The sequence below is a fragment of the Argiope bruennichi genome, chromosome 1, assembly GCF_947563725.1.
Source record: "Argiope bruennichi chromosome 1, qqArgBrue1.1, whole genome shotgun sequence".
Lineage (NCBI taxonomy): Eukaryota > Metazoa > Arthropoda > Arachnida > Araneae > Araneidae > Argiope > Argiope bruennichi.
Genome location: NC_079151.1, coordinates 102,813,925 through 103,088,623, shown reverse-complemented (window position 1 = coordinate 103,088,623; position 274,699 = coordinate 102,813,925). Strand labels below are relative to the sequence as shown.

At 28.9% G+C, this 274,699-nt stretch overlaps 2 protein-coding genes across 3 annotated transcripts in view; one reads left to right on the top strand and one right to left on the bottom strand.

Moving 5' to 3' along the window:
• Positions 1-40,145: 40,145 nt before the first annotated feature.
• On the top strand, positions 40,146-229,262 carry LOC129966013 (protein O-mannosyl-transferase Tmtc3-like). Of its 2 annotated transcripts, none has more exons than XM_056080356.1 (21): positions 40,146-40,382; positions 140,481-140,672; positions 150,899-151,035; positions 151,186-151,267; positions 164,383-164,482; positions 169,876-169,991; positions 172,652-172,809; positions 175,155-175,407; positions 186,946-187,094; positions 188,228-188,311; positions 191,394-191,531; positions 192,636-192,729; positions 206,054-206,188; positions 207,613-207,695; positions 209,296-209,368; positions 210,777-210,863; positions 212,928-212,998; positions 221,209-221,329; positions 221,973-222,074; positions 224,507-224,590; positions 228,858-229,262. In XM_056080356.1, the coding sequence occupies exons 1-21, from the start codon at positions 40,323-40,325 to the stop codon at positions 229,113-229,115; spliced, it is 2,577 nt and encodes an 858-aa protein (XP_055936331.1). In that variant the 5' UTR covers positions 40,146-40,322; the 3' UTR covers positions 229,116-229,262. The 2 variants fall into 2 exon arrangements, with proteins under 2 accessions (XP_055936331.1, XP_055936322.1); XM_056080347.1 differs by having other exon boundaries at positions 212,925-212,998.
• Positions 229,263-269,994: 40,732 nt separating this feature from the next.
• Positions 269,995-274,699, bottom strand: part of LOC129966484 (macro domain-containing protein CT2219-like) — a 13,427-nt gene continuing 8,722 nt past the window's right edge. The window contains exons 5-7 of the mRNA XM_056080914.1: positions 273,429-273,637; positions 271,874-271,960; positions 269,995-270,371 (exon numbers count right to left, since the gene is read on the bottom strand). Of these exons, the coding sequence (XP_055936889.1) occupies positions 271,877-271,960; positions 273,429-273,637 (293 nt within the window). The 3' untranslated portion in view covers positions 269,995-270,371; positions 271,874-271,876. The remainder of the gene's footprint in view (positions 270,372-271,873; positions 271,961-273,428; positions 273,638-274,699) is intronic.

Genomic DNA, 274,699 nt, shown 5'->3' with positions numbered 1-274,699 from the left:
CATTATTGACACATTAATGGTCTGGAATTTAGTGTAATTATATTTTTCTATAAAATTAGAATGCTGAATTATCTTAAGAACTTACTTATCAATCAATCGATTAAATGTAATTAAATTTTGATACCATATTGATGGCTCATGTGGGAATGAATTAAAAAAACTAATTATATTTCATAAAATATTTAACAATGAAGATGAAAGATTATAATACAATAAAAATAAAATCGCTTTTCAAAGTAGATTTTTATTAGCAAATTAAGTACTAGGATACAATTTTTATTTAAAATTCAGAAATCAAAACAAAACAAATCGAACAACTCGATGTCCTCTATCGAACGATGCCACGTTTGCGTCGCTTACATAATTAGGAGCCGAAAAATGGAAACGAGAACGGAAAAAGAACATGATGTTTTTTTGGTTAGGAGGGTTTGAAGCTCGAAATCGCGTAGGCAATGAATAAATCATAAATGGGGCGTCCTAAACTTTCCCCCGATGAAGCCTTGCAAAGAAAAAAAAAAGAAAAGAGAAAGGGAACGAAAGAGTAAATAGAGGCCGGAACAAAATCTTCAATGAAACCTTCAGAGACAAAACCTTCAATCAACAAAAACGAATGATGAAAATTTAAAATTAGAAGCTGATCGAATTAAACATGAACGTAAAATAGCTTTCAACGAAAACGAAGGACGCGTAAACATATGCAGTGTGTTGCAAATTCTCAATCACAACACTCAACTTCAAACACAAAACGTGTCCATTTGGATTCTGAATCACAACAGTCAACGTTCAGCGCAAACCGTCTCCGTTTCAATTCTGAGTTTCAAATATCGCTTTCTAGCTCTAAGCAATTCATCGAAAAAAATGTTCTCACATGATAAATTAAAATTTAATATAGAAGATTTCAATTTATTTTTCATTTTATTTTATCATGTTAGAATATGATGTTGTTTTGATTAGGGGGTTTTGAAGCTCGAAAGCGTGTAGTCAATGAATATTGAAACTCGAAATCGCGTAGGCAATGAATAAAGTATAAATGGCAATTTTCATCATCATCTTTTGATCGCATATATTTTTTTACCTGTTTTTACCAGCATTGCATTATTATTATGTATGCTTCTTTGAAAGCAGATGCTTTTTTAAAAGGTCGACCTGCTTTTACCAGTATTGCTTATTACTTATGCTTCTTTGCCAGCAGCAGATGCATTTTTAAAAGATTGACGTAGAACTATGATATCATAGCTGTTATTTCATCTCAAAATCGGTCAAGCACCAAAACTTTGTATATATATATATATATATATATATATATATATATATATATATATATATATATATATATATATAAAGCCATTAACCAGTTTAAACCTGTTCGAAACAAACACGAGACTTCTCTATCGGTATCTACTCTCTCTCTCTCTATATATATAGAGAGAGAGAGGGGGGGGGCAGATACCAATAGAGAAGTCTCGTGATTGTTTCAAACCGGTTTAAACTGGTTAATGACTTTAAATAATTAAGACAAATAATGACTTAAAAATAATAATGTTCTCACAGGATAACTTGAAATTTTCGATTGTGGATTTCATTTTAATTTAATGCAATTTATTTATTTATTATTAGAAGAGATAGTTTCTAGAAAAATAGGGATGATAAATAAATAATTAGAGATCTTACTAGCTATTAAAAATAAATATTCAAAAGTAAATTGGAAAAAAAATTAGCTTAAATGATGGTCAAATTGCTGAATCGGCAATAAAATAATTTTGGGAAGTAAAATCGTTTTGGAATTGTGGTATTAAAGTCTTCTAAAGGTGTTCGGTTATGGAATATTTATGCGCTACTAATGCGTCAAATGCTGTAGTTGTAGCTGCAACAACTACAATAATAGGTATTCAGAAAAATCTATAGTGAGATACAGGTGTTTAAATTTCAGTGCCAATTTATTCGGTGAAGATTATTTGAATCATCTATGCACTGTGAATTTTCCACTGTACTATGTCGATAATGCTTAAATAATGTTGCTATTTCCAAGAGAAATATTGAAGTAAAAGTTACCGTGAAACTTTACTAATGCGCTTTACTGTTTACAATCGTAAAAATGTAAACATTCTTAATGCAGCATTGGTTACATAATAAACAAGAACTCTCAACATTTTCATATACTTCCAAAGAATGATATTACGTATAACAAATGTCTAGAAAAAACATTTTTTCTTCTTATTTTTAAAAATAATATAAAATTATCTTTGCCGCTGACAGATTGACATTGATATTTTATCAGTTAGTGATCTTAATTTTTTCTGAGGAAAGTTTAGAAAGCATAGATATTTTTTAAAAATTAATATTGCCACCTTTTTCTTTTCGATATGCTGATTCCTCAGGCAAACCATATTTTTTTTCATTGTTTTACAAATGCAGTAATAACTGCTGAATGAATGTCGAGTCAATAATGCCCGGTATTGGTGACTATGGAACAAAATTGGTAAACCCAGAATTCTCGAGAATCTTGGTGATGTCTCCATTAGGATATGGTCGGTCGGTCGGTCACACACACACACACACACACACAAACACACGCTTTTTTGAGAAATGTGTGATCTGGCAACGAAGTATTATATAGATTATGCTAAAAAAGTTTTCTAAAGCTAAGCCAAATATTCAAAAAATTTCTACATTTTTTTTCAACTTTTTTAGCATAATCTATATAATACTTCATTGCCAGATTACACGTTTCTCAAATTATGGAAACTCATATTTTTTAGAATTATGAAGTAGCATAATAAAAAAAAATCTGACAAATGATAATTAATTGGGACATTAAATTTACTTTTATACTTAATAAGAAGCAATGATTTTTAAAAATAAACTTTAATGCGTGTCTTTTATAATTAAATAAAAAGACAATAATAAATTACTCTGAAAATGCCTAAAATAAATCTCAAGGGTTCGAGATTAACAAAGCTGAGGTGTCTCTAGATAATTTTCTATTTAATAACTTGGCCTAGGAGATTGGCGCCCCAAGCATTTAAATTTCGGTTTCCTGTCCCTTCTCCCTCCACTGTTGCTAAGCCAACGTTTCATCAGATGTTGTTAAAGGAATGATTTTACTCCCAAATGATTAACATGTGTACTGGAGAATTCCACCATGAATGTTTTAGGATCTTATGAAAGTATTTAAATTCATTAGCATCATGCTTTTCCCCCAATCTTCAAAAATGTAACAATATTTATTATTAGAGATATGAATAGTTCATTTGAAGTAACATTTTAGCATCAAGCCGATAAGTTTGAATCAAACCGAAAGTTTATCATAATACATTATGATAAATTATCTCTACCATATTTTTTTTTCTATTTATAATTACAGGGTGTTTCTTAACCACAATTCCGATGTTTCATAATGCTATTCATAGTTCACAAACGTTTAATGATGCAAATAATCATTCAGTACAGAGATTGCATTGTCTAATATCAATTGTATAATGTTTTATAACCAAAACATAAGCATAGTAACAGGAATTTGGTCAGCATTACCATTGTTATAATGATCTTATACTATTGTTGCATCTCCTACTGCTAAATAATAATAATAATAATAATAATAATAATAATAATAATAATAATAATTTTTTCCAAATTTCTTCCGGAATAATTGCAACACTTTTCTAATTAATGCAGTGTGCTTCGTTTCAAGTCACGAAATCTGATGAAATGTGACGCGCATGAATCTTCTTAAAAGAGAACGAGCTTCTTAAACGCAGTGCTTCTAGCAAAATAATTTCTCAACAGTGTGGCAAAACCTGGCGTCATTTCCTTGCTCATGAAATACTATTATCCGACGCCTGATTCAACACAGATTATAACAGAGCTAGAATAATACGTCCTATGGTTGACACTCGCTCACAAAGCCGCGCATCTCACACCTTCGTACATGTTTGTCTATACTGCTAAAGAAGATTAAAAAAAAAAGTGCAGAATATACTACAGTCACGAAAATTTAATAAAGAAAGTGCTCGCTAGATGGCAGCAGGAGTAAACTACTAATAGGGAAGTGTAGATTTTTTCTCCCTTTTTATTTTTGTGGATTTCACGCTGTTCATGAACATGGAATGATAAATAACCCTGAACTTCACTAGCTTTGATTGACATTAAGTGTTCCAGATTCTGAAAGAAAACAGCGCTTCGATGGTACTAGAGACATGAGATAAAGATTATTCTAAGTAGACATTAAATGTTTTCATTTAATGTAAATCTGTCTGATTAGAAAACAGTTAATGTACTTTTAAAATTTTTGAAGTTAGCATGCTTTAATAAACGTTTTGATTGATAACATTTAGAATGCAATCAGATTGGAACATATAAATTAAAAGGTTTGTGAAATTTAAATAAAGAAACTGATTTTGAAAATTCTGCTCAGCTAATATCTGTTATGTTTGTGTCTGCTTGTTGATTCTTTTTATAGGGTAAACTTCTGGACTTACTGATACCAAATTTGGCCCAGATACACTTTTGAGGATAAAAATGTGCAAGTCTGTGCGAATTTTTAAAATTTCATAAGAATTTTAATTATAAACTAAGCAAAATGCTTGTGGTTTTCTACGATAACCACCTAAAATATTATGACAAAAAATAACTTTTATAACTTTTAAAATTTAAAAATTATCTCTTCTATGTTATCAACTTAGTTCATGTTATACAATTATATGATGATGATTTACAACTACAATTTTTAAGCTTACAATGGAAGTCACACCAATATTATTGTTTCATTTAATTTTTAAATCACATGCCTTTTTCTTAAAAAATGATTAAATTAAAAGTTGATTTTTACATACTAATTTAGAAACAGATTTTCTTTATGATAGAGGCAATTTATTACTAATATACTTTTCAGTTTTATTACTAAGATACTCCATGAGATGATGATGTGGATATTTCATATTTCTAACTAGCATTTTATTTAATGATTTTCTATGAAAAATCGTAATATTAAAATCGCTAATGACAATTTTAAAGCAAATCTAAAATATAATTTTTCACTATTTTAAAGCTCAAAAAATTATCTTTTCTGCATAACCAGTAAAATTTTTTTGTTTTGCCTTTCCTAACTTACTTACTAAACTTTAATACCTTTCTAAACATAATTCATATTAATTTCTTATAATTGTTACAAAGCATTTTCGTTATTTTATCTATATAAAAAAGATTTCATCGCACATCTTTGGTTTTGTTAAAGCTAGTGAAGACAGAGAGCAGAATTTGTTCATTTATTTCATCAGCATTATTCTTATGCTGTTTTTACTTTCACTTTAAATTTGTCATATAAGCTCTACAGTTTTTTTAAACTATTGGATTTATTAATTAAAAATAAACTGTTGCATCAAATGCTTTGGTTTTGCCTCAATTTGACTTCTTTCATACTTTATAAAGTAAAAAAGATTTTTTTTTCACTTCACAATCATTGGAATTCAACTATTTATTTTCAAAAGAAAAAAAAATCCATCCAAAGTTTTTAAATAGAAAATTTGGCTGACTCATCTTTTATAAATTACCTATTCTTCATACACTTTTCTCAGACAGAATTTCTTTTGTTTCATCCAAAATAAATTTTTCTGAAAATCAAATATTTGGTAGCCATTTTCATAACAATTTTAAAATATGCTATATTAGCAATTGACAAAAATTGATGGTAAATCGCACCATACTAAGTTGCTACATATTTCATTATTTCTTTGAAGCTGGATAAATTAAATAATAAAAATAGTTTAGATAAGATAAAAGTTGAAAAACCCTAATTTGATTTAGTGCAGAAAATTTTGAAAAAATTTTCCACTTTATTCAACAGGAGCAGAATCAATATTAAACTTTTGAAAGCTTGGTCGATTCTAATAATTTTAGTTCCTGACATTAGAGCTGAGAGTTACTTTTAGAAGTGAAATGAGGAAGAACCAAGGAAGTTTTCATAAAAGCTGATTGTAAAAGACGACTAACTCTATTAATAATACGGAAGTCTTTGAGTGAGCAAGTGAAGCCTGCCGGAATAGAGCATTTGAATTAGAACGACCAATGCGATTCAGATATAATTTCATGGATTGGAATATACAATTCCGAGCGATGCTTTAAAATTTTAATTCAAATTTTACTTTTATAAAGAATAATTAACACTTCGATTTAGAGCACTCGAAATATTATTTCACAAAATAGATTTTTCAACATATTTAAAAGTTGTAAAGTTTCTTTCGCATATGATGTATTTAATTTAGAAAAAAAAATATATATTCTAAATTTATCAATAACAGATTTCATTGTTCAACTGCAATTCAAATTGTCCTCATTATACAGTCAAATATTTAATCGGGTGATTAAATCCCAGTGCTGAAATTTAAGGAAGAAAGAATTCGACTAAATTTTTGAGCCCTTTATTTTAAAAATGGGGCAAGTCCATTTTTCAAACAAAAAAAAAAAAAAATGGAGATAATTGCAGCTATAGATAAAACTTGTTATTATCGTTTTATGTGAAAACATTTTAAAGTAAAAAAAAAAATCAGATTCTAGTATTTTGAAGATGAAAATTTTAGTTCTTAACAGTATTGAAAATCTGTTTACTTTGAAAGTGGTGCAAGTCCATCTTAGATTGAAATTATTTTTGACCGAATATATTACGGCAAAATTTAGCTCCGGTTGCTGTATGGTGAAGCAAATGTGGCCGTTTGGTATCATGTCTGAAATCTGGGGTGCTTCGATCTGTCGATCGATATATCTATTTTTGATAATGAAAATCGGTGGTTGTACAGTATTTCATAAATAATAAAAAGTATATCTTAATTTTGTGTTTCGACAATAATATGTTTACTTCCGACACCGATTGTTCAGTCCAATGATAATGAAATAAATATCATTGATCACAGAGTTTTGTTGTCAGGACATTCAATTTTACCGAACGATCGTGATTTTGGAGCGGTAGAACTGACAATCCGGAAAAGCAGTTCCTTGTATATTCCCAGGATTACTATAAAGTAATGTCAAATTGTCGAAAACATAATAAATGTTTAATACATGAAACGAAACGGGATATTTTTCTTCAATCCAACTTCTGGAGAAAGCGGTTTTAAAAAGAAACAAAAATACCAATAGAGAAACCGTTTATTGTTTAACTATATGCTCGATCAGATTTACAAGGGATGCACCATACAAAATGTTCTACAAAACTTCGATAGAACGAGATGCTGAATTCAAAATTATCGATTTGCCACCACAACGAGGAAGACCAAGTAATTTCAGAAATATAAAATTATCTTTTATGTATGAAAAAAAAGGAGATCTATTACATCGGAAAAATGCAAAGACATGATGGATTTATTACCATATATACCTCCTGTTCATCATGAACATTTTAAAATGTTAAATCTTGAATAAAATTCAATTTAATTATACTTGTGTATAAACTGAAAGTATAAATTGCGTATAAACTGATCTTCTTAATAAAACTTCCGTTATATTAAGAATTTCATTGAAATTCTTAATAAAACGGATTTTTTTTTTTTTTTTTTTGCTGTGTTATATTTTCTACAAGAAAATTCTTCGTTTTGTTTCACTTTTTATCAAATTAATAAATAATTATAAATTTTTGAATAGTATTTTGTTTTTATTATTAAAAAAAGGGCTAATGCAACTGAAATATTTCCCAATTAAATGAACGTTTACAATAAATCATTAATTATGAAAGAGAGGCAAGTTCATTTAGTTATAATAAAACTCTTATTTTGTTAGTCAGCACTGTAAACACTATTGGATTATAAACTTACATCATCTGGTACCACAAAATACAAAAAAATATATATCTGTTAATACTTACCAATATTTTAAAATTTATTGAAATGCAAACCTTTAAATATCTCGCAATAACAAAAAATGGTCTCCCATTTTCAAAATAAACGGTTCATTTGTGTAGTTTACATAAGGAATAACCTGATAGCTATGTTCCCAATATCGCTATGATGCCCTCCTACTCGATTCCATTAGAAAGATGTATGTTCATCGTAAACGGAAATAAAATGAACAGAGTTAGAGTGCTATTAAAATAATGCATTTTTCATGTCATATTTGATGCTTACAAATACTTTTTAGTGAAACAAGTTAGGGGAAGGGACGAGAAAGGAATAAAAACAAGAGGATGAGAAGAAATATAAGGGATTTAATTGAAATTAAATGTAAAAAATAGTTCCATCGAACACATATGTGTGGTCGCCAAAGGCTCCAAGTCTCTACTACTAATAAAGATGAATGGCGTTTCTCTCCCTCTGTTTCTCTGTACGCTCTACTGCCAGATCGTTTGACTTACAACTACCAAATTTGTTACATATATAATTTGAAGGGGGAAAGCTTGCATTTTGCTTTTCGGAACCATTTTTTTAATTTAGAATTTTATATTCATTAAAAATTAAGTCGATTTTCAAGTGTTTTTCGTTAACTTCCGAAAATATTATTGCACAAAGCATTTATAGCATTTTAAAGTTAAAAAAAATTGTCTTTTTAACTATACTAATTTAATAATCGTGCAAACTTTTTTCTAAATTATGGTGATTTTTTAAAAATATTTTTTTTACCAACTTCTTAATGATAGATCAAATTTTTTTCTAGAAAGTCAAACCTTCTTCATCTATACTTATATAAAGCTCAATGTGTGTGTGTTGGCGCTCTACAGGCCAGACCGTTTGACCTACAGCTACCAAATTTGGTACATGTATGCCTTGCAGGTCGGGAATGTGCACCTGGGGTCCCTTTTTTGAATTTTTAATTAGAATTTTAATTATTAATTAAAAACTAACTTTCCCGCCAAAAAAATCTTTTCATTTTCCCCACCGCCAAATGAGTAAGGCTTCAGTTTTTTACCCCACACTAATGAGGCTAGGATTAACATTTTTCGGCCAATTATTTCAAACGATTCTGTTTATTTTCTTAATGTTTGATGCATTTAAAATTAAACATTATTAATTAATCGATTTTTCAGATTCATTCTGAAGTACTTTTGAATTAAAATAAAACAGAATAAAGGAAATTAAAAATTTCTAATCTGCATAGCGCTACCCCAACTGGCGTAGAAAAATTCACGCATTTGTTTTACCGTAACTGGCGTTGAAAATTCACGCATGCGCATTGTGTTCTGCTTGTAGACAACGGATTCGGACTTGATTTAAATTATTTTTAGGTTACTTGCATGCTTTTGTAATTAAATTGTATTTATGTTAGTTATATATTTTTTGTATATGCTTATTGTTTTAAATATATCTCTTTTTAAGTAGTTTATTTTAACCTGTTTTCGACCGATTATTTTAAACGATTCGGTTTATTTTCTTAGTGTTCGATGCATTTACAATTAAACATTGTTAATTAATCAATCTACTCATGATGAGTCTGAGAAAATTTTGTTGACAAATTCTTGAATTATTACATAAATTAAGATAAATATTTTTTACTGCCCATAAAGTTTAAACGCTCAGTGACTCTGTTTTCAGTAATCATATTATAAAAATGTGCTTTGTTTCAGTAAAAAATATTATTATATTAATTGCAGATTTATCCTTTCCACTTTAATTTAAAGCATAAATTCTACGGGAGCTAAAAGAAACGAATAAAAAAAGTGAAGTTATAATGACGCAAAATTTAGAAGATAGATGAATGGCACATTTAATAGTGCTATGATGTCATGAGACTGGCTTCCAGAACAAATTTTCATGTACGCAATAAACAGAACATTTGTAAGACTATTAAAATAAAATGGCTTTAGCAACTGACAATTTGTCGAAAACATGGACATTACTGAATTTACATATAACCAATAACCTCGACGAATCAGCTGATCACCAAAGATGAGTAGTATAAAATAAAAATAACATCATCAATACTTACAATGAATAGTTACATAACATGATCTTAACATTGGAAAGTTTTAATACCTGTGTAGTGAAATAACTTGAAATAATATAATACTGGAATTCAGACATTTGATGGCTGTGGAGAGAACATGTTGAACTTGAAAAATTGAGAATATTGACATCAAAAAATAAAAATTTGGACTTTCTGGGCCAATAAGGAGATAAGAAAATCATACGCAATTAATTTTCTAAAACAATTTTGCAAACTTGGGTTAGGTATAAATTAAAGTTATAAATATTAATTTTATTAGACTATTCATATATATGCACGCATCCTAAAATTTATATATATTCGTATCTATATTACTCAATTCTAATTTAATAATAATAAAGAAATAAAGCAAAAATAAAAATAAAGTTGCAAATGCTAATTAACCCTTTAAAAGGCCATTTCTTTCTAGTCATGGTATATTAAAATACCTTTAGGATTGAGATTGACTTAAGAAAAGTGATTCGTTTAGCTTATTAGATAAACTTAATTTGATTAATTAATTAATTTGGTTAATTATTAACTAATTAACAAATCAAGACAGATCATTTTGTGTAAGATAAGAAATTGAAGCATCTAGGACTTTGTCTTTTTGAAAAAATTGTGAGAACTTATGCCAACCTACTTAACTTCATTCAAAGGTTGATGAATTTGGCGGGAAGCATACTTCCCATGGCCCTAGAAAGGGTTAAAGAAACATTATTTATGCTAATATATGTTGCTATTACTGATAGTGTGTTTATAGGCCTTCTTTTTTCGCTTAGGAAAAGCTTGGACAGAAATGTTAATAATGAACTTTTTTCGAAAATTGTATGAATAATGTTATTTCGTATTATTTTATATCCTTTTTACATTAGAGTTAAATAATATTATAATCTTAAATTCTAAATTTTTAAAAATGTTTAAAAGATTCTTTCAAAGCAATAAATGTTAAAGAATGAAATTTTCAAAATTTTCTGCGAATAAGTTTTATCAACTGATATTAAAACTGTATTCTCTGTTAAAATAAAATTAAAAGTAATTTCAAGAAGCATGGGATTTGGGATATTCCATATAAGTTTGAGTCTTCGACTGCATATTCGGTGCACGGGATCTTGCGAATAAAAATATGATCATATCTTTCGAAGTAAAATACTTTTCGTAACTCTATAAATGAATTCGCTTTCAAACTGTATTCAGTTTAAAATGGAAAATTAATTATTACAACAGAAAGTCTAATGCAGGAATTTCTGAGCGAAAGCACAAATAATTGATTTTTAAGAGATGATTTTATGTCTGGGAATCTTCCGGTTTATTCTTATCAGATTTTCGTCAGAACACAAATACTTTTTTATATCCAACTTCCTTCGCATTTTCTTTAAGAGCTTGCGAAAATACTTTCTGAATTCCTATATGTTTTATACAAATAATATTAAAATAAAATTTTATTTAGAATATATATAATTATATATATAAGAATATATATATAAGAGAATATATATATAAGAATATATATATAAGAAAATATATATAATTTTATAATTATATATATAATTTTATAATTATATATATATTTTTATAATTATAAATATAAGGCATTTCATCCATTTAAACTAAGCAAATTGAAGCTAAAAACAAAACGTGCAAAAGTACCAGGAAAATTCGAATAAATTGTAAAATTCTAATTTATAGTAATATTATGTTTTGCTTTTATATCTTTTATCTTTCTTTCTTTGATATTCATTGTAATTTACATTTTTTTATGATATTGTTTTCAAAACCTCTTAAATTTACGACTTTTGAATATTTTGAAATTTTACCTAAAAAAAAACACTTTTTATAATTTGATGCATTACTAGTCACGTATTTTTGGTTCTTTTAATATAACTTTTATTTAAATTCTTGGATAATGCTAATAAGGTTTATTAATTTTACTCTGAAATCTCTTCTACTAATAAAGATAAATATCTGATATTGAATCCCTGTATGTTTTGGCGCTCTACAGACGAGACCGTTTGAGACCTACAGCTACCAAAAATCAGGAAGTGTGGAAATTTGAAGCTTGGAGCGATTTGTTTTTGAAATTTAATTTGGAATTTTTATTAATTAAAATTAAGCTGAAATTGGTGTTTTCTCGCGATAACTTTCAAAATCATTATTCCAGAGAAATAAATTTTACAGTATTACAGTAAAATTTAAAGTAATCCCTAGAAAGGGGGTCTAAAGGTGGCGGATTGGGGTATGCCCTTCTTTGGAATTTCTTTTAGGTTTTAAAAGAAAAATAAAATACTCTTCGTGTACCAACCTTTTTAGACTCCTGCACGACTTTGTCCGTGGATAGTGCAAAGTGTATTGGATGCTTATAATTATTTCTTGTTATTTTGTCATTTTATTTTTGCTAATAATCCATGAACACGAGAAAAATAATAACAATAATGAAAAATGAAATCTACGATCGCAAATTTCAAGTCATCATGTGAGAACATTATTATTTTTTAAGTCATTATTTGTCTGAATTCATTTAAGTCATTAACCAGTTTAAACCGGTTTGAAACAATTGCGTGACTTCTCCATCGGTCTCTCTCTCTCTCTCTCTCTCTCTCTCTCTCTCTATATATATATATATATATATATATATATATATATATAATTTTTTTAAACTCTCATTTCCAATTTTTCTAGCTGGCAAACAAAGTTTTGGAACTCGACCGATTTAGAAATGGAAAAAAAAAAAAAAAAACATCGTTTTTCTAAATATCGAGGCATGCGCAACCTGATAATCTCGTGATTGTGTCAAACCAGTTTAAACTGGTTAATGACTTAAATTAATTAAAAAAATTCGTAAGAATTCAGAGAATGAATAATTTGATAATCAAGTTGTAACTTTAGTTGGCGATAAATCGCCAAATGTGACAACTTTCTGCATTAATTCCTAATAACCCTAAAAGCGAAAAATTTATACATCAAAAACTATTAATCGCCAATTTGTTGTCTACGCATTTTGAGGCTACAACAATTTGTTGCCTACGCATTTTGAGGCTTTAAAAACCTCAAACCAAAATAATATCATGTTCTCACATGATAATAACAGCGAAAATTTTTCCTAAATTTTTGCGATTTTTTAAAAAAAAAATATATTTTTTGCATAATTTTTAGAAATAGCTTACATTGCTGAAATTGAAATTCAAACCGTTTCAATTATTCCATCAAATATTGAAGAGCTTGATTTTATCCCATTTTTGAAAGCTTAAGAAGAAAGAAATCATCGTGGAGTTTAGTAAATAAATGATAGCGCTATGGTATCATGGGACTGTGCACCATTAAAAAAGTTCATGCAGACGACGAACAGAACATAAGTAAATCAATTAGAGTAATCAGGTTTTTAATTTGGCGGAATCAGTGATAAGAAATTATATCTAAATGCTTAAACTGAATTTAAATGTAAGCAATATCCTCGGCGATCCATCTGGCGGGCACTGGTGAATTGTATTTTATATAATTTGCAATCATAAGGAAAGAAATATATTTTTTTTCTTAAACTCTCTATAGGATTAGGACGATAGTAATATATTAATAATAGTTAATGCATATTGAATAAATTGATTATTTCATAATTAAATTGAAAGGAAAGTTAAAACATTGCTTTCCCATATCTATCATATAATTATTCAAAATATAAGAAAAATCAAAACAGTCATTAATATAGTGCTAAGACACACACACACACACACGCCCGCACGCACGCTCGCTCGCTCGCACGCACACACACACACACACACACACACACACACACACACACACACACAAATACCTGCAGTTTCATAAAAGCAAGCATTTCTTTTGAAATTTCCATAAAATGTTATAAGAATAAATAGTAATATAAATTATTTAAATGTTAATAAAATAGCAATGAAATATCAGAATACATTTTGTCATAAAATAACACATTCAAAAAGCTACAAATTCGAAATTTTCCAAACATCTTTTTAAAGTTTAATGCTTATTAGGTAATACTATACTACTGTTATATTTGTAAAATGAAATATAAAATAATACTCTGAAAATTATTTAAATTAATTTTTGCTCATAAAGACACGAGAGTTTGTGAAATTCTATAAAACTAGAGACAGCTTCAACATAATGGTGAAATTTCATTTTAAATAAAAGCTTAATAAAGTTATATAAAATAGTTTATTCATGAAAAGATATCATATTTGATAATGCAAAACTATAGATTGCATTTACTAAATGAAACAGAAGTTCAAATAATGTCATTCATGAATTCGTTTAAAGTAGTGTTTAAATTATTTTCAAATATTTTTCTCTTAAATCATATCAATAGAAGACATTTAACAAAACTGAATGTGATCTAATTGTAGGATAAAAGGCTTAACTGAAAAGAAATTGCTATTATTATTATTTTTGAAAATACATCCACATTTTCAGTTTGATTATTATGAAAGAGAATTGCTAATTTTAATGGTCTGAGAGTTTCTTTAAAAAACACTTGTCTTATTAGATATATTTCAAATTATTGCAGGGCATCTTCTAAATTTTAACTATCATTCCATTGATTGATTGTGATTAAAAATAATTTGTATTATAAATTTTCTCTTCATCAATAATTATATATTATATTGCAAAAATGCTTTAAACGAACCAATTGCAGTTACTATTATAACAATCAATTTTATTTTACAGAATTTTATTTAATTTCACTTTTTTTTCCTTGTTAAAACGAAATACATTAATTGTTCTTCACTCGCTGCCCGATTTGGCGAAGTTTTGAAATTCGACGTAATTGCGAATTTCTGTTAACAAAACAATATTTTAATACCGTTAGAAATCAATTATTAATAAGCCCATAAATTTTAATTAAACATTTGCTCTACATTAGAATAAGCCTCTTGGTAGTGAGTCTGAGAAATTTAAAAAAAAAACGGGAAAGTATGAATAAAAAAAAATTCAATAAAAGAATAATGATGTTACGTTTAAAAATATTAATGAAGGCCTTCCTTATCTTTATTTTAGAAATTTCTAAAAGAATTTGTATTTGTAATTAATATCTTGTATTTAGTTTTTGGTTTAATAAAGTTAATGTTGCATATACTGATTAATTCGATTCTTTGTATAGAATAGTTTTATAACTATGTTATGTCGTTGTTAATTTATTTTATAAAATCCATGATAAATTAAAACAATTTTTCTCTTTATATCAATTTGAATAATTTAAATATATCCTTAAGCATAAAAAAGTTTAAAAGAGAAAGGAAGAAGAAGAAAACTAACAACAATACATTTTATAGAACCGCATTTATTAATATAATAAAAATTTGAAAATATTTTTAATGATAAACTAACGAAATGTTAAAACGAAAGTATAAATACGTGTTGCACTGGAACTAATACAATAAAGAAATATCGCCAGAATAAATATTCTATTGTTTCTAATAATATAGAGGAATGTATGTGTCTGATGGTACTCTACAAGCATAGAAAAAAAAAAAGGCGAAAACTCGAAGTAATTTTTTTAAATTTAAAAAAACAATAACTTCTTAAGTTGTTATTGAAAAAAATATTTTTATACCATTACAAAACTTAACTATTATATTTTTAATGATGACAATTCATGTGCCATGCAATATTTCATTAATACTGATATTAAATATGTATTGCATAATTTTCAAAAAATATTTTCACTATAATAAAATTCCTAACCTTTTCATTGTTTCTCCAAATATTTAATCTGATGATTTTCTTTCTTTGCTGAAATCAAATGAAGAAAGATTCTATTTATTATCTGGCCTGCTTTCATGAAAAATATGAGAGTAAAGTCACAATACATCGAAAGATAATATGAAATTAGACCGATTATCTGAAAAGTTCTTATCAGATATAAGATAACATGAGATTTTATTTAATTACAATTGGACGGTATGAACAGAGCAAACGTAAGATATTGAAATAGCAAAGTTTCAATGTCTATCACAATATGATACTTAAATTATTTTTTTGAGAAATAATGATTATCAAATTATAACTAAGAGATTTAATTGAAATTACACTGGACTAAAGTTTCCGGCAAACCAAAAGCGGCTAGTATATTTTTAAAAAGAAAATTTCAAAACCATAATTTAAAATTAAAATGTATTGTAATAATGCAATCAAAAATTCTAATTTATTTGAATTATTTTTATCAGTACTTATCATTTGTAAGATTTTTTTTGTTTTGATCACTTGGCATGCGATTAAAATTTAATTTTGACTTCTAATGCACTTAATAAAACCTGATTTGCCATTGACACCTTTATTATTTAAAAATATGCTATTTATGATGTAACAGCACGAATAATATTTTAGCAAACATTTATTATTTTGACTTAGAAATTATCAGGAGAGTTATAATTAAAGTTGCACTTTCAGAAAGACGTTAAAAAAGAATCACTGATAAGAATGGTCGGATATTTCAACTGAATATACATGATGCAATTGCAATTTCTTATGAGAAAGAAGAGAAAAAGTTTAAAAGTGATCCGAAAGATACTGTACCGACAGTGGTACTATACTCATCATAAGATGATATATAAAAGATGTGAAGTGCGGTACTCTTTGTTACACGCCTATCCATTAGGACAAAAAGATGTCAAAATGATAGGGAAAAATTTTCTTTTTAATCGTCACTAGGCCAAAATGCATATAAAAAGCAAAATCGAAACCGGGTTTTTAACTATTCCTAAGCTAAAGGACGAAAAAAAAAATGAAATAAGTTTTCAACTGTCTCTAGGTTAAAAACTGTAGAAAAAGCAAAATTCATCGAACTACCAAGAAAAGGATTTCAGACTATAGGAATGTTCACTATGATGTCCAACGTTTTCTCCTACAAGCTGAAAGTATAAAGCAGCATGCTCTACAATAGATCGGTGTATTTCAGTAATCATATTATGAATGTGTTGCGTGATGAATATTTTCAATTCACCTAAATTTGCAATCCGACCCCCATACACAACACCTATAAGGTAACCTAGCAGCCAAAATTTGCAAGAGTTCAGGTCAGTTTATTGTGGCGACCAGATTGTTGGGAAAATGCAACTGATACTTTCATCATTTCCAAAATGCAGATTTATCAACTGTTTCACTGGCAATGCGTAGAAAAGCGCCATTTTGAATAAAAATTACGCTATCCTCACATCAGCGCTGATGCAGTGATGGAATGAGCTGGTTGCCCAGAATAGATTCGTCTCAGTGAATGGCCCAGTATATGTTGTAGGACTAGAATGATCAATGTTCTTGAAAAGAAAGGATCAACAATAAATTTTGCCTTAAACTCATACCACATCGTGACCTTTTCTAAATGAAGAGGCATCAGTTGCATATTGAAGGGATTCTCTATAGGCCGGGATAGCCTGGTTGGTAGAGCGTCGGATTCGCGTCCCTTAGGTTGCGAGCTCGAACCCCGCCGACCGAAGATTCCCAGCGTGCTTGGTGGCTGACGCGCGTTAAATCTGTCGTGGTCACAAAGTCCTCCATGTCGAGAGTAATACCACTGGGGGTACTGGATCAGGGATGATCGTTCTCTGATTCAGGTCTAAATTACGATCTGTGGTTGAGTGAATGAAATGCGTGAATGAAGTCCGCCCCGTAAAAAGGGTTGTGACGTGTATGTGGCTAATTCGTTCTCTTGGCTCTAGATGGCGCTACTATAGAAACAAGAGGCGCTCCCCCCTCCCCCAGGTCTAAATCCGCTGTCTACGAACAGCGGGCTTGCCTATGACAAGTGCCATAAGAGCAACAGAGATTCTCTTTTCCTCATACTCTACAATTTTGACTTTTGACAGAACCTTGGCGATGGATGGCCTCTTTACTTCACGTATACTTAGATGAACAATCAAGTCATTTTGATTATTGGTTCTTTTTCTGCAGCCTTTTGAAACCACAACTTTAATTATAATCACACTGTCTGTATTCATGCTAATTATTAATTTACTTACATAAAATTTGTAATTATCAGTTGACGGATTTATCCGTGGCTGTTAATCCCAAAATGTTATTGAGAGTACTTCAACCACATATGAATCCAGCGGCAGTAGTCTCCCCAATACTTTCTAGCATATTCTCTAATAAATGTACTCTTGTATTATTAACAGTGCGCTATTAGAGTACAATAATTAGGAAAGAGCCTACTGGAGTACGATCGTTGGCCATTCATCACTAGAATGCTGATAATGCATAAGAACCAGTAAACCGAATGTGTATTATGGACATCCTTGTTCCAAATCAGATGAAAATCTTTAATACAATCGTCGTCACAAAATTACATATAAAATTTCCTATTTAATTCTTTATGTTTTTAAGATATCATATTTACATGCTTGTGTAAAAATAGACCTCCCAAAGGTCAACAGCTAATGGATTTGGTTTTAAATTTGATCATTATCTATATTTTAAATATTAAATCTATGCACTAAATTCTTTCCATCTTGCTCTCTTCATTCCTTAATTATCGTATTAACTTACGTTCGGTTAATCAAGCAGACATACTTTCTACGAATTATGTCTGTCCGGATCAATTTGGTTCATACTTCCAATGAGGTAGAACCAGAATTTGATAGAAAACTGTAAATTTGGATTAGAGATTATAGAGAAAATTTCACCCTTTTAGCTCAAAGCATTTATGAATTATTTATTCACAGACGTTCCGGCGTCCTGACCTAAGGGTAACGCGTCTTCCGCGTGATCTAGGCGTCGCGGGTTCGAGTTCCGGTTCGGGCATGGTTGTTCTCTTCCTTGTGTTCTCTCTGTGAGGTGCTTGAATGAGCCCCCCTGTAAAAAAGGATTGTGCAAGCGAGTGTGTGTGTGCTATCTTCATTTGAGCTAGAAGTCAGACTTCTGCCCTCGGGTGCTCAGGGGTCTTTACCCACAGAAGCTACTGCGCAAAATTTCGCTTAAAATAGTCACACTACAAAAAAAATTCACAGACGGGGCAGACATATTCTAAAAATATTTATTTTCCACTCAGAAAAATCTGAAAAATAGAGAATCTCGAGTTCGAATTTTTTAGTGATTGCAATACTTACTCTTTGCAAAAAACGCATAGGATGTTTTCCTCTTTTTTCCTTTTCTTTTCTCTTCTGTTTTTTTATAAAAGGATAAACCGCCAAGTGTGCATGAGCAAATATTTACTTTTTATCAATTAATGATATTATGTGTAAACTATCTGATGTAAATAGTAGTTTTATAAAGCCTCTGTTATTGACTGGTTCCTTTTTCAGACATCATGTAGATTATCTGTAGTATACGTTTATTTGCGGTGGCTGTAACGTCCAGTACTACGGATATTGGAAATTTATCATATTGCCCTTTGAAAACATATCTTTAAACTCTTACGATTAATAAAAAAATTTAATGATACAATTCCAGAGGAAAATTTCTTGCAATATTTACGGAATATTTCGAGGCGTTCCATAAAATATCGGCAAAAACTTTATAGAATAGTATGGGGAGAAGTATAATAATATAGTAAATATAAATCCGTGTGGAAACCAAATTCGACGAATGCTATTTTTATTCTTGTGTAACTCTTATAATTTAATTTTTTTATTATAAAGGCATCATTCTGATTTCTACAAAGCTGCTGCTGAAGTCTTTTTCAGAGAAACATATTGATAAAAATTAAATACTCCTTTGTATTTATTTATATTTAATGCGTTAAAAATACAGTGTTTAAAATTGAATACTAAAAAATAGTAAAGGCGTCAAAACTGACAAAGCGAAAACGTTAGGAAAGCGCAGTGAAACTATTCTTAGGACTTCATAGTTGTGTCGTATTTAAATGTCTGTTAGGTGGCTGCATGCCCTTCTCTCGTTTATCACATTGTAAAACTTAGCTAATCTAACTCTTAAGAACGAAAAAAGCGTTTGGGGGAGCAATTACAACATTTACGACTTTTAATTTTCAAGCAGCGGTCATTAGAAGTCTGCTGGCTAGTGGGGAATTTTGGTTTCGTTTACTTTCTATTAAATCTCTAATGTATAAATTTAATTTTATGATTCTTTCAAAAACATTTGAGCATCAAAACAGGATAGACATGAGAGCTGTGTTATTTTAATATCCTTACACTTGTTCTGTTTATTGTGTAAAGGAAACTTTCTATTAGAGATATCACTGCGGTTCAAAATTCGCGTCGCAAAATAGCCCTAGGGTTTCTTTAAAGCGGGACGCTAATATAGCTAAACTAAACTCATGATATCAAAACTCATAAAAATGTAACTTCTGATGAATATATTTTAAATTGCACATTGTCATTTATATCACATTCATTAAAGTGATTAAAGAATCATCAATGTAATTTCAGTTCCTGGTTCCTCTTATAAACTTTCCAGATAATCAACAGAATCTTTTTTCCGTAGCTTTCAACAATATATGAAAATAACGAGATTAAATACTCGGTAATACTAGAACAGTTAGAATTTCATTGCAACAATGAAATACATCATCGGAAAATTTGTAAAATATATTTGTTTAAAAATTGTGAAAGTAAAACAATTATTATACGAAAACTAAATTGCAATCATTAAAGAGATATTTTTTGAATTTTAGAACTGTGCAGGCATTCTTTTTGTGCAGTAATATCTTCAGGTGCCATTAAGAAAAACTTCAACATTTTGCATACTTTTATATTAAAAGAATTAATTAAAATTTTAGAAATAGTTTTGAGGTATATATTCTAATTTTCTGTAGTATATTTATTTCTAAAATGATAGTTCTAATCACAACAGAATGCTAAGAGCGCCAACATACACAGAAGACACAAAAACTCTACTTAATCAGTATTAGAAAATTTTGTAAATTAAATGTTTTTTCAAAAAAAAGAGATTCTTAATAATGACATTCATAAGTAAACAATACTATTTTTTAAATTAGAAAGTGTTCAGAATAGCAAAAAACAATAAATAGCATTGGAACGGTGCCTGTAATACGAAAATCACCAGTAATAGATAGACTGAGAAGAAATGTGAAAACAACCAATAACAGCAGAGAAGCAATAGAAAGCAAAAACAAAACATTTTATTGAGTTTTACAAATTTTCTACTGGATCTACTTCAACCACACTGATACTTTGCATGTAGCAGATGGTGCTTAGAACCAAAGCACGTACCATGCCGAAAGGAAATTATTGAACTTCACGTCTCTGGTAGGCTCATTATGGTTATTTCCTCTTTTCTTAGTTTGTCTTGCGATGTTGATTTTCGTGCTATAGGTACCGTTCCAACGCCGTTTATTGTTTCTTACTATGGATAGCACTGTTGTTTTTCATAAGATTCTTGAGCGCATATCTCAAAATACCTTAGAAAAGCTATGATAGTTTCGGCCTCATATATCGGGATAGCGTTTTTTTTATAATCGTCCAGAATTTATTTTATATCAAGTAAATAAAAGAAATTTTAAAATACTTTAAAGAATTTAATTTAATGTTTATTGTTCTAAAATAATTAATTTACAATATTACTTTAACAAAACATAATTTAATATTGATATTTAATTATTTAAAGTAAAGTAAAACTAGTAAAGCTAGAATTACAAACTTATATATACAAGAAAATATAGAAGAACGTTAAGAAATGTAACATATTACCTATATTAACCAAAAAAAAATTTTTTTTTCGCTTTTCCTTTGCATTTTTATGGAGTAAGCACGAAGTACTAGAAAGCTTCGATGACAAATAATCATAAGAATAAAAAATTACAACGAATTAAAAGATATACACAAACCAAAAATCACATTCCATAAATCATTTATTTTTCTCTCCATTTTTACAAAATATCGCTGATGAAATCTTTGGTAAACAACATCTCGCACCGAATTTTATGGAATTTAGAAAGGCATATTCAGCTCTTCTCGCTGCTCACGTAAGAAAAAGATACCGGCGATGTTTATTGAACGTAACATCAGTGTTAAACAAACGAGATTTAACTCTGTCTTGCGAAGTGTTTAAAGAAATCTCTTTGTACGCATAAAAATAACGAAGTCTAGTATGTTTAACACATTTGCTTAATCCCTTTAGCTCTTGTTTGCAAATTTCTCTTGCGCCAAAACAGCAAATGGAGTAGCCGAGAGAAGAATTTTGTGCTTATGACAGGTAGTAAAATGGATTATGGAGTTCTTGTCTCGAAGTTTTACTCTCCCGGCCTTTAACAGGGAGCTTAGAGGTTAGAAAAGATGTGATGGATTTTTCTGTTGTTCCGGATTTTCAAGAAATAGCGTAAACTTGCTAGCGGAAAGGAATTTACTTGTGCTTTTTTTGTTAGTAATAAATGTAAACATTTTTAGAAGCATGATTATATTAAATTAATTCTAGTTTCCTGAATGCAGGCTATCCTAAAAATGTATTCACTTTTTGGATAATCATTAAATAAGCAATTAATACTCTAAAAAAACTTTATAACTGAAATTAATAAATGCAAATAAAGAAGTCGTAGATACTTGAATTATTATAATTAATTCATAAAAGAAAGTCGATTTATATCTTTAAAAAATTGTTGTTTTCTTTAAATTTTAGTTTCACACAGTATTAGACATTTAACTAATTATCGGAACATATAACGTTTATAGTTTTGAAAAGATAAAATATCATCACCTATCAAAATGTAACTGATGACGCTATTGCGCCAGAAAGATGCAGATTTTTTTTGTCCTTTTTTCTTAAAACTTATTTTTAAAAATTTCTTTATACATTGATAAAATTCTTTCATTGCAGTTGTATGAAATCTTATACTACATTTGTGAAAGTTATGCATTTGTTAAACATATTTTTATTTAGTTTTGAGCAAGAATATATTCTTAAAAGGGTATTTATTATGAAAGATGTTATGCATTTTATAAATTTTCAAGTTACAAGACATTCATATATTTTTTATTTTTTTAAATTTAATTTAAGCAGTATAAAAAGGAAAACAAGTTCCTTATAATTATTGAAAACATATTTAACATTATGCTAATTTTGGAGTGATTTCATGCAGAATTTCTCTCTCTTTAATGCACTGGATTGCTGATAAAAATGAACTCATGACACATTTTTTCGATTTGATATTAAAAATAATTACCTAAAAAGTAATATTTTTATACAGTTTTATACTGAGAACAAGTCATTTTTTTAAATGAATACTATATTTTGCACATATATAATATTTATTTTTAAAAAATCCCCTTATTTGCGATTTAAATTTCTAAAGTTTTCAGTGAAATCCAAGTTCTCTAAAAATAATAATAGTTCATTTCTTCCATATATTACAATTTTAGTCATAATGAAAATAGCAATTTAAATAAGTAGCCATAATGATAATAGCAAGGAAATTAAAAAATAGTCACACGGAGCTAGATCCCAACTGTATTGTGCGCATTACGCTCAATCAGTATCACACCTTTCAAATATTTTGTAACAGTGATGAAAACATTAGAATGCACTTTATTATGTTGTAGACCAGAGTGGCGCATAATGACTAATCAATATTTGTCGTTACAAAGTTCCCAAATACATGTGTAGATGTTTTAAAAGTCTTTTTTTTATTGTATGAGAATTGATGATTTCTTCAAAACCTATTTGACATCTTATTTCAACAGCTTGGAATAAATGAATTTATATTAATTTTTCTTATCTGTTTACATGTAATGAAAAAAGAGGACTTTTATATCTGTCATTTGATATAATTCAAAATAGAGATATTTATTGGGCTCAGAACCTGAACTGTTTGCCTAATGTTTACATTTAGATAAATTTTATTAATTACTCACTCATTTAATGAAAAGTTGCAAGAATCTGAACACTTACAAATAGAATGATTGAAATTTCCGATAAATAATAGTATCTATTAAAGAAGTACATTTTGAAAATTATTTTAAAAAAAATATTTGCATTTATTTCGCCACATTCTAAAAATAAATTGATCCTTACTTTTTTTGTTGTCCTTCATATAAAAAAAATACATTTTCTACCAATCATTGGATGGAGTATTTTTTGTCTCCGGAACACAATTATTTGCCAAATGTTTACAAGTCAGATAACTTCCATTATTTAATAAGTCATATCATGACAAGTTGCAAAAGTTATTCACACATATTTTAACAATATTACAACAACAAACACAACAATAAAAAGCTTAGAGATTTCGACAAATAATTCATATCTTTAAAAGAATATAAATGAATGAAATTTGCATAAAAATCTTGTATAAAATCTTATTATGTTTAGATAGTCTTTTTTTTAAACATTCGAAATTTATGAATTAAATATCTTATCATCACTCTGAAAATTCTCTATAAATAATTCAAATACTAAGATAAATGTAATTATTCTTTCTTAATCTATTGTAAAACTTTTTAACTAAAATGTGACAAGATGAAAGATAGATATTACTTGGAAATACGATGTAATCATGAACTGAATATATACTCAAAGATATATATACACAGTATGCTGTATAAATTTATCATAAAAATATTACCTCCATATATAATGTTAAAGAAATCCTTTTTTTTCTATATGGGAATAGTAACAAAATTGCTACTTACCTTAATTTCTCCTAGTAATTTATATCACTTCATTCATATTCTGAAAATGTTTACGCCATAAAGAATGTTGCAAAAGTGGAGCATAAATCAATTAGCAAACGATTTATTAAATTTGGATCTAAATTATTTATAGAGTCATAAATCCTAGCATATTTTCTTTTGTGGGGAAAAATAAATAAATAAATAAATAAAAAATTAAGATTAGTATCTTAAGAGTTTTAACGATGAACTTTCTGGTTATTAAGAAGACTTTAATAAATTCAGGTCGTTTAAATTATTAAAAAATGATGTTTACAATGCATTATTATGTTTAAAAAGTTTTTTTGAAAGACATTAAAATTCGGAATTTATGTCATCGCTGAGTTTTTTAACTTCTCTCTTTAACTGTACCTTTAACTGTTAATAAAATACAAATTCTGAAAGATAATTAATCTGATAGGCTATGAATAAAACAACGCAGATGGAATTTTGAATTTAGAAAACAAATCCAAATTAAGACTCTGATCATGAAATCTCCTTTTAATAGTTAGGGCAAAATTAGAAATAATTTTCTTTCAGAATACTTGAATATTCTAAAACACTTTAATTTTCTTATATAGAATCAGATGAAAAATTAAAAGAAAATCAAATTGCTAATTTCTCATTTTTTGAATCTTATTTACTAAAGTTTTCTTTGTAATATTGTTTAATTCGGTTTTACCGCTATTACGCAAAATGTTGTTTTTGTGTTTTGTGAAATGTTTCTATTTTTATAATTCTTGTTTGTGCAAAATAAAAATAAAATAAGCGCACAAAATAAATATTCTAAACTATAAGCATTTATTTTGATTTTCAGACATTTGCAAATATCAATTCTTTATAAAATGTCAACTTTACGTTAAAAAATTAAAAGTAAAATTTAACTTAACTAAGATTTTATACTACCACTTTGTTTGCCATTTTAAATCCGCAAAGTATTTATTAAATTTCTATTCAAATATTTCGTTTTCGGAAAGAATTTTGTAATGATATTTATTGAGGACGAATACATATACAGTGTCTCACAAAAGTGATGGGACACTTGTGCTTTACAAAAGGAAACTGTAATAAAATAAATAAATAAACATGTACAAAAAATTTTTGGGTGTGTTTCACATTTAAAGTTAGTAACAATTATTACATAACATACATTTTGTCAAAATATTAAAATATTAAATTAATAAAAATATAATTGTTTAGAACGGAGCAACAAATGGCTCACATAAGTGATGGGACACTTACTTTTCCATCAAATATTTATCCAAAAATTTTACTTTTTAAAAGGTTTTAATATTTTGTTGGATTTTCTTTTACTTTTAAAACATGATTTAATCTTCTTGGGATGGATTCGACTAATTTTTTTGTGATTTCTGGAGTATTTTACCCCATTGTTCTTGAAGCATCGATTTCAATTGTTGTTTTGAAGAAATGATGCGTTTGCGATTTCTTAATTCCAATTCTTGCCAAATATTCTCTATGGGATTTAAGTCTGGATATTGTGGTGTTGTTTCTATTATTTAAGGACAGTTATACAGCAGCCAGAGTCTAACGTTCAAAGCAGTGTGTTTGGAGTCATTGTCCTGGTAGAATTTAAAATCGTTATGAAGGTTCAATTTTCGTGCTGAAGATTTCAAATTTTGCTTTAAAATGTCAATATACTTGTACTGATCCATTATACTGTCAATAAAAACAAGATTACCAACTCCAGCGGATGAAATACACCCCCATACCATAACTCCTCCACCACCACGCTTTACTGTTGGCACCAAGTTCTGTTTGCGAAATTCTTCGCTGGGTTTTCTTCACACCAAGATTCTACCGTCAGAACCAAATACAGTGGCTCAAAAAATTGAGAGTACACCTTACGTTTACTTGATAAATGCGACTTTCAATATAAATAACACATTACCGAGAAGTGCAAACATGTTTTTATTTTTACACATAACAAATGGGTTAATTTAGAGTAAAAATAAAGAAAAATCAACGAAAAATTTCTAAATTGAAAATTTTCAGAAGCATTTTAAATAAACATACGCAGAATTGTGCCTCAAAATTTGAGAATACACCAATGAAATTTTTGCAATATCACGCATAGAAATAAAGTGTCACTATTAAATTGCATGTCTTTTGGCTCTTATAATGGTCTCTAAACGTCATGGTACCGATTCGACCCATTTTTGGTGGTATCTGAAGATATTTTATCCCATTCTTCTTGCACCACTTGTTTTAAATGGGTTTGGTTTCTAATTTTGTGTTTTTGAACCACTTTTTCCAGTATGGCCCACGAATATTCAATGGCATTGATGTCAGGGTACTGTGGTGGTGTGTGTAACTGTTGTTTACAATGAAAAAGACATCATATTTTGACGTTACGTGTATTCTGTTTGGGGTCGTTGTACTGCTGGAAAATGGAATTTCCATCTAAACCCAAATTTTTAACACTTTTCTTTAGATTGCTGCTACCATATGGTTCATCCAACTTGTTACAGAAACTTTTCAAATCATAGGAAGAAGTGTAAGTGCTGAAACTGTGCTAAATGCCATTAGACAAGCTGTATATTAAAGTCGCATTGTTAGATAGAAACCGTTCATCAGCTTGTAAATCCAGAAAAAGCATTTGAAGTTTGCAAAAACTCATCAATTGAAGACTAATAACCTTTGAAAGAAATCTATATTTAGTAATGAAAGAAACCTCAGCATTTTTGGCAGTGACAACCATCTTACTGTATGGAGAAAGCCTAATACTGCTTTGTATCCAAAAAATGTACGTCCTACAGTTAAACATGATGGTGACTCCGTGATCATTTGAGGTTACATGTCTTCATCCGAGGTAGGAAATTTAATTTTTATAGATGGCATTATAAATGATACGGTTTACTTGGATATACTTCGCAGCAATCTAAAGAAAAGTGCTAAAAATTTGGATTTAGATGGAAATTTCATTTTTCAGTAAGACAACGACCCCAAACAGAATGCACGTAACTTCAAAATATGGTGTCTTTTTCATTGTAAATAGCAATTACACACACCACCACAGTACCCCGACATCAATTCCATTGAATATTCGTGGGCCATACTCGAAAAAGTGGTTCAAAAACACAAAATTAGAAACAAAACCCATTTAAAACAAGTGGTGCAAGAAGAATGGGGTAAACTATCTTCAGATACCACCAAAAATGGGTCAAATCGGTAGCATGACGTTTAGAGGCCATTATAAGAGCCAAAAGACATGCAATTTAATAGTGACACTTTATTTCTATGCGTGATATTGCAAAAATTTCATTGGTGTATTCTCAAATTTTGAGGCACAATTCTGCGTATGTTTATTTAAAATGCTTCTGAAAATTTTCAATTTAGAAAGTTTTTGTTGATTTTTCTTTATTTTTACTCTAAATTAACCCATTTGTTATGTGTAAAAATAAAAACACGTTTGCACTTCCCGGTAATGTGTTATTTATATTGAAAGTCGCATTTATCAAGTAAACGTAAGGTGTACTCTCAATTTTTTGAGCCACTGTATATTAAATTTACTCTCATCAGCAAATATAAGTTTATTCCAGTAATCAGAATTCTTATTTATGTTGGATTTTGCGAAAGCTAGTCTGAGCTTTCTATTCTTTTCACTTATGAAGAATTTTTTCCTGGCTACTCTACCGTGATATCCAGCAGATCGGATTACCCTTCTAATAGTCTCATGATTAACAATTATTCCATATAATGCTTGTAAATAAGCAGCAACTTTAGGAGCACTCTTTCTTGGGTTTTTTTTTAATATTTCGAACGATAATTCGCTTTATTCCATTGGATAGCTTTGATGGTCGGTCAGGTCTTCTTTTATCCTGAATAATATGATTCTTTTTATATCGTTTAATGATATTGAAAACTGTTGAATGACTCAAGTTAACTGTTTCAGCAGTTTTTCTAATAGATTTTCCACGTTCAACATGCAAATTAATAACTAATTTTCGAATTTCAGGCGAAGTTTCTTTTTGTTTAGCATTCATGGCTGCACAGAGCTAAAAAACACAAAAATTCCAAAACAAACTGGAGAGAAATACTGCAGACGATTTTATAAATTATTGCCAATTGCTTTTGAGTAAAAATAAAACCACCAAAAATATTTTTATTGCTTATTTCATACGATTTTTATTGCATATCTAATGTTGTCCCATCACTTATGTGAGCTATTTTTTGCTCCGTTCTAAACAATTGTAATTTTATTAAATTAATATTTTAATATTTTGACAAAATGTATGTTATGTAATAATTGTTACTAAATTTAAGTATGAAACACACCCACAAAAAATTTGTACATGTTTTTTTAATTTATTTTATTACAATTTCCTTTTGTAAAGCACAAGTGTCCCATCACTTTTGCGAGACGCTGTATGAGATGTAATCAGCATTTATCTAAGAGTTCTCCGTGATTCTTTTTTAAATGCTTTATTACTTTCTCGTACATGAAGTAGTATAAAAAGAAAGTATTGCAACCGACATAAATTTTGATCTCGATATTAAGGGATTTCTACATTTCAGATCACCTTGTATTCAATAAAAGATACTTGGAATTATACCTATCTGTGTAGACGATAACTCAAAAGACACATTGAACTAGAATGATGCAATTTGGTATATACTCTTTATAATAAATTTGCTAATTTCTACAAAATGTAGACGAAATCCGTAGGAGGAAATGCCGTTTGTCCGTCTTTCCAAATTTATACGAAAAAGATCATTCACAAACGGAATTCTGTATCCGTTTGTGAATGATCTAAAATTTGGTATACAGATTGGTATACATATTTGGTATACAGATACAGATAAAATTTGGTATACAGATTTATCAATGGAATTGCTGATTGGCTTCAAATGTTTGACGAAATTTATCAAAAAGGACCATTTGATGGCCTATGTGTAGATGTTTATGCAAACGCAATAACAAAAAAAAAAAAAAAAAAAAAAAAAACGAAATAGATAAATAAAATTTGTAGCTAAAATTGTAGATTCGTATCGAATTTGGGACCCGATTGATTAAAGGGAAGACGTACAAAGTGCCTACTACGTTTTTACTTTTTCTTATACATTGTATAGAGGAAATGTAGTAATCTTCAAAAAAATTCAACTTGAAATTTTGACGAATCTCCACTCCCTGAGTTCGAAAAAGACATTTTTGGGAAATGTCCGTCTGCCTGTCTGTCTGTGACAATGATAACCCAAAAACGACTTGAGCTAGAGAGTTGAAATTAGGTATAGTGTCTTTATATCAAATTTGCAGATTTCAATCAAATTTTGAGAAAAATCTATTCAGAGATAGTCCATCTGTCTGGCTGTTCGAATGGAAGTTTACACGATAATTATAACGCGAAGATAGATTAAGGGATCTCAAAACTGTCCAACAGCGAATGCAACATAGTTTATCCTGGGAAATAACAAGGGTTAATTCCTGTTTAATATTAAAATATAATCAAAGTTCTTTGAACTTAATAGTAACAAAAATGAATTCTTAAACTATGCTTTTGATGGAACAATGAATTCATAAGAATAGGTATTAATTATGCATGCGAATAGAGGTGTTCTCAAGCGTGAAGCCTTTTGGCTAACTATCGGAAGATCAGTTGTCTTGTCATGCAACAGAGTCTTGTGATGTTTTGTTGGTAGACACTAAGAAACTTTCCCCTAATATTTCTTCAACAGACAAAAGAAATTGAATGTTAATGACCTTGGGGAGAAATTTATTACATGAGAAAGAATGACATATGAGCTGTGAGATTTCTTTCCCATAAGCGAATGTGTTTTACCAATGATGAATTGTGCTATTGTGAAAACGTAATTATTTAATTCAGCATTTGATGATTTGTTTACAGGGTGCGGCAAAAAACCTGGACAAACAACTTTTAATATAACTTGATTAAAAGTAAATAAACTAACAAAATATGAGAAATAATAATAAAAGTAGACTTTTAATAATAAATGAATTTAATTTGCTTCAAAGTGGCCGCCTTTTGCAGCCAGGCAGAGGTGCAAACGCTTATTGAAATTTTCAGCAATGGACCTCAAGTCTTCTACCTATAATCTATTTCATTCCTGCCGAAGCCATTGGTTTAGACAGTCCAAATTCTTATGTCATTTATTGCAAGCCCTTCATTTCAAAATGGAACATACAATGTAATCATGGGATTAAGATTCGGCGAATATTGTGCCCGTTCTCCAGATAATACCACGACAGAAAAATGCATCTTGCACCACTCTTCTGTCTTTTTAGCCTTGTGAGCTGGTAGGAGCCTTGTTGAAACTCTCACTTTACATTGCCGAGGTGCGTTTTGGCCAACAGAAATACAACACTGTTCTAGAATGTCCTGTTGGTACACTTTTTGATTTATTTTAACGCCATCATCCACAAAAACCAGTGATGTTTTGTCGCTTGCGCAAACTCCGCCCCAGACCATGACCGACGTTGGATTTTTGTGATGTTCAACAATTGCTAAAATGCTTGGAGCGTCTACAGACTAGATCCTGTAGTTCTAGGAGTTATGAGCTTTTGGACGTTAAAGAGCTACACATTAGAGCAAAAGGATGTCGCTCAGCACTAACTTGTCTCAAAACTTTTCGGCGTCTTTGGAGCCGCACGAGTTTGTTATCTTCAGTGAGAAGCTGAACTTTTTGGAACTTCCAAGGCTTCAGTCCAAGCTCTATTTTTGCGATTCGTAGCACTGATATATCAGTTATTCCTAGTTCACACGTGATCTTTCTTACTGAAACCCTTGAATTTCACTGAACTCGCTTATTGATAACCTTACCGGTTATTGAAATAACCGGCTATTGAAAGTGTTCACGGCTATTCAGTTATCAAAAGTGTTGGTGGGCTAGTGAAAGTCCAAGAAGCGTATTCTTCACTTCTGGACTTTGACCATCATTGTCAAGCTCTTTGAAACGGTAGATTGCATCAAATACTGTTTACCAAGGCTATTAAGCAAATGAGGACTCCATATTGCCGTTTTCCTTGCTTAAACATCTCTAAAATAGCATGTCTTTTGCTTGGCATTGTAAAAAAAAGCCCCCAAAAATATGTAAACTGAAAGATAAATTATAAAATTTGTTATAAATGAATTGGTAGACAAAAAGAAGTGAACAAAAATTAAAAAGAAATTAATTAACTCTTTTTCTATGATGCAATAATTTTGTCCCAGTTTTTTTGCCGCACCTGTAAAAACTTTATAGAAGAAGTGTAAAAGTTGAAAAAAATATTTGCATTTATTGCTATTCAGAAAATAAAATTTATATATATATATAATAATAACTCTTAATATAATTTACATCCTAATTAATTTCCTAAAGTTTTATCTTAATTAAGTTCATATTAATTTCATTCTAAAAAGTTCTCTTATTTCATGACCGAATTTACACTTTTTATTTAATTATTTTTAACATGCGCTGTAGAAAACAGATGACTTCAGCATTTTCTCACGCTCAGAGTAAAGGGATAAAAAATCCTTAATGCTTACAGCATTCTTTTATAGGTGACTAAGATTCCCTTGCCTAAATAGACACGTGTAAAAAAATCCCTATCAAAATCTCATATCAAAAATCATCAAAGAGAAAAATTTGGGCTCTTTCTCCTAGGAAAAAACAAATCAATATATATATATATATATATATATATATATATATATATATATATATATATATATATATATATTTGAAAATAAATATTTTTTTTGCATGTGGTTAAATTGAAATTATTACACGCACGCACACGCACACACAAATGTTTTCTAAAAAATTTAATAAAATTAATTTCAATTTAAATTCAAACATACATAGAGCTACTGGATTGCGCATGATTTGGCTTTCCATTACTTCTGAGGGTGTTATTTCTGTAACTAAGCAACGTTAAGATGCAATATCATATCAAAAACAGCATATTGAAATAAATCTTTTCTCAGTTGGATTTTAGAAAAATTCCCATTTGAACTATATAAGCTCAGAGGGCTGGAAGCATTCTGAGCACATGTAGCTAGTTCTCTTTTCGTATGTGTATGTTTTGGTGTTCTCCATAGTTTTAGTGAATGTGTAACTTGAGTTATTGGTTATAGTTTACACAATGAACTTTAAAAGTCTCTAAAATATAACTAGTATTTCAATACACTCAAATTTGAGCATATTTGAGTCCGCGACTATTGTAAATCGAATGAAGACCACGAACTAATGCATATTAGTTTAGAAAAAAAATCTTGAGATTTCTGTCTCTTATCCACCACTTCACTTATTCAAATGACCCCTTAGCTGCATCTGTCTATTCGGTAATCAGTCGCTGCCATGTGTTTCGTCAAAATTTTATTGTTTAACAAAGATTTAAGTTCTGTACATATGTGTTCATTATTTATGATCTATTGTTAAATATTAGGCAATGTTTTGCCTTTAAATGTTTACCAAATGTTTAAATATATAAATAAACATTTATAATAACTATTAATTATCAAATTTTGTACATAAAATAATTTTTATGCGGCAATTATGTTTAAACCTTTGACTTAAAATCTAGTGGTGAAAAATATTCTAAAAAAAGTTTTCACACTTGGAACCTATCGTCTTCATATTCATTTCTACTATTATTTATGGAGATTGCTTTTGTGTGGATATATATATATATATATATATATATATATGTCTGTTGGAGCTCTATAGATTAAGCCGGTTTCAAATGCAGTTTAAGAATTTGGCACAAATGTACTTTGGGGGATGATAATATAAACAACAGAGCAGACTTTAATGATAACTTTAATTTATTAAAAAATAAGCGATAACAACGTTTGCAGATTTGATAATTACTCGGGGTGATTCTCAAAAACAGCATAACTAGAAACTAAATTTTAAAAAATTTAAATGCAACAAAAAATATTTTTAATGATAACAATTTAATTGGGGGTAAATGTTTTGCATTATCTTTCCGTATAATTTACAACAATGAGTTTCCCTGTTGCAATGAAATTAAATTCATTTTCATCATTTCAATAAATAAATATTCGCATAAATGTGTGATGTTTTTCTATTATTGAAAACCAAGAAATAAATGTTATTCTAACTATCTCCTCAAAAATTTGCATAAGAAAATCAGGAAATGAAATTAAAATTAGAAAGAAAATGAGAGGTTAGATAATCTGCACAGTTATATTCAAATGGCATTATGATATCATGGATATGAATCCATTGAGATGATTCGTAAACATAATAAACATAACAAGTGTAAGAGTATTAAAATAAAAACGAATTTAATGTTTATTACAACTTGACGCCTAAAAATCCTTTGTTGATAGAATCATAAACAATAATGCATTAGAGATTGATCGGAAATTGAATGCAATTAGTATTCCCAGAGATTCATTTTTTCGTCAGAGACAGAAAATCCGTAATAAAAATGTTAAATGAATTTACTATCACAACAGAATACCAAATTGCAATGCGTAACAAATATAGATGCCCCATTCATCATAAAAAGGAAAAGATATAAGTGGCATTATGTTCGGCATATAAAAACCCAGCCTTCTTTTTTATATATTACTGCGTATCAAAACAAGAGGCTATAATAACGGAGATTACACTATGGATCCAGACGAAAGAAGAGTGGAAATGGCCCAATGCAAATGGCGATGTCACTCACTAAAGGGTGTGTCCCATTAAGCTGAATGGACAGAACCTTTGATGCATTGTTTGAGAATGAGGGATGATGGGATTGACACTGCAACACCAATCTGATTCTTTATTACTATATCTGGTAATTGTAAGATGCATTGTCTCGTTTCGAATCGAGATTCTAGCAATCCATTTGTTTCATTCAAGATGAATGGAATTACACGAACGTGTAGCTCTCTCAATTTAGAGGGAAAAGAAATGTAAAAGATGTCTTACTAATGTGCCATGAATCAATGAAAAATATTAGTGCGAAGAGAAGCGATATTTCTCAGCTGTTGCCGAATGAAACCGATAGTTGTTTTTTAATTCATTAGATTATGTTTAATAGAAGTTAATTAGAAATGTTTGAATAAAGTAGTCTTAATACCTAATGGATGTTGATTTTGTTATATAGTTAACCCGAGAAACTAGATAGTAAAATAATTGTAAAAAAAAAAACGAATTCTATAGATAATAAGCAAAATGATGGAAAAAGGGGCCAAATTGGAACGAAAATGCATTTTGTCATTACATACAATTATAATTTAAAAGTCAGTAGATTTTTGAGTTTATCAGATATTGTTTACTGATGTAAAAAAGTTGTTTGCTTTTCACATTGTTAAAATTATATTTTTAAGTAGATTTGTATAAAAAGACTACTTATTGCAATGGTTCTCTTGACAAGATTTCGGGAAAATTTCTTCAGTTATTTACAAATCACAACCCTAGAACCCAAAACCACCCTTAGTTCGAAATTTTATTTATATATACGAATAATGCTTTGTCCATATTATCTTGTGAACAGTATAACTAGAACATTTTTGATTGGATTAATTGAATTAGAATATATTATAAGAAATGTAAAAATCTCGAATGAGTTCGTAAATGTCCATCTAGCTCAAAGCGGATGGAAATAGTAGGAGATTGAAATTTTCATTTCTCTATATTGAAGATAGAAAAATAAATCCAATTAGCCCTATTAGTGTCTCATTCAGACGACCAATTTTTTTATGAAAAGTATTTCGATAACTGCAATATTTTAGAAGTTAGGGGCTGAAAATTTATTTTCTCGTCCTTGTTGTGACTGTTTCTAACCAAAACTTCTAACTAAGATGTAAAGGAATCTACCTTTGCTTTTCAGCTTGCCAATAGGAATTTTATTTGCAATTGAGATAGAATGAATCAGCTGAATTTTACTCTTAATTATTTATCTAATGTGCAATATATTAATCGAATTTCTTTAGGTGATGATACAGCTATTACCCTGCAAATGGTAATAAAATAATCTTTGAAATATGGGCAATTTATCATTAAAAAGTTTGAACTAATTAATTTAACTCTAAGAAGAACATTTTTATGGTGGCGTCATCAAAACGGTAATTCTTGAATAAAGGAACATTTTAATTTTGTAGGCGACTTTAATCCTCTTTAATTAGAACAAAAAGAAATATCTCTCAGATATGTTTTATTCAAATAGGATACAAACTAATATATATTCTGATAGTGTAATGCAAAATATATGTCTATTTATTACTTAATTAATGGAGGAATGACTAGTTTTGCCTTGATTGCCGGCCAGTATATGATAATTTGTTATATTAATATATATTTCTTAGAAGCAATTTCATGATCCCGAAAAATTAATTAGATTTCCGAATAAGGAAGTCAAACAGAATAGAATGAATATGCTCATCCTAACATGAAAGGGCTTCGATGAAATTTTAGATGAAAGATTTTATAAGAGGAATCGTCCTTCTTTAGAAGAAACCCTAATGTTATTGAAAGTTGCTCAACCAAATATTTCCAATTAAAACATGCGTCGCATGCGATTCATTGAACATTTCAGGGAAGTAAGTTGCAGGTTTTTAATATTTTTCACATATTTGAACGCTACATATGTTTACAATATCATACATTTTCTGTTTGACACGATGAAACTAATTTATATTCCTAGTAAGGACGGACATATATCAATACTTTCCAAATTATGCCCACCTAATCAATACTTTCTGTATACATGTAGCATGATTTAAATTGCTTCTTATACACTTATTCATAAGAAGTTTTTTTTTTTTTTTTTTTTGCGAATTTTTCAGGATTCCTCTATGAATTATACTATCAAAAACATTAAACATTCTTTTGAAATTAGCAGCTACCAAATGTTTGCTTTTGAAGAGTTGCAAGAGTTTGAAGAATCGATTAAGAAAAGATGCTAATTTGTATCTTATGTAAAGAGATAATGTCAACAAATCTCTGTATGGCTGGAGAATTAAATTTAAAAAAAAAATGACTTTAAAATTCTTATAATTTTTATTTCGATTGCTGTGTTTTGTCAATTGTCAATTTATAAAAAGATTAATATACAAATAAAACAATCAGTGGAATATATTTAATGTTATAACAAGAATGTTAAAAAGAAAAAATCGGGAAATTTTTTGAAAAAAGAACTAAAAATAAAAAAACATGAAGATTGACATGTCACTTAGCTTCAAAAGATTAAATATTTGAAAGAAATTGATAATGATATATAAATTAAAAACATAATAATATTCAAAAGAAATTTTCTTGATTGGGGCGAATAGTTCATATTTCAAGATTTTCTGCATTAGGAATTATGTAAATTATGAGGAAATTGGTTACAATATCGAAAATTTTTCGTCAAATGATATCAGCTTATGTAAGTATTATGAAAGATAAAAATTAATTCTAATAGAAAAACTGAAATAGAAGCATAGACAGATGTAACAATATTTAAGAAATATATTAATTTTTTGTGCAGAAAAAATATGCTTAAAGTATTAACATTAAAAAAAATTTATTTTGAAAGACATAGAAATCAAAATTTTAAATCAGTTTTTACATTAATAATAAAAGATATGATTGCTAAAAATATTTCCAATATTAAATATTGGGATTTTTTAAAGAAAATGCATTTATTTAATAAAATTAAATAAATGCAGAATTACATTTTTGATTTTAGGTTTGATGAAATTTCAGAGTGTAAAAAATTGTTACAAAGCACGAAATACGTATGTATATGAAATATATGCTTTAAACAGCATCGCATAAGAATCGAATGAAGTACAGTTATCCCGAACCTCATCGGATGACATTGATTTCAGTTATTTCTCTTCCATTATGAGAAAGTACATAACAATAGACAGATTTGATTCAAAATTTAATAAAAATAAATATTTTAGATTCTAAACCGAAGTATTAAATTCTATCGAAGCTCTTTACGTTTTGTAATTATTAAGTTCTTTTAAATTGCATTTAAAATTTGTTACATACAATTTAGTATCTAAAATATTTATTTTTATTAAATCTGAAGATTTGATATATACTCGTATACTACATTTCATACTTTTAACTCAAAGTATTTTTGAGTTACTGTGTTTACAAGTAAACATATGACATCGTACCAAAAATATGATTTTTAAACTTGGAGAATCGTCAAAATCTTGAGTTCCATTTTTTTTTTTTGACGGATACAATGCATTCTTTATCCTTCGTGTAAGAAAAAATAAAAATGAATGTTTGGAATGACAAATTTTAGATAAGGAATTTTAAAGTTTCTACGCATTTTCTGATAAAACCGTATATTTTATTTTTCAAAATGTAATTTGCATCAAAAGTATAAATTTTTATAAATTACCAAAAATAAAAAAATAAAATAGCATATTTTTGTTACAGAGTGTATATTAGTCATGCTGTGAAATATTTTGGCATTAAAACAAATGTTTAAAATAATTTTTTCAAAATTCCATTAGAAAATAATGTATCTTTATACGAAAAGAAAGATTATATTATATTTAAAAATATCATTTGAAAAGAACTATTTTGAATAGAGACAGCAAAATTCACGAAAACGCTTGAAAATGTTCTATTATTTGAAAAACAAAGAATTTCTTTAATAAAAAATGTTCTTTTTTTACTACGATTACAGAATAACTTAGATGCTAATTTTGCACAAATAAATAGATTATGAGCTGATAAAATGACATAATTTTGCATTTACCTTTGGAAATAAATAAATAATTCACAAAATTTAGAATTTTTATAATGCTTACTTTTAGAAAAGCTGTTTAAAGTAGAATGAACTTCGTTCCATATAAAGTTATTTATTACAATTTAAACATCTTTTAAAGCAATTTAAAATCCTACGGTACTATTTCAATATCTTATATGGATATCATATCTGAATTTTATTAAAAATGGCTGACCGGGAAAATTTGAAATATTGGAATAAGACAAAAATGGGATAGAATCCCCTGATGAAATGTCCAGACTAATTTCAATCGAAATTGCACTCAGAATGGGCCTGCAGCTACCGTTTCATACGGAACATTTGTTCAAGTCGTTTAGAATAGTAGTGATAAGGAAAGGATTCATTTTGCAAAAGGGAGACATAATGAACAAATATCGATTTCAATCCTATGAGTACATAGGCTTTATTTATATGGTGGATATATGAGTGAATTTAAAGTATATAATTCCTTATTAGACCAACTATAAAAATAAAATAAAGAAATATGTTTACATGGATGTTTGGAACAAAAGAAATAAGAAAATATGCTAGTTACTTTCTAAGAGTTGTACAGTTTGCATCAATATTATGTGGAAAGAAAGGTGAATTTTAAGAAATGTACACATTAAACTATTTTCAGTTTAAATTATTGCACACGATACAAACAAAGAACAAACATGCAGCAACAAACAAACATATGTTATTTCAAAGGTAAAAACTAACAAATTTTAATTAGGTTTAATAATATAACTGGAAGCCTATTACTATTTTATGAATTTCAAGGTAGTTGTTATAAAATGCAATGAAAATGTATGATAAATTTGAATCTTCGCTAATCTATGCGCAACAACCAATTTATAATGCAGTAGCTAATTTCGAGAAAACAAAAAGATTTCAGAATGTATCTGTAATGTTTTAGAATATTAGCCATAAGTCAAATTTTATGTCAAATGTATTTTGGAATAGTTTTTCCATTGCTTTATGGTATGGTTCCAGTTAATCAATTGGCTTTATTATCTTTCTCCGTGATTTTATAAATAGAGTGACTTTTCTTTTTATATTATATATATATATATATATATATATATATAATATAGACTTGTGATATTCCTTTCGTGAGGTACCATTCAAGACGGTGACATCATTTTGACGTTCTTTTTATTTATTTTTTAATTTGGATTATTAAAAATACCTACAGAGTGTTAAGAAGATGTAAATTAACTTTTCGGGGAAATTGAAATTGAAAACAATGATATACCTTTATTTTTAGGACAATAAACAAATCCTTGTATTAAGTGAATAATTATGCATCAAATAACTACAACAGTTATTGATAAGTATAAGAAGATAAAATCTGATGTTTTGGACTTACACTTTATCAGGCATGAATTAATCCCGTTTAAATTAGAATAAGGCATCGTTATTTCATCCGTATATGATTTAGTTGTCATTTCGTTCCACTTAAAGTACATAGAATTAGGGGGGAAACATTAATAAACAAGAAAAATAGTTAAATAAGTCTATTAGAAATACTATAATGTAATATTTGAAAATCAAGCTAATTTTTTGTATACTTAAATGTAAATCAGATTTTTTTTTGGTTAAAATTGTTGAAGATTTTGATGGAGTCATGCATTGTTAATTATTTATTTGTCCGCAAATATGTGCATTATTTTTAGGAAAATATACGCAAAACATTAACTAATTACGTCTATTAGAGCTTCTTGTTTTCGGATTAATTACATAATTGATATTTTTTTATGATAGTCTGTGCTTAATTTAAAATTTAAAAAAAACGAAGAGAGTGAGAAGAATTTATTACACGATAAAAATAAAAGAATAAAACTTGTTAGTTACACATATCCATCATCGTAACCAGAAGTGCAAACCAGAGGGCGCGCTTTCATACTTCTTGTTGTCGGCTCGCAGAGAATTTACTTCCAAAACTCGCGAAACTACTGAATGCTCCGGACGTTTCCACGGACAGAGTTTCGCAGCATCGCAAAACCACGTGGGCAAACGATTTTTAAAATTTTCAGAAGTCGTGAAATGAAAGCTAAATTAAAAAGTACGCTTACAAAAACAGAAATCAAAATCTGGAAGAGTTGTTAAACGAAAGAAAATTGTAGAACTTTTTCAAAATGAAAATGACAGCAGCGATGTGTCATCGAAAAAATAATCCAGTTAAATCTACATTCGAAGTAAGTTTTAATTACTTGATTCTGCTTATTGTTTAGAATTTTCGTTAAATAAAATTTGCTACCTATTCTTATTTTTCAAGCCAACATAATGCAAGTGAGAAAAAAAAAATGAAATCTAAAATAAATGAAAAGTTTTCAAAATTTAGATTCTATTTTAAATACACGGAATTCCCTTTCTTACAATTTTTTTAAACAATCTATTACAAATAAATAAAATAATCATCATTATATTGAATTTTTCACCCGAACTTCTGAGATAATTTTTATCTGTCAAATTGTTGACAAAGGAATAAAGAGTATCGCAGCAATAATGAAATACTTAGTAAGACTTAAATAAAATAGGAAAAAGCTTCTAATCAATTTCATTTGATCTTAAATTTAGAAAACTTAAAATATTTTGACTTCTTTAATGAATTTAATGACATTCTTTTTTTTAAAATAATAAAAATATCAGGTAGCGTATCTAAGAAAATAAAAATAAAACTATTAGGTACGAAATATGTTACACTGTCATATAAGGACTGAAGTTTTTACTTATGTTAACTTACAATTCAATTAGTTTAATAGTTTGTAAATAATAATAGTTCTGCAATACCTTAGAAAAATTTGCTATGTAAAGTTGAGAGAAACTTTGGGACGTAGAAATTTGTAGGAAATTCAAAAATCATTGACAAAGTCTTGCAATCTTTTGATGTAAATTGTCTATTTCATAAAACGTTATGTAATCAATTTTATAAAGAATTACATCAATACTCCTTTCTTATACTCCTCAATCAAAAAATATTATTAAGCTTAATCATATTAGCTAATAAGGAAATATAAAACTTTAATTCATTACTATTTCATAATTTTTTTATATTATAAACTATTCAAACTTAAAATTGTGAATTAAAGATTGCTTAGAATATCCAATGCTAAAAAATTTTGCAGTTTGCTTTATTAATTGCCGCCCTTTAGAATATTTTAAAAATACTGCAATTGTTTATTATTTTATTGGATTTATGCTTATTTAAAAATATAATAATTTTCTGATAGCTAAATAGCAATTTCTTTTATGGGCAGTTAAATGATAGAAAGATCTCGAAGGATGAGATATCTTTTAATTGTTTAATATATTTAAAGATAATAACGCTAATACGTTGGCAAACATCTATAAACTGCTCCATTCTACAGAGTGAAAAGAGTTAGATACATGAAATATAATAAGTAATTATTTTTTGACCAGTAAAAACACGTTTAAGAAAAGCGTTTCGTAATTTTAATCCTATTTTTCATTAATAATTAATCAAATTCTGACATTTTTAATTTCATATCTTGAGAATGTATTATTGCACAAAAACCATTCTTAGACGAATTTGATATTCAAAAAATGTTTTTAAGTAATATCAATTTTATTTTGTATTATTTTTACCTAATTTTTTAAATTTTTCCATAATTTTAATTATACTTTATAACCATACTAGTCATAGTTTTAGTTACTTAATCCATATTTACTCGCAATGTTAAATTATTAAATACATTTTTATAGCATGTTATCGTTGCTGTATAATTAAGAGTAAATTTAAAATAATAAAATAAAGGTAGACGAATTAACTTCTAACTAAAGGTTCGAATCGCTTTTGTTTTTCTTCTTATTGATACCTCTATATATTCCTTTATAATTATAAATATAGAATCAAATTATACAAAATAAAGATTTCTATTCTGCCTTAACCTTTATATACATTATTTATAGAAAAAAATTTGTCCTTTTGTTTTGTTTCTAGTGCTATGTTTTTAGCCTTAATTTATGACGAAACATTTTTTTGCTTTAAGAATAAAGCAAAAAAAAAAAAAAGTAAAAATGCTAGAATTTAGAAGATCATATTCAATTTGAGTTAAAATGAACGTAATAAGCGGCTTCCTTGCAATTTTATATTTTTTAAAGCATTTTATGCCTAATGAAAAAAAAAAAAAGAGGGAGATAAAAGAGATAAGGATTGATAATGTTTGCCGAATTATGCTTGAACCAAGAAGAATATTTTTAAAATTATAAAAAATGCAATCATATTTAGAATTATGTAGAATTTTATATTAGTATTTAAATGTCTTCTTGTGTATTATATGAAATAAAAAAGTTGAAGATATGACTAAAAGAGATATGAAATAAAAGAAACGGGTTTAGTTTTTTAAATTCTGAGACAATATGGGGAGTAGAATTAAATTATAAGTAACGTCTAGGACAAGTTGACAAGTCATAATAAGCAGTGAATATCCTTATTACACCTTTTTACGCATTTTCCTCATAATTCATCGGTTTTTTTTATTTTTCTGGTTTTAATATTCATTCAAGATATGATAATAAGATTGTAGTTAATTCGTTGTAGAATTATCATAATCGAATTTGTTATAAAGATCTTCCCTCTTCATAAAGTATTAATATGCATTTGATATTATATTACCAATAATTAACATTTTTTTCTGTTTTTGCAAATTTTTTGAAGTTTTTAGCTTTTCAATGAATTGTAGACAATAATTTCAAGGCCGGTTAGAGAATATTTGGAGTTCTGAGTGAAATTACTGTGATGACCCTGAATAATTAATTCAATTGTCTTTAACCCTTCTTTTTTATAGCTTTATTACATCTTAAGCATGTTTCATAGTTTATTATGATAAATGTATTTTTAAATATATTTTTTAAATTTAGATAATTTTAGTAACTTTTAATTTATATATTAGAGAGATTCAATTTATCAAGTATAGATCCATAAGGAATTAGTAAATCAGCAGGGGTATTTTACTTTCATCTTCGAGCTTACTTTTATTATAATTTAAATTATAAGGTGCAAACGCAAAGATGTATTAAGTATGGGGATTTTGAATTCAGCTTCATAAAGAGAATAGAGCATGCTTTCAGGCATCTTAAGGCTTTACGATTTGGTCTAAATCTTATATAAAGTTGCAATTCTGGAGAAAAAGCACATAAGTTAAATTTCCTTCATCAAGCTTACAGCGTTTTTAGACATTGTGTTAATTTTTTTACGCTGATTTCCAGAGAGATAGGCCTCTCATAATGAAATAGTTAACAACGACCAGCATTTTAAGCAACGACCAATTTAAAACCAACAACTTAACGAACAATTTGACAATGATCAACAATTTAACAATGACTAACAATTTAACAAACTGTTTGACAACGGCCAGCAATTTAACAAACTAATTGACAACGACCAACAGTTTAACAAACAATTTGACAATGACCAACAGTTTAACAAACAATTTGCCAACAGCCAGCAATTTAAAAAACTAATTGACAACGACTAACAACTTAACAAAGGATTTGACAATTTTTGTATTTTTCGAGCTTATTCTATTCTTACTTTCGATAACTATATCCAGAAACATTTCAATGAACAGAAAGACAAATACAATTCTTAGATAGTTTTTTTGGATTTAAGTTGTCAAAAACATTAAAATTAAACAAAATATAAACAATTATGATACTTAGTATCCTTAAACGAAAAAATAAACACTTTTCATATAATTAAATATCTGAAAGAAGTTTTAAGAAGTTTTCTAATTCCGACAGCATTAGTCGAAACAATTTAGCATAATAGTGGCCGGAATCCCATAAAATAAAAATGTTTTATCATTGTTAGAACATTTAATGCATGATGCGCTTATTACTTAACTACTAAAAAATTCTTTCCCCAAACTCCAAATATCACATTTCGGTCGTCTCTAAGGACCCATCCTTCTCATTCGAGAGCTCTAGCTACTTATCTTCTTCGCTACAATAGAAACGAAAACTATTACTTTGGCCGTTAAAATAAGAGTCGGTGGTAGAAGAAAAAGTTTTCTGGAGTTTCGATTAAGTTCTATTGTCTGAAAGCGCTAGGACAAATCGATAATTGCAAAAGTTGATGCTTAAATATAAAAACTGCAGAACGAGTTACACATATATAATTACATTATCTCTATTTTACGGTTTTACACAAAAGTTTTATGGAATATGCAGCTGAATCCTGGTTATCTGAATACATGAATTCACCTAAAACTCTATACATGAATGGAATTATATTCTCCTCCAATAAATGCTAAAATTATATAAATATTTTATAAATAAAAATAACTCTTCATTGAAAGGATTTGTCCAATTGGAAAAAAGGTGGTTTAATCGCAAAGCAACGAAAGCACATAGATAAATATTATTTATCCAGTAATCTTCAATTAGATAATAAATGCAAATTGTTCCCAGGGTATGTCATTATTTTTTTGGCGACTTCATAATATTTCGAGCTAAACAAGCAGGAATAAACTTCCCGAAATTTTCTAGTATATTCTGTAATAAATACTATTAACCTCAAACTGTTGGCGAAGAATGGTTCCGAAAGAGATTCTTATGGTGATTTGGCGATTTCTTTTGGTGGAATGCAAATAATACATATGCAAACACGCCAAATGTGAAGTTTGAATGCCTTTTTCTACCGATCGATTTAAAACAAAATTTGATACAGAATTAAAACTGTATTTACAAATGTATTTTCAAAATTTCATACAATTAAGTTATTATGTTTTCGAGTTATCGCATTTACGTGCTTGTGAAATAACAGGTCTCTCGAAGGTCAACATCTTAATAGATTTGGTTTTAAATTTAATAATAATATATATTTTAGATGTTAAATCTGTGTACTAAATTTCATGCGCCTATCTCTTTCTTAGTATTCTGATAGACTGTTCCACTCTGATTGGATTTTAAAAGTTGAAAGAAATCTACTAGTTATTCTTAAATCCACATACCAAATATCAATCCCACCGGGAGGTGCCTCAGACATGACAATGAGAAGCTTCCTGTATGGTGGTTGCTTCTCACCACCCGGGTGGGTACTAAAACACTGTATGGTCTCCTACCCCACAACCGATGAGGGGTACCTCCCATGGTAGAGATGTGCCGAGGCCGGTGACGGATATTAGGATTCAACCTCAGTTCCCGGCAGTACTGTTGCGGATGTCTGGTCAATCTACATTTAAGTCATTGTGTTTTTGAGTTTACATATTTCTAAAAAGGCAGACTGATTAACGTTCACCCCCTTGTTGGTGATAGCTCAAGATTTGAAAGATGAGTGCCATATAGGTATTAAATCTGTGTACCAAATATTATCCATCTAGCTCTCATCGTTTTGTAATTATTGTTTTAACTTATATTTGAACAACTGGACGAAAAGGTTTCCTCTGAATAGATTTTGCTCAAAATTTGATAAAAATCTAGAGATTTGGTGTAAAGACAATTAACCAACTTTCAGGGTTTAGTTCAAAACGTTTTTGAGTTATCTTTATCACAGATAGATATACATTTTTCGAAAATATGTCTTTCGAAATCAAGAAGGTTTACATTTTGAATTTTACTGTTTTTTGTAAATCGATACTTCTTCCATTTTTTACTGAGTTAGGTTCCCAGAAAATATATGTTTTACACGTTCGTCAAATTTTTTTAGTCCTTCTATAAGCAAATAGTTTACTTCTAAACCAGAGCTTTTTTATGCAGTCAGCACACTCTATTGCTTTACATATTTAAATATGAGATTGATTTCACTAAAAATGACATAAAACCTAAATTTCTTTGGAGATAACGATAGAAAACGGACAATGTTTAATTGTAGCTTTGAGAATACGAATTACTTTGAAATATTATATGCAATATTTATTTATTTTAAAAATGCATCACAAAACAACACTTTCCAATCAACGCAGACATTCAAATATTATTCTATTTTTTTTCTTTGTAATTATATTTCTGAAGCACTATAACAAGAAACTCTGTAACATTTTTTTCTGCGTGTGTGTTCCTTTATAAAGGCGTCGTTTTCAAATCCATTCGACCTTTCAGTAGCCGTAATGGTTACAGGCGAGGGGATTATGAGAAGATTTTCTATAGAAAGGATGTGTTTAATTATATGGGTGGGGTAGGAAAAGAGAATTTATAGAATTCTGGCTAATTCGACTTTTTTTGTTATCTGGCCTGCCCTTTCACCACATTCGGCGGTGTGTGTGAGGGTGTATAATAAAAGTAAGGAAGTCCTAAATTTCACCAAAAGAAATAATTCCGAATGATCAATAACATTTCATGTCGTAGTACAATTTTAACGGACATACTGGATAAATTAATTAATTGTCTGGAGTCACATATTTAACATAACTAACTACATTTGGAATAAAGTTGATATTTGAATATTGATTTGTGGCTACTTGAATTGGGTTTTATCCTTAGTAGCTATCTATACTTATAATAAAGCTGTATGTGTGTGCTTATAATAAATGTGTATGTACGTGTGTGTGTGTCTGTTGGCGTTCTACAAGCCAGACCATTTGAGCTACAGCTACCAAATTTTGCACGTGTACCTTTGAAGTCGGCAATGTGTACCTCGGAGTGTTTTTTAAAAGAAATTAATTAAAATTAAGCGAAATTTTGGCGTTTTTTGAGATAACTTCCTAAAATATTATTGTACAAAAATAAATATTATATCAAGTTAAAATTCAAAAAATTATCTTTTTAATTATACCAATGCTTTAACCTATAAATTAAGTTCTATTTTTAAATTAATTTTATAAAAAAATATTTTAACCATTTTTTCAACAATTTACATCGCGCAAAATAAAAATAAAATTTAACCTGCACGAGCACCTTACCCGTACATGTGAAATATTAGTCTTTAGCTTTTATCAACGAATTTTCATCACATTGACAAAAGCTCAAATTAAAAAATAAGTTAACTATTACTGCAAACTTAGAAAATTGTAATTTTCAGCACATGTCTGTGTGAAATAATTAAATAAGAAATATAATATTTTCTAAAAAAAGTAAAGACCAGATAAAGTTTTCTATGAAACGTGTTATATATATATATATATATATATATATATGTTAAAATGGTTTAACTAATGAAAATAATGATATGTTATGTAACTCGAGTCAATAAATATTCTAATAAATACGAATGTTTAGCTTTTATCTAATTCTACTACCCTGTGAATCATATTTAAGAAAATATTCTTGAGACGCTAATATTTTAAATAAAAAGAGTTGCACTCCAATCAACTAAATCAGGCATTAAAATTGACTAGTTTTTGAAAATTTGAATATCACTATTCAATAAAAATGGGCAATTTTAGAAACTTCATCGACCGTCTCAAAGATGATACTCCAATCAGCGCCCAAGGTTTCTCAAGACTGACTGGACTAAGATTATGAAAATGTTAATTGTTCTAAACAATTATATTCAAAACTTCATAAATCTAGCATATTTATAGGCAAAGATAGAAACGTTCATTTATCTATTTAAAGTTAAATAAAGAATATTTCGCAAAAATCAAAAATATTTTGCAGAATATGATTCCTTAGGACTAAACTGCTGTATAAAATTTATACTTCATAATTTTTTGAAGTATATTTATAGACCGAAAAAAAATAAAATATTGTTATTCACGTCATTGAAATCCTTTTGAAAGCAAAAGTACAACTGAATTTTACGATGAGTCTGAAAAATTTTGCTGAAATTATTCTTATTAAATTATTCTTTAATACACATAGGACTTAAATGTTGTCTGATTCTGTTTTCAGAACTCATATATTTTTTAAAAATCCTGGGTTTCAGTAAAAAATATTTTTATATTAATTGCTATTTAATCATTTCCACTTTAAGTTTGAAATTACGGAAGCTGGCAGAAACTTAGAGAGATACATAATACTTTTGTCTGAAGGTCTTTATAATAGTCATATAGTGAATTATATGATTATCAAATCTTGAAGCCTAAAAATATCTTGAGGGAGAAGCTATTAAAAGACAAGTTACGTAAAATATTTAATTGAAAATTTTAACGAGCATTAGGATTGGATTGGCGAAATGGCTGGTCGCCAAAGGCGGCTAGTGTGTAATATAATCGAATCTTTGAAGTTTATCACCAACATAACATTCTTTCTGCTTCTCCGATTAATTATTTTATTTTCGCCTTCGGCGTATTCTTCTTATATTCTTGATACCATTGAACCTGAAAACTTCAATTCTGGAGTCGCCATAGAAATTATACAATTCATGCATCTCTACTTATTATTTATTCTCTATTGAACGCTTCTGAATTGCTAGTTTCGTCTATCATGTAAATTTGATCAATAAATTACTGTTTTGATAGATACATCGAGATATATGTACACATGTAGAGATACAGTACAGTCAAAATATTTATTATCCCTAATTTATTGGCGCTTACAATCGTGCATAGTCGTACTATAAAAAATAACATTAATAATCACACAGAAAATCGAATAGATTGTTTATTTGCAATTTAAATCGGAATAATATATATCTCTTATAAATATGTAAGAGATTAGATTTAATGCTAGCTTTCCCAATGCTGATGATTTTTCGTACTTGTCGATACTTAGCATTTCAAGATAAAAACTTGTATATGCAAGTGGATATATTAAGTGGTAAGAATTGCATTGTTATTACTTTATCGGTTCTAAGCATTACATAAAGAGCATCATCATTACTGGGAAGTTTTTATAAAGTGAAGAATTATTACTGCTTCATTATTGATATAATGAAGCAGTAATATAATCTTTACTAATTTCTATCACTACTAATAATAAAAATGAATGTTTTTGTGTGTGTTGGTATATAGATCGGATCGCTTTTCTGACTAATTGCTACATTCGTCAAATATAAGAGGATTAAGAGGACGGAAATATGCACCACGAGGTGACAGTTTTGATATATTTAATAAATTTTAATTAATTAAAAATTAAACTGAATTTTGGCGTTTTTCTAGTATTATTTCGAAAATATCTTTGTACAAAAAAAGATTTTACTTCGTTTCAAAATTTTAAAAAATGTCCTTTCAATGATATAAATTTAACCCTAGAATGCATGGCTTTTTATTTTTTTAGAAAAAATATGCACGTATTTTAAATAGTTGCCTATAATTTAAAATAATTATTTAAAAATATTTTAATTTTTTTCTCTTTCGTGAAATTAAAAAAAAAATTAAAATGTGTCAAGCGGCTACATTATGAATTATACAATATCCCAGTGGCATTACACATTATAATATGTTTACAATAAAAATAAAAGTCCCTTTTAACCAATATAGTTTTTACAGTGCAAAATACTTATATATTGATATAATTATTCGTACATCATGGTACTTTCCCGAGTCTCCTGTTTAAATCTAATCCTAATACCGCTATTTCTATATATCGGTCTTTTCAAGAAATTTTTATCAAACAGCTTATATCAAAGGATTTACAAATACTCTTGTTACTTTATGTAACATCAAGTGAAGCTTATAAGTGTAAATAAAAACGTATGGTCAAATGGCTACACAGTGCACTGTAGGGATAATAATCCTCTAAAAAGTCTTTTGAATTTTGGCAATTTTTAAAAGTACCTTTTTTTCCCGTTTCTAACAATAGATTAGATTGTTATTATGAAATTCAAAACACTTTTATTATTTCATCAATTAATTTATTACATGATTTTCTTCTATTGTCGAAAGCTAAATGAGAAAAGATGTTGTTTAGTATTTGTAAATTTACAGAATAAATAAAAAAAGCGGAATTACAATACCGCGAAAATTAGCATGCAGATGTATAGCACATTTAAGATTTAATAGCACTATGATGTCATAGGACTTTTCTCCATTAGAAAAATTTATGTACCTAATGAACAGAACATAGAAAAGACAATTAAGTAACATAGTTTTAATGTTGAATAATTTGTCGGAATCATGGACATGAAGCTGTATCTATATGATTTAACTGAAATTAAATATAATCAACATCCCAAGTGAATCAACTTGTCTCCAAATGTAGCTAGTTTATGAATAAATTTATAACTAACTTGCAACAGAGTGATTCCAATGGTATATGATATTTCTTTTTTATTATTTACTGAACACCAATAAGAAACATGTTCTGTATGTAATGATAAACATCTCAAATAAAATAAAAGTCCTGCTGATATTGAAAATTTAATAGATTTTAAATTTAGTATTCCCATTTAATCAAAGAATTTATTTATTACAAAAACAAATTTGATAAAACTGATTTTTAAAAGCTTTTTTATTCGTTTTATTTTATTAATTGAATTTTATTTAATTTTTTATCGCTTTATTTTATTTAATTATTATCGTTTTATTTTATTTAATTTTTTAATATTAAAAAAAACATTTTTATTTTTTTAAACTAGGAAGAAAACGTTTTATTTTATTTAATTATCGTTTTATTTAATTTAATTTTTTATTATTGTATTAAAAACATTTTTATTTTTTTTAAATAGGAAGAAAACGTTTTATTTTATTAATTTTATTTTATTTAATTTTTTATCGTTTTATTTTATTTAATTATTATCGTTTTATTTTATTTTTTATTATTTTATTAAAAACATTTTTATTTTTTTTAAAGTAGGAAGAAAACGTTTCCTATTTTAATCATTTCCTATATTTCAGCTTTTAATTTATAATTCAGGAGTATAAACATTATAAACTTCGGTATTAATTTTTCTCCCGTAATTACACATTTAATAGCTCCACGGGCATGGAAATAAATTTTAATTTAAGTAATAGATTGATCAGAAATTAAAAATTGAAAATATGATATTTTAAAAAGCATAATATTATTTAGTCGCTTTGGACTAAAAGACGAGAGTTCTTGCGCACACAAAGGTTTATTTTCATATTTAAGACGAGGACGACACATGAATAAAGAAATAGAAAATATGCCTGTAGCACAGTGCTGTCATGAATACGAAATTCAAACAACAACAACATTGCTATTGAAAAAAAACAACAACCCTTCAATAGCATCAGAATAAAACTAGTTGCCAGATACAATAGCAGATAAAAAATAATAACAAAACTCACTGGGACAATACACAAAATAAAATAAATATAACAATTATTAAAATACAAATAGATCCAATCATGAAAAAATTTAAAATTTTAACGCATTAAAAATTAGTGAAAAATCGATAACAATTTTTTTCTTTATATGTAAGAAACAAATCAAGTTAAATAAAAGATTACAAAAGTTACGAATGCATCATCTTAAAAGTTGCTTATTTGAAACTCAGCTTTCTATTTTCGCATATCTTTTAAGAACTATATCTAACTTTTATACATCATAATATTACAAAATAAGAATTAATGCTTTGACAAAAAAAAGTCTCAAAATCCCCATTTATGTCTTCCTTTGATCACCATTACATATGATTTTTTTTAAATCATGAAAAGGTGTTCAATCTTCATAAATGGAGGGACTTATGTTAAATTGTTAAAAACTTACAAAATCAAACTATCGAAAAACTAATTCAGATTCTTATCCCCAAAAATTATTCTTGTTATGTAAATTTGAATACAATAATACGATAAATCCACTTTGGAGAACTATTTTTTCTCTATCACAAAAACAAAGTTTTGAAGCTGCAAAAAATAGTTTTTCTAAATTAGTCCTTACAAGTATTAAATCGATTGCATCGATCAAAAGTTAACAATCTGATTCGGTTGTGCTGAGCAATATGATGCATTTCAGTTGACTGGCAGAGACGAATACAAATAGTGACAAGCGTTGTGATCGATTTTATCCGGTTCTTTTCGCCTCTAATTTTTATTTCACTTCTTCTCTTCAAGAAACAGAACTTTTTTTTTCGCGGGAAACGTTTCTAAAGAATTTCAAGTTAAAATATTTTTTGCTCTTCGAAAGAGAATAAAGATCTTGGTTTCAGGAAGTGTAACTTCACTTTTATTTTTTTTTAATCTTCCCTTCAGATTTTTTTTCCTCAAGAATCTTAGTTTAGTCTTCACCATCATCTCCATCAAAAAAAAAAAAAAGGTAATTTTGAGAAATCATCGCGAGACTTCAAGTTTCAGTTATTGCTTTTTTCTGACATTTTTTTTTTTTTTTTTTGTCTCTGTCTCTTCAGTCTTTTCCTTAAATGACGATAAAGTTTCTGCAATAATTTCACGAGGAAGAATTTAAAGCTAATAATTCAGAACAACCAAGCAAAAGTTGGGAACGATACAATATTCCTTCTTCAAGAACTTGACCGAAAATGAAAGGCCAGACTGCTCTTTATGAACCGTCTAGGCTGGCTCTAGACAGAAATTTATCTATATTTAATTTTTTTTTTATAAAAAAAGAAAATGATGACATAAGACAGATGAATAGTCTCTATAGAGACTGGGGAAAGAAATTATCTCATAACGCATAGAATGTATGAAATAGTTTCAATTTCTCGAATATAAAAACTATGTTGAGTAGAAACGATGCGATTATTTGGATTTTTATAGCGCCAAAGCTATGTCTGGCTCTTCAATTTCAAAATACTTGTCCTTTCTTTATTATGAAAATGTTATTAAAAACTTACAAGATTATTATTCTGCAGGAAATGTTTTTAGCTCAACTATTTAATTAAAGTGAAATCGTTATCATTAATGAAAAAACGTAATTTCATATTAGATGTATGCTCCAAAGAGTCTGCCAAATTAGGTTGTTCTTTTTTACTTTCTAGTATATGAAGTATTGAGAAAGTATAATAATTGTCAAAGAATTCAAACTCTAGATTTTGACGATTTTTCATGTTTTAAATCTCCCTGAATTCTAAAAACAAATGTTTGGAAAATGTCTGTCTGTCTATGACAAAGATAACTCAAAACCGCTTTGCGCTAGACAGTTGAAATTTGGTATACAGTCTTTATACCAAATTTGTAGATTTCTGTAAAATTTTCAGCAAAACCCGTTCTGTCTGTCCGGCTGTTCGAATATAAATTAGCACGATAACTAGAAAACGAAGAAGGCTAGATGGATGAAATTCGGTGCACAAATTAAACATCTTCAGCATAGACACCTACCAAATTTTGAGCGAAATCCAACTAGGGGTTGAAACGACTGTTCGCCTGTACCTTCAGAAGCACGTAAACGCGATAATTTAAAAGTGCAATGACTTAAGTATTTCAAATTTGGTACATGATTTTGTGACTTTAAGAGAAATTTTATGTCAATTTTTTTGTTTCGATCGGTTGGTAAGAATACGTCTAAAACCCAAACTTAATTTTGGGATATCTTTGACAGCATGCCAGGGATTAATTGCCAAAAAAAATGAAATTACCAAGGATGACACGATAAATAAAATTGCTACATTCACGGTAAAGGTTAATATTTCGTAACTATTATATGGCAGTGCCATGCTAGGTATTCACTGGGATAACATCTTTGTTAGAGAATATACGAAAAAGTTTCGTGAAGACTATTTCTGCTGGTTGAATTATCAGATTCTAAATGTATTAAAATTGGTCATTCATTTCATGCGAGTCGCAGAAGATATCCATCAGTGAAGATTCTTGTTTCAGTAATTGAATTTGAGATAAATATATGGATCCAATACCAAGTTCTACCAGTCATTTTAACATCGATATTTTTATGTAGATGATCTGTATTGAATGATTGTATGCAGTGTATCTTATTATGAATTTCATTATCCCAAATATCTTGCCACTTTTTTGAATATTTGATTTTGTAATCAGATCAGTATCTTTTAGTTTAGGAGAACGAAAAAGTATTTCATAATAATAACAATCTTTGCAACCCCACTTACGTCCTCATTTCCTAATATGGCTACAGACACTGGGATCCAACAAAAAATGATGACAAAATCATTGCCTCTTAAAGAACAAACAACACTACCTTACAAGCGGATGACTCTGTCTTGATATGTGTAAGATAGCCTCAACAGAAATTTTCGAATTTGTATATATTATCTGTTTTATTTTGTGATTTTTATTATTTGTAGAATCACTAGAATAGAATCTGTTGAAAATACTGAACAATAATTGCTTAGTTTCGCCAGAGCTGCTACATGATTTAGAATGACAGAAAAATCAACAAGATTCAATATTTTAGACCCTTCTGTAAAACGACGTGAAATATATTGCCTTTTATCACAGACGATATTTGAGTTGATTTCATTTCATAGAATGAATCTGTTAAATAAATATTTACTACAATAGGTATTTTTATCTCTTGTCTTAAATGTTTTATCAATAGAAACTAAATATTAAAAGATGAAATCTCCAAAATTTTAGCAAAAAAACTTATTGGTAATAAAGCTTACAATATCAAAAGATAATGAATATGATGTCAAGTATGAATTAAAGAGACAAGTTGTTTGTGATAATCTTATTTTATTACTTTCCTTACTTTCCTGCTCATTATGGTGATTTGATATGTCAGATTTATTTCTTGTTTTGAAATTATACGTTGCCTATTTTTGTTCGGATCTCGTAAATCTAACTTTGGTAGATAACCAAGGATGGACCATTAGCTTGCATACCACTCTATAGCGTATACATACTACCAAAGAGGGGATGTTTGATTTAGTAACAATCGTTAAAGAGGCGCATATGCATCTTTTAATTCATGAAATCACAAATTTACTATCTTGGAACCCAAGTTCGGACATCAAGTCTTTGTTAGCTTTTCTGCGGTCTGCGTAGTTTTCTAAGCATTATATGAGTAAATATCAATGTTTAGGAAATAATAGCTTTAATTTCTGGTTCCATGTGTTTAAATACTTATAAAAAATAGATTTGACTGTTTAAGGTAGCAGCAAAATTGCTATTAAAAATATTTGCACTCTTTTAATTTGTAGTTTAGAAGAGAAATAATGAATACTTTTGAAGCTTGGAAATATAATTAATGGTGTTGATAAAAATAGTAAAAGCTAGTTTATGAACATTTCAAAGTGAAGGAAAAAATAAATTTTCGAGGATTCGATGGAAAATTATTTAGACTAGATGGAACTTTTATAGTTTGTTATCAAATAAGAGGAAACGGAAGTTTTAGAATCGAACTGAATTTATATAAATAAGCTATTTTAAGTTCAGTTTAAAATTTCATGAGTTAAATATGTTAATGTTTAAAAAATTATTGTAAATAATTTACGATTCACGATTGTAATAATTCACGATTTATAAGTTTTGAATTTGACTTGTTTAGAAAGAATTTACCATCTACATGAAATACACAAGAATTTTGATTCTTAATATCAAATCACTTACCTGTTTATCACACATTTTTGTAACAAGTACAAAAATTAAAATGAACTGTTTACAACCCAAAATGAAAATTTATAGTGAAACTCCAATAACAAATTTAACATATCAATTATAATGACAAAAACATTATTTATGCAATAAGCGGAAATATCGGCAGTAATCAAAACATTTACTACTTACTCTCCATATATTATTTTGCATCATGTTGAAATTAATTGCAGCATAAGATAAGAAATGAGGGAAATAATTATTAAAAAAATTGCTAACAAAATATGAGTATAAATGACATAGTTACATGTTAAAATTTGCTGTCCTGTTTTCTATTGAATTGTACTATCGAAGTTATCATTACATACAAAGAGATTTACCAAGAAATTACTATAAGATTCCATATCCCTTTATTCATTCTCATCGCCTCTTTATTTTCTTCTCATACTTTATTCTCTTCGCTTTCTCTTTTCATGAAAAGAGCAACTAGTAGAAGACTCCAGATTCTTTTAATCATCCTTATTTCTTCTTCATCACTAATCCGTGCGATTCTATTGATACCTAGACAAAGGATCCTTGGCTGCAAGCAGATTATAAAAGAAGAATTTCTTTGAAAATAAACCTGTTATTATATATTTTAACAAAGTGTGCAGCATGTTGAATTAGTAAAACATCTGGTAAAATTAATGATGCTTTTATTGCTGCTTTATTTTTAGAAATAAAGATTATTTTAAATATGAAAACCAATACATTGAATAAAGTAAGTGTTAAATGTTTTAATTTAATTTTGTGTACGAAATATGCAAGGTTCCCACTTATATTCGGTGCATTCTTATCTTAACTTCTAAGCAGTAGCAGCTTACGCCATGAAATTGATGTTTAAGTATCGTAAAAAAGGCTATGCGCTACTCGATGAGAAAACTTATAACGCCATGCATCGATAAATTTGGAAATAGCGGCCCTATCTAATAACAGATGACGATACGAGAAAAAAATCAATTAGACAATTATAGAGTACTCTCGATTTAATACAAAATGATATTTTGTTCACAATAATATTCAAAACAAAATGCAAAAAAACGAACATTTGTTTGGTTATAGCATGTCATAAAAAGTTGAAGAAAGAAACTGAGACACGTTTATGCCTCCAAGATAATTTGTTTATATTGCTCAAAATGCTCTCCTTTAGCCATTATACACATCTGCATTCTGGACTGGATTTCTAGTTGTATATATTGTGCAGCATGGGAGTGTTAAGGAGGCACAAACACCAGTAATGTGTTATCGAAGATTCTGCAATGTTAGCTGAAAGGTCGTATATATCTGTCCTTTCATGTATCTCCATAAAGCATTTTAATATTTGCTCAAGATGTTCTCCCTAGCCATTATATATATTCGCACTCTGGGTTAGATTTCTATTTGTACATTGTGCAACATAGCTGGTGTTACGGAGGTACAAACATCAGTAATGTTCTGTCGAAGATTCTGCAATGTTGCCAAAAAGGTCAAATATATATGCCCTTTTATGTATCCCCATAAAAAGAAGTGCAATGGGGGAAAATCAGATGACCGCGGGAGCCGCTCTGCGGAACAGACATACATGGTGACTTGATTATGGAGTATCTCGATTAGGTACTGCTTAACGTTGAAATCTTATTCGGAGTGGAGCCGCCATATTGAAGCCATATATTAAGGAGGTGCAAAGGTAGACTCTCAATAAAGTCGTTTATTACATACTGCAGAAGCTTCAAATAACGTTGTCCCATTAACGTTCCCTAATAAAATGCAATGAGCTGTCTAATGAATCTGTCATCGAAAATTCCACATATGGACAAACGTTATTGATGTTCAACTTCAGCAACATATTTCGGATTTCTCAGCAACCAGGTATGAACGTTCTATCTATTAAAAATTTCAGTTTCTTCAAAAACATGCCTTCTCCTGCTATTTTACTTCTGGCAGGCGTTTCGGGTGAACCTTTAAGCTATTCATTACTAAATTTCACCACATAACGTCCCTCAGCATCTCTTTGCAGCAACCTTGCAAAGTTACACTTAAAATTAAAGTTTTGGCTCAGAATCAGACAATATGAGAAAAATTTTAAACTCTCTCTAGTTTAAAATATTATTGCTTTTTTCTTTGATATAATTGGATATATACAGGAAATTTAGGATTTACAAAACACAATGAACAAAATTGTGTAGGGCTTTTGAAATAATGTAAATTATATGTCTAACAAAATTTGAAGTGTAAAAATATTTTGCCGAGGAAACAAATTAAATTTTCAACAGCGATTAATTTCAGGGAACCAACTTGCTGCCAAAGGCGACAAGTATTATAATAAATATGAAAAGACATTTTTCCTAGAATAAAAAAAATAGTTACATTTAATCACAAATTCTTTCTTTCTACAAAATAATACTATACTCAATAAAAGGAAAAAAATTAAATACTTTTGATAAAAGAAAGTCAGTTCTTACCAAACTTTTAACGAACTTTTCCCCTTGGTATATCCTATAATTTATGATTGATTGATAGAGATGCAATGAAAAGCTGCCAGCTGCACTTGTACCTGAAAAAATGAATGGTTTATTCCCAAAAGAATAAATGATAAATACTCTTGTTTCTTTTGTTATTCCAGAAATGAATCATTCAGTTTTTGGAAGAATTATAATCAATCGAGGGCTTGCTTTTTCTTGAACATAACGAACTTCTACAGAAATTTAACAGCATGTTTTTATAAAGACAAAAAAAAATGACTTCTCAAAGTGAATTTCGCTTAACCAAGCATTGACGAAGCAGACTGTCATTGAAGAGAATATTTATCCTCTCCCTCCATTTCAACAAGGAACACGGACAATTATTACACTGACAATCTTTAAAAAAATCAGTTAATGCTATTGTTATTTTTTTTGTATACGCCATATAGAGAAAGTACATTAATCGTCAAAAAATTCGAACTCGAGATTTTGACGAATCACCACGCAATAAACCTCCCTTAGTTCAAAAAACCATATTTTTAGAAAATGTCTGTCTGTCTATGACAAAGATAGCACAAAAACGCTTTGAGCAAGACAGTTGTAGTTCGATATACGGTCTTTACATCAAATGTGCTGATTTTCATCAAATTTTGAGTAAAATTGAATTAGAAGAAGTCCGTCTGTCGGGCTGTTCGAACATATGTTAGCACGTTAATTACAAAATGAGGAGAGCTAGATCGATTAAATTCGGTACACAGATTTAACATCAATAGTGTGGACATCCGTCAAATTTTGAGACAAACTACGTGTTGACCGTCTGTCGGTCTGTACTTTCAGAATAATGTAAACAAGATAACTTAAAAACACACTGACTTAAATACATCAAATTTGGTATGTGTGTTTGTGTTTATAAGAGCAGTTTTTTGTTAAATATTGGGGCCAATCGATTGGGAAAAAACGTGTCTAAAACACAAATTCGATTTTTGGATATTATTAACTCATGCCCATGATAAATCGCCAAATAACTCGCCCAGGATGACACGACAAACTTAGTAAAAGTACTAGATTCGCGGAAAAAGTTAACATTAGGTAACTATTGTTCGCCAGTGCCATGTATAGCGTTTTCTGGTATGTTAAGTTTATTAGAGAGTATGGAAAAAAACTTTATGGAGACCTCTCCGCTAGTTTTGATAATAATACATAATAATTTTAAAAAGTTAAAGGAATATACAAACAATCCTCTGTTTAGCATTATAGTATACACTCTCATACGCGCATACTTGTATATCTTCACTGGTCCCAGTGAGAGTCATATAATCAATAATATTGATGAAGTAAACGCATTCTAATATGAAATTTTTACTGATACTTCAAACAAAAACAAAACGATTAGTTGGTTAATTAATGTGAAAATACATTGGTCTATATAATGCATAATACGTAGTAATATTCTGAAGACGAAAATTTAGCTATGACATTTTTTTTACACCTTTATTTAGAATTTGAATATTTTGCTTTTAACTAATTTCAAATAAAAGGGTGGCCATAAAATAAACTATCCTATTTGAAGGCATCTGCAGCTAAAGCAAACGAAATGAATGAAACCAAATTTCATACACAAATTATAGAAGGCATGAGGCAATGCATTTCCGCAGAAAGAAAAGTTACAAAAATTGCTGATAGGTGTGATTTTGGAACGACATTGGCTCATTAATTACATTGAAAACGGGGAAAATCAATTATTTATTTATTTTAAATAAGCACTTCAGAGATTAACTCCATCTGCAGAGTGCATTCATCAAAAACATACAAGAAACACAAGCTATAAAGCAAATTAAAACGCACATAAAAAAGGAACAGCAAGGAATAAAGAATTATGTAAAATTTCAATGATGCTGGAGTGATAAAAAGATATATGTACAGAAATAAATGATATATAGTATGGAATTTGCAAAAAAAATAATAATAATAATAATCTTTTGTTATCAATACTAAAGTGCTAGAGCATATACAACTTCTAAATGTGTTAACTTTACTTGTGCCTAATATAGGGGATCGGAGAACTTGGACATTTTTTTTAATGAAATTTAGTTTCGATGTTTTCCGCAGTTTGCAAATGAAATTTAGTTTCACTTTCATAAGTTTTGACTGTGAATACTATCAAACAGATAAAGTTATTTTATATCTTGTATTTTTTTAAGTCCTAAAAATCAAATGAGTATCAATTTTGTATCGAGGTCTTATAAGAAAGGTGTGATAAATTGTTTTCTTCTATCTTCATCTGATTTTATTTTTCATTTTCATTTATCCGCCAATGAAGCCTGTTATATTTTGTACGAATTTTTGAAAATATAGAAAAGTAGTGGTGAATAAATAAAAGGATATTAGATTTCTTTTTTTTTCAGTTTATTTCATTAACTGTTTTTTAGTATATAATTGTTTGAAAGAAACGACTGAGTAGATATTATATTTTTGATCATGCACTTTTTGTATTTACTTCAATGGGACAAACATTTCGTGGCTGTTTATTTCTTTTTATTTCCATCCTGAAATTCTGTGATTGTCAATGAAAATCATTGGTTAAAATTATTTCTTAAACTCTGCATATCTTTAGGAAACCTCGGAATAAGATTTGGGAATTTATTGAATAACCGAAGAGAGAATTTCTATTTTAATTCTTTTATTATCTCCGATTCATTTTTTTAAAACTAAAACAGTAATAATTTGAATCGTTAGTTTTGAATATTAAACTGGTTTTTAACAACGATTAGACGAAGAAATTAAAAAGATTAAACAAAGTAATTAATAAAGTTTAAGGGCCGTTTATAGTTTGTTGTTTGTTTTTAAATACAATATATCCTTTTCGCACGAAATGACCAATGTTATTGTTACGATATTGTCTAATATTCAGAATATCGACTAACGTCGTGAATATACCATATAATTTCTTGTGGCCAGTAAGAGAGCCCTATGAAATGTCAAGTAAAAAGAATAATTTCTTCAGAATAAAGTTTAAGGGACGTTTATAGTTTGTTTTTAAATACAATATATCCTTTTCGCACGAAATGACCAATGTCATTGTTACGATATTGTCTAATATTCAGAATATCGACTAACGTCGTGAATATACCGGATAATTTCTTGTGGCCAGTAAGAGAGCCCTATGAAATGTCAAGTAAAGAGAATAATTTCTTCAGAATAAAGTTTAAGGGACGTTTATAGTTTGTTTTTAAATACAATATATCCTTTTCGCACGAAATGACCAATGTTATTGTTACGATATTGTCTAATATTCAGAATATCGACTAACGTCGTGAATATATCGGATAATTTCTTGTGGCCAGTAAGAGAGCCCTATGAAATGTCAAGTAAAGAGAATCATTTCTTCAGAATCCCTTTTATTGCTTAAACTGCAGCCCACTCACGAATTATGTAATATCATACTTAAATACTTAATTTTACTCTTCATTTGACCAGTTTTTCATACTATTAAAATAGGGTCTAAAAGAATAGATGAAATATTTTAAGATTTATATTAAATTGAACGTCAACAGTATTGCTAAGTAGATCACCAAAAGCTTTAAATATTCAAAATTTCGCGCATTTGGAAAAATATTATAAATAAAAAAATAAAGAAATGAAGCAGTCTAAATGCACTCGTTTTTATAACTCACCAGAGCTCAAGAGTTAAGCTCTCTTCGGCACCAAGCGGTTAAAGCTTCCAAAATCGTAAAAGACAAAACGGAAATCATATATTATGTTTAATGCATGATATCTCCTATCCATTAAACCTACGGTACCGTAAGCACCTGGGGTGAAAAAACAAGCACGAAATCCCCTTTTAGGGGGTCTAAACCTGTGACGAATGCAGGCCGATCATTCCAAAAATCTCAGAACGAATTCCTCGGCAGCGTTATAAAAAGAGAGGCGTACGAAGTTTCATCTTACCTTTTTATTTCTACAGATTAGCCCTGGCTGAGAGAAGAACCGGTTGTATAGCGGAAGGTAAATCCCCGGCCAACGGAGGCCATTTGTCACAGGCATATCAAAAGAAACCGCCCTGCTGAATTAAAGATCGAAGCTCAATTGATAGGCGCATTCTAAACAGAATTCGAATCTTTTTGCCGAAGGTGGAAGTCGCGCCGATTGCCAATGATAAGATCGTCTGTTACTTGATGCAGGGATGCGTCCGAATTGATTTCGGGTCGAATGGGTTGGCGAATGGAATATCTGAAGGCTCTCCCTCTTTTTTTTTTTTAACGTAAATGGGGAGCGTTTGCAATTTTTAATGGTTATTCAAATGAGGTGGGTCATGGAGAAAGCCATCTGTCACTTACCGTTTAAATTTCCATTTATGCCAGGTATTACTTAGCATACCGTGGAGAAGCATGTAAATGGTATAAACATTTATTCATAGGGATGTACTATCAACAGTAAAAGAAGATAATGAAAACAATTAAACTTAAATGTCAACATATCTGCTTTTAATGGATTATGCTAAGAAACTCGAAAATAAAAATCCAGAAATGCATTCATATCTCATTCAAAAGAATTAGAAATTGCCAGAAATTTAATCATTTGTTATCAGTATAAACTTTTAAAACAAGAAAGAAGAGAATAATTGCATTGAAATGTATTATTTGTTACTTAAAAATTTATATTAGAAAAAAAATTACTATAATAGCTTTTATTTCTAAAGCGTTTTTAAAGTTCGTGTTTGGTGTCTCTTGATTCAAGTTCAAATTTTTTAAATAATTTAAAAGTATTTCGAAATAACGCAGCGAAAAGTATTAAAGCATTAATCAAAAAAATTATCATTAATGGTAAAGGTAGAAATAAATAATTTTTTAAATAAACATATATTTAAAATTTCACCCACACATAGATTTTTATATTCTCTTTTATCAAATAAAATTAGACTCTTTAAACAACTCGAGAAAATTACAGCATTCAGGAATTCAACTAGTTTTGTTTTTAGAAATGCTCATTGTTTTACTGACTTATTTCCCCTTTGATATATTTTCACTCTACGCAGTATTTTGTAAAATAGCACTGAATGAAATAATATAGGCTGGCAATAAATTCAATTTTCCCAGTTTAGGCATCTACAACTGAAATTAATAAACCTGAATGAAACCAAATTTCATATATATACTGTGAAAAATATGGCGACATGAAAAAAAAAAATTCACCAGAAGTTGTTAATGTAACCTTGTAAACATGGAAGATTAGCGTATTGAAAATTATTTCAAAAAATAAGTATTGTGTGGATTCTTAAATATTTGAAAGAGTAATTGTAAATTTAAATGAGCAAGTTTTCCTGTGTATGATTTTTTTAATTCACTTTGGAATTCACAATTAAATAAATTCACGTAATGTTTGTTTTTGATTTTTAATTATCTTTACAATTCAAAAGCATCGAATAAATTTTAATTAATGATCTAAAAATAATGAGGTTGTTATTATTGCGGGACTCTTACATGCCATCGCTCTCACAAACCTTGTGTAGTTTTTAATTAATTTAAGTCCTGATTCCTTTTTCCCTTTCTTGAACATATCCTGTGCATCATATGCATTTGTTGTCTCAATAACATTTTTATCTAGACATTAATTATTTAAGAATTCCATATCCTTTAAACAATACTTAATTAAATTATCGATCAGAAATTATTTAATTAATAAGATAATTCTTAAATTAGAAAAAGTATTTTAAAAGCAACGTGCTCCAATTAGCAATATTAAAAATGTAAAAATTAGTGTATCGTTTTTACATTTGTATTAAATTTATACGCGTAACTCTGTATATTATATATATATATATATATATAGTTTCGGTAGAGCATGTAAGAGAAGGAAATGGCCTTTATTTTGATTACAGTTTGGAAGCTATAAATTTCATAATTTTCTTATTTTATATTTTTTATTTATTTAACTTCAAAACAATAACAGTTTAATTTCGATTTCATTAAAACTTTTTTTTAATCATCTACAATATGCAGTCATTATGAAATAAATCGTATTGTTTAGTTGTTGTTTTTTTTGAGAAAAAAAATTATATGACATTATTTTAAAGCTAGATTTCTTTCTTTTTTTAGAAACTTAATCTAACTTAACTCTTGAGATCGATTTGAATATTATGTATTGAAAGCGTTTTACAAGATTTTGATTTTTGATTAAATCTTTGAATTAAATCTTTTTATTTATGAAAACTAAAATGTAATATTAGTATTTTAAGATTTAAATAAAAAGCCTTTATATCCTTTTCAACAAGAAAACTAATAATATTTTTTTTCTTTCGGGATAACCAAATCCATCAAAATGTCTTAGAAAATAAGCTTTCTTGTAAAAGGGCTTTATTAAGTGCTTTATGCTATTATAATATTTTCAACAAAGTATCTTGAAAATCTTTTTGACTGTTTCCAATGCTATCTTAAAAACATCTTTTGAAATTGAGAATGAACTTCTTGAAAAATTAGAGATTAATAACTTCCAAATATAACAAAACATACTTTCTACTTTGCACATCCATTTTTGAGACCACATTTGAATATAAGTGGAATAATTTTTTTTCTTTTTTTTTTCAAGATCTTTTGAAATACGTAAATGAAAAAGAAGTAGGAAAATGTTTAAATTAGATATGGGCAAAAAAGTTCAGAAAATATATGAAATGCAAACAGTTAAAAATGATTACATAATAAGATGAGCTATTGTTAGAAATTGTTTCATTAATTAATAAATTCTGACTTTTATTTTTCCAGCCGTTTTCGAATTTTAATAGTAACATCTTGCTAGCTTATGAAATGATATTTTATTAAAATTCTTTTGAAATCTCTTTTTCTATTGATTTTTAGTAACAGAAAAGTCTGGATGATCCGGATTAAACGGAAGGTATTTAGGCACGGCATGTACAAAAACTATTGATTGGATCACAACGAAATTTCATCTCCTCTTGAGTATAACATTTCAATTTAGAGAAAAAAAGTTCGTATTTTGGGGGCAATAAAAGAAAATGATGCTGATGCGCAAATAAATTGTTTTTTTCCGATAAAAGATGTACTAATTTTTTAAAAGAGAATATATTAGGATGTTCCTTAAGTTTCTTTTTATAATATGAAATGAATACAAAATATTTACTGTTTAAGATATTATTTATTTTGTTATATAAGAACCATTTTGCTCTATTATCTTCTTCCATCTCTCAGGAAGCCTCATAATGCCTTCTTTCCAAAATTGTTGTGTTTTTTTCATAGAAATAATCCTCGAGATGCGCTTTTATTTCGCTGATGGATTTAAAGCGCTTATCGCGAAACGAATTTTTTAAGGACAGAAAGAAGTAATAATCAGATGGAGCGCGATCTGGAGAGTATGCAAGTTGTTGTAAAAACATCCCAATCAAACTGTAAAAGCTTCTTTCTCACGACTAATGCAATATGTGGTCTCACGTTGCCATGATGAAAACCAACGCTTCGTAGGTTCATTAAGTCTGGAAGTTTTTTTTTTTTTTGCTATGGCAACTTTTAATTGATCCAGTTGATGACAGTATTTCGTAGAATTTATTGTTTCACCTTGAGGAAGGAGCTCGTAGAAAATTATACCTTTCCAACGCCACTAAATGGATAAAATAACTTTTTTGGGGTGTAATCTCGCCTTTTACGACAGTTTAGGGCTCTCTGGGACAACTGAAACCGACAACATAGACGGCTAATAGATAAGCCTGCATGTTTGAACAAGCAGAGCCAGATAAGGCCATTCATAGGGCGATGAGAAAGAAACTTTTTTGACACCCTAATATAAAGTTATTAAATTGCATGTGCTCTATTACTTTTATGCGAAATAGTAGCTATTTATTCAAATTTGTTCATTGCAAAGTTATGTAGGAAAAAGTATTTCAAAAACTTTCAATTTAATGCAAATTAACAGTAGTGTAGCTCTATTTTTCCCTTCTCGGCCAAAATATGAATTTTTTTCTTCCTGAAATAGAAACCATATATTCAGGAGAATATGTCTGTTAAATATTTTTTGAGATTTTCTTTAGTTCATTTTATACGGAATATACAGAAAATTCAAAATCTTTCTCAGCGCATAAAAAGACATTTTTATTTAACAAAAGTATCTGACTAGAATCTAGTTCGAAAAGCCAAATTATTGTCTGGTATCTGAATATTCATTTTTCTTTATTTTTGTTCTAGGAATTCATCAGAAGCTAATATTATTACATGGTCTCATCTTATATATATATATATTAAAAAAATTGCATGTTTAAATTTTTTTATTCGAAAAATAACAGTTTACATGTGGGGAAAAAACAGTCTTAATGTTTTTTTATTCCTGAGAAACCATTATTTTTAACGGTGTTGAAATAATTTTTTACTATTTATTGCAAATAGTTAGTCAGTTTCAAACATTGATACAGAGTTTAAGAACAATGAATTTCAAATAAACTATAATGCTTTATTAGAATGTCTGTGCTGGTCAGCATTGCTGGGGAAGAATTCTGAGTCAAGATACCGAAAAAAAGTTCCATACTCTAGTACAAAACATCATAACACAATTTTAGGATTAGTTCCTATTCTTGTCTTCCATTGCCTTGATCGCATCAACCGTTCTATGTGTTACTATTTTTACATAACATCATTTGAAGAAAAAATTTCAACATCAAACTTATCATGTTATAAACAATATGTGTTTTAAAATATCTTTGGTTAATAATATGCTGAAAAGAAAAAGACTCTTAATTTTGTTAAGTTGAACGAGGTCTCGTAGAATATTTATGCTAATTACGTATTCACTATCCTATAATTTTGTTCCACATGCTTATTTAAAGGAAATGCATTGTTACAAATTACTTTAAATGATTTGTAACATTTGAAATAATTTTGAAACATGTATTAAATTTTAAGGAATTGAACAGAAATAAGTCGGCATATTTTAAATGCTATTTATTTTTAATATTAATTCTCTAATTCATAAAATATTTCGAGTTCAGATATCACATAATCCTGGAATACCCATGTTTCACTTTCAGAGACAAGAAAAATTCTCTAATCCCTCAAACACTGTAATCAGAGCCTATATTCTTAAGGATTTAACAAACAAAAGAGGGCCTGTCTTAACTGATGGCTTTATGATTTCCCTGTCCTCCAAATTCATCTGGGCGAATATCTCTAACGAACAAAACACGCGCCATGGGTATTCAATCAATCGCTCTTAACGAAAGGGAAGAAGGAACTTCCGCAGTGATATCTAATTTCTTTGAATGTGCGTTTGGGGTCTTTCAGTATTGATAGAATCAAAGAGGGAAAAATCATATTTATGTGATAACATGTCAGAAAATACTAATAAAAACAATAAAAGATCAAATACTTTTAATTAATTAAAAATAAAATTCTCGGTGAGCATTCTCTACCTAAGAAGTAACTACGTGCCTTAGAGGAAAATCGAAGTCCAACTGTCTCTTTGTAGAAAGTTTTGAAGATTATACACCACACATCATATACACATGATAACAATTTTATAACGTTATAATGTTAGAAGAAAACATTAATCACTTACTATTAAAGGACAAAATATAACTGGCAGCGATGGGTTCCGATGGACATATTTATAACGTTATAATGTTAAAAGAAAACATTAATTATTTACTATTAAAGGACAGAATATAACTGGCAACGATGGGTTTGGATGTTAATTAAAATATAATGTGCACATACAATTCTGCTAAAAAAAAAGATAAACACACCACCCTCTAGACAAGTGTAAGCTATAATTTTCACCCCAAAACAAAATTCGCAACGATGGGTTTGGATGTTAATTAAAATATAATGTGCACATACAATTCTGCTAAAAAAAAGATAAACACACCACCCTCTAGACAAGTGTAAGCTATAATTTTCACCCCAAAACAAAATTCGCAACGATGGGTTTGGATGTTAATTAAAATATAATGTGCACATACAATTCTGCTAAAAAAAAGATAAACACACCACCCTCTAGACAAGTGTAAGCTATAATTTTCAACCCAAAACAAAATTCGCAACGATGGGTTTGGATGTTAATTAAAATATAATGTGCACATACAATTCTGCTAAAAAAAAAGATAAACACATCACCCTCTAGACAAGTGTAAGTTATAATTTTCACCCCAAAACAAAATTCCTCAAAAATACACCGTCATAAAATGCGAAACAGATTTCAATCACACCATTAAAACAGTGAGCTGCCATTTTACTAGCACAATGAATGCCTTCTACATTCAAAAGATTTCAGTCAATATTAATGAGATCTTGTTAAAATAACAAGACGAGGGGGAAAAGTTCGACGTTCAGAAATAGACAGCAACAAAGCGCGTTCGAGAAAAATGAAAAAAATAAAAAGAATAATAACTATTTTGGCTAATGAAGGCGCATTTTGCGCTGCCAGGTGCATTTTATCTCTATTTGTTGTAGTGTTCCGTTCTGAAGCCGCGAGCTAGCTGATCTGTGAAATAAGCAGAAAGGCAGAATTTCATCTTCAGAATTCACTATGCATTTCTGTCTCTGCTAAATGATGCTTCGCAGTTCCTTTTGTTATTTTCTCCTTTTCATCTGCTACTGATTTTGGAATAATTTCGATTAGCGTGATACAAATTTAAACAGAATTCTGATAAGTAATTGCGTGGAATTTTATGAATGTTTTATGCGACGGAGAATCGATAAATAGAGAAATGAATTTGGATTTCGTAAACAATTGTTTATCGTTATTTGGGAAACAATGTTACTGTTTTCCTAATAACGTATTTGCTTCTCTTTTCTACATCTATGGCTTCCTACAAATGAATAATTCTTGCAATTTTGTTAAGATAATTTGAGATATTTTCGCCATAAAATTAATGAATGTTTTCTTAATATAATGGAAATATTTATTAATCTAAAGCTTTATAACACAAAATCTTAAAATTTTTGAATAGTGCCATGACTTATTGGAAATACATTCAAAATATGCCGATTTATCATCAGAGACTATTTATGCACGCAATCAATTTCTAATTAAAGATATATTTTTAGAAGTATTTCTTATAAGAAGCGTCACCTGATTAAATAGTTGCGCCATAAACAGCACATTTTTCATTTCCTTTTTTTTCAATTCCTACTATTAGCGCACACTCTTTCTATATATATCTTGTTCAAATTTTCAATCATTAATAAAATACTTTTTATTCATCCACTCAAGTTCAAATGCATTTTTTTTAAACTTGTAGCGGATGTCACTTGATGTTGATACAGTTTTTTTTTCAAATATTTATTAATTAATTAATTAAATTTGTACAGTAATTTCTATTTGGTCACCAAAGTCACCAAATCCGTTGCCATGTCGCCAAATGATCGCCAAGCTCTATTGTGCCCCTTAATATTGTAATCCTGTCATATGTATGTACATATTTATAATAATTGTAATTATTTAGTAAAAGGTAATTAAAATAATTTTTTTTGTTCACTTAAATAGGAATTGACTTAAATTTTTTTTAATGTATATATATTACTTGTTTTAACTCCAGTCATTCACCTCGTTACCACAGAACTAAGTCGTAACCCTGGATTATTGTGACTGACTGTTATGCTCATTAACTATACAACTTTCGCATAAGAGGACAACGGCCAACAAAAGTTCAAAGAATCTTCAGACTGTTGGTAAAAGGCTAGGAATCTTTTCCATCATTTTAAAAATGTCTTTAAATTTTCAGGCTATTGTAATACTATGTTAAAATCCTCACTATCCATAATGAGTCTTCCTCTAATTGCATTGAGTTCGACACATTCTATTGAGTAGTGCTGAACTCAGCCTATTTCCCTACATATACATCTGTTGTCTTGCAACCTTCCGAATCTGTAGAAGTATTCAGGAAATCTTATCAGGCACAAATAGCATGTTATAAGAGACACAATAAATTTATAAATATTATGTATTTGGGACAATTTTCGCATGTTTTCCTTCAAACATTCCTTTATAATTAACTTTTTCTCTTTAATATATCTCAATGACATGACTGGAATAAGTCACATCAGTTTTCCTTAGATGCCCCAGCAATTCGAATCCTTCATAACTATTTGCTGAAATAGGATTTTAAAATGAGAAAAGCACCTCAAAATATTCCATTCATTTCTCGTTGCAAATTCTTTTAAAATCTGTCAAAGTGGTCAAACGATTTAACAGTTAAAGATAAAAACAATCTTAAAAGGCGAATAAGAAGACTGTTTCTTGTCATTAAAAGAGCCAAATATGAATAGTTAACGATACGAAGAAAATATTTTTTTAAATATTTTTTTACGGTCATTTAATAGCAATCCTTTATTATCAATCTTAGTATATAATTAAGCAGTTGCGTGGCTAAGAGGAAAAAACTTTAAAAATTTATAGCTTCGATTTATTTTACCATGGGAGGCATATTATGTACAAGGAGGGATGATAAAACTGACGTCCATTTACATCGCGGTACAAATGAGAAAGAGCAAAAGAGACGAAAATTTTTCCCTTCTCTGGTTTTTATTATGAGATTTTGATAGGGATTTCTTTGACTATCTTAGGAAAGGGAAATTTAGGTATCCTTAAAACAATGTTGTAAACATTAAGGATTTTTATACCCTTACTTGGAGAATGAGAAAATGCTGAAGTGAGAAGTTTTATAGAGTGAGTGTTTAATTAATTAAATAAAAAAGTGGGAATTGGATCAGGAAATAATTTTAGAATGAAGTCAATATGGGCTAAATTACAAAGCAAATATTTTTTAATATTTTTTTGGTCATTTTATGGCAATTTTAAGATTAACTAAGATTTAAATTTCATTAAGAGATATTACACATCTTAGTCCTCCATTCCATCATCTCTTAAAAATACCCCCGCTACGTTTCTTTGAAGAGTAAGACAAGTCGTAATCTGACGAAGCTAAACTTGTTTCTTTTATAATAGGGATATATTGTGGATTTTCTAGTACAATCAAGAGAATTTTCATTTCTTTTTCTTGTATTGCATCAGTTATATAGTGTCTTGAATTGTCCTAGGAAAAGCGAACACTACGGATAGAAACGAAACGTCTTTTGGGCCGAAACATTACAATAATTTTCTTCAGAATATATTCAGGACTGTTCAAAGTATGATGCCCTTTTTATTGATCGTTATCAATGACGAAATTAGAATGAATTCTTTGAATCCCTCCCCGCCGAAAAAAACAGTAATGAAACATTTTTTCCGACGATAACCCAATTTTTGATTTTAATAAAACTTTTTTAAATTTTAAGCGCCATTAAATCCTGGACCGCTTTATCTCATGGGTATAGTGACGCATCCAGCTTTTATCACAGGTTAAAATTCGTATCAAAAATTCGTGTCAATTGTGAGGGTGTCAAAAAATTTTGACACCCTCACAATTCTCCATGTGAGGGTGTCAAAAAATGTCCAACTTTTGTTTTTAAGTAATTTAAATGGTTGTGACAAATTTCAGTTCATGCAGCTTCAGTACTGAACAAAGCAAAGAAAAGAAATTGTACAACACATGACTTCTCTGCATCCATTTCAAGTTGTATATAATGGGCATTTCAATAAAAAAAAAATATTTAAAAATACTCACCCTAATCATCATTAGTAATAAACATTTAAAAAAAATCATCTTATTTATATACATTTGTATAGTTAGTTTAAATATATTAATGTTAGAAATATGCTTATATTAATATTTTTTAAAATCTTCCCACAATTTCTTTTGCATATATTCTAAAGATACTTACTAGATGGTTTAAAGCTCTTACCACAAACAACAAGCAAATCCAATAATATTATCCGCAGGATAAGTATAAATGAATGACAGGATCTTAAACATTTGTATTTTCAAAATTATTACACTTACTAAAATCAGTGAAATAAAATTACAAAAAACATTTCAATTATTTTTCAATAGCAACTATTTGATGTGTGAATCTTTTGTAGTATGACAACCGTTTCATGTATTTCGAAAGTTTACACTGACATTGGTCTTAATACCGGATTGTGTGATCTTTAAATTCATCGAATTTTTTCGGCAATGGAGGCTTATAAACAAGAACTTTGCTGTAACCCCTTTCCCCCAAAGAAATCACGATAAGAAAAATTCCAGGTTCTTGATTGCTATGTGACGAAAGGTAAATCAGTATTATCTACAAATTCAATATAGCGTCGTGGAAGCTACATTGAAATAATAAATTAGGTAAATATCCAAATCCCAATGGCATGGGATCTTGGGATCCATATTGTTAAAAGATAAAATTCGTAATATCCACAAGTACTTGTGGAAATAACCATATTTCCAGACTATTTCCACTTGCTAAGTGATATTAAAAATAAAATTTGGGACGTTCACTATTCAAATTATCTGTAAGTGTTTTGCAAATATAAAATTTCCAAATTTGGTCATTTATGTATGCGAATACTGTGTTAAGAGCTCATTTTAATACATTCCAACATTTTATCTGAGCTGAGATAGAGTGATCAACTTCGATCCAATCACACGTCTACTGATTATCACACGCAGTCAAACAGAACAGAACCAGAATAGAATCGAAAGCCGAAATTTGCTTTTTTAGACTAATGCTTCATGTTTTATTTAGATTGTGGTAAAAGCTTATAATCCAGTTAGCAGCTACGCTACACGAGCAATTCCTTTTGTATTGTGGTCATGTTACTGGGATGCGAACCATAAAGTCCCAGGTTCTATCCTCGCGCATCTCAATTCGCCACATTGGTGACCTCGGACGATGAACCTTCAACCTTCGTACAGCTATTGTGGCGCCATCTACCCACAGCAAACCAAAGTCGTCAGACTCACTTGACGCAGCAACAGCAACCACTCACCCACACACGCTTGCCATAACGCTTGGCGCTACTCAAATGGGTACAGGCACATTAGAATCAACAGCTAATACATCACCACTCAACAGCCATCTTGTTCGTCTCACTTCCGACTCATTGGAGGGAGAGTCTGTGGTGAAAGCTTATAAGTCAGTTAACAGCTACGCTACGCGAGCAATTGCTTTTGTATTATGGTTATGTTACTAGACTGCGAACCACAAGGTCCCAGGTTCTATCCTCGCCCATACCAATCCGCCAGAAGATCAACATTCCATTTTAAAACTATATGACAGCTATTTTGATACATATTCGTCAGATTACGGCATCTCGCTTTCTAAAATTATATTGAGAAAACGAATAAATCCTATGGACTTAATGTGCACCAAGCTTGAGCGTATGGCACTCTTTCAGTGGAAAAAGGTTTCAAATTATATGGGACAATGCAGATTGAGATTAATAAGTCCACCATATTAATAGCATTGATTAAGTAATGCCAGCCAATATGGATGCGCTATGTCTTATCATACCAAATGAAAATATTATTTTAAATAATATCTCCACCAGTCATGGATTACCAAACCAGCAGACCGCTAAGAAAGGGTCGCAAGCAAGTCGATAAAAAAAACTTTATTTTCCTACTTGCTAATAAATAAATTTGTAGAAAATATAGATTTTGTAAATGATAAAACATAAGGATAATATCAATACTTAAGCAGTATATAATATAGATATTAATACAGACTAATATAAAATATAGATTTTGTAAATGATAAAAAATAAGGATAATATCAATACTTAAGCAGTATATAATATAGATTTTAATACAGACTAATATAAAATATAGATTTTGTAAATGATAAAACATAAGGATAATATCAATATTTAAGCAGTATATAATATAGATTTTAATACAGACTAATTTAAAATATAGATTTTGTAAATGATAAAACATAAGGATAATATCAATAAAGCAGTATATTGTATACATTCTTGTATGTTTCATCATGTTAACTTAGTTATTAGAATATTTATAAACAACAAAACTCTACTTGAAAAATATTGTGTGAAAATGTGGATGCCGGGCAATCTGGAATCATAACACATAAAGACTTAAAAAATTAATAAAGCAAAAAAAAAAAAAAAATCTAAAATAAATCATTAGCAGGTAAAAACTGCGTGGAAATGTGAACTTAAACTGATTATCGTCTTGAAAGAAAGCACTCATAAATCCGCAGCCTGGGGCAGCAAAATATGCAAGTCCTTTGCAGATTTGCATAAAGAGCATTATGATTGATTAACTACTCACGTAAAGAGACGGAATCGGTCCCGTTTTTGAGGCTGGGGTCTGAATTAAAGTTTCATTTACCGATAATTCTCAAAATGGAGCAGACAGTTGACTACTAATGACCTATCTAGGGTATCATCATCTTTCATATGAAATAAAAATTGGCGAAGTCAGAATAGAGGTTGTACTGAATAACTAATTTTTTAGTTTTGTGAAATATTTTAAACATATAAATTAAATATCTGCAACAAAAACCCTGCTCATGACTGTTAAGAAATTAGATGTGCACTTCGTATATTAGATCAATTATAATTAAGGATTAAAAAGGATAATTAAGTGTCGAAAAACAAAAAGCTTAAACATTATTTTTAAAGTTAAAGTTTAAAATGCGCAATGTCTTATTATGGGTAAACGTATAAAGTATATTATATTTCTTTATGTAATTGAAGAGCGCGTGCAAGCAGATCATTAGCATTCTTAAAAAACAACTTAACAGGCTTGTTTTTGCACTTTTAAATATTTTGCGATTATAACATTTACCATTTTCAGTCTTCACTTCATCAACACATATGAAACACGTCCGTAATAATAAGTGCATTTTATGACACTATTATAAGTTTTTGAATTAAAGCATAAACCGAATGTTCTTGACAAATCATGTTTTTCTTTTATAAATATAAGAATCTATTCTTTTAAAATGAAGAAGGATAGAAAAGGCCGCCTTGAACATGATTGGGAAAATCCACGCAGCTGCTACTGAGAAATAGAATTTCTCTCTCAGGATTCTACGGACCGCCCTTTTTCACACCCCTTTCCTGTTCGACAAACGCTAAAATCGCCTGATAAGCGCCGATTCAACCAGTCCGGTCACGCGCAAACGCGTTACTGCTTTCCCAGACACATGCAATTAATGTCTAATTATTGAGATCAAAAATCCGGTACTTAATTAATTAACCGGACTCCCAGAAAGAGATTTATGACGGAAACGTACCTCTACTCCCCTCCCCACCTGTGGGAGGCGGGATGCCCACCGATTTGTTCTTCGACTGTAAGGATAGTGTAATCGTTTGTCTTGTTCCTCTGTCGGCAGTTATAGAAGCCAGAAGTGAATTTTAACTCGCCTTTCCCAGAAATTTGCATCTTTACCGTGAAGGGAAGGGAATAGTTGAAGTCAATGATTTATGGTCGATATAAAATGTTTTGCATTATTCCGTGTATCGAATGAATTGGTGCCGACATGGCGAAGAGGAACCGAATGTGTTTAGAAGGATTTGATGTAAACGGCCTTTGAAAAGTGCATTGAAACTTTGTAATGCAGTTTTTATTTTCTAATAAATTTTCTTGTCAGACGATGGCTTTATAATTTGATCGCCATTAAAAGATCAGTTGTAAGCACTGAAGTTAGAAATGATTTAATATTGAAAAAGATGGGCTAAAGCTAACATTTTCCTACAATCTATACATTTAAAACTAAATTTTGCATTTTATTTTTGCGATTTCCAACGGAAAAGTTCAAGCAATTTGTCATTTTTCCTCTTTTGATTAATAGTTTATTTTTTTATTCGTCAGACTTTAACTGCTTGTCATTTACAATTTTTTCCTTCCTGATAAATTGTGTATTCATTTGCGCACCATTTTGAGGTTTTATGAAAAAAATTTCTTAAATTCTATTTTTTTAAAAAAATATGACGATTATGAAGTGAAACTATATATAAATACAATCAACAAAAGTGACATGTAAAATTAAATAAATAAAATTAATTGATTCAAACAATAATTTTTCTTTACTCCTTTGGCTACTAATGAATTTCAAGAAAGAATTTCTGTACAAGGAAGGAATAAATTTCCTTAAATTCATGTTTCAATCAAGGTTATCAAGAGCATAAAAATAACAAAAAGGAAAATGTGTATACTTATTAACCCTTTTTCAAACGAATATTAATACACAAGATGAAATTATTGCAACTGTAATATAAGCTTGTAGCATGATATAATTATTTTTCTTCCACTCGTCAGTAACCGGTCTTTTAAACGTTGATCGTACTCAGAGTCTGATATTTTTGCCCTTTCACATCATATTTGATTTTAAAAAGTGTTATAAACTTATCAATATTTAGCCTCCCTAAAAATGGCATCCAGAACAATTATATCTTCCCCCTGTAATGTCCTGGAAACAAATAAATAAAATAATTATCGTAATGACCTGGTTAACATAAAATACATTCTTTATCAGTTATTTTACATAAATTTATCTTGATACCCCCAATTATTTAAAAGAAAGTCTACTTTTGCACGAGGTTTAAAAAAATATCTACATTTTGACATAACTTTTCTTACATTGTAAAGATGGTTTTTGTCAATAGGTAACAATGGTAGTGAGAACCATTCCTCAAACTTACGTACCGAATGTTCCATTTGTAGATAAAGTTGTTGGATATAGGTTGGATATTAGGTATAAAAGCTGGATTTAGGTTAGATATTAGGTATATTTGTAGTGGAGGTTGTTGGATAGTTGGATATTAAGTATAGAAATTAATATAGTATAGAAATTATAGAATTATAGTATATATTATAGTATAGAATTAAGTATAGAAATTTCGTAGGTAAAGTACGATATTTCTATACCTTTCGCTTTTCCGAAAAATTTAAACTTCTAGGCCTACAAAAAACACAGTTCTACGTAACAGCGCCCTCCACAGCATTTTGAGACTACAATTTTTTGAAACTTTGATACTTTTCGATTAGAAGAATTGGATCACTGCTCATTAATTTTCTTTGGAGCAACTTTCTGTAGAGCAGCCATGATATTTCAGCATTAGAAGGGCAAAAAAATGGAAGAATTAGAATCAAACTTTCATAGCATTGTCACAACAGTATAATAAAAAAATAAGTGAAGATAGAAATTAGTATGTGCAATGTGTTACAGAGTCATGATGAGAGTTTAGATAATTTTTCACTCATCTACGTATTTTTTTTTTATACACAATAATTTCAAATTCTTTATTTAGTATAATATGTTAAAATCACAATTTTGTTAAGAGGTGTTGGTCTCGGATGCCGAGAAATTACTAATAACATTAATCGACCGAAGAGTAATATTGAAGTAAATTGACAAAGATGGATTCATTTCATTTTTCTCAATTTTGCAAATTTATGAAAGTATCATTTTTTGATTTAATTTTTTTCATAGCTATCTTATTATTATAAAAATGTAAGCCGGCGTCCTGGCATAGGGGTAGCGCGTCTTCCCCGTGATCTGGACGTCCCGGGTTCGAGTCCCGGTTTGGGCATGGTTGTTCTTCTGTTGTTCTATCTGTGAGATGTGTGAATGTGCCCTCCTGTAAAAAGGGGTTGTGCAAGCGAATGAGTGATGCGTGAGTGGCAAAGTCGTACTCTTGGCCCTAGTTGGCGCTGCTATAAAAAATAAGAGACGTTCCCCTTAGGCTTAAATCGCTGTCTTCGTAACAGTGGGCTTGTCAGTGGCAAGTGCCATAAGAAACAAACAAACAAACAAATAAAAATGTAAGCGAAGTTAGTTTAAAGATACATTTTAAACTGATCGCTTTCGAATGATAGATACTTTTAACAATTAAATACTTCTTCACTCTTTAGATGAAATATCAATAAAACACTAGTTTCACGAACAGCTTTTTACTGTAAATAATATATTTGACGTAATTGTATAAAAAAATTAATTCAGCATCAAACATTTAGCAAATAAATCTGCAACGAAATTCAGAATTTCACGCATCACACTTCAATGAAGTTTTAAGCAAAAATAATCCTATTAATAATTCCTCTTTTCAATGATAGCATATTTACTCACACTCAGTCGGGCATCCTTGGATGAAAATTCCAACTTTCTCACTTAATTCCACAAGATTCCAAACAAAAAGAATTCCTAAATAATTGCAGGTTCAGAATTGTTTGAATAGCATCCACTGGCCTGCTTGATCGAATCTCCCGCCGAATCCTGAGCCGCGGGGGCTTCTGGGAGGAAATGAGAAAAGGCAAATGGGAAAATAACTCGCCAAATTCGAAAAGCGACTTTTCGGAACTGATGCGATTTTATGCCGAAATTGGCATCGACTTTTAATTACTCTAGAGGACAGGCCGCCCCGCGATGTGGTATTATGTGAGTGATTGTTAATTTATGGGGAAGGTTTCTGTAAGTAAGATGTTGATACATTGTAATGCAAGTGGGCAAAAGAGATTTATCTGGAAACTTTGGTATAAAAGGGACTCTTAATGACAACAGAAAAGAGTCTCCATCTGAAATTTTGGATAAATTTGGAAATTTAAATTAGGAAAATATGGATTTCAAAATCCACAAATTTCCTTGCTTTTATATGCATGTACGACTCAAAAGAATTAAATTTACTTTCTGAGCTAATTTAGATTCATATCTTTCTTATTAAACCATTGCTGAATGAATAATTTAAATTTATTTTTGCTATATTATTTGATTCTTTTTAAAATAAATTGGATGAAAGATATTTTATGAATTTATATTTACAAACTAAAAAAGAAATTTACACTAGTTTGAAAGATCCAACAGCCTAAATTTTTGTTTTTAGCACCTGCAAGACTTCAGAAATTTCAGTTGTATTATCTGCAGTGACGAATTTCCGGTTTGGCAGATTAGATCTGCCAGACTGAAAAGGGGTCACAAAGTATCAATTTAAAAAATTTGTTTTCTTAACTGGCAAATAAGATTGTAATAATGCGAATTCTATAAATTATAAAGTATTAAGACAATATTGATACTTTTCAAATAAAATTGCTCGGATACTTAATTATTTCATTAGGTTCACTTTATTATTAGATTGTATTATCTAAAATCCACTTCAGAAAGAATAAGTACAGAAATGGAAACCGAACAGTCTGAAATCCTAATAGGTAAAGAAAAACTGATAAATGTTCATAAAATTGATTAAAAATACCTAAAATAAAACATTATCATATTAGAAATGCGTTGAAATATGAAACTAAATTGACTAATTTATTAAAAGTAGGGTCTTATAATGTGCACTGCGTAAAACTGCAAATTACATAAATCAGCCCCTGGTTATGTGTTCTGTTTTAAAAAAGATTCATTTTTTTTAAAAAACAGTGCTGTTTGTCTCTTCATAAACATTAATGAATTTTTCTTTTATCTGCATGTATGCGAATTCAAGAAAAATAAAATAAGATGCTCCACCACCTGTTCATTTGCGATCCCTAACACCCTGGAAATATTGTGAACGCAATTTTCCCTAAAGCAATATTTTTCTTTTATATTTTATAAATGATTTTTTCGAATAGTTTAAAATTTCAAACAAAAATCATCAATAAAATAAACATTTTAATCAGGAAACTGTTAAATATTTTCATAGAAACACAGAAACACTGTTAACGTTATTTTCCCTAAAATAGAATTCTTTTATATTTTATAAGTTATTTTTTTTTCAAATAGTTTGAAGTTTCAAAATAATTTTCTCGGCTAAAAGAAATATTTCATTAAAACAACCAATCCGAATTAAAGAAAAATAAATTAGCCTACTAATTTACGATCCCTAACACCCTGGAATGTTTTGAAGGAAGATCGCAATTTTCCCTAAAATAATATTTTTTAAATATAAGTGATTTTTTTCGAATAGTTTGAAGTTTAAAAACAATTTTCCTGGCTAAAATAAACATTTTAATCAGAAAACAACGAAATATTTTAATTAGAACATGGAACACAACAACAATTAAAGAAAAATAAATTAGGGTCCTTCACCACCTGCTCATTTACGATCCCCAACACCCTGAAAGACTGTAAACGCAATTTTCCCTAAAATAGTATTCTTTTATCTTTTTTAAGTTTTTTTTTTTTTTTTTTTCGGATAGTTTGAAGTTTCAAAATAACATTTGAGGAGTACATTTTGAGGAGAAAACAACAAAATATTTTCATTAGAACACGGAATACAACAATAAATCCGAATTTAAGATAAACAAATCCGAATTTAAATAGGATGCTCCACCACTCGCTCATCTACAATCTCCAACATCCTCAAAAACTGTGAAAGGAATTTTTCCAAAAATAATATGTTTTTTTTATGCCTTATAAGTGAGTGAATTTTGTCAAATAGTTTGAAGTTTCAAAACATATTTCCAATAAAAAAATAACCAAATATTTTCATTAGAACACGGAATACAACACGTTTTTCTTTCTGGCCTGAAAGCAAATTGATCTCAAATGGAAATAACTAAAGCAAATGAGGAAATCCTTTTCTTTACGCATTTCAACGAACAAGAAAGAATATAAAGGGACTCTAACGAAAGATATCTGGAATTAGTATTTTGTTACAACATAGAGAAGTGTCTAACACATTTTTTTTTTTTTTTTTCAAAAACGAATTTCAAAAATTTTGATTAAGACTTTTGTTAAGCTGAATTCTTAATTGCACTTTATTGGTAAAATAAAATTGAAATCGTCTTATAGAAATAATCTCTTACTTCAAGACTGATATCTTAATTTGAATAGAACAAATTACAGAAATATATATAATTTAAATATGTCTGATTTTTTTTTTTTTTAGGAAGGAGTCTTTTTTTTATGAGTTTTTGCTCCTGCTTTATTAGAACGAGGGATGATGGTGGTTGTGCAGTTCTTTTGTTCTAGGTACATATTTAAGCACCTGTAATAGAACTTATCAAATAATGAATCTCTACCTGAAATAGGATGTATACATAAATTTTGTATTCGAAAAAATGTTGTCTGACGTTCTATGGGAAGAATTTTTAATATTTTTACCCAACAATGCTTTATATTACTTTCTTGAATATGGAACAATTTATTTAAATATAACAGTAATATTTTTTTATCAGCAGCTATAATATTATCCAAATGTATTTACCTGAAGTTTACTACAATTGGTATAAAACTTCTTGGAAAAAAAAAAAAAATTTCTTTCCTGTGATGCCACGAAAAGAATATTTTTATGTTTTATATAACAATAAGAATATTTTTTTACTTTGAAGAGAATAATTTTTAGAAGAGAGTTTAATTTATAGAACAAAAGAATACTTTTTTAAAAATTTGTCAGCAAGAATAATTTTTAGTTTCAAAAATATATGAGTAACCACTAATAACATGGGATTAAGCTTTATAGCACAGCACAGCTAAAGATATAAAGCGACGAAAAAGCTTGTAAAAATTTTTTATATTATGTTTTATTAAACACAACAGGAAAACCGTTGATGCTTGATATAATTATCTAGATTAAATCTTAAAAATATTATGCAAATATCTAATAAAAATTGTCCACTCTGACCATTTTATTTCCTCTGTACTGAACTAAATTTCGTGCTAAAATATTGTTTAAATGAATTACCAGATATTTGAACTTCTATTCCGAAATATTATAACATGATAATGTTTTTAAATTGATTCATTTACTTTAATAAATTTCTTTTAATTATAGAAATAATAGCACTCAAACACAATGAAATGCAAAATATATTTAATGTCGTTGCAATATGCGTGTGTCGAAACATGATTATTAAAACAATTAAATATATTTTAAAATATTTTGGAAAATTTATTAAAAATAGAAAAAAAATTATTCGGAAATAAAGCTGATTTCGCTGAAACATCGATATCTTTTTAAATTTAAAAGTAGTGTAAAAATGATTCTTGAGCGAAAAAAATTCTTTTTGACTCATTATTAATTAAAAATCTAAAAAGGCACTTCTGAAAGATACTTTTTTAATGAGCCTCTACTGTCCAAGAAATAAAACCTGCCAAATTTAGTAGCTTAAGGTTTAATGATTTGCCTTATTCTGTCTGTTTTCTTTTCTTTTTTTAATTATGCAGACCACACGAGCAATTTATCTAAGGTGTGTCAGCTTATTAACATTATCATGTTAATATAACTTCATTTCGATTCTTGACAAACAATTTTTCTCAGTCGAAAATACCTCTGTGAATTAACATTTGTTTGCAATCCAGTCATTTCCTGGCACATTATTGTTATGTATCAGCACCTTCTTCGCGCACTTTCACAGACGATAGTTTTATTAAAAGCGCCTGAGGGGCTAGATTCCAACGCCATTCGTCTTAACGATCCTGTTTTTGCACCTCGTAAACTTTCCCCTGTTATCGTCAAAAGGGGGGAATCCACGAATCGCGATCATAAATCGTTGAGCGCATGGGGAAAAAAATACGTCGGTAAAGGCAGATGCGAGCTGATGACTGCAAACGACTTATGTCAACGTTGCCAGTTTTGAATAAAGAGTTATTGCCCAAGTGATAAAATGTTTGGGAGAGAGTAATTAGGACCAAGAATGATGATGAACACAGAGTATAATGACTTTTCATGAAACGGCAAAGTTCCATGAAGGACTAATTCACTTGCAACTATTATTATTTAATTGTCTTTATGTAAGAATGAAATCATTTCTATGATTTAATTTTCCTAATATCTATTAATTTAGTTGAGGAATAGTCCAATCGAACAATTCACAATGATTTATTTGCGCAATTTCTATAAATTAAAATGCATAATAGATTGATTGTCATTATCTTCTTTTGGCACAAGGAATAGTATAATAAATAAAATACTACAATAATAAATAATAATAAATGCATAGTAAAAAATTGGTTAATTCGGAACTGAAGGTATGATAGTAAAAATTCGATTTATTCAAAAATTCGAATTAAAAAAAAAGAATCTGGAACTAAATGTTAAGGAAAAACACACCAGCATTTTTAATCTAAAATATTCGGTAAAGTTTATTTATATTATTTAAAACTCTAAATTTTATCAATCAATAATCAGTAAATAGTTTTAATAAAAGTGAAAAATAATTTACATATAAAATTAATAGTTAAAAACTATTTATTTATTTAGTAATCTCGAAAAGCGAATAATATGCAGAACTTTGAATACAATAATTTACAGCAAAACCTCGAAATATGCGATATAATTTACATCTCACGTGCTCGAAATTTTTTGAAAATTGAACTTTTTGACAACATGTTTATTGAACATATTAGACGATAGCAAATCTCACTAGAGAGTTAAAGGTTTCAAAAATTATTCACTTGTTATTTCTGACAGACAGACATACATATGTAACTAATGAAATCAAATCAGAGATTAAACTAACTTTTTATATTTAAAGTTTGAATTAAAATAAAAAAATAAATGTTTATATTATAGATAATATTTTAATATTATTTATTTATATTAAGTTAATATATAATATAAAATATTATATATTAATAGGAATTTTAAATACCAGTGAAAAAAATCCTACGAATTTAAATTATAAATATTCTAAGTAATGAAGTTCTATTGCACTACTATTTTAAATGTCATCGATTGGTACGAGAAAATATAGATTATTTTTACTATTAAAATTATCAAATAAAGAAATTATAAAATTTCATGTTACTAAATAAATTGAGACTTCCATCATCTATAAATTCGGAAGTATAAATTATATTCCTTCTTGTCCAATGAGCTGCTGCCGATATAAAAGGAATAAAAGGCAATAAGGAATTTCCATAGGGATAGTATTTAGATCTCGAAGAAAATATATAATTTTTGTCAAAAAAATCCTTAATCATTGTTGGATGTTTATTTGTTTTTCTGAAAATAATTATGAAACAGAAAATGTTACATTCTCAATCAGAAAACCCTAATCAATTAATTCAATTACTATTAATAATGAAAACAATTAAAGAAATTTATTGTCAATTATATTAAAATTTACTACAATGGAATATTGTGAAATTTAAAATTTAGAAGTTGTAAAATTATTCGATTAAAAGCAAGAGAAGAAATTCTAAAAATGTAAGCCTCTTATTGTTAAAATTCGCTTAATTATATCAAAAAAATAAAGAGTAGCAAAATTAAAAGAAAATTTTAGAATATTGTAATTATTAATCAATGTAAGAATTTGTAATGAATTATTTGCAGAAAAGTGAGTACAGTTGAATAGCAGACATATCGGTTAACGAGTTTCCATAACTGATATTCGGAAACGCAATATTATCCTATTTACAGAATTAACAGGTGTGGTTTCCCCGAAATTTTATTGTATGCTGAAATAAATATATTTGTGTATTATTAAACACATGCAATTGTTGAATAATTGTTACATAAGTGTCAAATAATGCGCAATTTTAGACAAATATTTTTTGACAATTAAACAATTAATTTAACAATTTTTTTAAATAAATTTTTCAAACTATTTATAGCTACATTTTACAATAATACTATTAATTGTTTTAGTTACTGGGTTCCCACTCTGGTACGATAATATTAAATTGTTGACGGTAACATTACATTAATTTGTTGACGGTACTACAATTAGGTACTGCTATATAATAAGAAAAAATTTTTTAAATAAAAATAATCGAGTGAAGCCTAAAACAGTGTCATGCCAAGATGAGTCGAATTGAAGGTTCGAATTTCCCCCCAATTTTTTTAAATGTATCCTCTCAAAATTAAATGAGTTTTAAATTATAGAACTTATAGATATTATTAGTTCAAAGATATTCAATTTCCACTCAAATTTATTATTACTCACGACAAAGTCTTCCACATAGGTGAATACAAGAACTGGATATACATGAATATCAAACGTAAGTGACCATTTTGAATAATTTTGTTAACCAGTCAGATGTAAAAATTAATTACACTATAAAAAAAGTTTGAAAGTATTAATTAAGATTCTATAAAATCTCCAGAATTTTTCTCCAGCTGCTTTACTTTAATTTCTATCAAAATTATTTTATATTTTAAGCAAAAAATACGTATTCCTTCTTGAATGAGTTATTAAACGAATTCTTTTACACCGATTATAAAACAACTGAATTTTTTTTTTTTAAATTTCAATCTATTTAAATTTGGAATCCTAATGTGGATAAGTAATAGAATAAACTGCAATCCATGCGGAAACAAAGAACTGTTTTTAAAAATTCCTTTTCTTCATATGACTACCAGAGTAAAGTATTCTTTAATATTGATTGTGGTTACAGAAGCATAAAAGCACCAAATGAAATTTTAAAACCTCAAAACTTTCTGTAGAATGAAATTCGTTTTTGCTTTGTTTTCTACATATTTATTTAAAATATTATCTTTCTTTTAATACTCTGTATGTGAGATTGCATGACTCTACCACAGAATAGAACTCTGCATTGAATCGGGTGTGGTCCAGTTTTGCATTTATGTAAATTCACGTGAATCCATGTGAAATACCACACAAAATGTGTAAAGCGTAAAAGAGAAATTACTCTGGTTACTACTATTATTAAAGCTTCAAGGCAGACCGCTATATATTTTCTTATTTAACTATGTAGAATTAATTGCAAGAGTAATATTTATTCAAAATAAATTCGGCGAACAAATCTTAGAAGAAATATTTTTACGGTATTCTAATAATAAGAGCTTCTATGGCTATAAAAGTTATTCTCGTGTAAGATTAACTTTCTTCAGTCTTGCTGCCATTTTATTCAAAACAAAGAAATTACGTAAAGAAATCTATATGTTTTTGTTCTTATACTGGATCTATACTTATTATCACAGTAAAAAACCATTTATAATTATTACAGGAAATGTTAGCTTGTATTAGTATCAACAGTATGACGAAAATGAGATAATTTTTTAATGTAATATAAATGATTGTGCTAATTCGTAATGAAAATTCTGTTCGTTAATTGACATTGTAGAGATTAAAGGTTTTAAATATTAGTTAAATAAAAATTAATAATTTTTTAGTCATAGAAAAAATAAAACAAATATTATTTAAAATAACTTTTGAATAATAATATTTGTATCATTTAAAGCAAAAAAAAAAAAAGGATAAAAATATACAACAAGAAATATTTTATTTAGGATCAAAGTAACTTAATGCTGATGGGGGGGTCTGCAAAAATAACATTTTAAAGATAGTCTTTATGCGAATAGGATTATAGAATATTTGAAGCATTCTTTATAAATCCCTTGTAATTTTATTCGCTTGTAATTTTATGTACTTTATTTGAATAGTTTTTACCTAAAACCTTCTCTTCGGTCTCTAAATTAACTTTCTAAACATTCGTGGCATATAAATTATAGTTTTATAAAATTCTTTTTATTAACTCTTAACTCCACATTTCCTATTTTATTTCAAGCGAACCAATAATGTGAAACACCTTTTACGATAGACAGAATAATTAAATTTTTTAAAATCGAAATTAAAAAAATTAAAAGTGCTTTACTTTCATCGAAACTCTCTTTAGTAAAAATTAGATCCCATTTCTCTATCATAAAACGGCAGGCTATGGATAAGCCGCGAATGCCTTGCGTAGTATTTGCGAACTATAGTTCTGAAATATAGATCTTTGAGGTGAATCTAACACTTTTATTGAACCTATCATGCAAATATATATTTCAGATGTCTTTTCTCCAACAGTTTGGCACCATATTTTGATAGGAACTCCAATTGCAGTCGTAAGTTAACATACTGAATTTATTTGATTTAAGCCGTTGTATTTAGGAGGCAGTGCCTTTACACATGCATGCGAAATTACAGACTGTCAGACAGTTAACTCTTTGACAGATTTGGTTCAAAATTTTCTAAAAAATCTATATTGTAGATGCTAAACCTGTGCACCAAATTTTATCTATCTAGTTCGTTATGTTTTTAAGTTATTCGAATACTCCGAACAGATATACTTCTCTAAATGAATGACACTCAAAATTTAAAGAAAATCTACAAATTTGATCTAAAAACACACTAAATGTCATCTATTTACCTCAAAACGTTTTTGAGCTATCGCATTCACTTACAGGCAGATATGGATAATGGCAACTGGATGTTTTTTGTACAGTGTGATTTGATACATGGGAATTCGTAAAAATCTCGAGTTTAAATTTTTTGATAATTAAGAACATTTTGAGTGAAAACGATTATCTCAAACAAAAGAAGCATTTTGTAACATGGAAAAAAAAAAGATATTCACTTTTTATAGCTGTCAACAATACATTACCTGATATTCTCTAGCGCCATGATTTCTACCACAAAAGCTTAGACCACGGTAGGAGGGACAGATAGTAATTCTTTCTCAAGGCACAAACATTGTTTTTTTCAGAATTTATAATAGAAGTTTTTATATTTGGGATTGTTATTTATATTATTTCTTCCAGTTTCATATGAAAAAACTAGCTATAGTTAATGGGAGAGAAGGGAATAAAAAAATAGTTTTTTAAGAATAGTCATTGAAGAAAAAAGGCAACGAAAATAATTAAAACAATCTTCATAAATTTTGAAACAACTTTACTTATTTTATTCGAATAACTTTTATTTCAAACATTTTTTTTTTTTTTTGCATTCTACCTTAAATGTCTACTTATTCATAAGATGTAAATTATTATGTTATAAAATTCCTCATATTATCTCCGCTTTTCACGTTCCTTCGGAGGAAATAAATAATATGAGACGTCTTTTCTGACAAGGAAGATAATTTAGAAGTCTGAAATCTAAATAAACAAATTATAAAAAAAAATTATCTCAAACAAAAAATAACACATTGTCATCAGTGAAAAAAGGAATAATTCCAAACATTTTTGTGGCTGTCAACTATACGCTGTGTTATATTCCCAAGCGCCATGATTTCTGACATAAAAACCTAGACCGAAGTGGGGAAAAAAAGAGCAATAATTCTCTTAGAAGACAAAAACATTGTTTACTTTTTGCAGAATTTGTAATAGGAGTGTTTTTACCGCTGGGAGTTGTTATTTATATTATTCTTACAGGTAAAAAAAAATACCGATCGTTAGCCCACATTATTTATAGTCCACCTCTTTAGTGTACTTTTGTGTTTTGTTACAACTTCCCCACATTTTTCACCTCTTAAAACCCATAAGCTGCAGCTGTAACGGCTGATACATTTTTATCGCACGTTTTTCATTCCCCACATAAAAAGAAACATCGAATCTTTCAGCAGCAGGTACACTGTTTTAAGTATTATAAATACAAGTGCCATCTATCGATGAGAAAATAAAAATACCGAAGCATGCTTACAAACACTGCATTATAAAGACTAACAGGCTTAGCGGGTCGACTAGAGCTATAAATTTTTATTTTTATGAAAACATAGCAAGATTTTTATTCGATAGATTTCGAACTTTGCCATTTTTTTTTCTGGTTTAGAAAGTGTTTTCCTACGTGTATTGTGGATGAAGCAGGGAAGATCTGAATATAAATTTTGCGTCTCGAACATCGAATTTTTGGTTTATTCAAGAGTCTCGATTTATTAGGAGTAAAATCTGAATATCGTGATTCGTATGCGATAGGCGTGTTATTAGTTTTACAAAATGTTTGCGCTAGGAATTTTATGTGACTGAATTGGACTAAAATATCTCGAAATTCTGAATAAGGGATACATGATGTGGTTTGATTGGAGATTCTTGGCAAAACTTATTCGCAGCATGTCAGCAAAAAAAAAAAAAAAAAAGAATATTATGATTTTCGTTATTTTGTATCTATTTGGTTTATGGTTGAAATATAAATATTGGTGCTCAAGGGAAAATGAATTAAATCTTATTTAAGTGCGAATCAATAAAGGAAGTTCATAAAACTTATGATAGAAAAGTTTATATTCAACACTATGTATCAGGAATTTTTTTATGCGCACGTTCATTTTTAATAGGACTTTTAATAGTGAAAACTAAAAAAAATCAGGGATAGTAGTCCCGCGGTATTTTCTCGCATATTCTCTGATATAGGCGTAATCGTCTTTCCTTTGCATAAAATTGTGAATCTTAAGAGAGGCTATAAATGAGTACTCAGAATTTTATTCTTATACATGAAAGATGTATGCTAGGTAATAAAGTAAAGGAAAAGGGTATTTGTGTATGAATTGCATGCCACTGTTAGTTATGAAAGATCGATTTATGGATCTTGCGTTTTGACTTAATCTAGCTTGTAATCTTTGTAGATTAATAGCTGCCGTGCAATTAATGCACAAGTACCAGAAAATCGAGTATGCATTTTAACCCTTTCTAGGACCGTGGGAAGTATGCTTCTCACCAAATTTATCAATCTTTGTACGAATTTATGTAGGTTGGCATCAGTTCTGACAAATTTTTTTAGAAAGACAGAAACTTAGATGCTTCAGTTCTTTATCTCATACAAAATGATGTGTCTTGATTTGTTACTTAATTATTAATTAACCAAATTAATTAATTAATCAAATTAAATTTATCTAATAAGCTAAATGAATCCCTTTTCTTATTCTAATTTCAAGCCTAAAAATATTTTAACATAATATGACTAGAAAAAAATGGCCCTTTAAAGGGTTAAACGAGCTTGTAATCTTTGTAGATTAATAGCTGCCATGCAATTAATACACAAGTACCAGAAAATCGAGTATATATTATAAATATCTTTTTTCATTGTCAATTGAAACTAAAACCAGGCATAGAAATGTAATTAAATCACACATCTAAATTTAATTTTTAATGTTTTTGAACTATTGCGTCTACACGCACTATGAAGTACGGATCGGCTGACGGAACAGATTTAATAACAAATCAGATACGCATTTACATTATAGAATTATAGATGCTAAATTTGTTTCTAAATAGCTCTCGGCGTTTTGCAATTATGAGACTCATCTGTTTTGGATAAACAGAGATATATTTCCTCTGAATTTCATTCAAAATTTGATTTAAAAAAATCCACAAATTTCATAAGAGTATGCACCAAATTTCATTCTTCTAACTTATATAGTTTTTAAATTATCAAGTTTACAGGCAAATATAAATAAAAAAAATGTATTTTTTAGATTCAGGTTAGTTAGTTAGCTATATTAACGTCCTATTTTAAGCAACACTAGGGCTATTTTGGGACGGACATCGTAATTTTCAACCGCGGTCAAATGACTAGGACGACACCTGAGCTGGCATCCCCCTCTCCACATCACACAACACCAGCGGGAGGACGTTTGGCCTTGACGGATTTAACGTGCAACAGACCCCCTTACACGACGGTTCTTCGGTGGAATCGGGTCTCGAACCTGAAACCCTACGGCTGATAAGCCGAGACCTTACCACCAGGTCACCGCGGCCCTTCGGATTCAGGGATGTCTGACATGCGAAAATTTGTCAAAATCTGGAATTTGATTTTTTTTTTTTTTTTTTCATGATTACAACATTTTTTTTTCATATAGGAAAGATCCATGTACCTAGGGCCTTCGCTCCATAATTGAGCAATATTTAAGTTTTTTTTTTTTTTTTTTTTTTTTTTTTTACTGAGTTGCATGATTGATAACACTAGCTGCTACTTTGCTATTCATTTTGAAATGTTGTAAAAGAAAGCTGCGGTAAGTTATAAGTACAAAAACTTCTTAAATAATCTGAAGCAAAATACCATAATTCATCTCTTCAATTGTTTTACAATGGCAAATCAAATACTTTTCTTTGAATTCTAGTACATAGTTTTGTTTGTAGCATGAAACAGTTGTTGAGATATAATCCTTTCTCCATTTGGGTTTTACAGTATAAGTCATTTTGTACGAAATTACATAGTCTTGTACTTAGAGCCATGAATCTAGGTACAACAACTAGGTACAAGTCATATTATTTATATGCTTGTTGTTGTATCTAGTTGTTATGTTGTTATTTTTTTAAAGTTTCTTCATAGTAAATAGAGCCTTATAGTATAGAGCCTTCATAGTAAATAAACCTTAGTTATCTAAACCATTTGGATTCGATCTATTTTTTTGGTTGTTGAATGATTTTTTAAATAGAAGGAGTGTATAAAGAGAGTACTTACAATGTGCTTGACTTATAAAAAATATTTTGCTATCATTATTACTGCAGATTATTAATTAATTTAAATAAATTCAAGCACTTATTAAAAATAAATAACGTAACTCTGCATATATTTAAAAATATATCAAGCCTTCTTTGGTATTTTCTAAAGTTTCATTAGCAAGCAAAAAGTTGTTTTCTGCTATTTGTAAATGGAACATTACATATCAGCATCCATCTATTGCTAATATTTCCCTTTCCTTTCATATTCGGCATATTTTTCTGCGTAAAGTTGTATCCTGGCTCTTTTCCCAAATTTGTCAGTTTTGCTGTAGCAAGCTTACTTACACTTAAATTAGCATTTTTTCATATATAAAATCAATTGCATTATTCTAAACAGAATCTCTGAAAATTCATGCAAATAATTTAGTTTTGTTTTCAATAGTTATTCAACGATTGTTGAGTGTAAAAGAAAGTAATTCATGCGATGCTATATTTCTTATTGATAAATAGTACGATCATTCTAATATGATTAATCATCGTCCTGTAATACAATTGTTTTCACCGAAACATTTGAAATTCTTAGTAATAGTAACCACCGATACCTTGAATTTAAAAAATTTTTCATTTATTTTTTTCCATTTCTACAATACTTCTTCTATAGTATTCAATATTTTTCTCACGATTTTTTATCAGCATTCTTAAATTGCAATAAATATTTAAAAAATTTAAAAATCTAAATAAATAAAATGGAAAAATAAAATAAAAAATAAAGCCTTGAAATGACTGATAGCTTGTATTACAGGAGCTGGTATACTTATTGAAATATGTTCAACAGTATGAAAAATTAGGTATATCATTTATTCTGCGATATGTAAGCTTTATATTTTGAATATCCTCCGAAATTTCCGTTTTAGTCAAAACCTAAAATAAAAAGATTTTAAGCCATCTATCACAGAAAAAAATAGATCTGTAAAGTCGATAAATTTCTTCTTTAGAGAAAAATCTTTTATACAAGCTATTTTTCCTTCCGGTTTTTTAAGCAAGTTAAAAAATAGCTTTTTCCTAAGAAGGTGAAATTCTAAAAGTATTCTTTTTATGAAAAATGTGGCTCTACAGCATTTGCATATTAAAACTATTCGGTTGGTTTTAACTGTTGAATATTCTGGAAATAAATAAAAAAAAAATAGGATATTCTATGTGTAATTGTAAATTTAGCATGGAGTTGATTCCGCTAAAAAATGAATATTTAGGTTTCTAGCAGATAATATATAATAAAGCGAAACTTATGTTTTCCCTCGAACTCTTGTAACACGTCTATTTTAAAAAGTTGATAACTGAAAAGAAAGAAACATTTTTCTTTTAAATATACATTGATTGATTGATTTACTGATTTGAAGATTAATCAAGGAAACAATTCGTTTTTTTTTTATCTATCATTATAACATGAGGTACTTTTTTTTGGAACAACTTCCTTTGTAAACGAAGATATATGTGTTCCTATGATAATTAGTAGTCTTAACTTTTGAATATTCTGGAAATAAGCAAAAGAAAGGAAATATTTTGTAGAATTTCTCTTTATCATTGATTTTGTATAACTTGAGTTACTTTTTTTAGTTGGTTGGTTTGGTTTGGTTTGGTTTATTAGCGCAAGAGCCATATTTGGCCATAGTGCGCCAATCAAATGATAGAAGTATAAAAGGTTTAAAAAACACACTCACTTATTAAATTATAAGCACAGATGTGAAAAGATAAAAAATGCATAAGTATGACTTAAAAAATGATTTTAGCATCTTAAAATTAAAAACTATGATGCATGAAAATTTGATACAATGATGTAATGTAGCGAAAGTATAAAAGAAATGCTCAACACAATCAGAATAAAAAAAATTATATGCAAGTAAAAAAAAAAACAATAGCTCTTAAGAATTTAAAAATAATTGGATGGTATGTTTCCCCCAAGTCTTGTAATGTTGAAAAAGACGAGGTAAAAAAAAAAAAAAAAAAAAAAACGAGCACGATAAGAATTCAAAACAGAACATTCAATTAAAATAGAATGAATAGTAAAATAAACTTGGCAGCTGTTGCACATAGACGCATTTTGGCCAAATATAAGATACTTGTGAGTGAAGCATGTATACCCTATACGAAGAGTCAACCTCCATCTCAGGATGAACAAGAAACAATGTCCGTAATATACAATGTAACTTATTTTGGATCTTACTTTCTTTGAAATAATCACTCTTTATAACGAAAATATATGTGTTCCTTCGGTAATTAGTGGTAGTAATGTAAAGTAGCCTAAAATAAATAGCGTGATTACATAGTATTACGATACAATTTTTATCACGTTTTAAAGTTTAATTTAAATACTTTTAAAGTTTTCAAAAAATATCAAAAATTTTGCAAAACTATCAGCGAAAACTGAATTACATATACAACAATTAATACAATACAATTATACCATGTATAAGTGATTACATTACCCCTTTAAATTCTTTAATTCTCTAATGATACTTTCAAAAAAATTCTTTTTTTCTTTTTTCTTTTTTTTATTTTTGCGCAATGAATAGAAGCACTGAATTGCAGTAATCTAGCAAAAATAAAATATACGAGTGGTGTTTATCTTTTAACCTCCCCCACCCCTCAACCTCCATCACATATGACATTAAAATTTGAATGAAACTCGCCATTCTTCGTGGCATCCCTAAAAACAAGTATCGGAGCATATTTATTTATTTATTCCTTTTCTACTCCACTAGGGCAACGAACCAAACAGCTGCAAAGAAAAATATCCTTGCCTAAATTCTTAAAATGCAATAAAATAAACTTCTAAATATATATACTCTAAAAGATCATAGCATAAATATAAATAGTACTGCTATTAAAAAGAGATCAAAATATAATTAAAAATTATTAGTAATGCAATAAATCGGTACGAATTTAACAAGTATTCCATTTCCTACATAGTTTCTCTTGGCAAAACTTGATTGTTTGGCTCTCATATCAAAGTAAGAGAACAGCACTCAACCAATTCTAGATAATTAATTATATAATATTTATAACCTCATTCACAGCTTTCATAATGACCCATTATTATGATCATATTATCAATGCTTATTATATAATTATATCATAATGCATTTTCAAGCCACGCCATCTTAGCAACATGTTGAATATCTTTACAGTGTTTTCCGTATTTAAATGCTTAGGTTCTTAATATTATTGCAGTTGAACATTTAATCAACGTGTTAAACCTATGGTTCGAATATCATAAATAATGTTAATGGGTGAGAAAGCCATAAATAAAGTTACCGTTGATTAGGATGTGAGTTAAGCCTAATTTTATTATTAAATATTCAACCGCTTCAGATTAACTTATTTATATTTTTACTTACATTTAGACCGATAATGAGAAATTCTCCAGTAGAAAAAGAAAATTTAATATAAAATTCAGCATTTAATAACTTCTTCTCTTTATTAAATCTTTCCATTTTCTGCACCCAAATTGTGGAATTAGTGAGTCACAAGTGAGATTACACTGCTTATAACTGAAAAGAATTTCAAACTTGATAAGGTTTTCTAGTATTTGACTTGAAATTATTTATTGTTTGATGACATCTGAGCCCAAATATATTATGTATTAGCCGCCTTTGGCCAACAGCTGGTTCATCAAGATTAATGCTATCTAAAATTTTCAATTAAATGTTTATGTACCTTGCTCTCTTGATAACATCTTCAGCAAAATATATTTAAACAAATTTCGACAGCCATGCAACTCATATTATTATAGAAACTTTACGATAATTTGTTCATTGTACTATGTATCTCTAATTTGCAATCAGCTATCTTGGAATTATGTGGCAAATATCGTACTTTATATTTATTCCATAAAATTACGCTTCCATTTAAACACTTGCTGAACATCACACTTTCCTCGGGTTAGTTTGCAATAAGAGTTAATTTAATCATTCAGTTTGAGTTTTTGTTAAGGTGACGACAACGCACTGATACACTCTTGGGTATCGTGGGCTCTTGCAGGTTAAATTTTACTTTCATTTTATACGAAATAAATTGCTGGAAAATATGATTATAATATTTTTTTTAAATTCATTAAAAATAGTAAATTAATTTATAATTTAAAACAGTGGCATCAATGAAAAAATAATTTTTGATCTTTAATATAATTTAAAAAAATTTGTGCTGTAATAATTTTGGAAGTTATAGCGGAAAACTACCAAAATTCAGCTTAATTTTTAATTAATTAAAATTCTAATTAAAAATTCAAAAAATCGCACCCATGTGCACATTCCGGACCACCTAGGTACACATGTCAAATTATGCTGTACAGGCCAAACCGTTTGCTCTAGTGCAAACGGTTTGGCCTGTAGAACGCTAACACACACACACACTGAACTTTATTATAAGTATATATATTAAATTCAGGAAATTGGACTTTCTACTTCCTCCTTTTCAAGACGATTAATTTGAAATAAAAATACTTTCATCTGAAGAATTACAATTCTTTCTATTATTTGGAAACAAATAATAAAAAGAACAAAAATAAGTGGACAAAATGAACAATATTTTTAATATCATAATAAATCCTAGTACGTGTTATAAAATTATTGCTGGTATATAATAATCATATTTCATATAGAATATTTCAAAATAATTTATCAATCTGAAATTATTTAATCGGTCTCAATATCTAAAAATTTCAACTTTATAAAGCCTTACTACTTTATCTTTCACCGGCATTAATTGCATTTACGATCTGCTTTGAAATAATACGCTATCTTTGTTTAGTGTGGATTCCGAAATTTTGAACCATGATCAGATGAAGACAATAATTAAGTCGACATCGTCTCCCCTAGAAACTTCAGTGGCACAAGGATATTTGACCCCGACGCATTTAGCCTACTGCAGGACCGATTTACACTTCGGTTTATCAATAAAATCAGGTTACGATCATAGCATTGAATCTGAGATTTTGCTTGAAGACCATTTGACTATAGTGTTATCTTAGCCTTCATTCACATATCAGCAATGAAAAATAAAAAATTATCTAATGACAAAGTAAAACTTTATAACTTTAAACGAGAAATTCTCGTATGTATATATAAAATTATTTATTTCATGCATTTCGGAAACGGCTCTAACGATTTGGATCAAATTTTATATTTAGATAAGGTTTTAGTTTTTATCTATTTAGGTGAATTTCTTGAAAACACGCGATTTTACATAAACAAACAAACAAAAAACAGACACATTATTTTATAACTGACTATTAGAATATATATATTGATCTTCCGCTTCGAAGTGTGGGCATTGCAATATAGAGGCCAGAACAACTTAAATGACGCATGTATTGCGGGTCCTCTGTTCGAGTCGCGTTTTTTGCGTTATCTTTTTAGTTATTTATTTATATTTAATATTTTTGCTTTTCAAGTTTACCTATATAATTGCCTTTCCTTAAAAAACGGGATTTTACGCACACACACACAAAACCTTTTTTATAACTAACTATAAGAGTCTTTTTCTTTCTGCTCTCATGCTGACCAAGTCATATAGCGTTCATTTTATAGGACCTTATTTCCCCACGTAAAACTGAGTGTCAGTTCAAAAATATAAGTAATGATAGATAAACTGTAAAATGAATTCTGTAATATAACAGATTGTTTCGAAAAACATGTTAAACTAAGTGCATTTATGATTTTTTTTTTTATTTAAATGACCAGTTCATGCGCAGGTAAGATTGAAACATATTCAAATGTAATCAGTATGTGATTCGCATCGAAATATTTTCTCTGAAAAAATAAGATTTTACAGAAAAAAACCCTGTTGAGCGAAGTTTAGCTTTCCAGACATATTTATACATAACAATGAAAATAATTATGCTGAATATGAAAATTAATTTAAGAATGAATATGAAAATTACTTTGCATAATGAGCAAATTATGTTCATTCTGCAAACGCAGATGACAAATTTTGTGTGATGTAAATTAATTTTTTTAAAAATTAATTGTGTATAGAAAATTAAATTAAATTAATTGATTATCGTTATATATATTTTTAATTTAGCATAAATACATCTACGAGTTACGTTATTTCTTTAGTTCTAGAATGGTGAAATAAATCTGCAAAATAAACAAATTATGATTTTTCACTAAATTAAAAAATGTCGATTTAAAATATTTTTCCAAACTTTATCGGCACATTCCATTGGGTTTTTTCTTTTCATCAAGATGCGATAACATCTTTCGAGGACATTTTCATCAGAAGAAAAAAAATGTTTAACATTAAATTTTTAAAAAACCTAACTAGTACTGATATAAGAGAGGAAAAAATAAACGAAATCAAGAACACTCTCTACTATGAGCTCTTCTTTTAACGTAGAAAATTCTAAGAGCGAAAATTAGATTTCAAGAAGAATTTTCTCAATAATAAAGTAAGATGAATTGTTTTAATTACATCCATGGAATAGACTGTTGAAGAATTTACGGCTCGTTAAAAAAAAAAAAAAAAAATTGAGAAGTACATCTCTTCTCCACAACATAGCAAAGACGATAATTCTTTACAGCTTTTAATTCTAAACGAACGTTCCAGCTTATCTTTTCGTTCAAGTTCTTCGCGCTCTCCATTCTTTTTAGTTCTTCACTCTAATTACTTTCGGAAAAACACTCTACAAGATGAAAAAGATCAAATTGACTTAAGCGAGTTAATCGAAACTTGTCCTCGGCGTTTGTTCCACAGTATAAGAAAACAAGGCGAAGAGCCTTATTCGAAATGCACACGGATTTTTTTTATCATCGTGGAATGGCAACGCTCCATTAAGCAGACGACAAGGGTCCAATAAACCGAAACGAATAAACGACGGATTTCCGAAGCAGCGCGAAATCAAGCACATGGACGACATTAGCGACCAATCAACTTTCTTCTTTTCGGAACATCGAACATTTCAGCATTGGGGGAGTGTTTTTTTTTTTTATTTATTTCTTTTTTGAATCGTTCCGACGGCTGGCCAAAGTAAAAAAAATATTCTTGAAGAAAATCGTTTTATCGCTTACGGTATTGTTTTGCGCGCAGTAATGACGGGTGGCAACGGAATTTTTGGATGAAGTTATCCAGGGACTTATTCGAGACTTTGGCAAAATGGTTCGTAATGATCCAAAAGAAATTTATAAATCGCCAGGGTCGACATATTACGATTGATTTGTTTTTCTCGCTAGACCACTTGCTCTTCTCGAAATTTAAGTAAAGTTTACAGAAATGTTTCTTCCAGGTGTAATGAAGCTTCTTATCCAATAAAATGTCGCATCACTATGATATCTCTTACATCTTTATGTCTTGTATGAATACAGAAAAAAGATCATGGAAGTTCCAAATACAGAGACAATAAGGACGTTTGGTAGTGAGAAACTCCAAGAGATTTCATTTAGAGTTGTTATACATATATCCAATAAAGATGGCATAAAAGGAAGCTATTTTTCAAGCAATTGAGCTAGAAAACATTCCGGCTAGCTTATCTCATTATTAAAGTTCGAAAGTATCTAATTATTTATGATATTCGCCCTTACTGTAGCGAGGAAATACGTTCCAATATGTTCTAATGATCGTATAGAACGATCAAAGACATAACAGCTGACCATGATACAATTCTTATATCAGTCTTCAAATTAAATGTCGCATCACTATGATCTGTCTTCTATATTTACGCCTTATATGAAAAGAGAAAAAAGATTATGGAAGTTCCAGAGATAGAGATAAATAAAATGGTTTGGTAGTGAGAAACAACAAAAGATTTCATTTAGAGTTGTTATGCATATATCCAATGCAGATGGCAAAAGAGGGGAGCTATTTTTCAAGCAATTGAGCCAGTACACATTCCGGCTAATTTATCTCATCATCAACAGACTAAATTATCTAATTATTAACGACATTCGTGTAACAAAGAAATACCTTTGCATACAATGCATATGCTCTAATGATCAGATAGAGTTATCAAAGACGTAACAGAAGATCATTTTGAAATTCTTATATCGATCTTCAGATAAAATGTCCTTAATTCTTTAAGTAAGATATACCATCAGGTGCAAATTTTTATAGCAAAATAACTAAAAAGTGTATGCATGCAGTTTCACACTTAAATGACAGATGTTAAATATTTTTATTCAATTATATTAATGTAAAACTATAAATTACGTTCAATTCCAAAAATCGATGCCGGAAGAGGAGAATATTAACCTTCCATGATCGAAATAAAAATTCTATTTGACAAAATATTCTCTTGAATAGATAGCAATAAAATAGTTTCTTGAAATTTTAAATATGAATGTGACATTTCTATATCATATAAGGATTCATCTATACAATAATTGGTATGACAGTGTCAAGAGGTTGGGAATCAAGTTCCAATTCCATCCACATCAATTGTGCTCACCTCATTTGACTCACAAAAGAGAAGTAAGTTGGTGACATTGCTTTTTAATTCAAGATATATACAGAAGACCAGAGATTCCAGAACATTTAAACACTACGACCCCCTTTTTATATATCGGATCTATAGCAGTCCATTTTAACATCAACGACGCACTGAATGTTTTTTCAAAAATGAACAGCGCATGTTCTTTCCGAAATAGTTTTTGCGAGCCAGAAAGGAATTTGTGAAGAGAAAAAATAAGATTTATTATTAAATATAATTTGATAAAAACATTTCTAATATATTGTTTCATTCAAATTTTAAGCCTATATCCCAGTTTTGTAAATTGTGGAATCAAATTTTTTATATATATAATGATATTTTTAAATATAATTTGAATCTTAATTAATTTCCTAATTTTTGTCTTAAATTAGATCATGTTGGCATTCATAATATTAATTTCGAAACTCTACAGATAAGAATATCTTCATTAAGTTCTCGCTAGTTCTCTAAGGTAGGGTGTTTGATGCATCCAAAACTGTGAGTTCCAATTTACCAGCCGTCACTAATTTCAGTCTAAAAGGTTTTCTTATTTTCTGACCCAATCCTACTTTTTATTTAATTATTTCTACACGCGCTCTAGAAAATTGACAACTACTCATTTTCTCAGGCTTTTAGCGACAGAATAAAATTCCCTATCACTTACACATACCTTTCGTAGATGCATAAGATTCCCTTTTCTAAGTCAACACGTGTGAAAGAAATCTCTATCAAAATCTCATAGTAAAATAACCGAAGGAAAAAAATTTAGGACACTTTTCTCTTACATCGCGATGTAAACAACTTCTATTTGATCATCGCTTCGTTCTTCTACAAATTATGGTTCCCGTTGTGGAATAAATCGAAGATAAAATTTCAAATGTTTTTTTTTTGTTGTTGTTGTTGTTTTAATTTTCGGTCACTCAACTGCTAAATTCTGTTTTACATATATTCATCTTCTTGAGACGCAGCAAAAATTGATTGGCGACTTCTGGTAAGTCGGACCCATAGTTTTGGATGTATTAAATATCCAGCTTCAGAGGATTAGAGAGAGCTAAATGAAGATATTCTTATTTATAGAGTTCGCAATTAATATTATGAAGGGCAATGCATTTAAATGACAGAATGGTTTCCCAAGAGTGCCTATTTCAAAATTTATGATTAAATTGCCCCGTTATATCCACATTTAAGTATAGTTAAACGCATGTTATGATTTAAGTGGTCACTAATCAACACACGAGAAATCAGTGACTGAAAAATTTAAATGACAAGGCTATTATTTTCCAACAGCTCAGTGATTTCTTCTTTAACAGTAACCATCCATAACACCAAAATAATCCTGAGATAATTTAGTCCATTTATAACCTACCATTACTCATCAAATTCAGCAGAGTCTGTCAGTGTAGTATTTTGTAATGAATGGAACATTATTTGATTTCCAGATTAAAAAAAAAGAAAGAAAATCACTTACACGAGTTCTGGTATTCAAAAATCATAACTTGGAACGTTGAGCATTCCGTTTTCTAGTTCTGGAATTGAGTTTTAGCATAATGGAATACGAAAAAATATCTATTCTTTCATTAGTTATAATTTATTTTGCCTAATGTGTATGAATACTTTTATCGCTTATTGTGACCACCAGGGGGTCACATAACGCATTCGTGAATGCATCACCGCACTCGATGAAATTTAGAACACGTGCGTAAAATAAAAGAGTGGATGCCCTTGTCTTTTTCCTTTGACGTGAGGATTTCAATTAAGTAATGACGATAAATGGAGTTTGGAAGCATAAAAATTCATTAATGGAAGTGCCGCTGGTTATTTAAAGTGAATTCCAAATTTAAAATGATATTGATCTAATTTAGTGATGGATTTTTTTTTCTCACTAATTTGAAATAGAATGTAGTGTTGATGAAAATAATGTTAAATACATTGAAAAAGGAAAAATTCTTTATAAGGAGTTTTAAAAATAAGGTGGATTTTGAAAAATAAATTTCAAATTTCAAATAAAATTAATACTGAATTACAGTTGTGATATATTTTTTACTTACTAAATGCATAGCGAATAATAATAATTCCTATACAGAGTATAAGATTATCTCTATTAAATTTTATTGCGCTAATTATAAATTATTAACTAAGTATGATATCAAAATCTTTGTTATTAATTTCTTTCTATTGTTATTAAATAACTCTTAAGTTTGGTAATAGTCTTGATTGGTTGGTTTGGTATTACTTACATTAACACCTTGTTTTAAAGCAACACTAGGGCTATTTTGGGATGGACCTCGTAATTTGAACCGCGGTCAGATGAAGAGGATGACACTTGAGCTGGCATCCCGCCGCTCTCCAAACTACACCAGCGGGAGGACGTTTGGTCCCGACGAATTTCACATGCACCAGACCCGCTTACACGATGTTCACGAGGTGGAATCGGATCTCGAACCTAAAATCCTCTGGTTCCGAAGCCAAGACCTTGTGGCGAATTGAATTGAGCGAAGATAGAACCTGGGACCTTGTGTTCGCAGCCGAGTAACTTGACCACAATACAAAAGCAATTGCTCGTGTAGCGTAGCTGTTAACTGGCTTATAAGCTTTCACTACAGATTCTCCCTCCAGTGAGTCGAAGGTCAGATGAACGATATGGATGTTGAGTGGTAATGTATTGGCTGTTGATTCTAATGCGCCTGTACCGATTTGAGTAGCGCAAAGCGTTATGGCGAGTGTGTGTGGGTGAGTGGTTGTTGTTGCTGATGCTGTTGTACCAAGTGAGTCTGACGACTTTGTGTTGCTGCGTCATGTGAGTCTGACTACTTTGGGTTGCTGTGGGTAGATGGCGCCAAGACAGCTGTACGAAGGTTGAAGGTTGAAGGTTCATCGTCCGGGTCACCAATGTGGCGAATTGAATTGAGCGAGGATAGAACTTGGGACCTTGTGGTTCGCAGCCGAGTTACATGACCACAATACAAAAGCAATTGCTCGTGTAGCGTAACTGTTAACTGGCTTATAAGCTTTCGCCACAACCTTATCGCCAGGAAAACTCGGCCCTGGTAAAAATCTTGAAAAAATGGGCTTGATAAGAAAAAAATCTTGTAATAAAAATAATAATAACAAATAATGCACATCATTGAAAAATATTCTTGTTAAAATTCTTGTTAAACTCAGCACAAATGAACATCCAGACATTGATAAAAATTTATTGAATTTCTTCTCAGTCTTAATCAATTACATCAGCTTTTATTGGTAACAAATTTAGAATCACAATGAAAGTTAGCTTGTTATCACAAGTTAATTTACAATACTGCCGCACAAATCAGAATGACTAGAAGTCGCTGTGACTCAATTGGCAGAGCATCTTATTTCTGATTGGTTGGTCGATGGTTCAATCCCAATCACGATGTTTTATCCAAAGACTGGAATTCTCTTTTTTTAAATGTCATCCATTGTTTATCTAAGATCTGGCAGATTCCATATCTTTCTTAAATTTTCAAATTGGATTGTTCTCGAACATTCTATACATATATAAAAGCTGAGCCCCATTAGTGGTGGGTAAGTTTTCATTCTTTTGCTGTTGTGAGTTGCTCCGTTATAATAACTCTAATTGTTTGTTTTAACTAACTCTTTATCTTCGTGACAATAGTGTTATGATATCTTCATCATTTATAGGATCTTCAGAGTACCGATCAGCTCCATCGTCTTGTTCTAATTTGATTATAAATGTGTTCAAATAAAAGCAATTTAACCAAAAAACTTAGATGACAAGATTTTAAGAATCCCAGCGTTTCTTAAACACAAAAAGTGTATCAGCAGGCCCACCAAAAGGGCGATATCACATTTTGTTGTTTCGGTTGAAAAATTTCTATCGGAAATGAACATTTTCTACCATTACGAAAGTGTATGTAACGACGCGAAAAATGTCTTAAAAATGATTGTTCAAGAAATGAAAAGTTGAGGTACACATCAGAAAGGTAAACTTAACTTTCGATCGAAAATGTTTAACTCCAATCATGGGCGCTTAAGGTCGTTTTTTGCTGTCGTTCAACACTGATTAGATCTCATATGGCTGTAACGGATGAGAGAATGTAGCTTTATTTTATTACCTTCTTCCCGTTTTCTTTTAGCTGTAACAAAATACACAAACTTTTTTTCAGTTCTTTCTTATCCTTCGGAGCGTGTAAGTAAGAAAGAAGTTCCGGTCTCTAACAAGAGAACCGTGACCACACACTCCACAGGGGACAACACCCAGTTTTTTTTGTCCTTTCTTTTTTTCTGTCTGCTTATTCTGTATTTAACCTTCACAATCTTGATCACTTCTTTCTTCCCCTTATTTTTTAGCAGATTTCTTCAGTTGTAAGAATAGTTGTGGGAGACAATTGCAAGATAATTGTCAAACTTCTGAAATTGGATATATGTAGATAATGATGGGTCAAGTAAATAATGAGATTCAGTTTCATAGTAATGAATCCCGAAATCTTAGATTTGTAATTGGCACATAGTGTTTTTTTTTCTGCAAACAACGATTTGATAAAAACACTGAAGGAGAATTTGTAGAATTCTAATACATTAATACTTGTACATCATAGTTTTCACTGCAAGAGAAGTTACTCCTCTAACTATTCTCCTCTTGCATTTTCAATATAGAAATAATAAAAAAATGGGTACTTTTCCGTTAACCGGGCGCAAATGTCGACAATTGTGAACCAAATGCAAATTTGGCGATTTTTCACTTGCACCCGGCTAACAAATTGTGAATCAAATGCGAATTTGGCGGAATTTTACATTATTTGGCGATTTTTCACTTGCGCCCGGTTAACGGAAAAGTGCCAAAAAATGTGTATTATATGATGAAATGTTTCCAACATTGAGTGATGTTGAAATTTGAGCAATGAGGTATCGGCTAAGAGTTAATGCTCATAACTGAAACTATGTCATATAACTACCAAATCCATCTCAAAGTAGCCTAAGTAGAGCTTTAAACCTCAAGAAGTTCTGAAAAATTGCTAAAATAAAATGTTTTGGCAAGAAGAAATCATCCCTCCATAATTAATAAAGAAATTAAGTTTTCTACTTTCTCGCATATGAAGTAAACAAAAAATAAATCAAACACGGTATTTTGATGAATCGCTACGTTTCAGACCTCCCTGAGTTTAAAAAACTCAATTTTGGCATTATTTTTTCTGTAAACAAAATAACTCTAAAACACTTTGAGCTAGAAGGATAAAATTTGGTATATGGGTTTTAGACCAAATTTGTAGATTTCTGTCAACTTCTGAATCAAAACCATTCAAAGGAAGTACGATTATAGTTAACGAATATAAGTAAGTTCTATAATCATAAAACACAAAGAGTTAATTCGATAAATTTTAATATACAGGTTTTGGGTCTAAAATGAAGATTACTATGAAATTTTGAACCAACCTTTTAAGAGAGTTGATTGTGTGTCGGTCTATAGTTTCACATGCAGTATACGTACCAACCTTAATCAATGAAATTCAAAATGTGAAATCTTCTAATTGCAATTGTATTCATCGTCGAATTTTTGTTTTAATCGGTTGGTAAATAAGGCCGCCGAAGTACATATTCGCTCGATAGATTCATTAAAAGTAATACTAGATTCACGCCAAAGCTCGATATTCTGTAACAATTATTCGCCAAAGTGATGCAATGCATTCGTGGCCTTACTCAAGTTTCTATAATTTTATACAAGGGAAGAGAAGATCTTTATTGAAGAGTATATGAGAAAATTTCGGAGAAACAACTTCTTCTGATTTGAAAGGCGTTCTCTGTATTTCTGAACCGCATTACAATATACTTTTTGTTCAGAATTCTACGGTAAAAAAGCTCCGTCAATTCTTTCAGCCCTAATGGGCATATATATCTAGGAGTTGCGACTTCATTCGTTATTGGATAAATAAATTATTTGGAATATCGCAGAACAAATCATCGGATTAAAAGTTTAATAATGCAAGAGTCTGGTCGCTAGGATAAATACTGACTGGATATTGTCGAATTTATTAGTCTGCAAACAGTTAATATAAGAAAATCTTTCATTTTCTAAATTTTCTGAAATTTCCTTATTTTATGTATAATTTGTACAGAATTATTTAAAACTTATAGGGGGAAAATTTCAACAATTATAAAATCACCAAGAAATCCCCTCCCCCTAAATATTGATAAATATTGCTGCGCTTTAAATTTAAATAATTATTTTTCAGAATTATTTACCTTTAATTTTGTTTGGTAGCTAGAAGTAATCTAAAACTGAATAAATTAAAATAAAGAAATTAGTTGGTCGCCCTTACACTAAAATTATAGATTTACATCAAAATTTGTCATGCCCCTAAACGTAAGTTCTTTCCCTAAATAAATATTCGATTTTCGAAAGTGCGCATATTTACAGACATTTTACGTTAATATCCTTGTTTTTACATGCATATTGCCATTCTAGTGGAAAGAAAAGTCTTTTTACTATCGCATTTATTTATAATCGTCTGTTAATCATATTGCCATTCACGAGGAATGAAAAACATTTTTATTATAATATTTATTTAGAATCTTTTGTTATACGGATTGCCATTCACACGAAATGAAAAATATTTTTACTACCGCATTTATTTACAATTCTCTGTTATTTATATCTAAGGGAAATAATACATGCATTTTTAGTTATTTCACTTACTTAATTGTGTATTGTCAATATCACAAGTGAAATGAATTTTATCGTTGTTAAAAGGAAATTAAATATTTAATTAAGGATTTGGCTTTAAATTAATATGCTCTAAGTACAGCAATAACTATTTCTTTTCATTTTTCTTATTACAAACTTTTATTGTCATGTAATTTCTCTGTAACATGGATTCAGATTGTGATGTACAGTTTTTTCCTTTTATTAGCATTTAGTATAATTGTACTATTTTGAACTCTTAATTATGATAAAATGTAGTTAAAAAAGACTCGACTCTATAAAATTCAAAAATTTAAGCTTTTGATGTCATTTTATGTAACAATATGAGAATAAATAAAATAAAACAATTCTTATTTATTTATTTACATTTGTGACTGTATTAAACAGATGTATGAAAATTTTGTTTTATTATCATTGGTTAGGTACATAATCAAAAATTTGATCTAGTAAATAATCATATTATCGTAATTAAATTTCTGCAGAGTATGTAAGATAGGATGGGCAGTATTTTTTAATTAATACTGATATACAGTTTATGATACAAAAGTAATACGTAAGATTATGGAGTTAAACATTTACAAATCAAATCCATCTTTAAAAAGTAATAATTTTAAATGAAAATGTGATAAAATATTTTATACAAATTAAGATATTTATACATATAAAATTGAAGAAAATGTTTGTGCTACTTTTTGAATTCTTCTAAAATATGTAACCGAGTTTCATATTCACTTTTAATAATTTTATTAAAACTGTTTATTTTCAAAATTCAAATCGTCTTCTGAAGTAAAACAAGAAGAATTTTTTGATAAGCAAAATGAAAAAATCAAATAAAAGAAAAAAAATTAGCATTATGATTTACAAAATATACCTGGATATTTTGAATTAATATGAGGTTAATACTTCATGTCACTTTTGCCACAAATATGAAAAACGCATATGCTAAGAATTTAAATAAATATACACAGCTATGAATTTAATGTCGTGTCTTCATAAAATTCATAAAATGTAGCGACTCTTTTAAAAAATATTTTATATCCGATGGTTTTATCCTTTAATATTACCATGAAAATTTAAAAGCTATGCAGGACGGTTATAAAAATAAAGTCGAATAGAAATTAGAAGTTTTCCGCTTAGATTCAGGAATAAAGTATTTCGCATTTAAATACTTCACTAAGGCCATAAACATTGCTTATGTAAAATACATTTAAATGACAGAAGTTGAAATGTTATTTTATATTCAAGCTGAGTAAAATGAAAATCGTTTGCTTAAAAGTATCATCAAATTCAGTGGTTTTATGCGAAAAACAAATAAAAAAGCATAATTTTTAGAAGCACGATAGCTTCTGCAAGTCATTCGAATAAACCAATAGCGAAGATCGGATTTTGAGAATTCAACTTCCTTGCAAAACGGAATACAATATACAACCACTCAGAAAAATTGTTTCCTCTTTTTTTTCTGGGCGACCTTCGATTTTCAGAAGATACCCCATGGTCCATCTTGAATAAATATTCGACTTTCTTTAAGAGAACATGCATTTTTCACAAGCTTCCCTCGAGGAAATAGAAGAAAAAGAAAAGGAAAATAAAAGTATAACCACCACACGACTTGGACTTTCAACCACCGTCCGTTCATGAATGAATGCAACATGGACAGTCGAATTTCACTCAAAAACTTCGGAGCTGCCTTTTTGTTTTATTTTTTATTGCATTTTTTTTTCAAGCTTTGTGGTCACTCCTATGGTCATCTGGTTGAATTCTCTGGTCATTACCAATCCCCTTCCAGTTCTATATCGTCTGCCAGCAAATCACGCCATAACATGGAAAAGCCTTATGAGATAGAGAACAGCTTTTGAAAAACGGAACGCATTCCTTGTGTGCGGTGAGTTCTAAAACATCTAATGGCCGTCTGTCACGCAATGGGAGTTTGAAGTGCGAAACGCAACTGTTGATTCACCTTTTGCAACTTCGGGAAACACTAGAATACGTTGCTTTCCTCCGAAGGAAAAAGAGAAATAATCGATGTTCTCAAGTATGCAATTCGAAAATGCTTACATTATCAGAAGTTTTAGAAAACAGTAGAATTTTGCATCATTTTTGCGAAAGAAATTAAATCAAAATTTTGTTAACTAAAGTTGAACATTTTAACTATTTTTTTCTTCTATTTTAACATTTTATGCAACATTACATATTTTGAATTTTAAGATTAAATGCCAAGATCTGGGAAGTAAAATATTCTTGGGTAACCAAATAATTTTTAAATATTTAGTGTTAAAAGTGTATTTAGTGTAGTGTTAATTAAATTGAGGAAAGCTAAATGTTTATTTTAAATTTACCACATTAAATGTCATGATGTGGGAAGTTAAATATTCTTGGGTACTAAATAATTTTTAAATATTTAACGTTATGAATTAAATTGAGGAAAGCTAAATGTTTATTTTAAATTTACCACATTAAATGTCATGATGTGGGAAGTTAAATATTCTTGGGTACTAAATAATTTTTAAATATTTAATGTTATGAATTAAATTGAGGAAAGCTAAATGTTTATTTTAAATTTACAACATTAAATGCCAAGATCTGGGAAATAAAATATTCTTGGATATCAAATAATTTTTAAATATTTAGTGTTAAATTGAGGAAAGCTGAGTGTTTATTTTCTTTACCAGATTAAACGCCATGATGTGGGAAGTAAAATATTCTTGAATACCAAAAATATTTAATGTTAAGAATTAAATTGGGGAAAGCTAAATGTTTATGCTCTTTATCCGAAATATAAATAAAATTATCAGAAAGAATGTATATGTTTACATAAAAATTCTTTTATTAATTATTGCGAAATAATAAAAGAAGGAAAAATTAATAAAACAGAAACATTATTTTATTAATATCTAAGAAATAAAAATTAAAAGAAATAATATTGAAATAAAGAAATAAAAATATTATTGTCATTTAAATATTTTTTGTTTCTTATACAAATATAAATTAATTGAATGTATTTGAATATAAATTTTGCTTGCAAATATTATGAAACATGGAAAAGATTTTAATAAATGTATCAGGATAATTAACAAAAACTTATTAAACTTTTATTATTTTTTATTAGTTAAAAAATATTTAAATTATGCATATGCAGTATAGTTTAGAAATCAACATAATGACGCTTATGATTTATTTTATAAAATAAATGTTAAATAGTAAAAATGTTGCAAAAAGCTAAACATCAGAGATACTAGTATATAAATAAGATTTATTAGATCCTTACTTGAATTGATTTTTCAAGCAAGCAGGAATTCTCAATACTTAGTATTAATGTTTCTTAAAAACTGATTCAAAGTTTTGCTTTAAATAGTCGGTAGAAATTTGAATTTTCTGTGGCGTTCTTTTCATCATCCTAAACGGCTTCCTTCTTATTCCACATTGTAAACATATAATTTAGTTGGTGCTAAAAATCTTAATTACATTTTGGATACTTCGCCAAAAATTAATTAATAGTTATTGAAAAAATTAACTCTCAGCTATTTAAAAATAATTACTTTTTCAAAATCATATTTCTTTCAGAAAATTAAAAGATGTTAAAAATTCTTTGGCGCAACAAGTTTTCTCATTTTAATAAGAAATAATGTTGCAGATAATTGAAAAGCTTAGCGTATTATTTTGTAAATGCGTAGCCGAGAAGAAGAAACTATTGAAATTTTAATTTCGATTTATTTTACCACGAAAGTCATAATTTGTACAGAGAAAAAACGATAAGAGATGCGTCAATCTACATCGCGACACAGGAGAAAAATAGAAATTTTTATCTTCAGTGATTTTATAATTAGATTCTGATAGGGATTTCTTTGATACGTGTGGGAATCAGGTATCTTTAAAAGAAACTCGTAAACATCCTCCGGACGAAGAATTTTTATCCCTTCCTTTGGAGAGAGAGAAATGTTGAAGTCATCAATTTTCTAGAGCGGGTGTTAAAAGTAATTAAATAAAAAGTATTGATTGGATCAAGAAATAAGAGAACATTTTAGTATGAAGTTAATATCGGCTAAATTAAGATTAAAATTGCGAAATTAATTACGATTTAAACAATATTTTAAAAATATCATTTCACACACACACCTTAAAAGTAAACCTGCAGATGGTAAGAAGATTTCGTGTATATTTTGTATAATAATATTTTATATAAAATAATCTTTCACATTCAAAATATCATATGTATATTAAAAGAAAAAGCTGTACTACGATATTAACGAATACTTATAGTACATATATGTTTACTTTGTCTTATGAGGCATTTACACTGGACACTTTGATATGGGATAAATTTTACCTTTGCAATAAAATAAAAATTTTACCTTTGCTATATAAATTATGTTAATTAACAGTGAATTATGAGCAAATTTTTAAAGAATGTTTAGTTATTATCATTTAAATAAAGCATGAACATAATTTCGTTCCTTGGAATGTATTAGTCGTGGAAAGTTACTTCTTCTATGTAGATAGTTATCACTTTGCTGTATAATTATAACTGTCAGCCCTGGAAGGCAAAGATTTATCATCAGTGGCGGATTAAGGTTTTCACAGCTCTAAGCAACTAAACATTGGACATTATGAAGCTTCAATCCTCGGAAGATAGTCAATTTAGTTTCGCATTCCATCACATTCTTAAGATGCTAATAATTTTTTTTGGTTTGTAATTTTTTTATTAATTTGTTGAAGATGCATTTATATTACCCTCCAGGTAAACTTTAATCCATGTTCGTACGTAATATTATTGAAGCAGATTTTTATAAATATTCTAATAACTAAGTGAACGTAAAAATATAAGAATCCTGTTCAGTTATACTTGATAAAGTTATATAAAGAATATTACAATTAAAATTACTATATAAAGGGTATTAAAGGTAATGATCGTACTATATTATCATTCACAGAATTTGAATTATTTTAATAGATTATTTATTTGGTAATCAAAAATTGTTTTTTTAAAATCTATTTAAAATCTATTTTAATCTATTGAAATTTGCTGCCCTCTCACAGCCTAGAGGCCCTAGACAGCTGCCTCATCTACTTAGTTAGAGATCTGTCACTGATTATCATAAAACTTAAATCGTAAAATAAGTCTTATTAAAGTGCTAATTAATGAGATTGTGGATGTTATGAATGTTCACAGTCTAGAATATCGTATTTTCACTAAATTAATCTTGATTTCTTTGTATTGAAGTCTCCATACCAGAATTAAGGATATAAGTTAACTAGCTACTTTTGGCGACTAGCTAGTTCATTTGGAATATTATTTGTGCTTTCTTTCTATTAAATGTCTCATTTATTTTTTTAATAGCACCGAATCCCTTCAGAAGTATTTTTAAACATCCTCCTGAGAGAAGCATTAAATATCCTTACACCTGTTTTAACCGTTGTGTGTATGAACCATCCTAATAGAGTCAAGTTTCATAATATCATAGTGTTATTACAAAAGTAATCACCCAGTTCATCTATCTTCTAACTTTCGCGGCATTGTACCTTCAAATTTTTAACTTATGCCATGTAAATTATGCAAATATTTAGAATTCTTCTTCCTTAATTTTCAATAATGAAAAAAGTGAATGCGATAGAATAGCTAATTAAACAGCCAATAACGGTTTAGATTTCCGCCTAACATTAGAATCTGTTTTTGAAATTTAGGCAAAAAAATTCTTTAAAAAATTTCCAATATTTAGAAAAAAATTGCACGAATATTGATATTATTAAAAAGATCTTTTAAAATTAATTTTAGGATGACGCAAACATTTATATTTGTGCTGTAATATGTCCAGATGTCATTGCGGGGAAACGTTAAAATTTGGCTTATTGCAACATCTGATGCAAATGAAACTCATTTGCAAACATAGTTTTGTATTAAGAAATTTTTTATATATATAAGATAACTAAAAATTGAATAGTAGTAATCATATAAGTGCAGATGATATAATATAGTAAATTTAAACAGATACAGTTCTTCTATATTGTTATCAGCTTCTGTAACTCATCTGCAGCAATGTGGAAGTCATAGATTATCTGAATCATCAAGAACTCTGTTGATGATAAGGATGAAAGAATTTATCGCTTTAAGAATGCATGGAATACTTCGATAAACCATGATTGATTGATGTTCTCATTGATGTTAAAATTTGCTTCATCATCTTCCGTATTTAACCACATATGATTATGATAATAACCACATGTGATTATGATAATTTTACGTGATTCTACAAATGACTTTAACCTTTTGACATACGGATTTATATAATCTCCTAATTAAATGATACATCTTATTTCGGACATTTATTATTATTTACCTTATTATTATTATATTTATTATTATTACCTATAATAGAGTAGAGGACATCTGGGATAGTGAAGCCATTCCGGATGATTTTTGTGTTTTTAATTACGAAAAACTTTTACTTAATTTCAGATTTAAATGCTAAAAATTCAGTAATTCAATACATGTCATTATGTGGAATCGAACAAGAAAATCTTGGGAGATCCTCCTTCAGGCTTTCATTACCAAATTGTTCGAGATATTCTCAAAGGACGAGACCACTGTTTCCTTACGATTAATAGATCCGGTACAACATCAGGAAATCTGTGACCACAGCACTGGGAGCAAGCTATACATAATCATATAATCGATATTATAATATATGATAATACGTATGCGTATATATGATAATGTGTAAATATGTGGAATACTATATATGTAATAAATTCAAGTGGATTAACTTATGATTGGCATAGATGGGACGTATTTTAGCGCTGTATAATATCAAGAATATATAATAGTCTTGAAATCACCCTGTGATACTAGGATGATCAATAATATGCGATAAATAAAACAATGAAAGTAATCTTGGTTATTAAAAAAAAAAAACAAGTGTGCATCACCTGTGAATAGCAGGAAAAAAGCCAGTGACAAGTTTCTCAAAAAGTACAGTATCAGTTGTATCTGTAGGCTTATGAATTGTCCTTATTCTTTCGTGATAGCAATTAACAATCGTACTTTAAAAGCATTATAGTAGTTGTAATGCACGGGACCAGAAGCCTATGAGCAATTGATGTGATTCTTGGAGATAAATAATTGCTCATAGGTCACGAAGCTTCGGGAACCCGTGAGATCGGTGAACTCGGAGCGAAAGGGGAGATAGATCAACTGCTTTCCATATTGAATAAAAATTAGCGATGGACAGATTTCTTGGACAGATTTTCTCTCTAAATAGAATGAGTACTGTGATGTGTATTATATATGTTTTTCATGCAGGTTTTAAAAACTAAAATATTTATTCTAAATTTACTGGTTGTGCGTATATTTTGCTTTCATTCCGTCATACGAATTTTTAGTAGTCAAGAATTTGTGTAAAACAGAGAAAAAAAATTTAAAGTAGAAGAAAGCGTTTAAATTCAAAATAATGTTATTTCTGCACTATGTATTAAATAAAACATATTTTTTCAAACAAAATTCTAATAGGATTATGTTTGAAAAAGGCTAATGCAATGTAATAAATTGTACAATCGTCTTCAAATACTATTTTTGAAGAATTTTTTTTTTAGTTCTTTTACGAATGCGTTTTATTAATGCATACATCTGGAAATTTATGCATTTACCAAAGTTTGATTTTGATAATTATAGATAATAACTTTCCTTTTCCTTTTTATTCTCTTGATCATTGAGGCTAATTTTATTTTAAGCTAGATTTTTGGTGTCAGGACAGGATTTTTGGTGTCAGGAGAACTTTTTAATATCACTGTTTGGCGTATACATGTAAAGATTTGGGTTTCAACTGTAGCATTTGTTTATAGACCATGTTTATTGACCATGAGTGAAAATGTGAAAGTGGCCATGCGGAGATTCGAGGTTCATAATGATGTTTTTAGGATTTAAATTTTGACTGAAAATATTTACAATATCAGGAAGAGGCAACGTAGAGTATTGTGGTCTCAGATATTTAATAATTTTTTCTTTTACATATTGACTGGGATCTCTGTTTAGCAAAAAATACCTGTCATTCGCTAATGTCATCAAGCCAAAGTCATTATAATACAAAAATAAAATTCTAGTAATCAAAGTAGCATTTGCAAATCGCGCTCACTAAAACTAGTTTTTTTTTTAGAAAAATTTATAAGTCTATATTGATTTATGATAAAGATTATGCTTGTTCTAATTTCAAGTTTCTTGTTCCAATTCAAGTTCCTTCTATAAGTTAGATATTACAAATAATGCGTGAGGTTAATATTATTTTTTTGGAACAAAAGAGACAATAAGGATTGTTATGAATTCATTTGCAGACTTGCTTATTAGGCCGAAGTATTATGTATTACGTTTTATTTTTTTATATTTTAGCGATGGTTTAAAGGATAAAAAGAACGAATGCCTCCTACAATTTCTTGGTACTTCCTATTATGATAAGTTTAGTACATAAAATAAAGAGAGAACTTCAAATAATACGTGATAATATCTTCAATGGCAATCAAAATATGGGTCGACTCCACGACCGTTTTTGTGAGGAAATTCGCCTTTTCATTCCAAGAAATATTTGAATGACTTGAAGAAATATGATATTTTGGTTCAGTTTTGCTCTAATAAGGATTTCCGATTATTCTATGAATAACTCCTCAGGATTTGATGATAAACTTTTTAAAATTTGAAGGACAGAAAACTGCTTGTTAGCAATTTTTTTTTCTAGAACTGAGAGGCCATTAATATCTTGATTTGATCTTAAACATCGATCATACAGTTGGAATTACTGAAATGAATTCGATTGCCGAAGAATTAAATAGAAATATGTTTTTAAATAATTCTAAATTAAAATTCCAATAATCTTAAAATTTAGATAACCAAAACTAAGCAATTTTCACGGAGCGTTGTGAATATTATTATGCATTTATAGAAAATATTTGAAAATATTTTTGACTGTTTTTATTTATTTATTGAAGACATATTTTTCTCCTAAAGATTTTAGTTATCTGTATTCAGGTGCATTTAGAAACCTTGATATAGGTATAGCAGGCACAGTAAAGTTTTAAAAAAATACTAAGAAATGAGAGAAATTGGAACAAATAATGAAAGAAACTGTAGCAATTTTAAAAGTCAGAGATTGGAGTCAGATCAATAGAAACTATGTAACAAATTCTGTTCAAATAAGAAATACGTTAAAATACAATGGAAAAATAGCTTCAACATTGGCAAAGGTGCTCGAGCAGCAATAGATATAATTAAAAAGAAAATTATATTAATATTCAAATGGAAAAAAGAGAGTCTTATAAAATATGTATAAATTTAATATTGAGAAATTGATGAAAGAAATAGTTGTGCAGCTATGAAACTTATGTTACTAAAAAACAAAATTTCATAATTTTAAGACGGTGATTTTTTTTTTACAACGATTTGTTTAGAAATAATGGTGGAAAAACGCACAATTTTTCAATCCCCATTTCACCTTTACAGAGTTGTAGAAACTTTTCAATAGCGAAGTAAATCTTTCTAGGTGTTAAAGAACGTGCTTATTTAGCTTTATTTAAATCCATCAAGAGATTTGAAATTATGTAAGTCTCAAACATACAAATAAAACAATTGATAAAGTTGAAAAAAATAATAAAAAAATAATAAGAACGGAATAATTCCTTTCCCCGTAAAAAAGAAAGGACAGTTTGATAACACATATAGGAAAAGAAATATTTATATAAATTATGTTTTAAAATTATATTTAAAAATAATTATTTATAAAATTATATTTAAAAAAATTATACTTATAGTCCATTTTATATATTAATTTATTGTTTAATATAAAATTAAATCTCATTTATGAATAATTAATTTGTTTATTGAATCAGTCAAATTCCCAGTATGAAGTTCTCTAAAGCATAGAATTATTAAATAATTATATTTTCGTAATTTCTTTTTTCCGATCTTGATAAAACTTTCTAAAATTAAATTTAAAAAAATGATTAAAGACCTGTTTTGTAGCCTTAATACATGCGCCATTTTTTGTTATTGTTACTTTACCTGTAATGAATCTTCGCTGCATTTTACAACATAATCCTTACTAATGAAAAAAGTGAATTTGTGTGTATTAGCAGTTTTCCCTCATTATGATAAAAAGCGATTGCTTCCTATCATAAAAAAAAAAAAGAAATAATCCACATCTTCCGAGAAAATTAAAGGCACCTGTTCAAACAAACTTTGATCTTATCATAAGATGGATACATCAATAGGCAGACGATTTTATCCAAAATATCATACTTTTCCTAATTTCTATAAATTTCGCTAACAATAAGTAAACTTTACTTATTTGACGATGAGATTGAACGAAGTAGAAGTTTCTATTTTAATAAATATCGTCTTCTGTTGTATAAAACTAGGGTATTCAAGATGGCTAATCAAGCGAAAATAGTTGAGGCTTAATTTAATTTGGAACAAAATAAAACAAAAAAAAATTCAGGTCCGGAATATTTTCTTTGAAGGTATATAATCTTTTTTGCTATATATATATAATCCGCAAGAAATGGATAAGGAATTTTAATAAAAAGACTGATAATTTTTACTAATGAAATATTACACTTGAGATATTCAGAGGATATTAAGTTCCCCATCTAGCATTTTTGTATCGTAATTATTCTCTTTTGCGTCATACTGTTTTAGGAAAGGGCGGTAATCATTTTTTTTGCCTACTTGCTACTAATTAGTTCTCAGAATTATTTTTTTATTATTTCAGACTATGTTAATACAATAGTTGGAAATAAACAGAATTTCCATGAAGATATAAGAAGAATATTTATATTATAAGCATAAGCAGGGAATTATGATTTCAAAATTTGTCATATTTAAAGTTCATTAAATACATATTATTTTCTTCATCTAGATATGATGAATTGATATATGATGAATAGATATGATAAATTTAATTTTTTCTTCATCTCATTAAAAAAAAATTATGACATTTAAAAGTCTTATTCGTTTTGAATTTTGTTTACCTCGGTTCTGTACATTATTTGTCATCAAAATAATAAATTTTTCCATATTAACTAATTATTCATATTGTTAAAATTATTTTAGTCTATTAATATTGAATTGCTTTCATTGTTTCAAAAGAATGTTGTGGTTATATTTAAAAAGAAATTAAACCGAAAAATATGAATTTCACAACAAATAGAATATACTTTATTCATTTTTGTTGTTTAAAGTTATTTACATCTGTTATTATTGTTAAATAAAAAAATACATTCCAATTTTAAATTTTTAAAAAAGTCTTAAGTATATGGAAAAAGAATTTTAAAATCTGTTTTCTGTCTGGTTTTAATAATAAATGGAACTACTATAATCTATGAAAAAAATGCAGCAATGACTTTTATTAAGAACTAGTCGCCTTTAGCGACCAGCCGGTTCGTCAATCTTAATGTTAGTTTAAATTTTAATAATTAAATATTTTATGCAATTCCTGCTTTAATAGCTTCTTCATCAAAATATTTAAAAACTTCAAATTTTGATTGTCATATAATTCACTTATAATATTATAAAGGCCTTCAGCCATAACATAATATGTATCTCTCTTATTTTCTATTAGATCCCGTAGAATTTATGCTTTAAATTAAAGTGGAAATGACCTAACTGCAATAAATATAATAATATTTCTTTAAACTGAAAATAAGCATTGTTTTTAAATATGAATACTGAAAACAGAGTCGCTGAGTATTTGAACCTTATGGGCACTAAAGAATATCTTTCTTAATTTATATAATATCTCAAGAAGTTTTCAACAAACTTTTCTCAGATTCATCATGAACAGATCGATTCATTAACAATGTTTAGTTTTAAATGCATCAAACACTAAAAAAATATATAGAATCGTTTGAAATAATCTGTCGAAAACATATTAAGCCTTCAAAACCAATTCCGTATCCGTTGAAAATAGTTGTCAACAATCAGAACACAAAGCGCATGCGTGAATTTTCAACGCCAATTATGGTAACGCAAATGCTTGAATTTTCTACTCCAGTTGGGGTAACGCTATGCAGATTAGAAATCTTTAATTTCCTTTATCTGTTTTATTTTAATTCAAAAGTACTTCAGAATGAATCTCAAAGATCGATTAATTAACAATGTTTAATTTTAAATGCATCAAACATTAAGAAAATAAACAGAATCCTTTGAAATAATTGGCCGAAAATTTCTTAAGCCTATCCTCTTTACCGTGGGGGGGGGAAACGAAGCCTTACTCATTTGGCGGTGGAGAAATAAAAATATTTTTTGGCGGGAAAGTTAGTTTTTAATAAATAATTAAAATTCTAATTAAAAATTCAAAAAAAGGGACCCCAAGTGCACATTCCCAACCTCCAAGGTATGCATGCGCCAAATTTGGTGGCTGTAGGTCGAACGGTCTGGCCTGTAGAGCGCCAACACACACACACACGCACGCACACACACACATACACACACACACACACACACACACACACATTGAGCTTTATATAAGTATAGATTTCAGGTCAATGTTTCAACGGTTTTTATTACAAATTATGAGACAAAACTTTAATGAGATTTTTTGATATTTCATCTATTAAATACAATGTTTTCGAACTACCTAGTTGTTTCAGCCCGATTTTAGAAGGAGAATATAATTCCTGAATTTCCTTAAGATAAAAGTCATCTTTTATCATCTTATTTAGATATGGAAGAAAATTTGTGATGATTTCGTAATTCTTTATAAAGGCAAATATTCTTTCAGAGTTAAATAATTTGCTAGTAAAATGCAAAATAAAGCTCTTTTTTTAAATCCAAGTTTGAGTGTGTTTTTTTTCTGTAGAAAAAAAAAGAAATTGATGGTTTTCTTTCTTCATCACAAATGAAACTATTGCATTAAAATTTCACATTTTACAAAAATAGTATCACTTTAAAATGCAAAATCATATTTTTAGATGCAATAAAACCCAAATCATTTTATCTTTAATTTTATCATATACGCTATATTTATTTCAGAAAAACAGTAAAAGTATCAAACGGTTTAAAATAAAAATAAAAGTGTAAACAAAAAATATTTTGATGCTACTATTTTTATAATCATAAATCTTTTCAGGAAAACAAATCGATAATTTTTTAGAAACAAATGAAAACATTTGGAGTTGTTGTTTAACATTGTTTGAATTGTTTTTTGAAAGAAATATCAAAGGGCATTGCAATCTCCTGAGAAATTCGAACATCTGAAATTATATATAGAAATAAATGCTTGTGAATTTAGTTTTCTTCAGAATAAAAATAATAAAGATAATAGCAAACTGTATTTAATTGTTTATTATTACTATTTTATTCTTATCTTATTTGTATTTTCCCTTCTTTATATAATTTTTTAAAAATACCATTAGAAATTCTACAAAAAATAACTTTTTGAAAAATTATTTTTACCTTGCTTAAGAACGAAATATTAAATGCAGATATGATCATTAGCAGTTCGAAACATCTTAGCATGATAGTAATTTAAACAAGATTCGTCAACCTTTATATTACTCTTAATTGTATAACATTTATTATGTACGCACATAAAATGTCATTTCCACGCTTGTGTTTTTGAAAACATTTACTAAAATAATAAAAAAATATTATTGTGAAATACTTAAAAAGGTTTTGAAACATTTGTGGAAATTAAAAGAGTATAAATGTACTGAAATAAACTGCTGTAGTTCAAAATCTCTTTTAATTTTAAAATTTTGAAAAAAAATGGTTTTTGTGTGATATGTTTTAAGATTGCTTGAACGAAAAGTCAAAACATCGATACATTTTTAATTAAAAATCATATCGAATTTTATAATATCTTCTTTTTAGTAATCTGCTCTTTAAGAAATAATTACCTGCAAAATTTGGTATTGTAGATCAACGATCTGTCTTGTAGAGTGATCTGAACGAGCTTTAAATCATTTTGTTATATTGGCATGTCACAAAACGAAATTGTGATTGTATGCAGGCTCATATACAGTATCATGTTATAAATAGTAAGACTGAATATTATAAATGAATATCTATTAAGTGATTTATTTTTTATGATGTTAATGTATATTATTGGAGTTAAAAGAACAAAATTATTTTTTTTCTCATCCTTGTATTATCTAAAAAAATACGTCTTTAGCATTAATTTTCTTTTCAAAAAAAATTATATTCTATAAAAAAAATTTTGAATCTTAGTAACATTTTTCTGTTATTCATATTATCTTCTTGTGTATGCTTGAATAGTTTAGATGATTGGTATAAAATATATTGTGTTCATAAGTATTACAAAAATAAATAAAATGGAAAGTTAAACTCAAATCCAAAAATTCATTAAAAGATGATTCCAAAAATTCATCAAATCCAAAAATTGATAATATATATATATATATATATATATATATATATATATATATATATATATATATATATATATATATATATATATATATATATATATATATATATATATATAATAATTTTTCTCAAGCATTGATTTCAAATAAAGGTATTTTCATAACAGTTTTTACTCATCAATGAAACATGCCCACATTAAAAAATTATGATTGGATAAAATAAATATATATAGCTAAAACTATATTAAATGGTGAAAATATTTGCTTCTTTCCTTTTTCTATTGTCATTTGTCGAGTCCGATATTATAACACTTCTTAAAACGCAGGAATAATTTCCGAAGTTTGAACATAGTATGTGAGGAGTTCCAAAAAGGAAATTGAAGATTCCATCAAAAATGTGTTCAAATATTATCGGAATATGAAAATTGTTCCTGAAATCTCCAGCTTGCTGTTACCCATTGATAAAGAAAAGTAAAGAAATTTTTGCACAGCTTAATAAAGTTAAATACATGGCGTTTATCATTATTAAGAATCGTTCATGTTCTAATTTTTGTGTATATTTTGTATTTTGTGTTTTGTATATTATATAAATTCCTTTACGAAATACGTATAAATCACAGAAATGGGATGGAGAGACAGACCAAGTTTCCACTGATGGGTTTCGATTGAAATTTACCTCTTAAGCCAGTTACTTCTTAACTTATCGACTTTATTCACAAAATTAATTTTAAAAATTGCTTTTTAGGATTCATTATGATCTCCGAGATGCATCAAACTCACAGAATTTTAGATGATTACAATATTTTGCATGCTTGGAATTTTAGAAAATAAAAAATAAACACGAAGATGAATTGATAAGCAGTTTGAAGAAATCAACAATTATTATGCAGAAATTCGTTGTCAGCTGTCAAAAAGGAATTAAAAAAAATCAGTAAGTGAATCGTTGATATAATGTATCGCATACAAAAGTTAGGTTAAAATCTAAGAAGTAAGAAAAAAAAGTAGGATTTTTTTTCCTTTTATTTCTCCTACAAAACGATTTTTGTATATGTTGATTTCTTCAAAATGCAAAATCAGTTTAATAACAGAAAATACTAAAAAACGGACTTCTCAATTGATATTCATGCATTAAAAAATGTTCAGAATGTTTTATTAATGAAAAAGTAATTTTATTGTATGGGATTGCGAATTACTTGAAAAATATTTATTAGATACTTACATTTTTGAATTTTTGCATAAGATAAATTGGAAAAGACAGCAACGAAAAATCTTTGAAACAAATATATATATGAGTTATGATCCAACAGTAACAGTACTTTGAAAAATTGGACGACATAAAATTTATTTTGGATTAAAAATAGTTGTGAAACAAAAAACAAAAATCAATTTAATTAGATGTTTATCAAATGATTTCTTCAAATTTTTGCCAATATGGAATATATTGCTTAGTTTCTGAACTAAGTTGTATCTTTATATGTTTTTTAAATGTTGAGGCTCGATGATAAATTACAGATTATTTTCAGTTTTTTTTTCTTATTGTGAAGCATTCAAATAAATGTAAAGTCTTTTTAAAAGAATATCTTGCTTACTGTATTGCTCAAAAACTGCACAACATATTGAGAAACAATTATGGCAAATTTGAAAAAAATATGCATTTGATTTTTTATTTACGACGTTTTTCGTAAAAAGGTTTTATCAAAATTTAGAATTTGCGAAAGATGTAAAATAGCATTAAAACTTAATTTATGGAAATATAAGTATGAAGGTAACTTCCCAAAGAATGAAAGGTAAAAAACTGTTCAATTGGTTTTTATTAAGGACAGGGCTCAAAAATTAAGAATATTAAATAAAAAATACTCGATAGTTTGGTCAAAAATTGATTTTTTTTAAATTTAACTTCGGTACCGATCTTGGGAATTCTCGTTCCTTCGTAACCCTATGCTGTGCTATTGCTTTAATATCGATAATAAAATGAATATGATGCTGATATTTTGTAGTATTTAATAAGTATAATAATGAAAATGAATTACAGAGATTTCTATAAACCCTTAATATGAGAATAAATGGAAATGCTTTTAGCAATGACCCTATAAACATTTTAATTCATCTTCAAGTTATAGGAATTACTTTTTTTTAAATTAGTGATTTAATTTTTTTCTAAATTTCCAAATTTAAATGATATTAAAACGAAGGCTTCAAACAATTTAAAGGAAACTCGAATATCTAGACCGAAAAAAGTACAAAATGGTAATGTTGTACTTTTCATCTATCTTAATGTTGTACTTCATTCATCTAATTTTGCACTTCATTCATCTAATGTTGTACTTCATTCATCTGTCTTATTTTTTATCATTTTTATTTTTATGACCTCTTTTTTGGCATATTTGCACTAAAATGTCTCTATGTTATTATCTACATAAATTGTTTAGTAAATGTGAAAAAATGACAGCAATTTAATTGCTTGAAAATTTTTTGCATAATAATTTTTGCCTCAAGGTATTGCTTGAATTTTAAAAATTTATTTGCATTTTTTTTTTATAAAGCAAGAAAATTTTCATAATAAATTAAGGTTAAAAAAATATTTAAAATAAAAATAAATAAATTGTTTGGGCATATTTAGAATTTAAAAAAAAGTATAAAAATCTTTATTCTGAAGGTTTTTGATTCTACATTTATAATCACAAATGATTGATCAATTGCCAATCTATAGGAAAAAATGCAATGATGATACGAATCTTTAGTCCGCACTACATTTGTCTATTTTTATTTTATTTTCAAAGTTTACCTAAATTACATAGGTAGAGATTATGTACACGCAAAAAGTGTTTTTGTTTCCTCGCTATGTGCTTGAACAAGTTACCACAATAAAAAAAGTACAAAAATGAAAAGCATTGTTGTAAAAAAATCTTTAAATAGTAAATAATATACTTGTAATACAAAATAAAAATTCATTAAATTTAGAGACATAATTATTTAAAATAAAACTGATATCACTGAAATTTTTATTTCCCAAATTTTCAAGTCGTCAAACACCGTTTTTGAGCAATAATGTACCCCAAGTTTTAAGAAAAAATAAGCAAATATTATTAAATTTTAATTAACAATCTAGTCAGAATTTTGATAAAAATCTTTTTCTTTTGTGAGTTTTTATTATTACCCCAAAAGTGGTTACGATCCAGTATCGGTAATTCCGGGTCCAACGATCTTCCCTGTTGAACGTTTTGAATTAAAGATTCAATTTACAGATGTTATGTTAACATATAAAACATGTTATGTTAACAATTTAAAACAGAAATAACAGAGATCAGAAATGAAATGATTCCTACGCTTCAATGAATGACTTATAATCGAGAGAAATGCATGTGTTGTAATAGAGGAATCTTAAGTACATAAGAATCAAATTTTTATTGCCTTTATACGTAAATAGATTTTCAATCCTGCTACTTTTAAAAAAACAGAAATCGTGCATTCAATAAAACATGCTCACCATATTTTACTAGGGATCATCTAAGAGTTCTTTCTATAGCAACTTTTTTTGTGAGCACCCCATTTCTGGAGCATAAGAATGCATCGATGAGGACGAACCAAATTAATGATTCTGTCATCCTTTTTTAGTACTCGATGTTCGTAGAGGACTCCCTCTTTTTACGATATCGGGATGACTCTTTGTGTATATCTTCCCGCTGTATCATCGTGTTCTAGTTTGGCTTCAAGAAAATGAAATATATAAATAATGCATTTTATCGCCGCCATTTCTTTTTTTAAATGTCAACTCTTAAGAAAGGAGGATTTATTTTTATGACTTTCCCTTTTTTTTTCTCCGTCTCAATTTACCAAACAAACCTTCATCGTGATCAGAAATTGTGAGGGAAGGGGATGGGAGGTTGACATAAGGGGTTCAGGAGGTATCGTAAAAGTACAGTTTTAGCAAGGACAATGATGTCACACGGAAAGAATCGAATCTTTTTCCCGGCAAAATTCCAAATTCGGTAAATAAAAACCCTCTTCTGTAGCTAACGAAGGAGGTAAGGGATTTTCAATTTTACGGATCGTTGAGCGCCGTAAACGATAGTCTTGCGTCCACCCCTCTTGATACACCCTCTAGAAGAAGAGGGGGCAACAATAAAATAAAAAAAAGACAAGATAAGTTTTTTTTGGAAGGAATTCGAATAATACAAAGGAGGTAGCAGGGGTGAGTGCCGTAAATAGAGTAAATAATAAAAAAATCTTTTGGCGGGAGGGCCAGGAAGTCTGGTTGTACGAAAACGTGATCTCCAGTCATATCGCTAAATTCGATTCGATTATCGAACATTAGAAAATGGTTGGAGAGGAACTTTTTGGTCTAGAGTGGAAGAGGGGGTGCGAAGGGTATTCGAAGGAATAATAAATGATTCGAACTTCCGGATTTATATTAAGTGGAAGGAGGAAGTTAAAGAGGAAGGAAGGGGTGGAGGTAGAGGTCTATTTGAATTGCTCTGAAAACAAGAGAATTGGAGATTTTCCTTCTGAAGTTTTACATAGAAGAGCTTAAAAAATGACGGAGTTGGGGAGGGTGGAAACTAATAATGATTCTTGTATTGTTCCGAGGAATGTTTTGGTTTAAAAAGAGGAGAAAATAATTGTTCGCTGTTGGAGTCGTTAATTAAGTGTGGCAAATTTAATGAACATTTGTGGTAGAGAGAGATGTAATTGATATTTTTGTGGAACAAGTTCATCGTTACTTTTTTTATTTCTTATGATTTTGTTCCAACGGGAACATAGGGTAGAACAAATTCTAAATCATAATTATTGAAGAAAAGACAGAAATTCTTTACAGAATTTAATTTACGATCTTAAACTTCAGAAAAGTGCTTAAAATGTATAATTGTTTGAGAATTAGAAAATAGTTCTTTCGTGTTTTTACAAAACTATCACGTACTCTTTCATTTCCATCAATTTTAAATTATAGCTAAATTACGGAAGAAAGTTTAAATTATATTCGATGGAAAAATTTAAAAAGTGATAATTACTAAGTTTTCTTTAGGTAGCAATTAATAAGTTTGTGAAAGCAAACAGAAAAGCATTATCACTCTCAATTTAATTCACGATGAAATCTTTACAATTAAACCAATAGGAATGACCTTCCAGTGTTTCCTCGTACTCACAATAATAAATGTACTTATATATTATTAATCGAACGCTCTAGCGAAGAATAATTTGGAAAAAGTAGTAAAACATTTTTACAGAAACAGCAGGACACTGAATGAACATTTTGTACTTTTTTTTTCCCGACCGATTGATGCCAAAATTTTACACCGAATTATAATTATAATCACAAATTCATATGCCAAATTTCAATTATTTAAGTCATTTCGTTTATGAACTACTGAGTTTATATGACAGTGAAAATACACACCGACAGACAATCAACCCGAATCCAAATTTGATATGAATCTACACTTTAGATGTTGAATATTTGAACCAAATTTTACCCACCTAGCTTGATTATTTTTGTAGTTATAGTTTAAACTAATATTCAGTCAGTTGGACATACAGGCTTTCTCTGAATGGATTTCGTTTCAAATTTGATAAAAATCTACAAATTTAATGTAAAGCCTTTATCTAAATTTCATCCGTCTAGTTTAAAGCGTTTTTGTGTTATCGAGTTTACAGATAAACAGACAGATGTATATAATTCCCGATTTTTTGAACTCGGGTAAGTCTGAAATGTAAAGGTTCATTGAAATTTCGAGTTCCAATTTTTTGACGATTACAATATTTCTCTTAACTTCGCATATGAAAAAGTTAAAAAAAATATTTTCCTGTTAACTACAGATAATTTTTAAATCTCCATTTGAGAGGTTAAAGAGTTTGGTAGAATTTGTCCCGTTATTCTCAATCATTCTCCGAAGTAAAGCTTTCGTCATGATTATTTATCATAATGGAAATACAAAGCTAATCTAAATACCGAATCAAAAAGTATATTAGGCATTTAGATAAAAGCTAAAAACTAGATGTGAGTTAGGTACTATATTCAAAATAAAAAATACGATTTTTTAAAAAAATTTCTGTTAATAATTTGTGTAATATAATAGAATTCAATAGATCAATTGTGGTGATAAGAAGAAAAAAAAACTATCAGAAAAATATGGTAAATGATAAATGTTTCCGAAGTTTTCCCTATTATATAAGGAACCAACATTCTGGTTTTAAATGATAGTTCTTTCTCTAACTGTTTTCCAATTCCATTTTTTAAAACTTCTTTATAATGGTACATAATTGATATATTCCTTCGTAATTCAATTTAGTTATGAAAATACAGATTCTGATGTAAATAAATCCCTATATATTCTTAGTTTTCATACTCAAATATAATGACTTAATTTATTGTTGGATCTCTGATCAGAATATTTATCATTTATTTTGGATCAATAACATTCTTTAGAAAATGTTAATCTGAATTATCTATATAACTTTTTTTTAAAAATGGAATACATTTACAACAGAACAATAGTTTCGTCACGAAATACATTTTTCCTTTTGCATTCCTTATCAGTAAAACCTACTTTCTATAAAGAAAAGTCAAATTTGGATTAAACGACTGACATTTCAAGAAGAAAAGAATTAATTCAAGTTTATTCCCTTAAAGGATTATTTACTCTGGGCCTCTAGGAAAGTAAAAGTATCCCAATTCCCAGGTATTCATATAGATTGTAAAATTGTATGGATTTACAATTGAACTAATTCTATTGCGATGAATCTGCACTCATTAATTCTGTATTTATAGCTTAGTCACTCGTAGATAATAACCATTAACTATTTTAGACCATTATCATTTAACCGTTAAATTTAAATTAAAAATTATAAACATTTAGAAACATTTAATTTCGAATGCTACTTTAATTTATTAAGCAAGCAATAATTAAGTTATATTTCACAACATTACAAGTGCCATTGGAACAAAATAAAAACGAATTACTGACTTTGTTTAAATATATGAATGAAACTCTAATGCCCAAAATTCAGATTTAAATGCTTTTTACAATAAGAATAAAGCTGCTAAGTTATCTTTGATGAGCTTTTTTTATTTTCCTGCTTCAGAAAAGAAAAGCAAGAATTAAGTGCTGAAATCCATTCCCCTGGTTATTTGCTAATGGACTAGAGAAACGCATTAGAATCCATCCATAAGCTCTTACCACAAATCACCTCCCCCTTTCTTTCCCCCTTCAGATTCACAATTAGAACAGTTCGCCGCTAAACATAGCAATTAACTTCCCACCAATTGCCATTTCTTTTATTTCTTTTTGAATTTTCACGATTGTTTTCAAGAGATTTCGGAGCATTTCTGGGTGATTTTCACTTTTTTTTTACCTTTCCCGTGAGGCAAATTAACTCGGAATTTATCTTTTTATTGTTCTATTTTAGAATGATGGACCACCTAGTTGCTGAACAGTCACAAGAGCTTTAATTTCAGCAACAGACAAAAAAGATTACAAAAAGTATTTTCCTGATTGAATCGACGTAATGTGTAAATTATGCTTCTTAGCTTTAATTTAAATTTGTAAATTAAATATACAATTCCTTTGTTTTCAAAGAAAAAGAAATTAAAAAGTAGCAGAGTAATTAGATGATATTGGTACATTTCTTTAGTCTTATTTGAGCTGTTGAATATACATAAATCCTTATTTATTCAGGACCAGATAGATTTTAATTTATACATTTTATTAGAGCTAGAATCAGGAAAATTATAATTATTTTGCTATTTCGTATAGTTGATTTCAAAGAAAAACCTATTTTAGTTTTAAAAGATTGTTTAATAAGATTGTAAAGTTTAGACGAATTAAGACGAAAAGTATTAAGTAAAGATTAGTTTTAAATTTGTCTTCGTTTTCAGCCTTTTATAAAGAAAATTATATTAAAACAATTTACTTATTTTTTCTTCACATTAAATATCTCATAACATTCATTATATGGTTTTGAAAACGGTTGCATATGTCATAATATAAACTCTAAGAGCTAAAAACATTTCTGTGTGTGAAAGGACTATAAAAATGCAGAATATAAATGAGGTAAAACAAGGAAATAAAAGTTTTCTTAGTGAGAAAGAGAATGAGTGGAAACCGATCAATAATTTAGTTTTATTACAATTGAAAATAACTATACTTATATTCCTTATTAATCCTCGAATTAATTAAAGAATTTTATTAAAGACTTTCAAAATAGTACAAATAAAATCTTAAAGTAGATAGACAGTACATTTTTATCTGTAACTAGTCCGTTAGGATTAATGAGACAAAAAATTAAATAACTTTTTATGTTATGGTCTTAATTGTTTCCTCAGCTTTGTTAGCTTCAAATAACTCATACAAATTTTAAAGCTTTACATTTTTTTATCCATTGTGCTATGTACTTTTCTAATTTTCGACCTACATTTTCATACAAGGATTCTTTAAAATAAGTTCACGTCAGACTTTTCAGCCATTGCTTGATTCTGAAGCCAAAGCTTTACTGTACATGTAAAAAAATTTCAAAATTTTTTATTAAACGCCGTTTATGCAAAAAGAGTAAAGACACTTAAAAAATACATAGAAGGAAATAAAAGCAAACATTTGAGTTTCGCTTCAAAAATGAAATATATTTTTGTAATTTGCGCTTAAAATATTAAAAAAAATAATAATGAAAATTTGAAAACAATTATGCGGCAAAAAATCGGTATCATTGAACAGATAATTTTTTTTTTTTTTGAAATTTAAGATGTAAATTTGTATGTATTGTTATTTTCGGAAATTATTGCGGTAAAATAATAATATTTCACTTACATTTTAATTAATTAAAATGTTAAAAAATGTCGCTCTGAAGGGTTCATTTCGTTCTCCTAAATTATATATGTGTCAAGTTGTCTGAGGGCCTCGTCTGTCGAATGTCAGCACACGCACACGGACGGACACACACACACACACACACTATTAGTTTCGTAAATGTTGGCTGGTTATTAAAGAAAAAAATTACTATGAGAATTCATGATTTTTTTTTAAATTTTATTTTAAACCACAATTTAATCATAAATGTATGACATTTCTTAAAGAATTAGTAAACAAATTGAGAAATTCTTCTGACAAAAGATAAGCTGAGATTAAAATAAAGAATATATGTAATTCATACTTTTCTCATTGATATCCAAGGTTATATTATTTCTAGCACATAAGTAATGAACAAACTGATATCCAACGCAATTTATAAATTGAAAGAAATCAAATCCTATATTACTTTAATACATCATTTTTTTTCTCTATATTACAACAATTTACTTGAAAACAATAAAAACACAAAACGAAAATTATTTTAGTTTTTATCTGACCTTGTTTATTAAAAATGCATAAAACAAAATAATGAGAAATAATTTATCTTTATGCATAAATTGTATCCTTTCCACAGTTATTAGAACAAATGTAATCAATTTTAATAATCATTAACATTTACTAGTATGTATCCAAACCATTGCTAGAATTCCGAGGAGAGTGCAGACTGACACTAACAGAGCAAATAAATAATAGAAAGAACATTCGAATTTACATATTTCCCCACACACTGTTAAAAACCCATTTGGATGTTGAATGTTTCATTACCGAAACTGTCAATTATCAAAATGAAACCCCTATGTTTCACCGATCACGTGACGGACGACTTCTGCTCCAACGTTGCCAGTTATCATTGCGAAGTAATTACATTAAAACGGGGAAATGGTTCCTTACCGATGCTTGGAACATTTCCAACCATCCCGTGCACCTTCCTGTGGGAACAACCCCTCGAAAACAATTATTCCGAGGCCGGAATATCGTCTGGACGATTTCACTTCGTAAAATTTACGTCTCCAGCAATTGTCCGCCACACATTAATTAAAAACGAGAGAGCATTTTGTGAGGCACTTGCTCCTCAGTACCTGGGTGCAGCGGACACTGTTATTAAGCTAATGGAAAATGAAGTAGATTTGTTCCTTTTACGAACGGAGGGGGGGGGAGATACATTCTAGGGTTCCACACGTTCGAAACGAATACGAATACGAATATTTGTAGCTGACGACGCTGCAGGGAATTGGCTCTCTAAATCTGGGTTTTGGAGCCCATTCCTCACCTCCCCTTTCTCAAAGCCAATGATAGAACAAAAGTTTTAGATATGCGATTACGGTTTAGTGGGTGTTGCAAAGAGATGAAAGGTGCTGTTTCCTGTGACAAGCTAGACAGTTGGTGGAGGGAATATGGATTAGCTATTCATGGTGTGAAAGCACATTACTGTTTTGAATGTAAACATGTAGATTCCTGAGCAGATTGAATTTCTCATCGTGTGTTTTTTTAATATTATTTTTGCGTAGATTTGATTGCCTTAATCAAATAGAGATCAGGCTAACATCACAAATGTCTTTTACTCTCTAACATAAAATAAAATATTGCTTTCACTAAAATAATTAAATATCATTAGCAATTTACGTTACTAATTCTTGATTATGGGTTATGGATTAATAAAAAAAATTGGAAATCTTACAATTGTTTTAATGTTTATTGTTTCTAAAATATTATAAATTTTATTAGAAAATTACTAAAGATCATTTCCTTTATCCTTTTAACTATTGAACAAATTATTTCCATTTCGATAACAGATGGCTCTCAAAAAAATGGAAAATTAGAATAGTAGTAATAATGTTTTCAGTGATGAATAAGGGGATTTTGTGGCCCCAATCAGCGCTCATTATGATAAACCCCTCCTCATTTAATAGGTTGGTCGATCCTTAGTTCCGAATTTCAGGTGTTGTTCCGAATATTTAGCATATTAATGATTTATTTTAGGTTAATATATTTTTATTTTAATTTATCTGTTATAACTCCCATCTGTCTGTCACCCACATTAGTACATAACATTATTGAACCAGATAATATTGTGTTTAAATGTGGGGGATGGATTAATGGTTTTATAAATATTTGAATAACTAAGTAAACGTAATGAAACCTATAGAAGTCTGACAATTATACTTGATAAACCATTAATATCCTTTTTTTATTATTCATTGAATTGATAGGGTCGGGGGGTTGTGGCCCTAATCAGCCCTCATTATGATTCCTCCCTCCTTGCCCATTTAATAGGTTGGTCGATTTAGTTTCGAATTTCAACACGTTTAACTTATTTATAATTTATTTTAGGCTAATATATATTTTTTATTTTTATGAATATGTATTTGCTTTAATGTATCCTTTATAACTCCCCTCCGTCAGTCACCCACATTAGTAAATAACACTATTGAACCAGATATTGTGTTTAAATTTGGGGGAATGGATAAATGGTACTATAAATATTTTAATAATTAAGTAAACGTAATGAAATCTATAGGAACCAGTATACTTGCTAAAGCGTTAGCACCTTACTTTTTTTATTGAATTTGTATTTTTTTGCTAATTTATTTGGAAAATAAAATTTTTCAATAAAATTACTTGCGGTCCCTTCTCATCCTAGAGGCCCTAGGCAGAGGACTAGCCTGCCTATTCAGGAATACGTCACTGATTTTTATCACCTGAATAATAACTATGAAGAATAATATTAAATATTTCTTCCATGTAAGAGGTACAGTTTGCAAACAATTGAAATGTGATGGAAAAAAAAATGGCGTTTGAAGTATGCATTTATTTTTATTTTATATCAAAGCATAACTGCCCTATTTTCAAATTTGCACATGCATATTTTTAAAAAAAATATGATAAGGTTCTATCTCGCTAGACCATATTGGAGAAAAATGGAATATCCACTATAAGTTGGAATTGAGTCTATAAAAATAAAAATAAGTCCGAAACGTCTATTGCAATCTATTTGATCTACATTTACGTTCTCATAAATAACATATATGTATATTCGCATTTTTGCTGCCAAGAAAACAGCTTATTGAACCTGTTTGTTATATACCAAAAACCTGAAACATAAGTCCACCTTCTAGGTATCAAACAACTCTAAACAAATCCAAGCACTCCCTTAAACCACCTGATCAAGGATTCAGTTGGCAATTTGGCTGCTCCTCTGCCCTCCCAACTCTCTAACCTTAAATCTACTCCATCTTGCATCAGAAATCGTCGTAAAATCGCTATATCCTTGTATCACGTAGAGGCCACAACCTTACGAATAGACGAGCTGGCGAAAAATGGAAAAAAAAAAAAAGCTCTTAAACGCTTCAGAAACTTATAGATATAAGAAAAAGGCAAAATATTGAGTGTAGCGTGCTGCGGTGGAGAGCGGAAGAAAAAAAATATCGACTGAAGGTAATATTATGCGAAAGAAGGTGCGAAGAGTCATAAAATGTGGAGAAAGTTATCCACGTGGATAAAAAAAAAAATGTCTGGATAACACGCAACCAAAATTGAAATTTTCTCTTACGGATCTTCCTCCACCCCACCCCTTTTCACCTGACGCATGCGCAATGATGTATTTGGCAGCAGTCGAAAGAGGGTTTTGGGGTGATAAAGAACACGTTGAAATGAAAAATAGGGAAACAGTATATTACTATTTTCTTTCTCGACGTAAAACCCCTCTTTTTACCTTTAAATAAACACTTAAGATACCACTCGAAAGTTTGATGTATATTACGACGCTTGTTTGTGTATTAAACTGATTCATTTTCTTTTTTTATCATTTCTGTTGGTTTTAAAATCCTTTTTTAAGGAGGAAAGGAGTACGAAAAAATTGCTGAGTACGTACGGGATGGCTCGCTTTTTTTTTTTTTTTTTTTTTTTCTCATCGCGCTATATTAGGATTTAGAACCTAGTATTTTTTTTCCCTAAAAAAAAGAAAGAAAGAAGGGAAATGAGTAGAGTTCTGCATTATTTAAATAAAAAACCGGGAGAAAAATGTCTCATAAAAAATAGTAGCGTATTTGAAGTTCGGATTTATGTTTTTTTTTTTTTATCACATAAAAAATTGGTTTCAGATGAAGATTTGGTGATAAGGGAAAAAAAGTTGACTGACTGAAAATATAGGACAATGCTTCTGGTAGTTATTACAAAGACTCGACAAATGCATGACTTTAAATAGACTTTTAAAATCTCATTATCAAAACTATCTAAACAAAAACGTATCAGAAAAATTCTATATTTATCACTAAATTCTTAAAACTTTTAGATTGTTTCATCTGTTATTTCATTTTTAATTGTAAATTAATGCATATATTTCATGAGAAAAATGTCCGCAAAAGCATCCATTCAAATAGAATTTCTCATGGAAATTAGGTAGATTCGTTATCAACCCGTTTTCTAAATAAAATAATCAATATTTATTAACGTTAAATAAAAAAAACAGAGAAAAAGTGTTAGATTGCAATAATTATTTTCGGTCTCGTATAACAAATGTAAATTTTTTTATTTTTTACTTTTAAAAAATAATATTTATTATAACGAAATACTTCAGATATATTTTTTCTCACAGTTCATGAACTACATCGCAAAATTATATTATGAATGGAACTATAGTATAACGACGGGTAACTTTCTTCTGGAATAAAACGGTTAAATAATGCAAATGTCAAAAAATATATGAAAAATAACTTTACCTGAGAGGCTGAAATTAAGTAGCAATAATTTTTAAATAAAATTATAAGCAATGAACCAATTAAATCAAAAGCCATAACTACCCTTTACTTTGCAAATGTAGATAAAGGGCTCACTAGATGTAATCGTTTCATCAACTATGCTACATAGTCCTACTGTAACCAAACCTACCATAACAACTCTTTACTTTGCAATGGTAGTTAAAGGGCTCACTTGATGTAGTCATTCCATCAACTATGCTACATAGTGCTACTGTAACCATACCTACCGTTATTTTGTAACGATAGATAAAGTACTCACTAGATGTAGTCATTTCATCAACTATGCTACAGAGTACTACAGTAATCATAACTACCATAACTACCCTTTACTTTACAACGGCAGATGAAATGCTCATTAGATGTAGCCACTTCATCAGCTATGCTGCATATTGATACTGAAGTATACAAAATGTCAGCGGGCTTGTAAAGTGCCATACGTCACAACACAGTGTACAAAAACCTCAAAATCAATGAAAAACAGCCATCGTTAATAGTAAAAAAATTGATTTTTATGATATATATTGTAATTAAAGACAGTGATCTATTGACAATGAAACTTATTTCTAATATAGTTTCAATCATAGCTTGAACTCCTTAAGTTTCTGGATATCGTATTTTAAATAAATCGTGATTGGTTTTAGATTGAATTTATTAGATTGTATTTAATAGTTGCAATTGATTAGAATTATTGTTTAGAAATATAAAATTATTACAGTCACCAATTTATTTAATATTTAAAAATCTATTAATAAAGAATAATTTTGTAAAAAAAAATTGAAAAATAAAAAGGAAAGTTAGAATAAAAAGAAATACGCTCGTTTCTCCATTTTATCGAAACACATTCTACCATAAGAGTCGCTGGAATTCAAATGATGAATGTAAAAATGTTGAAAGAAAGAAATGGATAGTGTTATGAACTGAAAAATATAGATTGGCATAGAATTTTATAAAAGCATATCATTAAAAACCATCCTTCTTTATTTAGAAAAAGGCTTTTTAACTAAAGTCTTCTGTTATAATTTGAAGTCTTGATAAAAGAATATCTGCTTTACTCATTTGTCTGCCTAAAGTTAGTCTCAAGGCAGTGAATAATTACACCATGCACTCTGAACATGCTATATAATTGCTTTAATTGGGTAGTTGTCATTATAATCTGTGCGAATTATGATGTGGAAATACTACGTACAGCTAGCAGAGGAGTTTAAGTTACTGTCGACGAATAGGCAAGATAGCTATCATTACAGATGATGATTCAATCGTGATGAAATGATTATTTATCAAGATTTCATTACAGAAGAGTTAGGTTGCTATCAATGAGTAGATGACATTAAAGAAGAGTTAGGTTGCTATAAATGAGTAGAGGAGATAATAATTATTACAAATGACGATTCATTTGTAATTAAATGTCTTTATTAAGCGTTTTACAAAAAGGTTTCTTTGCAGAGAGTTCTAATTGATGGACAAGGCAGATAGCTATTATTACAGATAACGATTCATTCATGGTAAAATGCCAACTTATAAAATCGCAAATTTTTAATTATTCAGTGTAATATTGCAATATTGATACAAGATTTGCAGTACAGAATAAATTCAAAATACTTATCAATTTTATTAGTATCAACAGAGTGTTTAAAGGCATAAAAAAGCCAGTTTAATATTTCCAAAGGCAGCAAACAATTAAAAATAGACTTTGAAATATAGAATATTTCAAAACTCGCAGAAAGGGCGATGGATTTTAAGCAGTCTGAAATGGCAAGAAATAAGCTCCACTGTAAAGCAAATTTAACACTTTGCAAAGGAGCCTACAGTTGTGACGGAAATAAACTTTGATTCCGGAGAGAAAAAAGTTATTATTGAATAACTAACATTTACGATATTATGTTAAGAAATTCCGGCAAGAACCACTACCCAAATACAAAATAAATAAATAAAACGGTTGATAACAGTTGAAAATAAAGCAATTGATAATTAATGAGCCAATAGCGCTCGTAGATATCACAACATGTAGAATTTTCTGATAAAAAGTAAACATTTATCAGAAAATTCCAGAAGTTTCACGTGTTTTGATACTTGTATATTTTAATATGCAAGAATCATATCTTTTATCTTGTATATTTAATCGTTATTTTGAATCGTTTTGCCTTTCCCTTTTTTATATTCAAAAACTTATTAAATTATTTTCTTAAAACACATTGAACAATTTTTTGATTGCCAAACTGCTTTAAAAATTTTTTTGTAACTATTGTTTACTTAATTTTGCCATTAACTGCGTTTTTACTGTTACTATTTTGTAATTTTTAAATTTTTTTGTTTCAGAATTCATTTTTAGATCATCAGTTTAATTTGCCTTCAGTACCAGATAGCGCCTTTCATATTAAATCAAAATTTATTAAAATCCCTCGATTGACGGTAACTAAGTTTTTAACTGAATAAAATATTATATTTTCGCATTAAACACAAAATTACATAGAATTTGACAGATGTCGTATAAGAAATTGAATGATAAACCGATTACAAAGTTTCATAGTTACAAATAACAAAACAAATCCATTTAAATGAAAATGTGAAAACTTCTATCAATATTAAAGAAAACAAATATGACCTTTACATTCCTTAAATTAAGAAACTCATTATAAATTACTGAATTTTAAAAAAACATTTTGAATTTTTATCCTGTAAAATCTCGAATTATATTTTTAATGAAAAATATAAATTAATGTTCATATACTTTAAATCACATAATAACCGCATGAAATATTAAGATCTGAGGTTAAATTTTCAAACTCATTACACTACCAAGTTCACTAAAAAAAGATGGTCTCAGAATACTAATAGCACGGCTCGAGCGGCGGAAGTTTCACTAATTGCAAGCCCGTGTAATTTCGTTTACTTACAACGGTCACGTTAAAGCAGAAAGTATACAAGTATTCGCCTTTTTTTCATTAACCCGAAGTCATATTACTTTCGACCAAAGTTGTTCAAAAACATTGCTCGCAATTAATTTTAGTCTCACGTTGACTTTTTAAGGAAATTTACATAAAAAAAGAAAAGCACCATTAATAATTTAAGCTGCTTCTGGCTTGTTTATTTACTTGGAGTTTTTTTTGAACCAAAAGTCATCCATGGTTAAGGGTACAATGGACGTTGAAACAGAAATTCCCATTTTCTGAGATATTGCTTTGAAATTTTCATTGAAATTTTATTATATTAGTCAAATGCTGTAAAAAATGTCATTACATTTCAATAGTTACTTTTTGATTTTGATTTTAAAAAATGAAATAAAAAATTATTAAAATATTGTAACACTCTTAAATTGTTCTATATCCATTAAAATAGAACATAAATATATCGTTTCAGATGTTTTGATATTCTATTATTTTAAATAAAAAATTCTTGTATATGTAAAAAATACATTTATTTATTCTGTGCATCTCGGAAACGACTCCAATGATTTGAATCAGAATTTATATTTAGATAGAGGTTTGATTTTTAAGTTTATACAGTTGTCTTTGCTGAATTAAAGAGGGGTAAAAAACGAGAATTTGCACAAAATAATTCTATTATAACTAATTATTACGATTTTTTTCTATCTGCTCTCATGCTGACAATTTTATATGGGGCTTCTCGGACCAATTTCACCATGGTAAAACTGAGTCTAAGTTCAAAAATATGTTATAATAAACAAACTGTAAAATGAATACTGAATATAGCAGACTGTTTCAAATAACATGTTAAACCAAGTGCATTCGAGATTTTTTTTTTTTTACTTAAATTATCAGTTAACCCTTTAACAGGCCATTTTTTTCTAGTCATATTATGTTAGAATATTTTTAGGCTTGAAATTAGAATAAGAAAAGGGATTCATTTAGCTTATTAGATAAATTTAATTTGATTAATTAATTAATTTGGTTAATTAATAATTAAGTGACATACCAAGACATCATTTTGTGTGAGATAAAGAACTGAAGCATCTAAGTTTCTGTCTTTCTAAACAAAATTTGTCAGAACTTATGCCAACCTACATAATTTCATACAAAGATTGATAAATTTGGTGGGAAGCATACTTCCCACGGCCTTAGAAAGGGTTAAAATGTAGGTAAGATTGAAAAATATTCATATGTATCAGTATGTGATACGTACCTAAATATTTTCTCACAAAAAACACACAAGAATTTACAGAAAAAAAAACTGGATTGCCGAGTAAGACTCGCCTTTCCAGATATTATATATCAATCCTACACAACATTTTGCATGTTTATTTCTGTAATATAAAAAACAACAATCTGCCGCTTTTTTTTAACTATGATAAAATTTATGTTTCATTTTTGTAGTCAGAATGCTCAAAGATGTATTTAAAAAAGCAGTCTAGCATTTCCAAAGACAGTAAATAATTAATGAAAGCACATTTCAAAGCCTGCAAAAAATACAATGGATTGTTCAGCAGCATGGAATGGTAAGAAAATAAGCTTCATTGTAAAGCAAATTTACACTCTACAGAATCCAACACTCGACATACCCAAGTTGTATCAAAAATAAACTTTTATTCCGGAGCGAAAAAATTATAATGGGACTAACCAATATTATAGTAAGGATTCCAGACAAAATCACTTCCCAAATAAATCAAACATAGGAAATAAAACTGTCCATAACTGATGAAGCAACAGATAGATAACCTGTTGCATAATATTGTAAAGCCAGTCAAAAAATTTACTGAACATTTGTTATTGCTTATAATCTATAAATGTTAAATTAAAGGTAAAAAATTTTTCACTCGATTTAGAAGATTTTCCTCTTTAAAAACAATTTAGTTGTATTCACACAAAAAACCATCTACACATTTATATTTACATAATCTTTAAATTTTCTCGTTACAATCGTTAATCTTTCTTCTTTTAACTGATTCTGTATAAATGAAAGTCTCCAGATATAAAATTTTAGACAAATTGGCTCAAAATAATCGGAGGTATACGAGAAAAAAGATTTACTAACTGTTTTAATATACGTATGTAAATACGTCACTCTATTTGCATTTTCCTTTATTCATTTCAATCCTTAATACGGTAAATAAGTTCCAAAAAAGATTAATATCTGTATCTTTGCCGTTGTTAGCATGAAAAAAAGCTAAATAAGAATTCAAAATCCATGCTTTTATTTGCTTGAAAAATAATCCGTAATAAATAGTGAAATCCGTTACATGTAGTAATTTTTCCGCCTCATCTTAACATTTATTTAAAAGAACAAACAATCTTAATCTAATGTAATGTTGGAAGACTTGCTTTGCTTTTTATCCTTTTTTAACGATATTTTTTATTTCCATCATAGAATCTTTTCGTGATAATGTGATGCCCTCTAAAATACAAGGAAAGGCATGCTGTTCCGAAAATTTATTGCTATTGCTTATCTTGGGTATCGATAAGCAATACCAGTAAGTTTTCTTATTAGATATCTTATTTATATCTTAATAACTATTTGACAAAAATGGATAAAATTTCAAATAGCGATGTTTTGGATTTTGCTACTTCTATTGATATTAAGATATTTTATCCTGAAATCTAAAAATATAAAATATATTTTCCTAGTTTTAAAATGTATAACTTTAGCTTTGATTACTGTGATATATTGTCAAAGATTCATTAAGAATTTAAATATATATTTAAAAACGAACTGTCATTTAACAAGAGGATTTGAAATTCTCAATTACTTATAACTTATCAATTCTTTGATAAAAATTACAAAACCTTATATGTATTTGAGCAATGTTAATCTGGGATATCCAGATATATACTTCAAATAGAGTGTTGCTGTTTGAAAAAAAAAGGAGTTTTGTGTAATTCTACATGTGAAGACGATCTTCCCTTGAGGAAATATTTCAAATACTTATAGAGAGAATATTTCTATAGCGAGAGGCATTCACAGTTTTATTGTGTAAAACTGTGAATGTTTTTGAAATAAAAAGCAGTGTCTGGAATCTTCTCTAACTGACTGTACAATATTATATTATATTATTCAATATTTAACATTATTCAATATTGTGAATATTGCTTAATATCATAAATCATTGCATATTATATATGTGCTATTAGGATACTATGGTATCCAAAGGCACATTACATCGTTGATAGACAAAAATCATAAATTATTACTGTAATGTCGAAAGCACAGTATATCGGTCTATATGAAAACTTTCATTTTTTTCCATATAATATTATCGAATATGGATCTAAATACGACATGCAAAAATTTAATTTTCTGAATATAATTTTGTATATCATTTCCTTTTCTTATAAAGATATGAATAATTGGTCTGTATTCCAACGAACTTTCAGAGATCAATTCTGGATTTAATGAGCTCAGTGCAATTCAGAATATTTATAATAAATGTTCAAACGATTTACAGCCTTAGGAAAGGCAAAAATGATTTACTGCCTTAAAAATGATGTTATAATCCGCGAATTATGCAAATTATCGTATCGACAAACATTGTTAGTTTGTTTTAAATTATAATAAAATTTTTCTTTTTTTTTCTCAACAGGTGAAGGGAAACGTTACATTATATTGCTATTTGGCTGTGGCTGTTATAGCTTTTCTATGTTATCGCAATGCTTTGGACTGCGATTTCGTTTTCGATGACATGTCTGCCATACGGGACAACCAAGATTTAAGACCAAGCACACCCCTCTTCAACTTGCTGAGAAATGACTTCTGGGGAACACCCATGCAAAAGGTGAGATGTATCTTAAGTAAACATATTGGTATAAACACTAAACGATCAATGTCTAATATGAACGCAGTTGATCTAATACATTTCTAATATATGCAATAAAATGATCTAATACATATCTACTACTTACACTAAATGATCTGATACATATATAACACATACACAAAACGATCTGATACATCTCTAACACATACACAAAACGATCTGATACATCTCTAACACATACACAAAACGATCTGATACATCTCTAACACATACACAAAACGATCTGATACATATCTAACACATACATAAAACGATCTGATACATATCTAACACATACACAAAACGATCTGATACATATCTAACACATACACTAAACGATATGATACATATCTAACACAAACACTAAACGATCTGATACATATATAACACATGCACTAAACGATCTGATATATATCTAATACATACACTAAGCGATCTAACATGCACTAAATGATCTAATACATACACTAAGCGATCTAACATGCACTAAATGATCTAATACATACGCTAAACGATCAATATCTAATATGAAAACAAAACTACTAGTTTTTTTGATGTATCGATCTTGTGTGCAACGTTTAGTGGAGGATTTTTGATGTCAATAGTCAGTTACATCCTCATTATAGCTGTAAAAAACACACGGTGGGACCTCCCTTAACGAGCATAATTTGTATCTGAATCTCACTCGTAATGCAAAACACTCTTTAAGTGAAGCATAGGATCAAGTTAAACAGGGATAATGCGTTTTATTCAACAAACAATATTTAAACAAATTAATAATAACGTAATCTAATATTTACGATACATGCGTTAGTACAGGGAAAGTTGTCTGAAGACAATTGTTTTCTTCTACGTTTCAAAATTTGGAGGAAACATAGTATTACCTTTAAATAAATCTGTTGTGAACATAGTTATTGCTTTATTAAGGTGATTCGCTCAACATACGAGGAAGTAGTTTTGCATGATTTCGGCATCTCCCTTATTTTAATTGAAAATTGATGAATTGTTGAGGCTGTGGCCACGTCCTCTCCTGAAGAAATATCTTCCACAACTTCTTGCTATGGCGCAAAATGTAGCACCTAGCTACTCAAGCATTTGTATTTGTACGTTATTGAAATACTTCATATACTTCAGTTAACTATGTATTTCAAAGTTCGCTTTTAATTTGAAAAAAAAATCATCAGCAAATAAGAGTTAAGCACAGACTGATGTTAAAATATAGACAAAATTCTGCAGGTGATATTAACATGTCTCCACGTCACTCATTTTGCGAAACACCGCTCTTTAAGAAAGTTTTTTTGCATTTGATTTTCATCTTTGGGTAAATTATTTATCATGAGAGATACTCAATGAGTGAAGTTTGACTGTACTTGAGGTTAATACATTAATTAAATTAAAGGTCAGGAAAACTCATATACATAGTCTCGGCCGAGGATACATTATAAGTGAAGTTGCTATCGACATTTATAAAAGTTTTGCGTTTTCAAAATGTGGGAAACCACGTTCTGAACGGCGAACAGCTCAAGTCGATAATCACAAGATAAGCCAGTCAAAAGGGCCGATAATCTCAAACGAATAAGTCATCCAAACAGTCGATGTCTAACCATACCAAAATTAAAATTTCGGGTTTTATGAGGAACATTTACCAGCATTGTAAGACGGGGAAATCTCCATTAGAAGGGAGTCGAGACGTCAACAAACTATGTTACCTTAATGGAAATGACTTACAGAAAATATTTATAATCTACCGAATAGCTTTGTAGACTTTATCAACAAATCTCTGGGAACAAATTCGCTTTTCAAAGATTTACAAATTCATAAAACGTAAAAGGTTAGTCTTATATTTTTTAAAATTCCCAACCAGAAATACAGATATAATAAAATAAAATTCTTCATATAACTAATAACTGTGTTACTCATATGGGATACCAGTAATTTTAAAACAACTATTCGAAATGGATTTTTCATGCCTTATTATTTTCAGGCAGTATCAAAACTTTCTCATAGAAATTCAACTAGGAGTGCCATTAACAGCTGAATCAGAGAAAAAATGTTCTTTAATATCACAATAACGTGATAGATGTTATGATCATTAAAAATTATTTTTCTTTTATCCATAATTAATTTTTTTATTGACATCGTCACGAAAAAAAATCAATTTAGTTACGTTTTTGTCCCTTTTTTTAAAACAAATTTGACAATAAGATCTTTAGATAGCTTCAACGATTGTTTGAATTTAATTACTAAAGCAAAAGTCATTTAGGATTGCTCTAAGTCGAACAGAAAATTTTTTAGACAAATCTTGCTTTTCAAAAAAATAAAAACAAAAATTCTGAAAAATATTTGAAAAGAAAAAAAAAAAGATAATTTGTATGCCTGAATTTCGTAGAAACAGAAAGTGAAGATTCTTTTCTTTCTTTCGTGTGGCAATATATTATATTTAACATTTGCTTATAATTCTAAAGATGTTTTAATCTCGCTTATTTTGGCTGCAATTATAGGTTTATAAGTAAGATATTCCCATCATTAAATTTAAATTATCTTTTCTAACTTAAATGGTTCCCTGATCTTATCAATCATATTTAGTAAAAGATTGCCAATATTATAAAATATAAGATAAAAAATCCCGTCATTTTATGACTGAAATTGGCCGAGTTGATGTTAGGGACAGGGAACAGGCATGGCATACAAATTTATTTTCAAGGACAATTTTAAAACGTAACATAACGATGCATAATTTGAATTTGCAAATTATCCCTGAAGATTTCCTTCTCACGAGACCGCAGATTTAGCTGCAAAATTCGTCCAAAATACATATTTTCAATCCTTTATGATTCGATCAGTTTCAGTCGCAAAATAAAAAAAAAGAAATTAATGCTACCACTTCAAGAATATTTTATTAAATATGATTGATAGAACCGGATGAACGTAAAAAAAGCCTAGATTTCGTAACTTTCTGAGAAATATATTTATTACATCAAACTCGTCATTAAGCATTCTTCCATTTGGCAGTATATGTTTATCTCTAATGGCTTAGAATTTAAATGCTGGACTCGATAGACAACCGTGTATACGACTTTTATATACCAATAAATAAAATAGCTCTAGTTTTATATGTAGAATAATAAGGGTTTATTTAATATTTTCTTGATTTAATCAAGTTTTCCAAAAGTCAATGCACTTTATAATGACAGTTAAAATCATAGAGCTGAGATACTGATACTGAGATTTATATATCAGCTCTATGGTTAAAATAAAAGTTTTTTACATACCTTTATTTAACTTGACTTGCTTGATTATATGAATAATACTTGCAAATCTTATCATCAACCTTTCTTTTATTTCCTGATGAGTTTGAACTTTTGAGAGGTTTTTTTAGTCTAAAAAATTGAAAAACTGTGTATGTTTTCTCAATGTTAATACATTATTGCAAAATTTTCAAAACTCCCTTATTAACTATTTAATCGTCAATTAAATGAAATTTTGATCTCTCTTTAGTGGCGACATCTTGTAGTAAGAAAATATCTCAAGGCTTAAAATTAAAATATATATATATATATATATATATTTATTTATTTAAAAAAAATGTAGCTGCTTACTACTCTAATAAAATTATTTTAAAAATTGTTTCTTATTTAATGATTTTTTTTATTTGAAAGAACATGCATCATATTTTATGTTCATATTTGTTATGTTCCTGTTAAATATGAAATTTAAAAAAAAAAATTTTCTTTTAATTTAATTTAATTCTATATTAATATACAGCTAATTAAATTAAAATTTATATGTTTATTTGTGGATGCATTTCTATATGTATAAAAGTTAGAGTAGAATATTAGAGTACTTATTTCTGCTTCATTTATGTCTTTAAGTCTTTCATTCAAAAGATTTATTTTCCTTATACTCCAAATCAGACAAAATCAATTTAAAAGACTCTCTTTAAATTGCGGAAATCTTAAATCTACTACTATGCTTTGAAAAAAATATCTTAGTAAATTTTACACTCTGAAATATTTTTGAATGCAATATTTTCAAGCATGAATTAACGAAGACAAGCGACATACGAACGAGTTATTCTTTAGAATTTTTTTTTCGTTCTCTTTCTGTTTTGATGTAAAGGTGCGTGGACATGTCCACGAACAACTGTATCTTGTTCAAATTTGTAGATTTTGTTTTCGTTTTTATGAAATGAAACCAACAAGTGATCATTATTCAAAATGCGTGCAGAGAAAATTTCATCACCTTACTGATGTCTGATAAATTGCTAAGTTTATTACTAACTTCTTAAATATAATCACAGTAGAGCTCCCTAACATGAAGCCACGTTGCACCAAGCATAAGCAAAAAAATTTATTTAAAAATGATATTGTTTTAAAATATTTACTCGTACTTCCTCCTTTTTTATACGTATTTTGGATTTTGTTTTGTTGTATACAAATATAAATACGTTAGATCTAATGTTCCGAAAGTTTTCATATGTGATTTCTTTCATTTCCTGTCCGAAATACAATAGCGACCCAAAAATAATCAGGTTACAAGGAAAAAAAATATTATCTAATTAGATAGTGGAAAAATTTAACTTTCAAATAAATAAAGAGCATAACAAAATATGCAAAAAGTTACATTTCAAATATCAATGCAATATGCTAGTTTGAGGCCTGATAATGCATCACACATTTTTACTAATTCAGTTCTTTTATCAAATAAATTTGTAATTTTCTTCGATGATTTCTTACCTCACAGGAGAATTTTCAGTTAATTATTTTTTTTATTACTAAAAATGGCCAGGTTTATTGAGACTGCAATATTCTCATTTGTTTGGAAAATTATTATGATGCGGCCTAATTCATGAAAATTATATTCTGATTAAATTACATTTTGTATTTGTCCGCTTCATATTGCATTAAATTAAATACAACTAAAAATTGGGAAGGACAAAAGAATCAACTAGGGAGATTGGCACCGTATATATCAATGAAAGAGTAGGAGGTTATTCAGAGCCCATTATCGGTGCTATAAGTATTTGAGAATTCTGAAATAATTGAAATCGGGCTCTTCATTATTTTTTAGTAATTAATGCCTCAAGATGTTTTAGGAAAGCATAATAAAAAAAATTCAAGGTACGTTAGTTATTTCTAATAGATGATTGATTTTTAATTTTATTCGAAAAAGTTTCCGTTAAAGGTATAGTAATTTTTTTGAATGAGAGTTTAAATTCATTTCATAAATATGATTGAAAGTCATTCTTTTTGATAAGAAAAGTCATTATAAAATATGCTAAAAAATGTTACAAATTATCAAGCTTAGATTGCAGTATTTTTTTTTTACTTCATTTCTTAAATTTAATTGTTTCCTATTCGTTTCCTACTTCTCTAAAATAAGATTTATGCCAGAAATTTCAGATTTTTCTTAACTAAAAATTATAAATTTAAAAACATTTCTAAAAATTGTTCTTATTTAGAGTTTCCCTTTCACTGAACAAAGGAAAACTAACAACCAAAAATAGCATCATTATGCTATTATGCTACTAATCTTCAGCAATTTGTAGCGACTGAGTTTACCAATAAATCAAGTGCTTACATGAATGTAAGTCCTCAACAAACGCCTATTAGTGTGAGTTTTCCGTAATAACACTTAGGTAATTAAGCCGAAAAAGAATATTCTTTGACTAATACTTTGAAAACACACTCTCACGCTACAGTAGCACGCAATCGAGTTCCTATTCACGCATATTTCTGTAGACGCCTTTAGTTCAGTCAGATAAAGCTTTTGTTAAACTAATACTGCACTTTATAATGGCTTGCATGATATTTTGAACATGAGAATAACGGTAAAGAATTATCTTGTAATTATAGCCGTATGAGAGAATGCCTATGATTAGTGTTTGCTACTCCATGCAATGCCAAACATTGGATACCATGAAAAGTTTTCAGCTTGTAATATGAGAACACTTAAGTCATCGAATATATTTGGTGAAATATAATTACTAAGCATTCTTTACCACATTTTAACCTTCATGTGCATAACAATATGTACTGTATCGTCATTTAAAATATCGACAAAAAATATTCCCTCGGCAGTTTGACAAATTTCAACATTTTTAGACTTCGTAAAATATGGTTTTGCAATTATATTTATTGACCTGCCTACAGACTTGATATCACAAAAATATAATACACCAGATAGGTGAACTTCTCCCTCTATATTTACTCAAAAACCGAATATTTCTGTTTAATTTTGGAAGAAATAAAAGAAATCAGTCAATGGAAAATCAATTTTACAGTACCTTCATGTGCGAACCAAAGAAAACTCAAAAATATGGAAGCTACATAAAATAAATTCGGTATCTACTTTTATTACTAAATTACCGATTTGAGGGATTGATCGCGGAGTACTTGAACTATAAGTTCTCGAAGTTAGTTCTCCGGATCTAATAAGGTTGAAAAAAAAAAAACACAAAACAATTACAGTTACATAAAAGATACTGTAAATCTGAATGAAATTTCAAATTAAATTCAACAATAGATTAATTGCATGCCGATATATCTATTTTATGTGAATGTGTTGATTTAAGACTGAAGAAGCATGAATTTTAGTACAAAATCTTATCGTCAAAATTAGAAGTCTTTATCTAAATTTGAATACATTTTGTCCAACAGTCGATTTTGTTTTCTGTAGTATGAAGTCAAGCACAAAATGAAATTATTTCATGCGACAAAGTCGGACACATTTCCGTATTATGGTACTGTTTAATGCAGTATGAAGCCTATTGGAAATAGGGAAAAATAGAAGATATTGTTTCTAATAATCTCAAAATGTCTAGCATTACCAAATGCAAAACTGATATGATATGGCTGCTATCATCGTTTTTTGAAAAAAAGTATGCTACCTTGGACAATTTCTGAAGAATAACTAGAAAAAAACTGCTTTGGAATGGTGATAAGACCCTGCTTTAGAAAATTCCAAATTCAAAACTCGATTATAAGTCTATAGCAATTATTTATGGATATTTTCTGAATTTTATATGCATTTATAAGTGCATATTCTTAAAGATATAAAGGACAAGAATCTGAAAGGAAATAATTTATTCATGACATATATTTATTATTATGAATTCTTAAAAATGTAAAAGACAAGAATCGTAAAGGAAATAATTCATGCACGACATGTACTTATGAGTGTGGGTGGTTCTTCAAGATATAAAGGACAAAAATCTTAAAAGAATGCACAACATATATTTATAAATGTGAATTCTTAAAGAACAAGAATATTAAAGGAAATAATTCATGCCCGACATGTACTTATGAGTGTGGGTGGTTCTTCAAGATATAAAGGACAAAAATCTTAAAAGAATGCACAACATATATTTATAAATGTGAATTCTTAAAGAACAAGAATATTAAAGGAAATAATTCATGCTTAATTTTTTAATAAAATTTGTTTTATGACTATACATTTATGAATAAAGAAACTAAGAACAGGACAATTGAAATAAGTATGAATCTTCTAAATGTCAAATATACTATGTAATTGAATACAAAATCCAAATTCATAGTATACGAATATCTTTGAATTAAAAATGTACTTACTTAAAAATGTACTTAAATCTTTGAATTAAAAATGTACTTACGATGTCTAAGTATCCTTTGTTATAGCCAAAATCAATTTTCTTAATTGTAAATTATGATATTTCTATGGCAAGTTATGAGAAAATACAGCTCTCCTTGAATACAAATAAAATGTCACCTGAAGGTGTAAATTTCTTTTTTTTAAACTGCATTTTTACTTTTTAAAGCTGCAATTTTAACAAATTTCCTAATTAAAGCCTGAGAATGCACAGAGTGATATGGAAGGTGGAATATATTTTAAAAATCACACAGGAGATGACTGAAAGATTATTTTTAAGATAAAATGAAGCAAATAAAACTCAGATTATTTGTTATGAAATCAGAAATATTTGGTCGTATAGTTTTCCACACTATAATTAGGACTTGGATATTTGGGGTGATTGAATGCTTATCGTTTAATTACGTGAAAAGTAGCTTCCTTATTAAACAAACTTTCTGCAGTTCTGGAAATTGTGGAAGGATATTTATTTTATGTGAGACTGCGTTTGGAATAAAAAGGTAGAAAATGCAAATGAGAATTTTTTTTAAAAAAATGGAGCGTGATATTGTAAGAAATGTAATTTTTAGTCTTACAGCAGAATTCTTGAACGAAAGAAGACATTAAATACATTTAATCCGTGATATCCTATGTAATAGCTCCAGACAACAATTGTAAAATGTCTAGGATTATAAATGATAAGCTATGCTATCAATATCTCATATTAATTCACTATAGATTGCATCATATAGACAAGATTAATAAAAGAATCAATAAGAGTGGTCTTTTCCAAAAATTTCTCTCATATCCTCTAATAAAGATGTTTTACATCTACCCCACATAAAACTGTGGATTTTACATACGGCCGCAAATACCTTACAAGTTACAGTATTTACAAAATATTGATCTTTGGCATGAATTTTGTATTTTTATTGAATCTATAACTGATACTTGGCGAATTAATTTTACAGATGTGATTAATAGTACCTGAAAATCGAATTTCTGTTTAAGCCACATTTTTTTCAACTGATTGAAATCAATACTTAGGCGCTGAACCATAAATATAGTAAAAATTCCTTACCAAATTTCATATATTTAAATTAATGCATTTTGTAGTTATTGTGTTCACATGTTTGTGAAAGTACAGACCGACAGACATCAATTAACCGAAGTATTTGATTTCAAATTTGATATTGTATTATCCATGTAACTCTCTTAGTTTTGTAGTTATCGTATTAAATTATATTCGAACAGCTAGTTAGATAGACTTCTTCTAAGTGTATTACTTTCAAAATTTGACAGAAATCGATACATTTGGTGTAAAGATGTCATACCAAATTTCATCCGTCCAGCTCGAATTTTTTCTGAGATATCTTGTTTACAGAAAGACATAAAGGCAAAAATATGTTCTTCAAACTCAGAGACCTGAAACGTGAATTTTCGTCCTAGTTTGATTTTTTTTATTATAGTATTCTCTTCATACTTTGTGTACACACCCAAAAAAAAGAATAAAAAAGCATTCTTATTTAATAACAAAACTAAATTTCTGTCCATTTTGTTATTATGAATTATATAGTACCTTCTACATTCATTTCCGAACTATTTATTTTCAAATTTTCTCTGGATTTCTGGACTATTTAGAATTTTTAAGATACGTTGTTTTCTTTGTACTTTGTGAACTAATATTATTTGAAAAAGCAAATTCAACTTTCAGAGGTCTTTAATGTACGGAAGATATATAATGAAGACATAATAACAATTCTATGAAAGAAAGTTGAAAAGAGTACTGCATACTGTTCGGCGTTGCAGTTGATAGCAACATTGGAAATTCAGCTAGTATCAATAAAACAGAAGCAAATATTCTTAAAGAATGTTACTTGAAATCATTTACATGGAAATTTTTCATCACTGATTCTCAGTAATCCAGCAGATATCAGATTAGAGGAGTGCAGATTAGTAGCAATTCGTTAATAAAACACAATTTAAATAACAATTATTGAACAAAAAAATACTAAACTAGATGCATTAGACAACAAAATAATTGACCATTTTAGGCTGTCATAAAGGATAGGCAATCTGAATTCATAATAGTTAAATAAAAGAGAAAAATATATTGTTAAAATTGCGCTGGAATATGAAATCAAATTGGCTACTTCACTAAAGGAAGAGTGCCTAGAACCCTCTAGGACTACAAAATACTTAAATCCATCATTAAATTGCATGGCATTGTCTAAGTTAAATATCTTATTGTTAGTGTGGTGTTGAAAATACGAGCATGGGAAAATACATTCGATCGGTATTGGTTCAAGTGTCGACCAAGTCATCAGACCATAATTAGAAATCTGAAGTTTGACCCAAAATGAACTTGGTATGCGCTTGAAATGGATATAACTAAGTTCACCCTGTCTTAATAAAAGGTAAAGATCAATTTATCTTATAGCTATCCCTCAGATTACCTCTATAATGCATAAAATAATTAGAGACAAAACAATAGTTAAATGTCCTTTTTATGTGATATAATAAAAATTCTATAATTTTATCATAAATTCATGCATAAAATATCAATTATTATAAGTTTAATAATTTCTTTACTCTTCCAGGAACAAAGTCACAAATCCTACCGTCCCTTGTGCGTCCTTACCTATCGAATCAATTACTACTTTCATAAATTGCAGCCTTACGGTTATCATTTGACGAATGTCATCATGCACGCTATTGTCTCATCCTTGTATATGAGGTGAGTGGCTAGAAAAATTTTCAATTGAAAAATGTATTTCATGTAAAAATATTTTATGATTTCCTTGGATTTCTGTTTAAGAAGTTCTGGGAAATTTTTATTCATCTACAGAGAATATTTTCCCATGAGTTTGTTTGTTTGTTTGTTTAGGATTTGCAATATGTTCGTACCGAGTTCCACAGCCTTTGTAGCAGGCCTTTTGTTCGCAACTCACCCCGTCCACACTGAAGCAGTAAGTACATTTTTATTTTTTAAATACTTATTGCATAATGATGGTATTCTGATGTTGTAAATATTTCGTTTTATGTTCAAAATTTAGAAAAGAAACAGATTTAAGTCGGATGTACTTTCACCATTATTTTTTAGTTAAGTGTTTTGGCCCACGATAGCTCAGTTTTTAGAAAACTCAATCACATATAAATGAAACACAAACTCTTGGATTGTATCTCCATTGCTTTATTCTCAACACACTCAACCCACACTAAAAAGTTATATCATTTCACCACTTGGTGGCGCTACAAAATTAGTAGGCGGAGCGTTCCGCTGACTTATTGGAGCCAACATTAAGCATATTTCTTTTCTAAAAACTACTGCCTGTAAAACAAGTTTATATTATTTTTGATTTTTAATTCTGTTATAAACTTTAATTTTTAAAATTTTTTATCATGAATGTATAATTTTAGTTTTTATAATAAAAATGCAAGTGCTCAGTTTTATACGATTTTTTTAAAAAAAATTAAGAAAATTATAAAATTATTTTTAAAAATTTAAGAAATATTTATACATATTTATAATTTGTAATATTATAAATTATAAAATTATAATTATTGTACTATAATTATTATTAAATTATTACTTGCTTATATGTCAATTGAAAGGATTAATTTAATAAACCTTTCTTATTTATTTTTGTTTTGCATTTTTTTAATATAATGGTTTTATTATTCGCTTGCTAATTTTTATAAAAAAAAATCCTTCAAAGCGCTCTACAGGTCAAATTATTAAATTATGATCGACCAAATTTGGAAAGTACTTATTTCTTGGATAATAGACGATCACTAAGAAGTCACTCACTTTTTCTTCTATTACTTTAAATACACATTATAGTACAGGAACCATTTTTAACCACTTTAGAATTCAAGAGTCAAACTTTTCAATGATAATATTTTTATTTCCATTTAATTTTTTTCTCTAATCTTATATTTAAAAAATATTTAATATATATTCTACAACAAAATTTCTTATTGCCTTTGTTGATAAAATTATAGCCACATGTTTTGCGACGATATTAAATACATTTTTAAATACTTTATTGCTAATATGTATTTAAGAGCAAATTTAAAATTAAAGTAAACTAATCAAACCTAACTGCTGTAATGGAGAGGCTCGAGTTTGTTCTAAATTTTTAATACATACATTTTTTCCTTCTCAATAACCTAAATTTTCTTTTGAATTTAAAATTAATTGTTTTAAAAAACAATTATCTATTTCTTTTATTTGAAGATAAAATTTCAAGTTTACTTTCAAAATTCCAGGATATCTCAAATTATGGATTATCGATCTTGATTTCCATTTCCATTTAAAAGATACATTGGGGAGTTCTTAATAATAAATTAAGGTCTATTAAATGCATTTGAAACAGAGTTGTGAAAACGGCTCCGATTAGTGAAAGGTGACATAACTGATGCTGATACCCAAGTTAGGATATTACGAGGATATGATAAACACGATGATGTTCACAGCTTTCGGCACCATCGGATCGCGGATTCACATTTTCGCAATCCGCATGAATACCTCATTCCTGAATTACTAAATAACCGGAGCTCCTAAACCGACGCTGCAGTGACGAAAGATTAGTTATGAAAGATGCTCCCTGGTTCAGAATGTGTTTATATGATTCATAACTGAATTCCTCGGCGTTTAATTTCCATACATCTGCATGTCACAGCTATTAATAGAGTGGGATATTGAATATTAACGCCTTTCAAACACATACCGGAGTTGAGATTGAGGTCCGGTTGATGGATTCTATGCTTGATTGGAAAATTGGACTGGCATATTACATGGATAAGCGTGGATCTGTCGAGAACTTTGGGTGCCAGGAAGCTCTTTTGGTGAGTAATGAAGCATTTTAATACAAGTAGTGAGTCTCAAAATTACAAATAATGAACAAAGGTGACTTTAGAGATTTAAATATTAAATACGGAAGAATGATAGTACCTAGAATGATAGCAACGTTGGAAGTGTGCGCTTGAGATTATTTTTTATGCAACAAATGTATTTCGTTTCAATGTCTGCCTCAAAAAATTTTGAGTTTTTTCTTTGTCCAGAAACAATGAGTGATTCATCATGACATTAAAGAAAATTAAAATGTTTCATCTATTCTTATTTATTGCTCTAAGATATTAAATGTCTTCGCTTCGGGTCATTCGCTTAATCGAAATCTACTAGAAATACATATAGTATTTCTAACTAGATTTCGATTCGAAAATCCGATTTCACATAACCCTTTCTAGGGCCTTGGGAAGTATGCTTCCCACCAAATTTATCAATCTTTGTACGAATTTATGTAGCTTGGCATAAGTTCTGACAAATTTTTTTAGAAAGACAGAAACTTTGATGCTTCAGTTCTTTCTATTACACAAAATGATGTATGTTGATTTGATACTTAGTTATTAATGAACCAAATTAATTAATGAATCAAATTAAATTTATCTTATAAGCTAAATGAATCCCTTTTCTTATTCTAATTTCAAGTCTAAAAATATTTTAACATAATATGACTAGAAAAAATGGCCCTTTAAAGGGTTAATATTCAATATGTTTGTTTACAAGACGGATACAGTTGAACTGAACGTCGTTGTCCAGTAGTCTTTCCGCTGATGTGGATCGGAACTTTGATGAGAGGCATACTTTTATTTGTTTCTTCATTCATCGGGCAAGAAATGATAGCTTAAAATTTTGAGGTCCATCAGAAAAAACACTTCGTGCTGCGTCCAAACGCGATGCCATTATAACGTAATTAAACATTGTATAGAGGAAAAATGGCTTTCACTTTCTTTTCTAGAATTAAAAAGAATGCAAACACATCACGAAAAAAAAATGACCTCATAATTCTTTATTATTAAAGAATTTGACAATGTCCTTATCAAATAAATGTTTATTCAACTTTTATAAAATGTCTAGAGAGTTTATTTATAAACTAAAAAATATATTTTCTGATAATGCAAAAAAAAAAAAAAAAAAAAAAAAAACCCTCACCAAACAATAAACTATTCTTGAAAATAAAATATAGCCAAACAACCAGAAGTAAAAACAATACTTTTATTATTGCGAAATATTTCACATAAGCTCTATTTAATATGTTACATGTAAAATTTATTCTGAAAACGAATTCTTTTTGCCTAAAATCAACGATAGTTCAAAAATATTTGTCTCTGCACCAATACTACCATAATATCTGATTCATTCAGTAATACTTTTAACAATAGAATGTCTGTCGGTGCCGACTGGACATCGGAGCCTGTTTAGTTAGTTCTACTTTCCACATTTTAGCAGGGCATTTGAAAGTTTTTCGTGGCTGTTAATCATTTTTCATGGTGATTTTACAGAAAAAAATATGTGGCTCTAGGTTAATTAGGAGAGATTTTACAACTGAATGTACCTAGAACGTCCGCTGCTGTTGTTTCGACACTAAGGCAATTTATCATTACAAATAGCTATCGTTCAACAAACGATAGTTGACTTAGTAAAACAAACTTTCCCAAGTACTATCATGCATTTGTTTGGCCTTGAATGTAGGATCCACAGCGGAAATGAATAACTTATTCTAAAATTGTTGTGTCTAAGTATTTCGTTATAAAGCATCTGCTTATCTGCTCTTAAAAAAATTTCATTCGATTTTCGAACCTAGTGCAAAGCAAACGCACTGAAACAATGGCTCGTAGAAAGGGTCTAAGGCCTGATGATATTGCTAATTTGTTGCGAGAGCTTTGTGAGAATGAATCGGATGGCGGTAAGCTGTCTTGTTCTAATTTAGATTCCGATAAAGACATAAGATTGCGTGAAAGTGACTGCGAAGAACCTGAATTTGTTTTGTTACAGTTCTTTTTTATGATACAAAGGGTCATAATATATGATTATTACACGAAATAATATTAAAAAGTCTTAAAACTAAACCTACTGAACAGTAATCCAGCAATTATTTAATTATTACAATTATTTTATATCGCGGTATCCAAACGAAACAGGCGGACATTTAGGGATAATTGAAATCCTGGACATTCTAGTGTTAAGTCATTCTTTTTAATTTGAGATATGAACTGTTTGGTTGATTCTTTCTATAACTGGCAATTCCTAGTAAATGCTATTTTTTTATTACAAAAATGATAAATTAGCACAACAAAGTAATTGCGTTTTTTCGCAATGCCTCCAACCCATAATTCTAAAAATATTTTTTTTTAAAAAACTGGAATTGATAGAAGTAGAATATATGTACTTACTTGAATTCAGTGGACTCTTAAACTTTCATTAGAGGGGGCTAGCATAAGGATGCGTTTTATCGTGGACGACGTTTAAATTGGGTTTTAAATCCATTGCTTCCATTCTCCAATTTTTCCTGAATTTTAAGTTGTTCAAGATTTGTATTATAAAAACAGAAGAAAGGAATGAAACTAAAAAGAGAAAAAGAAGAAAGTTTATTTGCAGTGATCATAAAATTGAAATTAACAAAAATTGAAAAGTTACATAATGATCAATATAGGTTATTTTCTACATAAAGATTTAATGAAAAAGTATGAATCTATATATGAAAAATCTTCTGTGAACCAGCGAGAATGGTTCACAGTACCATTCCCGCTGGTTCACAGTACCATTCACAATACCCCGCATAAAAATCTGGACTTTGGGATAGGCCACGAATTCCTTGTATGACACTGGCGAATATTAGTTGAGAAAGGTTGATCATTGGTGTGATTTTATCCTTTTTATTGTATCTATCGTGTGATTTTTTGCAATCAATCTCTGGCGTGCTGTTAATAGTGCAAGAAAATCGAATTTTTGTTTTAGTTGTGTTTTTTTAATCGATTTAAACAAAATAAAGCTACAATTGTGTTCTCAAAATTATTACATATCAAATTACATATAAATAAGTCAATGAATTTACATTCTTGGAAAAATACAAACCAACAAATAATAAAATGCAGGATGGATTTGGTTCCAAACTTTATAGGTTTCATTATATGTTAAATCTATGTATCGAACTCAGCCCATTTATCTCACTTCGTCTTGTAGTTATCGTATAAACATGAATTTGGTTAGCCCAGAATTTGATAGATTATTCTGGTTAATCTATCAAATTCTCGCTCAAAATTTGATAGATTACATTTATTAATTTAGTGTAAAGATCATATATCAAATTTCATTTATCAAGGTCAAAACTTTTCTGAATTATCGTATTCACATATGGACAGGTAATGCCAAGAATGTATTTTTCGGACTCAGGCAGATATGAAAAGTAAAGATTCGTCAAAACTTTGAATTCATCGTTTTTTTTTTTTACGATTACAATACTTCCTCTATATTTTATAAATGAGAAAATAAAGATTTTTGAAGTAAATGTTAAAAGTAATACATATAAAAATTGAAAATATTTTAAAGCATAAAATTTTTTCAGATTGTTCCTCGCAATATGCGTCTGTAAACGTACAATGCCCCCCAAGTGGTTTTTGGAAGTGAAATTAAATAAATTGCATTTGAATGATGATCTTATAAGGACAGATAGGAGAATCAGTGATTTGCATGAAATTCAGAGAAAGAAAAGTCCATTGGCGTAATTTGTGCACTAAGTCAACCAATTAAGAGTTAAACGTGCACTTTTACTTGGTAACTTTAAAAATACTTTACAATGTGAAATTCAAATTTTATTGATAAGTGTGCAGAAATATTTTTTCTTATTTATCCTCTCACAAAAAAGATTTTTTTTTTTTTTTTTTTTTTTTTAGTATTTATGTCTAGTTTGCGAAAAATGTTTGAAAATAACTATATTCATCGCATTAAAAGAAATTCGTAAAAATAATAACTTTCATGATTCCTTTTCCGAGGTAATAATTTCTAATTCTTTCACCACTCTTAATATCCCAATTATTTAGTATTATTCTATACAATATAATAGCAAATAAGTAATAGTTTGGGATAAAAGAGGTCTTCCTTTTTTGACAGTCATCTGGAAAGTTTTGCACGACTACAGTTATGTAGACACCAGGACTGGTCAAATGCCAGTACAGAGGAAACATGTTTGACATATACTATGGCATGCATAATTTCGATATTGTTCTCTAGTTTATAGTTAGTTAAAGAAACTGGAAACTTTTAAGACAAAATTGAAGAATCGAGGGAAAAATACTAGAACTTTGGGGTATCTCTTTTAAGGGCCGAGTTCCGAGATCTTTCTAGATTCTTCGAAGTTCTGTCAGAAAACCTATTTAAAGCAGAAGAATAAGTTCTCTCATGGGAATGTGATCGCGAAGCGATTTTTATAGCTATAATTAGAGTACTATTGCGCGCTGCTTTTATTTTATTAACAGTTTACTGCTTGCTTGTATGTTGTTAATTTGTGTAAATGCGGTGAATTTTGTGTTTGTGCTTTGCACACGTTTTGAGTTTTCTCTTTATCAAGTGTCTCTATCCGTTATCGAATTTGTAGCACTTTTCGATATGCATTCACCGGACGGAATTTTAACATCAATATTTTTAACTTGATTACAGTAGATAAAGAATAACCGGTTGAAAAGAATTCAGGCTTCAAACCAACATCCTTCATTAATCTACATTTAATAAATGACATCTTTGAAAATTCGTTTTTTTTTTTAAAGAATCCATTTGGATTTAGAAGAAAGTTTTCGATACTCGAAAATGTTTAAAGTTATTCGTATTTATTTATTGATGGTGAATCGAAACAATTTCTCGCAGTTAAGAAGATATGGATTGGTTCTTTTAATTTCTATGTTTTAGGGTTTTTTTCACATGCAGGAAATAATTTTAAAAATATTTTTGAGCATTTATATAAATAATAGAAAGTTTAAAATCCGCACAGTTAATCATCATCGTTTTAATTTATTTTCTCTCATGAAACATGTCGTAATCCGCTATAAAATATATAAATGAAAGAACGTGGAAAAATGAATCGCTCAAATCAATAAAATGGCATTCTATATGCATCTTGAAAATAACAATTCTCTTCCACCCCAACTAAAAATATATTGCTAAATTTATTATTTCAAATAAGTTTAATCTCTCTTATTCAAAAAGTAAGAATTTACTATCATAAAAAGAACTAATAAAAAATTTAGCAGATCTATTAACATCTGTTCTTCCATTTTTACCTCAATGATAACCCAATAAGCACAACACGAGAAATTCCTTTCCCCTACTTTATTCAAGAAATAAACATCCATTAATTCAAAATGACTAATACGAAATTAAATAAATCTTTATTTTTTCTTCTCTAATAGCTAAAAATGCATTATTAATTTTGTTATTCGAAACAACTTTACTTGCTTTCATTCAAAAAGTAAGAACTTGCTGTTACAAAAGGACTAATAAAAAAATTGGCGGTTCTTTTAATTTCTCTCCTTCCATTTTTACCTCTCTGATAGTCCAAAACGCACGATAAGAAAAAATTCTTTTACCCCATTTTATTCAAGAAATAAAGATCCACCAATTCAAAATGGCTAACGCAAAAATAAACAGTTCGCTCATTTTTTTTTCTCTTAATAGCGTAGTAAATATAATCTTGAAAAGAAAAATAGCCACTAATGAAATGAAAAATGACGAGCGAAAACTAAAAAGCTCTTTCAATGTCATTTCTTTGACTTTTTTACACTAATAGTCCTATAAACATGGCGACAAAAAGTTCTTTTCATTTAATAAATTAAACAATCTGCCAACAAAACGGATATTCAGCCATCCAGTGAACGATTTATTTCATGTCCTTTTATGAAGTTAGCCAATTCAATGAAAAGGAAAGCCCTTTCTTTTACTTCAACGTCACCAATTCCCACAAATAAACTCTTCATGGCGGCCCTTTCAAAGGCAGAAGTTTGTCTACTGGCATCGAACTTACTTCTCCTTTTCATAGTTGGCTGTCAAACATGGCAAGAGATCATCTTTATCGATTTTTTTTCCTTTAAAGCAAAGAACCTGGAGGCTTGTAGAAGTAAAACATCGGAAAAGCCCTCGGTCTATTAACTGTTTTAGAGAGAGGACCTCTTCCTTTGAGAAGATCCTTAAAATATATCAGTGGAAATCGAAAAAGAAAGGAATGGGTTGGACCAAGAGCATTCAAGGCCTTCGGGGTTACTTAGGTCGCCGTCACTTAAAGCAAAGCGAAAAAGGCAAAAAATCGATTTGCGGATATCGGAATCTTTTTGCTTTTTAACCGTTAATGCAAGTTTAAATTTCAAGCTATTAGTCGATATTCCCCCTGAAGACAGGGGTAGTCCTTGATATTATTTAGATAAGCGAACGTTTCGATGTCCATTAAGTAGGTTCTGACTCAAACGGATCTCTTTTACATTCCAGTTGTGGATTAGAATTTCAAATGAATGGATGTTTTGGTTGTCACGAAGTTCAATGAAAGGGTTTTCTTCTTTCATTTTCAGTAGAGAAAAAAATAAATTCTACTAAATGAAATGGACCATATTTTTAAAGTCCGGAAAATATTCTTTGCAAAGTCTCATTATACCAGTGCACTCTACAGAAAAATTCACTTAAAGAAAATATATATATTTGTTAAATAAAGTTAAGAAATTCATATTGCAGTCCATTGAAATTTATATTATCATACACATTTCTTATGGAATCTCTTTTTATTAAAATAATATTGTTATAATGCAGATGCCTTAAATAGAAATTTGTAAATTTAAATTATTAAAAACGAGGAATACTAAGACTAAGATTACCTTACCATTTTTTTGACTTTATCACATATCCTAAGTTATAAAAAGTTTACAAACATATTTTGTACACAGTGGCGTCAAAGACATATTATTTTTTGCCTCTATTAGGCATCAGTGTTATAACAAATGCAAATGGCGCCCCGAGTATTTCCTTAATTTTTAGCCACTTCATGATATTTTTCAAGTTAAACTAGGAGAAGTGGTCTCCTTGAAACTTTCTCGCATACTCTCTAATAAATGTATATATTATTAACTGCATATCATTGTTGAACAATAATCACTAAAGTGCCTATCAGAGAGCGATCTTTGAAGATTAATTGCTGGGTTGCAATTAATACACAAGTGCCAGCAAACCCAATGTGTATTTTTCATTCTTTTTCTCCAGCCTATGGGAACAAATATTTCACAAAGAACTACAATTGTAAACACAAAATCAGATTTCAAATTTTATTTAAGTCACTGCTTTTTTGAGTTGTCGTTTATTTCTAATAAGAAATTAAGAATTAAAATTAAATAGGTAGAAAATGATTAAAATAAAAAAAATACTTTGTAATACATTAATATGCGAGTTTTTGGAAATTTAAGAAATCTTGCATTCCACTATTTTTTTAAATTGACTTTCTAATTGACGTAAATCTTATGTTTTCTAATTTCTAAAGACATTTATTTAACATCCAACTACTCTGTTTTCATTAGTTAAGCTTGATATTTTTTAATGGCTAATTGTATAAAGTTAGTCTTTAGGTTGACAAGTTTACGGCATACATCAGGCTGCTTATCTAAATTTTTTTTAATATACTGTCAAGTAGGTACTTTAGTATGGAACTCAATGACACACACACACACACACACACACACACACACACACACACACACACACACACACACACACACACACACACAGAAGAAGTAGAACTAAACCAATTTATTAACTCAACTCTGAACTCAGAGACTGACAGATCTTCTGCGTTTATACTAGCAGGGAAAGTTCCAGAATACTTTTCTGGAGACAGTAAGAAAAGTCCAGAACACTTGTCTGGTAAACTAAAGAAAGGTCCAGAATCTTCTGGAACATGAAATAAAGGAAAACATAAAATCAAGGAATTAAATATTACACTGTGAATCGAATTACACTGTGAAAATATTATTTGCCATTTAATAGTGTAACAATCAATAAACAATTTTTTTTGTTTGATCTGCAAAAAGCTATACAAATCAAATGAGAAAATCTAGTAAAATTTAGAAAATATTTCGATACTCTGCTACTTTTTTGAAAAAAAAAAATTAACACGAACGGTATTCTTTTTTTTAGATTTAGGGCTGGAGTATAGTTTGAAATTTGTTTGAATTTTGTTTCGAATTGAGTTTCTGCATTTTAGAAATTTATTCAATATACTTAAAAATATTTTTTTTTTCAAAACGTATGTCGCATTTACTCTAATATCACATTTTCGCGATTGAATATAAAAATTCATAAGACAGCGTTTTTCAACAATATTAATCGGTATTCCTTTTTGCAAGTAGCCGATGTGATTGTTTAAAACACATCTTACCTTTTAAGAAGTGAGAATTGACTTTTTATGAGGCAGAACCACTTACCCAAAAATTATCCATCAAGTATATTGGCAATGCGAATAGATAAATTTTCAAGACATGATTAATTTTAACATAATACTACATTAATGTTAGTGATTTCATGGCATTTTATAGTATGTTATTTACCCAGAATTTCAGTTTGTGAGTGTGCGTATGACACACCATGCACATTTAAATATTTATTTTAAATAAAAAAGGGAATTGAAGAGAAAAATATTTGAAATACTCTCTATTTTAATCAAAATTATTGAGCTATTTCTGGCTTGAAAATACAAACGCATGTCAAATAAATTCATTGCTTTTTTGTTACACTAAATAATTATTCGATTAAACGTAACTTTTAAATCAATTAAAATAATATATCGACAAAAATTCATTCACATAAAAAATTCGAAATGTTTAATAAATAAATAAATAATTACTTAAGCAGTATGAAGTAAAAGGATTTTGAGATAATTTCTAAATTTAAAATTTTTTGACAAAAAAATAAATATGTATATGATCCCTTATGTAAATATTATTTATAAATATTTGACATATTTCCAATTTGAATAAAAGGTTTTGTTTTATTTTAAATTTTATAAACTGTGAGCGGTAAAAAATAATCATATATCTTGTCTAACCACTTATTCACATGTAAAATCATATTATATGCGAAAGGAGTTTTACTAGATTGATTAATACTTTTAAAGGTCTCTCGTCTTTGTTCTTTGCTACATCTTGCAGTTGAATGAAGGTGTAAAAGTTTTAAACTCATTTAAGTTATTTTCCTTTTCTAATTTCCTAAAGTATTATCTATTTCGAATATAAATCATCAAAATGCTCTTTTCGAAAGTATTTTATTCTTTCCCGACGAAAATACAGAATGCCATATTTTTTTAAAATAATTTTCAAACCATTTTATTGAATAATTTGCTGTTTTTTAACCTATTTTATAAATGATAAATGGGTTCAAAAATATTAGTATATCTTTAGAATTTAATTTTGGAAAAAGGATTTTCTATTCTGTTACATTTTGAGGCATAGATTATACAATCATTTTATGATTTATTAATATATCATTTTTGAATCGCTTATAGTCTCATAATCAACAAATGTTTTATATTCCTTATAAACATAGGTTTGGTTTGATGGAGTTTACTGGTGCTCAAACCATTTCTGATTATGCAGCGCCAGTTATAAGGTATAAGCAAATATAGGGTTAATAAAACAACGTATGGTCTCATTTTAAAAGGTTAATTAAAAATTCTGATCAATGACAGAAATAGCCTATTTTCTAATTTGCATAAAAGAACTGCATATGTTTTGAAGCATTAAAAAATGAACAATACTTAGAAGAAACCTATTATTTTTTTAAAAAAAGGTCAAAAGGTGAGGATAAGGCACTTTATGAAGAATGTTTTTTAAAAATAATGTGAGAAAAATGAAAACATTGAAGACATTTAAGGTGTATGTACACACTTAAAACTTTGAAAATCGTTCAAAATATCGAATAATTTTTATTGCTTAATAAGGTTCTCTGATCCTTTAGCTTTCAAACGATTCGAAAATGTTGTCAATATTCGGAATATTTCTCGAGTTATAATTATTTTTCTTGAGGTGCTTTTATTAAAAACCCTAATTACGGTGTTTTTAAAACTCATTTTATGAAGAATGATATTTTTCCACTATGTTGCTTCATTCAAACAATCATAACTAAACAAGAAATTAACCAAATACAGTTATTTATATATCAAAATAATCTGTATGAAATAGCGGATGTTTTGTTCCTCAATCAAAGTTATATTTTTAGAAATAAATTTTTAATAACTGTTTAAAAGTTAAAATTACAGAAAAAAATCTCGCTTTTTCTATTCATCGTTGATGAAAAAATTGTTTAAAAAAAACTATACATTTTTATAACTTGTTTGAGGCAGGCAACATCAAGACTAATATTAGGCATCATTTCCAACTAGAATTGTGTGTCTGTACAAATTAGAATTTAAAATATCATGTTTCAAAAAATAGGCTAATTAGCTCATTAAATATTATTTAATTAATTAATAATTAGTGCAATAAGTTTTTTTCTCCCTGAAATGAGTTTAAACATATATTAATAACCTACTGTGAGAAAACTGGAATTTTAAAGTTAAAATTTTTAAAAAAATCTTCAAGTGTGTACGTACACCTTAATTCGTTGAAAATTAAAACGCGGGCCTTCTATAAGAATGTGACGAATTGCCATTGGGCTTCGGCATACTGTGCATCGAAAGACAAGTAATATAGATTAATTGGTTACAAATTCATTCACTTGACTATATTTTTCTCTTGTTTTCTGATGAATATACAAATTAAGAAGTTAAAAGTATTTTGTTTCATATTTGATATGCGATTGATACAAATAGGAGATCTATTAAATGTGTCTTTATCCATTAAATATTAGTTAAGTTGATTATTCATTTATTTGTCCATTATGTCTAAGTTATGTTAGTTAACAAGCAAATCCAAAATTCGTTATTATTCTAATGAATTTTGTGCAGCATGTAAAGGTATTTCACCTTGATTAAAAAAATTCTCTTTATGCATGCGTAATAAGTAATTTACGGTATTTATTAAAATGCCTTTGCATCATCCACAACAACATTATGAAAATATTCTCCTGATTTAAATAAAACCATTAATATCCACGTCTAATGCTTTCATTTAATGATATAAAAATATTCAGGTTTTGCATTCATTATATATTCTTCAAAATTTTACCAGTCGCGTCCCCGTGAGTATACAGAATAAACACATGGTCTTTTTTTATTAACAGGTAACAGGCGTCGTGGGACGTGCTGAAATATTATCTTCGTTGTTCTTTTTGCTGGCTTTCCTCTGCTATACTAATGCTGCCACCGCAGTACCGAATACAGGTAAAAGATGAAAATCTTTATTATCGAAATTGCAATGTTTCTTGGGAATGGTAATAATGTGTTTACGCTTTTTCTTTGTTTTATAAATAAGACATTCAAGTTAGTGATAAATAAGTTTTTTTTTTAACTGCATGTAGATTTGAAAAACAATCTTCAAATGGATTGAACAAAGGAGTGCGAATAGGGATTTAAATAGAATTCTAAATACAATGGATTTGAGCTTTATGGAATGATGCAAAAGACAAATAAATACACGTAGAACGGAATTTCCGATGGGAAAATGTAAACACTAAAAATGTATCCATTTGTGTTATCAGAATACATACTCTTATTCATTGCAAAATAATTATATTTTTAGCCATTGTTTTAAATGTTAGAATTTATATCGTTGACATTAATTTTTTAAATAAAGTAATAATAATAATAATTCTAAGTAATTAAATAATTCTTGAGTAAATTCTTTTGTGTAAGACAGATATTTAAATGGAATAAATTTAATAAAAATTATTCTTAAATACATCTTTTTATTTATATAATAAAATATATTTATTATTATTTTTTATTATTTTAGTTTAATATATCGTTCTTTAATTTAGAAATTTGCATCTAAAATATAAAAGAAAAATAGATCATGTTTATATTTTTCATTAGTAAACCAAATGTGCATTTTAGGCTTAATTCTATTAAAGAACTGTTAAATACATCGGAATTATGCTTTTAATAAAGAAATCTAGAACGAATTAAATAAATTTAAATGTCATTAGGATTATTTTTTAATCCTTGATTGATGCACAAATCTCCATGATATTTAAATAATTTTGATTAAAACATGTTTTAAGAATGATATTTTTATGAAATTGTCTAAAAAGTAGAATTTTTTATATGACATTTTTTTTTTCAACTTTTTATTCTTTATTCTTTTATTTATCATTTATACTTATAAAATAAAGTATTTGTGTGTGCATGTGAGTCTGTAGGATAGACCAGCTATCAAATTCGGCATAAACAACTCTTAGATAGTGAGAATGTGCACCTCGAAATTTTTTTTAAATTTTCATCAATTCAAATTGAACAAAGTTTCATTTGAATTGATTAAAATTTCAACCTAAAGGTACCTCCAAAGTTTCTCACAAATATAATAATTCTTATATCACTTTACACTTTAAAAAATTGTCTTTTTAAAGCTGACAGTTTAAAATGCTGACTGTTTCCCTGAACTTCAATAATATTTTAGAAATATATTATTGTATTATTTTTAATAATATTTTATTTATTATTACAATGAAATTTTTTATTATTTCGTCAAATATTTAATGACTTGATTTTTCTTTCATTTTTGAAGGTTAAGGGAAAAAAGATTTATCGATTTTTTTAGCTGTTTACCTGAGACATTAGAATACGGAATTCTATTATTGCAAAAGACAACATGCAATTTTAAATAGATTACCAAGACTCTTTTCTTAAAGGCACCATGATGCCATGAGATTCGACTTTTAAAAGATTATGAACACTGAAATTATGAATAAGAAATTTAATTTAAATTAAACACAGATAGTATTTGCACCACACTATCTGTTCGCAAAACATGTCTGGTTATAAATATCGTAGACTGTTAAAAATCAAAGGTGTTTTTTTTTCATTCGAAACAAAGTAGCACTGCTAGTATACATTTTAATTTAATTAAATTAATCAATTAAATAATAGCAATTTAAAACATTAAATTAGCTAATTTTCGTCTAGAATATACAAGTGCATAATATTTGAAAAGTTAGATGTTCGAGAAGTGAATGACGAGTCGATTACAATTAGGTTTAATAAATTATTCCTATTACTTAGAGGAAATTAGAGATTATACCTTATTTAGCATCATAATGGATAGAAATATTTATTGCATTTTAAATGCACATGTTCAATATTTATCCAAATTTGAAATTTAAAAATACTGCGTTGAGGAAGCCATTAAGATAAAATTTCATAAAATATTTCAGAAATGTTTTCTGCAAATATTAACTTGACAAACCAATTGGTCTCCAAAGGCGGCTAGTAAAAATAATAGAAAAAAACTCTTATAATCCCTTAAGTGACCAAAGCTCGATAGAATAATTGCTTATAACATTTACCTGATAATGTAAATTAAATTTGTATTTCTTTAAAAGCTATTAATGAATTAGCTGTCAATTATTTCTTAAAACAAGTAAATGGATTAAAACAGTCGATAATTAACGATTTTTCTGTCATCTTATCCGAAGCTGACATTCTTATTGCATCATGGGGCAGTAAGTAATTCATTCTATTTAAAAATCGTTAAAATGACATTGAACCATGTAAATGATGTGTAACCCGCGGCTTGAACCATGCTAGTTGACATATTAAGTGCAATTAATTGATTTTCTTAATTGAACAATATTTTCCAGTCTCTTTTATTTCATCCTGCGCTTTTTATTAATTACAGAGAACACAAAGCAATTTAAGTGACAGGAAATTATTTCGCATTTCATATTTAGTTCCCATGAATGAACAATTGTCACATGTCTTAAAAAGTATTAAAGAACAGTATTTGGCAAAAGGATATTTTCCGATTTTCAATAAAAATAAATGCAAATGAGAATTTTTTCTTTCGATGTTATCTAAAAATTTCGATTGCCGTAAGACAAGGAATGCAGCTGCCATTTTTTTTATTAGAATTTCGGAATATGTTCTCGACAATCAACATTTTCTTCAGATGCAATCTCGATTTGTGAATTTGTTTCACAGAAAATGCCTAGCAAATTTCTCTACTGAAATCGAAGACAATGATTTTCGTTACTATTGCTTTTCGAATTAAAATGAAGATTGGAGTTTTAGATTGAACGCACTATAAAATATGTATGATTGATAAATATAGGAATAGACATAATTGTGTGAAAGAAAAAAAAAACGATAAAAATATGTAAAGAAAGAATAGATCAAATTTGCATATTTCCTTATTAAAAGGGACATGCATTTCAGGCTTCACTTCTATCAAGACTTACGAAATATATATATCGGAATGAAAAAAAAAAAAAAAAACTTAGAAAAAATAAACAGGAATAGAAAAGAAAATTAGAAAAGGTGAAAGCCACTTTGATATTAGCAATCCTACTTATGTGAGTGGAACTTTTTTTAATGCTAGATAATCCAGATGAATCCTTATAATGCATATATTTTTTAATGCTATATAATTCGATTAATGTGTATCTAAATAAATTTAATAATAACATGTGAAAAAAACACATTTATATTAGCTTGCTAAAAAATGGATTTTTTTTATATATTATTATCCATAATTTTCTTTTTAGCCTCACATTTATTATTATAAATACTATAAGATGTGTACGTCTATACAGGCTATTACACTTTTAACAATATCTCGAATCTAACTGTCAACGATTAATTAATAAAAGTTGTAATAGAAATTTCCATGCACATTGGCAGAATGCTTAAGAAAAAAATTATTATATGTATATTTTAGATGTAAGTATACAATAACATTCATAAAAAAAAAATTTGTTTCCTTGCAAAGGGATTTTCTCTATTCATAATGTTGAACACCATTTAAACTAAAACTAATTATTAAAATCGGACTGGAACAATTAGTGACAAACTAAATGAAAAAAATTGCGATGCCAAATACAAAATAAAAAAAAATACTGAAAGAAAATATTAGAAATAATTTTCAATTTGATCCATGAACGGAGAATATAATGAGTCAGCATAAATATAAAATATTAAAAATTAGAGACCTCTAATCATTGATCTTTGTTATTTTTTCATGCTTATTCCCAACATCGCAAAGTCTTACAAATGGCGGTAGAAGATTATGGACATGGTAGTGAAATTGGAAATAATTTTTTTCCAATTTCTCTACCAGGTGGCGCTACCTGTAAAGAATCGAAGTCACATTAAACTAATTGGTTATCTAAAAATTAAAGAATTATTTTTTAAATTAATAAATTAATAATTAATCTTTTAACTATTAATATACCGAATTATATTTTATAATTTTAATGTTATGATAATTCGATAACAAGATGCGATTCTACGAAAAAAATTATAAAACAAAGCCATCAACTAGTTTTTTGCCACCAAGTAACATCCATTCATGATCTATTCATATTGTATCATGTGATTTTGAAAAATCATTAGAATAAATGCTCATTTTAGATTAGATGTCATTACGAAGAAATTTTTCAATCGTTTTTACACCCACCTATTTATGTACAGGATTATGAGATTTTGTTCACATTCGCACTCCTGATTAATTACATTTATTTAATAATTCCAGGATTTAATTATAAAGTAATCGATTTATTAAATTAAATTTTCTTTTCAAATTGATGGCGCTTCCTGATGATAAATTTGAACAAAAAAATCTTTTAAGATTCCATAATGTGTATTATAATAACAAAAGTAAAAAAGAGAAAAAAATATATAATGAAATGAAATAAATTTAATGAAATTTATTTGCTAATTTTTAACTAATCAAAAAATCAATTTTAAACTATGGGGGAAAATATAGAATAAAACTAAATTTCTTAATTCGTCTTTTTTTTACTCGAAATTTCAAATTCTATACCCTAATTAATTCGGGATGCCATTACACAATAATCACAGTAATGAAGTGAGCCCAAAATTAAATTTTTTGAATAAATAAGGTTTTAGTAACTGAATAGAAAGTTTATTTAGTTATTAATAAATTAATTTTTATTACGGCTTCTATGGAATAAATTTTATTAAATGAAAAAAAAAAATTCAAATCATAGATTTTACGTTTAATAAATTTAAATGTACTGTTGATAATTATTTGAAATAAATCAAATTTTTGTTAACAGTCAGTTAATGATATGCAAAAATCAAAGAAATAATTAATAAAATGAAATGATATTAATGAACGAACTTTTTTAAAATCTTGGTAAAATAATACACGATTAAAGAGAATATTTTTACACTCTTTTATTTATCCTAACTTGTTTCATATTTGTAAATATGGAATTTCGTAATCAATTTTGCTTTCACGTACCTTTGCGCTGGTGCTTTGAAAATTTCGTCTCATATTATTCTAAATTATTGTAATCAATTTTAAAATTTTAGGTGCTTAATCATCAATTTATAACTAAGTACCGAAATTAATTAATTTACAATTATTTTTAAAATTTCATTTAATTTAATTACATTTTTATTCAATGCTTGTGGTTCCATCTTGCAGAAAAATAAAAAACTAATTGAATTTTTATTATAATAATTACTAAAATGACAACAGTATTTATAATAATAAATTAAATTATTTAATTAAAGGTTAAACAGAAACGTAAATGTTTGTTTCAAAGCGTTTTGGGTCATATTTCATATTAAAAGCTTATTTTTTATTTCCTTAGACTGGACGTCGATGTCATGGTGCCTGCTTTTCGTAGGTATGGCAACATTTTCAAAAGAACAAGGAATCACTGTAGTTGGAGTTTGCTGTGCATTTGAAATTTTCGTCGTCCACCGGGTAATTCCTCCCAATTTTTTTCCACAAATTTATGGTTGTAGATGATAATGATCATATCAATTGAAATTATTTGGATTGTTAAGAATTTGTGCAATGCATTTTTTGAATTTGCTTATAAATGTTATTTTTTTTTATCTTTTGTCATAAGCTATGTGCAAATTGTTATACTTTTTCATTGATGTAAAAAAATTAGAAAAAATCAGAAGATTTAAGAATTTTTTTTTTAATGTTCGTAGATCAGAAATTAAAGAATTTAAATTCAAATACACATAAAAGAGGATTATTGTCTTGGAAATAGGATTTTTCCATTCATTAATATACAGGGTGATCAAGAAATAACAGGAAGTGTTCGGTACCCTGTAGCGTGCTTTGTACTGGACGAAATATAACAAAATTTGGTCTCCACGCACATTAAAGTATGTGGTTTTAATTTATCAAGAAAAACAAAATTAGTACTAAAAAACGCCGATAGGTTAAATCTTGGCGCTGCAAGCGCTTAATATGTGGAAAAAAGAACCCATAACTGCCAATGGAAACAGTAAATAGCAACACACGAAATACCAATGAAAAACGTTTATTATAGCAACTTACAAAATTGGTACAAGGTGATCCCCAACTTGATGTTTCAATAATTGCATGTGGTACACTAGGTTTTCAACGGTCGCTCGAAGAATATCGGCATTTATTCGTCTGAAATGTAACGTTATTTGATTTGCTAAAGTAGGAATGTCAGGAACATGTCCTTGATGCACAAATGCCTTTCAAGTGAACCAGAATCGCCTCACAACCAGAAATTGACAAGATTCAGATCAGTGTCATCAGTTAATGGGTGTTATCATATCCGGATAATTTTTCAGAATCTTACGCAATATCTTTTGCATCTTCGAGAACGGGGTATATGTCGTGATATTGAACGTGCACTGCTTAAAACTTGTTTATTAGCCATAGCCTGATCCATAACGACGGTTCCAACTTCTTCAACTTGTTCCTGCTTGATAACTTTACGTCACGTCCTCGGCCTGGTTGCACATCAAGAATCCTTGCTGTTTCAAATCTTTCAACCATTCTTCGTAAGTTTGTTATGGTCATCGGTCCTTTACGTAACTGTTTCAACCGCCAATATTCACGAAGAGCAGCACTGGCATTTTCATCTTGCTGATCAAACAGCTTGACTAATAAGGCGCGTTCACATAGTAACAACGCAATTGACGGACGAGTTCTTGCAGAATGACATAAATTCTCGCAACCCTTCCTTTTATCTTCGATTTCATGTCACAAAGTACCCGCATAATCAAATTACATAATAAAGTTTTGGATCACAGCGCCAGGATTTCTCCTATTGGTGTTTTTGGTACTAATTTTTTTTCTCGACACATCGAAACCTTATACTTTAATGTGTACGGTGGCCAAATTTTGTTATATTTCTCCAGTACATATCACGCTGCAGGGCTCCGAACACCTCCTGTTATTTCTTGATTACCCTGTATATTGATAAATGGAAAAATCTAAGACAATAATCCTCTTTTATGTGTATTTGAATTTGAATTTTTTTAATTTCTGATTTAAATGGCTATACGCGGAAAGAAAATTTGATAAAGGAAGAAAATAAAAATATTACATGTAAAAGCCTACATCTAAAAATATAAATAAGTAAATTCAGTGAAGAAGAAAAATATTACATATAAAAAAAGATTACATTAAAAAATTAATACTTATTTTTTAATTAATAAATAATTTAAAAATAATTAAATTTCATTATTACTCCTTGAAAAAGAAAAAATTTAGTATACATCATATTCCATAAGTTAATGGAATATATTGTAGACTTTAATTTATTTCATGAATAGATTTGTTTGGAATATCAATGAAATCTTGATGTACGCGAACTAAATTTGAATGAGAATAATGAAATTAATCTGTACGTGGATCGGCTATAAGGAGGTCTTCATCATTCTGCAGAAACTGCACTAGATTACTTGTTTTATATTATATATATATAATATAAAACACATTTTCGAAATTTCGTGGCCGAAAAGAAAAGACACTTTTGAATTTTTAAACTTTTTTATTCCATCCCTGGAAATATAAATTATGTACAAGAAAAATGCGACGAGATACGTCAGTCCACGACACAATAGAAGAGCCAAAAGAGACCGAAATATTTTCTCCAGTGATTTTATACTATGAGATTCTGATAGGGATTTCTTTCACACATCTATATTACCCTTTTCCTGTCTACATATCTTTTAAATGAATTTGCTAAGTATGGCATATTTTTATCCTATCAATCGATGTGTGTGAAAATGCTGATTAAAGCATTTTTACAGAGATCGTGTAGCATTAATTAAATAAAATAGGTGAAATTGGATCAGAAAATAAAATAACATTTTAGAATGAACTTGATATGGGTTAAATTAAGATATAACTTTGGAAATTATTTAGGATTTTATTTGAGTTTAAAATATTATTACATATACATATCTAAAATTTAATCCATCGCACAATAGATCGTTTAATTTTAAAAATAGTTTAATATTAAAATTAGGCTAACAAAAAAGGCGTTAATCCCTTGATGGAAAATTGCACCCATTAATTCATTTATTGTTCCCAATTCTAAAATTTTTATAAACTATATAAAAAATTTCAATATTTTTTATAAGCTGAGATTTCCTGAGTTGCCAAATGTTTTAATGGGATCTAAGTATACATCCGGATTGAGAGAAGCCAGTGTTCGGATGGCTACTCTTATTGCTTTCTCTGTACTGCTTTTGCTGCTGAGAATCAGCGTCATGGGATCACAGCTTCCTGTTTTCACCAAGTGAGTGCAAATTTTCTGTTTTTTTTTTTTTTAAATATACATTATTTAAAAAAAATCAATATTTTTCCTCAAAATATATTCTATATCGAATTTCTATACCATCTTTTTTGAGAAGATTAAACATAATTTCAAGTTCTACTTATAATGGGATATACTACTTATTCATGTAATGTTTTAAAGTTTTTCTTCAGATAATTTAAAATATAAAGTGTTTATTTAACTGTAACATTTAATTAAAACCATAATAAATTATTATGATTACATCATAATGGCAGCAATGAACTGTAATCAAATCATGCAAAGTGAAATGCCATCTGAAATATTCTTTTGGAAAAGCTAAAACAATCCTTGCTTCGAATTGCACTCATTCTAAAAGCATTTCACATGCTGTAAAGAGAAAAAATAACACTTCGCATTAGCTACGAAATTGTTAAATGAAATTTAGCACATGACTTATAAAAAGTTAGAAAATATTTTTAAAAGTATCCCTTTTATTTTACACCGACATCAAATTTTTGTTCCAACATTAAATGAAGATAAACGTCCCTCTTTTTTAAGTCAAAGTTTCATATTCTTTACTCATTCAAAGTCATAGTTTTGAAAACAATTTTGTATCCAGGGGTAAGTACAATATAACTGTGTTTATAATACACCAAGCATTGTGGGAGAGAAAGTATTCTTGTATGTCCCCTAAAGTTCTGTTTGATTCAAAAGTTTCGAAATAATACAAGTCTACTATGTCTAATAATAAGATAATTGCAACAGTTAAAAATATACAAAGAACAGGGAATGATTAAAATTTCAATCGATCTAGAATTCAAAAATATCATTATTTCCAAATACGTTTGAAACAGTAAAAGGATTAAAGAAAGAGAAAAGATTCAATTTATTTCAATTTTAATATACTCAACGAATATGTCTTCTGACAATATCAACGTATTACTATTCGAAACTAGAATTAAATATTGTGATCTTGTTTTTGAAATTATTATTAATATTCATTGTGCAAAATACGATGGAGTTATAAATCCTTTTCCGGATTAAAGGTAATTATTACAAAAAAGCCATTTAATAAAATGTTTTAAAATGTTTACTATGGGATAGTCGTAATCTTAAGTGCTTTTCTTTAGTCCAATAGATAGTATAAATAATATAGAAACAGTTGTTTTAAACTCGATTGCTATAAACTGGTGTCGAAGGAGGAAAAAAGGAAATGCTTTAGTGTGTTCTTTGGTTCCATAACTTCAAATCTGACATTATTGTTAACTGTCAATTTTGAGAATATAAAAGTTTGAATTTGCCACCATTCTTGCAGTAAAGTATTGGTAACCCTATTTAAAAACCGTTTGATACCGATAGTTTATGGTTAGTAAAAATGGAGTGTTACACGATAAAAGAACGTGCTAACGCAAGATTTGAATTAAATAAAAAACACAGTTTTTTTTCTTTCTTCAAACTGTTACATTGCTATCGAATCATGAAGTTCAACGGATAGGGTTGTGTACATAGGACAAATGGCCTCCATGGCTTTGTTGGCACATACGCACTGTTTTGTCAAAATTTTCTATGACCATTTTGCATAAATGTGGTTGAATTTCGTTGATGCAGCGTCGAATTTAATCCTTCAATGCACGCGTGCTTGTGGACTTGTTAGCATAGACCTTTCATTTCAAATAACCCCGTAAAAAGAAATCCAATGGTGTTAATCACACTATCCAGGGGGCGAATTACAAATTTTCGAACTGTGGCCGCCATATTTACATTATTTTTGAAATATTGTTCAACAATGAAAACACGTGGTTCTATCATGTAATGTTCCAGATTTACTAACTCTAAATTATCAACAGTCAAATGAGGATTTTGATAGGGTTCTCAACATTTTACTGCACGAATAGTAGCAAATTCAAGTCTTGCGTTAATTTTCGGACACCCTTAATCTTCGGACAAAGAAAAGAGAGTTTGCAACGTCAATTGAAGTTATTGATAACTCAAAGTCACGATCTCATATGTTTTGTCTAGTATGACAGCTGAAATACTGTAGAGAATTTAAGGAAAATTGGAATACCACTTTACCATCCTTCAAGCTATCAAAAATGCCCAGATTGAAATTTACGACGAAAGTGGTTTTTGAAAAGCTTTATAAATATCTTTAAAATATATCGAAACAACAATATGATAAATTATAATAATTTTTATAGTAATTTTCATCATACTTTTGAAATCAGTAAAAGACTAAGCCCAACCTGTTTTTCATACTCTGGTTAGTTTTAATAATTGAAATTGCTCACAATTTTTATTTTTACCTTATTCAAACGATTTTCACTCAAAAAAAAATTCTTTCTCAGATTTGACAATCCAGCTGCAGCTGCAGATACTCCCGCACGGCAGCTGACTATGCATTACCTGGTAGCCTTGAACAGCTGGCTGCTGATTTTCCCCTGCGATCTCTGTTGTGATTGGACAATGTCTACTGTGGCTCTAGTGACGTCATTCCTGGATCCGAGAAACATGGCAACTTTAGGTTTTTATGCAGTCCTTGGTACTTTGTTATGGACAAGTCTATGGGAATATGAAACCAGATCCAAGACGATACTCATGGTAATTTTTGAATTAAGACATTCGTAACCTAGTTCTCTGGCAATATATTTCTATATATACACATTAGGTATGTGATTAAGTTCGAGATGAACATTCTGAAAAATGTTCGAAAATATTATTCAATATTTGCCTTAAAAAGATTGAAAAAGCATCTATGAATCCAAAGTATACCAGTTAAGTGGCAAAAATCTTTTAAAAATTTAAAAAAGGCTAAAAATAGATATAAAACAAAACTCTTCTATTGAGTTTATCAAACGTTTTGCTTCAAATTTTATCAATAATTTAAGAAATATATATCTAATTCCTTAATAAAAAATTTAACTGGATTTGTCTCTAAAACAGCTATTGTTGTTGTTGTTTCTTATGGCACGTTCCATGGACAAGCCCGTTGTTACGAAGACAGCGATTTTAAGCCGGTGGGGGAGCGTCTCTTGTTTTTATAGTAGCGCCATCTAGAGCCAAGAGAACGACTTAGCTTCACACACGTCACAACCCTTTTTAAGGGGCGGACTTCATCCACGCATTTCATTCACTCATCCACAGATCATAATTTAGACCTCAATCACAGAACGATCACCCCTGATCCAGTACCCCTAGTCTAGTTACTCTCGACATGGAGGACTTTGTGACCGCGACAAATTTATGCGCGCGTCAGCCACCAAGCACGCGGGGAATCTTCGGCCGGCGGGGTTCGAACTCGTAACCTAAGGGACGCTAATCCAACGCTCTACCAACCAGGCTATCACGGCCCTAAAATAATATAAACATTTCTAAATAACAAGAATACTTATTCAGGAACTGTAAAACACATTGATATTGTTATACCAAAGTAAAATTTAAAAAATATGCTTTAGATTCTAATTTATGAGAGAGTTCGTAAAAAAATTCTATCAAATATTAGAATTTGAAAAAATAGCATCTAAACATGCAAAATATCATTGAAACGTATGTAAATCTAAATATAAAAACCAGTGTAACTTCCCAAAAAATAGACTTAGAAACAAAATTTTTACCATTTTATAAAGAAACCTATTCAAGCATTAAGGATATTAAATTAAAAAAAAATTCATAATTTCGAAAAAATCTACTTCTCAATGCAATCGCCTATCTTAACGTTATGCTGATCCAAATGAATGGAAATACAATATGCATTTATATTGTGGTGAATAGCTTATAAGCCAGTTAACAGCTACGCTACCCGAGCAATTGCTTTTGTATTGTGGTCATGTCACTCGGCTGCGAACCATAAGGTCCAAGGTTCTATCCTCGCTCATCACAATTCGCCACAACATATTATGCCGCCTAATATATTGAAATATTTTTAATCTTTCAATTAAAAGGAAAAGGAACCCGAAGAAAGGGAAAAAATCTCATTATATACGCAATTAATGTACAAAATGTTTCGTTGAATCTATATCTTTAAGAATGAATAATTTTTTACATAAATTTTTAATTTATGAGAAATTTCCAATTAGGTCACAATTTTACGTATTAACTGGAATCAAATAAAGATGTTTCGGTTTTTAAAAAATTTGAAAGCAGAAAATGGGATACTATTTTTTTAATATTATGATTTATGAACGATTCTTTGATTCTGAACATAACAAAATCGGTTTTTGTAAGAAAATTTATATTTACTTTCTTGCAAATAAAGTATTCTTGAAAATTTTTTCAAACATTCCGATTTCAAAATTTTAATTATTTTTGAAATGTGCGGTTATATAATGCAATTGAATTTTATAATATTACGTAAGTAATGGCTTTGAAATTATGTCATTTTCTCTATTCATGTCATTTAGATTTATAAAATTTCACAATTCAAGAATTTAATTAAACACTTGTAGGAACTTTTTGTTTTCCGCCAAAAATGCCTATCAAGCAAAATCTTACATTTAAATTATCATTCCTAAACGTAATTCTGTTATGAATTTTCAAAATTGACGAATGATGAATTTCAAAAAAAAAATTCAGCAAAAGTAAAAATTACCTGAATGTTTCCACTCATATAAAATACAGCAATGTATATATACTTTATCAATCTGTTTCGTATATTTACGTGCGCATTGAGATTCCATTCGATCAAAATATTGTTTCCGGAAAATATTCGTCTAGAGCATATATTGTGAAGAATAATGATTCTTTATTATTTATGAAATCATGAAACACAGGAAAAAAATAACATACAGCAACAATCAACAATAAATCGTTATCAAATAACACAAAGCGCTCGGAGAAAATTCGGTGGATTCAACATTCCAGCAAGAATTTAATTAACAGTTAAGTCTCTCGACTTGGTTACTACTCCCAATTCTGAGCTCTGTTTTTCGGAATTTTTATAACATCCGAGCGTGAGAATGGGATTTTATAGAACAAACGCCGAGGCTCGAATCATAATGGATATTGCCGAAATTCTAATAGTTTAAGAAATCTTCATTTTTGACTCCTAATTAATTGTCAAGTTGCCAAGTTTACGCCAAGGCCTGCGACTCATTAATTTGTCTTCAGAAATTAAAATTAGTCAAAACTATCTGTAATTAAGTACTCAGGGAGGAAATATTACAAATTCGTAATAATATTAAATAGAATTAATTTCCTGCAAACTATTATAGATTCATCTTAAACATTATTACTGTTGGCCGTTTACCATCAAACTGGCCGTTACAGTTCAGTTTAAATATTTGGATTGCATAAATGACAAACTGTTTGCAATACCAATTGGAGATATTGATGCACTCCAAGTTCTGATCGCATATGCTATGTCTAGCTTGCAAAATATTGAACAGTTCTTGGCAGAGAAATAGAACCCCCCCCCCTCCAGAGCGACCACAGGTGCTCACATCAAAGCTTATTGATGCAAATAGATTGATTAAAAACTTTATGCCTTTACAATGAATTGAAACAACCATATGCAAAATAATTATAGTTTTTTTTAAAAAAATATTTTGTTTGTAAACAGGAAAATAATTTGTGGCCACCCTGTATAATTTTAGGCATTTTAATCCAATAGACAACATTTGGTTACAGAATCCAGAAATAAATTTGATTTAAAACATAAAGGTAGCATTTGCAGGTGAAATAAGAGACATTAAAAATTTTTTTCTTTCAGAAATGAAATAGGTCGAGATGAGAAACCATACTTTAGAGTATCTACTTCTTAGATGGCATAGAGTTTATAGAATAACCTAGGAAATATAAATACATACGATTTTTGTCATGAACGATATTTAATATTCTTTTTGTTATATAATCATTGCCAATTTAAAGAAATAATCAAGATTTTATAAATTTCACATACCATATACTACAGCAGATATTTTTTAATTATGCACTTTTGAATAAAATTTTCACATACATTTTGCATTTTGAAGTTTTCTTCCCTTTACGGCCTCTCTTATTCAATTAGCATTATCGCGTATTCTATAGTCAGAGCTCACAGGAAAAAAATTTCGATTTCTAACTAGATCGATTGGCCCTTGTTATAACTCATTAATTTATATTTTTTGTTGCCTTTTTTGTGCTAATAATGAAAATATGAATAAAAAAACAATAAATTGTTTTGTCCAAACAGGAAATCTATTCCTCTAACACCTTACGATATTTAGACATTCCTTGAAAATATTAAATCAACATAGTCGAAAGTAATAGTGGTTTTGCCGATTAGACAGATTATTCAATTGTTTAGGGTTACTGGTCTCAAAAGGACCTCAGACAGTTCAATTAAAAAACGTTATTAGCTCAATATCTAAAATAATTGTAAAGAATATAAATTCTTTGAATTATAAAATATTATGCTAATATTAACACCTTAACAAGTATAATTGGTCAGTTCCAATGTATTTCGTTTCGATCATTCTTTCATTACAATATTTGTAAACAATGAGTATCTATTTAAATAATTATATGTACAAACCTGAACGGCTAGCAATCATGATTCATAATAATTAAATAAAAAATAATAACATATATATATTTTCAATAAAATAAATAATAAAGTAAATCATTAACATATCGACTAATTAAAAAAAATATGTGGAAATATGGATTTAAATTTATCAATTTATTAAAAAAAGGTCTCATGATGTGCCGATATCAATACTCTGAATATTTTGAAGACAACGTAGCAATATTGTTTTGAATTTTTATAAAAACGAATTTGTTTAATAGGGTAGGGCAGAATGCCTAAGTACGCCACTGGTTGGAAATTTACCTTATCTTCAAGTTAACAGAAGTATGTAGTATGCGAAAAGTTTTATTAAATAGGATGTTTGTTCTATTTATGAACTGACAAGTGTAAATTGATATAAGTAAGCGTCACGAGGAACAAAAATTGCATTGGAGCATGGTTTCATCAACCATTGCATTGGATGCATTGGAGCATGGTTTCATCAACCATTGCATTGGATGCATTGGAGCATGGTTTCATCAACCATTGCATTGGATGCATTGGAGCATGGTTTCATCAACCATTGCATTGGATGCATTGGAGCATGGTTTCATCAACCATTGATTGAATGCATTGGAGCATGGTTTCATCAACCATTGCATTGGATGCATTGGAGCTTGGTTTCATCAACCATTGCATTGGATGCATTGGAGCTTGGTTTCATCAACCATTGCATTGGATGCATTGGAGCATGGTTTCATCAGCCATTGCATTGGATGCATTGGAGCTTGGTTTCATCAACCATTGCATTGGATGCATTGGAGCATGGTTTCATCAACCATTGCATTGGATGCATTGGAGCTTGGTTTCATCAACCATTGCATTGGATGCATTGGAGCAAATCACGAAGAACGCATTGTTGGCCTAGAAATCAAAATGCATTGTCCACACATATAATGCGAAAAGAGATGGAATATCCACATGCCAGTGTACCATGGAAATCTCAACTAACGTTTAGTATCAACATGTGAGCAAGAATCTTCAGTGATTATCTTTTGCGTCAATCTTGCTGCATTAACGCCTGAATGGAGCAACGTACCTTGTTTTTCTGCGACATACACTCCAGGAAATGTTGCAAATTCTCTGTTGGATGCGATGTAACGCTACATACATTTCATGCTCGATGATGCACATGAACATTTTTCCTAAATAGTGCGTAATCATCTTGACTAAATTCAGTAGCTGCATACCGAAGGAGTTGAACTGGACTCCATTGGTCCATTATCCAGCCTCCATGATCTTCAGATCTCAATTCGACTTTTTCCTATAGGATCATCTTAAACAACTTGCATATGTGGGATCTATAGACACAACGATATTGCCGCAGCGGTAATTATCAAAAGGATACCTGGTACTTTTGAGGATACCCGGAAATCATTTACATTGGCGGCCGCCCTTTCCAACAACTCTTATGACAGTTAATCGAATAAATCTTTTTGTGCCTATTATTGTAGTTCCAATGTGACGAAGAAGCCTTGTAATTTTTTCGCAGTTTTCAATTTCAACAGAATTGAGACATCATGTTCAATTACATTTTTTTTTACTGTTTTGAATACGAATTTTAGAAGAAATATTCTAATTATTAAAAAAATATATTAATTCGAGATTTTGATGAATATTCAAGTTTTATGTCTCCTCGAGTTCGAAAAAAATATTTTTGTCATTATATATGTTTTTTGTTAACATCATAATTAAAGAAAACGCATTGAGCTAGACAATTGAAATTTAGTATTCGGAGTTATGCCAACATTTGTATATTTCTGTGGAATTTTCCCGAAATCCATTCAAAGGAAGTTTGTCGGTCTGACTGCTTGACTACAAGTGAACTTCACAACTACGAAACGCAAGGAGCTAGGTAGCTAAATTTTAGTATACAGATTTGACATCTAGAATACGAATACTTATCAAAGCTTGAACCCAATTTCTGAAACTGGTAACCATCATTCGATCTGTGCTTTCACATGCATGCAAACACAATGAATTAAAATGAAACTCGTTATATTGTTACAACGGAATGGTTACGATTACTGATTAAAACTAATTTTTTTGTCAAATTCTTGTAACCGTCAGGCAGAAAAAAGTAATTCAAAATGCATATCCTAGCAACAGATTCCCTAAAAATGTTAGTTTCATGACAAAGATCTATATTTAGTAATTATCTTTCACTAAAATCATGCAAAGAATTCACAGCCTTTTACAAAGTCTGCAGTTTTATGAAGATGAAGGGGAATCGGACCTTTATTGTAGAGTAAGCTAGGAAGTCTTAGAAAGACCACCCCCCACGGGTAAATTCTTGCTTTCTACTAACAATCTTCTTAATTCATAGATCCATTAATTTAAGATTCTATCAATATATATTTAACAATGGGTATTTCAAATATTTATAAAGAATCAGCACTAATATGATTCAAATTGCTTAATATCTTCTGACCATTCCTTAAATTGAAAGGGGCTGTAACATTCCCCGTTTACCAGTATTGATAACACATTTACAGCCAGCTGTGTCGTCGCTGTTACTTACTAAACTCCTCGAGATAGCCAGATGGGGGATCTTTTCACCTGGGTGGTCTCGTATCTGTTCATTAGCAACTACAATATAAAAGACAACATGTGGAATTCCTCGTCCAAGAGGTATTGATAGTATCTTCAAATTAGAAAGGGGTGTCCAAACATCTGGATGCTAGATGTTTCTCTTTGTGAAAGGACCTTCCCACGGCCCACTGGCGCCGCTGACAGAGCATATTGCTGAACTCCAATCGGCCAAAAGAGAGCTCAAATGACCAATGTAAATTAAGAGGCGGAGATTGTCGCCGAAATAAAGCGCGGAGATTTTTTTAGGGGGAGAGAAGAAATGAATTGCATGAGACGGTAGGACTATGGCCACGAGTTTGGAGTCTGAGAAACTTCCCTGGAGTGGCCGTGTTGACGTGATGGAGAACTGAGTTTCAAGAAAACCCTTCGATTTTGACTCTTGTATCTCCTAGTACGGGTATAAATAACTATTTATTTAAGCAAGATTAGAACAAGTTGTTCTTTATATATATATAGGGCTGTAAAATAAATAATTGTCTGGAAATTCTGCTTCGTTATTTGATCAGCCTAGATCAGGACATTACAGGGCCTATTACAACCAAATTTATAAAATTTCTTTCTTATCCCTAACTATTAAGATATTTGATTTTATAGACTTGTGCTATCTTGTCCTTAAAATAAATCTCAACACGGGAGATATTTGCTTAATTTATACATGCTTCATAATGAGATCTTTGAGTAACAAGTGAAGAGTTAAGAGGTGGCAATATGATTCTGTTAATGGTAGAAGTAATAATAGAAGTTCAAATTAATTTTGAGTGTCATCTTTAATTGATCATTTGATCATTTTAATTGATCATTTAATCAAATGGCAGTAATATTCAAAATAAATCATTTTGTGAAAGATACAAATTTTGACCCTAAATTCATTTTGAATTTTAACGTTTTCCTATCGAAACAGATCTATTTTGCAAGTTTCCTTTGAAGTTTTTAACTTTGTTTATAGTTTTATTGATTTTCAAAGCCAAGTATCCTGGTGATTTTTATTCTTCTTTGAGCAGGAGTAGATTACTTTTATTGAAAAAAGTGTTCTTTATATCGAAAATTTTACAGATCTCCATTACTGATCGCTGACATAGGGTTGCTGTAAAATTCGATTCTCTGGGGCTGAATAGAGGAATCTTGGTTTGAATTATTTATCACTATTGGGTAGAAAAATTATAGTACTGCCATGGCGTCTTAAAAAGGATATAAAAAATTCTCTTCGAATGAAACTAGAACTAGAAAACTAGAACTTTCTTTATAGTAATAAATTTTTTAAATAAACTTTTGTGGAATTATGTAGTTCTAATAAATTATGTAGCGACCTATTCTATAAGTTCCTTTATTCTTTTCAAAAAAAAAGAGAATCAGTCATGAATTTGATTTATTGTTGAGGAATTCTGCAGTTTTTTATTACACAGATTTATCATCTTTCTCTTCTTTTATTAAAATAAAAATAGTTATTTTAAAATATTTCCTTTAAGAAATCCTACAAAAATTTTGCAAAAGTATTTAAAATAAGTTTATACTAAAATTAAAATCAAAACCAAAATGCTAATTTAAACCATGTTATTTTTTAAAGTTCTGATTGGGAATCTTTTAATAAAAATCATTAAGATCTCTAACTAACCTTATAATTTTGTTTACTTTGATTGTGCTAGAATCTGTGTTGCAAATTTCTTGTAGTTTTTTTTTTTTTATCTAAATCTGAAATAGATAGCATAATGTCCTGTATCATTAAAAATATGCCAAAATTATATATTTCAGTAAAATGTCATATTTTACTTCTTTAAAAAATATAAAACATAGAATACTTCCTATGAAATAATACAGGGTGTATCAAAGCGGTTACAAACTTTCAGGAGAAATGGAGTACACCTAGACGATGGGAGGTCACATAGCAATGTATGGTCGGAAACGCTTTCCTAACGCGGTAGTGACGACTCTAAACACAAGAAAGGAAGGACACGAATTAGATGAGAAAACATGTTTATTATTATTAGTATAGCAAAAAAGCTGAGAGGTCTTTGGCTGGTGTCGAAACTCCAGCAAACGTTAGATATTCAATGCCCCGGGATATGAGGATTACCCGGGGTCGTAATTTCGAACGCCTTCTTTGATTAAGATTGTTGTCTCTTTATTTTCTTTATTCTTAGTTTTTTGCTGTACTAAAAATAATTAACATGTTTTCTTACCCTGTTTGTGTCTTTCTTTTCTTGTGTTTCTATCATCACTACCACGTCAGGAAAGCGTTTCCGACCATGCATTGCTGTGTGATTTCCCAGTGTCTAAGTGTATTTTTTTTCCTGAAAGTTGGTAAACGCTGTACTGATAAATCCTGTATATCTCTCCTTTGCTCGTAAGTAAATACCATCGGACTAAAAACAATTTCTGGCGTTAGCTTTCCTATGGTTTATGAGAAAATGTATATGCAGTTCAATGAAAATATTCATTATTACAAGTCGATTTTTCTTGTTTGTTGTTGATGATCCAAAAATCATTATTCGCAATCATACGAGTAATAATTAAGAAAAAACTGCCCGACAGCCCTTGTAAATCGCTTGTAATGCATATAGAAAATCTCATAGATTTTGCTTAGAATTAGGAAGAAAAATATTTTTTTTTTAATCTTTACAGATGTTACGTTCGATGGAATAATTTAATCATTTTTCTTTATAAATTGAAGAATTAAATAGAATAAAAATTTTCAAAGCTTCTTAATTTTTGAACATTTAGTAACAAGTAACATACAATTATATACACTGCAGAATTTCAACTAAACTCAAGAATAATACAAGCTGACATCATGTAATATCGAATTTCCATATAACAGACTTAACCTATTTTTTTTTTTAAATCTCATAAAACTTAATGTTGCCAGAAAAGTTATGACATATATTTTCTAGTTTTTCATGTAATATTATTTTTATATAAAGAACAAACAGCAATCATTAATAATATATTACCTTCCCATTCTATATCGTTATATAATCTTTCAATGAGCTTCGAATTTGCTTCTTCATAGAACTTGTCTTTATTGGCAAATATTTGGGCAAAATGTTGATTTATATCTCCGTTTAAGATATAGAATAGTTTGTTGATACATCCAAGAAGTCTAGACAAAATATTATAATGGGCATTTTAATGCGGAATTTTAAGCTAGCATGGCGGGATTGGCAAGACACACATTCTAACCAAGCTCCATTAATTTTTGTTAAAAGATTAATTCCAAATTCCACGTGATGTCGCGTTGTGATGACAGACGTTTAACATTTCTGGGTGATGGAATCATTCAAACAGTCCAGTTGCCGAATGTATACATATTTAACGATCGTGAATACTAAGTAACGATTAAAAGTTTAAAACACTATTTCTCTGAAAATTTAACATTCCTCTAACATCTGCTTTCTAATATTATTGAGGTCGAATTCACATCAGGATCTAGATCCCATTGCATAGTTTAAGTGATACACTTTTCTTCTCCAGCTGAAAAATTCTTTTAAAGCGAGTCATTTTTCTCACTTTCGATGAACAAAAAGTTCATTTGACAATATGTGCAATAAGTAAATGAGAAACTCAGTATGTCTGACAAGTTATCTCAGTAACGGTTTCTTAGCCTCGATATTAGTAATGTCGCGAAAGATATGTTTCAAGAAATTACAATTAAAAATGATTACCCATAATTAACCTAATTTTTTTATATCCACTTATGAGGCTTGTTGTACTTCAAATATATTAAATGACTAGTATATATCTATGTATTTTGGTCAGTATAAAATAATGTGAATAGTGAAGTGATAATTCAACAGATAAAAGTATCAGAGCATTTTTCCTTCACACTTTTCCATATTCGCTTAATCAAATCGATAATGTTTATTAAAAACAGAATATAAAATAAAATGTTCAATAAATGATCTGCAAGGTTCACTGTTTCTGGAGTGCAGTAATCAATAATATTTGGTCCCTTATAAAATTTATCATCGAAATAACTTTAGAAAATTAGGCACATACTTTTCATATACACGTACTATTTTTGTAATTTTCAGCAAAGGAAAATGAACATTCAATTCAATTGCAACCAAGACCATAAGCACCCAATAAAAAAAGAGAAAGAAAAAAAATGAAAAAGAAAGCGAATACAAACTTCAGATGGAATTAAAAAAAAAAACAATGTCACTAACCATATATGCTCTGATTACAGCTCCAGCACTAAATTCAAATGGGGGGTAGCTTTTTTTCTTCAAATCAACCAACCAATTGCATGCGCGGTAGTCTTTCGTAGACTACATGACGAATTCATAGACTACATGAAAATCACTTGCATTTCTCTTGCTTGTTGGCTCATTTTTGTATTTTTAAGTTTTTATTCCCTTTTTATCATTTTATGTATCATCGGACTTTCATACTACAAAGAAAACTAGGAGAATCAAAGTCCCAAGGTGGAAAAATAAAAAAAAAATCGATAAAAAATTAAGATAAATTCAGAGAATGCTGCAACCTTAATAGGAGAATTGCAACTGCTCCAGCTTCTCTAAGGGTCTTGAATATTTAAATTAAGGATAATCGGTGCTTATGATATCTTTTGTGTCATGTAGTGTAGGTTTCATTGAATCAATGTCTTTCATTTTCTGCTATCAACCTCAATGAATTCCTCGGCCGAGGAGAGTCAGTGATATTAAAATGGTCAGTATTGTATTTCGTGTTATATTAGGCAAGTATGGTGGGTTTGCTAAACACATCACATACAAACACAAATTAAGGTTAATTAATTTTTAGCGACAAGCAATGTGAGCGAAATGTTCTGCTGTAGTGATGAGACAATTATTGAATTCTAAACATTTCTGGATATCTTGATTTAATGACTACTCAGTACCAAACTATGGTATAAAAAGTTCTTCAGTAAAATTATTGACTGTAACAATCAAAGCAGTTGTCTAAAATTTATTCTGCTTGAACAAAAATTTAAACAAACTATGGGTAAATGACACTTTTGATTTGATGCTTAATTTGTTTCTTCACAGAGTGCCGCCTTCTTGGCTTTCCCTTTCCTCCCTGCGTCCAACCTATTCTTTCCCGTTGGATTTGTGATTGCCGAAAGGGTCCTCTACACCCCAAGTATGGGGTTCTGTCTTCTTGTGTCTTACGGATGGAGTGTCCTCCACAATAGAATGTAAGAATATGACAATATGTCATTATTTTCTGAAATATAGAAGTTACTTTCTTGATCGCTGAGTACTCTCAATATTACATTTGATCAATGTTCTATTCTAGTCACTTTATTCTATTATTTATATAATAATTTTTTAACGATTTTGAATAAGTTATTGCAAGCATTATGGTAGATTTTTAAATCTTTTATTCGTTGCGAAAGATTCCGTATTCTTACAGAATAAATTAGGTAATTTGTGGATTTTCATTGTGATGCAAAATGGATACAAATCACATCTATTTTTATACAGCCTTATATTTTGAAATTTTTAATACATTTAAAGTTACGGTTCACTAATTTATGTAGTGATTCATTTTGTTTTGTATTTTCTTTTCTTATTTAAAAATTATTAATAGTTTAAACTTGACACAAATTAGATTTAAATAGCATCTGTATCTGTAAGAGAAATGAATCGTATTTCTATTTTCATAATATATTAAAATGTACTATATATATGTAATGATATTTTAATTATAATTTCAATTTAATTAATTTCCAAGAATTTATCTTAATTTAGCCCATAGTAACTTCATTCTAAAAATATTCTCTTATTCCGTGATCCAATTCCACTTTCGGTTTAATTAATTTCTTTGTAAATATAATGCGCCATCAGTACTACGTATCAAATTAAAGTGATACTTTCGTTGCCCTTCTCAAGGTCAACACATGCATTGATTTGGCGCGTGGCCGGAAATCCCATGTTATATAAGACTAGTGATCATTTGTTTCGGCCCCTTTTTTGCTTTTCTTTCTTCTGCTTTTGTGCATCTCTGAGTCTGCTTGTAAATAAATTGCTTTCCCGAGATGGATATTAAAGAAAGAATAAAACGAAATTAAAAATACAACGACTCGTCTGTTTTCAAACCTGCACTCTGCTTCAACCAATATTATATTATATTATATGAGAGAGAGAGAGATCGTTTTGTCCTAGATTATTCATATCATCATCCTGACATTTACTAGTACAAGCCATTTTTATATTGATTTCTGTTTAATCATATTGCTTTAAATATACTTAGGCGGATTAATCTTCGAACTTTTCACATATATCTTTAACTGTGGTATCTACAATTTCCTATCCTGTTTTTTTCCAGAAAACTCAAATCACTATCCTGGTGTTTCATAGTAGTCGTCATTTTCATATTTGCTTCGAAGACTATACGTCGAAATTTCGATTGGTAAGTGAATATAAAAAATTCTCCTTTTTATAATTAAAAAAAAAAATCAAATAGCGGAACCTGACAGAATTTAAAACTATTTCCTCATAAAACATGAATCAAAACTTCTATTTGAGGGATTAATTTTCTTTCTACCCTTACATATTTTGAGAGGTATTCTGCCCTTCTGACTAATTATCTTTTTATGCCTCAATATGTCATAAATCCGCAATAAGAGCTCTTTATTAGAATTTATTATATTTTTATAAGATCTTCTAGGTTATCTCCAACCCTTTAATATTCATATTATTATATAAGCTGCTTTAAAAAACTGCTTTTTTTTTAATTTCTTGGAAATTTCATATTATATAACAAGTCAATCGACGACAAAAGTTCAGTGAATAAAACATAAGTGGTAATTATTAATGACTGACTTACACGACGGAAAAAAAATCTAAAATGCAGATTTTTTGGCAAATAAAAGTAACCAACTCATTTAATCTTTCGCTCCGTCTTGTTTTCATAGAATATTCATGATATGATGTCACACAGACGTTAATCCGAATTTAGTCTTTATAATGTCCAGATAAAACTGAAACTTCAGGCTGAGCAAATCTTTATTAAATATTATATATACAGGGTGTCTCAAAAACCGTGGGCGCGGCTTTTATTCCTTAAATATTGATTATAGACTGTAATATTGTATAGTACTGTAAATTACAAAGTTGCATAAAAAAGGTGAAAAATGTTATGAAATCGATTAAAGTTTTCAGGGAATTAAACTTTAAAAAATACAAAATTTAAATTTTTATACGGATTTTGTACAAAAAAATTCCCAGCGAGTTAAATGTGCCCCATCCTCTAATAAGGTCATATACAAAATTTCAGCAATTTATCACAAAAAGTCTCAAAGATATGAAACTACATTAAAAAAAAAAAATCGCTTTTCGATGCCTCGATACGAGTTCGCAAAGTTCATGTCGGATGTTCATGTTTTAGGGGTCGTACACAAATTTACAAATTTGCTCAAAATTGGTTCAAAAGTATTAAAAATTTGTACAAATAATAACTTAAAGGAACGATTACATAAAGGAAAGATTACATAAGTTTTTTTACAAGTTCATTGACTGTGCTAATTCACGATATAAAATTTAAAAATATTTTTCAGGAAGCATAGATTTTAAAATTTGTATTTAAAATTAAAAATATGAAACATATTTAATTTTCTTATGATGCATTCTTACGTCGTGTCATCTGCACTGAAGCAGTAAGCATTTGCATTTTAATTTGTGATTGATCCTTCTCCAACTTTGTATTAACATATCTTTGAGAACTTTCATGATAAAATTCTGAAATTTGGTACATAACTTTATAAGAGGATGGAGCACATTTTACTCTCTGATAATTTTTTGTACGGGGTCCGTATAAAAATTTAAATTTTGTATTTTTTAAAGGTTAATCCTCTGAAAATTTTAATCGATTTCATAACATTTTGCACCTTTTTTTTACGCAACTTTGTAATTTACAGTACATGTCTATGATCAATATTTAAGGAATAAAAGCCACGCTCAAGGTTTTTGAGACACCCTGTATAATACTATACAAATAAAAGTATTGCCAACTCATTTAATCTTTTGGTGCATCTTGTTTTCAGAGGATATTCATGATATGATGTTTCACAGCTGTTAATCCGAATTTAGTCTTTATAATGTATAGATAAAACTGAAACTTCAGAATGAGAAAATCTTTAGAAAATGCTATATTATTGCACTTCTAATGTTCATTTTCAGGAATTATGGAAACGTGAAACTATAGATTCTTTGTAAAAGGGCTAGTATAATCTTTCGATAAGTTAATAATTTAATATATTATTGATGGTTCTATCTGTCATAATTGTAGTTTCAAATATAATCTTTATAGTATTTATATAAAATTAAAAACTTCAGACTCTGCAAACCTTTCTAATGTCCTAAGTATTTCTACTTTTAATATCGCGTTCTAAAAGATTATTTTAATATTACGTTCTCAATCGAATTAATGAAAAAACAGAAGCCATTTGGCGTCTTTGGTATTAACTAAAACCACAAGCCATTTGGCGTCTTTGGTATTAACTAAAACCACAAGCCATTTGGCGTCTTTGGTATTAACTAAAACCACAAGCCATTTGGCGTCTTTGGTATTAACTAAAACCACAAGCCATTTGGTGTCATTTTTCATAACTCCTCACGCTTTTATACATATGAGTAGTGTATGATGTCAACATCCACATTTGATCTTTCATTCAAAATCATATCGGTTCCATTTCATCCATTTCAAAGTTCTAAGTATATCGAACAATTGATTTCAAGAATCAATTTACGCTCATATGGAACAAACCAAACATTAAATCAAAAACAAATTCGGAATGCACCGTGCATTCCAAATTTAAGTTTTTGATTTAATGTTTGGTTTGTTTGGTTTCACTTCATGGCAAGATGTACGATGCAATCCAGATTTAAGTTTTTGATTTATTATTTGGCTTGTTCAATTGCCATGAAGTGAAAAGAACATAGCGTCACATTACATCTTAAAAAATGTGTATTATGCATTAATTAAATTCGTTCAAACACAGTTCCATCACAATTAATTAAATCTAGTATACTTTCAAATTTCTTTCATTCAAAATATCTCTTTTAAAAAATAAGTTGTTTGTTTGTTTCTTATGGCACTTGCCACTGACAAGCCCGCTGTTACGAGGACAGCGATTTAAGCCTGAGGGGGAACGTCTCTTATTTTTTATAGCAGCGCCAACTAGGGCCAAGAGTACGAGTTTGCCACTCACGCATCACTCATTCGCTTGCACAACCCCTTTTTACAACCGGGACTCGAACCCGGGACGCCCAGATCACGGGGAAGACGCGCTACCCCTATGCCAGGACGCCGGCAAAAAAATAAGTACAGAGTGCATTCTATTCTACAAATTTTCTAAGATATCATGATCATTGATTAGAGCTATTAACAATAATCGGAAAGAAAGTTTAATGATTCAATCCTCTTCAACCGAATTTAACCGAATGTCCTGATCGGAGGTTCAGAAATTTCAGTTGTCTCGTTTCTTTGGCAGGCAGAATGAATACACAATTTTCATGGCAGGTCTTCGGGTGAACCAGAGGAATGCCAAACTGTACAACAATGTGGGCCACTCACTTGAAAGTCAAGGACGTTACCTCGAAGCACTCAAATACTTTCAAGATGCCATAAGGTAAGTTTAAAAATCCTTTATCTTGAAATCAGCAAAAGTCATTTTAAACTAACTTTGTTAAATTTAAAGGTCACAGCCGAACTAATACGACATTATAAAAGATAAATTCTTTGGAACAAAAATTGGGAGAATCGAGGATGATTTACTATTATTTATTCTAATGCACGTATTAAATTATTTGATAGTCGAATTAAGTAATTTTTCCCTTAAATAGAATGTTTTAGTCTATCTTAAATTCTTTGAAAGTTTCGTTAATTGTTTTTGACGAGTATACTCGTCACGGAAAAAGTACCACATTTTGCGTTATGACGAGTTTATTCGTCAGGTGTAATAAGTAGTGACATTATGCAGTTTGAATAGCAATTTTAGTAAAAACTCAAAACATATTCGTTAATTAAAGATTTAAAAAATATTTTGAGGTCAAGTCGAAATCATAGGGACAAAAAAAAAAAGGATTATTAGTAATTATAAAAAAAACCCCGCATTGTTGCATATAATATGAAAAGTATCGTTGTGTTGTATTAGTCATACATTTTTATTTGTTTCTTTTCGTTCATATGCAAAAAATGTATGTTAGTTTAAATAAATAAATGTGATCATTGAAATAAAAAATAAAAGTCCTTTCATTACAACATAATTTGATGTTACACATACTCAAAGTTTGATGAATATACTCTTCAATGCTAAATTTTTTCGACACAATTTAGATATGCATTTTCCGAAAAAATCGAGACCTCGGTGGCAAAGTCTCGGCTTTGAACCGGACGATTCAGGTTCGAGCCCCGATACGATCAAAGAACCGTCGTGTAAGTGTGTCTGGTGCACTTTAAATCCGTCAGGCCAAACGTCCTCCCGCTGGTGTGGTGTAAAAGTTTGGAGACAGGGAGTGCCAGCTCAAGTGTCGTCCTTGACATCTGACTGCTGTTCAAATTTACGAGGTTCATTCCAAAATAGCCCTTGTATTGCTTTAAAATGGGACGTTAATATAATTAAAAAAATCGAAGTGGTCTAAACAGTTAACTTGCTAATCTATGGCAATGAAATAATAATTTATGCTTTTGTTCTATTTCAGATATTTTAATATTTTATCTGTTTTCATTTCAGAGTTCAGCCAGACGACATCGGTGCTTATATCAATGTGGGTCGAACCTACCACAACTTGCATATGTATGAAGAGGCGGAGAAAGCTTTTAGAGAGGTGAGGCGATAAGTAGCATATCAATGAAGATGAATATTTCATTCAGGAGATAATGATTAGTTTCCTAACTTAGCCTTCCTTAAATAATATTGATTTTAAAAATAGAACCGTCTGCCTTTTAATTTGGATATGGTATGGGCCAGACGAATCGTACTTTCACATGGAAACCAGCAGAAGCGGTCTCAATGAAACTTTCTCGCATATTTTTTATAAATGTAATTTTGTATTATTAACCATTGACCTATATAGTGTGTGATCTTTGGCGACTAATCGATGGGATGTGGTTGATACATAAGTATCAGAAAACAAAATGAGCATGTTGAACACATTTTTTCTGACTGATTAAATCCAAGATTTCGCACAGAACATAGTGACATAATGATTTGACATAGAATGATTAGAATGATTTAGTGACAAAATAGTCACTTAATTGTATAAGGAATTTCATAATTTTAATTCATTACGTTTTTCAGTTAATGTGCTTACGTCCTTACGTAAAAATACAAGCATCAGCCCACTGACGGATTTGGTTCCAAATTTGATACGTATCTACACTTTAGATGTTAAAATCTGTGTGACATATTTCATCCATCTAGCTCTATTCATTTCTAGGTTATGTTAATTTGTATGTGAACAATTGGACAGAACAGATTTGCTTTGAATATATTTCATTCAAAATTTGGCAGAAATCAATAAGTTCGGTCTATAAACCAAGTACCAAATTTCATTTGTCTAGTTCAAATTGTGTTTGACCTATGGTGTTTATAGGCAGATATACGTAAATCTAAAGCATTTTTCGGGCCCGGAGAGGTCTAAAATCAGTCAAATCCTCAAGTTCGATTTTTTTTAATAAATACAATACTGTTTCTCTGAATATTTCAAATACGAAAACGTAAAAGTATGTTAGAAAATTTTAATTGCATAAAAATTGTTGGGATCTGAGACATGCCCTAATATGATGCATTAAAGACAAAGGGGAGGAGATATAAGAAAAAATAGTAGCACTAATTTTTTGAATTGAAATAAAGGTTTATGCAGCTGAAATAGTTTAAATAAATTGGTACCAGATAATAAAGAAACTAATGTCGGGCGTTAAGATAATTTATTTAGATTAGGAATACATTTTTTTTTTAAAAATGGAAAATATTATACAGTTTTGATTTGAGTTAAACATTTAGAAATTTACCAAACTATATGATATACAATATGAAATACTTGGTAAAATCTTTAGAAAAATTCAACATTGCAATAAATGGCTCGTCGAAATAATATCCATGTGCACTCTGAATAACTACCTTCTACAAGATACTTACACAGAAAAAAAGTGGTGAAAATTAATTTTGAAATATTATTTTTAAAAAATGTAAAATATCTATAAATTTTTTAATCAATATACTCTTGGTTTTTATCCAAGGAAAAATCCCTTAAAAATATTAACTTGATTCTCTATTTTTACATTTTTTAATCAACACACGTTTTAACAAAATCCTTAACGAGTTTAGCAATATCTTTATAGGTCAATTTACGTCAATATTTAGAGCAACATAATTTCAATTTTCGTATCAAAATATAGATTTCAATGCATCCAATTTTCATATCAAGACATAGATAAGTTTCCTTTACTGAGTGATGGGATGTTAAGTTCAAATTCCGTAATAGTCTTTTTTTTTCTTTCTAAAAATATAAGGAATGAAATATAACGAATATACGTAACATAATTTTCAACATAAAACGAAAGGTTATAATATAAAGTTAAAGCTGTTTCTTCTCTCTAAAAAAAATATTTCTTTGAAAGAGTTATTTCAGAGAGATGAAACTTCAGATTTCTAGACTTATACATATGGAGAATTTCTGCATTGTTTCACGAAAGCCCTTTTATTCAAAAACATTTTTATCTCTACTAATAATGAAGAGGAATCTGATTGTGTGTTGGCACTTATACAGAAATTGGCAGATATATAGAGTGGAGTAAGTATGTTCAATACGCATATGTATCAGAGTGTGTTAAATCGGACCGTCTGACCAAGAGTTATCAAAATAGATACAAATATGCATTGGAGAATACACATTGGACTGTTACGAGATTATTGTCAAAAAGAATATAGCCCCAAAATTATTTTTACTTCATTTTAAAATTTGGAATATTATCTTATTTATGATTTCAATTAATTTTCTGAAATTTTAATGTTTTGGAAAATTTTAAACTATTTTATTTATAATTTTTTTAAAAAAATACACTTCATTGTTTTAATGAAATTCATGATTTCATTCATTAATTTATCGAATAATTTTCTTCCATTGTATATAACTGAAGAAGAAAATTCTATTAATTATTTGTACAGTCTACTTGAAAAATTAAAAAGTGTAATGACATTGTTCCCCAAAAAACCATGATCTATTAAAAATCACGAGCAGTTAAAAGGTAGATTATCCGAAAAGTAAGGTTTTTGGTGACACTACGACTAGGACACCATTAGGAATGTTTAGACATAAAATAACCACTCATTGGCTATTCTGATCCTTCAATAAGACACACATAAAAATCTGTATGACCAGACTGCCGCGACAGCATTGACGGGAACTAAGGTTGAGTCTTAAGGGTCAACACCGGCCACAGTACAACCCGCCCCTGGGAGGCACGTCCCGTCATCGGTAGAGGGGTAGCATACCCAAACCATTTATGTACCCGCCGGGGGGGGGGAGAGAACCAACCAATATACCGGAGACTTCTCATCTTTATATTTTAGGTGCCCCTGATGGGAGTTGGCACAAGAAGAGAATAATAAATGAAAATCTATCTAAATATTGTTGGGAACGAGACTACATTTAAATTTAAATAGGTGCTGTCAACTGGACAACTAAAATATTTGCTGGTACTTGCAATTAAATATTTGCTGGTAAAGTCAACGTTATTGCATACGAAAGCCTCAACAAGTATGCATCACACCCGCTTCCACCAACTGACTCCTACCGCTGGTGTGGTGTGGAGGGGGCAGTGCCAGCTCAGGTGTCGTCCTCGTCATCTGACTGCGGTTCAAAATTACGAGGTCCGTCCAAAATAGCCCTAGTGTTGCTTTAAAAACGGGACGTTAATATATAGCTAAACAAAACTAATCCATCAATTGATGTTTCACGTTTTACGAAAAACAAACGACTGAATCTTGCCGACCTAGATGTCGAACTTGCCAATTGAGATTTTAAACAGGTGCTGCCAACTGGGGAACTAAAGTATAAGATATAATCTTGTTCCCAAAAAATATCAAGTTTCTACTGTTTATCAGAATTCTATGCTTAAAATAATTTGTTCAGGGTATCCTTAAATTGCATATAACTAATATTAAACGCAACCAACATCCGTTGAGAACCAGTCTACCACCAAAGAGTTATAATAATAAGTAATTTAATAAGAAATAACAAAAACCCTTTCTAAAATGAAAAGTTTATTCAAGTTCATCAAACCTATGAAAATGATTTTATTCCCGCACAAGCATTTCAAAATGAACACTCATTTACAGTATGTCATGAATTCAAATGACTTCGAAAGTAGCAGTGACATTAAATTTCCTTCCGAAGGCATGTCAAACACAGGCGCACATCTAGAAAAGGAGAGCGTTTCTTTCGAATATCGATGCGAAAAATCCATTATTTATACTCGATCCAACTATTCAAAGTGTATTTGTCTTCGGTAAAACGAAAGGGGAGAAAATCGATTTCTCTGAAATTACATCAAAACTATAGGAAACAAAGTATATAGACAGAAGCATAAGCGCGACTGACGCATGGAAAAATGTACCGAAAGGAGGCTGAAATTGAGAAAACCCCAAAAAGTTCGATCCTGTATGGTCTAAGGTAATCATTGGAAATGGACATTCTAATGGATTGGTTGGTTAGTTGGGTTTATTGGCTCAAAACCAAACATGGACTTGCTACAACAAACTAATGCTGACATACTAACGGGAGAAATTTGTATGCGAGCCTTGACTCTCGATGCCCTAGAGAACCTTGAATTCATCATAAGGGCAGGGCGAAATATTGCGTAACATTATATTTTATATATATAAATATATAATATTTCGCGCCGCCCTTTATATATTATACATATATACATACATATTATAAACATATATACATACATATTATAAACATATATACATACATATTATAAACATATATATATATATATATATATACTGTAGCAGAATCGTAGCCAAAGACAGAAAGAAAAGACACTTTGAATTATTAACTTCGTTTTACTTCCTCCCGGGAGGCATAATTTATGTACAAGAGGAGCGGACGAAACAAGTCCGCTCACAGCGTGGCACAAAAGCAGAAGAGCGTAAAAAAGAAGGAAAAGGCATAGGAAATCTGATCCACCGATATAACAAATGCTGTTCTTTCAGGGCGATTATGTCAGAAAATAACAATGATTGCAAATAACTTTGGATAATGAATTCATTCCCTTCTCTACACATCTTTTTTACGGCCCATTGGAGCTTAGAAAAAAATTAGTCCAAATATAAAACAATTAATATCAAACTGTCCTCCTTAAATTATACGTTATTTACACCTCTAAACACTTTTTTTGTATAATAACTATGTGTACTATGTATATAGTTCTAACATCTTATTTACAATGTAAAATATAGGATCTTTCCTTAAAAAAATGCAAACAAGGTTTTTATACATATTGTTGTTAAGAGCTTTATTTTCGTGAGAGTGTTAGTTACCTTATTTATCATCTTATTTCAAATCATATATCCTAAAAAAATAATCACTTTTTAGTAAATTTGTGTGTGGGGGGGGGATTTGAGAGAAATTTACAAATACATTCAAGAAACCACACTACGAATTTCATCTGTCCAATTCAAAGCATTTTGTGGATTTTTCTGTTCTCATGACGACTTAATTTTTTATAAATATGTATTTAGACTCAAGAAGAAGAAAAATGAATAAGAAAAAATGAACAAGAAAGTAAAAATGTGTCCTTACTTCATAAACGAATTATTTTGGGTCTATGCTCATTGTTTATTTTCTCATTAATACTGGTTGCATGAATTTTCATGAGTGAAGCATAAAGAATAAGAATAAGCATAAAGAATAAGAATAACGAATAGAATTATTTTGGGTTTAGGCTCATTGTTTATTTTCTCATTAATACTGGTTGCATGAATTTTCATGAGTGAAGCATAAAGAATAAAAAATAAGAATAAGCATAAAGAATAAAGAATAAGAATAAGCATAAAGAATAAGAATAACAAATAGAATTATTTTGGGTTTATGCTCATCCTTTATTTTCTCATTAATACAGACATACATGCATGAATTTTCATGAGTAAAGCATGCGCATTTATGAATAAAGAAATTACGAAGTGGATTTGTTTTTATGATTCGCTACTCATTCAGATCCATTAAAATGAGTCATGTAACATCTTTTAAAGTTTCATAAAATTATTATTATTATTATTGTCTGCCCTCTTTTTTTTATTTTGGGAATTACATTTATTATCTAAACATGAATTCTCGTTATCACGATTTTTTATAAAAAGTTACAGTGTTTGTATGTTCTTGAAAAAATTTATCATACCTATTCTTCAGGAAAAGATTAAGATTGCTGTCGGTTTAAACTTTTCTCAAAAGGTTAAAATTCATCTTTCCTTAAAAGAATATTTTAATTAAGTTTTTGATCTTTTAATTAAAAAATAAGTAAAATGATGATAATTGATGTTTTTCAGTTCTTTTACCCCGCAATATTATCGCAATAAAATTTGGAATTTTTTTTAAAAACTGAAAACTAAAAAACTATATAATAATACCAACTTTCCTCGAATTTTGATAATTTTTTTAATTAGATTTCCTATATTGTTTAACATGGTTTTTATAATTCTGAGGGAATGAAAACCAATTTCATTATTCCATAAATCTATTTAATATCTTACTATCGCCTTGACACCGAAGCAAGATTCCCACTCCAGCTTTTATATATATTTTCAATATATACACTTTTTCGAATTATGAAAACAGTAATTTTATCTTCTGATATCCTTTAAATTCCTATATTTCAGTCAAAGGTCGAGTTAAACAATCTTTTAAATGAATGTATGCCATTTTAATAATTTAACAACCAAGAAAACCAAAATTCTGAATAAACTAATCGTCAAGGGAGTCCACGTATTGATAGAAATTCATGTATTTTTCGTTTTATTGAAATAGGATTAGGTATGCTATTGAAATTTCAACAAATTGCAAAACAATCTCTGAACCGAAATATGAAAAATGTTGCCATGAAACAGGTAATATAAAACGTGGGGAAACAACGTTTCGCTAAAGGCAGCCAATATATCTAAAATTTAAATGAATAATTATCATCTATTATATGTACTAAAAGTTCGAATGCTTTAAAATGTTGTCACATGCCGCTGCAATTAACAGCCTTTCAAGTAAAAAAATTAATGACTGAACTGTCACAACATTATAGGCTTCTTTATTAATGCATATCTGTTCATGACTGAAATAAAAAAAATTAAGTTAAATAATCAAATGATTTACATTTCTTTAATAATTTTAAGCTTTGTTGAGACACGCGGACAGTAATAATAATCTATCTGAAATTACAAAATTTCTACTTGTTCAAACGCGGCTTCAAATTCATCTTCTTAGTGTAGTTGTAAACCCCCTGAGTATTTTAAAGATAATGGCGATTATAATTCTTTGCTTAAATGCCAATTTTTTAAAATGCATTGCTTATGAAATAGTGAGTGTATATCTTTTCATTTGAAACATTCCTTTGAAACTGCAAATGATTTCCCATAAATTAGAAAATAGATGAAAGTAAGAAAAAAATAATATAAACCTTGTGTGCCCTACATTCCATGAAACATTGCATCTCAATTTAGTCTTGAAGTAATTTATGAATGCGAGTAAGAATTTGGAGCAATACATTTTTCTAAAAACTGAAATTTTAAGGGGAATTGTAGTTAAGTGTAAGTAACAAATCAACGTGACTCTCTAAATACCCCTTTGGGAACATTAAATAAAAATTGACTTGTTTTGAATTTTTTTTTCTTAAAAGATGAATTAAAGTTTGAATCCTTTAGTTACTATAGCAACTATTTAATGAGACGAAACCAATGCAAGTAACTTTGATTTATGAAAAATGAAAAATTAAGAGTAGAAAAATATAAATATAAAAATCAGAATCGATGGGCGTACTTGTGAAATGAAGATGATTCCTGTATCAGTTTAATAAGATTAAATCTTCAGACAAGCGATAAATTTGGGTTTGAGATGGTTTTAAACGAAAATTATTTTTACAGAAAAGATTGAAAATGTGGGTATATCCCGTATGAGTTATTAAGATTATATTTCCAAATATATTAGAACTTTGGCGTTCGAAGTTGTGCTACTTAACAATAATTATATTTATTAAAATTTATAATATTTCTTACTTGTGCAGTAAAACTCCTTGTAAAGAAGTGAAATTTTCACACATAGCAATGGCTTCTAAACGGATGACCAGTATATGGCCTTGGCAATAAAAATCTGGGATCCGGAATATTTGACAAACTTGATGATATATCGATTAGGAGAGAACATGTTATTTTTTTCTAGAAGCTTTTGTATCCTGTCTCGGAAATTATAAAAAAGCCAAAAGATAGAACTGATGTCAATAGGTCGTGTACAGGGCATTCAGTCGGTTGAGTTTAGCTCAAACGAGTAGTGAAGTGAATTCTCTCTTCATAATTTTGATCTGTATTCAGTTCTCTAAATGCTTTATATTGTTGTGAATGTTTAACAGCTATTCACTGTTTTGTACTTTTATACACATCATTTGCATTTTGTTGCCTATGTTTTTGAGCAAATTAAGGCATTGTCATTCTTATAGGTCTGTTGAACTCCACTGTACATTCATGGGATGGGTTTTTGGATTTTCCTTAGCAATATGTATTAATCTCTTCACTGCTGCTCCAAGCGTCGCACATAAATCAGATTATCAGTTGTTTTTTTAATCTGATAAAAACTAAATCATCCGAAGATGCTATATCATTCGTTATAAAAATTCTATATAACACACAAACATTTTAAAGTGTTTGATGGAATACTGACTGAATCAATATGATAGCACAAAGATATATGAGTGTAAATAAAACAAAAAATAATCGGATAAGTATATGAAAGGTACTTGAAAAAGTATAAAGTTAAGAAAATATCTTCAATAGGAAAAGAATATATAGCAAACGAAATGTATTGCAAGGCTTTTATAATTATTAACCCTTTCTGATAAAATGACGACTGCACTCGTCATTGGTTTTTCATGCCATATAGCATAATGACGAGCTATATCATGAGCAATAGTCATGAGATTAACATTACTATTGAATATAATAATAAATTTGGTTTAAAATTCCTAGTGCACCAAATCTGGCAGCACTTTTATTACTTATGCCGATATCATAGAAGGCTATCACATATTGTTTACCTTTAGAATGTCTTAGCACAAGTCACGTCCAAATTGTTGTTAGTCAGTGGATTTCATTCTAATAAATATTTAACATCGGTCTTACTAAAGAAAAAACATTTTGTGAAATAAACACCGTAAAGAATAAAAGTAGTGTAGATTATGAAGAGCAAGGTGGTTGGAGGGATTGATGAGGATGAGGTCGTGTCCGGGTTACAACAGAAAGAGGGGTTTAGTAGCTTCTGAGGGTAAAGACCCCTGAGCGCTCGAAAGCAGATGTCTGACTTCTAGCTCCTATGCTTGCTCGCACATTCGCTTGCACAACCCCTTTTTACAGGAGGGGGGGGGGGCTCTTTCACACACCTTACAGATAGAACGCAAGGTAAGGAACAACCATGCCAGAACCATGGCTCGAATCTTCCTCGTGACCTGGGACGCCCAGGTCACGAGGAAGACGCGCTATTGGAGGGATTCAGAAGAATCAGACGAAAATAAGCATACATTTGTCTGATACTGATAATGAAACTAATGATAGTGAAATATTACCAAGAAAATGAAAACGCGCTTAGCGACTAATAAGTGATTTTAGTGATTTTCAACAAAAAATTTCAAATTTCATAAAAATGCATCATCAGAAGAATGGATTCGGAAGGAAATAGATAGTGTGCCTGAAATAAAAATTACGAGAGTCCCTGGCGTACATGCGGACACTAAGTACTAAACCGAAGTCATAGGAGGTTTTTGAAAATGTGTTGAATATGAACTTACGAATTACAATTATATCCATATCAATAACCTAATTTTAAGTAATAATAAGTAAGAATTATAAAATAAACATAGTTTTCTTAAATAATAATTAAATCTTACTGGAAGGGGTTAAGTAATAAAAGTACGAAAAAAAAGGTATTGCATTTATTCTTGTAAAATTGTAAAACTTTTCAAATTTACACTGAATAAAATAACAAATGGTAATTTTAAACCATGCTGTTTGAGTTATTTAATGTTTATTATCAGTAAAACCAAACTATATTTATATTTTATTATGCTTTTTAATGTTCATAAATACTGCAATGATTTTAACCCTTTCTTTAACCTCTAAGTATGCTTCCCACCAAATTTATCAATCTTTGTATGAAATTTAGTAGGTTGACATAAGTTCTGACAAATATTTTTAGAAAGAAAGAAATTTAGATTCTTCATTTCTTTATCTCAATCAAAATGATGTGTCTTGATTTATTACTTAATTATTAATTCACCAAATTAATTAATCAAATTAAATTTATCTAATAAGTTAAATGAATCCCTTTTCTTATTCTAATTCCAAGCCTAAAAATATGTTAACATAATATGACTAGAAAAAAAATGGCCCTTTAAAGGGTTAAAATATAAAAAATACAAATACAATCAAAGAATTTTTTTTACATGGTTAGCATGAAACATTTTCGGATGGGAAGAAAAGGATAAAAAAAATCTGACGTTTCGGAAATCAGTTTTATATTAAACATAACTAAAAATACCATTACATTTAAGATCCGAACTCAGAAAATTTCATAAATATCCAATACTGTGGACTCTTGAAGTTTCAAGGCATTCGATAAGGTTAGCAGTAACATATTGCTGTTATAATCTAACAAAAGACAATTTTGAAAAGACGATGGACTTGATTTTTGAAAGGAAAAGAAATTAATGGTTTTTGACGTCCATTTAGGTCAAAGCTGATTTTAAGTTTTTGATTTATGGTGGTTAGAAATGGCAGGGGAATTCCATACATTGGAGAATGGGCCAATATACATGGAAAACAGCAGTGTCATCTAAAAAACATGGTCATACATCACTTCTCTCGGATCTTTTCACTTCAAGCTCAAATATGTTGGCCCCTTTAAGGAAATGCTTCGTTTGATAAAAGAATTTCCATCAAGGTTGAAACGTTTCCACATTTTCATTTTTTTTCACCATTTATTTAAATAATTTTTGCAGTATTTATATTTCCTGGAGGAATCTTTATAAAAAAGTTAAATAAAGCCAAGCAAATTTTAAATTTATATAGAATCGAACCAGAGAAATTTTGGAAATGAAAACTAAATTTATTGGAAACATGTTTGAGCAGGTGGTATGTATATTATTGCAAGAATACCTAACATTTAAAATACGTTATCGACATCTCCAAATGAAGATTAAAAATACGAATACAAAAATAAAGTATAACTCATATAATAATAAAATAGATAATGCGAAAGATATAATTTCTTAAATAGGAACTTAATTATAATTCGTTATAACAAAAATTTCTAGAATTTTAAATTTTGCGTTACATTTTTGTCATTTCTTTTTACCTAAGTTAGCTTACATATTTTTTTAAAATTATATGTACATTTAGCGATGCATATTTTTAATATCTCACATCATAACTTCATACAAATGCAATTAAAGACTTTGGTTTAAATACATAAAATTTTATAAAGTAACTGGTAGAATTTTGCACCAATCGTTTTTTTAAGATTGTTAAAGTGCATAGCAAAGATTTTATAGTTCTGTATATTTCATTTTAAGAATGAGAATCAACTTACGAAAAGAATAGATGCAACAATAAGTTTTACCTCCACTAATAATGTAGGCGAATGTGTGCGTGCGTGTTAACGCTCAATGTTTGAGCTTGATGATTCACTGTTTGAGCTTGCATTACCAAATTTAATACATTTATACTTTAGAAGATGAAAATATAAAACACAGAACGATGTTTGGAAAATTTAATGAACTAAAAATTAAACAGGAAGATGAAGTTCTTTGTGAAAACTCTCAGAAACATTTCAAAAACTAATTTTTGCACCACTTTAAAATGTAAAAATTGTTTTATAATTACTTCAATTTAATTGTGGCGCAATGTTTCCTGAATTTTTAATATTTTTTTTCAAAATGTTATTGCATATTTTTCCAAGAATAAATTTTGTTCTTGCAAAAAAATTCAAAATCATCTACTGTTTCATTAAATAATTAATCAGTTAATTTTCTTCCGTTACTGAAAGCTAAAACAGAGAGATTAATTATTTGTGTAATTTATATGCTGAATCATAAAGTGAAATTCATTTCAGTAAAATACAGCACACAATTAGAAACAGATAACCCAGACACTTAAATTTTTAATGGCCCTATGATGCCATCGGAATCCTCCACTCTGTTAGAAAAGTTTATGCATGCAATAAAATGGCACAACTATTATAATGGATAGAGCCACAATTTGATATTTAAAATATTTTCTTTTGCGGAATCATGAACTTAAAGTTATGATAGCAGTTTTAACTGAAATGAAATACTACCATTTTTCTTTATTAAACAGCTAGTCATAGAATATGGTTAGTAAACTTATAGTAACAAAAGAAGGGTTTAGCTTACGTTTGCGACAGATACAAATCTGAGTAGTTCCAGCATGACATAGTCTACCATTTCCTGTCAAATCCGAATGAATAAATCCTTAAGCAAATAACTTAAACTCAAAGAGACGACAAAAACTCTCATTTATAGCAAATGGATCAAAGTGTAACTTTCCGTAAATTTGTACAGTAATATTGCAAAGATCTTCATAAATCAAGGAAAACCTCGAAACGCGGAACAATTTTTAATAAAACCAGTAAAAGAAAGTAATTAACTAGGCTTACCTAAAATTTATTTTAAAACCGTAAGAAAAATGTTCTTATAAAAAAAATAGCTATATTTTTTCAACTGGAAATAAAAATTCGCCGCCTGTATGCCAGGGAAATCGGAGAATAAAAGAAAAACTACTCTATATTTAAGAATAGATCCTGCTTTTATTAATTGATCTTAAGTTTTTCCCTCTTATGTAATTGTACTAAAATAATATCGGAGAAGGGTTGTCATTTTATCTTCTGCTTCATTCTTTTGATTTATACGACATATGTAGTCTTAAATAAAAAAGAATAATTCCTCGTGCTTTTGGAAAACCGGAATATTTTTGGACTTAATAATCATTAATTTATTCTTTTATTAAGTTAGACAGCCTTGAAAAATTATCTTTTTTTTCAATGGTTTTTTTAGTTTCTTTTTTAATTATGTTTCTATCTTCATAAAATGTATAAAGAGGTTTGGTGAAAAAGAATGGAGTTAAATCTAGAGATCTGTTAGAGGTTATAAGAAAAATAAGCTTGTAAATTATTATTATTTCCTGTTGTTAAAATCAATCTAAAATGGATAATTTATTTGTTCACTGACTTTGGTTACCTAAATTTATAAAGAAATGGAATTAAATCTTCCATTTCTTGGAAGATAATAGAAAATAAAGAAATTGAATTAAATCTTCCATTTCTTGGAAGATAATAGAAAATAAAGAAATTGAATTAAATCTTCCATTTCGTTCATTCATTTTTATTGATTTAAAAAGAAAGCAAGTAAAAATTTGTTTCAATTCCATTGACAATTGTTTTGTTTTAAAAGATATAAATGTGGGAAGACATTTTGAATGCCATTTAATAAAAAGATAAGGACATTCAAGGTTAAATTTGTTGTCGTATATGTCTATAATTTCGCCAAATTCAGTAAATCTCTAAATGAAATCCATCTTTATCTTGGAACACCAATGTGTATATTTATGTCATAAATTAATCTTAACAATCATGAAAAATATAGTGAGCATGATTAATATAAAGAAATTAATATTAGTAATTTCACATGTATTAATTATGTTAATATTAATACATTTATTATTTATTAATATTTACATAATTAATATATAATAAAAATATATTTTATATGTTTTGTAATAAATAAAATCTTAGGATACTTCGCTCAAAATTCACTTTTTTGTTTCAACATTTTTTTTTATGATTTCTATTATTTAAAAATAATGTATTTTGACAGGCCAAAGATTTATTGCCTCGACCTAAAACTGGTGAACCTTACCAAGCACGAGTTGCCCCCAGTCATCTAAACGTTTTTCTCAATCTCGGAAATCTGATATCCAGAAACAACTCTAGACTAGAAGAAGCAGATGCTGTAAGTTTCAGTTTCCATAATACAGTTCGTACCAAAAATTGCAAAATATATTTTTGGGACAAATTGGTTTGCCTTCAGCTATAAAATGTTATAATATTTAAATGAATTCCAGTAGCTCAAACTAGCAAATACGTGTTACAAAACACAGTTCTAGTCACAATAGATCGCAATCGTAAAAGTCGAGAATGTTTTTTTATGTTCTCACATATCCCATATAAAAAGATCACTTTCAATATATGACGGATACGGATTGTGTAGATAATTAAATCTAGACAATAGGATCTAGTTAGAAATTTGATTCAGATCTCTAATAAAGATATTAAGACCACATATCGAATACATTTATATATAGCTTGTATAAATGAATTTGATTCATATGGGTATGAAGGCAGAAACTGGGCCTACTAATGTATTTAATCTAAAATTTGATACAGATTAATATATGACGGATACAGATTGTGTAGATAATTAAATCTAGACAATAGGATCTAGTTAGAAATTTGATTCAGATCTCTAATAAAGATATTAAGACCACATATCGAATACATTTATATATAGCTTGTATAAATGAATTCGATTCGTATGGGTATGAAGGCAGAAACTGGGCCTACTGATGTATTTAATCTAAAATTTGATACAGATTAATAATTAAATAGGATTAGACTTATACTTATTTATATTGATTCATACTTAAAAACCGCAAATAGAATGTCATGACTTCTGTTTTTTGACTGAATAGATAGTTATTTAAAGAGAAATAAAAAGATAGACAGAAAATATACCTCAGAATTTTATTAATGAAGTTAATAATACAACATTATGTTCATTATTTTATTGCTAGAATAAAGAATATTTTATAGTAAAATATAGAGTATTAAAACTAAATGTTAGTATCCTAAATGGTTGTAACAAATATTTCAAGAATTTTTTTTGTATTAAAGAAATATTTATTGTTAAATGGCTTTTGCTATGTTATTGAAGCCTATTATTATAATTTCATATGATATACAATTATATTTACATATAATTGGACAAAAGAAGATATAGCAGAAATTGTTACAATAAATGTATATCAGTTAATATTTTTTATTTCTGAATTTTTAAAAAACATAATATTATGCGAAATATTTTTTTTCTCAAAAATAATAACAGGAATTAAAATTTTGTCGTCGAATTTCTCGAAAAAATAATTTGGTTGTAGTTCTTACAAAACATCTTTCTCAACAAGGCATAAATAAAATAAGAGCAAATATATTTATAGTTTTTCCTTAAATCTAAACATTTTGAAATGTAGGTCTTTTTTTGAAAAATGTAGGTCTTTTTTTGTAAAGTCAAGTCATACTTTTACGAATTAAAATTACCGAATATTTAATTATATATCTATGCTGAATTATTACTTTACCTGTCTATATATCAATTTTCAGTTATACAAGCAGGCTATCAGCATGAGATCAGATTATATCCAAGCCTACATTAACAGAGGAGATATTCTTATTCGATTAAACAGGTTAGTGCTTTCAAATTTTGTTGATAAATAAAATATTTTTAAAGATTCCTGTAATGTATTTTTTTCAAGAAGAAATAGATAACTATTTTCAATAGAATATTTGAATTTTTTTTAAAAATATTTTAAAACATTTGGATTGGGCAATCTGGGTTTTTTCTGTGTCAAGTCTTGGAAACCGAATATGCATTAGACTCCTTGTTAAGTTAGACTGAGCCAACGTGCTATAGCTATTTGGCGACTACACAAAATATTTCTAACAAACTATTTGTAAACTACATAAAAATTACACAGAATACTCCTTAAATTCTTTAGCTTTCAACAATAGAAAAAAAAAACACGCGATTAAATAGTTGATGAACCAATCAGACGATTTGAATTTCAGAACAAACAATCTTTTTTTTTTCTTTTAGAAATTAAGCAAAATTTTTAAAAAAATACTAAAATTCAGAAAAATTTGCACGTCTATTAAACTGGTATCATTAAAAATACAATTTTTTAAATGGTGCAATATTTACTTTCGTGTCAAATTATTTTCCGAAATTACTGTGAGAAACGCCAAAATTCCACTTGTTTTTTAATTAATTGAAATTTTTAAAAAATCACTCCAAAATCCACTCCACATTCTCATCTTCCAAAGTATATATATTTGCCGATTTTCATAAGTGTAGGTCAAACTATCTGTTTTGTAGAGCGTCAACCCATACCCAGACACACATATTCATTTTCATTATTAATAGAGATTAAAAGAATATAAATGTTATTTGTACTTCAGTAAAACATAATGAATATGTTTAATTTAGGAAATCGTAGATTATTCTAAAATAAATAAAGCCTTTAATTATTATTAAATATAAAAATAAATAAATAAAGCCTTTAATTATTTTTTACGTAAATTTCATAATTCATTTCATTTTATCTGAATTTGATGTTTAGATAAATGAACTATTTGGAATTGTAATTGTTAATTAGTTCACAAAATAATTAAATTCATAGATCTATTTACACAATTCGTATATCTCTCTTAGAAAACAAAGTATGAAAAAAATTTAAAAACAGGTTTCATTAAGGTATAATGAAAATAATTTCTATTTAAATTTGGCTCATTTTAGTAGGGAAAAAAGGCAAGCTATTAGTTTCAAAAAACTCCGAGATTACCGATATGTAATTAATGTTTAAATATAAAACCTTTAAAAATGAAGTAATTATTGCAATGAAGCATTCAGAACTATTTTTATCATGCAAGAGTGTGTTTCGCTATTTAGGAAAGAAGTTATGTTTCGATCGAAAGGAAAATGAGTTAGAAAACGAACATTAAATAAAATTCTGTGTAAATATTTTTCGTTAGTCAACAGAAAAATTGACTTTTTATTTCCCTTCTTATCTAAATGCATAAAAGAATAGTACGAGTCGATTGAAAAATAATATCCAGATATTTTATATTTATTTATAATATTTTAATCCAGATTTGATACATATTCATTATAATATTTTAATCCAGATTTGATACATATTCATTATAATATTTTAATCCAGATTTGATACATACATTTCACGGCGCCAAGTTCTTTTAATAATATTTTGAAAATTCATTCTTTTTTAGAACACAAGAAGCTCAAAAAGTTTACGAGAGAGCTCTGCAGTTTGACGACAGAAATCCTGACATTTATTATAACGTAAGATTTTAAAATCATTTCACTCTTGTTTGATACTTGTATCTTTTTTTGAATGTGAGTAAATATTGACAGTTATTAAAAATATCTATTTTAACATCACGGCTAGATAAATGTAAACGCGATGTTTTAAAATTGATGGCAAATAATTTTTGTTTGGTACCGAAACTGTTAAATAAATATTCTAATTCCAAAACAATTTTTCCTTTCTTTTTTGCATTTTATATCACTAGTTCTTGAGGCTTTCTAATATTAAAAGCGGTGTGAAATGTTTCAATGTTCGAGGATTAGTAAACAATTTTTATCTCCCGAAGATGGGAATTTATTTGTTTATTTAAATGAAGTTCTCACACGAATTCAAGAGCAACGACTTTTGAAATGAGAGGTGCAATACAAAGTGTACCGATATGAAAGGATTTTCCATATCTGAAAACTGAATTTTTAAAAATGCTACTAAAAATTAAAAAACGAATCCAGAAATAGAAAAGGATTAATTTTTTTTGTTGGTGGCAAAATATTTTTGCAAATCCTTTCGATACTCTGTTTGTTCTATATTTTTGAAACCTAAATTTCAATTTCTAAATCCAGAAGCATTTTATTTAGAATTTGATAATGATGTTATTTATAAAAATGTCCTCTGTGTTAAATCACGATATTTTATTTTAACTCAAGAAGCATTGTTAGTCATAATATTATTTTCCGAATTGAATTTAATTTCTAATCTAAGCTTTTTTTAAAAAAAACTTTTTTTTATTAAAATATTGTTCCAAAGCATTACATACGATAGAAATGACTTGTTTGAATTTTTCTATATATATATTACTTATTTGGAAATGAAGATAGAAAAATATAGAATATTTAAAAATTCTTGAAACAATTGTCCTCAGAAAATGTTAATATTTGCTAAAGGCAATTATTAAAATATTTGCTAAGAGCAACGAAATATGTTACTGCTCACACTAAATAACACTTCGCGCTATCCAAAATCGAATACCAGAACTACAAATCCGTAATAAATAATGCTACGTAAGATGGAGAGCTTAAAATAGACGAATTTTTAAACTAAAATTTTAAATTCGCAAGTTTTATATAATAGATTGGATCAATATTCTTCCCATTTAATTATTTATGCTCGCGTTCCTAATTTTTGAGAAAAATAAAAAGAATATTAAACAAATTCTCTTGATTTCCTTAAATTTGCACTCATTATATAAATCTTCTGTCCACGTTTATTATAATTTCTTTCCTTTCAGTGGTTTTTAGCTCCATGAATTAACATGCCAAAAGTTGGTTGCATAAAAAATTATTGAATTTTATTTTATATTTTTAATTTCGGCTAATTTTACTGTTTAGAAAATTTGAAAATTATTTTTTAAGAACAATCAATATAATGAAATTATTTCTTTTACAGTTAGGTGTAGTTTATCTGGAGCAAAGGAAAATGGATCTAGCTCTCTTTTATTTCGAGAAAGCTTTGAAGATTAATCCTGAGCACGAGGTATAAATAAAAGATTTAATATTAAATTATTATTAGAATAAAAGATCAAAAGTTATATTTGTATTAATTTGCAATCTATTTTTAGAGGTATTTCAACACGAAAGTGGTTTATATCTATCGTGAATTATTTCAATAAAATAGGGCACAATTAATTCATTTGAATAGGAAAATATCAGCTTATGTCCTCTTGTGTGCATTTACACATTGTCTAATGCGGAGTTATAATACATAGTCACGTTATTCTTAAAAGGCATATGACTAAAAAAATCATTAGCTATAGCATAATAATGTACAATATTGTGCGATATTATTTCATATTATTCAATATTCAACAAAATCCTACCATATTGTGAATATTGTTTAATATCATAATATTGTACAATAGGTTATGTGAGCTACTGATGAAATGGGTTTGAAGATTGAACTAATGACTATCACATGGGTATGAAGTATCTCTACTGATTTCAAAACGACTGATATTGCATAACTACAAATACTAAACCAGAATTACAAACTATTACGAAAATATTTTATAACTGAACAATAAGTGACGATTTATTTTAGGACTTCTTAAATAAACTCTAAACATGAAAACTTGTAAATTGGAATGCAGTCAGATATGATGATGACTTTAAATATCTTCAAGCCAACAGAAAAGATGTTTAGTAAGTTTCTTTGAAAATTAAGGCATCCTACAGAAAAGAATACTTGATTCTAACCCCAGATCAACTATCTATCTATACTAGTTGTCGTGATGACAGCTTAAACTCATCGGAGCTCAATCTCACTTTCTAAGGCTAAATGAATCCAAATTCCAGTACGTCTCACTGTTTTCTAAAATGTTGTGTTTATATCCCGTTGACATTACATTTGATCAAAACGAAACTTCATTTGAAACATTATAATATCGGTACATGCATGAAGAATATTTGAATCATGAAATCATCGGTACATATATAGATTATATTTGAAATATGGAAACGTCGGTACATGCTCAAAATATTCAACTTGCGTTTCAAGCCATGATTATATTAAGATTATAAGCCAATCTGGTCGAACAGCTTAGAGTCAAAAACTATGTATTCACCATGATAATAGTAACTAATTTCATTTCTACGTCGATTCTACGGGATGCGATACATCAGTTTTTTCGATTGGTCCCATAAAAAACTGTTCTCGTTCATTTCTCATATTTATTCCTCGTGGGGATTGAATTATGAGGATGGAAGTGGGTCATGCTTTAAATAAAGCGTCATTTGAGTGATCCGGATCTCTTTTTTTTGGGAGTGAAAAGGAAGGGGTTATTGGAGTTCAAGAGGAAATTTTTCATAAAATAAAGCGTCATTTGAGTGATCTGGTATTAGAGTTCAAGAGAAAATTTTCCTTTTTCGACAACAAAAAAATTGCTTTGGTTATTGTATTCTCAGATAAGAAACGTAAAATTCAGCTATAAATTAATAAAGGTCATTTAAACCTTCACAAGATATATCGTCAACATAATAATATGAGCTCATTTGAACTTTCCATTGAAAATAATTTTTCTGTAATTTAGTTTCAATGCCACCCATACTCACACTATTATTTCATATTCATGATAGCGTGTTACTATTGGTGAGAGATGCGAGATAGTTGAATGGATTTTAAAGATACTATTATCTTTAAATAACTTAATTTGTTTATGAATAACAGCATTCTGTACAATTTGTTGAAAGCGAATGCAATAATTTCACATTTTGCATTAAACTGGGCTTTATTACTTACCACAGCTATCTATATGAACTTTAGACTGCGATATCCCACAGAGGGACACTTGTACTTTACCGAGGAGTCAAAACCGCAAATATGGAAATATTGTGAGAAATAATTTACATTGCCCAATTGGTTATTATAGTTAGTTCAAATAAATAAAAGATTTTCTTTGTGAATTACGGTTCCATTTAATTTTGAAAATTAAATAGTTATTATAGAAATTATTGTATTGCAATGAAAATTTTAGATCACTGATGCGATTTAATATTTTAAACTTTTAGCTAAAATATTTCCTTTTATTTCAATTTTCAGCAGGCCCTTTTAAATTCGGCGATACTAATTCAAGAGAGTGGTAGCAGAAATTTGAGAAAAGTCGCTTATGACAGGTGAGTAAAAATATTCTTTTAGGTATTATTTGTGAAAATTAATTCGTGATAAACGGAACAATTACTTAAATAAGTAAGTGTTAACCCTTCTTTGTATGATTTTTTCATTTTTTATAAAATAAATCAGGGTAATATAATTCATGCTCTAGATTAAAGGGGAAAATGTTTAAAAAATCGTAGTATAAATATATAAAATTATTAAAAGGAAGTATGATTGAAATATCCATCAGTATGCAAATTTACATGTTAAGTTCTGTACAACATCTTCAATATTCCTCTCTTCAAAATTTCTCCACTCATTATCACAGATTAGTTAAAAAAAAATATTGAAAAAATTCTTCCAACTATAACTTCCTACAAACGTTCCTCATTACACAATAGTTATGAAAAAAGTTGCGAGCGAAAATCAATTTACAGTACAAATTTTTCTTCACTAAATGTTATGATGGAAATTTCCATCATCATGCAAAGAGGGATTAAGTTAGCACTTCTCATAAAAGCAACTAATTCGAAGTATTTAATAACTTTACATAGTTTTCATTGGTGAATTTCATACTAGACAGTCTAAATATCTATCTAAGGCCTCTAAGTTGAAAGCGATCGATTTAACCCTTAACTGGGGAGGTGCGGTCTACGAGACCACATTTCATTTACACTCAAATTAATTTTTCTAATGAATGTATTAGTATGAAATACTGCCAATATATTTTGCAAATATTTTTCTTGATATATGAATATGTTTTAGAAATTTTCAAAATATATTATCATTGAAAAAAGTAAATGCGTTGGAACATATATTTTCTTCTCAAATTACATGTTAGAATAAATAATATTCTTGAAAAACATATTACTTTTTACTTTTTAAATCATATTTATTATTTACAGTATATGAAGGTATATAGAAGACAATATAATGCAAAATTCAACAATTATATGAAAAATAAAAAATTGACAATGGGTAAAAATTGGCCCTGTTTTTATCGGCTTGTGTGACTTTCATAGCACTGGTTTCTAGGGCATTTTAAATGCACAGGTTAAGAAGTAGTATAAAAAATGAACCTATAAATTCTGTATATATCTTGGTATATTAATATATTTTATAAATTTTTCAAAATACATTATCACAAGAAAAATTAATTATGTTTGAACATATATATCAGAATCAGTTGAATGCGAACTTCCATCGAAAAATTCTTCTGCACAATTATCCTTATCACTAAAATCACTTTCTGCTTCATTTAAAAGTGTCTGAAGCACTGCTTCATAATAGGATCAGGAAATTGGGTGATTTTCGGGGCCCAAGTTTTAGCGCCATCTGCTAAGCCTTGTTTATCACTGGGACCCTATTAGGAAGATGCGGTCTTAGAGACCGTGCTCGAAGAAAAAACTGAATTATTTTAAAAAGCAGCCTCTGAAATCGGTTAAAAAAGTGCATGTGTATTGAAGGTCAGAAAACAGGAAGCTACAGGGTCAATCCATTCAATTGAGCTAAAAATAGAATAGGGGTGTACGAAAATCCATCGCTAGCGGTCTGTGAGACCGTACGTCCCCAGTTAAGGGTTAAAAAAAATTGTTTTCCTATTTGTAGTGAAAATAAGTTTATAAAAATTACATATTCTCTAAATTATAAAATATTAGGATAATATTAATGCTTTATGAAATATAATTTACAAAGTTCTTATGTTTCATTACAATCATTTATTTATTGGTATATTTCTAAATGCTATATGTTTACTTCAATTATATTATATACTAGCCGCCTTTGGCGACCAGCCGGTTCGCCAATCTTAATGTTCGTTAAAATTTTCATAATTAAATATTTTATGCAATTCCTACTTTAATAGCTTCTTCATCAAAATATTTTTAAACTTCAAATTTTGATAGGTATATAATTCACTCATATTATAAACGCCTTCAGTCTTAACGTAATATGTATCTCTCTCATTTTCTGTTGACTCCCATAGAATTTATACTTTAAATTAAAGTGGAAAGGATTAATCTGCAATTAATATAATAATATTTTTTACTGAAACAAAGTATTTTTTTGTAATATGATTATTGAAAACAGTCACTGAGTGTTTAAACTTTATGGGCACTAAAGAATATCTTTCTTAATTTATGTAATATTTCAAAAATTTGTCAACAAAATTTTCTCAGATTCATCATGAATCAACATTGTTAATGATTGATTCATTAACAATGTTTAATTTTAAATGCATCAAACACTAAAAAAAAAAAAAAAACGAATCGTTTAAAATAATTGGTTGAAAACAGGTTAAAAAAACTACTTAAAAGACGATGGTCTTAAAACTATAAGCATACACAAAAAATATATAACTAACATAAATACACTTTAATTACAAAAGCATGCAACTAATCTAAAAATAATTTAAATCGTCCGTTGATATTGGTTGTCATGTCAACAATCAGAACAGAATGCACATGCGTGAATTTACAACGCTAGTTACGGTAACGCAAATGCGTGAGTTTTTCTAAGTCAGTTGGGGTAACGCTATGCAGATTAGAAATTTTTATTTCCTTTATTCTGTTTTATTTTAATTCAAAAGTATTTCAGAATGAATCTGAAAGATCGATTAATTAACAATGTTTAATTTTAAATGCATCAAACATTATGAAAATAAACAGAATCCTTTGAAATAATCCGCCGAAAAATCTTAAGCCTAGCCTCATTACTGTTGGGGAAAAAAACTGAACTCTTACTCATTTGGTGGTAGGGAAAATGAATAATTTTTTGTCGAGAAAGTTAACTTTTAATTAATAATTAAAATTCTAATAAAAAATTCAAAAAAAGGGACCCCAGGTGCCCATTCCCGACCTCTAAGGTATACATCTATCAAATTTGGTAGCTGTAGGTCAAATGGTCTTTCCTGTGGAGCGCCAACACACACACACACACACACACACACACACATTGAACTTTATATATAAGTATAGATGTTTTTTTAAAGCAAAGGAAGAGGGAAAAAAAACTATTCTAAAAAATTGGATAAAGCAGGTGTTCTTATTAAATAAGTAATTTTTTAAAAAATGAAACGAAAAAGGGGAAAAGTTATTCTATAAAATTGTGTAAAGCAGATGTTCTGTTTTAGAAACTTCTTTTCCCTTTCCAGCTGTGTTGCCATAGAAACCGGCGCACAGCTGTTTACACGTTTATCTTTATCTATTCAGATTTTATAACATCTAATCAGAGTAACGTTGAATATCAGTGTGTTCGTGTTCGTCAATAAATGTTAATTTTTTTTAATAACATGATTAACGAAAACGGAGTCACTGAGCATTTAAACCTTATGGGCACTAAAAAATATCTTTCTTAATTTATGTAATATCTCAAGAATTTGTCAACCAGCCGGTTCGCCAATCTTCATGTTCGTTAAAATTTTTATATTTAAATATTTTATGCAATTCCTACTTCAATAGCTTCTTCATCAAAATATTTTAAAACTTCAAATTTTGATAGTCATATAATTCACTCATATTATAAAGGCCTTCAGTCATAACGTAATATGTATCTCTCTCATTTTCTGTTAGTACCCGTAGAATTTATGCTTTAAATTAAAGTGGAAAGTATTAATCTGCAATTAATATAATATTTTTTACTGAAACTAAGAATTTTTTTATAATCTGATTAATGAAAATAGAGTCACTCAGCGTTTAAACTTTACGGGCACTAAAGAATATCTTTTTCAATTTACGTATTATCTCAAGAATTTGTCAACAAAATTTTCTTAGATTCATCATGAGCAGACCGATTCATTAACAATGTTTACTTTTAAATGCCTCAAACACTAAGAAAATGAAACGAATCGTTTAAAATAGAAGGTTTAAAACAGGTTTTAAAAAAACTACTTAAAAAACGATGCACTTAAAACTATAAGCATATACAAAAAATATATAACATAAATACATTTTAATTACAAAAGCATGCAACGAACCTAAAAAAAATTTAAATCCAGTCCGCATCCGTTGATAATAATTCGTCAACACAATGCGGAATTCAGAACACAAAGCGCATGCGTCAATTTTCAACGCCAGTTACGTAACGCAAATACGTGATTTTTTTTCTACGCCAGTTGGGGTAACGCTATGCGGATTAGAAATTTTTAATTTCCTTTATTCTGTTTTATTGTAATTCAAAAGTACTTCAGAATGAATCTGAAGGACCGATTAATTAACAATGTTTAATTTTAAATGCATCAAACATTAAGAAAATAAACAGAATCGTTTGAAATAATCCGCTGAATCCGTTTGAAAAATACTAACCCTAGCCTCATCAATGTTGGGAGAAAAAAAAACCGGAAGCCTTACTCATTTGGCGGTGGGGAAAATGGAAGATTTTTTTGGCGGGAAAGTTAGTTTTTAATTAATAATTAAAATTTCAAAAAAAGGGACCCCAGGTGCACATTCCCGACCTCTAAGGTATACATGTACCAAATTTGATAGCTGTATGTCAAATGACCTGGCCTGTAGAGCGCCAACACACACACACACACACACACACACACACACACACACACACACACACACACACATTGAGCTTTATTATAAGTACTAGCCGCCTTTGGCGACCAGCCGGTTCGCCAATCTTAATGTTCGTTAAAATTTTAATAATTAAATATTTTATGCAATTCCAACTTTAATAGATTCTTCAGCAAAATATTTTAAAACTTCAAATTTTGATAGTCATATAATTCACTCATAATATTATAAAGGCCTTCAGTCATAACGTGATATGTATCTCTCTCATTTTATGTTACCCCTCGTAGAATTTATACTTTAAATTAAAGTGTAAATGATTAATCTGCGATTAATATAATAATATTTTTTACTGAAATAAAGCATTTTTTTAATAATATGATTATTGATAATAGAGTCACTGAGCGTTTAAACTTTATGGGCACTAAACAATATCTTTCTAAATTTATATAATATCTCAAGAATTTGTCAACAAAATTTTCTCAGATTCATCATGAACGGATCGATTCATTAACAATGTTTCATTTTAAATGCATCAAACACTAAGAAAATAAAATGAATCGTTTAAAATAATCGGTCGAAAACAGGTTTAAAAAAACTACTTAAAAAACGATGTACTTAAAACTTTAAGCATATATCAAAAAATATATAACTAACATAAATACAATTTAATTACAAAAGCATGCAATTAACCTAAAAATAATTTAAATCATTGAAAACAGGTTAAAAAAAAACTACTTAAGAAACGATGTACTTAAAACTATAAGCATATACAAAAAAATATATAACTAACATAAATACAATTTACTTACAAAAGCATACAACTAACCTAAAAGTAATTTAAATCGTCCGTTGTTAATGGTTGCCATGCCAACAATCAGAACACAGTGCGCATGCGTGAATTTTCTTCGCGTTTTACGGTAACGCAAATGCGTGAATTTTTCTACGCCAGTTGGGGTAACGCTATGCAGATTATACATTTTTAATTTCCTTTATTCTGTGTTATTTTAATTCAAAAGTACTTCAGAATGAATCTGAAACATGGATTAATTAACAATGTTTAATTTTAAATGCATAAAACATTAAGAAAATAAACAGAATCGTTTGAAATAATCCGCCGAAAAATCTTAACCCTAGCCTCATTACTGTTGGGAGAAAAAAAGAATTAAAGCCTAAATCATTTGGCGTTGGGGAAAATGGAAGATTATTTTGGCGGAAAAGTTGGCGGTGGGGAAAATGGAAGATTTTTTTGGCGGGAAAGTTGGTTTTTAATTAATAATTAAAATTCTAATTAAAATTTCAGAAAAAGGGACCCCAGGTGCACATTCTCGACCTCTAAGGTATACATGTACCAAATTTGATAGCTGTATGTCAAATGACCTGGTCTGTAGAGCGCCAACACACACACACACACACACACACACACACACACACACACACACACACACACACACACACACACACACACACACACACACACACACATTGAGCTTTATTATAAGTATAGATAGATAACATGGATGCTGAAATGTCAAGAGCCATAATAGATAAACGAAAACAAATACATTTTCCCAAAGTTAATAAAATAAGAATATTAATTTAAAATAAATCATTAGCACGTTAAAAATGTGTTGATATGCGAGACTAAATTGACTAGTTTAACTCACTTTAAATAATTCAATGTTTAAAAACGTGTTGAAATATGAAAATAAATTTCCCAGATTGTAAAGGGGGAGATTGCACGATGTATACTTTTACTTCACTTCATTATTTACTTATACTTCAGTAAGTATTTTAACCCTCGTTAGTTGCGGCTAATATATGCCTCATATTAATTCATTATGTCAGCAATGAATCATTATGAAATCGATACTTTTTATAATGCAATATTTAGCATAATGATTTTTATAGGTTTGCATATTGTGGAACTGATAACTGGGTGTTAATATCCGATATCTAGAGAGTAAAAGAAAAAAAATTAATATAAAATGTTTGAATTTGCGCATAAACTTACAAAACATTTTTTATCACTGCGGGTGCAGTATCTGGTTCTTCAGTTGAGCTCAAAATAAAAGAAATAACGCAACAAATTCTATAAAAAAAATATTCTTTTTGAAACGCTCGAGAGAAATATTTGCATGAGTAAGAAATTCAGAAAGAAGGTCCAGTGGACAGATGCAGTCGGATTCCTTTTAGTATCGAATTTTTCATCTGCTTTAGAAATGTGTCAGAGCTCAAAGAAAAAAACCGTTTGTGCATTCATCCTTTTTCCTGGCACACAGAAAAGAAAAACGTCCATTTTCGTAAAATATGAACTTTCTTCAAACACCTTCAGGAAACATTTCGTGAAGGAATTGTGCATGCATATGCAAAATATGTGTACGATTTACGAAGCACTGTGATTTATAAACGCCGATGGATTTATGTACTGAACAAAACATACGTCTCTTGAATTTTTTTCAACATATTTTGCTGTAACAAATTATTGTATAGGGAGTTTACGAGTGTGAATTAAATTCGTAATAATAACTTTTAAACTAAGCTTGTATACTTTTAAATGAAAAACATATATTATATTTTAACCCCTTACCTGCCGCGGGCGTATATAAACGTCTCCCTAAGTCAATGTGTTAACTACCCCTGGCGTATATATACGTCTCGCAAATATTATATTATATATATATATATATATATATATATATATATATATATATATATATACGTGGCACTGGGGACCGTCTCGCAAGTTATCCTCGGCAGGTAAGGGGTTAAATAATTGTCACATAATGTCCAAGGGAGTTAGTTATGCGATGAGTTGAAATTACAATGGTAGAAAAAATTTCCACTTAATTATAATAATAATAAACAAAATCCTACCAATTAATATAATGACATTTTGCCTATATCCGAATAATATTAGAATTATTTTAGCGTTGCCACAATAATTTCAATAAATTTTAATAACAGAATTCGTACCTTGTTTGAAAAATAAATACAAACTTTTAAATTCTTGATATTACTGATCAATTTGGTTGAGGAAGCTGTAGATTCAAATCTTTAATGTTAAACAGAAAAATAGAGAAAACCGAAAGATTGATAAGTTGTTTGGTGCAACTTACCAGACTGGGTTACACACAGAGATATGTGTATGATACCCTTGTTTCACTAAACAAAATGTGAACCAATTTCTAAAACTCTTCAGGAATCTATGGGCATAAAATTATTACCAAAAAATATCTATTTTTATCTCCATATTCCTTAAATAACAAAGAAATAATTGGAATACATATACAGGAAGGCTAAGGCTAGAATATATTCCACTAACTTCAATAACTATACTTATGCTTAGCACCATTACTCAAAAAAGCAAAACTAGTTAGTATAGCGACCACAAAAAAAAAATATTTTAAAAGAACTGAGTAAAGCAACCAGGAGGCAGACCCTGTAATTGGCAAGAGATGACGCGCCCCACACCTTTACTATATCCACTAGGAAAGAGAGAACCAACCACTATATCAGAAGTTTCTCATTCTAATTTCTTAGATGGTCCAATGGGATTAAATACTACCATAATTACATATAGCTAAAATAAATAAAAACTAAATAATACACAATTATAATGTCTTTAGATGTCCTAACACATTATTATAATTCGCAATTGCACTTATTTCAGTTAAAGTGTTATTATTCATTAAAGAGGTATTTTCTTTCCATAGATTGAATATTCTTCTTCAACGTAAAAGAGCCAATGAAAGAGTGTACTTTAATTTAGGAATGCTTGCCATGGATGAGAAAAATATCACACTTGCTGAAAAATGGTTTCAAAAGGCAGTACAGGTATTCCCATCCATTAAATATGTATTCATTTTAATGTGATTTTTCACTTATCTTCAACTAAAGAAGCCAGTACAACAATAACTATCCTTAAAGAAATATCTGAAATACTTTTTTTATTAATATTACTCTTATGCTAGCATTAAATCATTTTAATGTTGATATTTTATATTATTCAATGATGATTCTTCTTCAACACTTGCCGATATTTTTTATTACAAAACATATAACTGAAAAATCCGATTTCAAGTCTTTGGAATCCAAAGTAACTTATATTAATGAACGCAAACAATTTCCGTTAATCAAATTCAAAATTCTAAAAGCAAGCAGAAAATAGACATTTTTAATAAATCTAATGCATTATGCACTCTATAAATAATTGTAAACCTAAAAATCCTAACTTTAGATTTTACTACCCTCAAATACTCCCAATACATTTTGGTTTATTACCATACAAACTCCGAATGATATGAAAAAAAAACTAATTTGCTCATTAAAGCATCAAATGATAATTTTTTTTTGCTTGTATTGATTTTAATGCATTGGAAGCTCTCAGAAATCCACTCGGACTCATTAGTCGTGCTCAAGTGTCAGATATACACAAAATCAAAACTAGGTTTTGCATGCAACTTCCTTTTATTTGCAGATCCGAGAAGACTTCAGAAGTGCCCTTTTCAACCTCGCTTTGCTTCTATCCGAGGCTGGGCGACCACTAGAAGCGATCCCTTTTTTACACAGGTTGCTGCGGGTACGTGTTATGCTAAATTACATCTTGTGAAATTGAATCAATCTTTCATTCATTATTTTTGTATTTTATGTTTTTATTGAATATAACTTATTTCATGTTAGTAAAGAAGAAAAGTGAAATCGATTTTTAATTCATTTCTTGATGAGTTAGAATTGAAATTTTGTACCCTTCTATTTTGTCAATGAAAATATTTTATTTATTTATCTGCGAAATTTCATGATTAGTTAATTCATTGATTTCCTTTAATTTAGAGTTTTATACCAATGATATCAAATGTTTAAGGAAAAAAAATTAATTTCCAGATTCAATAAAAGTTATAATAATGAATATTAAATTGAAGGAAAAAAAATTGATAATTATTTTTAAAAAATTTGAATTTTAGAAAAGTAATAAAAGTGAGGGCTCAAAGAACTTTGTATTAAATTTAATTCTATTCCAAATGCATATTGAAAAATTCAAAAAGTTTAAAATTTTTGATTGAAAAGCTAGATTCCTATGAATATGGAATGCTGTTGGTTTTGACTTTTTCTTAATGAAATCTAAGCAATCTTTTAAGCATTACATGTCATGTGATTTTTCAAAGACAAAAAAAAAAAAAACTGATATATTCATTTTTTTAAAATTATAGTTCAGCTGTTTCCAATCTACAGCCACTTAACGAATATTGATAGCGTAGTTGCACGTACTATCATGAAAGTTAAATTGTAGAAAGAGTATATCATATTAGTTAATTATCATAATCTTTAATTGAGAAAACTTTGAGAGAATCTTTTTTGGAATGTCTTAAAAATCAGAAATAACTTAATCGATGCTCTGAAAGCTCTTGTAGAACTCGCAAGAGACTCTGAGAAACATCTAAAACAATTAAAGTGATTTACAGCACAGTAAACCCTCAATCCAGCTGATATCTGACCAGATGATGCTAGATTAACGAAAGCGCTAGATTAACAAAGAATATATTTTATCAACAAAACTGTTTTTTCACGAAGTATTACAAAACGTACTAATTTTTACAAAACAATTATAGTATAAAAATTACACCATTCCAAGGTCATTAAAAACTATAGGCAATAACTTGCTCACCGTTTAAAACTCTTCCTTTGGAAACGGTAAATTAGAGGAAAAAATTACCGAGAAACTATAATAATTTCCTTTGAAATTTTTTTAAAAGCAAAAATGACAGTGGAGAATAAATGTACACAAAATGCCCTTTAAAATAATTTGATACATAACCCATTTATTCAACAGATACATGCATGAAATGCAATAACATTTATGTGTAAATTGTATATGAAATGAAATGGAAAAATAAAAAACGTCAAAAATCTCTTCAAGCTAAATATTTGGTGCTGATTTCAAAACGAAATTTGTCAGATATGTGTTTTTACTTTTCATATCGAGCGATTTTGAAACCTATAAGAATTCTCATCAGCCTTAGATAAGTAAAAATGACTTCACGACTTCACACTGGACTTTCGATTATCACAATAACAACATTGTGTCATCCAAGAAATGTTTCCGATACTGCAACTTTCAAATAAGATTATATGCTCAATGGAAATTTTGGCACTATTCATACTGGAGTAATTTATCTTATCACTTTTCATGTTGACCTACGCCTATTAGCATAGAATTCCCAACAATATTGTGTCTATATTTCCACGGCATTAAGAATACTGAACACCATTAATTGATATGATATCATACAATATCTTTTTCTAATAATGATTATAAAAATATATGGAAATACTAATTGAATTCTTATCATTTACAGATAGCAAAATTTCAATTATGCTTTCTTAAAAAAAATACAGTTTGCAATTAAAAATGACTTGAAGGCCAGAGATTTTTGGTTATATAGATAACAACTTTGCTTTTTAAGGGCTTGTTTTTGATAAAGAAGATTTAAAAGGTGAAAACAAGATTATTTGTCATATAAAGCACTTCTGAAAAGTTACCAACCACCGTATAAAGTATCATGTACCCCACGTAGCAATTTTTAAAACAAATTAAAGCTCATGATTAAGCTCCAGTAAAGGTTAGCATAAAATATTCTTTGAGCTGTAAAGCTTACGTATATTAATTTCATTCTGGAAATGTTTATTCTTTCTCTAGAGAAGATTTAGGGCAATTTCGTCTTAAATTTTTATGAATATTTACTTTTTACTTATTATTTCTTACAATAAATTGCCCTCTAGAATGCAGAGAATGTTCAAAATTTTGCTTATGTTTGCTCATTTTTATGCTTACTTATTTACATTCTAGAATGCACAGAATGTTCAAACTTTTGTTTATGTTTGCTCATTTTTATGCTTATTTATTTACATATTTTTATTTACCTACCCAAAAAAAAAAACTATGAAGAAAACTATATAATCAAACATTACAGAAAACAAGAATGCAAACTAACAGAATAATATCCTTATTTATAGCATCATCCGGATCACGTAAAAGGCTTGATTCTTCTCGGAGACATATACATCAATACTATTCGTGACTTGGACGCCGCACAAGAAGTAAGCAACGACTGATTTTTTTTCTGTTCAAAAAAGGCACGAGGAAGAATTATTTGAAAGTTTACACAGAACATTTGTTTCGCTTACAAAATGTTTTTAAATGGAGACCAAATATTTCTATCGAATGACAAACTTCCACTTACTTGTTTTTAACATTTATTAAATATTGTACAAGACGATAAACACATCAATTGAAGAATTAAAATTATATATATATATATATATATATATATATATATATATATATATATATATATATATATGGTTGTTATGAAATCTTTTCTGGTTGCAAAAAAAGATATTCTACAAAAACTATTATAATTTGGCATTATGATATATAGTAAAGATGTTTAATAAAGTCTTTAATGGAAGTATTTACGTCAGTAAATTTCGATGTGAGCACTCTTGGTAGCTTGAAAATTGTCAAGACGACATTCCAATTCTAGCCAAGTATTGTCCGCTGTAACATTACACACAGCATTGGTGATTCTAACTTTCAGTGTATAAATACCTTCAGTTACAATTATAAACATTTCATTTTTAAATACCCCTGTAAAGGTCGATTTGATTTCATAGAACTGATACCTTCGTTGGTACTATTTTCATAACAATCGAATGTAAAATCTGTATTTTTGCATCAATTTCGCCATCTGTAGGACTAAAAATAATTTAAAAATTGACTATCTCATTTTATAAATTGTACAATATTAAATTTAAAGGCTTTTTTTTTCAATAATTGTTTGTCATCAGGAAAAGATTTCATGACCACCCTGTATTATATCTAATTAATTCCTCTTAGAAAAGCCAATCAAACTATTTAATAAGTATTTAGAATTTCATATTATATTTCTAATTCCAAGTCGGAGTAAATATTTTTACCTTCTTTAAAAAGAATAATAAATTATTCAATGACGAATCTGTGATTACAGTCCAATTTAAAGAAAACGTCCGTCATCGTTGCTTATGGCAAACTAAAACATTTCATTACTTTTTTTTTTTTTTTTTTTTTTTTACGATTTCCTTTTTGATCTTTACATTTTCATTCTTCCAGTTAAACCTTCAATTCTCCCAATTAAACTTCCTCCTCCCCCTCCTTCTTTCTCCCAATTAAACATTAAGAACTAAAATTCTTGGTTTTAAAGTCTTAATATTTAAGATTTAATAGGGAAAAAATTTTATGTACTCATTACACTAACTTATTTATCCTCGACACATACTTTAATTCTATTAATTTAATAGAAAATTTGCTTCAAAGATTCATTTTATCTTAGATATATTTTCTGAATAATAAAATCATTTTTTTTAAACTAAGATGAAAAATTAAAATTCCGAATTTCATATTGCTTGCATTTTTAGTGATTTTCTAAAAGTCACACGCATCATCTCTTAATTAGAATTTCATTAATATTAATACATTTTTTTCTGATGTAGCAACGATTGTTCGATTTGTTTTAAACGACCGGTACCTCACAGAAGAAACAAGAAAATCGTAAAAACCTGTAAGACATTCCACCAACCGAGTTCCTGAAAGTAATGTTTCTACAGTTACAGTCAAGTTTCTCCAAAACTTTTTTTTGTTTGTTAATGTACAGTTAATCCGAACAAGCATCTGGACTTTTGTGGCAAAAATTTGCAGACACAGCTGTTGCTGAAAAATGAATAATTTATTTGGATCTCTTTTGTTTTTGTCATCCTGTTAGCGCGGGCATCCTGACTTCAAGTGAAGTAAACCTGAAAAATCAATGAATAATAGATATTTTGTAGAGATAATCACGCTTTCTTGACTCGCTTTGGTTGCGGAAATATAAACGCTACATCAAATTCTTACGCAACCTTGATGTACGTGGAATAAGTAAAATGTGAATCATCGATTTACGAACAAGATAAAGAATCATAAATTAAAATGTTTGCTTTCCGAGAAACTAAATAACTTACAAACTATCTTTGAAATATAATTTTTTGACAATGAAATTCTAAATGATAGTTCATTTTAACAAAAATCCATTATATTAAATAAACGCCACTATTAATGATATGGAAATAGTAAATGTAACATTGTTGAGCACTATGTTTCAAAATACGAAAATCCGCCACGCTTTTGTGGAAAATCCACCACGCTGGCTGGATTTGATTTTATATAAGTAGGGATGACATGAAAGGTGAGGGAGGGAGTGTTTATTTTGTTTATTCTTTTTATTTAAATATACGATATTTGTATTGTTTATTTTTTTCAAGTTTTATTGAATATAGATACAATTCATAAAATTTGAATTAAAATACGATTCAAAACGAAATCGAAAATCAAACCGGAAAAGAATAAAAGAAAAACGCATAAGAAAAGAAGGAAAAATTTTAAAGCACATTTTTTACTCACTTTTATATTCCTCAAACAGAATAAAATCTTTCTAAAGTGACAGGCACATTTCTAATATGAATAATAAAAATAATTACTCGATATGTTTTCAAAATAACACAATTTTCTTTTTTTAAGTTTTTAATAACGAAAAAGTAACGAATAGTTACAAGATATCATAATGCGATATCCTATAATTATTTCGTTAATAAAACATGCATATTATAAAGTTACAGCATTTTTTACGGTATAATCGAGACAAGAAAGGTAGGGGGGGGGGGTTCGTTATTCACAAAATACTTATTTTTTAATTAAAATGATATATTATACCATCATTTTCCTTATTATTTTTCCACTATCATTTTGTACTTTAATGATATCGTAATATTTCAATAATGTTCCAAATGAGTGCAAAAACATATCTGTATTTTTGTACAGTATCTTTTTCTTTCTTTGTTTCCCAGATTAAATGTTTCTAATATAAAACGTGTTGAAATATACAAAGTTATTATAAATTAGTTGGAAAAATTCCGTAAATGCATCCTCAGTGTACTGATATATAGGGATAAATATTCATCATCTAAATGAGATGAATCTCAATATAGTTCATCTTTCTTCCCGATTTCTTGTATGCATGGAGATAGATGAATAATAGCTATGAAAAGACGAAATGCTGTCTGCGGTTTCATAAGCTAAGCAAGTTCAACGAAATTTCTGTCTAGACTAAAAAAAAACATCACTTTCAATGCACACGTTTGATCTACATGAGCGTGCTCACAATCCTAGGAAAAAGTTGTCTTAATTATAAATGTTTTTCAGAATAACGAAGGACAACTATAGGTAAATGAGAAGGTAAACTGTATGTGTTTCATTAGCCTATATTCATATGTACTCTCATGTATAAATTTAACAAGCCACTCTTTGTAATCACTTAACAGCTGATTTAGGTATTTAACGGCTCTTGTATGGGCACCTTATAAAAACAATCTTTTTATAAAATGGACAATTTAATTTCAAATACTAATATATTTTAAACATGTTATTGAATATTTTAGATTACTATTTTATGTTTTATTAACTTTGTGACCAGTTTATATATTGTACCGAATGACCGTCATCCATGTTTTATACAATATAATTGAAAGATATTCATATTATAAATAGTTTAATTATTAAATGACCGTAATAAAATACAAAAACCAGACCAATTATACTTGATTAAGTGTTGATATTATACTCATATTTAATAATTCGTAGAGTTTTTATTTTTAAATTTATTAATTTGCCAACAGGAATTATAGGAATTTTAATTAATTTACGTGCTTGTGCCTTCTTCTAGGCCTAAGTGCCCTAGATATATGCCTAGCTGAAAATCCACCACGGCAGCCACCTAATAACAGCCAATTCTTTATTGGTTTATGTAATAATAATGCATATTTATAAAAACCAGAATTATAGGTATTTTAATTAACCTTCTTGTGACTCCCTCTCAGCCTAAAGAGTCTAAGCATCTGCTTAGTTTTAAATCCACCTAATCTCCACTAATTGTTCATTGATGTGGATGAAATAACAGTGCACATTAATAACAACCAGAATTATAGGAGTTTTAATTAACCTGCTTCAGACTCCCTCTTGACCCGAAGAGTCAAAGCATCTGCCTAACTGAAAATCCACCGCGGCATTCGCCTAATCTATACCAATTCTTCATTGATGTGCATGAAATAACAGTGCACATTAATAACAACCACAATTATAGGAGTTTTAATTAACCTCCTATAATTCTTCCTTCCGTCTAACTTCGCAGCTAAATTGCCTAGCCGGAAATCTGTCACTCCATCTGCCTAATCTCCGCTCATTTTTTATTAATGTGCACAAAATAACCAATCCAGTAATCATGAAATCTCTATTTTGCAGTGCTATGAAAACATACTTCGGCAAGAACCTCACAATGTACAAGCTCTGCACAACCTGTGCGTCGTTCATGTGGAGAGAGGTGCATTAAAGAAGGCTGAAGAGTGCCTAGAAAGAGCATCCATTCTTGCCCCCAGTGAAAAATATATCACAGACCATCTAGAAATCGTTCGTCAGAGAAGGAAATTAACAGCCAAGGCGATTTCAAAGTCACAGTTGGTTAAGCAGACAGATAACACAGTATCTAGAGACATGAGGTAGCCCAACCAGACATCACCGAACTTGTATTATAGCACAAACTCAAATCTTGATGTATAGCTGGATTGGATTTTGCACTTTGGATGGTTTTATAATCTGGAACAAAGCAGGCAATGTTCTATATGTATAAATAAATTTGAGAACGCATCATTAAAGTTCATATAGTGTAGACTCTTCTTAATAAATCTTATGTTCTATTTCTGATTCAGTGACTCAATGTTTATTCTGAATGCTTTTTTTTTAATTATTTGGAAATTGCTGAAATTTTGTTTAGCTATATTAATGTACAGGGAGTAGGTAAAGTGATACGAAGATAAAAAATATAATAATTTTTCATTGATTTTAGAGTTATCTCAAGGAATCTCAATATAAGAATTATTTGATATGAATATTTGGCATTTAAAGTAGATTCTTATAATACTTTTAACCAAATCTTTCAAAGGGCTAATTGTATGCTTGTCTGTAATTTCTCATGCATTCAAAATGCAGTGACTTAAATAAATGAAAATTAATATGTAATTGTAAATGAAATTTACAATGGTTTCAATCGGTCAGAGTAAGACGCCCAAAATACATATTAGATTTTTTGATGCTTGTGCGCTAACCATGTGCCAGAGCTTAGTCATCAAAGATTGTATGTTAGTTTCAGAAACCAACAAGAATGGTTTGGTTATACACTGGAACATTCCAAATAGAATGTAATCTCTTGATATTTTAAAAATCTGTCGATTATTCGGCTTTTGTCAGAATAAAGCCAACGACATCTTAAACAACATCAGTGCTATTTGAAAGATAATTTTAATATATCTCTGACTTATGTAAGTGGCGTCATTTTTTTCACCGATGTTTTGAATAAAAATATCTCTTACTGGACAATAAAAAGAAATTTATAGTGGCAGATGTATCCGAAGCATGATAAAAAATCAATATTAGAGAAATCCATGGATATAAAAGCGCTGGTTGTCTGTTCTTATAAGCGTTTTTGTCATTACAAGTCATACCCAAACTGTTTTAATATCGAGACCAGATTTGACACAGTGATGATTACGATTGAGAGCTAGTGTCACAAAAACTACTTTAAAATTTAAATTACTTTATTAAATTTGTTAATATCTAGTGGAGAACTATAACGCTTTTTTGTGCATATTCTTAACTTATCTTATATTCTCATTGGTGAAATACATTTTTTTATATCATTGTAAAATCCAGAAAATCATCTTTTAAATAAGCTTAATTGAAAGTTTCTGTGGAATAGTCGTGAATTTTTAACGATTGTATAAAGCACTTCAGGATTTTAAAAATGTTTGTAGAAGCACCTTCTGCAAACATCTTATATATTTTGCCCTACAAAATTATTTAGCCACGATATATGAAAGTCTATTTTCATAATGAGTGTCATTCTACGAGATTATATGCCTTTGTTTCATTTATTAGGATTAGCATGTTCTGTATTTTTCTATATAATTTTGCATCATTTTTATGTTGCAACGTATATATGAAAATGCTTTATATATCTTAAATGTTTCTTAAGTTCATATTTTTAATTGAATGAAATAAAATGCCGTCATTTTGTTACTTATATCTTGTCGTTCCTCTCTGAGTATCTATACATGAGGGGGGGGATGAATTTTGAACCCTGCTTCCTTTGGTAAGTCTTCAACTGTGAAAAGAATTCGAACCAAAACTTTAGAAAGCAGAGGGAATATGACTGGTACTTAAAAGAAAAAAGACCAAAGACAGAGAGAAATCGTAGAAGAGCCAGAACAGAGAATTGAATTGAATGCCGAAAAAGAAGATTTATAACAGCGAGAAACCATAAAAGAGCCAAAACAGAGAAATGAATTGAATTGAATGTTGAAAAAAACAGTTTTTTTTTCTTTTATAATAGCGAGAACAGATATTTGAATTGAATGCTGAAAAAGAAAGTTATTTATTACTGCGAGAAACCGTAGAAGAGCAAGAATGTTAAATTGAAGTGAATGCTGAAAAGGAACTGCAAGAAGCTGAAATCAACATAATATATGAACATAGAAGGAGATAAAATCCTATGACTTAAATGTTTCACAGTGGATATTTGAGCGCTTATAATTCTAGTTGTGTCTCTAAATCTAAATACATCTTGTGTAGAAGAAAAAAGTCGAATATTTATTCGATTTATGGTACGAAAACGTCACCTAAAGAGTCGTCTGAGTTGCATTGCAATTACGGAAAAATGCAATTGCCTTTGCTTTTAGAACATCATGTAAATATATATCATTCTATTCACGGAATATAGTTTCATATCTCTACTCTCCGGTTTCGAAATCTCCCGCTGGTATGGTTTGGAAGTTTGGAGAGGGGGTGCCAGCTCAGGTGTCATCCGACCGGGGTTCAAAATTACGAGGTTCGTACCAAAATAGCCCTAGTTTTGCTTTAAAATGGGACGTTAATATAACTAAACTAAACCGGCTTCGAAATCAAGATTTTACCTTGGGAACACTAACTTTGGTAAACAAAGAAGAAAAAAATTTAGAAGTATATTGCGATGTTTTTATGCACAAATTGAAATGCCAAAATTGTCAACTTCAAATTTTGACATTTTGAAACTTTAATATCTCCATCTTTCGATTCCAATAATTAAAGAGTAAAAGGGAAATAAAATTTCAATTCCCTCGCCATGATTTATTTTTCCTTTAAGCAGAATGATCCATCTACAAATTTTTGAACATTTAAAATTTTTATCCTAAATTTCCAGAGATCAACAGGAATAGAAAGTGCAAAAAATTTTCAGAACTCTTGCCTGAGACACGCTTGAAGATAAAAAAAATTTCTTGAAAAACTATCACCTGAAATATAAGATGCTATGCTTACAGAACAAAAATACAATAGAAAACGAATACGCGATATAAGAAAGAAATGAATGATAGTGAATTACAGTTACACTGTGATAAAAAGAATCCGGACACTTTTGAGTTAACACATTTTTCCGAAATTGTCCGAAAAGGTTTCATGAAATATCTTTAAACTTCAATAATATAAAAATGCATACTTTATTATACGCATTTACCTTGATACATTTTATTAATACGCATTTTACCTTGAAGATTAGGTGGTGAGGACATTTAGATAACTGACCAAAAATTGATGAAAAAAAGATGAGAAGTTTCATTTACCTCTTTTCACAAATAGAAGATAATGATTTGAAACTTCCAACAATGGTTTTATTTCCTATGAGCAATACTGACATCATTTTCGTAAAAGAAGCATACATACTCGAAAAAATACGACTTAAAAAAAACCAGATTTTGACCTAAGTTTTTGTGCCTATAAAATACAAAAATTTCAAAACAAATTATACGAAACTTATAAAATATATGACAAAATAGCATTAAAATTTAAAGTGTATTTTATAAATATTAAAGGAAATATAATCACTTTTGATAAATAAATTTTAACATCACATGCCCGAAATATTGAATATTATTTTTAGAATTCTTTGTTTGCTACTTTAAGGAATTATCAATTTATAGAAAGCCCCTCGTCTTTATTTACTCACAGGGGAACTAAAATTCAGTTCATTATACCTATGCCTTCCTGAATCGTGAAAAGATTCAACTGCAAATTTTTTATAAGATTGCCTAATTTTGAAGCCAGATGTCTAAGACAAAATCAATATGCTATATTTCATTCATGCAGAATTAAAATTTGTTTACTAAAATGTTTAATATTTTCTCAAATATTTATAGAACTCATTTAAAGTCATGACATTACTTTAATAATACTTTGTCATATATTTTGTAAGTTTCGTATAAATTATTAAATTAGTTTTTAACCAAACCATTTGTTTCAACATTTCATAAGCAAACTATTTGTTTCAACATTTCATAAGCAAACTATTTGTTACAAAATTTCATAAGCAAACTATTTGTTTCAACATTTCATAAGCAAACTATTTGTTTCAACATTTCATAAGCAAACTATTTGTTTCAACATTTCATAAGCAAACTATTTGTTTCAACATTTCATAAGCAAACTATTTGTTTCAACATTTCATAAGCAAACTATTTGTTTCAACATTTCATAAGCAAACTATTTGTTTCAACATTTCATAAGCAAACTATTTGTTTCAACATTTCATAAGCAAACTATTTGTTTCAACATTTCATAAGCAAACTATTTGTTTCAACATTTCATAAGCAAACTATTTGTTTCAACATTTCATAAGCAAACTATTTGTTTCAAAATTTCATAAGCAAACTATTTGTTTCAAAATTTCATAAGCAAACTATTTGTTTCAACATTTCATAAGCAAACTATTTGTTTCAACATTTCATAAGCAAACTATTTGTTTCAACATTTCATAAGCAAAGTATTTGTTTCAACATTTCATAAGCAAACTATTTGTTTCAACATTTCATAAGCAAACTATTTGTTTCAAAATTTCATAAGCAAACTATTTGTTTCAAAATTTCATAAGCAAACTATTTGTTTCAACATTTCATAAGCAAACTATTTGTTTCAAAATTTCATAAGCAAACTATTTGTTTCAAAATTTCATAAGCAAACTATTTGTTTCAAAATTTCATAAGCAAACTATTTGTTTCAAAATTTCATAAGCAAACTATTTGTTTCAAAATTTCATAAGCAAACTATTTGTTTCAAAATTTCATAAGCAAACTATTTGTTTCAAAATTTCATAAGCAAACATTTGGATCAAAATTTTATAAGCAAACATTTGGATCAAAATTTTATAAGCAAACATTTGGATTAAAATTTAGATTTTTAAAAAAGTTTTATATGTTTCCTAATATTTATGCTACTTTTACGAAAATGCATGCAATTATTATCCATAGAAAATAGAACAATTTTTGAAAGTTTGAAATCACTTTATATTTTCTATGCAAGGGGGGAAGGGCGCCAAACTATTTTTCCCCATCAGTTTCTCACCCCCTCCAGTCCTTAAAATTTCTCGTGATCAAAATCTCATGGCAGAGCTTGAATTCAAACATATTTGTTTACACAATCAACTTTTAAAGAATGTTCGCTTAGTCTTTCAGAATAAAGTCGGAAAAATGCCTAAATCCGAAAAAATTCGGATATTGATCGCATAAAGAAATCCCATCTTTAAAAGTTTAAAACAACTCCTTTTCAGATTAAAAAATGAAAATAAAATTACATGAGTTTCTTAGAGAAACGAACACTATCATTGATTATAAATTCAAATTCAATTAACAGACTTCTTTAATCAGCAATCAAAAAAATCTCATTAATGCTAAAAAATATCTGACGATAAATAATAAAATTCCTTCTTTTTGGCGTATTTCTCTAAGATAAAGGAATATTTCCATAACCACGAAATAAATCAAAGCTGATCAGAACCATCTGGCGATGCTCTTGGCGGAGAGACAAACCACTTCTGATTACGGAATGAGGTTAATGAATTGGCGGCTTTAATCTCTAATTACCGAGGCATGATTTTAATGAGTTGAGCTTAAAGAAGGTTCGACCTTGTCCCATCAGTTAAAAGGCGCAGTCAATTTATACAGTTTTGTTAAGTCCCGAACAGATGTCGAACTAAAGGGTGGGCCTCCACTGTCTCGGCCAGGCGATTGAAATATGCATGAATTTCTGGAAAAGTCATTTTCGTCTTGTATGATGCATGTGCTTCGTAAAAACATGCAAATTAGTTTTGATTAAATGCTAAAGCTTCTTACCTAAAGATTCAAGGGGATATTTCATTTAGAAGACTTATTAATAACGTGATACGTACGGAGAAGTCAGGATATTCATAAAACTATGTTAGTGCATTGCGATTCCTGTTTCTGGTAGGGAACATGTTATTGCAAAGATAGATAGAAATTAATGCATAAAATATTCTAATAAAAGATTAAATGTCAAAATAAGTAACACTTTAGAATATTTCATTTTTGATGAGATTTTTTTTAACAAAATCTTATTTCGAAGATAAGAAATTTCATGGCTTGTTTTTAAACTATTTTAATTCAAATTCATATAATTTTCTGAACAGGAAAATTTATGACATGAAAAATGGTTAGTTAATTATATAACAATAATGACGAAACTGTATTCTTAAAAGCATCCCCTAAAATAATCATTACTTTTTGATGTTGCAGGATATAAAAAAAAGGCATTCGAGTTTCTAACCTCTAGTCAGAAGCATCGTAACATAATGTATTAGAATGGATTCGCTTAACTGTATTTTTTGTATAAATGTGTATAAATTAAAAGTATTATAATCATAGACTTCCTTGAATTCAAAAACTATGAAACTATGCCTACCTATCTCAGATTTTTAAAACGCTGTAAATAGACAGATGAGATTTGGTATGTGGTCTTTACACTAAATTTGTATATTTTTTATCAAAATTTGAAAAAATTATTCACAAGTGTTAGTCTATCTGTCTGACTGTCCGAATAAAAGTGAACATAACAAAACGTGAAGAGCTTGACAAATAAAATATGGTAACAAAATTTAGTATTTAAAGTATACATCCGTATCATAATTTAAATCAAATCCGTTGAGAAATCGATCATTTGTTAGGCGATCTGCAATTTCACATGTTGGTAAATAAGATAACTCAAACCCACAATAACTGGCATAAATGAATTTTGGTTTTGGTCAACATCTAAAGTATAGAGTATTAAGCTTTGAATCTAATCCATTATTATTATAGCTTTGAATCTCAACTGGATGAGTAGGTAATTTTGGTGAATCCACATTTGATGCAGCATATTGCATCCCAATTTGATGCAGCATATTACCTCCAAATTTGATGCGGCATATTACCTCCAAATTTGATGCGGCATATTACCTCCAAATTTGATGCGGCATATTACCCAATGCATCCAAATTTGGCTTATTCGTTAAGCTTTGAATCTCATCCGTTATTGGATGAGTACGTAAATTTGATGCATCAAAAATGTATATTTGATTTTCTATTTTATACTAAGCAGCTCAAAGCTCTTATGTGTTGGACTCCGAAAATAAAAATGTCGTTAATGATTTAACCCAAGGTCCATAATTTTATATGGGGGGGGGGGCTTCTTTATTAGAAATTATGCAAAGAAAAATTAAGAAATCTTTGGGAGGTTACGCTAAATGGTTAAATATAACAATAATAACATGCACAGAAAAAAATATATCAAATATTTCTGCAATGTATGTGTTTATAAATGCGGGTACTAAAACAATGAAAAGTTTAATGAAAAATATATTTAAAAATGTAGCATAAATTTATTAAAATAAGAGATAAAATACAAAGAGAAATAATATTGATATCACACTATTTTTTGTAAGAATAAATCTTATGCAATAATATGGTCCAAAATTATTAAGAAACATTACATTTCTGATACATTTTTAACTAAAAATATAATTAAAATTTTTACATTTTTTGTACGTGTGAAATGCTTCTACGTTACTTCTCAAAAAGCATACGTGCGTCAGAATTAGTACCTCTATGTTCGACAGTCTGCCTTGTAATGCGTTTTGAACGATTTTGCTTTGTGCATATCACAATTTACAGATAATACGCCACCAAATAACGGGGCTCTTGTTGTCTAAACAATATCAAGAGAAAAGAAAGATTGAAGAGTACGACCGACTTCAAGACATTCATTAATTATGAAGTTATAGTATCATGCATGCTGCTATATGATAATTGATCAAATACAAGTAGTAGTTTCAAAATTTCCTCAAGTGTTATTTCAGAGTTGAACTTTTAAGATACGAGAATACGCTCTGAATGAATCTTTATTAAAAAACGCAATAAAAGACTTTTTTAAAAAAAATTTCGTGCATAAAATAGATTTAAAAACATCTACAAAACAAGAAAAAATAATTGAAAACTAAAATTATTTCTTTAAACTGAAAGAAATACAAGTGTTTCTTTCTTAAATCCAGAAACAACTTTAAAACAAAATATTCTAACTCAAAAGCTTATTAAATGAATTTGTTGAAAGTCTTGCAAATAACTTAAGAAATATATTATTTAATTCCTGAATTAAGAAATACATCATATTTTTATTTAAATATTGGCAATCAATCGATAAATAACAATCTTTTAAAAAATATTTTACGTTACATAAAGTTTACACAAATGCAAAATCTTTTTAAATAAACGGATTACTTTTTCTTCAATTCAGGAACTACAAATCATGTTCAGAAATTTTTGCATGAAAAAACGTCCATTCATAATGGGCAAGAAACGAGAGAGTTTTATAGCATGGAACATCAGCGCATATTGAGTAAAAATTAGAAAACCAAGAAAATTGTTACGATTTAGAATAATAATAATACTCACTTGAATTACATCGACCATTTTTACTGAATCTCAAACTGAAATAGATGAAGAAGCTTAATTGAATTTTGGAATTAATCAAACTGTGACGACTTAGTTCGGTTTTGATCTAAACAAATATTTCTAATATCTACATGAGCATTGAAGTAAATTCGTAAATAAATGCCAGCGAGCAATACATAAAACTCATTGAGGCTTAACTTGAAAAATGACAGTTAAATTTGTACTAACTGTAACATTTCTAAAAATTATTTAATCTAGTAATTATAAAATTCAAATGTAATTCTACCACAATATTAAATCATTTCTTTTAATGTCACAGAATGAAGGATAAAAAAAAGCAAACGATATCTTCTTTCAATGAATAAAAGCAGAAGAAAGGGAATCGATTCTTTTTTTGTGTGTATTTGACGACAAATATTTATACTTTCGACAACCCATCAAGATGTCTTGAAGACGAAATGTCAAAAATGTTCCAAAATTTTATCCCGTTATAAGGAGTTTAAAAAAAACTTGTGTGCTGTTCACACTTTTCGAAAACTTAAAAAAAAAGAAGACGAAGAAATTCTAAAATTTGAATAGCGCACTTTCTGAAAATGGCATTGAGCAGGAACAGCAAAAAAAAGTTGACGGGGACGCAAACTTTTCCCACCTGGAAAAGAGAAAGAAAGAAAGAAAAGAACCCGAGGACCATTGGCTCGTCTCCAGCCCAAAAAGAAATGAAATACATTCTTCACTTCGTTTCTCCATGCCGCACACAAAGAAGTCACATTTTTCACGATCGAGGTTTTGAATTGCTTGGGACAGGCAGAGGCTCTTGCCATTTTGCTACGACGTAAATCAAATAAAAGCAGCGGAAAGGCCCAAGAAAAAGTCCTGGGGCGCTGAACATGTGCTTGCGACAGGTGCACCAATCGAATTAGTAGAAACGCTCTTGTCTTAAAAGCTTCCATGGGATGCCTTCTCAAACTCAAACTAGAATTCTGGACCTCAAAAAAAGAAGGCAATAAATATTTGTTCCACAGCCCTGGCAACGCAAAATATATGAAAAAATTAAATAAGAAAATATTTGACGAAAGTGAGTTTTATATATAGAGATTAAATTACAAAAGTACCAAGAATTGAAAGAGTTGAAAGAAATCAAGTTGTGATCTTTGAAAGTAAACCAATAAATATTTCTGAAAAAAAAATGAAATGTACGCTTGGAAAAAGATAAGGCACTCATATTCGGTACTGCGCAGATGATGCGCCGCTGTACTTCTCTAAAGGTTTTGAAATGGTATTAGATTACGTCATTCCTTTTATGTCCATTTTCGTTAAGAAATCGGACGCGTTACGCGCTGTGAGACTTAAAGTTGTCATCGTTTTCACGACACATAACAAGTAAGATCAACTTTTAGAGAAAATCTGAAGTGATTTTCTCTCGTCCGTTGACTTTTTTTATATTTTCGAAGCACAAATTCAATTCTCAGTGTCAGTTTTGGTTGATCTCTGACATGATTTAAAACAAAAGGAAAGAAAGGTGTCCAAATACGAATAAAAAATAAAATGAAATTCAGGCTTGGATATTTCTAAAAAATATTCTTGGCAATTTATTTCAAAATTTTGTTGAATTTCGACTTGTTTAATAAAAATATTACTAATATAAACTTTTTTTTTTCTTAAAAAAGGAACTCATTATTCAAATTTTATTTCTTAGGTTCAAATCATTATTAAATTAAATAAAAGAAACTTTAAGGAAAGTATTAATTAATTGTTAGAATATAAAAATTAAATTAAAAGTAATTTTTTTATGAATGCCCAGAATCAAACGTAGTCTAATGTTGCAAAATTTAAGAGTAATAACACTTAGGAATAAAAGTTTTAAAATTTCATCGAAGGCTTAAAATAAGCATAATATTGCATTACAATGGGCAATTCCAAGCACTACAGAAAGAAATTTTTATCTAATTAATTTTTCGATTAATAAATATGCTACTTTCTTTTGGAAGAACTGAAATAATTTCTTCTTAATATTTGCATATATCATAGATGTAGAGTTCCTTTTTAGATGCAGAAATTTCTGTGCTTTTGCGCATGCGCTAGCCAGTTTTGATTTCAACAATTAGGGGCGAAATGAAAGAAGGGGAGGAAATGTTTGCATTCCTCATAAAGAATTTTGGAAAAACGTTTTCTTATTGAATGATTATCATCCCTCTGCAGATTTCAATCTTCCTAAAATAGAAGAAGTTGAATGTGCCAGTTGATGATATAAAGTTACAGTTATTGCTATCTAGTAGTAAAAGTTGAAGTGGGCACTGAAATGATGGGAGGTCAGTTCCCCCTCCCCAACGATGACGAGATGGTTTCTAACGTAGACGATAATGACCACTAGGACTCCATCACAGTTTCCGCCTATGTTTTCGGCGTTCTAATCATTCAATATATCTGAATATATCTGATGCCGAGTAATCGTTTGTGGTGTACTCTCTAATCCTCTACACAATCCATCAATCCCTACATAAAATTTTAGACCTACAGTAAGGCCGCAAATGCATGGCATGAGTGATCAATAGTTAGGTAAAACAGCATGAATTTAGCATTTTTGTTGAATCTGTCATGCGAATCTGTATTGTGGGCATCTTTTTGCGAGTCAGTTGAAGCAAAACTTTGATACAGAACTACAGTTGTACTCGCAAAATGACATGCTGAATGTCATTGACTGAAGTCATTGCATTTTTGAGTTGCATGCATGCGAATGTACAGAAAGGCAAACGGTCAAACCTAACAGATCCAGTTTAAAATTTGATAGAAATTTGAATTTTAGAAGCTAACTTGTTTTATCCAAGATGTTACCAAGTTTTATCTATGTAGCACTTTACACTTTGTATTGATCGAATTCACTTGTACTCGAACAGGAAAACACACGGACTTCCTGTTAATGGATTTCGTTTCAAAAATTGACAGAAATTTACAATTTTAGGCATTAAATCCAAAGATCAAATTTCATTCGTCAAGCTCAAACATTTTATATTCATCGCCGTCACAGACAGATAAAAGACATAATGACAAACAGGTATTTTTCGGACTTGGGGAGATTTTATGTTCGGAGATTCGTCAAAATCTCGAGTTCGAATTTTTTGACGTTTACAGTACTTCCTCTGTATTTCACACACGAGAAAGTGAAAATGAAACATAAAAAAAATTATTATTTATCTGATTAACGGTGGCAGAATGACTCGTGCAGTATAGCCAAAAGAATGGCTCGCTTTAAATGTTCAGGAATAAAAAAAACCAACATCTGATGGAACATCGTCCAACGCAGATTCTCGATGTTTAACATTAGAAGCTTGTGGTGAATAGCTTAAAAGCCAGTTAACAACTACGCTACCGGAGCAATTGATTTGGTATCATGGTCATGTTACTGGACTGCTAACCACAAGGTCCCAGGTTTTATCCTCACTCCTAACAATCCGCCATCTACCCCCAACCAAAGACGTCAGACTCACTTGACGCAGCAACCACACACGTTCGCCATAACGCTTGGAGCTACTCAAATGGGTACAGGCGCATTAGAATCAACAGCTAATATTACATCTCCACTCAACAGTCATATCGTTCGTCTCGCCTCCGACTCACTGGAGGGAGAGTCTGAGATGAATAGCTTATAAGCTATTCATCTAAGCAATATGCTACCCGAGCAATTGCTTTGGCATCATGGTCATGTGGCGAACAATGAGGTCCAAGGTTCTCCTAACAATCCCCTAAAAGCTCTTCGATGAAATATGATGCTAAAAGCCATAAAGCGTGGAAGATATTCTCAGAATCGTGTAGCGGCGTAAAATCGTGTAGACACAAAGAAACAGAAAAAAGATGACGGAAAGAGTTAGGAAAATGAAATTTGGTTTGTAGTTTTTGAACCAGAATTGTAGACTTTCTTCAAATTTTCGTCGAAATCCATTGTCGATACCAATTTGTCTCCCCTTCCTTGTAAATAAGCCTTCTTAACTTCAAAAAGTTGCATTAGTCTGACTAAATTAAATGACAATCAGCTAATTGTTTGCACGAAATATATCTACGCAAAATTTGTAATATTATACAAATAGAAACTTCAAAGAATTTTTTTAAGAATTTATTCGAGAAACATTCACCAGAAATTCCAGCTTTATATAGTAAATAGTATTTTATTTATTTTCTCGAGGAAATATAAAAGTATAAAAGTAAAAAAATATTTTTTAAACATTCATATTTAGAAAGTGAAAACTTAGTATCATATATATATCTACAGATGTGAAAGCAAATGGTTATGTATTTTTCAAAAGGCTGACTTGTAACTGAATTTGCTGTTTTAAATTTAATCATGACCCTTTTTAATTTCTATGAAACAGCAACTCACTTTTTAAAATCAAAATTTCACAGTTGGCAGAATGTTTTCTTTTTACAGAATCAAACTGCTCCGATTTAACATCACATATCTAGAATTTTAAGAAATAAATAATACAAAATGTCAGTATGCACTATTGAATAAATGTTTGCGTAGACATATCTTAATCAATAAAAAGTTTAATATTTATTTTTACAAGAATATCTGTCATATTTTATTTCAGAAATATCAGACTTACATTTTTGAAAAATCGATGCTCCATTTTTAGAGAGTGATCTGCTGATGCCATAGATTTTGATTTGTTTCTTTAACTTTTTCGTATACAAAGTGCACAAAGAGAAGGGATTGTAAACGTTAGAAAATTTAATTTCGAGATTTCGACGAATCTGATCATTTCAGATTTCTCTGAGTTCCGAAAATATATTTTTGGAATTATGTTTGTCTGTCTATGAATATAACAACCCAAAAATGCTTTGAGCCGGATTGATAAAATTTTGTATCTGATTTTTATATTAAATTTGTATATTTCTGTCAAATTTCGATAGAAATACAACATATTGATACAAATATTAACAGCATATTGATATACTCTCTGACAGCTCCAAAATAAGTTAACACGACACACGACACAAAGAGACAGACAAATGAAATTTGGTACACAGATTGAGCATTTAAAATGTAAAGCCCTGTAATATTTTGAACTAAATCCATCAACAGGTTGATCATGTATCAGTATGTACGCTCGCATGCAGGAACACTCGATAACTAAAAATCGCAATAACAAAATCATGTGATTTCGTTACTAAAATTGTTGTTATATGTGAAATTTTGATTTAAATCGGTCACAGAAAAAAAAAGAGTATCCAAAACTCGGATACAAGAGTATCCATACTCGTTTCTCTTCCTTACATTAAGAAATACAAGTCGCTCATGTGCGGTATCCTGAAAATAAAGATTTGAAAGCAAATTGAATTCACGGCCTTGCCAAAGGACCACAAATTTATGTGGGATAAAGGGAGGAGAGGGTAATACCTTTAATAGGAAGTATGAGGCGGGAAGTGACTATACTGTTAGTTTCAAGTGTCTTGACGTATACACTTTGTCAAAAAAAAAAAAAAAAAAAGGAAGAAGAAGAAGAGTATAAAAGAACAATGACTGTAGAACTTTCTTGTATACTTTCTTATATATATATATATAAGAAAGTATACTATACTATACTATGCATACTATAGTTACAAAACATAAATTTTGGCATGAATTTAGCATTTTTACTGACTCTATCCGTGACCTGTCTCTCGGAGGTCACGCTCTATGAGATCATCCTTGGAGTGTTATTTGGCGATTAATTCCTAATAGTACCCAAAAATCAAATTTGTGTTTCAGACACGTTTTAATCGATTAAAACAAAACGATTAACCAGACCGATTAAAATAAAAAAAATTAACAAATAAGTTCATTTTTAGTTACAAAATACCATACAAAATTTGATAGATTTAAGTTAATGATTTTTTGAATTTTCACGTTTACATATTACTAAAAGTACATTCCGAAAGACAGTCAGTCCTATATTGAATATGACAAGTGTCTACTCTATAGATGTTAAATCTGTGTACCGAATTTTATCTATCTAGCTCTCTTCGTTATGTAGTTATCGTGTTAAGTTATATTCGAACAGCAGGACAGGCGGACTTCCTTGGAAAAGATTTTGCTCAAAATTTTATAGAAATCTGCAAATTTGATATAAAGACAGTATACAAAATTTCAACTGTCTAACTCAAAGCGTTTTTGAGTTATCTTTGTCATAGACAGGTAGACGCAGGGCATTTTCTAAAAATGTTTTTCGAACTCAAGGAGTTTTAAAACGCGGTGATTCGTCAAAATCTCGAGTCCGAATGTTGTGACAATTACTATATTTTCACTATATGTCGTATATGAGAGAGTAAAAAAGGCTTGTATAATCTTTGACGATAAATCGCTGGAATGCGTTTAATATATAAATACCAAAAATGCCGATTGTGCATTTTGGACACTTTTTTCGGCCGATTAAAACCAAAATTTTATTGTAGAATTACAATAGTATTCGAAAAATCACACATCGAATAAGATATATTTAAGTCATTGCATTTTTGAGTTATCGTGCTTACATGCTTATGAAAATACAGACCGACAGACAGTCGACATCCAGACGTATTTGATTTCAAATTTGGTGCATATCTATATTTTAGATGTTTTAAATCCATATACCAAAATTTATCTATCTAATTTTCTTCGTTTTGTTGTTATCGTTTTAACATATATTAGAACAACTGTATAGACAGACTTCCTCTGAATAAATTTCGTTCAAAATTTGATAGAAATTTACAAATTTGCTTTAGAAACCTTGCATCAAAGTTCAGCTCAAAGCATTTTTGAGTTATCGTATTCGTAGGCAGACAGACATAACTCCAAAATGTTTTCCGGTCTCAAGCTTAAAGAACGATGGAGAAAATCTCGAGTTCGGATTGTTTTGATAATTATTTCTTTGTATAAGTATAGAGAAGAAAGTAAAAATTAAATGACCTTTGAACTTCTGGTTTGAAATATCATGGTGTAAAGCTTAAGTTCTGCACCCACGAATTTTTAACTTTCTAGTTAGATGATACATCCTAAACGGGAGAATCTATTGTTATTCCAATACCTAAAAATGTAATAATAAATATTTACTATCTTGAAAATTTTGCAAGTTATTTTTGTATTTTAAATGATGTAATACTTTCGCTTAATTTCAAATTTAAATATTAAAAATTCAATAATTCGATGCATGTGACAGATACGTCACAATAGTCAAAGAGGATCATTCAAATTGGTGCATTCAATCTCAGATCTGTCATTTCTCCTATGTAGCCAAAGAGGATAATTCAAATTGTTGTGTTTAATCTCAAATCTTTCATCTTTTCTTTGAGAATAATTCGAAATTCCAAAAAGCATAATTCAAATTGGCGTATTTAATCTCAGATCTTTCATTTCTCGTAATCTATGCAGAAAAGTACAAGTTAAGTTTATCCCGAAGCATAATCATTGCCACTGAGAAGTATGTATTAAGTTATTGAGGTATGCAACATAATTTTAATAGCCAAACTTCTATTTTCATTTCCCATCATCAATTTCCATAGTGAGCTGATTAAAAGCGAAGTTTAGCTCTAAAATCGACACGCCGTCTATAAAATCAGTTGCGTTTCCAAGGTCCACTGAATAAGCTCCCATTACGACTCTTTTTACGACCACAGTAAAAATTCCGTCATTATAACCAAATATTTGATACAGCTTCGGGTTGACATTAACATTTTGATCATCAAATACGTGAAGACCTTTGGGGAAATGGAATATCGTGATGTCATTTAATTCTACTACGGATGATATTCTGGTAGATAAAAGAAAAATTATTCTATTCAAAGACCGGAAACAGTAAAACGGGCACCTTATTTAAAGATCAGTGAGGTTTTATTAATCGAAACTTTGTAGCTTATTTAAATACTTGTTTAACTACTTGTGCCTTCTAATATTAGACGCGTACTTAAAATAATCGAACTTTAAAAGATAAAATATGTTTTTAATTTGATAAATCGATAAAAAAAATCTGCAAAGACAGAATACATAAAGCTATTCCCTAAAAGCGCACCTTAAAGGGGTAGGATCAGGCATTTTATGGCCACAAGAGATGAAAATAATGAAACCCAATTAATTACTAAATTGATTTCAGATTTCAACAAACCTTAAACTTAATTAAAATTTTACAGATTTATTTCAGTTTAATTTAAATATATGTTTTTATTCATTAAATTGAATATATGATTTTAATTTATATCATGAAAAAAATGATTAATGCAAAATAACTAACCATAATTATTAGTTAGCTCTTTTCTTATAAATAAAAGCATTTCTTTATAATGTATAAGTCACCTTTGACGATCTAGTTGATTCTTCAGGATTAATGATTGCTAAACATTTCAATTAAATATTTTGTATAATTTCGTTTTAATGATTTCCCCAGTAAAATATTTTTAAGCAAATATTGGCAGAAATATGATTCAAAGTATTTTAAGCCGCTCTAGTTAATTGCAATATATATATTTCTCTAACATCCAATTTTATCACTGGAAAGAGCAGCAATCTTTAAAAATGGACACACTTTAATCATTTATATTATTAACAATATATATTTAATTGTTAACAATATATATATTATATTATAATTATCAACTATATAGATATATAATCTCTGGAAAAAGAAGCAATCTTTAATTAAAAATATTAGTAACATATATTTAACTGTTAATAATATACATTTTATATTATATTTAATTGTTAGCAACATATAATTTATATCATAATTATTAGTAATGTATTTTTTACATTAAAAATCATTATAAACATTATAATATATACATTAACATATAATTATATACATTATTATATATATATATATAATACATTATAAATTATTAACACTTTAAAAATTTATAATGGACGCACTTTAACAATATAATATTTTTCTATACATCCAATTTCATCACTGGAAAAAGCAACAATCCTTAAAAATCGACGCGTTTAAAAAAAAAATTCCATCTTTTTTTTATTTCTGAAGTGAAACATTAATTCTAAATACAACAAAAATTTTAAAAAAATGATTAAAAGCAGACCTTGTACTGAACCTACATAATATGACAAAATAAGTAGAATCTTTATAGTATCTCGATTACCAACAATGAAAAAACGCCAGTATAAAATATTAGTAGCGACAATGAAACCAATCTGAGTTTCACTTCAAAAATAAAATATGCTGCGGTAAAAAATGCTTAAAATATTTAATAATTAAAAATAGAAAAATCATTAAAGCGAGTATCATTGCAAAGACAATATTTAATTTTAAAATGATGAACTATTTTCATAAATTAATTAATTAAAATTATAAACTAATTAATTAAAATTCTAATAAAATTTTCAAACAAATCTCTCTTAGATGCTCACTACCATGCTCCAAAATATACAGGTATCAAGTTTGTTAGTTCTAGATCAAACAACCTGGATTTTAGAGTTCCCATAATCGTCTATATTATTAGAAGAGATATAAGGAAATAAATTTTGCAACTAATTATTTTTTAGAAAGAATAATTATTTTATCGATAGTTATTTCATCGAGAATAATTATTCTACACATTAAATGAATTATTAATATTCTAATGTATTATAAATAAATGATTAATTATAGCTGTGTGATTAATTATACCAAATAAATGATTACTTATACCAAATAAATGATTACTTATACCAAATAAATGATTACTTATACCAATATGGACATTCCAATGTGGGAATGTCCACATTGGAAAGATTTTTCAGAGATTTTAATTAATTAAAAATTTGGCGATTTTTCGTGATAATTTTCAAAAATATTATGGCACGAAAATGAATTTCCTGAAATTTATAACTTATTAATTTATTCTTACTAATTTAATAATCATGTTAATTTCTCTAAAATTCGGCAATTTAAAATATATATATATATATATATATATTTTCCCTAATTTTCAATAATGGATTACATTGTTACCCTGAAATTCAAACCATTTTCATTGTTCCATCAAACATTGAATCGTGTGATTTTCTTGCATTGTTTAAAACTAAAGAAGAAGAATTCTGTTTAATATCTGTGTAGTTTGCAAGACGAAGATTTAAAAAAAAAATGAAATTACAATGTCGAGAAATATAGAAGATAGATGAAGTGCACATTTGCGTTTCTAATAACACTATTAATCAAAGAATAAATCTCCATTAAATATGATCTGGTCATTGTATGTGTTTTAAAACAATTAAAATAACACGACTTTAATGTCTGATAATTTTAAGGAATCCTAGGAATGAAGTTATATCTAAACAATTTAACTGAAATATAATCAATATCTCCGCCGAATCAGCTAGTCGCCTATGGCGATAAGTATTTTACATTTCAAAGAATTTGGCTTTTACTATTATTTACTATTATTTGGCAAGTATATGAAAAATACTCCCATGGAATCATTTTTTTTTTCATAATTTACATGAAGTCATATGTAATATAATATTTTAGAGTAAATTTCAAATCTTTAAACTTTTTCTTCGTCGCCAAAAATTTTCTACAAGCAGATTTGAATCATTTTTCCGAACCAAATCTGAAAAATAACGAAATCAAAAGAGGAATCAGTAGGAATGCTTTAATTTAATGTAAATATCAAGAATTTTTTGTAATTGGCCTTTCTTTAAAATATAAAACACAATCTTGAAAAATTTATGAAGAATAAGCTACAAAAATATTCTTCAATCAAGACTCAAAAGATAAAAATTCAGATACGTTAGATTTCATACACTTTAACATGAGTTTCCCCAAAAAGTTTCAAAGTTCTTAATGCGTTTTTTTCCTTCTAAGCGTTCTGCTTTTTAATTCTTTGCAGTTGCTACCTAAGGCACTTTCTGTTCAAACAAAACAGTATGCGATCCCAAGTTCTAAAAATTTCAACTCACGTCCAAAGCATTCCATTTTCGAACTTAAGTTTTCACGAAGCTCAAGAATGCGGCATTTTTTCTCTCATCTTTCCAGATTTCTCTATGGCTATTCCCAGGTAAAGGGGAAAGAGGTCATCACAGCTCCAAGTCAGGATCGTCATTTTTATTTTATTCCTCTTCCACATGAACGTGTTCAAACATTCATACGTCGGATCTCCTTAAGTGAAAATAAAAAGGCACGACGCGAAACTTTAGAAGAAAGGAAAACATATTTGTATCAGTACAAATTGAATGCTGATATTACATTCATAGGAATACTTTTGATTTCACAAAAGAAAACAAAAAAAAAATCGTCTGCGATTTTACCCTTCTTTTTTTATTTTTATTTCATTTTCGTAAGCAGATGAATTTGAATACTTCTTTTAGTTGAATAAAATGTGTTCTGGCAACGTTCGAGAAAAACGTTTGAAATGCCTCCCACCCCCACCTCCAGATGTCTGGAAACTTTTGAATGGCTCGCATTATTATTTATTCAAAAGCAAAATTTATAAAGATCAATCTTTGGTAATTTTTCAGAGAAAATTCTTAGCTATTCTTGAAGAACAATTTTACAATTTTCCATAAATATTGCACAAATATTTATAATTATTATTCTATAAAATGTGGTGTTATAAAAAATTCGCAATTTTTCCGATGGTCATTTTTTAAATACTTATATGCTTTTTTTATACACATATTTTAAATTTGCTCAAGCAATGATTACAAAGTTTTTGCAGTTCCATGCTTTATCCAACAGTACATCATGAAAATCTAAACAAATATTGATGACTTCCTTCATTCTGTAATTCAAAATCAAATTTAATTTAATAATCTTTTTTAAAAAACCAAAAAATTATCGCCAATTACAGGGTGAAACTCTACATAGTGAAATTTTATATATATAGGGCATTTTATATATTTTACATATTGAAGTCACACTTTCAAGAGGTTGTAAAAAAAAAAGAACCAGTGGACAGAATAGCCTGATAATTCATCTAAGTATATATGGAAGAAATAAGAAGTTGCTTTGCGAAAGAAAAAAAAATTGTTCAAAAGTTGAAGATGAAAAACATTGTACTCGTCATTAGATACCAAAAAATGATTGTTTTAAAACATACGTTAAGATGCTGATTAATAGGCGCGATGTGTGCAACTCATATTACACTTATAATAAGAGGGGAAAAAAGTGGGGAACGTACAGTTGCTCTTCTTTTGTGTCTGAGAGGATGGTCATGACTCAATTGTTGATGCATCGGCCTCTGCTTGTAAAGATTTCTACAAAAACGGTGGCAATGGTGTAACTGCATTGAAGAAATTCAGACAATAAAAGGTTTAGAAAGCGGTTCTGATCCGATGACTGCATTTAGTTTGAATATGATTGATAAATTTGAGCGTACAGGTTCATTTGATGTGAAGTGTGGCAGAGCGAGGAAAGCACTTCCTTCGACATCAGTTGAAGATGTGGCTACCATATTACAGAAATCGTCAAGCAATGCTCTGGAAACGTCCAGTGAACGGATAATTTTGCGAATTCTAGACATACCTGTCAGCACAGTTCAAAAAATACTAATAAAAAAGCTTTTACACAACAATTTCTGGCTAGAATGGAAGAGGTTAATGCATGGCCATGAAACATTTTGTGGTCAGACGAAGCCCATTTCCATCACCTAGGTTCTGGCAATACTCAAAATTGCAGAATATGGACAAACCGTTTGAAATACTATCATTCCCTTTTTATTCTTGAAAGGTCACTGCATTTATCCGCTTTTCCTGCTTTTCCGCTGGTAAGCATAGAGTAGCGTTGCTCACATTTTGATAGAAAAGTTCAATCCAAAGATCAATACGCGCTATTTTTTGGTCAGAAACTTATTCATAGCGGACGAATGATTTATTCGAATTATATGTATATCTTATACGTAACTACTCATTAGCATAAGTAACAACTCATTAGCACATGGTTTTATGCAGTATAAAGTCATCAATTAACATAATTTCAAACTATATTTTTCGCCTGAAATCTCGTATTCTAAGTAACAAATAAATGAAGTTTCATTTGGACCCGTTCAGTAGAAACGGGGCTGCTAATCTTCGATTATCGCCAGTTTAATTTTAGCCACTTTGTATTCACCAAATTTTATTAAATTTCAAAAAATAGTCAGATAATACGATAATTGAAATATTGATAAGTCTTGATCAAAATGAAAATTTCCGACAGTTGTGTAAAATTGCATTCTTCTGACAATGCTTTGCGTATACTTGTTACATTGTAATTAAATACATCAGAAATGCTCAATATTTCCTTGTTATTGATATAAATAATTTTTTTTCGATAAAATTTAATGTCAGGCACATGGAATTGAGAGCAAATATCTTTTTTTTTAATTCAAAATTACACTCTTTTTTTAAATAACTTAATGCCTCATTCCTCAAATTTCTCGTCCCTTCTTTATTAAATTTAGCAGTCAGAGTGAACACTATACACGAGTAGCAAATTTCTTTCAAGTTATAATGATTAAAGGCACGCATTTTACTAATTGATACTTTTATACCTGGGACCGTATAAATATTTAATTTTTTAAAAAACTTTTTACCATCAGCGTGTATAGAAGTCAAAGTAATTTCTTGCAATGGCGTATCTTGTTTAATGAAATTTTGCAATTGGAAATATACGCCTACATGCAATATTAAAAACTTTTTACCTTTTTACTTTTTTGAGATAGTCTGTATATATTACGAAAGGAATAAAGTAAAAATGGGGTATCTTTTAATTTATGCTGACCTAATAATAACGGCAAAAATGATATTCAAATTACCTATATACGAAAATTGTTGATACGCCCTAAATTCTATAGAAACATACAGAAGCTGTTGATATGTCGTAAAATGTATTGCCAAAATTAGGAAGTTATGAATAGGCCTTAATTTCCATCACGAAAATTTGGAAGATGATTGAAATTTCGTCACAGAAACTTCAGAGTGCAAGAAAATCTCAAAACGATAACATCTTTCAACAGAATACACACAATATGTTGTAAACCATAAGTCATCAGTTTAAATTAATCAAAAATAAATAATAAAAAGCAGCCAGATTGATTTTCCTACAGTTACTTTCCTGACCATCTTTGCTAATTTAACAAAAAATAATTTCATGACAATCAACGATAAATTATCCTTATTCTTTTAAGAAAATAGTACCTTCCTGGTAGTATATATAATATTAATGTCAGTACTAATATTGCCATGGAGAAATAAACAAGATAATATATTCCTTTTAAATAGTTTTTATATTTGTAAATATGGTTAAAGAATGTTCTACAAAAGCTAGAAGGGAAATTAAAGAATAATGATAAATAAATAAATATGAGTTTTTAAAATACTAAGGAATTCTGGGACGACCGAAAATTTTCCTACAGTCCAGTCACCTTCTTTAAAACTGGAGCTGAATATTTGCTTGTTTAATTCATTCTCCTAACAATCTTAACGCATTTTATATTCTACAAGGCAAAACAAATGTAGAATTAATTAAATATATCGTCTCTCCCTTATCAGTTCAGTGTAAAATTAAAAATCCCAAGATATACTTTTTTCAAATAAATAATAAGAATGCAGTTGTGAAGTTCTCACCAAGCTTTGTATGATGTATACACTCTCACGATCCGAAACAATCCACACAATAAAATGACATCCATTTCAGTAAATAATTAACGAAAAAAATCTATCGAATTGAAATTGTCTTCAAAATCGTTGCTTAAACAATTTGCGAAACTTATTTGCACAGCACTCTTTCACAGATATCAAACTTTCTCATGACAACAGATATTTATCAAAATGTAGAAATTATTTTCAAGAAGCATTTTATGAAAGGAAAAAAAAAACTCAAGAGAGAAAGAGATAATAATTCCTTTTTGAAAAAAAAATTCTTTCCTAAATCTTGAATGCTTGATGAATAATCAGCAGATCCAGGGAGCACGGGCAAGATAATTACAAAGCATGGTGCTCAGATCTCGATGAAAATCCTTATTTGCAAAACGCACTTAATTAGCTCTTTTACAGAAAATAATCTGAGCAGGGGGTAGCTAATTAAGGCGATTAACTTTAATTAAACAAAGTTGTGCGAGGCGTTTCAAGGGAGACGGAAAATTGCTACAGGTGAATGATGGGGGAACATTTTTCTGGTGCAAAGCGATCTTTAATTTTCTCATCCATAGAACGCAAGGTTGCCTAATAAAGAAATAGATTCGCGTAATGATTATGGAAACCGAAGATGACGCGATTTGTTACGAATAAGGATTAGAAGCGAAGAAAGTTTGGTGAAGAGGGATAAGAGATATCCCTCGTGTTTTCTAGGAATAAAATTTGCGTAATTCTGTAATCCTTAAGAATAAATTTGCATTATTAACAGCAAGTTATTAGGTGCCTGCCCAAGAAATAAGAAATCATATTTGTGTAAAGGTTAGGCTAATCAAATTAACATCGCTCTTCGATTAACTTCCAGTTATGTCACCAGGGAAAATCTATAATTCCAGGTTCCTTAAATGAGATGTAACAATCTCATACCGTCTCGTTAAAATTTAGACATTTCGCAAACTTTCAATAATAATTAGGATCCCTGTTGGATAACAATACTAATAAAAATTAGCTATTCACCGCAGAATATTTTTCTTATAACAAAATGACACGCTTCGACAAAGCTTAAATTAACTTAATTTAGGCCCATTATAAATTGGTATAATTTAATGAGATTTAGTAAGCATTTCCTTATATAATTATAATTTTAGACAGTATAATAGAATAGAGAATATTTTGAAATTTTAAAAATTCCAACATTTTTAAATAACTGAATAAGATAAAATGATAATTTCGGCACTTTTATTACATAATTCACAAAATTTCCTTGGGGTATATAGCTACATCGAAAGTTGATTCTGTTGACTTTCGACGAAAAAGAAAAGACTTTTCAAAAAGAGAAGTAGATTTTTGACTAAAATATCGATTATTATTTTATTCATTATTCATAATTTCTAAAATAGGTGTGGCCATTAAATCGAAAACGATCGGCCGGTAGACCACCAAGATGTTTTGGGGTTACTAAGATCTAAGACGCGCACACTAAAAGATGCAACTTTATAGAACACCGATGATTATTAATATTATATTTGTAGTTATGTAGGTACGTACATATTCCATATTTATTATTAAGTTATAATAAATATTGTAGACCTTTTTTACTTAGCTCACCACACCTACGTCACTGGTTGTCCGCAACACCTTGAAAAAAAATTAGTACTCCTTTCCCATGAAAAGTCTGCCAACTCCTGTTTTAAAGAGGTGTTTTTTTTTTTTTTTTTTTTTTTTAATAAAACCTTTTGAAATTTTTTTTTGTTAAGTTATAATGATTTTTATATTTATATAGTTTATATTCGAATGCTACATTTGCATCTTTAAAGATTATTTTCTGAAATTCTAAATTTTACTAAAATCATGTTACGAGAACCTCCTAAATTAAAAACAATACATAATTTGGCGGGTTTTTTTTTTCTTCATATTTGGCATAATAATTTTGAAATATATCCTATTGTTCCGGACTTAGTATTCTGAAGAATCTAAATATTTGTTTAAAAACAGTAGTTCTAATTCTTCATATATAAAAATAAATAAAAAAAAATCATATTTTTTATGAGCAGAGTTCTGGTATTTTAAAATTGTTGAGAAACGCAGCTTATTTTTTTAATCCAGGAGCCGGGTGATAAATCATACTAATCATATCATAAAAAAAAAAAAAAATCTCTTTATTTATGAAGCAGAGTTCTGGCATTTTAAAATTGTAGAGAAACGCAGTTTATTTTTTTAATCCAGGAGCCGGGTGATATATTTCTTACAAGATCTAGAAAACTTCGAAGAAATCATATAATAAACTTCTGCATTACAGTGTTTTTACTTTATATCTCTTTTTTAACCAAAATGCCCAAGTACCTTTCCATTTTTAAAATATTTCCGACATTTTAATTGATTCCGACATTTTTGTATCCTAAATATTTCTCACTCTATTTAATTCAAAAATATTAATATTTCATAATATTTTTTTAAAAAAATCATTCTGAACTTCGTCACATTTTCTGAATAACAAATATACAGATTGTCATAAACTTACCCTTAGGAGTAACAGGAGAAAACACAAAGCTGAAAAAGTTTTGGAATATAAAATGTAAATCTTATTATTGGAAGTTCGTAATATATGGAAGGCTTGCTCTTAGGAGTAATGAGAAATATAATATAAGGGGGAAAATATGGAATTCCCAAGTTCGCAAAATCAAATTTGTGCATGCCTGAAATTTACTGCGTAATAATGAAGATTACCAAAAACTCACCTTTAAAGGAATACTTATTACGGACACAGAATTTAAAAGAAAACATACCATCTATCGATTCTCAAATATGGTAATAATAAGCGCTTTTGTGCACATTCCAAAAGACGTTGATTTCCCCAAAATTGGGAAGAGATGAAAGATTAAGGAACAGATGTTTACATTGTACTGAACCGTTCAGTAAACTCTGATTATTAGCGGAATTAGGTGGCATTGCTATTGGAGATAACCTGCATAATTTAAGTAAATGTATGAACAATTGTCAAATATAGGGGACATTTCCCTAACAAAGTAATTCTGCACTGTTCGTGAGAACATACCCTCTGCTCCTGCTTGCAAATAAATAGAAAATTCTACGCAAGAAAATTCAGGAAGTTTTCTTGATTCGTCATCCATTTATTCACATCGAGCCATTTTTTCTTTTTATAGAATTTCCAATAAGCAATTCCATAACACTGTTACGAATATTTCTTCAAGGCAATAAAAATTATTTTCTTCATAAACTACAAATTTCATAAGAAACTCGCTGGGTTTTCGCGTGATCGTCAAAATAAATTTGCTCTGCTTTACCTCGAGAGCACATTCACGTGAGTGTCTCCTTTCCTTGACTGCCAAGCAAAACAAGAAATTCTTTCCTGCATAACTTTCAAGACAAAGGGAATGCGCTGCCACCTGGGTTTAGGAAAGGGAACTAATCCAGACAACAATAATACATAAGTTTCGAATTTGAATAAAATTGCAGGACCCAAAATGACAAGTCAATATGTTATATCAGTATTAGTCAATATGCTTCGTTAAATACGATCAAAATATGAAGAAACTAGAGCATCCTGCCGGCTGTGAGAAACATAGTAAATCATTTGGCTCTTAATAGCAAGAAAAATAAAAAACGCGTATATTCATCATCGTATGTACGAATAACAATATTATAACAATGAATGGCAGTAAAGCAAGAAAATGATCGAAACTGATCAAGAAGGAGTATGTAAATATCCACGTTGAATCGCACATTGATTGATTGTCCATCTGTAATCACGAATGATCTGAAGCAGACCGCTGAAATCCGAATTAATGCAAAAAGGAGATTCACAGTTTGCACACTCTCATCAAAATCCTACAAATCCAAAATTAAATTTGTTTGTCCCTCTAAGAATTTACCGAATAACAAATTGAGTTGTCTATGGGTTTCTAAATTGCTCAGTGACGAATATAAATAGAATGGTAAATGTTTTAATATTTTTATCCCATTACAAGACAAAAAGTGCGATTTTTTAAGATATACGGCCATAGGGAGATAAAACATAGATGTCCCATGTGATTCCTAAGTCAAATCAATAATCAAAGGATTGGCGGATTGTCGTTATCAGCCAAATAAAAGCAAAGTAGATATTTTCAAAACAAAAAAATCATGGCCAATGTGTTTTAGGATAGTCAGGAATTCTTTGCAACTCTTTAGGATTTGAACTCTTTGCAAGGGGCAACATCCATCTATGAAATCATTAAAATCTCACCAAGTGTCCCAGAGTAAATAGCAGAGAATCTGATGGTATCGTAATACTTTATGTCGATGTCAGACCGCATATTTTGGGTCATACTCAAAATCTGATCCCATCTTTTGACATTTGGAGTTATTCAATGATACTATCTAGACTCTGCACCAGGGATCGAAAGGCACTGATGAAGAAGTAAAAACGATTGTCAATAATTTGCATTATAACCGGCAGCAGAGATCTATTAGAATGGTATCCACTAACTTCTTGTTCCTTATAATAAATGCTTAAATTGACATGAAAATCATACATAAGAACGAAGAAATGTAGTAGTATAAGAAAGTGAACACTTTATGATGATGCCGTGTACGCGTTACCTCGTAAAGGGGGTGCGGTAGCTTCTGAGGGTAAAGACCCCTGAGCACCCAAGGGCAGAAGTCTGACTTCTAGCTCATATGAAGATGAAACTCACACATTCGCTTGCACAACCCCTTTTTACAGGAGGCACATTCACACATCTCACAAATAGAACACAGATGAAGAACAACCACGCCCGAGGTGTATATATATATATCTATACTTATAATAAAGCTCAATGTGTGTGTGTGTGTGTGTGTGTGTGTGTTGGCGCTCTACAGGCCAGACCGTTTGACCTACAGCTACCAAATTTGGTACATGTATACCTTGGAGGTTGGGAATGTGCACCTGGGGTTCCTTTTTTCGAATTTTTAATTAGAATTTTAATTATTAATTAAAAACTTACTTTCCCGCCAAAAAAATCTTCCATTTTTCCCACCGCCAACTTTTCCGCCAAAAAAATCTTCCATTTCCCCCACCGCCAAATGAGAAATTTTTTTTCTCCCAACAGTAATGAGGCTAGGGTTAAAATTTTTCGGCCGATTATTTCAATCGATTCTGTTTATTTTCTTAATGTTTGATGCATTTAAAATTAAACATTGTTAATGAATCGATCTTTCAGATTCATTCTGAAGTACTTTTGAATTAAAATAAAACAGAATAAAGGAAATTAAAAATTTCTAATCCGCATAGCGTTACCCCAACTGGCGTAGAAAAAAATCACGTATTTGCGTTACGTAACTGGAGAAGAAAATTCACGCATGCGCATTCTGTTCTGATTGTTGCCATGACAACCGTTATCAATGGATGATTTAAATTATTTTTGGGTTAGTTGCATGCTTTAAGTAAATTGTATTTATATTAGTTATCTATTTTTTGTATATGCTTATAGTTTTAAGTATATCGTTTTTTAAGTAGTTTTTTTAAAACCTGTTTTCAACCGTTTATTTTAAACGATTCATTTTATTTTCTTAGTGTTTGATGCATTTAAATTTAAACATTGTGAATTAATCGATCTGGTCATAATGAATCTAAGAAAACTTTGTTGACAAACTCTTGAGATATTACATAAATTAAAAAAGATATTCTTTAGTGCCCATAAAGTTTAAAGGCTGAGTGACTCTATTTTCAGTAATCAGATTATAAAAAAATACTTTGTTTCAGTAAAAAATATTATTATATTAATTGAAGATTAATTCTTTCCACTTTAATTTAAAGAATAAATTCTACGGGTGCTAACAGAAAATGAGAGAGATACATATTACGTTATGACTGAAGGCCTTTATAATATTATGAATGAATTATACGACAATCAAAATTTGAAGTTTTAAAATATTTTGATGAAGAAGCTATTAAAGTAGAAATTACATAAAATATTTAATTATTAAAATTTTAACGAACATTAAGATTAGTGAACCGGCTGGTCGCCAAAGGCGGCTAGTATATATATATATATATATATAATAAAACTCAGTGTGTGTGTGTGTGTGTTGGCGCTCTACAGGCCAGACCATTCAACTTACAGCTACCAAATTTGGTACATGTATACCTTAGAGGTCGGGAATGTGCACCTGGGGTCCCTTTTTTTGAAATTTTAATTATTAATTAAAAACTAACTTTCCCGCCAAAAAAATCTTCCATTTTTCCCACCGCCAAATGAGTAAGAGTTCAGTTTTTTTTTTCCCAACAGTAGTAATGAGGCTAGGGTTAACATTCTTCGGCGGATTATTTCAAACGATTCTGTTTATTTTCTTAATGCTTTATGCATTTAAAATTAAACATTGTTAATTAATCCATGTTTCAGATTCATTCTGAAGTACTTTTGAATTAAAATAACACAGAATAAAGGAAATTAAAAATGTATAATCTGCATAGCGTTACCCCAACTGGCGTAGGAAAATTCACGCATTTGCGTTAGCATAACTGGCGAAGAAAATTCACGCATGCGCATTGTGTTCTGATTGTTGTCATAACAACCATTATCAACGGATGATTTAAATTATTTTTAGGTTAGTTGCATGCTTTTGTAAGTAAATTTTATTTATGTTAGTTATATATTTTTTGTATATGCTTATAGTTTTAAGTACATCGTTTTTTAAGTAATTTTTTTAAACCTGTTTTAGACCGATTATTTTAAACGATTCATTTTATTTTCTTAGTGTTTGATGCATTTAAAATTAAACATTGTTAATAAATCGATCTGTTCATGATGAATCTAAGAAAATTTTGTTGACAAATTCTTAAGATACTACATAAATTTAGAAAGATATTCCTTAGTGCCCATAAAGTTTAAACGCTCAGTGACTCTATTATCAATAATCATATTATTAAAAAAATGCTTTGTTTCAGTAAAAAATATTATTATATTAATCGCAGATTAATCATTTACACTTTAATTTAAAGCATAAATTCTATGAGGGGTAACAGAAAATTAGAGAGATACATATCACGTTATGACTGAAGGCCTTTATAATATTATGAGTGAATTATATGACTATCAAAATTTGAAGTTTTAAAATATTTTGCTGAAGAATCTATTAAAGTTAGAATTGCATAAAATATTTAATTATAAAAATTTTAACGAACATTAAGATTGGCGAACCGGCTGGTCGCCAAAGGCGGCTAGTATATATATATAAAGCATTTACAAACATACAATTGAAAGTAAATAATATAAAAATATGTGTGCATAGCACTTGCATTGATTTTAATTCAAAAGGAACCTCGTATTAAAAAGTAGCCCTCGTACTTCAGCCCAATGGAATGACAATCTGCACACAGCAGATTCAAATTCACAACACTGTCTAATATATATGCGTGTGTGTAATAGCAGTTTTAGAATATACATGATTCTTCTTGTGATATACTCAATATAAATTATTTTGCTAAATGCAAATCATTCATCAATGTAACGAAATACTTTTTAAACAATATGCTTTTGTTTCAACTGTTTTCATATGCACCATAATTATTTCCCCATTATTTATAGTATCAATTACAATATATTGATTAAATGGAGGAACTTATTGAGGTAAAGGATAAATTTCCTTCTTGTATATATATATATCAACATCATTAATCGTAGTATGTATCAACCGACCTCATATTCTTTACTGTGCTAGGTGAAAGCTTTCTCCGCTATGCTCAAGTGGTGGTGGTGGTGGGGGGGGGACCCTCTAAACAGCAACTTCGCTCAATTTAAGAGAAAAACAGCGTTACTCGCTCGATCATCTCAAAACGAAATTCCTCGGCATGGACTGACTTTGTTTTAAAGGATTTTCTTCAAGATAGTGTCATCTCTCCCTCCATAAAAGAACGATAACTTCAAAGTGCATAAAATTTTCCAACACACGATTGCTTTAGATGGACGGTTCTTAAGAATCTATGCCACTATTTATTTCCTGGTACGTGAGATACACAAAGAAAAAGCATTGCAATCAAATTATAACCTTCGACATTTTGAGAAATCTCCACGTTTTAGAATTATCTGAGCACATTTTTTATGCCTGTTTGTGAACGATGTTAAGGATTAAACTCGAGCAAGAAGAGTAAGATGAATTGTGATTTTTACACCAAAATTTCTATCGAATTTTGAAGTCTGTTAAAAGAATGTTTATTCATTTGTTCGTTCACACCCATTTGAACTAAGTAATTACGATGCAACGAAATAAATAATAAAGTATATGCAACATTTCAGTTATTGAAATTTCCACTGGGAAGTGGGATATAAGCGTTGTTGTATGCACGATGTAAGGGTTGACTGTTCGGAGATATGCGCAAGTAAATCTGAAAAACTCAGTAAATTCATTCCAACCGGAAAAAGGAGGTTATAATTAGTATACTGATTATAAATGTAATATAAGTTGATATTGTAGAATTACGGACCAGTTTGTATTTTTGAGTCGCAATCAGATAAAAGGGTGAGGATCTGGTACTCCCTGCACCACTCAAGTGAAAAGACATTTTATTCTAGCCTGGTATGTGATATATTAAGCCCTCATACGCAAGAAATCTTCAATGGAAACGAGTATTGAACTCGCAACCCTACGACTTTGAAGTCAAGATTGAAAGGTCGTGAAGAGACAACCGTTGTCTCTTATATTCGATCTAGAAGAATGAAATTTAAATGCATCTTGCAGTGTTCTTGTCTAAGAGTAGTAGGCAACTTTAACTTTTATTTTTGTCGTGTGACTATAGATAAGCCAAATTTTGCGAAGTAACTTCTGAGGGTAAAGACCCCTGAGCACCCGAGGGCAGAAATCTGACTTCTAGCTCAAGTTTAGTTTAGTTATATTAACGTCCCATTTGAAGCAACACTAGGGCTATTTTGGGACGGACCTCGCAATTTCGATGTCAGATGACGAGGACGACACCTGAGCTGGCATCCCCCTATCCACACCAAACCACACCAGCGGGAGGATGTTTGGTCATGACGGATTTAACGTGCAACAGACCCCCTTACACGACGGTTCTTCGGTGGAATCGGGTCACGAACCTGAAACCCGACTTCTCGCTCAAATGAAGACACACACACTCGCTTGCACAACCGCCTTTTTACAGGGGGGGGGGGGCTCATTCACGCACCTCACAGAGAGAACAGAAGGAAGAGAACAACCATGCCCGAACCAAGACTCAAACCTGGAACGCCTAGATCACGGGGAAGACGCGCTACCTCTAGACCAGGACGCCGGCAGGCAACTTTAACTTCCAGTAGCAATACAAGAACTTTTATTACAAAAGTTGTTCACTATGATAAAGCAATTTGAATGATTTTCCTGTCTTCAATAGTTAAGGGGAAAGGAAATTACAATTCCTTCACTATTGTTCACTTCTCCGAATTGGATGAGGCAACTACTTACTCATCCAAGATTTTTAGCCTCTGTACAGCACTTCTCGCCGTACAATCTGATCACAACTATTCAAATTATCTTATTCAAAAATTAATACAGGCAATGTATAGATTTGCAGAATTCCTAATAGTTAATTCTTTAACCATAAGAGATAAGCATATACTTCCAAATATTTCAAAAAATGCTTCAAATGAAGTAAAAAAATATATTTTACATAATTTTGGCTAATAAATGTATTTCTGAAAAAATTCGAAGTAAAAATTCTAACTTTTTACGTAGCCCTTCTTTTCTTTTATTCAGACTTAGTAAAACAATCTTGAAACACTAAAATTTTAAACAAAATAATTCTTGCAATTAAAATTGATCAAGTTATGACACTTTGATTATGATTACTTTTGAAGATTTTTACATGATTTCAATAGTTGCATTGAAGAATCTCCAACAACGTCTTCTCGAGACACCAGTTTATCGCTAAAAAATAATTAAATTTATAGCTTTCAGCTTTTAATAACATTTATCAATTTGCAACAAAGCATATTCCAACTAGACAAGCTCACTGCAAGACGATAAAGGAATAGAGATTTATATGTAATGACATATTTTAATTTAATTTAAATCCTAAATAATTTCCTATATTTTACCCTAAATTAGTCAATGTTACTTTATTCTAAAATTTTCTCTTATTCTTTGATCCGAATCTCATTTTTTTTAATTTGATTATTCCTAACACGAGCTTTGAAAAATGATGATTAGTTCAATTTCTCATGCACTGAGCGAAAGGTACAAATTCCTAACAATTAAGCAGTTTTTTCAAAGATACCCAAGATTCCCTTTCATAAATCTACAAGTGTCAAAGAAATCCCTAAAAGAATCTCTCAGTAATAACTCTGGGGAAAATTGCCTGCGCTTTACTCTTGTATCGCAATGTAAACAGATGTTAATAAATGTGTCTTTTTTTATTATTGCTCTCCCGGTGTCCAAATATGCTTCCTGTGGTGAATTGAACTTCATTAACCTAGTTTTATTACATTTAGAACATGTGGAGTATAAAAATATTTCCCTTCATACTTCAAAAACAAATAAATAAACAAACAAAAAATTACGGAATTCCAGCTGAAATTTGTTATTTTGTTAATAAATGCGAAAGTAAAAATACTGATTTGATTTGATATACAAAGAAATTTTTTAAAATCTAATTTGAGCATTGGAAAAAACTAGTAAAAGAAAAATGCGAAAAGTCAGTAAAATTGTCTTACGCTTCGTTATAATATAAAAAGCACTGCTTTAAACCTATTTAAAATCTTGAAATTTCGTGAAGAAAAACTGATACATAAAGAGAATTGGTGATACCAGAATTTCAAAGTAGTATAGAAATTATTACAATCTAATAATATGCGTAAGAAAACATTAACATTTCGATTAATTTTTAATTAATTAAAAATTCAATTAAAATTCTGAAAAGCACTTTCTTAAAGGATACTTAATATCCAAAAGAATAAATGACATGCCAAATTAGGTAATTATATGTTATATGCTATATATATAACTACGTCTATGTCTATATAACGTTCAATTCTGCATGAAATACACTCGATTACATCTCTCAATTTTCAAAAAGTGTCCTAAGACTGTTATCATACACAAATAAAAAAAAATTTTTTTAAAAAAAAAAAGTGCATCGATCCTGAATGTATAGAATGACACAAAAAAATGACAAAAAGTTAAAATTTTCTCATCATTCGCACCATCAACTTGTATATGCGGACATCAAAAGGATATAAAAGTGTTCCATACGTTTCTTTTGCAATACATTAGAAAAGACTTTAAGTAGTATGCTTATAATAGGATGCAGGCTTATCTATTAGCCGTCCGTCATCCAGAAACTTTTTAAGGTACGCTTCGTTAACGAAATAATATCTTTTAAAACTTTTTCCTACATTGTTCAATATGAATTATCAGAGGAAGCATGTTTGGGCATGTTATGCTTCATTACTTTAACCAGTTAATTATGAAATTTATTTTTAAAAGTCACTCCCGCGGTGCTTAATCACAATCAAGCAATAACGTGTATAGTATGCATCGAATGTAGTACAAATGGTTGCATAATAAATGTTGAGAAGAATAAGATTTCATCTTCATTAAATAAAAAATTAACAATTCATGGTTCAAAATTGTATTGTTATTGAAAATTATAAAATTCTCAAAAAATATTTTTAAAAAATGGTCTGAAAAGCAAATGTAAATATTGATGGTGTAGCTGGTATAAATTTAAGGAGATGTTTTCCAAAAAGACGTGTAGGTTTTGCAACTGTATTTGGCTGACCAACGTTAACGTCTACAAAAATTAAAGAAATCCAAGAAAAACAATTTTTTTTAACTCATAAATATTACGCTGTTCGATGAAAAAAATTACTAAAGACTTTCATGAATAGAACATTTTATTTATCTTATCGCATCTTATCTTATTGAGAAACACCCGATAAATTGGGGGGAAATAATCAACTTACTTTGTAAAAAGCAATACATTGTGCGGGAAATAACTTCTATAACAAAGATATTATTTTTTTTTAAATTTATAATAGCCTTATTGATATTATAAAGAAAACATATCATTAAATGATATTTATATTACATCTCAATGAAATTTTATTTTTATATCGAATGGAAATTTTTCTTTATATTACGAGACGGTCTACGCACCACAAAATGGAGGGCCGCGGTGGCCTGGTGGTAAGGTGTCGGCTTCGGAACCGGAGGGTTTCAGGTTCATGACCTGATTCCACCGAAGAACCGTCGTGTAAGGGGGTCTGTTGCACGTTAAATCCTTCATGACCAAACGACTTCCCGCTGGTGTGGTGTGGTGCGGAGAGGGGGTGCCAGCTCAGGTGTCGTCCTCGTCATCTGACCGCGGTTCAAAATGACGAGGTCAGTCCCAAAATAGCCCTAATGTTGCTTCAAACGGGACGTTAATATAACTAAACTAAACTAAAACCACAATATGAAGATTTGGATAGGCGCATAAACATGTTGAATGCAGTTAAATGGTTAACACAATAATAGTGTAAAGAATTCTGTAGATAATATTTATACAATTTAATAATCATACACAAGTGGTGTTACGATTAATATGATCATCAGTCATTTTTTAAACAGATTTAGACATGGAAATTTAGATCTAAGGGATAAAAAAAAACTACGACCGTCCAGCAATTAATGGGTATGGACTTCATCAAATCGTTGCAATTTCTCGATATAATGCGCGCGAAATAGCAGATGCCACCAGCATTTACAGGATATATAATCACCTGATCAAGATGAGATATGTCAATCATTATAATTTTTGACTTCGATACTTTTTGAAGGAGATCGGCGTTATGAACTGCAACTTTTGCGTACCATTTGTTTCTCCACCGGTATGAAAGATATCCTTTCTTGAAAAGGTTAGAGACTAGATTTCAATTTTATATCAATAATATAATAAATAAAATAAAAAATGCGCTTAATCTAAGGATCAAAAATAGACTTTCAATTGCCGCGAAGTCGGGGCTTCAACCGAAGTGTTAATTAGTTCATTTGGTAGGATTGGAAAGTATAATCTTCGACGAGCGTATTTCTCGAAATGAAACAATCAATATTATCCAATGGAGTTAATCAACTTGATTAACTAAAAACCGCCATAGCCGAAAAACGGCCAGAACTGACGACTGATAGGTATCGTTTTACGTCATGACAATTTAAAATTGCAAATTGTATTAGTTGAGACAGAAATGCTGTTAGTTTGATTAGAACATTCCACATCCTCCATACTTTGTTCCGTCTGACTATTACTATTTTTTATGTTAAAGTCATAAAAAAAATTTTCTCCATGGTAAACGGTTAAAAACCGTAAGTGAAATTAAATCTCACATCTTAAAGAATATTTTGCAAGTAAGCTTCATCAATTTTGGAGAAAATAAATATTGTAACTTCTTGAGAAATAGAAGAAAGAGATAAGAGTAGAATGGTTCATATATATCAAAATAAACCAGCCTTAAACAACAAATATCTTGTATTCATTTCATATTAAAACAAAGAAAAGGCGAACTTGTGGGATAACCTAATAACCTTGTCTATATTCAATCTGATTAGTGCTGTGTTTCATATATTTTAAGAATATATATATATATATATCAGGAGCAGATCGATTTACCGATTTGGTACCAAATCTACCAATTTGGTAGATTTGTTGATCGATCTACCAAATTTGGTACATGTATATCTTGCAGGTCGGGAATGTGCACCTGGGGTCCCTTTTTAAAATTTTTAAGTATTAATTAAAAACTAACTTTTCCGCCGAAAAAATCTTCATTTCCCCACCGCCAAATGAGTAAGGCTTCAGATTTTTTTTTCCCACGCTAATGAGGCTAGGCTTAACATGCTTTCGACCAATTATTTCAAACGATTCTGTTTATTTTCTTAATGTTTCATGCATTTAAAATTAAACATTGTGAATTAATCGATCTTTCAGATTCATTCTGAAGTACTTTTGAATTAAAATAAAACAGTATAAAAGAAATTAAAAATTTCTAATCTTAATAGCGTTTACCCCAAATGGCGTAGAAAATTCTCGCAATTGTGATACCATAACTGGCGTTGAAAATTCACGCATGCGCATTGTGTTCTGATTGTTGACAACTAGTTTCAATAGATTCGGACTTGATTTAAATTATTTTTAGGTTAGATGTGTGCTTTTGTAATCAAATTGAATTTATGTGAGTTATATATTTTTTGTATATGCTTATAGTTTTAAGTACAATTTTTTTAACCGGTTTTAGACTGACTAAACGATTCTGTTTATTTCCTTAGTGTTTGATGCATTTAAAATTAAACACTGGTAATTAATCGATCTGCTCCTGATGAATCTGAGAAAATATTGTTGAAAAATTCTGGAGATATTACATAAATTAAGAAAGATATTCTTTAGTGCCCATAAAGTTTAGATGCTCAGTAACTCTGTTTTCAGTAATCATAAAAAAATGCTTCGTTTCAGTTAAAAATATTATTATATTAATTGCAGATTAATGATTTCCACTTTAATTTAAAGCATAAATTCTACGGGTGCTAACAGAAAATTAGAGAGATACATATTACGTTATGGCTGAAGGCCTTTATAATATTATGAATAAATTATATGATTATTAAAATTTGAAGTTTTAAAATATTTTGAGGAAGAAGCTATTAAGTAGGAGTTACATAAAATATTTAATTATTAAAATTTTAATGAGCATTCATATTGCCAAACCGGCTGGTCGCCAAAGGCGGCTAGTGTTTGTGTATATATATATATAGTTTTTTTTACATGAAAACTTTGTCATGATATAAAATGGAAGTTGGAATGATGAACCATGGGGATATGGAAAAATTCTAAAGTACATGAAGAAAAGTTATTAAAATTTAACAAGTGTCAGAAAAAAAAAATATTTTCAAAATGGAAGAAAGAAAGACTAATGAAAATGATAAGTTATAATATATAGGACGTCCACTCTAATCTCTAACCATCAGCTTATTCTAAATCATTACAGAGAAGTATATACTACCAATTGGGAAAATATTTTACATGCCTTAAAATATTTCCTGTTTCTTAAATTAAAAATGCATGGCGGACAAAAATTGGAAAAAAATCTATATTATTATGCAGTGACAAATATTAAGAAATGACAGAGCATTTAGTGAAGACAAGACAAATATCGGAGTTTTCTATTTTTGGGAAATTGAGTGATTTGCTTGAAGTTGAACTCACTATTTACGAAATATGTGACACTTTAGTTCCCATTATAGAACCAATATGGCCAAGAACTTTTATTCGCATTGCTTCTAGCAAAAGAATTTCACAAATGATAAAAGCTTATCATGCTAAATACAGAAATTTATTAAAGTCTAAAAGCAGAAAATTTTCAGAGAAGTCTTATTACAGTCTCACAGAATTTATGGAATAAAAGGTGCTAAGCAATCAACACTCCAACAGGAAAAAATGGTTACAGATAATTTTGATATTGCTACCACAAGTGCTTTGAGAAAGAAAGAACCAAAAAAGATTAAAGAACTACAGAGAATAGTTAAGTTTAATCAAGAACAGACAAAAAATACTAGTGTATCAGAAACGATTCCTGGCAACAATGATAATGCAGAACAACAGTGTTCTTTACAAAAAGAGGCGAACCAACCAGATCCATCAAAAAGACAAGAGATAAAACTATGAAGTATCTGTATGGTTTAATATTAAGTTAAAACTTTCATATACTTATAATTCCAAACATCTTTTTAACCTTATCTCATATTCATGCAATCTCTCTGATGATCTCAAGAACATTACAGACCAGATAATTCAAAGAAATGAGTACTTTGATGCTTCAGAAAATATCCTCTTGTCCATGCTGATGAAGGAAGCATTCAAAAAGAACTTGATTTATAAAGGTTTTAAAAGAAAGAACATAAAGTAAAGAAAGATCATGAATTTTAAAGTTCCAAATATAAACTGTGATGCAAAGGATTACATTGACATAATCGTGTGGCATGAAAATGATGTAAATATACCCCCCCCCCCACTAAAACATGTTTCCAGTGACTCTCTCAAAGACTTTATACAGAAGGCATCTGAAGCTGAACCAAATAGTACAGGGGACTCAGTGATCAACTTTCCCCAGCTTCCTTGTCACATGCTTGCAATCAGTGGAAAGATCTGAAATTGGTGGCCAAATCGGCACAAAATGTCTGTGGTTCAATCGCAAGAGAAGGATACACAAGAGCAAAAATTGACTCGCATGTGAATATACCAAAATTTAATTTAAAAAAGAAAAACAATTTATTGTGGCAATGAAGTTAAAACAAGCATTTTGCAGCTGTAACATTTGTAATCATTAATGATACAGAAGTAAAAAACGAGAAATTTGACAAAAAAAATTTTTTTTTATTATTATTATACATTGTAATTAATAATTTTTTCCAATTATAATGCCTATATATGTATTTAAAATCATCTTCTGTAACATTATATGAATGAAAAATTCATAAAAATAGTTTATTCAAGTTTATAATTTTTCAATTTTTTTACAAAACTATACGCTCTTTGTGGCATTTTGAGATACTGTTGTATTGCATCCAGATTATTTTAGAAATTCTTTTTGAACCTAAAAACTACCTTGCCTCTACTATTACCAAACAAAAATTTAAGAAAAATTTTTAAAGACCCTTTTAAAAAATATCCATTTTTTTAAATTTTTTACAAATTTCAAGCTTTTTTTTGGTACCTCAGGATAATGTAATATTGCAACCAAATTTTTAGAAATTGCTTTTGAACCTAAACGACAATGTTTCCGCACTATAACCAAACTAAAATCTAAGAAAAAAAATTTTAAAGCCCATTTTGTCAAATTTTTACAAATTTCAAGCTTTTTGCAGAATTTCAACATAATGTAATACTGCAGCCAAATTTTTAAAAAACTGTTTTTGAACATAAAAGGTAGTTTTTTCGCACTATTACCAAACTAAAAAAAAAAAATAATAATAAGGCTGTTTTTGTTCCTTCCTAATATACATGATATGTCTTTGAAGCGACTTCTTGAATTAAAGCATGTAAAGAAAGACAAAAGTAAAAGTTCATACTCAGGATAAAGCAAGTTTTCAGCAGTTCATCAATAAAATAAATTAAAAAAATAATAAAAAAAATAAAATCTAATTTTCATTTTGGAAAATCACAAAGGAAGAAAGTACCGTAACCTGAAAGCTAAGTCTACTCAGCAGAAAAATTTTCCATCAACAGAAAAAAGAAAGCATTCAAAAATTTATGTTCAAGAGAGCATTGATTTTAATGAAATGTTTTGAATAACCAATGTCACAGGAGGTGGAAAATCCCTTTCTATTATTGATATATTTACAACTTAATATTAGCATTATAAATAAACAGAACATTTTGAACCAATATTTAATATAGTTAAAATGCTTAAAAATATTTTATATTGTGTATTGTAAATCAATATTCATAATAAATAATCAATCCATTTACTAAATTTTTTCCTTAATTTCACTAATTCACAGCAGGAAAATTCTCATTAAGTATAGAAACCATACGTCAAAAATTTTAAATTTATTCAGGGACCATTCGATTATCTATATTTATAAAAGGGAGTATTTACATATATGAAATTTTAAGACAAATCTATAATACTTACAGTCATGAAATTTGGTGAAAAACAGTCATAATGATGACTCAATACATCTTGAGTTCTGAATGATAAAATTTAAGCAAAAATTTGTGACTGAGGACAATTTTTTCCACATATTTACTTATAGATGCTTTTTAAGTATTTGTAAAAAAAAAAAAAAAAAAAAAAAAAAAAATGTCAGTGAATTATTAAAGAGAGCACTAAAAATTTGTTTTGCCCTTTTGACATAATTTATTAAATTTCAAGACATTTTTGAACAAACAGACATTTACTCAAAAATTAAATAAAAATTTCTGCATTTGACATTGATTCTTTTTTTTTTTTTTTTTTTGGCAATTCTTAAATTAAAAACAGGAAAAAATATTTGCAAACAATTTGTATTTTTTTTATTTGAACACAGATTCTTTTTTAATACTTGTAAATGAAGACAACTGCAATTTGGCAATGAAAATACATGTTTAACAATAATACAAAGAAACTATTGGCATTGATTTTAAGACTAGAGCTCTTTTATAGATATAAAGTTTATATTATAAAATGCAAATAGGAACACAGAATCACAGTGCACTCTTCAGAAATGTGTATAGATAAGCTAGAATAAATGCAAATAAGAAACCAGAATAAAGAGAGAGAATGCAGCAAATTTAACATCAAAGATTATGCTGAAGTTATTTATGTGAAACAAAATGCAAAGAGAAAACCCCCTTTATTGTAAGGGTTACAAACATTCAATAATCACATTCATTTTTAACAAGTAAACACAACAAAGTCCAACCTGCAAAGGAAAATATTTGTGAAAGTTAAAAAACTAATACTGGGAAAAAAAGAGTAAATATATGCTGAATAAAAGAATCAATAAGAAATCAAGTAACAAAATATACATAAAAAGATTTGTAAAAACTATAGCCTGTTTCATATTCATTTTGTAACTTAAAATGAATCTAAACTATGTTATCAAAAAGGATATTCACATAATATAGTTTAAAATCATAAAAAATATCAATAATAATAAAGCTATATAATAGAAATATTATGAAAGTCTTATATTTTCAAACCACAAAAGATGAATATATTTAAATATTTTCAATTTCATGTGCATTTTACAAACACAATGGCTCTGAAAATTTTTAATTTTATTTTACAGTATAACCAGCTTATAAAGAAAATTTGAAATAACCTATTTCTACAAATGCATGTAAATAAATGAAAAGTTCTAATTTATAGCAAACTATTTGTGCTTTTATTAAACTATGATAAATTTACCAGAAGTTATAGCATTGTTCAAAATTCCATGAACATGCATCAGTAACCAACACTTTGATAAAACAAATAAAAAATTGCTGAGAAATAAATAATTAAATTCACATTAATGTATTAATTCAAAAAATACAAAAAAAAAAAAAATGCTGATTACAGATTTTAAATTTAGTGGCAGTAACCTTTTTTGAATGGAAGTTTTTTAAGATTGGTGAGACAGATGACATAACAATGAGATTAATACATAAAAATATTCAAAATTTTAAATTGCACTGAATGAAAATTTGATTGAAATCAAACTACAATTCAGATTTATTGTCTTAGTATTTTACTATATCAATTTTTTCAATTATTTGAATTCCTAAATTTTTTAATAAAAGCTTAAATACTAAAATATTGCTATTACATAAAACAATTCTAAATAGAAACCTCAAAGATCGTCACAGCCATTCAAGAACTATAATACCTCAAAAGATGCAAGAATCTATGGCAAAAAAGTTGTAATAAAAATAAAGATTAGAGTTATTTTAATTTTCAGTTGATTAATGAAATAATCTTTTTTCTTGAAATAAGTACAATGAAATAAATGAGCTGCTTTCTTCCAAATTAAATGCAAGCAATGATCTATCATCTATTAAAACAAGTAATACAATCAACAACACTGTGTCCCTTGTACAATTTATAGCAAATTTTTACATTAAAAATTCTTATTTATATTTAGGAATGTTGGTGTAAGTGTCATACCAGTTGCAACTCAACTCCACATGGTATAGTTAACTCAGATTTCGTTTTCTCGATGTAAATATGCTTTCAAAATTTTTTATATAAATATTCGCAATTAGTGTTCTCTCATATCACATCCAATATTGAAGATTTTTTACAGTTGGGCTTAACTATCTATCTCTACTATATTTTAGTTTCAAAGTTAAGGGAAAGAAGAAAAAATTAAACTTTCTTAGGATGCCTAATGTAAATACAAGCAAATCTATGAGATGAAATGGGAAATTCTATTTTACTTACATTTTATAATGGAAAATACTTCTGCATCAAAGATTCATAAATTCCTACATCAACAGGCAAAAAAAGGCAAAAGATGATTCGATCCATCTTTCAAGGAAAAAAAAAAAGTATATCATTAATGCAATGATTTAAAAAAATTAATTATATTTACAAGAATTATGAGCAATATAGATAAAAAATAAAGAAAAGAAAAGTTCCAAACAATTGAAATAAGGAAAAAATAACTTTTTTTTCCGCCCTTGTAGCCTTCTTTTATAAGCTTTCTTTCCAGAATTCTGTTGTTTGATTTCCACATTCATTATGAATTTAATTTCACAGAAAAATAGTTACTTTTCTTGATTTGGAAAATTTATAAAAAATTTCTTATGATTGATTGGAGGAATTTCATAAAATTATTGATATACATATCTTTAGAAAAAACATATACTATTGGAATATATCCCTACTAAAAAAGATCCAGTGTATCTATTGCCAATCTACAAAACAAGTTGCTGGATCTTGAACTGCTAGATTTGATACAGAGATATCTGGGAAAATGTGAATGTGCACCAGGTGAATGTGAAATTTTAAGCAATATTTCATTAAATAAAAATTCATTAATAAAAATTCTTCCTAAATTTTGATATTTAAAAAAAATGCAATTTTTGCAACTGCATTCTTTAATTTTGTCATAAGTCACAAGAAGTGAGATTCTTAAATCATTCTCTCCCCCCCCCCGAAAAAAATTTATTTAAACTTGTTTTCCTTCCAGTGTTGAAAACTAAAGAATGAAAATAGTAATCCTTTTCATATTTTTGAGATATTATATAGTTACCTTATACTTCCTTATTTTATCATTTTTTTATATATATGGAATCTATAAATTAAGTTTACTAAGATAGTAAGTATTACATTTAACATGGTGAGTAATTATATTAGGAATTCTAAAATACTTTTCAAAATTAATCTTCGTACTTTCTTAAATATATATATATCACAGAAAATGTGATGCACCATTTTAATAGCGGATTAAAACATTTTTTATAAGGTAAAAGATTGACAAAGCACCATAAAAGACAATGTAAATGACATAAACAGTTAAATTTTTGAAATAATTCTAAACTGTAGATAATTATCAAATTTAGAAGTAAATTCATTAAGGTTTTTCATTGTTTGTCAATTTGTACTTTCATAAGCATGCAATTATGATAATCACGAAAATAAAACACTTGAAATGTAAGAAATTTGGTATGAGATTTTGTGATACACCTTACTTCTGAGTTAAATTTTGGTTTCAATCACTCAAAACAAAGACATTCAAAACACATATTCAGTGTTTTTGTGCTTGTATACAAACTGCATGGCAGTGATCAATTGCCAAAGATCATACACTAATAGACGCTTTATATGTATTGTTCAGCAATACATGTAATTAATAATACACAAGTACTTTTATTAGAGAGTATACAAGAAGATTTTGGTGAGGTCAATCTTGTTGATTCTTGGCTTGTTGCTATTTATAAAATAAACATGTTCGTGCCATTAAAATTTAACTAAAATGTGAATGAAAACTTACCACAGATTCATTTTTTTCAAGGAATTCTCTAACAGTTTTAAGTGCAACATGAGCTGCATTTTCATTGGGATAGCCATAGACTCCTGTTGAAATACAAGGGAAAGCAATACTCTTTACTCCATTTTCTTTGGCCAAATTTAAAGAGTTAAAATAACAGTTCCTCAAAAGTTCAGGTTTTTCTCCAACAGGGCCAACAGTGTGAATTACATCTAAAAAAAAAGTTAAATAATAGTAAAATAAACAATAGAGTGCAAGTTAATAGTGTTTTTATATTGTCTAATAAACAATTAATATTTAAAAAATCAAGCAAGTGCTATAGATTGAAAAATATCCTATAAGATGAAATAATAATACAGAATCTGAAAAATAAGAATTTTAGGAAAACTAGAAACAAAATTTAACCAGGAAAAGATTTTTTTAATTATCTTATGCCAGAAACAAAATTGATAAAAATCAACTCAATCAACCAGTGATTATGAAAAATCATTATTTAATCATACTATAAACACATGATAGTAATGAAAAAAAAGTAGAGAACAATACAAATAAGGGATAATAAATGATTATTTTTAAACAATAAACAAATTCACAGTGAAGGTCAATCAATAAAATAAATAATATAAAGTATATGACCATTAAAATTATATTTGATACTGTCATTTGAAACATATTTATCATTAAATATTATTTCATCAATTACCATTAAATCATATTTTATATATATATTTTATTATAATGTATCATTTCAGGAGCCTTATGGAAAATAATGTAAAGTTTTAATTCTTTAATGAAGCATTAAAAACATTAATTTATTATTAACATATTTCTGTTACTTAAGTGAAATTCTAAATAATTTTCTTTAGTATTTTTATTAATGTTCTTCAATTTTTAATTGAAATTAAAAAGGATATTTTGCAATTTTAAGCTTGGTTTGGTTTTATGGCACAAAGGCCATTTTTGGCCATGCTGTGCCAAACCAATTTTAAGCTTGAAAACACATCAAGGAAAGAAAACAATAATAAACTAAAAGACAAAATAAAGTGTAGTAAGGAAATCAAATAATTTCAACAAAAAGAAAAAAAAACAAAGTTCAATGACTTAACTGCACTATTCAATACTGTTTAAAAGCTATTAAAAGGAATACCAATCAAAACATGATTAGATTATAAAACAATATATATTTGATCTTCTATAATTGTTAAATCTTATTTTATTATAACTTATATATCAATTTCACAAATTCATATTATTATATAAAAATAACACTCACT

Bases quoted from the DNA above. Each gene is read 5' to 3' on its own strand.
- LOC129966013 (XM_056080347.1), top strand. From the start codon at position 40,323: ATGAAAATGACAGCAGCGATGTGTCATCGAAAAAATAATCCAGTTAAA. The intron at 40,383-140,480 runs GTAAGTTTTAAT...TTTTCTCAACAG, and splicing joins CAGTTAAATCTACATTCGAA to GTGAAGGGAAACGTTACATT. The intron at 151,036-151,185 runs GTGAGTGGCTAG...TTGTTTGTTTAG, and splicing joins GTCTCATCCTTGTATATGAG to GATTTGCAATATGTTCGTAC.